Source organism: Siphateles boraxobius, unplaced genomic scaffold (assembly GCF_051911475.1).
Source record: "Siphateles boraxobius isolate OS27281-9 unplaced genomic scaffold, OSU_SipBor_1 30, whole genome shotgun sequence".
NCBI classification, from domain to species: domain Eukaryota; kingdom Metazoa; phylum Chordata; class Actinopteri; order Cypriniformes; family Leuciscidae; genus Siphateles; species Siphateles boraxobius.
The window spans coordinates 17,778,678-18,067,035 of record NW_027508920.1 but is presented as its reverse complement, the minus strand read 5'-3'; the positions used below and the strand labels follow the sequence as shown (position 1 = coordinate 18,067,035).

At 40.0% G+C, this 288,358-nt stretch overlaps 2 protein-coding genes and 1 long non-coding RNA gene across 7 annotated transcripts; 1 reads left to right on the top strand and 2 right to left on the bottom strand.

The window, feature by feature from the left end:
• Nucleotides 1-2,465: 2,465 nt before the first annotated feature.
• LOC143757464 (uncharacterized) lies at nt 2,466-5,874 on the bottom strand. The gene is made up of 2 exons (XM_077248537.1): nt 5,533-5,874; nt 2,466-4,573 (listed from the first exon to the last, which is right to left on the bottom strand). The coding sequence occupies exons 1-2, from the start codon at nt 5,615-5,617 to the stop codon at nt 3,105-3,107; spliced, it is 1,554 nt and encodes a 517-aa protein (XP_077104652.1). The 5' UTR covers nt 5,618-5,874; the 3' UTR covers nt 2,466-3,104.
• Nucleotides 5,875-84,182: 78,308 nt separating this feature from the next.
• Nucleotides 84,183-87,633, top strand: LOC143757463 (uncharacterized). Its single transcript, XR_013210549.1, has 4 exons — nt 84,183-84,257; nt 84,328-84,366; nt 84,466-84,528; nt 87,441-87,633. It is a non-coding gene; the product is annotated as an uncharacterized LOC143757463 (long non-coding RNA).
• Nucleotides 87,634-120,776: 33,143 nt separating this feature from the next.
• large2 (LARGE xylosyl- and glucuronyltransferase 2) lies at nt 120,777-265,250 on the bottom strand. Of its 5 annotated transcripts, none has more exons than XM_077248373.1 (17): nt 206,453-206,627; nt 206,035-206,196; nt 176,774-176,862; nt 134,332-134,520; nt 132,283-132,572; nt 131,742-131,824; nt 130,905-131,028; nt 129,458-129,629; nt 129,277-129,381; nt 127,924-128,036; nt 127,633-127,758; nt 127,197-127,352; nt 125,643-125,806; nt 124,303-124,581; nt 124,047-124,193; nt 122,574-122,769; nt 120,777-122,486 (listed from the first exon to the last, which is right to left on the bottom strand). In XM_077248373.1, exons 4-17 carry the CDS (start codon nt 134,429-134,431, stop codon nt 122,289-122,291), a joined length of 2,253 nt encoding a protein of 750 aa, XP_077104488.1. In that variant the 5' UTR covers nt 134,432-134,520; nt 176,774-176,862; nt 206,035-206,196; nt 206,453-206,627; the 3' UTR covers nt 120,777-122,288. The 5 variants fall into 5 exon arrangements, with proteins under 5 accessions (XP_077104488.1, XP_077104487.1, XP_077104489.1 ...); XM_077248372.1 differs by having other exon boundaries at nt 206,035-206,137; nt 206,453-206,618; XM_077248374.1 differs by lacking the exons at nt 206,035-206,196; nt 206,453-206,627 and adding an exon at nt 264,889-265,250.
• Between the last annotated feature and the right edge of the window lie 23,108 nt (nt 265,251-288,358).

Below are 288,358 nucleotides of genomic sequence, written 5' to 3'. Positions count from 1 at the left end.
GGAGGGCCACTATCCAGCTGAGTACAGCTCCAACCCAAAACACACATGAACAAGCTAATCAATGTCTTCAGGATTACTAGAAAGCAAGGCATGTGACTTTTTTATCATGGTAGAAGCTAAACTCTGCAGAACTGTGGCCCTCCAGGACCGAAGTTGGCCATCCCTGTGTTAATCCATAAAAGAAAATCATTCATTCTTAATAATTAAACTTTCCTCTAGTTTATCTAAATATTTGCCAGTGTTTGCCTGCAGAATGAGCGCTAAGAGTACAGAAGGCCAACAATGTGCAGCAGATTTTATGCGCAACATTGTGAGCAAAAATACTGAAAAAAATGTAGACAAAAATAACCTGACATGAACACTTGGTAAAAAGGACAAGGTAACAAAATATTTCAGATCTTTTCTAAAAACATTCAAGGTTAAGATAGTTAAAAAAAAAACATCTTTGCATGACATCAATCTTCTGACATTGAGAAAAGAAAGATTTCATCTTAAGGAAAATTAACTTTTTTTATTTTGTGACTCACAACGTTTTGGTTACACCTTTTAAATAGCAGATTCTGCTCATCAGACATTCAATGTGTTTAAGGTCAAAAATGCTGGTTGGAACAACTGCCCTAAAATCATTATGAGGAGACAAGCCTCATTAAAAGAATGAGATTTTTTTATTTATTTTTTAAGAAAATTAGTTTGGCACAATCTTTTATTTGTGATTTTTTTGGGGGGGCTGTTGTGTTAAAATATTAATAGGCTATTAGAAAAAAACATTTGAAGGTGCTACATAAAATTCACAAGGTGCAGAACAATAAAACAGGAAATGATATCATGTGTAATGCAGGGTACGATTTGTGAAAAAAGCAGCGCGGATGCCTCTGTACCACTCGTTGGTTTCATACGGATTACATAATCAGAGAATTTTTGTTTGCGACTTGAATTGGTTCATTTAAATTACACATTTCAATCTTTTTATAGATAGGCCTACAATTCTTAGCGTGGCTGAGGCACGTATAGGCCTACGCCAAGTTTCGGTTCATTTTTGTGACGCGCTCCGGAAAAGAGACAGAGACGGCAGAAAGCACATTTTTGTTTTATTTATTTTACAAAAGAACAACATTTTGTTATTATTTTTAGTGTATACAAATAAAAGAAGATTTACAGTTTCAAATTATGTCTTATTCTTATCTGTATGACCACAAATGACAGAGTATTTTAAGTTCTTTCTGCTGTTATAGACCTTATGCACGAGAGAAACGAGGGCGCCGCCATCTTAAGAATAATGTCTTTGAACTTCCGTTTTTGCGGTCGCTCTGTATATTTCTATGGCATCTCTGTCCAGGAGTAATTAGCTGGTGAAGTTGATTTACTTATTGTAGAGTTAACGAAAGTTATCATGAGCATTGTAATGTTTATCATAAGCATATGTCTTAACAAATGGACCTTGGAATATTTTTAAACGAGCCGTTCATTCATAACTACGCAAGATCGCTGTGAAAATACAGACCGGAAGTCAAAAGACAACAAGCTCTGAAAAGGGGCATGGCTACATAAGGTCTATAAAAAAAAGTAACAATTTAAAAAAAAAAATTAATCCCAGCACGTTCGACGAATGATAATTTAACATGCCAGCATAAAACCCGGGTTTTAGAACTATGCGTAGCCCCACTCGGCATAAACTTCAATATTTCATACAAAATAATCACCAAACGCAATAGCACAACGTGCTATTCAACACAAAGAGAAAATAAACTATATGCCTGACATTGCTTGAGTCAGCATGTGAATTCACATCCATCCTAAAACAGTGGCTCCTGTAGTCTCATTCTCAGTTGTAATATTTCTAGGATTTTTTTTTGCGAGGGTCCTGTAAAATACGATGAATGCGCGGTGTCATCTCTCATCACACGAGCGGGAGCGCCGAGAGTTAAAATCCATTTCTGGTTTTATTGTTGCCTGGTTTTATTGTTAACATGCGTGTTGAAGCATTTTAATTATATGTATAAATAAATAAAAATATATCATATTTTATATATATATATATTTGATATATTTTTATTTATTTATATAGCTCTTTACACAATACAGATTGTTTCAAAGCAGCTTTACAGTGTTGAAAAAATTATGAATTTTGGCTGTTGTTCAGCTGAAGTTCCGTCATAAAGACCATAAATTATGAAATTAGTTCATTTCATCTATAAAGAAGTTCTGCAAAAAATGATCTCCTCGTCTAGTTCTCATACAACAGCGTCAGTACAGTTAGATTAATAATATTGTTGAATATTAAAGAAATAGTTCACTTGAAAATGAAAGTTGTATTAAACCTGTATGAATTTCTCTCTTCTGCTGAACACAAAGGAAGATATTTTGAAGAATGTCGGTAACCAAACAGTTGATGGACCCCACTGACTTTCATAGAAGAAAAAAAAACAAATACTAAAAAGTCAATGGAGCCCATCAACTGTTTGGTTATCGACATTCTTCAAAATATCTTCCTTTGTGTTCAGCAGAAGAGAGAAATTCATACAGGTTTGATACAACTTGAGGGTGAGTAAATGATGACAGAATTTTCATTTTGAAGTGAACTAATTCTTTAAGTATCAACCACGAATCAAGCCGGAGGCAAGGAACCCAAACTTGGGAGAAAAAACCTTGGGAGAAACCAGGCTCAATCTGACCAATGAACGAACACTGTGTGATTATGATTCACGTTGCATCACGTCATTCAGATCAGGATTGATAGCATTCAAATATTCGTCTATTGATCACTGTTGAGGGGGAATAAATTAGATCCCCAACGGCGATAAAGATAATTCAGCCGAGGGGATAATTTAGACCGGGGGTGGGGGGGCAGGCGATCCCCCTCAGCAAATCACACCCTGGTGTCAAGGTCAATACGTCTCCAAAAATATCAGATCATTTGACCTTTTTATAGTTCACGTTGTCAAATATCATGTGGGGTGCCTCCCCAAAAACTATTAAGATATTTCTGTAATTAATATATAAAATGTGTTTACCTTCACACAAACGCAGATGGAATTTTTTGGTGGAGAAATCGTCAGGTTTTTCTAAACGTGATATCAAAAACATGCCATTCACGTACTCGCAAACTACATGCAATTTTTTTCACTGCGACAATCGGAACAATGCATTCTTTCATGAATATTTAGAGTATATAACCGATTGAAACTCTTGCCACATGATGTGCAGTGGAATTGCTTCTCTCCAGTATGCCGGCTCTCATGTGTTGTCAGGGTTCCTGCCTGTGTGAAACACTTTTCACAATATGAGCACTTGAAAGGTCTTTCTCCAGTATGGATTCTCTGGTGCTTTTCTAAGTCACTGGTACTAGAAAAGCCCTTCCCGCATTCCAAGCAGTCATGAGCACACACACCAATATGTGCTTTCGGATGGGTTACCCAAAGTGAACACGAGTCCGGCTTGTTCTCGTGAATCTCACTGTGTGTTTGTAGGGCTGATGCTGAGGTGAAATACATGCCACTCTGATCACAATTCAAGACAGAGTGATTTTCTAGTCCTCTTGCCCGTGTGAAACTCTTCTCACTCTGCTGGCATGAGGAAGGTCTTTCTCCAGCGTGGATTCTGATGTGAGTATTGAGTCTTACTTTACGTGTGAAACTCTCTCCACACTGTTCACATGTGAAAGGCTTCTCTCCCGTGTGAATTCTCATGTGCGCAGTAAAAGTTCCTCTACGTGTGAAACCTTTCCCGCACTGGAGGCACGTGAAAGGCTTTTTTCCAGTGTGGATTCTCATGTGCGTCTGCAGTCTTCCTTTATGCGTGAAACTCTCGTCGCAGTGACAGCATTTGAACGGCTTTTCTCCAGTATGAATTCTCAAGTGTGTTTTAAAGGCTTCTCTACGTGAAAAACTCTTTCCACACTGAGGGCATGTGAATGGTTTCTCTCCAGTGTGGATTGACATGTGATACTTAAGGCTTCCTTTCACTGTGAAACTTTGTCCACACAGGGAGCAGGTGAACGGCTTTTCTCCAGCGTGAACTTTCATGTGCCTTTTCAGATATTGTTCACATGGGAAACTCTTCCTACAATGAGAACAGGTGAAAGGCTTTTCTCCATTGTGAATTCTCATGTGCCGTTTAAAGTGTTGCCTTGCAGTAAAACTCTTTCCACACTGCAAACAGGAGAAAGGGTTCTCTGCATTGTGAATCCTCATGTGCCGATTAAGGTATGTTTTACACTGGTAACTTTTTCCACACTGGGGGCAGGTGAACGGCTTTTCTCCAGTGTGACTTCTCATGTGCATATTAAGTCTTCCTATAAATGGGAAACTCTTCTCACACTGGGTGCAGTTGAAAGGATTTCCTCCCGTATGAATTCTCATGTGTGCCTTCAGGTTTCCTTTAGTAGTTAATCTCTTTCCACACTGAGGGCAAACGAAAGATTTGTTGGCTTCTGTTAATGTTTGTGAGGAATTCGGTTCGGTTTCCGAGCAGCTCACATCATTTTCTCCACTTGCGAAATGATGATGTTTCTGATACTGATGCTTCTCCTCCACTTCATTCAGGTCTTGACGTTCCCCTCTGAGTTCCATTAGATCTAAAATAAATATAAACTTGTAAATATCATTTAAGCACGGTGAAATATGGAAAAAATTAAATAATTACGCCTGGTATCTGTTTTATATACTACCATTATTACAATCATAAAGCTCATGTTAATTGGGCATTTTAAATGCGTCAGTCTTTTTTCTATTAATTTCTTTAAATTTACATCCTCCAAAATCTGGTAAACTGGCTGAGGTACATTGAGTGAATGCCAATAAATGAGTCAATGACAATATTAAGATTTTTTTGTATTCAAGGTGCAAATAACATGTTATTATTTTCTGCTTAATGGTTACACCAAATGACATTTTTCAAATAATAGTTTTTCCAAACAATACGAACACAAGAACTTGGCACGTATCCTTTTCATTACACACCCAGATTTGTTTGATAAACTATAATCAAACAAAAAAATATGTTATTAACATTATACACATCATCATAGGTCTTATACCACCCGATTAATATTGGCCGGTCTTACATTTAATGTATCACTGCTTTGGCATAATCTATTGAATAAATGTTTAAGCAAGTATTAAAAAACAACTTTCATTTCCAAAAACCTAATATTAGACTGTGCCCTATATTTTGTGCATAACCATCACCACATGATTTTCTGAAAAAAAAAAAAAAAAATTCTTAATATGGTTACACCCAAGAAGTAACGTAAACATGGTTTTAAACGTGTTCACGTGGTTTGAAACAGCGTTTCTTCAGCACCCCAAGTAAATAATACAATACTATTACTCAATCGTTTACCCTGTAACTCAAGCTATTGTAAGATACACATATTTTACACTCTATTATATGGCAAATATAGGCTTAATTAATTAACTGCACGCGAGCACTTTGTCACAAGCCCATATGATAGACAAGTTCTCTGAAAATGTGTTAACTTAATATTCATAATTATCAGTAATCATTAGTGAAGAATCAAGAATGTTCACAAACCTCTTTTATCCTTTGAATCTTCATTTGTCATTATGCTTGCATCTGGATAACTTGTGCCTTCACTCTCCTTCTTAATAAAAGCCATCTTTCAACAGTTTGTCACAGATTTCAGCTTTTGTTTGTTCCTGCTTGCTTCGAAGTGTGTCTTTACATTCAGAATAAGAACACTGGTGGTGACGTTCATTCGCCTGAATACTTATATACGGACTAAAAGTAAATGTTACGTAGTTAAAATAATGTACGTACTTTAGAATATGGAATAAAGATGAGTTTCATTCAAAGTCAGAAACTGGACATTCCTACTTGATATCTCCGGCTTGAATGTTTATCATTCAATGCCGCCATTTTTAACGACGTCACGACAACGTTGAGGATACGTCATATTATGGAGGCGTGGCTTGACAGCACGCTCTTTTCAACACTAATATTTCCCAGTCCTTTAGGATCAAAGAAACAATCTGTTAATATAGTAGCATATCAGATAGATAATTGGAATATGTTGATGTATTTATTTATTTTTGATACATTTTAACTGTAGGCTACACCCCAAACATAAAACTCCTATCCCCTATAATCTTCCCCCTTATTTGAAACACCTTCTTCTTAAATATTTTTATTATACTAATATACAATATGTGAAAGGTATAAATATAAATTAGGTATAAATGAGTTTGTTTTTTGTCCTGTTATTTTTATCTTTTGTTTTCGCCTCTTTATAATGAAATTGATTTGTATAGGCTATATAATAACCTGTATGTATATACTTTACATACGCTTACATTTACTAACAAATACAGGACCCAGTCAGAAATTAGGGTCCGTTCACTTGGCAAGTTTAGTTAAAACGAACTCTGCTGTGATTGCTCTGTTAGTGTGGTTTATTTGAATTAGTGTGCATGTAAAAAAGCTTCATGCCATCATTTTTTTAAACTAATCAAACCAAACATGCCAAGTGTGAGCACACCCTCAGTCCACTTTCAGACTAACTCTGGTGCGATTCAACTAAAATATAAATGTAATATGGACCAATGACACGTAAACAAACTAAAAAACAGGACATGATATCACAAGTTGTGACCCTAAACAGGACAGAATGCTCAAGCATACCTGTTTTTTTCTTGTCATAGTCACGATGTACCCATCATAGTTCAGAACAGGTATCAAAACCACGTCTCCTCGCAGCAGATCTTCGTGGGGATTTCTTCCACTGTTTTGACTAATTTACAAATTTTATAAGCTTTTCATGAGTTGTCAGCTCCATCATATACCATCAACATGCACACATACAGCGAGCTCATTTAGCCCAGCAAACTTTTTGGATTTTGGATGTTTGACAAGTTCAGTCGCAAAATATACATCATAAAAGTAAAAAAAAAAAAAAAAAGAAGAGTTTTGTATCTTTAAGTTTGGTGTTAAAAAGGACAGTGTGAACGGTAAGCGAACCAGGACTACATGTATCATTTTCTTTTTTGGTCAGGACCAAAAGATCCAAAAGGGAACCGAATTAGAAATTTTGAACACCCTAAATCAGAATTTGCTGGTTTAGTTGACTGACCATGAAAATGTACATTACCAGACTGTGCTCTAATCTATCAACACACCTTTTTACTAAGCTAACTGATTTGTGAGAGATGCATAATAATAGAGGTCTACGAAAAAAAAATAAAAAAAAAAAAAAAAAACTTTAAAATACATGCGTCAAGTTCTATCCGAAATTGCGTACTTCTTTACTATACAGAAGGCGTGTGACAGGAGAAGTACATCTGAATTCAGCACTAGTAGGCATAAACTACCTGGATGCCATACTACTTCCACTGAAATTCTGAAGTATGCATACGATGGACACTTTACAATCCCATGAGGCAACAGGAGAGGATTTGTGATTGACAGTGAAGCAACGTAACTGACGCAGGTGGGTCACATGATAATGACAACATGGCGAATGTAGTACGACCGGATTACTTTCATACTACAAACATTCATAGTATATACACACCATACTTTTCTTTAGGGGTCGCAAAGTAAGTACTTGTTCAAACTCTTTCCACACTGAAGGCATACAAAAGGCTTTTCTCCATTATGATTTCTCACGTGCACATTAAAGATTTCTTTATGTATAAAACTCTTTCCACACTGAGAAGAGGTGAAAGGCTTCTCTTCAATGTGAGTTCTCATGTGATTCTTAAGGCTTCTTTCCACTACGAAACAACTTCCACACTGAGAGCAGGTGAAAGGCTTTTCTCCAGTGTGAACTTTCATGTGCCAGTAAAGATATTCGTCACATGGGAAACTAATGAATTCTCATGTGCGCATTAAAGGCTTCTTTATCTTTAAAAATCTTCCGACACTGAGAGCATGTGAAAGATTTATTTTCAATATTAACATTTGTGTCACGCGTAAGTTTGCCTATACAAATGAAACTCTTTCCTTTCCGAACACATGGTGAAGATCGCTCTCCAGTGTGAATCTTCATGTGTGAATTAAGGTTTATCTTATGTATAAAACCCTTCCCACACTGAGAGCAGCTGAAAGATTGATCTCAGGTATGAATTATCATGTGACGTTTCAAGCCTTCCTTCATTGTGAAACTCTTTCCACACTGTGCACAGGTGAAAGGGTTCTCGTTGTTCTTCTTCTTCTTCTTCTTCTTGTTGTTTAATGGCGATTAACTCCTAAGGAGCATTATCGCCACCTACTGTGCTGGATGGCAAATTAACCTTGGGTGATAAGTATGAATTTTAAAAACTGTCTGCCTGTCTACTACTAACTATATCATCCCACATACATCATCATTATTTATCATACCTGCAATAGAGGTTTCATTGAGCTTCATTCGGCGCTGCGTGTTCGGGTTCTCATTGTGATTTGCGTGAGCCTATTCATACTTTGCAGTCATGTGACTACCATGGATACCTCGCGGGCAACAAACGCTGAAAAAACGGCAAATTTCCAATACTAGCCTACAATCAATTATATAGTGAGGCTATTTTGTTTCCATAGCACATTAACAAAACGTTTAATGACACTAATAAAAATAAAAACAACACAAATACTAAATATTAATAATATCACTAAAATGACGAAACGATCCCGAGCTCTATATCATTTTAGTGATATTATTAATATTTAGCAATTGTATTATTTTTAGTGTTATTAGTGTCATTAAATGTTTTGTTTATGTGCTATGGAAACAAAATAGCAGTCTTTAGTTCACGAACAGCACAACTCTGCCATCTGTGAAAATAAAAAAGCAGCTTCAAAAACTTGTTTAAAAAGAAATATTCTTCTAATTTTTTACTGTCATGAATGTAGGTCCACAAGAGAAATATTAAGCCAGTAAATTAAGATATATAGTCGCTATACCGTTATATCCATCGTCATCTCTGAGAGAACGCGGCGTTAATGCAGCGACAGATGCTGAAAGCTCAGTCCGTTTCTACTTTCACCTTAAGGGAATGAGCGCGTTTACATGCACGGTCTTAACCCGATTATGCTGAATAATAGTGCATCCAATCGTACAACAACTGTCTGGCATGTCGTTTACACCTCAAAACACCAACTTTTGTATATTAAAACTGGCGACGTCCTGGCAAGATCCTTGATTAGTTTACTGGGTTTCTTTGCTAGAGAACGGCGTTCTTGCCCGCCAGCCACCACTTGTGACGTCACGTGCAAAGTATGAATTAAGGTATGTTTTACACTGGAAACTCCGTCCACACTGAGAGCATGTGAACGGCTTTTCTACTGTGTGAATTCATATGTGCGTGTCAAGTCTTCCTTTGAACTGGAAACTCTTTCCACACTGACGGCACTGAAACGCTTTTCTCCAGTGTGAACTCTAATGTGTACATTAAGATTTCCTTTAGTGGGGAAACTCTTTTCACACTGAGGGCATTGTGAAAGGTGTTTTTTTATCTTCTGATTTTGAGAAATTCTATTTTTAGTACTTAAGAGGCTCCTCCCATTTTTTCCAGTTGGGAAATTATGAGGTTTCTGATGTTGATGTTTCTCCTCCACTTCATTGGGTGCTTGACTTTCCTCTTTGATTCCCATCAGATTTCGAAAATTGTAAAAATCAGTTAAACAAGGACAAAAGTAAAAAGCGAAATAAAAGTGATCCAGTATCTATTTTTATTCACTTTTTTATTTACCAAGGGTGCTTTCACACTGGCAGTTTAGTTCAAAACAGAGCACGGTTCGAGAGCACACTGGAGCGCACCAGGGTAGCGAACCCAAGACTAGCTGTAGGAAGTGGTCTGAGTTCGGTTGCACTGGAACTGTGGCGCCATTCTTCGCAATCTTCCTCCGAGTCCACACTTTCGTGACGTAAAGCTGCTTTGCCTGTCGGGTAGAAGTTTGTTGCAGAGCTCGTGGGTTCGGCTAAAGCATATCAGCCGCAAAGGGGCAGTTCATGAGCACTCTTCTGAATTCTGAAATGACAAATGGGACACCTATGGTCTTGTGGACTTAACGGAACTTAATGAAGTGTGCCATTTGGGACAGGGAACAACTCACACTCGGGTGTGAAAATTATTATTTAAATTTTTTTTCTACGTCATTAGTTCAACAAAACACATGTGAGAAATGACAGTGGAGATGATTTACCTTGGATATGAGTGAGAGTGCACATGCAGTGTAATTGTGCAGAGTGAGTGCTATCAGAGCGGCAAATGAACGGCACGCTATCCGCTCTCTCCGACCGTGGCAAACATGCCCAGTGTGAAAGCCCCCTAAGATTCATAAAAAAGGTCATGTTAATGCCATCAAATCTGGTAGATACTTGCAGGGGACCACAAGATGATTTCACATTCACAAATAACATTTAGGTCAACATTGAGACAATTTTGGTCCCATCTAAAAAAATAAATAAAATGGCATTCACAATGACTTGAATACACCTCTTTTATGAGCATTTTTTAAAAATTACTTAATTAAAATTTTAATATTGTATGTGTGTGATATAGCAAGATCTAAATCCAGACGATAACTTAAATCAGTATAAGTGTATATACAGTACTTGGTTGCACTTCGAGGTGGGATTTGTTGTCAAAATTATAGTGACGAAGACACCAATGTATATTCAGGTTGTTTCAAAATATTTTGTAGAAATGTCTGCAGTTACCATCAGGCAGATGATAAAGTTGAGCTGTGTAAATTGAATCTATTTAAGACGAACAAGTTGTCTGTCTGTCTATCTATCTATCTATTTGGAAGCCCCACTTGTAAGAAAAAAAAATTGTCTTGTCTTTTTTTAAATAAATTATGACAAAAACTTCACATAGAGTGACAGAATATATTATGCCAAATATCGAATTGATGAGTAGCCAACACAATATATAACCTAGGGTATGATTTTACCCCAAAATTCAACATGCATGACACAAAATTGCAACTGCCTGGATTCCAGTTGTTTCTGTGAATTGCAGCAATACATTTTGCTTCTATTTTCTGTAGCTTTCAGGCATTCGCACAACAGATCTTCCCTATTTTAGATGTGTTTTCGTTGCATTCAAGTTGAACACTTACAATCTTAAATAATCTTAAATAAGAACAATATTAAAGTAATAAAAATGCCACCCAATCGTTCTTGGGAGTAACCGCAGTAACTGCATACTGTGACATAGGGCTGAGTGGTATATCAAGTTTTTACAATATATCGATATATGTTTATAAATGATATAGGAAGAAGAGGCAATACTGTTTATGTCGATATACAGTAGTTTGATATTACAAGTGCATCTGAAAAATAGTGGAGTGAGTTGCTGCGGGGAAAGTGCATAATCTAATTTTGCTCTCAGAAGTGTATGAGCCTAATGAGAGTCTCTGCCGAACTTAACAGACTTCAGTGAACGAGCGCTGCCGTGTACATGCGCACCAAACAGGCAGAGTGCAATAGAATAGGTGTGCAATAATTCTGACCAAAATATATATTTATATATATATATTTTTGGTAACACTTTAGAGTACGGTTCCTTCGTTAATGAATAACTACACAAGAACCAATGAGTAACACAATATCAACAATCTAGTAACTATTATTAACTAACAAGAAACTCTGATTAACGAACTAGTAAGTAATAGCGCACAGATGAAAGTGGTAGTTCACTATTAACTAATCAATAACTACTATTTTTTTAATGCTTCCCAGAGAACTACTGAAAAAGTTTATTAACAATCTAGTAACTACTATTAACTAAAAATAAACTCTGATTAACGAATTAGTAAGTAATAGTGCACAGATGAAAGTGGTACTTCAATAACTATTTTTATGCTTCCCAGAGAACTACTGAAAATTTTCATAATTCATACAAAACTAATCAATAACCAATGCAGGATAAATGACTAGCACTACATTAACATTTGAACTGTTACTGTAAACGAATACACAAGGTTGTTTACATTATCAATATGTAATAGCACAGCAGACTTATGATTTGGGAAAGCTATTAATAATTGGCCTATGCTGTCTATTTATCAACTGAATAAATTTAAAGAAATGGATTTTTAAATGCAGTTGTTGGGACCTTACTTGTCCTGTGGCCAATGTTCTGGCATTCCTCTGGACTGGCATTGAATCACTAGAGTCACGGTGACGACTGGAACATGTTGAGTCATCAGCGACCCAAATACCATATAGAGTGAATTTATTATTTAACCTACCTCCCCAAAAAATATGTTTTTATGTATATGTAGCTCATATATATACATATGTGTGTGTGTGTGTGTGTGTGTGTGTGTGTGTGTGTGTTTGTGTGTGTGTGTGTGTGTGTGTGTGTGTGTGTTTGTTTGTGTGTGTGTGTGTGTGTGTGTGTGTGTGTGTGTGTGTGTGTGTGTGTGTGTGTGTGTGTGTGTGTGTGTGTGTGTGTGTGTGTGCATGTGTGTGTGTGTGTGTGTGTGTGTGCTTATCTTGTGAGTGAGAAGATCCTACACTTTATTGGCTTTTCATTAGTAACTACTGTAATGACTCAAGTGTTACTACATACTTCTATGGGAATTAATAATTATTTGGATCCATATTCTAAAGTGAAGATCATGGGAACTAACTAGTAATGACTCAAATAGTAATGACTTTCATCTGTGCGCTATTACTTACTAGTTCGTTAATCAGAGTTTCTAGTTAGCTAATAATAGCTACTAGGTTGCTAATATTGTGTTACTCATTGGTTGTTGTGTAGTTATTCATTAACGAAGGAACCGTATTCTAAAGTGTTAACATTATTTTATACATTTTTTTTGGACATTAAGGCCCGGTTTCACAGACAGGGCTTATTAGGCCAGGATTAGGCATTAGTTCAATTAGGGCATTTAAGTAGTGGGCGTTTTATTATTATTATTATTTAGGGCGTAGTGGACCGTTGTTGCCATTATTGGAGCTTTTATTTTGCTCTTAGAGGAGACAGTGGCTCCCTCCACTCCCGCTTTGCCACACACACACAAAGTATTCTCGTCGTTTGATAAACTTAAGATTGAGCCACTGTAGTCACTTGGACTATTTTAACGATGTCTTTAATAACTTTTCGGGGCTGGCAAGTTTCAATCCCTGAAGAAGCCTATGGAGGAGTGATCCAGCTCTCAGATTTCCTCAATAATATCTTAATTCGTGTTCCGAAGATGAACGAAGGCCTTACGGGGTTGGAACAACATGAGGGTGAGTAATTACTGACAGAATTTTCATTTTTGGGTGAACTATCCCTTTAATTTACGACCAAATTACTGAGCCAGTTCTTGTACTGAATCATTCAAAAAGATTCACGAAATCAGGAATTACTATTTGAATCCAGAATCAAATCAGCATCCAAAGTAAAATCCCTCAGCTCGAGACGGCAAATGGGCAAAACTCTGCGACACACACATTCTCTCTCTCTCTCTACTCTCACGCACTTCACCTTCATCACCTTCATTTTCACCAGCAATCATTAAGGAAAAATTAAGAAAGCACACCAACCACTTTCTTCCATTGTATCTTCCTTTTTCGTGCTGAATGCTTCTCCTTTTTCATCTCTCCTCTTTAATAAAGTCCATTTTCACACATATGTGGTTTATGGTTCAGTTGTTACACTGTTGCATTCAACTCGGAATTTCCAACCATAAAGTATAATAGAACGCCACCCTAATCGGACCTACAACTTTGAAAATCCACAGTTACGCGCTGGTGTATGACGTAATTTAAAACATTGCTGCGCCCAGTGAGATTTACACAGTAAATGATAAACGTTCGCTTCTAAGCTAATACATGCATACATTAGTTAGGTTTCTGGCATATGCGATGATTGATTAACCGTTTTACTATTGCAAATGCACAAAAACGCTAGTGCTGGAAACGATCGTTTCAATTAAATGTTTTGTTGGATAGACGGACGTTGAGAAAAAAACAAAACATGGATTTGTAGGTGATGCTTTGTCATGCGACCAACAGTTGTAAACAGACTTGTATGATATGCCATGTCAAACGTATAGCCTAACTACTGCTTCTTTTATACATTGAACAATTGGATGCCTATACATCAAATTCCAATTCGCATCGCATTTAAATTGATTACTGCTTGAATTAAAACTGACAGGCCCACAGTTATAATATTTAAACACACACACACACACACACACACACACACACACACACACACACACACACACACACACACACACACACACACACACACACACACACACACACACACACACACACACGGTGGCACCCTGAGAGATTTAGGCCTACCCATTTAATTTACACAAGTCAAATGCAATAGCCTACTGACTGACTAATTGTTTTTCATTTTTTACACACACTGAACAAATGCTAAGTTATGCACTGCATTGTTGTTTTTTCTCTGCCTTTGATAGCTAACATTGGTAACATAAAACATTCTTGTTCATCTCCTCCCTGTCTTCTAAATCCATTCCCTGCTGTTTATATATATATTTTGTTTAGTTGCCACCAACTTTGACATGATGTCAATTTATGTTTCTCATGGAGGTCAAACATTTTTATAATGGTCATGTATTTTCCAATATCCAGAATTATTATTTTTTTTGGCTTCACAGCACTGAATGAATTCAATAAAATCAGGTTAAGAATTGGACTGTTGTAGCAAACCCTGAACAGATCGATCAATATTTGACCTCTATGAGAATCACAATTTTATATGTCAAAGTCGGTGTCGACTAAACAAAATAAAGCTTTTCAGTCATGGTGGCAAGTTTGTGGACCAACCTGGAAGACTATAATTGAATTATAATTCATGACAACTTCACTCTGGAATTTCCTGTGTTTTTTTAGGGCCCAAGCCTTGAAAAGGCGAAGGCCCTATTGTTTTCCTAAGGATTCTTCTTCTTCTTCTTCTTTTTATTATTATTAGGGCCCAAGCCTTGAAAAGGCGAAGGCCCTATTGTTTTCCTAAGGATTCTTCTTCTTCTTCTTCTTTTTATTATTATTAGGGCCCAAGCCTTGAAAAGGCGAAGGCCCTATTTATTTTCCTAAGGATTCTTCTTCTTCTTCTTCTTTTTTTTAATTATTATTATTATTATTATTATTATTTTACTACCTTTTGGGCACTTTTGGGGCCCTTAACGAGCTCAAAAACTCTTGAAATTTTGCACACGGGTCAGAACCGGGCTGAAGCTGGTACCCGGGCGTGGCAGGGGGGCTCGACAGCGCCCCCTGGAATGGGGTTTGAACACTTGTCCATACATCAAACACGCTTGCATGTAATAATCTGAAACTCGGTACACATATAGATCTCATCGGGCCAAACAACTTTTGTGCTCTAAGTTTTACGCCAGCCCAACAGGAAGTCGGCTATTTAGGATTGTTTGGAAACGCACGCTCAGGAATTTGAACTGTGTGTGTGCGTGTGTGTGTGTGTGTGTGTGTGTGTGTGTGTGTGTAAACAGTGGAAACACAAAATCATAAATAGGGATATACTGCCCTCTTGTGTCCAAAATTATATTTATATATTGCATATTATGTGAGATCTCTCTCTCTCTCTCTCTCTCTCTCTCTCTCTCTCTCTCTCTCTCTCTCTCTCTCTCTCACACACACACACACACACACAGTTCGATCGCGCGCGCCTCTCTCTCAAAGTGTAGTGTGTGTGTGTGTGTGTGTGTGTGTGTGTGTGTGTGTGTGTGTGTGTGTGTGTGTGCGTAAGAGAGGCGCGCTGGCGCGATCGAACTGTGTGTGTGTGTGTGTAAGAGAGAGAGAGAGAGAGAGAGAGAGAGAGAGGGGGGGGGGCGGGCGCGATCGAACTGTGTGTGTGTGTGTGTGTGAGTGAGTGAGAGAGAGGCGCGGGCGCGATCGACCTGTGTGTGTGTGTGAGAGAGAGAGAGAGAGAGAGAGAGAGAGAGAGAGAGAGAGAGAGAGAGAGAGAGAGGCGCAGAAATCATTTTATACGGAAATCAATTATTTATAATTCAGATGAGAATAAACTTAATGTTAATTAAAATTAAAGAACATTTAGTTTTTCTGTTCTGAATATCATTAAAACAGAAAAGGCAGAGACAACATAATGATGAATAATCTTAAGATATTATATCGTATGCTGTGTGTTGTGAATACACCCATGTTAATCATTAAAATTTACTTCCATTGCATATCATAGGACACATAAGCATAAAATATAATTACATTAATAAACCTGTACAAAGACCTCCAGATAAATACTGGGCTTCTATATTTACACATTTAAGTGCTGAAAAACAAGCTATCAGCTATGACATCCTATGACATTAAAAATGATTCTATATTTAAATTATCTCATATATGTGGCTATTGTAGTTCAAGATCATAGGCCCTGTCCCAAATGGCTTGTGTACTTATTTCATGTGTCCGTTAAATCCATGAGACCCACCGATGAGGTGTCTCATTTTTCATTTTAGGTTTCAGAAGGTTGCTCACGCATACTTTGTGGTTGATATGTGCCCTCGATGCGCACTTGATGCACCCAAACTGATGCAAGCTCTACAGCACATTTCTTTTCGACAGTCAAAGCAGGGTTCCGTTTTTGCACGTCGTGCACAATAACACTAAAGGCACCAGGGTGGCGGTGCCACCGGCTTCTTTATATATATAGCTGCGAGCAGCGATTGCGGGCCAAAGCCGGCGGCACCGCCACCCCGATGCCTTTAGGTAACTATAGGAACCGGGGTTGCGGTGCCACCGGCTTGGGCCCGCAATCGCTGCTCGCAGCTATATTTTTTATTATTATTATTATTGATGTTTTCAATTTATTAGTAAACGATCTGTGTTTAACAGTAGGGTACAACAGCCTTAAAGAAAGTATGATTGCAGAAAAAATATATTTTATTGAACACTGATGGTGCAACACATTTTTGTTGGAAAATAAATCAGCAGTTTGTTTGTTTTGTTTAATCATATAAATGTATAAAAAAAATAGGCCTAAATGTATTTATTTTTATAATTTTTTATAAAAGGGTTTATTTTTTGACAAATGTTGTACCCTTCAGACATGCACATTGTCATTAAATGTGTTTAATTGTTATAAATATATAAAGTTTAACAATTTTATTTTTTGGTTGGAATTTTTTGTATGTTATATGTTATTGTACATTGTGTGTGTAGAAATGTCAGATTTTCAGCTTCACGACAGTTTTAGTCACATTCTCCTTATTGTACAAACATACACACAACCTTTAAAAAATGCTTGCCCCAGGAGCTGAAAGACAAACATGTGTTTGAAAGCACAGATGCCTGAGGTGCAAGTGTGTCTTTAATACAAAGACATGCTCTGAGAATTAATGAATGTTAACAAACCTTAACAAATACCTAATGGACGGCGATTTAACACTCCACAAAGCAACCTTGATGCGAGAACTGTAACCTGACCTTTCCTCCTCCGCTGTGGTTCATCTGTAGTCCTGTGGAAGAATGGCTTATTAGTGGTGTTTGCTTATAGCATCACTGTTAATACTGATCTGAACCATATTTCTGCTTGTTTTGCTTTTACTTTTCGCTTACAATTCATACATTGTAATTCATTCATGTTGTTAATTTCTAAAGTAAATTTAACAAAACAGTTTTGAGGAAACAATGATATCATTCAAACATTTAAGATTAAAGACTTGTATATTTTTATTTGTCAAGGATGCATTAAATTGATCAAAAGTGACAGTGAAGACATTTACAATGTGACAAAAGATTCCTATTTAATAAATGCTTTAATATATTTAATAAATAAATGTAATGAATGCAATTAAATGTCGTTCATTCATTGAACTTTATATTAATCAAAGAATTCTGTTAAGCAGCACAACCGTTTTCAACAACAACAATAATAATAAGGAGAAATGTTTCCTTAGCAGCAAATCAGCATATTACAATGATTTCTGAAGGATCATGTGACACTGGAAACCGGAGATTCAGCTGTAAATTCAACTTTGCATCACAGGAATATATTACATTTTAAAATATATTCAAATAGAAAAAAGTTATTTTAATTAGTAATAATATTTCACAATGTTTTTGTTTTTGTATTTTTGATTAAAGGGGTGGTAAAACACGATTTCACTTTTCTAACTTTAGCTAGTGTGCTATGTTGCTGTTTGAGCATAAACAACATCTGCAAAGTTACAGCGCTCAAAGTTCAAAGCAAAGGGAGATATTTGCCTTTAAAAAAATCAATTTCTAAGGACTACAGCAAACAGCTGGTTTTGGACTACACAACATTCCTCGGGAGTTGCTGACGTCAGCAAATCCCATTATTTACATAAACCGCTCCTCCGAGAATACTTAATAAGCAGGGCGAAGCCATTTTATATTGCTGTTTTGGAGATGAGTTGTCGCAATGCCGTCAAAACGCTGCTGTTATTTTCATCCGGATTGCATGTCCGCTTTGTTCAGCCTTCCTAGGGACGAGGGAGTTAAGGATCAATGGTTAAAATTTATTTTTAACTCGGTCCCTCATAATTATGACCCGAATCTCGCTCTCTGTGCTGCACATGTTATGGAGGAAAGCTTTCACAATCTTCGCGAGTTCAATGCAGGATTCGCACATCGGCTTGTGCTGAAAGATGGAGCAGTTCCAACTTTAAAAACAGAAGCTTTTGTTTACGTGCCACAACTTGTTGTAAGTATGATTTATTTTTCGTCGATGTGTTTTCCTGTAGTTCGTATTGTTAATTGTACGTTGTAGCAAGGAAGTAAACAAATGACAACGCTGTTTGGCTCTGCTGGTTTGTTAAATGCTCATTCATACTTAACGTTATCCGACAAACACCTAACGTGACAAACTTTTTTTAATCTCAGCAGCGAACTTGGAATAAGTGTAAATTATTCTTTGATTAGAGCTTTTATGTTTATCTGCATGCTTGTTTATCTACAGGCATGCTAAACATGGTTCTGTGTTTGATTTGGCAGCCAATGTTTAGTGTTCGTTTTGGGTTAATAGTTCTGGCGACAGATATTTGTCTACAATCGTTCTAAAAATACAAAAGTAACGGTGGCATACAGTCAGAAAAGATCACTATAGATCCGCACTCTTTACTAAAAAAAAATCCCTTTGAGGACTGTAGTATAAGTTGTTAGAACGATTATATGAAATTCTTGTTTATGAAGCTTATTTTTTTGTAATTCTATAATAATTAGTACAATTAAATAACAGCATATCTAAAAAGTAATGAGAGAACAACAAAAAACAAACCTTTCTGAAACGTCGTTTAGCAGCCGTTCTTGAACAGGTTCTGCTCGATCATCATCACTAACATTCTCTGGGTCCGATTGGTTTTATTGACGCCATTGTTTATAATACACCAAAGCGCAACCTACCGGTAAAGGTAAGGGGCGTGACGTTTCCGGTAGACGTGCACTAGGCGGTTAGCGAATCACAACACACTGGGCCAGCTAACCAATCTGAGCCCATTGCGTAGTTTTGAGGGACTGGCTTCACAGAACCAGGAAACCATCAGACCGTTTTTACAAGGAGGGGCAGAGCAGTGTAGAATAAAGGAAAAATATATGAAAAATAAGGAAATTTTAAAAAAACCAAAGCATGAACACATGTTACAGTGTACCCCACAAACACAATCAAGCCTTCAAAAAAATGCGTTTTACCACCCCTTTAAATAAATGCAGCCTTTGTAACGGTCACCTGCTGGTGCCATTGAGAGCCACCAGAGGGCACTCCACATCAGACTATTGGCATTCCCTAACAAACTACATCCCCCATATTTCACTGCCCGCACTCTTCATCCATTATCACATTCACCTGTGTCTCATTATCTGGTTTAGCTCACCCCATACAAGCCTGGTTTTCTCATTCACTCACTGTGAAGTTTTGTATGTTGTTGTATTGCATTTCTGAGCATTCTCCCTGGTTTCATTGTCTCTTGGATTTTTGCCTGTGAACCCTGTTTGTTTGTTTGGACTGCCTTCCTGTACTTGACCCTTTGCCTGTGTTTAATTACGATTCTGGATTACTCTAATAAACTGCATTTTGATCCTCAACTTTGTCTCGGAGCTGTTTGTAACAGCCTTGATGAGCAGAAGAGACTTCTTTCAAAAAGATTAATAAATTGTTTTTAAAACTTTTGACAGGTATATTTATACATGCACTGTGTTCCAAATTATTATGCAAGTGACATATCAGCAGGATCTAGTACAATAAACATTTTAGTATTTCAAAGAACGTGTTTTATTTTTCATATTTTTTTTATTTGACTGGTATCCATCTCAGACAGGTTTGTTAAATAATTTGCCAGGTCTACTTATGTAAATGGCAACTCCATTTACAAACTACTTATGTAAATGGAAAGAGGTTTTTGTTCCACATTATTTAGCCAGTCACATGCAATATGGGGAGCAAGAAATATTTTTCTGAAGATGAAAAACTTGAAATGGTGCAATTTTATGCAAAAGGCATGAAAACAACGAATATTGTCAGCATTGGTTGCAGGCAATAAAGTCTGGAAGAGGTGCAGAAATACTTTTAATAAAACGAAACTCAAAATAGCAAGATACTCAGGTAACTGGAACAGGCCAAACGTGAACAGATCAATGCAACGATATCTAACAAAGACACAAGATTAAATATAGTGGACAAAATAAAGGAACAAATGAGATAACTAACAAAACACACCTGAACTGAAACTCATATCAATTAGTAACCATGGAGACAAACAGGCAGGGAAATTTTACAGAATTTATATAGAATTAATCAAACGGGAGTAAGAGTAGAATTTTTATGGATACCTGTCCATGTAGGGGTAAAAGGGAATGAGGTGGTGGACAAGCTGGCCTAGTCAGCATTGGAAAGAGAGGAGGTTGATATCGAAATTCCATTAAGTAAACAGAAGTAAAATGTATTATTTAAACAGTAGTTGGAAATATGTGTCAAGAAGAACGGAATAAAGAGTCAAAAGGGAGACACCTATTCAGCATTCAACCTAAAGTGGGGATTGATAGAAGGGTCTATATGTTAACAGATGAGAAGATACTGTTATAGGACACACTATAACCTTCATTATTCACTGCATATAATAGGAAAGTGCGAGACAGACTGCTGCATTTATTGTGGACAATCACAAACAGTTGAACATGCTATTTTACACTGTGAGGCAAATAAAAGAGAAAGAAATCAGCTTGTTGAAAAACTAAGAGATATGGAAATGAATGTCAATATCATTGGTCGGGGGGGTTCTTCTTTTTTTTCTTCTCCAAGTTAATTGTTCCTTCATCGAGGCTTCACACTCCATCCCAGTAGGTGGCGGAAATGCACCTCAAGCTGGTTTGCCATCTGCCGAAAAACACAAAAAAGAAGAATTCAGAAAGACATAGCCAATTAACACAGTAGAAAACTAACCTAGAAACTCGGGGGCTGTTTACACGACACCGTTTTCAACTAAAAATGTCAAACTTTTTATGTTTTGGCCGTTCATTTACACGACAACAACGTTTTGAGTGCCGGAAAGCGCAAACATTTGAAAACGGTCTCCATGTAAATAACAAATACGCAAATCTCTGAAGACGATGACGTCATGCACTTGCGTATTACGTGTTCAGTCAATATGTTTCATCGCCATCTAATGGCCTGGCAGCAGAATACAGCGGTTTTAGTCGTTTTTGCGGATCCGTGTGAATGGGGATTGTTTTGACAATGGTGTCATCTGTACGCGGAAAGCACATAGAAAAAACTTCTCCATTTTAAGCATATCGTTGTCGTGTAAACTTACCCTCAGGCATAAACAGAAAAGAAAAACAGATCAACAATAAACTCTAAACATGAACAAACATACTCAACACGTGACAAATATTGTGAAAACTGAATGGAGGTTATCGAACTATCATAAGATTTGTGTGTAATTTACAGCACAAGAGAACGTGGTTAGATAAAGGCTTATTAAGAAAAATTCTGTCAGAAAATAATAATAATTGTATTAAAAGCCCCTGTTGTGGAGAAAACAGGTATTTGAAGCTGCTGGTGTCTCTGGAGTCTCAAGAACCTCTCCTTGCGAGTTGCATTTTAGCTGCTCTACCAAAGATCACAAAGAGAAACGTTTAGAAATACATTTCCAAACAGTTTTATTGCTGTGGTGCTTTTTGCAGCATGGGATAGTGCATTGTCCTGAATGAAAATCCTTTTATCTCCGAGGGCACCATCCTCCTTTTTATATCATAGCAAAAAATTATCAGTTGTAAACGCCACATATCCTGCAGAAATCATTTTGACACCCTCTTGGTTAGAGGCGGCTGAGTTTCTTCTAGAGGAAGAGAGAATGTGAGGCGCAGTGAGGGCTCGTAAGAGAAAAGAGACTTCACAAACTCTATCAAAAAGCTACAGGAAAAAAAGCTCAAACTCATTTCTCGGTCTGTTTGTCCATGTACAATTATCATAAGTCTTTCAACTGTAAAATAGCTCTCCATATTGTATTCTTTCACACCTTGCCTTCATTTTAGCTTCACTGATGACGGTTGCAACCAAAAGGGCACATGCACATGTGGTCTGAATGACCACAAAGGACACACATTAAGACTTCCTGTGTCTCTAATGTTCTGCCTAATTTGATTTACTCATTCTGACAAACCAATTCTGTATTACTTTTTATTTTTGTAGAACACAAAAGGAATTTTATACAGAATATAACACTCACAAGTCACATAAACTGCTTTTATGATACTTTTATGCTTTTATTTTTCCCATTTTACTTTCTGTAGCGCTTATGTTCCCATGTTTCCTTCAAGTGTTTAGTTCCTGTTCCCTTTGTTACCCGTTACTAGTTGGGCTATGTCCGAAATCTCCCCCTATACTGTTAAAGAGGGCACTATTTGAGGGAACAGCCATTTGTATTTGTGTCCGAAACCATAGTGGACGTTATTGAGTGCACTCGTTCAATCCCACAATGCACCACAATAACGAGTGTACGCTCAAGTGCTAAAGAATACCCATAAAGCAGTGTTAGAGTCACGCGCCAAATTAATTCCCGAATCTGACCAGAAGATTTTCCTAAGCGCTGGTCCAGTGTGGATACAGCGTAATATCATATCAATGTCAATAGATTAATCTTTTAATCATTCTACGGGTGATTTCAGACACAGCCTTGGTTTATGTGGCTACTTGTTGGTTAATTGATTGTGAGTCTTGTTTGGTCCCTCATTTAGCCATGCCTTCATTTTGGTTCTTTTTGTCTTGTATCGTCTTTACATTAAGCTGTAAAGTTGATTCTTGCCTTCTGGATTGCCTTCTTGTTTTTTTTTTATAAATACACAAAATTTGCTGAAAATTAAATGCTCTGCCCATCTTCCCTGGCCTGCATCGTGACACTTTCAATAGATGGAAAAGAACAGGAATGTTGATACCTCCACAGAACAAGGAGAGTTGTTCAGGTTTGGAATGATATATGGGTGAGTACATTTTCATTTTTGAGTGAAATCTACTTAGGTTCCATTTAAATTCCATCCTAATGTTAATGCCTTGCTCTTTCTCTGTAATCATGTCTTACACTCCGAGAGGCTGTCAGAACGCATCAAGGGCTTTGAGATGACAGTCTGCATCATGCTAACGGCAAAGACAGTCTGTATTCATCATTCAAGCCTTCATCTGAATTGCTCATAATGCAGATATGATCATTTCATTTTAACTACCAGAGTGTGTCTGTTTGCATAAGTTTCTACTTAAAGGAAAAGTTCAGCCCAAGATGAAAAAATTGTCATCACTGTTGTTCCAAACTCTCATGACTTGACTTTTTTAATAGAAAACAAAGGGACAGATTTACTAACAGCTTGCACCAGCCCAAAACCTCTTTTGATGTTTTAAAAAATGGTGTCCAGATATACTAAAGACACGCAGTGAAAAATTGGAGATGGACTGGCGTTGACAATTATTTTTTGTGCACCATGTTGGTGTCTGGGTTTTAACAGTATACTTTTAACCATACACAGAATTATGTAACATTTAATGATTAACTGAATCCTATGAAAATCATTTGCTGAAGTCTATTGCAGGTATAGATATCCATATACGCATATTATTATGGTTGCAAATGCTTAGTCAACTCTCAAGTGTTCACAAACAGTAGTTTTGACCGTTACAATATGGCGGACAGCTTGCATATAGCAGTCTAGAGAAACATACACTAATTAAGTATTAGTGTATATATATATATACTCACTCAGATTTATTGTCCCATTTAGGGACACTATGTCACGGTATACAAATTCATTGTTTCCTTCTCGTCGCGTGTTTTTGTTGTTGTATGCATTCACGTGCGCTGTGGGTGTGATTGTGTGTCATTGCCTAATCCACTCCAGCTGATCATCTTCTCATTCACCAGCTGCAGCCCATCTCACCACTCTATATATACTTACCGTTGTCTCATCCCTTTTGTCAGATCGTTGTTTGATGTCTTCCCTGTCGGTGTTACGTTCCTGTCTGCCCTCCTGTTCGTGTCCTGTGGTCATCATTGCCGTGTTTGGAGTTTCGTCTTTCACCGTCTTCACGTTGGACTATTTCACCTTCATTCACCGCACCATCTCATCCGGTTCTGGTCCTGGCCATTGAAGTCCCTGCGCCATCATTCCACGCCCGTTGTCTTGTGACTTTGTGTTTATCGGATCCCAATAAATTGTCGACTTGCATTTGCTTCCTGTCTTCCATCCTGATAGCATGACAGAACGATCTGACTGTTCTATGGAAGCAGCGAGTGCGTCAGCCGCGTCATTTGAGGAATTCATCCACCACAGTATTAGAAGGATGGATTCCCAAGAGAGGAATATCAACGACACGGGTCGTGCAATTCAATCCTTGGTGGCACAGGTGTCCGAGCTCACCCAGCAGATCCAACTTCTACGAGCTCCCACTGCGCCGCCCACACCAGCTGTTCCCCCCACACCACCTGAGAACCCTCTCCAGCCGGAGCCCCGCCTGCCAGTACCAGAGTCGTATTCGGGTGAGTCTACACATTGTAGATCATTTTTGACGAGATGTTCTATGCACTTTGCACTCCAACCCAGAACTTTTTCAACGAAACAGGCCAAGGTGGCCTTCGTTTTGACCCTCTTGACTAAAAGAGCGGCGCTATGGGGAACAGCGGTGTGGGAGAACCAAGACATATGCTGCGCCTCGTTCCAGACACTCTCCGCCGAGATGAGACTGGTATTTGACCGAGCAGTCGCGGGAAGAGAGGCGGCTAGAGTACTGGCCGACCTGCGGCAGGGGGACAGGTCGGTCTCAGATTTCTCAATCGAATTTCGGACCCTGGCGGCAGAGTGTCAATGGAACGAGGAGGCGCAGTGGGACATGTTCCTGCATGGGTTGGCTGACCGCGTCCAGAAGGAGATCTACGCCCTGGACCTCCCCACTTCTTTAAATGGACTCATTGAGTTAGCGTTGCGGGTGGACGCTCGACTATCCAGAGTCGAACGACGAGCATTGTCCACCCGCACGCCTGGCGGAGCCGAGGGTCCACGGTTCAGCGGCGGGGACGCGGTCAGCCCCGTCTACGATCACGAACCCATGCAGGTAGGGCGAGCTCGGCTTTCCCGGGAGGAGAAGGAGAGGCGGAGGTCCCAGGGCCTCTGTCTTTACTGCGGAGGTACGGGACATTTTGCCTACAACTGCCCGTTAAAAGGCCAAGCCCGATAGTAAGCATGAGGCTACTATCGGGTGGGATCTCCGCCGAAAAGACCTCATCAGCATCCACGCTCCTCCCGGTTAGACTAAGATGGTCAGTGCACCAGAACAACTGCAAGGCACTTCTGGATTCCGGGGCTGAAGGTAATTTCATGGACTATACATTCGCACACAAGCTTCAGATCCCCTTCAAGCCCCTCACTCACAAAATCGCTGTACATGCACTGAACGGTCAGAATCTCCCCACCATTTCATTCATCACTGAGGACATCACACTCATCACTTCTGGCAACCACTCCGAGACTATCTCTTTTTTTTTACTGGATTCACCCCTGACACCCATCGTCCTTGGTCACCCCTGGCTCCTCCGTCACAACCCTCGCATAGACTGGCATCATAACGTCGTGCTGGAGTGGAGCAAGGAATGTCATAAGTCTTGTCTTGTGTCTGCCTGTCCGTCTGTCTCTGTTTCTATGTTTCAGGAGGAAGCAGGGGATTTGTCTAACGTGCCCACGGAGTACCATGACCTGAAGGAGGTGTTCAGTAAGTCTCGTGCTGCTTCTCTTCCTCCGCACCGTCCCTATGACTGTGCTATAGATTTAGTACCAGGTAAGTCTCCGCCCAAAGGCAAGTTATATTCGCTTTCTGTCCCAGAGAGGGAGGCTATGGAGAAATATATTTCTGATTCTCTAGCAACCAAGTTCATCCGACCTTCCTCTTCTCCAGCGGGGGCGGGGTTCTTTTTTGTGGGGAAGAAGGACGGGTCTCTGCGACCTTGTATTGATTACCGGGGTTGAACAACATCACGGTAAAGAATACTTATCCTTTGCCGTTGATGTCTTCTGCCTTCGAGAGGTTGCAGGGAGCGTCCATCTTCACAAAACTGGATTTACGTAACGCTTATCATTTGGTCCGCATTAGGGAGGGGGATGAGTGGAAGACTGCTTTTAACACCCCCAGGGGGCACTTTGAATATTTGGTCATGCCGTTCGGGCTGTCCAACTCCCCAGCAGTCTTCCAGGCATTGGTCAATGACGTGTTGCGAGACATGATAGACCAGTTCATATACCGACGAGTGCTTCAGAGGTTGCTAGAGAATGGGCTTTTTGTCAAGGCGGAGAAATGCGATTTTCATGCACAGTCTGTTCCTTTCCTAGGGTACATCATTTCGTCTGAGGGAGTGCGTATGGACCCTGAGAAGGTTAAGGCTGTGGTAGAGTGGCCAAGTCCAGATTCCCGTAAGGCCCTACAGAGGTTTCTGGGGTTCGCCAATTTCTACCGGCGTTTCATTCGCAACTTCAGCCAACTAGCCGCACCTCTGACCGCCTTGACCTCCCCCAGAACGACGTTCAGGTGGTCAGACACAGCTGAAGCTGCGTCAGAGGTGGGGGTAGGTGCAGTGCTGTCCCAACGCTCTCCTGCAGATGATAAGATGCATCCCTGCGCGTTTTTGTCTCATCGCTTATCCCCAGCCGAACGTAATTACGACATTGGTAACAGGGAGTTGTTGGCAGTCAAGTTAGCATTGGAGGAATGGCGCCACTGGTTAGAAGGGTCGGGGGTACCTTTTATCGTCTGGACTGACCACAAGAACCTAGAGTATATCAGAACTGCTAAAAGATTGAACTCCAGGCAGGCTCGGTGGGCACTTTTTTTCGGTCGTTTTGATTTTTCTCTCTCGTACCGCCCGGGTTCTAAGAACATCAAACCCGACTCTTTATCTCGCATTTTTGATCGCTCCGAACGCCCGGTTACTCCCAAGTGCATTTTACCCGAAACCCTATTTGTTTCCACACTCACATGGGAGGTCGAATCGAAGGTCAAGACGGCCTTAGAAGGGGTAACGCCTCCGCCTGGTTGCCCACCTAATCGTTTATTTGTGCCGGAGGGATTACGGTCTGACGTCATTCAGTGGGGTCATTGTTCCAACGTGGCTTGCCATCCAGGAGTTAATCGCACTAGTTTTTTAGTCAAGCAACGATTCTGGTGGCCACTTATGGCTCGTGACATTCACAGTTTTGTTTTGGCTTGCTCGGTTTGTGCCACTGGTAAGACTTCCAATCGACCCCCAGATGGGTTACTTCATCCGCTGCCAGTCCCTTCAAGACCCTGGTCCCATATCGCTCTACATTTTATTACCGCCCTCCCGCCCTCCCAGGGTAACACAGTCGTTTTGACCGTGGTGGACCGGTTCTCGAAGGCGGCTCATTTTATTCCCTTACCCAAATTACCCTCAGCTAAGGAGACAGCGTTGACAGTCGTGGACCACGTCTTTCGCCTTCATGGCCTCCCGATGGACGTGGTCTCCGACAGGGGACCCCAGTTTGTGTCCAAATTTTGGCGAGAGTTTTGTAGATTACTGGGAGCGACGGTTAGTCTGTCCTCAGGGTTTCATCCCCAGAGCAATGGCCAAACCGAGAGAGCCAACCAGGATCTGGAGAGGGTGTTACGATGTCTGGTTTCCAAGAATCCTTCCTCATGGAGCCAACAACTCTCCATGGTGGAGTACGCCCACAACACATTACCAGTGTCGGCCACGGGCCTATCTCCGTTTGAGTGTAGTTTAGGTTACCAGCCACCAATTTTTCCCAGTCTGGAATCCGAGGTCGCGGTCCCCTCCGCTCACGCCTTCGTCCAGAGGTGTCACCGCACCTGGACTAGAGCCCGTGAGACTCTACTCCAGGTGGGGGCGCGCACCAAGGCCAAGGCTGATCGCCACCGGTCGAAGCCTCCCGTATACGTCGTTGGGCAAAAGGTGTGGCTTTCAACAAGAAACATTCCGCTCCGCTCCGTTTCTAATAAACTGGCTCCCAAATTCATTGGCCCGTTCACTGTCGCCAAGATCATTAGTCCGGTGGCAGTCCGCCTCAATTTACCTCCAGCGTACAGGAGGGTTCATCCCATTTTTCATGTCTCCAAAATTAAGCCTGTGTTTCATTCTCGTATTAACCCGCCAGTCCCGGTTCCTCCCCCACCGCGACTCGTAGATGGGGAGACCACATATTCGGTCAATCGTATTCTGGACTCTAGGCGGAGGGGACGCGGGTTTCAGTACTTGGTGGACTGGGAAGGTTACGGTCTGGAGGAGAGAGGTTGGGTACCTGCTAGAGACATTCTGGATCACTCCCTCATCGATGATTACAATCGACAGGTAAGGGAGTCTGAGAGCGCCAGGAGGCGTTCTTAGGAGGAGGGGTACTGTCACGGAATACAAATTCATTGTTTCCTTCTCGTCGCGTGTTTTTGTTGTTGTATGCATGCACGTGCGCTGTGGGTGTGATTGTGTGTCATTGCCTAATCCACTCCAGCTGATCATCTTCTCATTCACCAGCTGCAGCCCATCTCACCACTCTATATATACTTACCGTTGTCTCATCCCTTTTGTCAGATCGTTGTTTGATGTCTTCCCTGTCGGTGTTACGTTCCTGTCTGCCCTCCTGTTCGTGTCCTGTGGTCATCATTGCCGTGTTTGGAGTTTCGTCTTTCACCGTCTTCACGTTGGACTATTTCACCTTCATTCACCGCACCATCTCATCCGGTTCTGGTCCTGGCCATTGAAGTCCCTGCGCCATCATTCCACGCCCATTGTCTTGTGACTTTGTGTTTATCGGATCCCAATAAATTGTTGACTTGCATTTGCTTCCTGTCTTCCATCCTGATAGCATGACACACTATGATTACAGCAAGGTGTCAGAACACTAACCACATCCATGTACATATAAAATTAACTATTACATCCATAAAATCATAGATTATAAACAATAGAATTGTCCAAAGCGCACATTAAAATACCAGACTCTATTCTTAATTCATACATTTTGTACACCAAGTACACTCCAGGCCAGAACAGTTTAGCTTAATGGCCGCAAAAATTAATCTTTAATCCTTTTTGTCCTGCTTACAGGCACTCTATAATGATGGTCTGATGGCAGTGACTAAAACTCAGTTCGTAATGTATGGTCAACAGTACAAAGAAAAACCCGGGCCTTCTTAAAAACATAATTTTGTAAAATGTCAGAAGGACCAGTCTGATCAACACCAATAATCTTACCTGCTACCTTAACAAGGCTACTTACCAAGTATTTATGAGTGTCGACAATTTCAATATCCAAACCTTCAGTTGTTGTCATCAAATGACTAGATGGGGACTTCTTATAATCAATCACCATGTCCTTTGTTTTATTAGCATTAAGTTGAAGAGAAAATCAATCGCACCACGACAAAATCCTCCACAACAGGACCATGCTTCAGATGCTCTTCGTGAAGACGCACAATCACTGAGTCATCCGCGTACTTTATAATATGACTGTTCTCATATAGGTGTGTTTGCACCATTTTTTAACCATGTCTTAACCCATTTTGCGCTTGACATGCTGCAATAGTTGCGCAGCTCACAGCAGAATGTTAGCCAAAGTTCAGAGAACTTTCCCTAATAGCTGATTCTTTTATATCAAACTTATATTTTCGAAAATGCATGTGTGCATTTCAGAGTTTTAGCTTGTTGTAAGTTCATTCAGTAAAGATCACAGCATGGAACCAATTTTAGAGCTGTTTGAAGCTGTTTTCTATATCACAGATATGTCATATCTAAGAATAAGCAAGCACAGATGAAAGCACAAAAAGATAGTTTGGGCACCTCCATTTTACAACAAAGCTCAAATCAAATGGATGACATGACTCTGGTGCCTTTGAAGTCTTCAATGTATTGATAAGAGATGAAATTTCATTACAGGTGTTTGCCAGTAATGAGATCATCACAAGCTCCATGTGCCCGATTTGGACCCACATCCCTGCTGACATGTATCCCTGTTTAGTATGCCATGATGAACAGTCAGATAAATCACACTTCATCCTAACAATCACAACATTCATTAGAAATGACCTTTGCGAGCGACAATTAGCCAGGAATGCTCTATTGTTAAAAAAAAACAAAAAGCTGAATTATCAACAATTTAGAGGAATCAATATTTGAGTCCATTACTGGTACCCAACCGCTCGGTGTGAGCAAAACGAAACAATCAACTGAATTAAAATCTAATGTGCCACGATCAGTACACAAAAACCAGCTCAACAAACATGGATAACACCAATGTTGTCTTCATTAATTCATAATTGGGGCATTTTGTTTGTTACAGTCAGTTATACAGACGAGAGTGGCATATTATCTCACCACGGTAATGTGCTTCTCCTCCACCAGATCAACATCCATTTGCTTCCAGGTTTTATGGTATTTCTGTTTACTTTCAGTTGGTTTTGGTGTTTATGTTCCAATCATGTTTAACAGTACAGGACAAAAGGCCATTCATTTGGCATCTCTGCATACCAGTTTATTTCAGATTGTTCATTGTTACAGATGTTTTTCTATACAGGATATTGTTTACATTTATATCTCCATAACCGCGGATGCCGCCTTCGGTCGACATATTGTGTCGTCATGTTTCTAGCGTAGCCGACAGCGAACACACATCGCTACAGACCGCGTTTCGTCACTACCGTGAAAAAGAAGTTTCAGTGGTGTATAAAGACCTTACTTAATGAACCGTTATATTTGTTTTACCTTAGAATGAGCAGTTTCTATCTAAACACACCACGGGTTCCCTTACATTGAAATGCGCCGATGTTTCTACAGTAGCCCTAAACGGATAAACGCACACGTTACTATGTTACTCTTCGTGCAAGGAAGCAAACTTAGTTCAGCGAATAAAACACTGACACAATGATGAACAAGTAACAATAATATTCGCAATAACATACAGTTTTACTAAATAATTAAGTAAACATAATTTCTTAATTTATCCTTGTAAAGAAACCTCATTGCTGAATTGTCTACTCTCTGCTGTCTCAGACGATGACATTTTCCTGTCGGCCACCGTAACTTTTGTTGGTTGCAATTCGTGACCTCACCACTAGATGCCGCTAAAAATCACACACTGCACCTTCAACAAAGATTAATACTGTAACAAATGTATTGCTCATTGTTAATTAATATTAGTTAATGCATTGACTTGTTAACTAATGTTAACTAATGGGACCTTATTTTAAAGTGTTACCAAAACATGTAACTTAATAAATGACTTTGCATTGCGATAGTCTTTTACGTAAATGGCTTCTTGAACAAGAAAAAAACAGTAGGGTGAGATTTAATTTCGTCCATTGGGAATTGATTGGATCATTGTTGTTTGCTTGCTGTGATATCATCATGTGAGTGACAGACTGACCCAACTTTGATTTGAACTTTGACCTAACATGGTGAAAGCTGAATTGATTGTTACTCATTGGTCACTGGTTAAAACTAGAGGTTTAGACTATTGTCCATTCCACTCTAAACACTGAGACAGTTGTGGCACAGTTTACTATTTTACACATTATCACTTTACGTTGTCTGACTATTTTCTCCTTAAAACTGCATTGAAACAAAGACAGTCTCCAAAATGCGGTTTGAAATTGCTGGTGTTTCTGATGTCATAAACTACCTTGTAACCAATCACGTCAACGTAATCATCAACGAGTGGATCTCTGAGCTGGTGTGAGTGGAGGTGGGGCTAATTTGCATATTCATAGAACCGCGTATACTAAATGAGTCAAGGGTGTAGAGTTACATTCAAGCTATTTTGAAGCATGAAAAATCGTTTAAATATGCTATTTTGGTGATCAAAGATGAGTTTTAAGGGGTACAATTATTGGCTACGGGGGGACTTTAAATAATTGAATACTAGTCAGTGTTACCCTAGACAACCCTGATAGTGTGTGTTCTGAGGCTGTAGGTGTGTGTGTTTCATTGCACTACGCCACTCCAATTTTGTTTGGGTAGGAGATCCCAAGTCACTAGAGGGTTTCCCGCTCGGCTATCCAATTAAATGAATAAAGTCAAAATTACTATAAAAATCAAAACATCACTTTTATTAAATACAATGACTCTGGTCTCATCTGCTTTCACACAAAGCTGGCCAAATGTAAGTGTGAGAGGTGGTGGTACAGTTAACTATGGGAGGTAACAACACTTCAAAAGAAAATGCACACAACAAAATTAATAAATACAATAAACCCCAAAAGAAATCAAAGTTTCCACATGCCACACTAAATACACAAAAACTCTTTTTACACACCACACTTGTATGAATCAAGAGCGAATATCATCCCTCCCTTAGTTATTATGCTCACAGCTACAGATAATGACCTGGTTATAGTTCACAGAATAAACCATATAAAAAAGTATAACTGTTTAGTCATGGGCCAACCAAACAAAATAATATTAATGAAAAGAATCACACAAACCATGAAAACCAATAATAAAGCTGGGGAAAAACAGTGATCAGTTGCACAGGACAAATCGAATTCTACATAAGGAAAGACAATAGTAAATAAAACAAAAATGCACAAATCAACCCATACAAAAACCACATTCTCATTAAAACGACTGTAATTATTATATCTAAACATAACATTGAACAGTAGCACCGCATCATCACATTAGTTCCAACTAGAAACCACTGTTCATATATTTATTTTAATCAACATGGTTAAAATATGCTAGCTATTCCAACATTACATCAATACAGTAACACTTTAGAATACGGTTCCTTCGTTAATGAATAACTACACAAGAACCAATGAGTAACACAATATTAACAATCTAGTAACTATTATTAACTAACAAGAAACTCTGATTAACGAACTAGTAAGTAATAGCGCACAGATGAAAGTGGTAGTTCACTATTAACTAATCAATAACTACTATTTTTTTAATGCTTCCCAGAGAACTACTGAAAAAGTTTATTAACAATCTAGTAACTACTATTAACTAAAAATGAACTCTGATTAACGAATTAGGAAGTAATAGTGCACAGATGAAAGTGGTACTTCAATAACTACTATATTCTTTTATGCTTCCCAGAGAACTACTGAAAATTTTCATAATTCATACAAAACTAATCAATAACCAATGCAGGATAAATCACTAGCACTACATTAACATTTGAACTGTTACTGTAAACGAATACACAAGGTTGTTTACATTATCAATATGTAATAGCACAGCAGACTTATGATTTGGGAAAGCTATTAATAATTGGCCTATGTTGTCTATTTATCAACTGAATAATTTTAAAGAAATTGATTTTTAAATGCAGTTGTCACTAGAGTCACGGTGACGACTGGAACATATTGAGTCATCAGCCATCCAAATACCATATAGAGTGAATTTATTATTTAACTTACCTCACAAAAAAAATAGTTTTTATGTATGTCTCCTAGCATATATATATATATATATATATATATATATATATATATATATATATATATATATATATATATATATATATATATATACATACGTGTGTGTGTGTGTGTGTGTGTGTGTGTGTGTGTGTGTGTGTGTGTGTGTGTGTGTGTGTGTGTGTGTGTGTGTGTGTGTGTGTGTGTGCGTCTTCTGAGTGAGAATATTCTACACTTTATTGGCTTTTCATTAGTAACTACTGTAAGAATCATGGGAACAAACTAGTAATGACTCAAGTGTTACTACATACTTCTATGGGAATAACTAATTATTTGGATCCATATTCTAAAGTGAAGATCATGGGAACTAACTAGTAATGACTCAAGTGTTACTACATACTTCTAAAGAAATTTTCTAAAAGTATACTAAAGTTCACCAAAAATCTCAAACGCTTGAATTCACTTTTGTTTGGTTGCACAAATCATGACTAGATCATGTAGTAACACTTGAGTCATTACTAGTTAGTTCCCATGATCTTCACTTTAGAATACGGATCCAAATAATTAGTAATTCCCATAGAAGTATGAAGTATGACTTTCATCTTTGCACTATTACTTCCTAATTTGTTAATCAGTGTTTCTTTTTAGTTAATAGTAGTTACTAGATTGTTAATAAACTTTTTCAGTAGTTCTCTGGGAAGCATAATAGTGAACTACCACTTTCATCTGTGCGCTATTACTTACTAGGCAAGGCAAGGCAAGGCAAGGCAAGTTTATTTATATAGCACATTTCATACACAATGGTAATTCAAAGTGCGTTACATAGAAGAAATTAAAATAATCAAAAGAAATCAGATTAATTAAAACAGTTTAGAATAAAAGATAAAATACAGAAATCAGAATAATTAAAACATAAAATAAAATACAGTGCAAACAGTCGGACGAACAGTGGCACAGTGCTCATTCATTAAATGCACAGCTAAACAGATGTGTTTTGAGTCTGGATTTGAATGTGACTACTGTAGGAGCACATCTGATCTCTTCTGGAAGCTGGTTCCAGCTGCGGCTGGCATAGTAGCTAAAAGCAGACTCGCCATGCTTAGAGTGAACCCTTGGTATTTCTAGCCGATGTGATCCTAATGATCTGAGTGATCTGTTGGGTTTATATTCACTGAGCATATCTGCAATGTATTGAGGTCCTAGGCCATTGAATGATTTATATACCAGTAATAATACTTTAAAATCAATCCTAAATGTAACTGGCAGCCAGTGTAAAGACCTGAGGACTGGTGTGATGTGTTCATATTTTCTGGTTCTGCTCAGAATCCTAGCAGCAGCGTTCTGTATGAGCTGCAACTGTCTTATGGTCTTTTTGGGAAGGCCAGTGAGAAGTCCATTACAATAATCCACCCTACTGGTGATGAAAGCATGCACAAGTTTTTCTAAGTCTTGACTGGAAACAAAGCATCTAATTCTTGCAATATTTTTCAGATGATAATATGCTGATTTAGTTATTGCTTTGACATGACTACTGAAACTAAGGTCTGACTCCAGAGACACACCCAGATTCCTGACTTGATTTTTAGTTGTTTGACCCCTAGACTGAAGGTATGCGTTCACCTTGAGAACTTCATCTTTGTTTCCAAACGCAATGACTTCAGTTTTGTCTTTGTTTAACTGAAGAAAGTTTTGGCACATCCAATTGTTTACTTCATCAATGCATTGGCAAAGGGAGTCAATGGGGCTGTAATCGTTAGGCGATAGGGATAAGTAGAGCTGTGTGTCGTCTGCATAGCTATGGTAAGCGATTTGGTTCTTTCTCATTATTTGGCTCATTGGGAGCATGTACATTACTAGTTCATTAATCAGAGTTTCTTGTTAGTTAATAATAGTTACTAGATTGTTAATATTGTGTTACTCATTGGTTCTTGTGTAGTTATTCATTAACGAAGGAACCATATTCTAAAGTGTTACCCATCAATACAAATAAATACCTTATTCGCCTTTTGGCTAACTTCAGAAGCCACAGGAAGTACAACACCGGTTAATATCCATCGCTCATCCAGCTCCACATGGCCAACGTGAAAGCCTTTAAAGCAACTTCTCTACAAAAGGAAGTAATTTGCCCCAATACATACAACACAGGGTTGTCAATGATCATTTAAAAAAAACAACTTGCTTTGACAGTGTCAACACTCACGTGCTGTAATGGTAATTCAGTGTCCACCACTCATCCAGCCAAACTTTATCAGCATTGGGGCATTTGGGCCTCACTTCTAAAACAAACCAACTACATCGAGACAATGAACGGATTAAGTACAGCTGGCCCATTTGAATTAACATTTTCACCAAAAAATCGCTGGCTCTTGGCCAACACACCAAAAAGATCCCAAACATCATAAGTAAGCATTAAAAACACTTCTCATTAAAATCAACCTACCAGAGCTTGTTCTTCCAGCGACCATGCCAAACAATTCAGGTACTGCAACCATTCCTCTCACAGGAAGTGGCATATTTAAAGGGAAATTACACTCTCTATAGATATCCTCACCAGCACCCCCTATTGACTTGGCTACATGTGCTTGGCTCAGAAAATATGCTTATTAGATGAAACGCAGAGACACGTCCAGATTAAAGACTAAGAGACTAAGACCTCTGGACTGCCAATAACATGATTAGTGACCCTCCTTCTGGTCACATTAGCTGTGCTCTTAATGTGTGTCATTTTTTTAGCTCTCTTCTACTCTCCTTTAGGTTTCTGCCAATGTCTGTCTGATTAGTTTACAATTGAGTGACATAGATTGACTTTGCCAGAACAATAAAAATGCTAAATGAAAGTGAAATATGCTTATGGAAATGAAGTGTTTGTGTACCGTGCAGTTCAATTATTTGAAAATCATTTAGAAGGGTGAAAGGAGCTGATTTTATTTTTAGTTCCCTTTTTAATTAGTGAAGTCAGTGATTTGAACAAACAAATGAATTAACAACTAGTTCGACTCAAATCCGGCATATTCAACGTAGAATAGACCCTTCGTCAAAACATTCATGGAATCATGTTAGGACTGCTATCCAGTCATTTAGTCAGAAAAGATTTTGAATATGTGTGCTGTTGTGCCAAAGGTAGTTTTCTACTAAGGCAAAAGGATAGCGTTCTGGTCGTTAAAAACTCATTAGTGATGTCCTGACAGGAATTTAATGAGGATGGGCTGGTCTTCTGTAAAGGGTTCAAATTAGAAAGGCTGGTGTCTGAGAGGAACCAGATTTACAGCCAAACTAAAATGAGAATCTCCTGCGGTGCGTCTGAAATCGAATGCTGTCTGAATAGGTACGACATTTGAATTTTAACTTAATTTGCGACTTAAATTATGTTCTATATAGTAATATATAGTAAAATATGAATGAAATTCGGAAGTACTACATCCGCCTTGTTACTGTCACATCTCTCACATCTGTCACACTACTGTCACAACCTACCAGCGTCAGTTGTGTCACTTCACTGCCATTCATATTTACTGTCCCGTGGCTTCATGGGAGAGTAAAGTGTCCATCGAATGCACACTTCAGAATCTCACCGGAAGTAGTAGGTCATCTGAATACTTTTTCGCCTACTGCTTTTCGAAAATGTATTCGGACATACTACTCTTCAGACAATAACCTCTTAAAGTTGGGATAACCTCCAACTTGTCTTAAAATCCCAAAGTTTTCTTTTTTTTTATTGATTGGGTTGTTTAAATTATTATGCATTACAACATATCACCAGCTACATATAATATATGTAAGGGATAATGTAGAGCGAGGGGGTTGTTATAGCGAATACAACCCCTTCAGACTGACCCCCGCTTCGCGTCGGGGTCCTGATCAGCCTGTCGTGGTTGTATTCGCTACAACAACCGCCTCGCTCTACATTATCCCGCTTATTACATGGCTATCTACCAAATAAATAAATAATTTGCCACAAAATATTGATTTAAAAAGGAGTTTATTGATTTAAAAACAATTGTATTGCTCCAGAGAGAACAGAACTGTGTCCATGGCAACGCTCTGTTTTTCATGGCAACGGTGTGTTATACCAGAGCCCGTCTAATGGAGAGCCTTGGCACTTCCTATTAGCCCCATTGTATATGATCTTGGTTGCAGTTCCATTAGAATTCCACTGGAGGTGATCGCGGGCGAGTGCAGAATGAATGGGAGTCTATGGCTAGACGGCTAAATGTATCCCTTTCTCCTGCTTGTCGTTGAATCAACATAGATTTTATTGTTGATTCCGCAAGTTCAGTATAGATTATAGTCCAAAAGTCGAATGAACGAGTACTTATGTCCTTTCGATTTCTCACAGGTTAGGTCGTTGTTGGCCGGAACACGCTATCATTCTGCTATTATGTGACGTCATCACATTTTTGAACGGATTTTTAGAACAGATAAGTGAACTTAAAAATGCAATTTTCAGCTGAGTGTATTATCTTAGCCCCCCCTTTTGAATTCAACTTTCAAATTACTTGACAAAAAATAACATCCTGAGAAAAGTGGATTTCTGGGGGTTAAACCCCATAGACTCTAATTCATTCTGCACTCGCCTGCGAGCGCACCCGCATGGACAGAGACGTGTTACTGCAGCCAGTCCAGAAACCGGAAGTAACCAGACAGTGCCAATTCTCTTCTATTAGAAATTCTCTGGTTATACTTAGCAGTATCCATAGATATGTACACTAGATGTCGCCTTGGGGTTCTAAGCATGCGTCAAAACCGCCACCATCTTGGAACAGGGCTCTTGTCATAGGAAGTATCTAGGTAACGCTGAATTCATGGATGATGCCGGACTTTGGTGCTGCATATTGATGTTCGCACGAACGAAATCTAAAAAGGGATTACATTTCACAAAGAATGTGAAATTTTGTAAAAAAAAAATTAAAAAACGTTTCTCTGGACTCAATGATAAATACATGTCTGACTGTTGGAACGAACCAAAACAACTAGAAAATCGCATTCATGACGATTTATGGTGATTTTATGGTGACCAGGGATGACCATGTCCATCGGGCGCCGGGCCTGTAGTAATGGTAATTGCTTGAGTCAATGAATTTGATGTCTCGTATACCCTGCAGGTAAATGGCTCATATTTTAATTAGGAAGATCTGCTGTAGATGAAGTTGAGGCTTCTCTGTGAAGGTGACTTCTTATAGATCAGTTTAACATTTTTTACATCATTCAATCTCTCATTAGTCAATGTGACTTTTAGTTCGCGTAATCGCTTTTATTTTTTTACTGCATAATACACACCTCTCCATCTGCATTAACTTTTTGTATAATAACCACAAGCAGTCCTCTATGGATATCTCTCCCTCTTTCTCTCCACACACATAAGGGCTAAATCACATTAAATCCTAATGGCTGGATTATATGGGCACCCAAGAGCAGCATGTCCCATTATTTCCTCCATTCTCAAAGATATATTCAGCAATAACCAGCTATTACTGGGAATTAGGGGACCTGCCTTCCGGCTGTCACACGCAATGTCCATTGAGGGAGGCTGATTACTGGGTTTATTAGTTCACTTTATGAGATAGTCCGAAAATTTCTTGGGATTAGATAGCGGAAATAAGATACTTCAATCGTGATTTTCTGCTGGAAACCTGAAAAGAGAGTAAAAAATTGTGTAAATGATAATACTGGTCCCACTTAAGCCTGAATTGCCTTAAATACATTTCTTTAAGAAGCATCAACAATCCAGAACCTTGGCGTTCTTACAGAAGAAAATATTCTTGAGTTGAAATTATTGTGAAATGACTGAGACTTGGTATTTGTTACATGGATCAGTGGGGTCCCTTTTGAATGGTAACTCACACTGTGTCTGAATTAGACGCTATGGGGAATGCCTCCAGCGTGACTGGTGTCTGAAGAACGTGTGTGACAAGCGGGACGGGGCAGAAAGCCGTGGAAACGGAGCGAGGCCGGTGGCGTGAGTGCTAACGAGTGTCATCTGCACGCTACACTGGTCTTGAGTCTCACGGAGGAGCTCCGGAAGGATAAAAGGAGGAGTGACGACATCAAGCACTGCTGAGTCTGAGCGGACATGGACGCTCGAGGCGGTGGGCTGCGTTCCGGTTCTCCGATTTGTTTTGTGCAAGCTCACCGAGTTCTACACTTTCGCAAACCTGACTTTATTATTGGCAATAAACATAAGATGCAAATAAGGGATTCACTGCAATGTATTTGATATTCTTGATGCTGCTCTGATGCAAGACGGGGCTTACCATTCACAGAAGGGTGTTAACAGTGAACGAATGTCTGGTAAAATGTAAGTAGATAAACATTTAATATTTGACAACTGTTTTACATTAGAAATGTGCAACTACCGACAGTATCTAGTGACGCATATTACTCAACTTGTTTTTAAATTAAATTTGGCCTTTTTGAATTGAAAACATGGTACCATTTACTTGATTAATGTAGAGAGAATGTATGCAAACTTAAAAATAAAATATTAATTGCAAATAGTTTAAATTATTTCACTACTACAATAAGCCTTACTTTTTCTTTATTCCCTTAAATCACTTTTATAATTAATTAATTCATTTAAATAAAAATACCCAATTTTAGTGTAGGCTAAAGCCCCAAATATCCACTGACCTTAGAACCAACCCATTGTGCGAGATCGAGTAAGTGAGTGTAGATATAGCATTTTCCTTCAGATCAGTCCTATATTTGTAATAAAAAATCAATGTCGCAGCTATATCTTGTCCTTTTAACAGTTAAGGGGCTTTCCTGTGCCCTCTAGTCATTTGTCAGTTGTGTCTTGCTTCTCCTTGTTCCCAAGTTTCAGTCCTTATAATATAAAAGTCTTCTCTACTGACAGACTCACTCATAAATACAGTCTTTATCGCCATTTTATGATCAAATAATGTAACTTCTGTTGCCGTTCACTGTCAGGGACTATTTTTCTAGCTGAAGGAAGGCTTTTAGTGATTTTACTTCATGAACGTTGCATTGATACACAATTTTTTGGCTTTTATACTTGTATTGTGTGGTAACCATTTTATAAAAGCAAAAAATGTTGTCTTATGTAAGCAATAAGGTACTCGAGGCTGGTGCTGTATTGTGAATAAGTCACGGCTGAAGGGCGTTGTTGGGCACGAAGCAGAGTTATTCACGATACAGCACTAGACTCAAGTACCTTATTGCTTACATAAGAAACATTTGAACCGCTTCTTATTTTTAAATTTGTGTCATTAGATATCCGACTAAGCTAAAACCCAATATTTACATTTAAAAAAAAATTCCAGTTGTCACAGGAGCGTAATGAATCTTGGGAAAGGCTAGGCTGTGAAGGATCCAGCCGCTCTATCTTTCGCAGTCTGGGAAATGAAGGACGCATTTGTAGGCCGCATTCGAATGAGCCTTTGAATTGGGAAAGGTGCTAATGCCGCTGTGATGCATTTGGCCTTCGAATGCAGCCTTCAAAAGACGCAGCCTCTGAATTGGGACACAGCTATCGATTTTCACAATCAGATCTTTACCATATTATGATGTTGGCTAAGTCTAACATTAACAGGTAGCACCATGATTTGCTGACCACAGATGACAGTGATAACCAACATCTCTTCTACTCTGATCCTGCACAATGGAGACACTCAACCATGAGTTCTGAACCTTCATCTGTTCTCCTTATTCACATGTACCCTAAGACTGTGTGGCCAGGCACAGATCAAAATCCATTGGTATTTACTAGCAAAAAATGTGAGCCTGATTGGATTGGTTAAACCTGGATCCTATCCTGTATCCTTGACTCCTTGACAACATGCAATCCCTTGAGTGAATGAGAGTTTTCTAATACCTCATAATTTACATACATACATACTTTAATCTAATAAGACAGCTGTTGCATATGTGTGTTTCATACTCGTACTTTTGATTCTTAAGCAATTGGTTCATTGGAACAATATGGCATACATATTCATAAAAGGTTAAATGTTTAGAAAGCTTTCCAGAACAAATGCCTTAAGTCTTAAAAAATCATGTGACCTGAAAACATTATACTCTGTGGTTTGCAGAATTTGTATCATTAACATATAAAAATGTGAAAATAATACATTATTAAAGGATGCCAAATGGATCTATAATAGCATACCTGGAGAGACGGAAATACATGATTTGAAATCTTTGCTTTACTTGTCATGGTAACTATGGAGTTACTCTAAGAAACAGATATTTTACTTGTAACTTTGTTTTTCCTGACATGATCTTCAAGTTTAAAGGGAAAGTGTGTAAGTTCTTTACCAAACCAAATTGCTAATACAATTACATTTAACAGATAATTGTAATGGAATATATTTTGAAAGTAACCCACCTGTGTCTTCTTGCAGATGTAGCCTACTGTTATTGCAGTGCTGAAATATTAGGGTTAGCTGCGTCTGCTCTTTGGCAAGCACAGAGCTTTGTACACAAATGCTCAATCGTTTTCCAACACCATGTTTGAATTGTTCATTTCAAACAGCTTGCCTATAATTGCATCAACATCAGTGAAGACAGCCGACATCTGTTGGAAAAGAAGCACAGAACAAACATGGCTTTTTATTGAATTTGTAAACTTGACAGTATAGAAAAGAGAACGGAGAAGTAGATGTGAACGGGAATTTGCTGATAAGGTGGATTTATAGTCTGTAGATGGGGACAACATGAGTTATCCATCATGGCTTATGGAGGTTGGGGTTTGGAAAAAAGCTTGGTGATTAATTGCCGATGTGTGTGAATGCGGGCTGGATTCCATTAGTTATGCTACTACCTCAAGCACACTGAAATATGTTTATAAAGACATTTGCATTTGACTATCCTGCAGTTACTTTGGTCATTGGGACTGTCATTTGGCTTTACAGTCAATTACTATTCAATTCAATTCACATTTATTTGTATAGCGCTTTTAACAATACATATAGTTTCAAAGCAGCTTTTCAGAAATTGCATGTGTCTACATTACAATTTAGATTGATCTGTTGTCAAAGGTGACTGTTCGAGTGTCACTTTGTAACTCTGTATGATCTTATAAAAACAGTTTGCTGCAACTAATATAAAGTTATTAATAATAATGTATGGCTCTGATTGTGTTTCTTTAAGACAGTTCCTTGTTAGGTGTGCTGGCATGATATTGTGTTGTTTGACTGAATTAACCTGAAGTAAAGTGTGTGACATGCTGGACCATGCTCCCAGAAAAATAGACATATATGTTCTCTGTTTGCATACATTTTCTGTTTTCTGCAGGTTTTCACTGAACTTCTAGTAAACTGAAAAATGTGTTGTTTAAACTTAAAAAAGTAAGTGTTCGGACTGCTTTAGATATTTTAGTTCACTGGAGTTGTAAAATGTCCAGTCAAGTCAATATCTAATTTTATTTTGAATATCACCACTGTCATAATGCACCTTTGCTCTGGTTCTGGTTCTTGCAATCTTTTGCAAAAGCAATGACAAAACTTTTTAACTTTTTTTAGAGAGGGGTTGTTCTCTTTTACAGTAATTTCCACTAAATGAACCTTGCAAAAAGTCCTGCTTATGTTGCATTATGGCAGTGGTTATTTTACTGTATATGTGCTCTTACGTGTACTTGAGCGTAAATGCAAGTACTGGGTAATATAAGGTAACTACATGGGTTACGGTTAGGTTTAGGGTTATTGTTATTACTATAATAATTACATAGTATATACATGCAGAACAACACTGTAAAATAAAGTGCTACTGATATTTCTCATTTAAATTTTTTTTTTGTCTTTGAAGAATGAATATATGAGAGAACCTAATTTTAAAAGTTTGATTTCTAGACCTGAAAGTCATGGAAATTAATAAAATATTAAAACATGGGCATTTTTGTAATGTTTTTGACTTTTTTTTTTTGTAATGCCAAGCTCTAAAAGATTTTATCTGGAAGAAATTGTGAGTAAAAATATTTTTTTTAAATCCTTATGCTCATTCCTTATCCAGTTAATCACAAATTACTGTAATGGTTTGAATTTGTTTCTGGACAAATGGTGGCCTTGGAGTGTCTATGACATATTTGATCTGTGTTTGAGTTTTACTATGAGTTGGTTTTTGGTCGGTTTTCTGTTTCCTTTGTTCCTTTTCCCCTCTTTTAGGTAGTTTCTATGGTTACTCGTGGTTTGATTAGAGTTTGCACCTGCTGTTTATTTAGTTGATTGGTTTGATTTGGCAGTGTATTTAAGCTGTCTCTTTCCTTCTGTTCATTGTCAGTTCTCTGTTGGCGCTTTCCACTACACAGTACCAGCTCGACTCGCCTCGCCTTTGTTTGGTTTTCCACTGTGTAAAAGTTGTACCTGTACCTGCTTTCGGGTACTTTTTTTCATATCACCTTCGGCGAGGTTCTGAGCGAGCTGAGGCGATACTAAAATGTGACGTGAAAACACTGCAGACTGCAGATTGGTCAGAGAGAATCGTCACTATTCACCGCGTCATCATTGCACGCGCTAGACGAGCTGCTTTTTTCAGCAGTGTTTCGTTTTACTGCCCTCAGCCTCTCCTGAAATAACATTTGTCTTCTTTCTGTGAGAAACAGCCACATCCCGAGGATCAAAAACAGCATACACTCGATTTCCTCCATTGTCCTGTGTGTGTGTGGGTAGCGGGTGTGTGTCGCATAGTTCCTGTGGCGTCGCTATGACGACCAGTTACTATTGTGGAGGTACTATCTGTAATGGAAAACGGAGCGAAAAGCGAGTCGAGTCGAGTTGAGCTGGTACTGGTAATGGAAAAGCGCCATTTGAATGTTTCTTAAATTGTTCTGTTGCTGAGTTCTGAGACTGCTGCATTTAGTTTCTTTTCCTCTTCATTATTGCAACCATTTTGTGACATGGAGTCAAACAGAATGATTAATATTATTTATTTTAAGGTTATTTCAACTGTCACTTTAAAGTAAAAATAAAATCAAATTTGACTCTGTTTACTTCGTTAATGCCCATTCCAATTCTGTGCACAAATCACTGGTGTACATTATTCCAAAGAAAATCAAAGTTTGTTTTCGGAACGCGTCGTTAAAATGTAACAACACCTTCGCCTCTTTTTCACAACTTTTTTTTCCCGGATAAGTTGCATGGCATTCACAAATCAAGTGATTAGTTCAAAAATGTCCATAAGTTCCATGGTTCCACCAACAAACACAAGAAATCAAATAATGTACTTCAGGGCTATATGTGCTAGCTAAACAGCAGCTATTGCGATCCTGAGGTCCTCCTTGCTTGGCTCCATTCTGTCATGAGATACTCACTTTTCACGCTCAACTCCCAAAAGATGAATTCAAATCCCACTCAACTTTATTTCGGGTTGTACTCAGAAATACATCAAATTACGGAAGTAAATGGGTTGCATGTTTCAAGTTGACTTATAAAATGTCAAACTCAGTATGCCAACTCTCATTTAAACACAGAACGTTCACTCTCATTTAAATGGGTCACCTTGGCCCATAATTCCCTCTGATTCTCATCTGTCCTCACCACAGCAGAGGGTTCCACAGACTGAACGAAACACTATGCAGAGAGAAAAGAGAGAGCGAGTGAGTGATAGAAAGAAGAAGAAGAGAAAAAAATGCATATTCGAGGCACATGATCATCTATCTAACATCAGTAAAGTAGCATCACATTAGCGTCTTCCTGAGTCCCGTCTTATCTTTGGAGTACCACAGCAGATGCATGTAGATATCACTGCTTGCGCTTCAGTGCCAGGATGTGCTTTATCATCCCAGGAGAAAACGTTGCATTTATCGTCTCTGAATTGCCTCTCTTTTTATCAATAGGAGATACTACAGATAGTGGTGTCAGAATGCAGGTGGTTGATTTTGAGACGGCTGTGCACAGTGGTGCTTTTTCAGGTCAGAGAGAAGAAGGCTGCAGTGTGCAAGCTTATTCAAATTCATAAACAGCAGGATGGAGCAGCAAAGAGTTTGTTGTCAAGTTCGGCATCTTTGTATTGTGAAAACAGAGCATTTAAATGTCAGAGATTAAAAATTGGGTAACACTTTATTTTACAATGTCTTTGTTGTATGTTAAATGTGCGTAATAACGTGATTTATGCTTAATTACATGCAATTAAGCCTAAACCAAACTCTTATGCTAACCCTATTCCTAAAGTAAGTACACGTAGTTAATTAATGTTACTCAGTACTTAAATGTATAATTACACTGTGGCATCTTATAATAAAGGTGTCCGTGTCACACATTTAAGTACTGTGCATAATTAAATACATGTACTTACTACAGGGTTAGGGTTAGGATTGGGCTTTGGTTTAGGGTTAGTTGCATGCAATTATACATAATTTATAGTTATTACTACAGTACATGTAACATGTGTAACAAGGACACTGTAAAAAAAAACTGTTACCAAATAGTGTAAAGGTCACCCTTTATATTAAGTGTCTTTAACTACTATGCACTAACAATGCACTTATTGTGTACATATGTTTTTACATTGTACTTATATTTAAAAACACATGTATGTAATTACAGCTGTAACAAATTTCTGTAATTACATCTATAGTTACACTGTTGACCCTTCCCTTACACCTTAAACCAACCTTAAACCTATCCATACCACCAAACCTGTACTAACCGTACCTGTATCTCACTTTAAAGTCAAGTCAAGTCACCTTTATTTATATAGCGCTTTTACAATACAAATTGTTTCAAAGCAGCTTTACAGGGATAACAGGAAAGTAAAGTTGTAATAGTATTGTTAAATTCAAAATTAAATGTTAAATGTCCCCAACTAAGCAAGCCAAAAGCCAATGGCGAATGAAGGCGAAAAAAAAAGGCGACAGTGGCAAGGAACCAAAACTCCATCAGGTTTGATGGAGGTTTAAAGGGAACCTATTATTATTCACTAACCTATTATTCACTTTGTATAAATATGTGTTAGCAGTGCGTGTACACAAGCACCCTACAATGATAAAAATCCACCCACTCCTTTGTTTTAATCCCCATAAATCATAAGCTGTGTCTCAGAACAAGCCGTTTGCCGATTCTGTCCGCTACAACAGATTTATACTAATAGTGGATAAAATTAAGATGACAACATAAGTTATAACCGTAATTAAACTAAACTATCTCCATGTGGTATATATTCTCTGGCTATGTAGGCATAATTTTCCGATTCTGGTTCGGACAATATAAGGCTGTTTTATTGTTGCTGGAATGAGCTCTTAAAGCTCCGCCTTCTTCTTTTATAGTGGTCAGCAGCAGCAGCTCATTTGCATTTAAAGGGACACACACAAAAACGCCATATGTTTGCTCACCCCCCAAAAGTGGTGATTTTAACATGCTATGAAAAAAAATATCTGTGGGGTATTTTGAGCTAAAGCTTCACATACACACTCTGGAGACATCAAAGACTTAGGCTGTTTTACATCTTGTAACAAGGGAATAATAGGTCCCCTTTAATAGCAGCAAAAGAGTTTTGCAATACAACATGAACACAATAAGTACATTGTGTTCCTATCAATTAGTAGTCAAAGACACCTAATATAAAGTGTGACCAAAACGAATTACAGAATGTTGAGCTAACTACATCAGTTGAGCAATTTGAGACAAAAAGAAGCTTATATTATAAAATATACTAGGCATAAAAAGTCTGTCTGCTCTCTGCATTAATAAAGTGTGATAAATAAACACTGCATGGAGGTTTATGTGATTATCTAAATGAAACGGAATGAAAATACCTGTGTGATGCATTAATGATTCTCTGCCTGGCCGTGTTTCCAAGGGAAAAAGAAACTCTAGAATAAAGCTGCTCTCATTCTCTCTGGATCCCAGAAAATCTGTGCAGAGCAAATGCGAATATCAATGCAGCAGTTTCATTTATCTGTTGGAGTTACTTCAAATCCTTTTAAGTTAATATGAAGTTAGTCTGTACTTATGCTTTTAATGTGGCATATATAAATTAGTTTCTGAAATAGTTTAGTTGAAATACACTTCTATTAAAATGCTTTTGCTACTTTTTTACTTTAAGGTTCATTGTTTATATGCATTCATCTTTTATTCAAATGGAGAAATTTTTTCTGCCTCTGAAAATATAAATGTAAAAGCCCTTTTCATTTGGAACATCATAAACTTGTTAATTAAATGACCAGATTTAAATAAGACTGCACTAATAACAGGATTAGTGATTTGAGCATTTTCCAATAAGACTGCTAAATTAATTCTGCTATTTTATGGCATCCCTGTTGATGTGTATTATTTATCATTTCGCATTCACAGGATTTTTGGGTTTATGAAATATGTAGTTCAAATAATTGACATGTATTGGGATACAATTTACTTGTTTCCATGACAACACCTGACAGATTTGTCATGGCTCCTCATACCAAATATCATAATTCTTTCAACTAGTTTTCTGCCAGAATAAGCATGAAAATATATTTTCTCTCGGTTCATCTTTGCATGTCATTTGATGTTTTTGAATATGTCTTACAACCTCAGCCATCCGTCCACAAAACTTTGTGTGTTTCTGTAGAGTTGGCATCTAAAGTATTATGTAATAGCTACACAAACAATATTTTTAATAATGTGTAATACAATTATATTTTTATTAACATGGGTGGACAACATGGATTTTGACTAACCATAAAGTATCATTAAAGTAGTCCATATTGGATCCTGCACTTTTTCTGAAGCCATACAATTGCTTTGTGTGAGAAACATGCCAAAATGAAATTGGTCATCCTAGCTCTCTTTGGCGTTAATCAGAAAAGTACATTGAAACAATTCATGAACAAACTATCCTTTTGAGTCAAAACAGTTCACAAAACTGCTTTGAATGATTATTGACAAACTGGACTGATCCATTTTTCAAGTTGATCAATGATCACTAGTGGAGAAGAATATCAAGATGATCAGTAAAAATGACTTTAAGCCTTTTTTTTTAATTGTATGGCTGCAGAAGACTGGGAATAAACTTTTCTTTTAATGATTATTTTATGGTATTTTTTGAAAACTGAAATCATCAGTCCCCATTCATTGAGATGTGGAACCAATTAGGTTAATTACAGCAATTAGATTCAAGGCATTAAACCAATCAAGATACCACACAAATCAAACGCATGTTAATGAGAACCCGAAAGAAACACAGAAATCCCAAAGCAGATTTTCTACAATCGTAAATGTAATGAAATTCCATCTTTTCATTTATTAATCATTGTTCTCACAGAGAAGGCGGCTGAAACTGGTCCATAATGGCTGCGTTCAGACTGTCAGTCCAAATCCAATCAAATTTAGTAAGTGTGAATGGCAAAAATCACACAAAATGCGATTTTGAGAAATACGTTTTAAGCTACTATTCAGATCTCATTTCTGGAAATTCGTTTCAATCTGACTGTTCTGATTGGATTTCGCATGGTTAATGTAATTTTCTCACATAGGAAACATGCTTGAAGTCACTGCAGAAACAAGGTTGTGTTGTTGCAAAGTGCCGAACGAGCAGAAAATGACAATATAGGTGGACTGACAGTGTGAATATAGCCTTTGTCTCAGGTGTAGTTGTTCTTTCTGTAGGCTTCAGGACTGAAAATGAGCAAAAAGTGCATTGTTCTTAAATGTGCAAATCCTGAGTTTTTGCTCATGCATTTGTGGGCTATATGTGTGTGTGTGTGGTTTTAGCCTTAAAGGCAGAAACGAACAGTTATTTGTAGGGATTATTTTCCACTTAATGCAGATTAGAGTGTTATTGTACAACAACAAAAAAAGTAAGGAGAAGTACTGACGACCATTGTAATTATTGAGAAGGAAAAAAAAAACTTTCTTCAGCATGGTAAGAGAGATTTCCATTCTCTTATATTTACTTTTCATTTGATCCCAGGTCTCTTTTTTTTTGCTTGGGGGTGATGTAAAACCAGAATTAAACCATGAGCATTCATTCATTATGAATGTAAATAAGATGCATTTGGATTTTATATTGACTCTAAACTCGGGGTGTTCTGGGTGCTATCACGTTCATGTGAGGCCATATGCCTGGCAAAAAGTTGTAGACTTTCACAAGTTTCCAAGTTGGAAGTCTGAGTTCAAGTGGCGTTTAACACACTCTTCAAAGTCTGAATTTAGAAATTGGTGACTTTCCAAGTGTAGAATGGAATGTGTCTTATGAATCATTGGCTGACATTAATGCCAACAGAAGTACTAAGTGCAGAATTACTGATAATTTTTGTTAGCTATCTTTATAAAATTATATGCAGTAATTTGTTCAACACCATTAACATGCAATGAGGCTAAAAATGCAGTTCTGTTAAGTATGATAATTTCACTCCACATGCACTTCTGGCCACGATTCATTCCACAGAGAACTTTTGTACAAAATATTTTCATCAAAATATATGTCGATGAGGTTTGCATTCCACAGCCATGAGCTTATTTTACTGTTTTCATTCATTTAGAGAAATACAGAATGTATTGTGCAAGTGAGATTAGTAAACGCCTGCTCACATTTAGTGTAGAAATACAATAAGCATCATGTTCACACACAGCGCACACAACGCTTCTGCACTTACAGTTTCTCTCAACATGAGGACAGCAGAGCTGTCAGTCAATAAATGGGAAAACAAAGTAACCTGTGTTTCTTATTTTAAAAACAATTTTTTTTTTTGTTTGTTACTTTACTAGTTAAAAATGTAATCCGATTACGTAACTCGCTTTACTTGTAATGTTTTACCCCCAACACTGTATATATATATATATATATGTGTGTGTGTAAATAACTACATAACTACACTGTAAATTATAAAGACTATTTTGTAATTGCCTGCGAAAAGATCAGTGTATGAATGAAATAAGGTTTACAGTTATGGCATGGGACAGTATGATGCACATTTATCAGGATGTTGAATCTGTGTGTGTTATGAAACTTTCTTTCTGTTTTCCCAAAAAAAAAATCTAATTAAAATATATATTATGTATGTGATAAATGGCCAAACTCTCTGTCATTTTATTGTTGCACTGAAACATTTTCTTGTATCGCTGTACCATGTGTTATTTGCCATTTGTAGCGTGTGTGCCTGTTTTTGCAGGAGAGAGCCTGAGGCTTTAGCTCACTTATTCAATAAATCACTGAGTACCACACAACGAGATTCTCTATCATACACACACAGCTGACCTACAGCACACTCCCGTACAGTAACCCTGCCCTTCATTTGCTTTGATTGAAATCAATATTAGGCTAATTTAATCCAAGACTTTTCTTGAACAGCTTGTGTCTGTTGTATATGTGAGCCACTGTGTTTGTGCATCACTGAGGTCAATTGACATGGCTGTATCTCAAATAAGGTCAATAGAAAGACCCAGCTCCCAAATCACTCATCTGCCCGAGTGCAATGGCTTTAAATATTAATGCCTTGTGCTGTGGTAATGGAGATGATTATGGCCGTTTTTGCCTGTGTGAAAAGCTACGGTGTGTGTGTGTGTGTGTGGCAAGGAAGTCTATAACCTCTGGGGAAAGCATAGAATAGCATTCCCATTCATCTCAATTGTAGTTGCATGAGGTCCCAATCTCAACAGTGGAGAAGTTGGAAAGAGCAATCACAGGCTACATCAAGAAATGGCTTGGAGAGCCTCGATGCCTCAGCACCATAGGTCTCTACGGAGATTGCGCCCTCAAACTGCCCCTCACCAGTCTCGAGGAATTCAAGTGTGCTAAAGTAAGGCTCCAGATGACACTGATTGAATCTCGTGATGCAATGGTGAGTAACAACGCACCAACCTTGGTGGCAGGCCGCAAATGGAGACCAGCCAATGCGGTGGAAGAGGCAGCAACTGCTCTCAGACTTGCGGACATAGTGGGGCATGTCCAGCAGGGAAGGGGAGGCCTTGGGCTAACAACTAGGCTACCAGCCTGGAATACAGCCACGGCACCAGAACGGAGGAAATTGGTGGTGGAGGAAATACACCGGCAGGAAGAAGCAGCAAGGTGGACCAAGGCAGTTTGCCAAGGTGGACCAAGGCAGTTTTTTGCCATTCACACTTACTAAATTTGATTGGATTTGGACTGACAGTCTGAACGTAGCCATTATAGACCAGTTTCAGCCGCCTTCTCTGTGAGACCTAGGCAATGCAGCTTGCGCGCCTATTGGTTGCTCTGCGGCAACTGCCGCAGCCTATCGATGGACTACTCGTGACGTAAGCACCAATGAGGGTGCAGGCGCCCTTGTGCGTCATGTCCCGCCAGAATGGGCGTGGCTTATGTCTATATAAGCCGAGTCCAGATAGGATGTTCTTTGGTTTTTCACACTGAAGCGAAATCAGAACGTAGCACAAGCACGGCAGGGTTACGCAACAATCATTCCCTCATCTAGAGAGAACCGAGGTTACGTTAGTAACCGAGAGCGTTCTCTCACGAGTGTACTCTCTTGTTGCGTAAGCTAGCTGCACCCGGGGAACCATACTAGCTCAGCCGAGCCCTCTCTGTTGCTGTGTGGAGCAGCCTGTGTCAGTCACCTCTTCCTGAACGTCACTCACTCACTCTAACTCACTCATCCGGGCATGCACTGCGGTCTCATGAGGAAACGCAGCTTTTTGATATAAAGTTTTTCTTTTTCCCGAATACAAATATATTTAAAGTATTTGTTTGAAATAAGTATTCGTAAAAAACACGTTATTTGTGCCTTTCCGAATACCGTATTCGGGTTCGGCTCCACCCCTACACTGCAGATCAACTTTGTCCGCATGGGGGCAAAGGTAGCCAGGTGCAGGCCCACTTCTCCGGAGCATGGTCTGCTTCGAGAGGCCTGTGACTACAAGATGCTAGTGGATGTTGGTCGGCGGCTCATTTTTCCTCCAGAGATTGCGATCACCACACTTAGTGACATAGTTCTCTGGTCCCCCTCTCTGAAGAAGGTCTTCATCATCAAACTCACTGTACCCTGGGAGGACTCAGTGGATGAGGTATACGAGCAAAAACAACTACGCTATGCTGAGCTAGCTGCTAAAGCACAAGATCGCGGATGGAAAACTGAAGTCCGTCCAGTGGAGGTGGGATGCAGAGGGTTTGTGGCAGTGTCTACCACCAGACTGCTTGGAGACCTGGGAATCAGAGGCCAGAGCCTGCGCCAGGCCATCAAAGCAATGTCTGAGACAGCTGAGAGAAGCAGCCAGTGTTGTGTGGGGAAAGAGACAAGACTGTTGCTGGGCTCCAGCTTGATTGGGTGATTGGGGGGATACACTGCGGGGACTTGGTCACCCCCGTAGGGCCTTCCTCAACCGAGGATGTCTAGTTATAATGGCCAAAACGTCCAATGAAGTCTGAGGTATACTACTGACGATGTGTCCCTCGGATGACCCAGCAAGGGAGGATGCCCACCCGAAAACTCCACTGTGACAACTACATTGCCAAGGTCAAGTACATTCTCCTGGTACGCGCTTGCACTTAAAGGATGTATTACATAAAGTCCTGTGTTTCCTGAAAACATGGTTGGGAGTAGGTGATTTGTTTGAGACCTCCCATATTTCGAGACCTTCTAATTTTTTTTGTTTAACTTGAAGTACTAAAATAACTAAAAAGGAAATAAAAATGAAAATTAACTATATAGAGTCCCTATGTAAAAGTGCACCTATTATGCTATCTTAAACGTTTCTAATTTTGTCTTGGAGGTCTCCTACATGCACCCAAGGTCAAAAAACACTTTAGTGTTCCCATAATATCAGATCTTTTATCACCATGTCTGAAACGGTTCGATAAAGGATTCAGTCTCTGTTAGCCCCTCCTTTCATATAGTCTGATCTGCTCTGATTGGTCAGATGGCCCAGTCAGTTGTGATTGGTCTACCCTGCTCTGATTGGTCAGATGGCCCAGTCTGTTGTGATCGGTCTACTCTGCTCTGATTGGTCAGATGGCCCAGTGTTCTGTGATTGGTCTACACAGCTCTGATTGGTCAGATGGCTCAGACTGTTGTGATTGGTCTACCCTGCTCTGATTGGTCAGATGGCCCAGTCTGTTGTGATCGGTCTACTCTGCTCTGATTGGTCAGATGGCCCAGTGTGCTGTGATTGGTCTACTCTGCTCTGATTGGTCAGATGGCTCAGTCTGTTGTGATTGGTCTACTCTGCTCTGATTGGTCAGATGGCCCAGTCTGTTGTGATCGGTCTACTCTGCTCTGATTGGTCAGATGGCCCAGTGTGCTGTGATTGGTCTACTCTGCTCTGATTGGTCAGATGGCTCAGTCTGTTGTGATTGGTCTACTCTGCTGTGATTGGTCAGATGGCCCAGTCTGTTGTGATTGGTCTACCACTTACAGTGCATGTCAGAAACAAAATGACAATCACAATATCTGAATTTCAGCTTCGGATCTTCCACAGAACTTGATACACAGTGATACGAACAGTAACAATGGCGTCGGTTTTACCGGTTTTTCCAGCGTGAATCCTCATCCTTTGGAAGTGCAGAAAGTGGATTTGCAGTGCAGAAAACAGATATCTCTTCTCGACATATCAACAACACAAACCAAACTCTTCCAGGCCTCACCGACCAACTTCAAAGTAGAAGTGAAGCAAATGAAGAACATAGGCTGACATTATGCACATTTGTTAAAAACCTACATACGTTACTGCTGATGATTCGTCTCAGCAGTTCAGAATCATTTCTTTCTTTTAGGAGACAATAAACTGATTTGTTGTGCACTTTGATCTTTAAATTTTGCAGACTTTTACATTGTCCAACCGTTATATTACGCACTGCATGAAAGGTAATATTCTAAAAAGCATAATGGGGCACTTTAAAATGCTGCATATAGAAGCAGCTCAATCGGTTTTGGAACAGAACCAGTAAAACCATGCCATCTTATTTCAAGAGAGGCACTGCTTCTTCCAGAAGCAAAGGTCTAGTGCATTGTGGGTGACTGTTGACGGTAATATACTGCAGAGTGTGTGCAAATGTCTGTGTGTGTATTGTGTGTATACTGTGGATTCATTCGCGCTGACGCGTCATTAGCTGGATTTACCCGTGGGCCGCTCTCACGAAAGGTCAGGGAAAGGTCAGCTTGAACTACATCTAACCTTTTCTTTCATTCTTATTCTCTTTTTTTCTCTCATTTCCCAATTTCACTCTGCTCTACCTTTTACTACAGTACATCTTTCTTACATCTTTCATCACCTTACCATGCCTCATCTCCTCATTTGCACTGTAAAAAAAGGCAGTTTAAAAAAAAACATTCTCTTTTTTAATGCTCTGAAATTCCATCATAGTTCCCATGACTCTCTGTTTCAAACAGACTTTACATTTAATGTGCATTTAAATAGCAGGTGCTTTGTGCATTTGCCGAAGGTTTATTCGTAGCATTCTGGTTTTATTTCGTGTTCCTGTTTTCCCCAGTGCATAACTGAGCTGAGATTAGTTTGTTGTGTTTGTTGTTCTGACTCTTTTTTTTAATTAATTTCATCAATAATTCAATTTAATGTTCGGAGCATAGATTCCTCTCTTGTGGAATAAGGTTCCTCTCAAGTTTTTTTAGATTTTTTATCTCATTGAAAGTTAACTAATCAATTTTACAAAGGCACAATAAAAAGTGTTCGCTCATGGTAAGAGAAATATGCTGCCTTCAAGTCATCCTGGGACATCGTAATTATGATGTCATTTGCATTCAAGTAATTTTGGTTGAAATAAAACATTGGTAATTTCATATTTTTATCTCATCCTCAACTGAAACGACAAGAAGCTTTTCGGTGTGTGTAAAGTGTGTAACTGACATGTAATTTATCATTAGTATGCTGCCACAGAGAACGAGTTCTGTCACACAGCCTGTTGCCTCAAATAGCAACTCAGCAACAAACAGTGTAAGGACAAAAACCGTGGACAAGAACTGTACAAACTTAAAGGGATAGTTCACCCAAAATGAAAATTCTGTCAGTATTTACTCACCCTCATGTTGTTCCAACCCCGTAAGACCTTCTTTCATCTTCGGAACACGAATTAAGATATTTTTGATGAAATCTGAGAGCTGGATCACTCCTCCATAGGCTTCTTCAGGGATTGAAACTTGCCAGCCCCGAAAAGTTATTAAAGACATCGTTAAAATAGTCCAAGTCACTACTGTGGCTCAATCTTAAGTTTATCAAGCGACGAGAATACTTTTTGTGCGCAAAAACAAACAAAAATAATGACCTTATTTCAACTATAAAGGTCAACAATATTAATTTCCTTCTCTATTGGCCTCTAGTCAGTTAACTTAGTGTGATTGTGTAGAGCTATGTCACACGTAGGCTCACTATTGGCCGACGCTGGTCATGTGGGTGATGCGTGTGACGTATAACAACAGAAGCTTACGCTATTACACTAGTGAACTGATTCGAGGCCCACAGAGAAGGAAATGAATAGTTGAAATAAAGTCGTTATTTTTGTTTGTTTTTGCGCACAAAAAGTATTCTCGTCACTTGATCAACTTAATATTGAGCCACTGTAGTCACTTGGACTATTTTAACAATGTCTTTAATAAATTTTCGGGGGTGGCAAGTTTCAATCCCTTAGAGGCCTATAGAGGAGTGATCCAGCTCTCAGATTTCATCAAAAATATCTTAATTCGTGTTCCGAAGATGAACGAAGGTCTTACGGGGTTGGAACAACAAGAGGGTGGGTAAATACTGACAGAATTTTCCTTTTTGGGTGAACTAACCCTTTAACATGCACAATAAACACGCCATAGACCCATTTGCTCTATTAAAAAAAATTGACTTTCAAAAACAAGAAAAGTAGGGAAAAATGCAACATATTCTGGTACTCATCCACATAGCAGACTCAGCTGTGATAGAATATGAATTTGTACGAATTCATATGATTTTTGCTAAATCGTACATATTTTACGAGTTACCAAATTCGTATGAATTTGTACGAATGACCTTCACCTGACCCCGCCCCTAAACCTGCCCATCACATGGGTTTAGACAAATTGTACGAATTAGCCACCTTTTAATCACTCGTAAAAATTTGTACGGATTGGTCGTGAGGTGGCGTAACTTTATAAAAGGGCACTGTAATATTCATAATGGACTATGAATCACATAGAATGTTTAATTTTATACTTACATTGGACAGTAACAAATTTAATGAGCAGAACAATCTCGCAAATTGTTCATTGATATGTTTCTACATAAATTGTTGTAATCGTTAAATGTGTCAGTTTACTGTCTGCAGGAAAGTTTTTATGAATGATTTACACAGAAATTAATTCTGCTCATGTTATTCATCATGCAACGTCTCTTTAAAATTATGAATTAAAATCACAAATGCTCACAAACATTCTGTCAAGCTGAATATCTTTATGAATATCTTTATTATATTAAAATATTTGTAAATATTTTGTTTCTTTAGCTGTAAATATGTAATCATATTTACAGCGGGATTTTTAGAGAGAGAGAGTCACACACCAACCAGTCCAATAGTCCATTTAGATAAATGCTAACAGAGGGCTTTCTTTAGGTATTATAGACATTCTTGGATCATTCTTGGATCTTGGACTGTAAAGCGTTAGGACATTTTTACACTAAAATGGATGCAAAATGTGAAATAAACATTTTCACAGATGATGACTAGAAAATGAAACAGGCTCATAATGAGGTAATGTGATGAACATGATGCAGAATACTACTTTTAGAAATGTAGTGTTGCATTGATGTACATTTTCAAATAATATTAAAAACATTATAATTGTATAATCAATGTATATGTTACGGCGTCCGATCCTGTTGATTCCCTGCACCCTCAGTCCCATGCTCTCTCTCCTGAATACTAAGTATCTCATACTTCAGCTTAGTAGGGATTGTTATGCTCTGATTGCATTACACCTGTTCTGTATGAACTCCGGTCCCTGAGCTATATCTGCCTCGTTAACTCAGCACCCTGTGTGAAGTATTGTTTCACCCTGTGTTTCATGTCCGAGCGTTCTCTAGTTCCCTGATTATCTGTGTTACTGAACATAGCCTGTTACTAACCTCTCTGACTGCCTGCAGCCTGCCAAGTGACCGTTTCCTGTATCTGGAGTCTGATTCTCGCTGCCAGCCCTGAACCTTGCCCGTCTCCGACTATCCAGTTGTCTGCTGCCCGTGTCAAACCAACCCTGTCTCTGACCCTGAGTTCTGGCCACTGCCCCGGGCTCCAGTCCGGCCCTTACAATAATTTCTGCCTTGTGTTATCCTTCTACCTAAACGCTTTATGTTTGCTTGAAACTGCTCATTAAATTGTTGCAAATGGATCTGCCTCACCTGTCTGATTCGTCACAGAATACTTCACCAAACGAGGATCCAGCGACAATGAATGCTCTGTCGGCCGCTTTCACCGCTCAAGCCTCTCAGCTGGCCACTCATCACCACCAGTTGTCCCGCTTGACCACTCTCACGGAGGATTTGATTTCAGCGGTTCAAACCCTGCAGAAGTCTACTACGGGATCCACGGCCGCTTCAACGCCCACCACGCCTGCTCTTCCCCCAGATTCACTTAATGCTGCGAGCAATAATCTCCGCCTCGCGCTCCCTGAGAAATATGAGGAAGACGCAGGTAAATGCAAGGGTTTTAAATTGCAATGTTCACTGGATCTCGACCAGCAGACCTCCCTACACGCCACAGATGCAAGCAAAATCGCTTTTGTATGTTCATTACTCACCGGACGCGCGCTGGAGAGGATCACCGCGGTCTGGAGAGTGGATAGGTCCGCCTTCTCATCTTACAGAGAATTTCTGGAACCTTTCCAAGCGGTTTTTGAACATGCCAAAGAGGGGAGAGGAGCCGAGGATCTTCTCTTGGAGCTCATACAGGGAAAAACACCCGCCACGGAGTACGCGCTCACATTCCGAATTCTGGCTGCTCAAACCAACTGGACGGAGAACGCTCTTAAAGTGGTTTTTCGGAGGGGACTCAGCCACGAACTACAAGCCGAGCTGGCCTGTCGCGACGAGGGAAAGGACTTTGATCAGTTCGTTCATCTCGCCATACAGATTGACAACTTGATGCGCTCACACCGCTCCAACCTCCGCTCAACGAGCACTTCGCGCGATCTCTCCACACCACGTGCTTCACTTCGCTCACGCCGATGAACCCATGCAAATCAACGCGTCACACATATCAGAGGAGGAGAGGGAGCGTCGCAGGACCCTGAAATTATGCATGTACTGCGGAGGAGCTGGTCACTTTCGTCTGCACTGGCCTCGACGACCTACACTCAAGGAAAAAACCTCGGTGAGTCTAACCCTTGACTGTTTAAATCCACTTTCCTGTATCTCAGTGCCTCTTGAGTTCTCTGTAAATGGACATACTGTTAATACTTTAGCCTTAGTTGACTCAGAGGCAGCTGGGAATTTTGTCTAAAGATTTTGCCCAGGTCCACGAGACAGCTCTAATTCCCTGCACATCTTCGCTTTCAGTTGAAGCTGTCGATGGACGCCCACTCGGCACAGGTCGCATCACACACACGACACAGGAACTTCACATGCGTACTGGTCTGCTTCATCATGAGAACATCTATTTCTACGTTCTCCAAGCTCCTAACACACCGGTAATACTGGGCTTACCCTGCCTAAGGAACCACAACCCTCATTTGGAGTGGACGACTGGACAGATAGTCAGCTGGGGAGAGAGCTGTTTTTCAAGGTGTCTATCTACCGTCAAACCCTTCCCGGTTCGATGTATCTCCGAGCCCCGAGAGGAACCCTTGCTATCCCGCCTGCTAACCATGTACCACGATCTAGCCGAAGCATTCAGTAAAGTCAAAGCTACCCGGTTACCACCTCATCGTAAGTATGATTGTGCCATTGATCTCTTACCTGGTACCACACCACTCAGTGGCCGCATCTTCCCACTGTCCCAACCTGAGACCGAAGCTATGCAGAAGTACATAGAAGAGGAGCTCGCTAAGGGGTTCATTTCGTTCTTCCACTTCTCCAATGTCGGCTGGCTTCTTCTTCGTTAAAAAGAAAGATGGGGGACTGCGACCTTGTATTGACTACATATCTCTAAATGAATGCACATTTAAGTTCCGTTATCCGCTGCCTCTGGTACCTGCCACTCTAGAGCTCCTTCGTACGGCCAAATATTGTACCAAGCTGGACCTACGCTCTGCCTATAACCTGGTTCGAATCCGAGAGGGGGACGAATGGAAGACTGCATTTTCCACAAGCACAGGGCACTATGAATACCTTGTTATGTCTTTCAGGCTTTCAAACAGTCCAGCGGTCTTTCAATCCTTCGTCAATGATGTTTTCCGTGATCTGCTCCACCGAAGCGTAATCGTCTACATAGACGATATTCTGATCTATTCAGACACCCTCGAAGCCCACATCTAGCATGTACGAGCTGTACTTCAAAGACTCATCCAGTTCCAACTCTAAGCCAAGATAGAGAAATGTGACTTCCATCAGACCTCCACAACCTTCCTGGGATACGTCATCAGCCCAGAGGGCGTGGCCATGGATGAGAATAAGGTCAAAGCAGTGGTAGACTGGCGCCAACCCTCCACTTTGAAGGAGTTGCAGCGTTTCCTGGGCTTCGCTAATATCTACCACCATTTCATCAGGGGATTCAGCTCAGTGGCAGGCCCTTTGACAGCTCTGGTTCGGAAGGGCACCAATCGACTACCTTGGAACGAAGATGCTTCCCGGGCTTTCAAGCAACTCCAAGTCAGTTTCACTTCTGCTCCCATCTTGCACCATCCTAACCCCGAGTTGCCCTTTGTGGTGGAAGTGGATGCCTCGAACACCGGACTAGGAGCGGTGCTCTCTCAACGTCAGGACGATCCTCCCAAGCTGTACCCCTGCGACTTCTACTCCAGGAAGTTGAGCACAGCGGAGAGAAATTATGATGTCGGAGACTGCGAACTATTAGCCATGAAATCAGCATTCGAGGAGTTGCGCCACTGGCTCGAGGGAGCTACTCATCCGTTCACACTCTACACAGACTACAAGAACCTGGAATGCCTTTGCACGGCCAAGAGACTTAACGCACGTCAAGCCAGAGTGTCACTATTCTTTTCCCGGTTCCATTTCACAGTTACTTACCGTCCCAGCTCAAGGAATACCAAAGCTGACTCTTTGTCTCGTCAATTTGACTAGGAGGCAACTGCTCCGACTCCTGAATCTGTTATCTACCCTGATCTCGTTCTCGGACCTGTCCAGTGGGATATTGAAACTGAATGCGCTCAAGCCAATGTGAACATTGAGATACCTACAGACTGTCCTCCTGGGAGGATCTTTGTGCCAGAAACACTTCGAGACATGGTAATAGACCACGTGCATGCCCTTCCCAGCTCCGGACATCCCGGAATCACTGCCACCATTCAGCTCCTTCAGAACCGTTACTGGTGGCACACGCTCTCCCGAGACACAAGCGAATTCATTCAAAACTGTCGGATCTGTAACACCCAGAAATCCTCTCGTCTGCTTCCAGCTGGCCTTCTACAACCTCTGCCTTTTCCCGAACGACCTTGGTCCCATATCGCTGTTGATTTCATCACGGATCTGCCTCCCTCAGAGGACTACACCACCATTGTCACCGTCATTGACCGCTTCTGTAAAGCATCCCGGCTCATTCCGCTCACCAAGCTGCCCACAGCTCTGCAGACGGCTGAACATCTATGTAACTTTGCATTCCGGTTTTACGGGTTACCAGAAGATATTGTGTCCGACAGAGGTCCTCAATTTACTTCTCGCGTCTGGACTGCCTTCTTTGAGAAACATCAGATCAATGTGAGTCTAACTTCAGGGTATCATCCCCAGGCCCACGGGCAAGTTGAAAGTCTCAACCAGAAGATTTCCCGCTTCCTTCGTTTCTACTGCCTCGATCAACAGGAGGATTGGAACCACTACCTCATGTGGGCTGAGTATGCGCAAAATTCCATACTCAAGCACTCTACAGGGATGATTCCTTTTCAATGCATCTTCGGATTTCAGCCATCTCTGTTCCCCTAGTCGGGTGAGCCCACCAGTGTTCCTGCTGTGGATGATTGGCTCAGGCGAAGTGAGGAGACCTGGAACCTGGCCCATACCCATCTCCAGCGTGTTGTAAGACGTGGCAAGGAACAGGCTGACCGTCATCGCAGGCCAGGCCCGGAGTACCAAACCGGCCAATGGGTATGGCTAGCCAACACAAGATTTACGACTCAGACTACCCTGTAAGAAACTCAGTCCGAAATTCTTGGGTCCATTTAAGATCATCAGGCAAATCACCCCTGTGTCGTTCCGCCTAGATCTGGATCTGCCCAGACACATGCGCATCTCGCCAACATTTCACATCTCCCTACTCAAGCCAGCCTCTGTCGATTCTGTGGAGAGCAGAGAGGAATCAGAGGATGCTACTACCCAACCTATCCTGTTAGAGGGCGAGGAGGCTTACCGAGTACGTCATCTACTGGACTCTAGACGTCGCGTTGGGCATCTTCAGTATCTGGTAGATTGGGAGGACTTTGGTCCTGAGGAGCGTTCCTGGGTCAACGCCAATGACATACTGGATCCATTGCTTATTCAGGACTTTCACCGCAATCACCCTAATAGACCTGCTCCCCGACCTCGGGGCAGACCCCGCCGTCGCCAGTTCCCTTGCGCCAGGAGGCGCTCGCAGGGGGGGGGGGGGGGGGGTCTCTGTTACGGCATCTGATCCTGGTGATTCCCTGCACCCTCAGTCCCGTGCTCTCTCTCCTGAATACTAAGTATCTCATACTTCAGCTTAGTAGGGATTGTTATGCTCTGATTGCATTACACCTGGTCTGTATGAACTCCGGTCCCTGAGCTATATCTGCCTCCTTAACTCAGCACCCTGTGTGAAGTATTGTTTCACCCTGTGTTTCATGTCAGAGCGTTCTCTAGTTCCCTGGTTATCTGTGTTACTGAACCTAGCCTGTTACTAACCCTGACTGTCTGCAGCCTGCCAAGTGACCGTTGCCTGTATCTGGAGTCTGATTCTCGCTGCCAGCCCTGAACCTCGCCCGTCTCCGACTATCCAGTTGTCTGCTGCCCGTGTCAAACCAAGCCTGTCTCTGACCCTGAGTTCTGGCCACTGCCCTGGACTCCAGTCCGGCCCTTGCAAGAATTTCTGCCTTGTCTTATCCTTCTACCTAAACGCTTTATGTTTGCTTGAAACTGCTCATTAAATTGTTGAAAATGGATCTGCCTCACCTGTCTGATTTGTCACAGTAAAATTATGTTCTTCAATTTAAAACAAAGTAAACTGATTTTTCTTATAATCTTGTGGTTGGATTTTTTTAACTAACAGGACACAGAGAGTAAAGGTTTCGAAACGAAAAAAAATTTCAAACGAAAGGTAAGCATTCCTCCACGCGGAACATTAAAATGTTCTTCTCAAACTCCTCCAGAAAATGAAAGAGACAGAACTTATCTTGGTGTGACAATACAGAGACGAAGAATTTTGAACTTTTTATTTTATTTTATTTTTTTACCAAGACTGGAAATGAAAAATAAGCCACATTTATTTGTATAGCACTTCATATAATACCGATTGTTTAAAAGTAGCTTCAAGTTAATAAACAGGAAAAAAAACAGAATATTGTAAAATTCAGCTATCCATTATGAAACAAGTTAAATTCAGCTAAAAGCATATATAGAATACAATATTGTCATTATTCAGCTCAAGTCAGTTTAATGTTGATTTAGTTTAATAACAGTTTTGATGTTGTGAAGTTAGTGTCATTTTCCAGCTCAATATAGTTGAAATTTTGGTTAAATTAATAATATTACTTAATATTATTAAAGGGAATATTTACTCAGCTTTCCTACATTTATTTACTTGTACTATGTACATCAATAAAATATATATCTACTTACTACTACTACTACTACTACTACAAAAAAAAAATTCCACATCATAATTCTTGAAATTTGGTTGACAAACATAGATTGTGCCAACATATTCATTTCTGTACAAAACTAAAACATTTCAATAATTTATTCTTTCATTCTAATAATTTGAATGGATAAGATGAAATCAGTAGAAAAAGTGTCCAACATACATTTGAACTCCTTGAATACAGCTTAAAAAACACCCCAGGATCTTTCCCACCACATAAAATTGGTTTAGAGAATAATAAGCAGTGCTGGAATCAAAAGCTTTTGTTTCCGCCACGGAATAAAAAAATAAAAAAGTAATTGCTACTTTTTATCTCACAATTCAGTCTTTTTTTTTTGAGCGTTATAAAGTCAGAATTGTGAGATATAAACTTGCAATTCTGACTTTGCACACATTTCACATTAGTTACTGACATCAATCAACCATCACTGGAGTGTCCAAAATATGGAAGCTTGTTTCCTCCACTGAATTTAAAAAAAGAGGTAATTGCGGCTTTTTTCTCACAATTCGTATTTTTTCCCCTCACATTTTTTATTCTAATGAAACGTTTTATACAAATCTTTTGATTTAAAAAAGTCAGAATTGAGGGAAAAAGTTGCAATTGCCTTTTTTATTTTGTGGTGGAAACAAGCTTCCATAGAAATCTGCACAAAGAAGAAGCTCAAATATGTGATAAAATTGGGGTATTTTGTGAGACGAGAAAAGTTAAAAATATGAAAAATTCATTATCATTTTTAATATTTCATATTTTTCAACAGTTTGGTGTTGTTTATTCTTACCGGAAAATCTGTTTCTCCGAGAAGCTGGCAGATGTGAGAAGAAAAAAAACAAGGTTAAAATACTCACCTTTATGTTCAGTATAGTTTTTATCATCTTTCAGTTTTTGTGTTGTTTTATCCCTTAAGAAAGTCAGTAAGATAGTAACACAAATAAATCGATTTTTCCTTTGCCTCAGATTGTGAGCAAACTGTTAAAAGCTTGGTATTTGCCACGTCATCACAGATCCGTTAGGCTCTGCCCCCTTTGCCATCTAATACAGTGAACTCACGGTGACCTATTCGCCTGGGCTTTCATTTTCCTCTATAGGGACCTGACATTTGTCTGACATTTGATCAGCCTTTCCTGTGTCACTAGCGAACTAGTGCTCATCCAATCACAGCAGCTCTAATAGTGACTGATCCAGCTGCACGACTGTGCATACATATCTGTGTGGTGCAGACCATCATCTAAAATGGAAACAAACTTTCCCACAATTTCTGACACTGAAAAATGACACTGTTTGGAAAAGTTCCTGTCTTGTGCATTACACTAACAAATCTGTCCACTATAATCAAACTCTTCATTCTTTATGTAATATTGTTCTGTCATTTTTTTATAAGTAACTTTATTTGTTGTGTGAGAATTGCACTTATAAAACACTGTCCTTATATATGAAAATGTGTCCTTAATAGTTTTAATATGACCATTTCATGAAAGCAATGAGGTAGTTTACAGTCTTTAGAACCTTATTGCTTAAATATAACAGCAATATGATAAAATATACATACTGTATTTAAAATAAATAGTTATATTTATTAATATTAATAATCGGAAAGAACAATATACTGTAGTGCAGTGATGGGGGTGGAGTTTGGAATCCACTGCTGCTTTAATTTATATCTAATGAGTGATTATAATTAAGGTATTAATCAATATTTTTCCTTCTAAACATCACATGAGTTGAATGACTTCTCTAGGCTTGTGAGATTTTACTTTGTTATAGAAGCTACCAGTGTGATTACTGAAATGTTCTTTTCGTGTATTCTCTAATGTCTGTATTGATGTCAGGAATGCAGTAACAGTGCTTGCTCATTTCTTCCAGAAATGAAATAGGGACTTGTTTTGTTGAGAAATGTCTTCAATATGTGTTAAAACATACTAGGGTCATTGAAGTCTATAGTTTAAGGGACCATTTCTCTAGACTAAAGTGTCCTCTCCTTGAGAGAAAGAACGTATTATCTTGAACTTTTGAGAAGACTCTCCTGTTTATAGTTAGAGCCTGGCCAAATCCAACCTTGAGGAAGCTGTGTATCGGTGTGTGTGTTTGTCTTTTTGGTTACAGGTTAAGGAATCACTGGCATTATTGGAGATTGACTGAGTTATTGTTCGGGACAGGCTGGGACAAGCAACCCAGATCTGTGACCTGGAAGGTCACGACGTGCCTAACTTCAGGATCTGAGTGTCAGCGCACATAATCGATGGAGATATGCTTCAGTCTATCTGTATATGTGTGGAAAATTACTCTGTTTATCTATTTCTTAGCCAATGAGAATCATTCATCCTGATGCAAGGACCTAACTTAGACCGTAAAGGGTATAACTATTGTGATCTTTTTAACTGTTGCCCCGCTTAGTAAATCCTTCATATATAAGGACAGTGTTTTATAAGTGCCATTCTCACACAACAAATAAAGTTCCTTACTTGTAAAAAATAACGGAACAATATTACATAAAGAATGAAGAGTTTGATTATATTGGACAGATTTTTTTTTGGCCTTACAACTCCTTGTGAGTCTTGAAGCTGACTTCTGCTGATGAAACTGCAAACCAAGGTTATTTTCGTAAACGAAAGCTGAAGCTAAGACTAAAACTATTGGTCAAAAAACATTTTCGTAAACTGAAATAAAATTAAAAATTCATAATAAATGAAAGACTAAAACTAAACTAAACTAACAACAGTTACTGAAAAACTAACTGAAATAAAATAATAATTAGCACAAATAAATAATCATTTTCGTAATTAATAAGCTCTTTACTTTGGCGGAAAATCTGACCTGTGGATGTTTAAGGAAATGCCTGATATGGCGCTTGGCTTCATACGTGAAGAAGTTGCTGAGGCGATTAACCGCTGTCCTTCTGTGATGCGCTCAATGAAGGACCGTAACATAGAACACATGGCTAGTTCTAAGCGCTGTTCATAAAGAATGCGTCTGTTGCATTGGAATGGGAAATAACACAAGGTAATAAGACGTAAGTTGGACTTCTTTTAACTTGAGCGCAGCATTTTTAGAATGCCGTTTCATTTGCGAGACGCGGGTGCAACAGCAAAACAAGTCCGTCAAGCACAAAAAAAAACTTTACATTTTACATTTACATTTATTCATTTAGCTGACGCTTTTATCCAAAGCGACTTACAATTGCTATATTTCAGAGGTCGCACGCCTCTGGAGCAACTAGGGGTTAAGTGTCTTGCTCAGGGACACATTGGTGTCTCACAGTGGATTCGAACCCGGGTCTCTCACACCAAAGGCAATTTGAACCCAGGTCTCTCACACCCAGGTCTCTCACTTTAATTTAGACTACTAGGCTAAAGTAGGCTACGGTATGTTTCAGATGTCATGTTTTCATGAAGGTTGACAGGGTGAAAGGTGCATTTAATATTATTATCCACGTTGAGACATTTCCCCGCAATGTATGGAATACCAGGACACGACACACAAACAAGTGCGCGCATACAAACACACCCACACACACTAACACACACACACACACACACACACACACACACCCACACACACACACACACACACACACACACACACACACACACACACACACACACACACACACACACACACACACACACACACACACACACTGATCCACTATCTTTGTGGGGACTCTCCATAGACGTAATGTTTTTATACTGTAGCCTCAAACAAACTGTATATTCTGTCTCCTTACAGTACACTAACCCAACCCCTAGACCTACCCATCACACATCTTTCTGCATTTTTACATTTTCAAAAAAAACTTTTTTGTATGATTTATAAGCTTGTGTACCTCAATTTAGGTCCTCACAGTGACACGAGTCCCCATGAGTCTGTGTGCATTCAGGTTTAAGTCCCCACAAGGATAGAAAAACATGCACACACACACACACACACACACACACACACACACACACACACACTGAGGGGGGGGGGGGGGGGGGGGGGGGGGTTGGTGTTATGTACCAGTGGTCACTCTGCTACATTTACAGCTGAAAAAAGTAAACTAGGCATGTTTAACAAGATTTCATCTTTAATATGAATTAGTTTGTCTGATTTTTTCACAGTTTTTTCTTGTATACTTTTAAGTTCCATTTATTTGGTGCTTTGTTCAATCTCAAACTATTATTTTATTTTTATTATTAAGATGTCAAGATGTTCAAGAGTTAACTGTAATCTGGGCAAACATTAAACTTTGCTGAAATTAAGCGTCTCGCTTTGGTCTACACTGGAAGTGTTTTGTTTGTTCTGCTAAACTATAATTACTAAAACTAAAACTGAAACTAAATAAAATAAAAACTAAATAGAAATGTCTTTGCAAAATAAAAACTAAACTAAAACTAACAAAACCATTAATGAAACTAACTAAAACTAAACTGAAATGTAAAGCGAAATTGAAAACGATATTAAAATAAAAACTAATTTAAAAAAGCAAAATTATAATAACCTTGCTGCAAACTATCTATTATAATTCTGACATCGGGTTTTCGTTCATCATATCGCCTTTCGCGGTCTTTGACTGTAAATTCCCTTACAGCAGTAATATAACTTTAAAGCCAAGAAACATAATAACATGTTACTTAGATTTATAAATATTAATAATCGGAAAGAACAATAGTGCAGTAATCAAACTTTACAGCCAAATATCATAACATGAACAAGCACATGTGTGCGTATATAATGGCATATGATGATGATCACATTATGGCTTCTACTGGCCTGTTCACACCAAGAACGATAAATAAAGATAACAATAACTTTATTAGCTTTATAAATGTGCTTGTCTGTGTTTAATGGAGTGGTGAGTTGTTGCTGCTGTGAAGATTGTGGTCTGAAGGCTGCAGGTATTTTTTATTTTGTTGATTTCTTTGAATTTCTTTTTGGGTGTTTTTTTATTTATTTATTTATTTTTATTTTTCATTAATATTTCTCTCATAACAAGTGTTTGGCATGGTAATAGATATGACAATGTTTCTATGTTTGCTCTTGGTGGAATAGATCTGCTACGCTGCTGCTGCTGCTGTTACTGCTGTTGCTGCACACTATAGCGTACATGAATTACCCGTAGCAGATCTATGCAGGTGGAGCTGGGGAAGGTGAGGGGTTTCTGAAAGCGCGCTGCAGACTGCTAACAATAAATGCTGAGTAAGTATTTGAAGGTTGAGTAGCGAGCTCATTGGCTGCTGATAAATCAGGAACCAATCAGCTCTGCCCTATAGAGAATGATGTGATTGCAAGAAGATTGAGTTAAAGGGATAGTTCACCCAAAAATGAAAATTCTGTCAGTATTTACTCATCCTCATGTTGTTCCAACCCCGTAAGACCTTCGTTCATCTTTGGAAAATGAATTAAGATATTTTTGATGAAATCTGAGAGCTGGATCACTCCTCCATAGGCTTCTTCAGGGATTGAAACTTGCCAGCCCCGAAAAGTCATTAAAGACATTGTTAAAATAGTCCAAGTGACTACAGTGGCTCAATCTTAAGTTTATCAAGCGACGAGAATACTTTTTGTGCGCAAAAACAAACAAAAATAACGACTTTAATTCAACTATTCATTTCCTTCTCTGTTAGCCTCTAGTCAGTTAACTTAGTATGATTGTGTAGAGCTACGTCACACGTTGGCTCACTATTGGCCGACACTGGTCATGTGGGTGATGCATGTGATGTACAACAACAGAATCTCTACGCTGTTAAATTAGTGATCTCACTCGAGGCCCACAGAGAAGGAAATGAATAGTTGAAATAAAGTCGTTATTTTTGTTTTGTTTTTTGCGGCACAACAGCACAATACCACTTAATCCCTAAATTTACTCTCCTAATGCAGTCCCTTGCAAAGCATGCTGGGAATTACAGATCCCCTACCCAGTTACTGTCAACAAAAATTATTCATGTAGTTTTATATTAATTCATATTAGGTGGATTGAACTCAATTAAAATAAGTTGTGAGAAGATGTTAAATTGTGTTACTTTAGCTAATTTCATTTAAACTCAAGAAATCATTTTACAACTGTGATTTTCAATTTGATACAGCATAATGTATATAATAACCTCAAATCACAATTTCTCATTGAAGCAAAATTCGCAGATCAGCAAGAAGGAGCCAAACACAAACACATTTTCTTCTTTTTATTATGCTTCAGAGCAGATGTCCTGTAGCTGACACGAATCATGACTATACTGCCCTCTGTAGGTCTGGTGCCATCATAGTCTGCATGTGTCCAATGTGGCCATCCTGAGCTTTATTGTAAATTGTATATTGGGTCAATGTAACTCAATTAAGTTAAAACAGCATTCCCTTGTTTTATGTTACATAAAGCTGATTGAATTAGGTTACAACATCAAAATTAGAATTTATCAGGTAGAAAATACCTCCTTAAAGCAACAACTGCATGTTTACTTTTTACAGTGCAGTTATTTCGCCTGTGTTAAATGTATGAGGTCTTTAAAGAGGGAGAGTAGACACTGTCAGTGTTAGAAAAAAACGTTCTGAAACTGATTACAAGAATGTTGTATTTTCTCTGTGTTGTTATTGTTACAGCTGTTGTATGGACTTCCATGTTCTCATTAGAATTCGAAAGACTATATGGGCCTTTTTTAGTTCTCGTCCTCAGTGTAAACAGCTATTAAGACACAATAGGAGAAATCATTATTTCAAGGTGCGGTAAGCAACAGTAATCATTTACAACGTATGTCTGACTTAGCAGCCAATTTAGACACAATCCAGCCGCTGTAGTGTCACCATGCATTCTTACCTATTAAGCACAAGCAATTTTTTAATCATGTTAACATGCAGTTTATGTACACTTAACTCCAAAATACATGCATTTCATTTAATAAGGAGCTTTTGCCACAACGTAATTGCTTTGAGACAGGTGCCGTGTTCATGAAATACAGTATAGAATTAAATTTAGACATATTTTCAGTAGAATGGAATGAAAGATATATAATGTACTGCATGTTAGCTTGCTTATTGTGCTCAAGAGCATGATCTGTTTCAACCATCTGATGTGTTTTCAGTCTCACTGGAAAATGTAACTATTTTAAATAGTAGCGATTTCATATGAATTTGTACAATGTGAATCACACGAAAATGTATCAAATGAGAGTGTACAAATTCATACGAATTAGCCTCCAAGTCGCCAAAACGTAAAATAGTTACAAATTACCATGAGCTTGTGTTGTCTATTTAAGTCCACATGTCAAACTAACAAGATGCTTCTAACCACAGGATGATGTAGATCCCACCACACAAGTCTGTGATGCTGTTTGCAAATGTTCGTTGGAAATATGGTTTTGGGAAATGGTTAATCGGTGAACCACGTTGGTAACAACAGAACTTATGACCATAGTTGGCTTACAATACTTTTGGGCAATGCATTCCAGATGATTACAATAGGCTTATGTCACGAAAAAATTGAAGACCAGAAGTTTGTCTTTTAGTAGGGATACAGCTCTTCCGGTTAGCTTTTTACAATGGCGGAGTCCAATAGATACCGCTGGACCAAATCTCTCCGCAACCTGCCTGAAATCACATGGAGATGTGGTTCGGATGGTAAATGAAAACTCTCAAGTGGGAAAGCGTGAAAGCTGAGGTATGGCTGTCTACGTCCTGATGCAGAGCAACCCGGTACACTACAACAACAGCTGCGGATGTAGCCTGCCGTTCGCCAGTAAGGTAAACGTTTCTATGGTAACAGCGAGTTGGACCAAACAGCAGACGTTGCTGGTACGCTTAGGAATGTGGGTAGTGTAGTTTTTTTTTCATAAGATCGCGGATAAAACATGTTTTTCTTAAAACAAGGTTGATTTCATACGAACTTATAGCTTCTACAGGAGCAAAAACCTTTGTTTCACAACCTCATAGCTCGTGGTCAGTCTACCTCAGATGGTTTAAAAATTATGGCTGATAATCTAAATCCTTATCGAGAGATACTGTTGACCGGAAGTTTTGAATCCCTACTCCGCGTTCCGGAAGCAGGAAGTGTGACATAGGCCTATAGCACCATGCTGCTAGAGCATAGATGTGATCACCAAAAGTATCTTTGAAATAATTTATGTTGGAGTGAAAGAGTAAGAGAGTTTGCATTATGAAAAATCCAATATGTCCCAAAAATATCTTGTGATTTATGGCACAAATCCATTAAAAACTCAACAGCATGAAGGATATTTGCAACCTGAGCTTGTCAAATGTATACGCATACAAATAACCCTCTTTTCAGACAGCAGAACCATATGGCGATGAAATGGGCTTACGACATGATAAATGGGTCAGAGAATTTACACATGCATCCACTCCACAGCAAACAGCAGCATCACAGTGTCTTGCCAAGGCCCTCTCTGCATGCAGCCGCCTTTTAGTAAAGATCATCACTGACAGGCAATCTGCTAAATGGACCCTGCTCCTGTAGATGCAACTCAATAAAATGCCCGCTGACCTCCAACTGCTGCTGCGAAACCAACAGAGGCTGAGAAAGCAGAGAGATCATTGAGATGGAGAGAGATCTTTACCTGTGTTATGATTTGTTACCTGTTTTATGGTGAACAACATCCAGAATACATTGTGCAGATGCTTCACGTATCAGAGTGATGGATTAGGATTTGAATAAACTTTGTTCCTTAAACTTCCTACACTATAGGAGCTTTCGCACAGCAGGCAAGTTTTCATAGTTTCATAGTTGACATTGATACCATGGGGAAAAACGGCAATATAGATATTTTTTATATTATCTCATAATTTGGCAGCAGGTATATCAAGACCTGATGCACAGATCCATTATAATGTTACACACGTGCTTTCTTTCTCAACTGTTTACGTTCACTTAAACATAACTTACTGTGTTTATGTGAATACTCACCAAAACCGGCATTTTTACATTATTTTGTGTTTTTGAATGTTTAAGTTTAATAAGCAGCAAAAAAGAACATGATTTAGTACAGAGAGACGGCTTTATGTGCACAAACTTTGGGTGTGAAACAAAATCTGCGAGAATGAGTAAAATTATGCGTAATCTGTGCAATCCCACGCTGAAATTCAAGCCCTGTAACACCAACAATATTCATCTGGAGCAAATAAAAGGAGTGAGTGAGTGAGTGAGTGAGTGAGTGAGTGAGGGGAGGCAGGTTTGTGTGTAACTCGCTGTCGGAGAGATGAGACAGTGAGAAAGCTCAGCTGGTATCGTGTATCTATATTCTGTGGAAATGAGTATAAGCGTTTCAGATATTTCAGTATCAATATACTTTGAAAAATCTAAATATTTTGACAGCACTACATTGCACTTAGTTTCTTATTTCAGATGCCTTTTTAAAAGACTACAGTTGAAAAATGTATACAATATATATAAAATTAAACCCACCAAAGTGGCTAGTAGGAGTGACTGCGTTACACCCAGTTGTTGAAATCCACCTGCTTTTGGCGGGTTGGCTGTGTTAATGTCAAGCCCTCCCTATAACTATCACAGAAAGATTGAAGAAGTCACTTTTTGGTGTGTTTGCACCAAAGAACCTGGGAATGATTTTAGTTATAGGAACGCCTTTTGGGGCACTAAATTAGCTGTCACCGATGGAGTTTTGGTTCCTTGCCACTGTTGCCTTTTTCGCCTTTCTCACCTTTTGCTTTCGGCTTGCTTAGTTGGGGACATTTGATCATATATTTAACAATATTATTACAACATTATTGGTTTCAGTTTATTTTGATGGTCCCTTTAACACATTCTGTTGTCTATAAGTAAAATTTCACCTACATGTCTACTAACTCTCATTAGAGTATTAGTAGAGTATTAGTAGACTGGTAGGGTTAGAATAAGTTGACATGTAGTTGCAAAGTCAATTATAGTCAGTAGAGTGTCTGTTGGTGGACCATCACAATAAAGAGTTTGCAGATATTAAGCAGACTGTACACCAATACTCTAATGAGAGTTAGTTGATATGTAGTTGCAAAGCTACTTATAGTTAACAGAATGTTCAAAAGGGACCATCAAAAGAAAGTGTTACCACATTATTTTCCTGTTATCTCTGTAAAGCTGCTTTAAAACAATCTGCATTGTAAAAAGCGCTATATAAATAAGGGTGACTCGACTTGACTACTGACGATGCGAATGAAACCAGGAAAGTGGCCCTAGGGCTAAATGTAGTTCTCGGGGGATTGCCCTGGTGGCTAGTTCCTATAACTGAGTTCATTTTACTACTCGGTGCGAAAGCCACTTGCTGTATATGGTCAAGGGATAACGCATTATTACCCCTACATGATTTTACCTTGGATGATTTTGATGTAAAGAGTAAAGTAACATATACTTTATTTGAGTTAATTTTTATTTTTATTTATTTTATTACATTTTTTAATCACTGAATAATCACTCTCACTTAGACATGCCTGCTCATGTGTGTGCGGGAGCAAACATAAAGAACAAAAGTAACAAAACACATTACTTTCACTTTTAATAAAAAGAGTTGTACAGAAGGTAATGTAACCCGTACTGTTAGAAGATCTTTTGTATACATAGCTCTAGGGGTCTGGAAATATTCCAAGTGGTCTTAATGTAAAAACATTAACACATTCTAAATGTGTTTTTTCAAAGAAAATGAAGGTGTATGCAATATGAGCTGTTGTTAAATGCACTTCTCTTCTCAGTATATACAGGTCCTTCTCAAAAAATTAGCATATTGTGATAAAGTTCATTATTTTCCATAATGTAATGATAAAAATTAAACTTTCATATATTTTAGATTCATTGCACACCAACTGAAATATTTCAGGTCTTTTGTTGTCTTAATACTGATGATTTTGGCATACAGCTCATGAAAACCCAAAATTCCTATCTCAAAAAATTTGCATATTTCATCCGACCACTAAAAGAAGTGTTTTTAATACAAAAAAAGTCAACCTTCAAATAATTATGTTCAGTTATGCACTCAATACTTGGTCGGGAATCCTTTTGCAGAAATGACTGCTTCAATGCGGCGTGGCATGGAGGCAATCAGCCTGTGGCACTGCTGAGGTGTTATGGAGGCCCAGGATGCTTCGATAGCGGCCTTAAGCTCATGCAGAGTGTTGGGTCTTGCATCTCTCAACTTTCTCTTCACAATATCGCACAGATTCTCTATGGGGTTCAGGTCAGGAGAGTTGGCAGGCCAATTGAGCTCAGTAATACCATGGTCAGTAAACCATTTACCAGTGGTTTTGGCACTGTGAGCAGGTGCCAGGTCGTGAAAATGAAATCTTCATCTCCATAAAGCTTTTCAGCAGATGGAAGCATGAAGTGCTCCAAAATCTCCTGATAGCTAGCTCTATTGACCCTGCCCTTGATAAAACACAGTGGACCAACACCAGCAGCTGACATGGCACCCCAGACCATCACTGACTGTGGGTACTTGACACTGGACTTCAGGCATTTTGGCATTTCCTTCTCCCCAGTCTTCCTCCAGAATCTGACACCTTGATTTCCGAATGACATGCAAAATTTGCTTTCATCCAAAAAAGTACTTTGGACCACTGAGCAACAGTCCAGTGCTGCTTCTCTGTAGCCCAGGTCAGGCGCTTCTGCCGCTGTTTCTGGTTCAAAAGTGTCTTGACCTGGGGAATGCGGCACCTGTAGCCCATTTCCTGCACACGCCTGTGCACGGTGGCTCTGGATGTTTCTACTCCAGACTCAGTCCACTGCTTCCGCAGGTCCCCCAAGGTCTGGAATCGGTCCTTCTCCACAATCTTCCTCAGGGTCCGGTCACTTCTTCTCGTTGTGCAGCGTTTTTTGCCACACTTTTTCCTTCCCACAGACTTCCCACTGAGGTGCCTTGATACAGCACTCTGGGAACAGCCTATTTGTTCAGAAATTTCTTTCTGTCTTACCCTCTTGCTTGAGGGTGTCAGTGATGGCCTTCTGGACAGCAGTCAGGTCGGCAGTCTGAGTAATGAGTAATGAATTGAGGAATAGAACAGGCTGGGTTTTTAAAAAAAGTTTTTAAAAGCCTCAGGAATCTTTTGCAGGTTTTTAGAGTGAATTAGTTGATTCAGATGATTAGGTTGATAGCTCGTTTAGAGACCCTTTTCATTGTATGCTAATTTTTTGAGATAGGAATTTTGGGTTTTCATGAGCTGTATGCCAAAATCATCAGTATTAAAACAATAAAAGACCTGAAATGGTTCAGTTGGTGTGCAATGAATCTAAAATATATGAAAGTTTAATTTGTATCATTACGTTATGGAAAATAATTAACTTTATCACAATATGCTAATTTTTTGAGAAGGACCTGTGTATATATATATATATATATATATATATATATATATATATATATATAAAACACTGGCCAAACATAATGTGGATGCACACACATTCTAATGAACTGATGTGGAACTAACAGGTGCATAAACCAACCAACCATTGTACTGTGAGAGATTAAGTTTGTCAGATTCAAATATATGAGTTAATATTTCTTTTGTAATTTGACTTGAGAAAATAAGATCTCTGAAAACAACTAAGTGCCTCAAAATTATCGAAGCAAATCAGAGATGTATAATTAAGTGTTTAAATATTTACTCTCAATTGATGGCCAGCCTGTTCATGGAGGCTCAGTCAGAATATAGTGTTTTTATATAATCACACACTGCAGAGTCAAAAGGGATCATTTTTTTTAGAAGAAAAACAACTAATTACTCTTCTGCCTTCAACCTGAGATTAATTATATTTTCTGTTATTAAATAAAGTTATTTATCACAATGAAAAGTCAATGTCAAAAAGTAAAAAGTCAGCATAGTAAAAAACAAAATAATAATGCAGTATGTGATTTGGTGTCGTAGGCTAGTTATTTTTCATCTGCCGATGCTGCTGAGGTGTCTGTTTGTAGAACTTATTTTGCATTCTTATTTTTCATCTATCACAAACGTGCTCCCACTCTCCAGAACAAAGACATGCGAAAGAAAGAAAGAAAGAAAGAGATAGATTTGAAAATGAAATAGAAATTGAATACTGTTTACTGCATACTGTGCAGTGTATACTGCATACTATTTTTAGAAATGTACTGTAACACTATGCATCATTGGTGTAGCATGACATTGTGTGTTTCATGTTTAATTCAGCAAATTACTTCCATTTCTCACCTGAGGAAAAAAAACAGTTACGTTTTATTTTAAGTTGTGTTGGGAGACTAAGTAATGATTGAAGAAGTACAAGTTTATAACTCTGGCTGATTTTAATTTCAGTTCATACATCACACTGGCAATGCAATGTCAAACTGAACACATATTGCATTGTATGATACTGTTCAATCACCGTTTTATTATGCACTATAGGTGAAAGCTGTAAATCCGAGCCCTTAGAAAATAAACAGCATTTCCACATCAAGCCACATGTTTTGAGGCATAGTCTTGTTGACTGGCTGATTTCCGGTCTTCAGAATGTCTCAGTCTATAAGATAAACAATTAAAGTTCCCCTTACAGTGTATATTTAAAAAAAAAATCAAATGAGCATATGCACATGATAGCTTATCTAACACATTTAGTGGGATTTGTGCCTCTAATGCTAAAAAATGTCACCAGGGAACTACCACACCAACTACTATTTCAGGAAAAAAGATATTCCTTCTGTTTTTAACATTTATTTCAGGGTCTAAGCACCGTATCTAGTCCATCACAGAGTTCTGAGAGACTGTCTGCTGTGTCTTCTCATTTCATCCTCCTCTCTGCATGCTTGAGAACACCACAGCCTTTCTGTCACCCCGCTGTTCCTGACCACTAGTCCGAAAACTCTCTTTACAGTTCATTTCAGAAATGAATATCCGTGATTGATGAGAGCTGACAGTGGAGTTATCATTTCCGAAACATGTGCTACCAAGAGGACAGACCGTTTCTGTGACAAAAGTGAACCTTAAAGAATTGACATATCTGTCTAGGTTTGTATTTGTAATAATAATGCAGAGATAAAAGCCCCCTAATGGAATATATATATATATATATATATTTCATTAAATATATTTCAGGGTATATATATATATATATATATATATATATATATATATATTAGAGGTGGGCATAGATTATTTTTTTTTAATCTAGATTAATCTCACTGGAATCTTGGAATTAATCTAGATTAAAATGGCTCATTTGAATTCTGCCGAAGGCATTCAGAATATGTGTGTTACCCAATTATTGACTAAAAGTAAGTCTTTGAGAATAGTTCGCCTCGCGTAGGGATGTGAATTTCTGCCAAAAATGCCATTCGACAATAGAGGAGCAAAAGTCGAATATCGGTCAAAAAAAATATAAAATACAATAAATAAATAAAACGCACAATTACAATGACAGAAAGGGAGGCCAATTTCATCTTTAGCGATTTTTCATCAAACAAACTGTTTATTAATTGAACAAGTAACATGTTTTCGTTGTTTTTTTTTAAAACATAGTAGGCTAATTGGAAGAAGAAAAAACAATAAGCACGACGTAGCTACAGGCCAAACCTTGAACGTTAGATCAAAAAATAATGTCATATGTAATAATGATTTTATGTGAACCTGCCTTTAGCGGCAATAGCCTCCTCCTTTTTAAACAAATTAGTTTCAATCAATGTAAACTATTCGTGTGACTATGCCCCTGCGCAATACACACACATTACCGCGGGATGGCGGGTGTTCATTTCATAAACTGTACACAATGGTAGCTTATTTATTTTGTAGCCTATAAATTAATGTATATGTCCAACGGATAATGTCATACTTTTTAGTAGTGCTATCGTGGCGTAATAATCTGTTTGGTTGTAAAACGTATTACCTGAATGAAATGAAATCGAATGTATCGTCCTGTGGAATAATTCATTCACAGACAGCTTACGAAGATGTTCAACTAATAAAGATCTTCATCGCTGGCAAAAATATGATGCATTTGCAGATTTGCTTTCACTAGACTAAACTGTAGCTCTTGATGTTCTTACATCTTCCTGTTACGACTCCGTGTCGAGTGTGCTTGAACGCGCATCAGAGTTCAGACGATTCAGTGCGTGAGGAACGTAGGGGAGAACCGGGGCGAAAGTAACACGGGACTAAAGTAACAAAGCGATTTTCTCTGAGCCCTGACTACATTTGCGTTTCAAGCCATGACAGCATGTTCAGCATGCAGCCAGTGACAGAGCTGCTAAATATCACGTGATTTCATCATCGTTTCCCGCGGTTAGGTCCGGAAAGCTATTTTCGAGTACGGCAAGTAAATTACTGAAGCGGTACTTTTTTTCTATTTACAAGTTGTGTTTCTCGTTTAATGTGTCACAGTAATGATCAATCTACATGTTATTTAGTGCTGCAACACATGATAAAGTTAGCCTTGTCAGAGTTTTTCGATATACAAGTAATTCGGGTTTAAGTGTCAGGAGTTCCAGTCGGGACGAAAGTAACACTTGTTACTTTTGTCCCGCTGCTTTGTTTACGCATAGAAACAGCTGGATGGAAACATGACTACAGTTAGATTATTTTGATAATTCATGAATTTATCTTATTTAGTTTAATTGTCATATTGTTCATTATGTTGAATGTTTTATAAAATGGATTGACATTCACAATACAAAAATATTTTAAGCAAATCAAGTTTGTACTGTCTGGTTATTTTTGAAACATTTGATGAAACTGAAATTTAAAATTAAAATGTAATGTTAATTTTTTTGCAAAGATAAATGACAAAATATGTTTGCAGTTATATGAACAGAGTCATAGTTAATGAAAACCAGAGGAACACAAAATTAAAATATAGGTGTATTGTTGTAAATGTATTGTTGTTACTTTTGACCCAACTGTGTGTTACTTTCGTCCCAACTGACGGGGTCGAAAGTAACAATGTGCAACTTATGTTCAAAGTGAAATTATACTGAAGTCATTCGACATTTGTACAAAATACCACATGGTATTGATAGACCACACTTGTGAGTTATTAACCACAGCAAAAATATATCTCGGTCTAAAACAATATCTTTTAAAATTATGTTTTCCTGAAAAATGGTACTTTCGCCCCTGCTCTCCCCTACTGAACAGAACTGATTCGCGAACCGATTTAGACAGATCTGCCAACTTGTTTGATGAAGTCTTTGAACAGAATCGACCCAAAAGAGTGATTCATTTGTAAATTGAGCATCGCTCATGCCCATAAAAAAGATACAGCGCGCTTGGAATAAACTCATTTAACAACATGTAAAGTAACGAGAGGAACGATCAACGTAACATGTAAAAGTATACACCTTGTGTCCCTGACAGGAAAATACCCTGCTGCCCGATTTGCGCAAAAATATAACGATATTCGAAAAAGCTATTTTATGATACCAACCCAACTTTGAGAATAGATTAACGGCGATATTTTTTTTATCGCCCGATAAGTCTCACGTTAACGCAGCACGTTAACGCCGATAACGGCCCACCACTAATATATATATATATATATATATATATATATATATATATATTCCTAATGTATTGATGAAGCAATATACATGTTTTTTTTTTTTTAATAAAGATGGTATATATTACTGAATATTGGTTGAACAATTTTAAAATTTATTTTAAAATGTGCACTCACCGGTCACTTTATTATTGGGGTGCGTCTCAAAAAACTCACTAGCTTCTGAGTTTGTGAACCAGTATTTCGTGTACACGAATCCGGTTACTTGTAATGACTCTGGTTCACTCATAGGGTTCACTCATAGACTGTAAAAAGCCGTTACGCTTTTTTGGCTAAAGGTTGCTGGCTTGTCATCTAGTGGCTTTGATGCACCCCATGTCTACATGCTTCGATGCAATGATATGCTGATTGGCTGATTGTGTTAATGAGCAGTTGAACAGGTGTACCAAATAAAGTGGCTGGTGAGTCTTATGGCAAACTATGCTTCAATTTTTTTGACTCATTCCTGCATGATTTAAAAAAAAAAGAAAAAAAAAAGAACAGCATGAAATTACAAGTAACATGCAGTGCAGGAGAGACAGACACTTTTTTTCACCCCAAATTATTTTAAAGGAATTATTTTATTAGCACTACAGACATATTCCACATGGCACATCAGGCTTTTTACCTGGGGGCCTTCAGCCTCATTGCATCTATTTCTCTCTCACTGAATAAAAGTGTAGACTTTGTAATGTAGTATGAGGGATGCAATCTGGCCAGTGCCATTGTTGTGAAGGGTAGTTAGTTCTTGGGTTGCTCTGATGTGTGTAATTGCTGATAGCAATCCATGTAGTCAAGAATACTTCTCCCAGTGTGCAATGCTTATTGATTGACTGAAACCATGTTTGTTTGCCCATGTTGTGTACATGTACTGCTGTGCAGTGCTCAGTATGCACATGCTCGCGTCATCAGCCACGAGTGAACTCACTATTTCCACAGTGGGTTCAATTATAATAGTTAAATTACATCGGCTTTGACTATTTCAACCGGACGCTTTATCCCTGTACCACTAGGGAAGTCTAATTTTCTTATGCAAATTGGCAAAAAGATTTACGCATTCATGATCACATTATTATCTTGGCAATCTTAGCAAACCACATCCTGTGTTTGTCTGTTGTGGTCAGCAGGACTCCCAGAAGTAAATGTGGTGATTTTAATGAACAACATATTACTCTGTGTTATTCAGCAAGCAGTTGTGTGCAAGAACGGATTTAGAAAATGTAATACTATAGGCTCTATACAATGTCCAAAATATTTTAAAATTGTTTTGCCATACCTGCCAATAATAGTTGAACTGAGAAAATGTAATGGCCATAAAAAATTGTTTTACTGGTCATGAAGCTGTTTTTTTAATAAAGGCCTATTGTTTTTATTGTTCCTACTGTGGTGTTATTTAGATACTTTCCCTTTCATATTTATGACACACAGTCATTATCTCTCTTTGGAACTAGACTCCTTTAAAAAGTAAAGAAGCTTATGCCACATTAACTGTCGACCAATAGAATGCAACACTCTGGTTCTGGAGTAAAATCCCATTAATTTACTCAATAGGGGAATTTATTTTGAACAATAACTTCTAAATCATTAAAGACAGACCTGCTGTGAGCTATGATGTTGTTAATGGCATATGCTTTTGTTGAAGCCATGCCACGTCTTGGTTTTGGTCGATGGCCCAGTCCCAATTCGCATACTATCCATCCTAAATAGTAATCGAAAATGTAAAATCGAAAAATTGAAATTAGTGTTCCAAAGATACACGGATGGTCTACTATTTCCGGTCAGAATCTGAAGTGTAGATTGATGCGAAGTCTAACGGGTAATATTGCCCACAACCCATCTCGCGTTGGACGAGGATTCGGTTAGAACTACAAACACGAGTGAAAAGTGTTAAAAAAACTACAGACATCGAGGACACGCGAGTCCGGCACTTATGTAGACAGTTTTAGATAAGGGGGTTTGAGTGATTAATTATCAGTATCTAACCTGACGAAAATGTATTTATTCAACGTTGTCAAAATCAAATTAGATTGAATGGAGGATTTTAACTGTGACAAGATGATTGACAGGGCAGTTTACGGTGACAGGATGCACGCAACAGATCTGTCCGTTAAAGATGACGTGATAGTATGTCCCAAAGCTTGCCTAATCTTTTGCTACACACTCAAAAGTATGTACTTTTTCTTCACAAAAAGAGTACGTACTTTTAGGTCGTAGTATAAGTAGGTGAATTGGGACTGGGCCCATGTTTCATGTCAGTCATGTTTCTGGTTGTGATTCCCTGTTATAGTCCCATATATCCCATGTGAATGTGTCATTTTGTCATTGGTTGATTGTCTATTCATGTGCACAGGTGTCCCTTGTCTAGTCAATAGTCCTTGTGTATTTCAGCTCTCATGTTTGCCATGTGTCCTTGTCAAGTATTGTTTCACTGTAACGTCTGTTGGTAAGGTCATTGACATGACAATTTTTAAATATATGCTGCTCTTGGGTTCTTCAAACTTGCCTTCAGTGGACATTTGTTACAAGCCATTGGCCCACATTATTTCATCAAATTTTTTTTTTGTATCAATGTTTGTAATGTTGTGATTTGGTTGATGATGTTTGGTTCATAGTAACCTGGAGTGAGTTCACATAGTGTTACCGCGCAGTGCTTCTGTGTTGTACGTCACACGTAGGCTCACTATTGGCCGACGCTGGTCATGTGTGTGATGCGTGTGACGTACAACACAGAAACGCTGCGCTGTTAAACTACGTCAACTCACTCGAGGCCTACAGAGAAGGATATGAATAGTTGAAGTAAAGTTGTTGTTTTTTTTGTGCACAAAGTATTCTGGTCGCTTGATAAACTTAAGATTGAGCCACTGTATTCACTTGGACAATTTTAACGATGTCTTTAATTATTTTTCGTGGCCGGCAAGTTTCAATCCCTGAAGAAGCCTATGGAGGAGTGATCCAGCTCTCAGATTTCATCAAAAATATCTTAATTCGTCTTCCGAAGATGAACGAAGGTCGTACGGGGTTGGAACAACATGAGGGTGAGTAATTACTGACAAAATTTTCATTTTGGGGTGAACTATCCCTTTAACACATGACGACTACTACTAAAACTAACAATACAGAATGAAAGAGTGCTGACTGACTGCCTAGGCCTTAAAGGTTTGCGGCTCATTAATGTTAGCACAGTCAGTTAAGTCTGTAGACAGGTGGGACAAATGATGGGACGTGTTCGGATCTGTGCATTAAGCCCTGCATTGTTAAATCAACCTTAATGATTTTTTTTTTCTCATTTTGGTGGCTTAATGCGAGAAAAATCATGGAGTGACATGTTTTGGAAGTAAAAGAAAATCATAGATAAACATCTTATGTTAAATTCCCCTGAGGTATAAATTGTTACATGATGCGCAATGCCACGGCAGATGTTTAATTGGTTTTATGGGTATTTGTGTATATCAGTGAGGGTCAGGGTCTCATTCTTACAATTCAGTTTAAACCATCCACTATGTTGTAGCTCCTTATGAAGTTGCTGGCCACCTGGTGACTAAATCTGATTTACTTATTGGCCAAAGCCAATACTCGCATTTGACGCTTGCCGAGTGTTCAATATGGACCCTGATAGACTGTACGAACCATAACATGTTTTGACTTCACAGAAATATATTTCCTATTAGGAGAAAAGGGATAGAGAGGCCAAGACCCAGCCATGATCATGATTCAGTACTCATAGTGTTTAATTTCAGACCTGTACCACATCTGATGTCATTATCGTTCATTATTTACTGCATTTAAGTACTGCAACCATTGGCTTGCTTAGTTGGGGACATTTAATTTTATATTTAACAATATTATTATGACATTATTTTCCTATTATCTCTATAAAGCTGTTTTGAACAATCTGTATTTTAAAAGGCGCTATATAAATAAAGGTGACTTGACTTGACGAGAGGCCAGCAAGCTAATTGATTAGCAAATTAGCAAAACATTAGAGTAGGGAAATCAAACCAATTAGAAACGTCCTTGCATGAATCACACATCCTCTAAGCACTTTGGTTTTCAAGACTTCCGAGTCATTGTGCTACAAGAAGCACTGACAAGCCAAATGAATCCGCAGACTCAGAGCTGAGAGGGAGCTACGCTAATGAGACAGACGCTTTTCTTTTGATACAGCTCCAGCAGCTCTACCCATTCAGGGTGGGAGGTATGGAGTAAGAATTCATTATTAAAAAGATCTAATGTGTGATGTATTTACTGAGGTGGCTGTCCCTCAGGTGGGCGCTGTGTTTGAAGTCGTTTTACATGAGCGGGAGGTGAGACATTGAATACTAATGCCACTCTTGTTTCCTGGAAGCGGCTTACAGTGCTTTGAAGCTTACACAATATCATTTGGGTCTGTTGTAAGTTTGCAGGAACAAAGCCCAGATCGGGCGTCATCTCTGCAGTCAGATATCTATGACCACGGTCTGTTTAAAGTCCGTGAACCACACGGTGATGCTTAAATAGGAAACTTCTCTGAAGTATGTCTGTAATTCTGAAGGAAATACAAGCGCTCACCAGGCAAAAGAAGAATGGTGTTAAAGCTTTAGGTGAAATTGCAGTTGTAAAGCGAAATCAGTTAGAGGGAGGAAAACAAAGAGACTTGGGGCCTCATTTATAAACGTTGCGTACGCACAAAAGAAGGCGTACGCCGCTCCCTACGCAATAATTGGTATGTATAAAAAGCAAACTTGGCGGTAAAATGTGCGGTCCTTCACGCAAGCTCTGACCCAGGCGTACGCACAAAAACGGGTGAAATGAGAAATGGGCGACACCGTCGTCAGATGGAAGAAACACGTGAAAGTGTGTGAAACTGTAGACCGTTGTGTAAAATAAATGGCAATACTGCCTCTCATAAATAACACAAAGACTTCACAAAGCAAGTCTTACAATTAACAGCCTACACGAACACCCGTTTGATCGATCTGCAACAGAAATGCAAATTAACACATGTTTGCAAAAAGAAAAGTGAAATATGTTCTGCAATAATATTGGCATGTTATACAATTCATCCCCATAAATAAGATGATAAACAGAACGAAATAATGTACAAAACTGATATTCTCGCCGATGTGTCCGTCTGGCGGAGCAGATATAGATGCAATTAGATAGTCAGTCAGATAGATAGATAATTAGGGAGATATATAGATAGATAGATAGATAGATAGATAGATAAATAGATAGATGTATTATTTGTCCACTGGGGAAAGTTGTTTTCATAGTTAAAATGTCTTTTTTAAATGTCGGTGTCCCCTTTCCCCCACCCGTGGCAGACACATTCTGGCGATGGAGCCAGAATGGCCACAGTCCGAGGTTGTGAGGCTACAGCATTTACGGCGTCTGCAACCTTTTGCCACGCAAGTGCCTTTTTGGCATTAGTAATGCCCACACTGTGCCCTCCAAACAACATTTTTCTCCTCTTTTCCACCTCGCCAACGATAACTTCTACTTCACATTGAGTGAAGTTACGTTTTTTTGATATCCTCTCTGTGTTTGCCATGATTTCGCAATCGATGAATATGGACTTGTGGGCGTTTCACGTACTATTTATGGGCAACTATGGGCGTGACATGAAGCCGCAAAAGCTGCGCTACATTTAGAATTGATTGTGATTTATTAAGGGAAAAATGCGTAGGATGTGCGTGCGCACGGTTTTATAAATCCGAACATTTCTGTGCGTACGCACGACATTGTTTCATACGTACGCCACTTCTGACGCAAATCCTACGCAAAGTTTTATAAATGAGGCCCTTGGTCTTATTCACTAAAACTGTAAGTCTGTTTGAGCATAAATGTGTTTCTCACCTTCAACCTAATTGTGGCGAGCGGGGGCTAAGGAGCAAGGAGAGAGAGGTGCTAACCAAGATAAGCAACCTGGGAGTTCACATTAATAAAACTCTAATAAGATTTACAATGTAGCCAACTACGCCACCTCAGGATTTTCACCCAAGGATATGTAATACTCAAACACAGGTTCGTTCTTCCCAAGGACTGAGACAGTTCTGATATTTAAAAGCAATTTATTACATAAAATCTTTTCACATTGAGAAACACCACATTCACTAATAAATACCTTTCAGACATTTACCTCTTAATTACCCACAGATGTAATACAGAAAAGGTATTTTAAATAAATAAAACAAAGAAAAAAAAACAAGAAAATAAATACTGGGGCTTAATCAAAGACACGAACAGGAAAAGGAATCCCTGACCCACTTGTAAGTCACCACTTATTAGACTGCACCCACACGCTACTGACCCTCACTACAAATGCAATGAAGCAAATCCACACTCAAGTGTGTTTACATTTACATTTATTCATTTAGCTGATGCTTTTATCCAAAGCGACTTACAATTGCTATATATGTCAGAGGTTGCACGTCTGGAGCAACTAGGGGTTAAGTGTCTTGCTCAGGGACACATTGGTGTCTCACAGTGGATTCGAACCTGGGTCTCTCACACCAAATGCATGTGTCTTATCCACTGCGCCATCACCACCCCTGATGTTAAACACCACATCCCAAAAGCGGGTGGGCCAAATAGCCTTTCACAAATGTCTCAGAGAACCCACAGTACTCAAATTACAGGTTCCCTAAAAGAATACTCACGACACACAGCATGTTTATACAGAAGACAAAAGCAGCAATACATTTACAATGAAGACAAAACAGCAGCGTAGTCTGGGTCTGTGCGTTAGACACGACCCCCAACTGCGTCAGAACAACGTATATAAAACCACTGCTTGCTGCCACATGCTCGCTGCACTGCAACAACAGAGATTGGAGAAATAAGTAACACATACTACACGACTCCAGGGAAAGGCAGAAAATGGAAACCTAGACATGGCTAAACACAAACTCAGCTACCTGTGCACCTTGCTTTTATTATAAGTGCAATCATGATAATGATTAACCAGCCGGTATCTGACACAGCTGAATCCATGGGGAAATTGTTCCCATTCTCCACCAGGCGGAGTAATGGAGGAAAATCCCCAATCTGCTACATAATGTTGATGAATCAAGATTATTCTAGACGGGGGAGCGTGTGCCTTCACTTAGTAATTAGCATAAAACACGCCAAAACCATCTCCATATAAGGGCTTTCCGTATAACCTCTGCTGTACAGTTATTCGTCAGTGTGTTAATGCCTTAAAGCATGGTGTGACATGGAAGAGTTTGAGATACAAATCACAACACTGTCTTGTAAAAGAGGAGTTTATTCATTGTTACAGATCCACATTCCAGTGTTTGTGTTTCTGAAAATAAGAAAGCATGAATTGGAGTTAGACACGCAATGCTTTAATAATGGTGATTTTTCTTTGTCTTACCTTTTATACTTTTTTTAGTAGGATGGGCCGGCGAACAGGAAGCCAGGTATATACCGTCATTAGGAGGAGTTCAATGGTTGGGAAAGTTATTGCATTGAATGCATGTTTTTTTCAAATCCTTGTGGGTTTTCATGATTGAAATATAGAGCATTTTAAAGAAAATGTTGTTATAATTAATGTTTGTAGAGTGATGAAATGGTCCTAATACCCATGTTAAACTAATGCCGGGCGTACACCAAAGGATTTTCACAGTCCCAGACTAAAGACCGGCAGTCTTTAGGAATCTTACTGGAGTCTCGGCGCGCTACCGTCGTCTCGATCCTTAAATGTGAGGTGATAATCTGCAGTCGGCGACCCGATTTATGCCAGTCTTTCTCTAGTCTTTCATATCAAACATGTTTGATATTATCGCAAGTCTTTTGTCTGAGACTAAAAACTGTGAACCCAAGTCTTTAGATGTGAGCTGATAATCTTATAGTCTTTTCTAAATCTTTTCAAAGTCTTTAGGTGTAGATAGATACGCACTTTCATGAGATCGTGTTGTATGTTCCCAGCAGTCCTGAGATCTCTCTCGCACACAATAACTGAAGCACATGCGCAGCTGCAATGATGGCCCTTTGCCCTTGCCAGTTCAAAATCATGGTGATGTTTGGCGATACATCGAAACATATTTCGCATTCGTCCATCTGTGCAAAAACCCCTTTAAGCATGTGCGATGTCTCAGATAGTATAGCCCCTTTCACACAGCTCTTTGATCCCGGGAAATTGCCGGGAAATTGCCAGTACGCCTTCTGTGTGAATGCAAACACGACCCGGGATTGATGCCGGGATTGATCCCGGGTCGGGGACCTAGTAACATTGCCAGGATTAGTCCCGGAACGCACGCTGTTTGAACAAAAGCCGTAATCAATGCCGTGTCGTAATGATGACGCTGAAGTGAAGTGAAAGCAGGCTAGTGAAACGGTACGTAATGCGCTAGTTTATGATCTTATCAGAGAAAAAAATGCCCAAGCGTGGTTTCTCCAGAGAGAAATCGCAGCTCATAAGCAAACTAGACGCTGCTGAGACATGTCACATCGATGTCACATGTCTTCACGGGATTTTTACAGGTTGTGTGTGAACGCACTCTTTGATTCCGGAAAATCACTGGCAGTGTGAATTAACCAAAATCAAACGAACCCGGGTCAAATCCCGGGTCACTTTATCCGTGTATTTTCCGGAATCTCTGTGTGAAACGGGCTTATGTCAAGTGTAAACACATGAATCGGAAATGGGTCACAATTGAAAGAACGTGTAAACGGACGATCAAAAAAATCGGATATAGGCAAAAAATCTGAATTATTGGGCATCAAGACCTGCAGTGTAAACGAGGCCTAAGGCCTCACGTGTGGGTATTTGGACAGGGCATTAGTTACCAGGGTGGTTCCCGGAGAACTAAATGTTCCCCTAGTTCCATTTTGCAGGATGCATTCACACCGCCATTAGGAACTCTGAAGAGACGTAAGCCAAGCTTATGTGACTTTTATTTTGACGGCCTGGCAGACATTTATTCTGACGGCTCTGAAAACGCCAGAGCCTGAGAACACATCGCTCCCATTCTCCATCCTCATTATTTTACGATCCGTTTAACAGTCCTGTCCAATACGTTGTTAGATATACATTAACTGTAAGAAAGTGGACAGTATTTGAAGAAAAGTATTAGCGTTGGACGTGTGGTTGAGGCCGAATGTCGCTATCTGAGCAGAAATACACAATCATTTTTATAATCAAAAAGACTATCCAGTTTGTTATTGACAGTGGGTTGTCATTGGACTGTTTGACCGTGGGGCCTAAATGGTTGGTGGCCTTTGAATAAATGGTGTGTGTTGGACCTGTAGCCAACATTTGTCTTTTCTTTGTTAAGGTGTTATCTTTATTGTTTTGTAATTTGGTTTTCTTTACTTGGTCCCATGTTGGATGACTGTGGTCCCTGTTACACAGATTTGGAGCATACCTTGCCAAAAATTAAAGCAACTTCAAGAGACTTCTTGAAGTTTCTTGCTTTTCTTGCTGCCTGCCTAGTCATGGACAAGACCTAATTGCGACACATGTTTGCCATTCTAAAAATAATTTGAAACCGCAATTACCTATACTCTAAAAAAAAAAAAATCCTATCTTAAACCAGCCTTGGCTGACTTGCACAGCCTGGTCTGGCTGTTGGCTGGTTTGAGGGGAATTTTAGCCAGTTTTCAGCTTGGTCAGACTGGAAGACTTTTTTATGCAAACAACAACAACAGGACAACTACAGCGAAATATACATTAAGTGGTTCAGGCTGAATGAGTTGCAGAATTTAATAGTGTTTGGGGATTTAGAACAAACACAAACCAGGATGTTTTAGGAATATTAATGCAGTGCAGCCTTGCTAGCATTGTAATTAAACTGGCAAAAAGAAGCCTGTTTTGTAAAATTAATATTTATAGATTTCCAATTTTATTTCTTTTTTTTATTGCATTTTTGCATATACTGTACTTTGCAAGCTAAAATTTGACCTTTCTTAATGCAGTGTTGCATGAGCATGGGTGTTTTACAGCACTGAGAGGAATCACACAGACTGGATTTACCTAGAGCACCCCGTTTTTGTGAATGACCAACCTAAAGATGTGAAGCACTGAGAAAAATAAAATAAAATAAAAAACAACAACCCCCCTTTATTGTCGTTGGTAAAATTGATTACAGTATTCTCATTCTACTGCAAATTAAAAAAGGTTAAAATAAATTTTAAAAAAAAATTGCATATTGAAACAGTGAAGCAGTGGCGGTTCTGGGGGGGGCCTGTGCCCCTGTGACAACAAGCTTGGCCCTCCTTGTGGCCCCCCTTAATGTGGAGTGTGAAATAATTTTGACAACTGTTTTTTTTGCTTTCGTTGTTATCGTTGTATGCGTATTTTTTTTTTTTATTATTCTATTTGTGGATTTGCTTTTTCAGGTGACAATTCGCATCACATTCGCGGGAACCGCGGCAGAATAACGTCTGTCTCCTGCACGCGAGAGAGGAGAGAAGGAGAAAGCTGGTAAATGTCAGTTCAGTTGCAAGTTCATTCTTTATGTGCGTATCGGGTGTGCGATGTGTATTGTCTATTATGATATTGTAATCAATGTTTTAACTGTATACGAGGCACTGTGAGCTGACATCGCATTTGTCTCTCGTTCTTTCACTGCTGTGTGCGGTTCATAGGTAGGCTATGTCCCCAAATTAGTTTATGTCTTATATTTATATCATATTATGTTCTTATATTAGAGTATCACATCAGCAAGAGTGCCGTTTTCCCGTGCACAATTGCAACTGTGATATTGATGTTATACAACAGTTAAATTAACAATAAGTGAACATTGGGAGTTACTTTTTAGACACAATATTGTCAATATTGTTTGTTTTCCCTTTTTTTCGCCGACTAGAATTTCAAAATGAAATCGTAGCAGAGTCTCAGTGCAACAGACAGCGATGATTTATTGACTGAAATCAGCGTTTTGAAGGAATAACTTGCTCCTTTCCCGAATGAATCAGCCGTTTGAACAAATCGGTTGAATGAATGAATCCCTCAACTCACTCATTAAGACCGTGACTTGCCGCCGCCTACTGGCGGTTTTAGTTTCACATTTAAAGTACCCTTTAATTAAAACATTAAAATTAGAAATCATTTCATATTTAAATATTGATTTTAAAAAAATTCTCATATCTTTATTTATGCAATTATAAATGGAGTGTAAATATTAATATATTATAAATATTAATGCCGCTTCTGTGTCACCTCTAGACTGCACTGCAAAGATGGATTTTGATTAAATGATTTAATTTGACTGGTAACAGTGGTACTGTGTAATTATTGTATAATTAAGTATTATTGTATAAATAAGTATAATTACTGTATAATTTTAATGTTAGTATTTGACATAAAAGGTGATTCATAACTCTAAATAAGTTTAGAAAGAATGTCCATATAGGTGAAAATGCCCCTGGAAATCAATTTAAGGTGGCAAATTAAATGAATAAAAAATTGATAAAAAAATTAATTTAGGTCCCTGCTGTTAACTGACCACTGCATAGAATATTAAAAAATATGAATATCTTTGTGAGTCAGCTGTCAACAACAGGCCTAAACCAGCCATGGCACCAGCACAAAAACACAATCAGTAAAATATCATCTAATTATCAACAAAACATTGAAAATATTGAGATATATTTTTGTCAATATTGCACACCCCTAATGTATGGTATGAATTTTGATTTCTTCAGGTCTTAAAAAGCCTTAAATTTGGCTTTAAAAAGTGTGCAGGAACCCTGTAAACGGTTAGTAGTTACCTAGCAAGTCAGTTATTTTCAGTAAATGAATTAATAAGCTTCTTGGTCCCCATTGCTTTTGCTCTATAGTTCTCACCAAAATGAAGAGAAAGAAGGACATCATGTCAATTACAGTTACTGTGACTAATACTGAATATGTAATGCAATGTAAAAATATAATGGAAATGCAAATGCATTATTGAATGATTATAAACATGATATTTTGCCTGTTAATGCCTGCAGTGCAGTGCAGAAAATGATATGACAACAATAAGGTCTAAATGTAACTGGCCCCTCTTAACAGTACAACTGGCCCCAGCTTGCCCCCCCAGTTGAAATGGTCTAGAACCGCCAGTGCAGTGAAGTCCAGTTTAGACCTACTGTACCTCATGATAGAATTTGTTTTTAATCCAATTAAAAATGTTTTAAAAAAACTAAATTCCTAGACAATGCGTCTACACTGTAAAAATGTTCAGAGCTGTAAATAGAGCAAAAACGATTGTAGTGTGTAACAAGAAAATACTATTCCAGTGTTTCTAGTTCAAGATTTCACTTTTAATTCATTGTTACTTTGCCATTTCTTTGTAATTGTTTGTGAATTTAAATGTACTATTTCTGGGTGATAATTGTTTTAAATTAAATCCTACACCAGTATTTTTTTCCTCTGTGTAGACAAAGTATGCACTACTCTGAACTTAAAAAAAAAAGTAACTTTGTTGCTGAGAGCAGCTTTGTGATGTGTTTAGTCAGCCCGCTGTGTATTAATAAGTGAGACTGTCAGGGACAGTCAAAACTTTTTTTTTTTAATGATTATTCTTGGCACCTAGTGGCGAGTGCCCAACCCGTCTACTGTGTAGCATACTAAGTAGATCATTCCAATTAGGAGAAAACAACATTAAAGAGGAAAACACAGGAAGTAATTTAATGCAGTATAGGTGGACAAGCGCAACAGACGTTGGTTTCCTGTACAGTCAACAGAAAATGATGGATGGACTGCCAGAGTAATTCAAACGTACTGTCAGGACTTTCATAACCTAATCTTTGTCAATGTCTTGTTTGTAAGAAAGATCCTGACATGAAGTGGCCCAAGTTTCTCTTATGCAGATTGAAGTCCTTCAGTTTGGCACTTATTCAGGTGAATTTCATGAACATTTTTCATTCCAAAATAAAAACTGCACAGAGAAAATGCAGATTTTCAAAACATTAAGATTTTTTTTAAGTATAATGTTATTTTCAGAACTGTAACACACTTTTAGGCCTCCCCATATTTTCCATTCTACAGCAAATGGAAAAAATATATATATATACATTTTTTATAATATTACTATGTCAGTCTTTCTCTATTGTTACATGCAATGTTACATGCGATTTCTTGGTACTAATTTGTAAAATACCAGCAATTTCTGAGTAAAAGTAAATCCTACACCAAATTGTTTTCAGTGTAGACAAAATTATATGCATTAATGTATTACAGAAAAAAAGAGATCTAATGCCGTGTTGAGAATTTAGATTGATAATATGAATAATTATCATGAAAATAACATCACAAAGCAAAACATCTTAACCTACTGGTCATACAAAAATAAGAGCCTTTTATTGGAGAAGCTTGTAGATGAATATTACTAAAAGCAGTCACTATTCTATATCAATAGAAAATGTTTTATTTTTTATATTTTTTATTGTGGCCTGAAACCACATACTCTGAGGTGTATACTGTAGGCAGTGTTGTGGCATGTCGTGCCCCGTGTGAAAGGAATACAAATGTCTGTTCTTTACCAAGATGCACGGGATGATTGGCGAGTCACGCTCCACGTAATTGAGGGACATTCATGTCCTTCTCCAGACCCTGCCTTTGATCATAACAAGAGGGAGACATGTGTGTGTGTGTGTGTGTGACAGCAAGAAGTCATAGCCATAGAGCCAGAGGCCTTCACTAAACATACCTTAACAACCACTGCGTCTGTTATCATTCAAGATGGTACACTTAATCTGTTTAAAAAATCAAATGTAAAAGGAAACGTGAGGTGTGTGGGTGTTTTTCTTGTCGACGGATCCACAGAGAGACACTCGGCATCAAAGAATTCTCATTGTTCTTTTTCACTGTGGAGGTCTGACCACTTAAATTTTCTTTTCTCCCAGATGTCATGTGATGTTGTAAAATTAAACCCTAATCTTTACGTACAAAATGCAGCTATCAAGAATATGCGATGATAATTGCCTCCTCTCATTTTGTAGCTTTAAATTTACATTTTAAGAAAAGAAAGCAATTACATTCAAATGGCAAATTGATTGTTTCAAAAGGTTCATCAGCAAAATGAAATGATAAATACTTTTCAAAAGGATTGTGACAGGGACTGATTCACAAAAGCGATGACATATTTTACCGTGGATATAATTCTAGAAGAGAGATGTCTCTCCAACACTTTGTGATATATTTGCACTTAAAAGACAGCTAACGGATGAGTTTTTACAAATTAGTGCAAAGTGCTGCAAAATGACAAAAAGAACTTGGGAAATCAAGCGTCTAAATTCCCATTACCTTCCATTTAATAAACTTAGTGTTGTTTCTGAAGCAGAGCAAAGTACAAAAACTCAACTTCATAACATTATTAGGCGATATAAAATTGTTTAGTTGCACAGTGCAATATTTTTCTGTACTTTTATGGGACTGTCTTTTCAATATAATGTATAAGACAAAGTGAAAAATTCCCTCTCTTCGTAATCTCTTCTCTTCAGAAAAAGGGATTCAAAATGATTAGAGCCTTAAATTATTTTCTAATCTCACTCAAACATAGAGATGTAACGTTTGCCAATTTCACTCAGAGTCAAATCCTCAAATCCAGTCATGGAATTGTTTCATCTAATTTCACATTGTGCTGTACACAGAAGACCACTGTCTCTCAAAATGACATGCTTCATAACAGCTCGAGAATTTCCACAATAACATGGTGAAAAAGAAGTGCGCTTAATTGTATTTAATGTGCAATATAGTCGACTAACAGTAGTTGCTGCGCTCAAATAATTTGTCATCATTTTGTTGAAGTTTGGTTATTTAAGAATTTCATTGTACATGATATTAAAGGTGCGGTATGTAAGTTTTTGCTGTGTGTAACTTTTGTGGGGTACACTTTTTAGTGTGTTGAAAGTTATGTTATAATGCTGCTCTGTGCGTACGCTACTATGCGGCTTCTATGAGACACTTGTTACACACTGCAGTGAGCTAGATCGATATTAGATATGGTAAAACATGGTACTCGCGGTAAATCAAGAAAACGAGATTTAAACCATAAGACTAACTGTGTTGAGCTGTATAGCAATGATTAGGTTTCTGTCGATGAATGTATCCAAACAGTTGATCACCTGTCTAATAAAACACATAATATAATAAAGCGTCATTGGTGTTTCCATGGTTTCTACAAAATAAAACCGGAAATCGAGAGTAACACGGGGATGATGTCATTGATAGGAGACGCACGGACATGATCCGTGTCCTGGCTAAAATTGCTTATTTCTCTGGATTTAAACATGCTTGGAAACATTTGGGATAATGTAAGTACACAAGTCAACAAAATATATAACACTGTGTTTTTTGAATATTTATATCCAAAAATCTTACATGGTGTGCTTTTAAATACTAGTACATCATCACATCATCACAGTATGGAATATAAGGGGGAACAGCTATTGAATGATGCAGTGGGAAGGTCATTTTTTCTGCTAGAATGAGAGGTTTATATCAGTCATCAAAGTTGCTCTAGTTATGGATGGTTAGGTATTCGAAGGCATTAGATATGGCCCTTGATATTTTCTCAGTGTGCCCCTGTCTAAGACCTCTGAAAGTGTGTTTTGTCCAGATAAGCCCTTTAGCTCTGTTAATACCGTGATGTTTTTGTCGTTAAGCCTTTGTGCACTTTGAACAGACAGTAAGGCTTTCGTCCCCCTAAAGACTGTGACATGGCATGAAACCAAGACCCCGGGCAGTGCCATCTGTCAGCATGGCAGCCACACACAGAGTGCTGGAGAGCAGAATCAGACTCATAGCGCGTAGAGCTCCCTCTTTTAAAATCGAAGAATAATATTAGCTTGTATTTAAGTGCTTGTGTGCATATGCAGTTAAGGCCTATACAACATATTTGCATTTATTAAAGTGAATTGTATGGCATGCAGAAAATGCTTTATATTTCAGATCAGAGTGATCAGTCACTTATATAGATGAAATGCCCCTCAGAATGACTTGGACAGTGGGCCGCTCTGTTTGCCAAGTGCTTCCATTAGAAACCCCCTTATTTCCTCATGCACATTAGTGGGTCGTGCTTGAAATCCAGGGCAGAGGAAAGCATGAGCAGTGTGTAATGCCACACAACTGGTGTACGGAAGCCCAGAAGGGCCACAGGGGAGTTTTAATAAGAGAGCTGGAATAGCATTCACTTCATGTTTTCATAAAGACACACACACACACACACACACACACACACACACACACTTTTATACTTGAATTTGTACACTTGAATACATATGGACTGATAGTATTTAAAATTAAAGGGGTCATCGGATGCCCTTTTTCCACAAGTTGGTATGATTATTTTGGGTCTTCATGCAAAGTTTGTAATATACTTTGGTTAAAATTCCTCAATGGTTGTGTAAAACACCCTTTTTACCTCCTCAAAAACAGCTCTGTTCACAGCGACCTATTTTGGTGCATGTCTCTGTTTAAATGATCATGAGCAACTGCTCGCCCCACACCTCTCTTCCGCGATTGATTATTGAGAGTGTTTAGGCTTTTTGAGGATTAAAAAAAAGGAGTGATTGGATTTTTTTCATTGTATGGTGGTTGTCAACACACCGCAAAGACACATTTATATGCAAACACAATATAAAATTGAATTTTGCATCCGATGACCCCTTTAAAAACCAACAATTAAAGAAAAGCGGTTCTAAACAGTGTTCTTGTCTCACCCAATTTGATATGGTAAACATACAATAATGATTAAAATTTTGAGGAACTAGGTCGGATTTGAGGGGAAATTCCAGGCTCATGTCATTCATTCTTGGGTTGGTGTCTGCAAACACAACCTTGTAAAAATAAGTGTGCTCAATTGTATTAATTGTGCACTTGTAGGGTACTTCCAAACTTAAAAGTAATTTGTCGTTGAACAATGTAAAGTACTTGATTATAATTAACTGTAGCGTGTTGTTTGAAATTGCATTTAAAGTTAATATATTTTAAAGGTGGCCTACAATATATATTTTTCCACAATTTACAAAATTTAAATAAAGTTAATACATCAATCCTTCTTCCAATAGGTTTACTATGGTATATAGTGTTATAAGTTATAATTAATGTTATAATTTTGGTTTACAATAAATTCTTGTCAGTACATTCGGCAGTAGACTTTAACCTTATTTCAAAGACAATAGATTTATGAAATTACATATAAAGATGTGTTTAAGTCCTACTTAAGTGGGTCAAAAAGCACTCTTAATTTCAGAGAATTGTATTTAAATAATACATTTCCATTTATTTGTAAATAACATCGAATTAAGTGTCTGAAAACATTACATTCAGTTCACACTTAAGTATATTCTTTTAAATTATAAAATAGTGGATATTGCAGAGGATTATGCATCGATCCACAAAAAACCTAAACCGACGAAAAAGAACAGCACTACCCCCTGGTTTAGGCTTAATCCTAGTCCCAGACTAAAATGCCTGTTTGAGCTGTTTTAACTGAAAGTAACTTATACTGACAAATGCCATTGTCATGATATCGCAAAATATGCCAAAACTGCCAAAATATGTCTCAAGATGTATACCAGTAATGTTTTTTTCTGAGGCATGTTTATTAAAGCTACTTAAATGTCCTAATTGAACTAGGGGGCAATCCTGGCTTAATCTAACCTCTGTCTGTGAAATCGGTCCTGTAAATACAATTTTAGTCACATGCAACTTTACGTTTCAACCACAGGTGGCGATAGAGAGTCCAAAGTTTCATGGTGCAAAACCGTGGCAAAATACACAATTTTGCCTAAAAAAAACAGTTTTACACTATTTTTTAAAAACACGTGTCAAACTTTCAGATGTTTAACAAAGCAATGAGACACGCTGCACAGGACAATCATTAATATCAATATCAATACCGAGCAGTCACTGTTGAAATGAACAGAAATATGGAGGCTGTCACCAGTTGATAAATGATTCCTGTCATTAACTTAAGAGATAATAAACACTGCAGTTGGCTATTGGCATTGATCTGTGTGAGGCTATTTGAAGGAATTATTTCCTGTGGTTTGACAGAATTTCATCGATTTAGAGGTGACTCCATTAATGAGATCTTCCATCTGTTCTTTCTATCTGTTTTCTTTTCATATTAAACACCAACTTTTCCATAATGGTGATGGAATTGCAAGTGATTAGGGTTTGGATTAATTAAGACAAATTCCCAAAGAAATGTTCATTTCATTATAAAGAGGGAAAAACACAGAAAAAATAATGTCCAAGCAGTTAATTTTGAGAAATTGCACACTTGGTCTGCCAGTTGTGACAGTGACCTGATCTGGAGGAACAGGAAGTAAGCAATGATTTCTCATTATTTATCTTACAAAATCAGATCTTCTTCACATTTTGAAGGTGCAAATTTTCAAACGAAAAGCATTGTATAAATGGTTTTGTGGGAGGAAAAAAAATATTTCAAGTATAAGAACAGCACAGACACAAAGGGATTGAACATTTTTGCCACCATCATGATTATCCAAAGCCCATGGGTTTTGTTAACAATAAATTATCACTGAATACTGACCGCCAAAAAAAAAATGTCCACTGAGGAAGTCTAATAAAGTCCAGGAAACAAATGCTAATGAGGAAACGAAACCGAAGAAAATATAGTGAAGGGTTTGGGGTCGTGTGTGCCAATCAGCTTTGTCATGACATCATTATCCTGCCACATGCCATTTTTTGCTCAGGTGCAATGCTGGAGAAAGCTATTTTAAAAGTAATGCATTCAAATATTTTGTTACTCGCTAAAATGTAACTACGTGTAATTGCATTACTTACCCATCAGCAAGCAATTTTGTGTGTAAAAGACGTCTAATAGCCATCCAAACACAGCCATGATGCATTGACTAAAACAAGGCAAAATTTGCCGTGTCAGTGAAAATTTTATGGATTTATAACTGTAGCCAAGAATAGACGCACAGGCTACGCATAGAACATGTCAAAGAAATTAAACCAAACACCTTGTAATCACTGTTGACTTTGCGTACATTATAGAAAACCATACATCTGGCAAATTATTTTGGCCATTTGGACTATTGGGTCTGTAGTTCACCTAGACGTTGAAATTGCTTGCTGGATAGTTACTTTTTTGGAAATACATTAGTATTGTGGAATTGGATCATCGAAGGCTAGCAGCAAAGACATTGGTTGAATAAGTGAGATTAAATACCTAAAGTATATTTGTGATATTCATTATTGCAGGTTTGTGTAATGTTCTAAGTTTGCATTTCACTGTTTTTATTCGTGTTTTTGGTTTTTACAACATTTATGGGACAGTTCGTGTCAGATTTTGTTGCTGATTTGAAATATGTAATTTTAATTTTGAGTTCGGTAAGCAGTCTTTGAGATTTCCCCATTGGAATAGATAGGACTTGGATGCCTGAAATACCTGCCTGGAGGTGTTGCAAATATGGCCGCCGAGTGAACAGACTTTGGTGTCAATCAATAAATAGGAAAACAAAGTAACTTGCATTACTCATGGGCGCACAGTAGATTAATAAATAGCAAATACGTAATAAATTCATCCCCCACACTTTTCTGGGGGCAAGTATGTTTACGCAGAGGTTTTCATGGGCCAATGTGAATAAATCTAGGTTTAAATTTTACGGACCTGACCTAATGTTTTATTCTTATCCAAAACGAGGCGTTGAGAACATTATGGGACGCTAAACACTCTAATGTAATGTATGCTTCATTTGTACTTGAAGCCGGAAGTCCAAAACAGAAAATCCCTTATATGGACAATAGGAACCAGCTATGGCAGTAGCTGAATAAAAAACATATATGTGTAGACAATAAACACATGATTGCGACAATCTATGAGTGTTGTTTTTTTAAGACATCTCCTTAAGTTAATTCACACTTTGACAAATTTCTGCCTCTCCTTAGCACTTCATTTTAAGAATGAGTATATATATATATATATATATATATATATATATATATATATATATATATATATATATATATAAAATAAACCTCGTTACAGCTCTTTAACACCATTGCTAAGTAGACAAACCTTGACCCTCTGTTAAAGACAACTGTGAATGTCCATGGAAATATAGTTGCGTGTGTTTCTGCATGCTTTTTATGAGTGCGTTTGCAACTGTGTAAAATTTAATTTTACGGTTGTTGTGTGAACACACCACTAGCTGAGCACATCACAGTGTTACTTTAGTATCATTGAGATACTATTATAGTTTTCATTAATATTTTGAATTTGCTTTTATTTTTATATTTTCTGTTTTTATTTTAATTTTAGTTCATGTTTTAATAATTTTGCTGTGTTTTTGAAAATTGTATTATTATTTTTTTTTTATATGCCTATATAGATTTTAATCATTTCTGTTTCAGTTTCAAGTCACTAAATGGAAATGAGAAATGTTGGCAACTATAAGAGAATACGTTTTTTTTAAAATATATTTTATTTTATTTGTTAACGTTTATTTTATTTAAAGTAACATTGTTTTGTTTTAGTTAACTACAACCCAAGCCCACCAGCACATTCCTGTCACTCAAACAAATTAAATTTGTGAGAAAAGCACTTTCCTTTCCTCCAGCTGGCAAAAATGTGTTGGTTTGATCAGTGAAAAAAGCTGGTTTACTAGTCCTCTTCTGATGCCTCATCTCACAATGTCAAATCAAATAAGCTGTTTGATAAACGCCACAGAGGGTTTAATTATAGTAATGATCTCATCTCTCACATCAGCCTGCCTCTCATGGTGCAAAGCCACATCCACAGGCAGATTAAAAGCCTCCCTCCCTCCCTCGATGTCTCCGCTGCTCTCTCTGCCAGACACCTGCTCCGACAGCCTCTTAACATTGCAAATTCTCGATGACAAATGAATATAGCTGCACTTTAAAGGAAAGACCATGATCCTCTTGTGGAAAACACACTGTAAGAGTTGCTTTGGCCTGTGGCACAACAGAAAAGGCTTCCTGAGCAGGTACATGGGGATTTGCAAAGGATCTGCGGAAGTATTGTTTTTCCAGCCAAATAATTACTTCTCATTAGTGACTGTGCTGTCAGTGAAAACACAACAGGAAAGGGTGGTCATACTGGGACATCAGTGTGAGGTGTAAGCTAAAATACTCTATACCCTATATACCAGAGGCAAAACGATTCTCAATGAGTCTTTGTTTTTCAGCAACTATGTAGGGCTCGAATTTGGCAAGTTAAGGTTGCTCAATGCATAAAAGACATTTTAAAATGCCTGTGACCTGAATTAAAGACCCAAGGAACAGATAGTTAGAAGTGCAGTCAGTGCTTGAAGTGGGGAAAAAAAGGTGCCGGTACTCTCTTGCATCGGCAAATCATGACATTTGATATTGCAAGTACAACAACAATTTATTGTTATTTATTAACAACATAAATGTATTTAAACAAGTCGTGCATGCGTGTGCGTTTGTGTGTGTGTGTGTGATGTGTGTGAAAACCTCTGTTGACGTGTCTGTACACGCGTTCTTTTGGTACCTTTCTGAAGCCATGCTAACATAACGACTTACAAACTCGACACACTTCTTTTTAGGTTTTCAATTTCAACACTAAAAAATCTGTTACGGTCAGGCGGAAGCCGCAGGCATCAGACATTTTTATCGAACTAGCGTCCATTGAGAAGCGAACTTCTGAGAAGCGAACTTCTCTAAACTATCTTTAAAAAAGTAAAGGCACGTTTGCCTTTACGTGATTTGTCAAGATCTGATGTAAGTCACATAGTGTAGTTTAGGTAACGTTAGGTCATTACCAATCTCTCTGACACTGACGCTTTTTCTGTCAGCGGTAGAGTACCGGCTACATGCGAGAAGTAGCGGTACGCAAGAAAAAGTGCAGGTACACTTAAGAGTAAAATGTAGAAGTGTCGGTACTGCGTACCGGTGAGTACCGCCCCACTTCGAGCACTGAGTGCAGTCAATATAAAACAAGAGTCAGAATTATAATAAATTGATGAAAAGTTTTACTGAATGTGGAAAAGCGGGAGTGGAGGGAGCCACTGTCTCCTCTAAGAGCAAAATAAAAGCTCCAATAATGGCAACAACGGTCGACTACGCCACCCCAGAATACTGGGGACTAACCGCCCTAAGGGCGCACAGGTTCGTCATCTAGGAAGTGGGTAAAGAGACGCGGGGCAACATATAGAAAAATATACTTTTTATTTCTCTCATCAGCACTTCATAATAAATAGTTTAAAAGTCACAAGATTCTCAGAATCAATTTTACAGTACCGTTCACGCAGTTTGCATCAGAAACACATTACAACAAACCTATATCTAAATTTAACTAATGGACCAGCAGTGGAGGTTCCTGGAGGTACAGGCTAGCTGCCAAATTAACAGGAGCCCCATACACGCGCCCCCCCACACACACACGTGAAGATTGGATGCAAGAAAACACGGCCTATGTGTAAATCACCACACACGATAGCAGCTAGCCCTCCCTCTCCGGAAACCTCCAGCTCCTGCAAAGAAAATAACACAATATAAATGTACAACAGTAACAAGAAACCACAAAAAGAAACATACACGAGAACAGTAAAAAAAAAAACAACACATTTCACTCAGCCGTTATACATTACAATGCCCAGAGTGAATTATGCACCATAACAAAATAACAAACATTCATAAAGAAACTCCATGTACTGATGCACAATCAGAAGATCAAGCAGGCGGCAGTTTGTGAAGACAGACCAGCCAACCAATGCCGCACCAGCCTCGACGAGGCGCATGACGATACCGCACCAACGTGCACACAGTTTAACGTTACTATAAAAACTAGACAGAGTCAAAACAGCAACATAGTCACACTTAGCCGCTTCACGAGTTAATATTGACGCTCAATCCCATTAAGTAGGCAGGGAGAACCCTCAGATCTGCAGATAAACCTGCAGAGCATAGCAATATGTTAAAGAGAGTAACATTACTAAAATCAACAAAGCTATAATTATACATACCGCGGGATGGTCAATGTAACCAAACCATTCATGGTCGCACACCATGCGGGAATACAGCCACTCCATTAGAAACATAATCGCTGTAAATGACATGCTATAAATATTTCACTGTGAATAAAACGGATAGCAGCTAAACAGGGTCAACACTCATTTATGACACGGCTGAACATACCTGTGACAAGTAGGCAGCGAGCGCACCGCAGACACGAACAGTTTGAACCGTCGGCGGCAACAGATGACGTGACATCACGGCAATACCAAGACGCATATCCGGTCGCCAAAGCTCACTTCTTTTATACTCCATACAAGGGCAGCCAATAAGCCACACGCATGCGCACAATCTCCCAATAGGTGGAGTTATTCCACCTTGCTACATGAAGATAGTTTGCAGTTTCATCAGCAAGAAGTCAGCTTCAAGAATCACAAGGAGTTTGTAGGCCGCCACGCTTACAGTTACAAAGATCACAGCAGTTATACCCTTCACCAAGGTCTGAGCTACGTCATTGCTTCAGGTTAAAAGATTCTGATTGGCTAAGAAATAGATGAACATAGTACATTTCCACACATGGATTGAAAGGCAGTAGCTCATCTCCATAGTCTGTACGACTGCCACCAAGACCATGAGTTAGTTATGAGTGGCCCTCCGAGGTCACAAGACTGTGTGTCTAGGCACCAACATGTTGAAGACAACAAGTCAGTCAATCTCCAATATTGCCACTTGTTCCTTAACCTGTAACGAAGAATACATACACACACACACACACACACACACACACACACACACACACACACACACACACACACACACACGCACACACACGCACACGCACACACGCACCCACACACAGACAGCTTCTTCAAGGTTTGATTTGGTCGGGCTCTAACTCTAGAAGGAGACTCTTTCCAAAACATCCAGATAACATGTTCTGTGTCTCAGGGAGAGTACACTTTAATATAGAACAGTAAAGTAAATGCTTTAACTAAGACATACGTCACTCACCCGTGCGTCTCGTCATATCTGTAAATTGAGAAAAGTTGTTCCGGCTACTTTTACGTGTAAGTATGCTGTGGGACTGGCATAGATCAGCTGTCTCAATGAGCGAGAAAGGTGAAGAAGTGTTCACTGCAGAGCCAAATGAGATCCAGCTCCACCTCTCTGGACGTCAAGGGTTGAGCTTGATCTAGTCAAGCTCCTCCTCTGGGTGGAGGGATTGTGTTATGGGTAGGGTTGGACCTTCTAGCTCCACTCATTACACCCAAATCCAGAAAGGGCGAGATGGATTTCACGCTCCACCCATGGCTCTGCAGTGAACAGCCTCTCAGAAAGGTTGACATGGAGCACGCTAAATCTCAAAACTCTCAGGAATCACTCGTTTGAATAAAATTACAAGCAGAGAAGAGTCTGCGAGAATCAACATTCGCTTGGCTTTGCAGAGATGGTGAGTACTAAAGGGTTCTGAAATGTTGTAAAAGCGACACAGAGATGACGTTATTATCACTCAGCAGGTGAGTAAGGCATTTTATTGAACAGATAAATTACCATGTACTCTCTATCTGAGATGATTGTAAAGCATTATCCATTGTGTAGGGTTGTTTCATCATGGGATGTTGTTGCGCTGCTGTAATTTATTTTCAAGGAAGTACTGTCTGTTAATGGGTATAGCTAACGTCTTCAGCCAGTAAGATTCTTTCCGTCTAAACTGGTTATATCTCTTAAAGGGGCATTCGGCAACTATTTCAACTTAATAAAGCCGTTTAGAAATCATTTGGATGGTTTAATAACCTGTTCTGGTGAGAATGGTGACTTTCCCAGCTCCTCCAACGTTCCCAGTCGGAAAACCAACCTTGCAACATGAGGATTAACGTCCCGGTCGGTAAGTTGGAAATAGGAAGTCTTGTGAGAAGCGAGAAACACAAACAGCTTTTCGGCAATTCGACATAAACACACACGCCACCCTCAATGTGTATGATGTATTACCCACCTCGGTAGACATAGCTCCACACGATAAAGTTGTCCGGCTCCGATAATAACAAATGCACATAAGCAGCGGTAGAAAGGGGGAGGCCGCAAGTGAGTTTTTTTTTTTACGACAGTGTTGTGAAATATACGCCTCACAGCTGTAGGGGAGCTCGATGAGAAAACATGCGACAACAAAAGTGAAATTCAATGAAGAAATAGATAGAGTTACCGAATGCTGCTTTAAACAAAGTAGTGAATGTTTTATGAGCAGTAGGATAATCTCTCTCTCTCTTTAGTTATGAGAAAGAAACCTATTCATCCGCACAGTCACGAAGAGCCGAAGGACAACCGAAACACCACTGCTCCCTTCTTCCTGAACATGGGATGGACTTCACTGACAATAATCGTTTATTTGGAACGCCCTGCAATGTCATCAAAGAAAGGGAAGGACGGCATTTTTATTCACTTAAAGTTCATGATGCTGATCCAGAGTTTAGGAAGTGACTTTGAAACTAAAGCTTGCTAAGCTAAAAGCTACTCATCATACATAAGTAGAATACCACTAGATAAAACAGCTAATTACATTTAAACTATTTTAGAGGGTAATAGCTATATAGCTTAAAACTGCGGGAAAAAGCAACTCTCTTGAAAGTAGTTGACTTGAAAGTGAAAACCGACCATATAACAGACCATTTACACTAAAGCCGTTATACCGGCCATTGTGGCAAAGCTGAGACTGCAAGTAGTTTTGGTATGAATTCTGTTCTGACACCTTTCAGAACGCAACAGCGCGTGAAATTGAGCTTTTGTAGCTAGAAGCGCTTGCATTTATGTACTTGCGTGGAGTATGTTTTTGGCCGTATTCATTGGACCTGATGTTGTAATTTGAAGAAACCAGTCTTTTCTTCGTCTGTCATCCCGGTACACATACCTTTAACCAAAAGAGAAAAACCTGACATCATTCAAGAGAAGGCTGGAAATGAGAGTGTCTGACAGAGAGGTTTACTCTGACGGTGACTTCTTGCCCTCAGGATGGATAGAAGAGCAGAGAGCAGTACGTTACATCAACTATCTTCATCCAGAGTCCACTGGGTGAAGAGCAAGTGAGATTTATAACAGGACTCTGTCCTCATTTCCCTCAGGATACAAGCCACTGAGATGTTTTTGTTTTTATTCTTCTTTCTTCCTTCCTTTCACCATTTCTTCCCTTTTCTGTCTTCTCACATGTATTGTGATGTGAAAATATTAGCGCTGTCAAAGTTGATGAATTAACTGATGAGATTAATTAGGTTTGTTAAACCTATTTAATGCATTTAGTTAACTACTGTAGCCGTGTTTGCTAAGTGAAGCACTACTGCACACTGTTTGTGCTACGAATATGAATGTTACTTCAAATCATGTGCCTTATTGGGAAGTCAGTTACTTACTTTTTTAAGCAATCATATTTACTATTTTCACTTGCCAGATGATTCTGTCAACTTATACTAAAGAAGGGAGTCAGTCAAAATACCTGAGTATCATAGACACTTAAAGCTGCGGTAGGGAGTTTTGAGAAAACGTTGACTTAGCCTGAAAATTTGAAGAAGCACAACTTATAGGTCCAACCCCCTTACTCTCTGCTGCGCTACAGCCTTCCCTCCACAGCTCCTCCCCCACAGCGGAGACTGCCGTGAACTCGCAGGCTAGTAAGCAGGACCACTGATGGCGGCGGATTATAAACAGTTATGGAACATTCACTAATAGGGATGAAACATCAACAATATGCTTTACATTGACTATGGCCTGCCCATACTTTGACTACAAACTTGGTCCTCAAATCATTATGTATTTTGCAATACATGTAACTTTATAACGTTGCACTCTTTCTATAAGTTATAAATAGCTAGTAAGATAGCGTTAAAGTATTAGTTCACTTTTTTTTTAAACTTTTGCTGATAATTTACTCACCCCCATGTCATCCAAGATGTCCATGTCTTTCTTTCTTCAGTCGAAAAGAAATTAAGGTTTTTGATGAAAACATTCCAGGATTTTTCTCCATATAATGGACTACAAACGGTTCAAGGACCAAATGACAGTTTCAGTGCAGCTTCAAAGGGCTTTAAACGATACCAGACGATGAATAAGGGTCTTATCTAGCGAAACGATCGGTAATTTCAAAAATAAATAAAAAACTCTACGTTTTATAAGCACAAATGCTCGCATTGCTCTGTTCTGTGATGCACGTTCGTGACTCTCCTGTTCGAACTCGTTCATCAAAATGAACAAATCTTTTTTCGAGTCATTTCGTTTGTTGGATGAACGAAATGACTCCGTAAAAGACTCGTTCAAAATGAACGAATCTTTTTTCGAGTCATTTCATTCGTTGAATGAACGAAATGACTCGAAAAAAAGATTTGTTCATTTGGATGAAGGAGTTCGAACAGGAGAGTCACGAACGACGGTACGCGCTCACGCTGTGCAAGAGAGGGGTGATCAGCGCGTACACGAGCGTGATTGACACTGCTAAGACATTCCTCCTGGCTCTGATTGGTTGTTTCTGACCGGGAGCGGTGTACTTCTTCAAATGAAATGTACACTTACAGTATAGTAATGAATTACCTTTTGTGGAAAAAGTGCACTTTAACATACTTTTAAAAAAAAGAGTAGGCCTACTTACAAAAACAGTAAACTATAAAATAATATAATCTGATTGTATAATGTTTTAGGAAACTTAATAGCATGCTATTTGGAATTAAATGAAAATGTATTGTAGTTTGAATTTATATTAAAAATTAAAATATAGTGCTTTTTCGACAATAAGACTTCAGTGCATATTTACATATTTACAATTTCAATGACTTCTATTTTCTTGGTTAATATGGTTAAAGTGAATGATAAACTCAAATGTAATGTCATTAATATTGAAACTTTTATGTCATGTATATATTTGTAATGACAAATCTGTAATGCTTAGATTGCAGTTTAATAAATGTAAACTATGTTTACTTTAGTAATATTGAATACACTACAGTTAAAATTATGATCAAGTATTCTACATGTGCTTTAAAATGTTAGTCAACATCAAAATATGTGTGGTTCTTCAAAGTGACATTATTAAAACATAATGACTTAACTTTAAATTTGACATCATTGCAAAGTGCACTTTTACTTAAGTGTATTAAGACACAGTCATGAAAGTGCACTCTCTTTAAATACACTTAAGTACCCCTTTATTTCATTAATATTATATTATCTGCAAATACAGTTTTTTTTTCAATAAAATTAAGTACACCATGGGCACTTTCAATACAATTAAACACACTTCTTTTGCACATGGGTATCATTGAATTTCAATATTTCACATTCACATTCAAACATTTTTAAAAAAAATAGACTACCAAACATTATTGTGAGCCATGTATTTTTCTGCGTAAGAGTTTCACATATTAAACTTGGCAGCATGCTAAAGTAAAACTGTATTGTGATCAATTGAGTAAAGTCTCTTGTGCACTTCATGTGATGACTAATATTTATATGGAGTTGCTGCATAAAACATGTTCTGAATCAGTCGCTTATGAGTTTAACTTTCACTTAGAGCCATTTAGGCTGCGCACTTGTTTCTGGAAGCAAACATGTGAGTATAATCTCTCAACTTCAATAATTCCGGCAGAAAGCACAAAAATTGATTAGTGACTTATATTTTGTTTCTATGCCATTTTGCTGCTTCTAATGTTTATAAACTCCTTGAAGAGGACAATTTTCATCTCTGAACATCTGCTAGCTGGCACAGAAGTAGGGCATATGGAAAGCATGTCCTCTTTAACATTACAGTAAGTTATGACAGCTTCCATGTGCAACCGGCAATAAGCAGAATTAAAGTGCTATTCTCCCGGGGTTCGCTTTATAGCACACGTCTTTCATGGCAATAAATGCTTTCCGTTTTGTCAGGAATGACATAGAAGTGTCCTTTATCTGAAACTTCACCTCATGCCTGCTGTTTGAACTTCTGCACTTGTTTTGACTAAACTCATGGCAGCTTCTCAGGGAAATCTTTTAAAGAGGGCCGTATGTGATTTTTTATGTTCAACTTTCTTTAGTGTGTAATGTTGCTGTTTGAGCATGAAAATAGTCTGCAAAGTTATACAGCACAACGTCACTCCAAAATGAGTTATTTTCTATATTTATAAGCATGGTTTCTGAACTTCCTGAAATACCTCCATTGTATAGTTATCATACATATCACAATATTCCTCATTTAAATAATCCTTGCCCAAGAAAAAAAAAAAAAAAGGATAGAGGCCTGTTTGTGTGGCCTTAGTAGTGTGTTGAAACTCGCAGTTATGGAAAGTGGTGTGACATTTCCGAAACACACTCAAAGCGGTTGACTAATCACGACAAGCAGGTCCAGCCGACCAATCAGAAAAATTGCACTTTTCGGAAGGAGGGCCTTCATAGAGACGGGAACTAAACAGGTCATGCGTTTAACGTACAACGACCCAACTTGCTGCCGAACTGCAATAGTACGATGCAACGTCGAAGAAGTCAAGCTCGTCACGACCATTTCACGAAACCTTATTGTCACAAATTTGTTGATCAACCATGTTGGTTAATGATGTCGCACAGAGTGGAGTAATAACTTATTTTAATGAATCAGTTTGAGATCGAAATGACACTAGATGTTGTGCCTTAAATTACGAAAATTTCACCTGAGGACTATTTCAAATTTTTCACAGTTATTTTGCTCTATTTTCAAGATTCAATCATAGGCTCATTATTAGTTCTAGAGCATGTACACACAAGCACATTCTTCAAAAATTACACTTTAAACCTCTTGACAAACTAAAAGACCTTAAGGACATGGGTATATATTCGAAACAAAAGGTATAGATTGTACTGAATGTTGCTTATTTTTTCAAGATATAGGATTTATTGAGTCCACATGTCATGCAAACAATAAACTATGCTTCTAACCACAGTCTGTTGTTCCAACCACGCAAATTTGCGATGCTGTTTGCGAATGTCCATTGGAACATTAGTTTCGGGAAACACAGACTCATTGAATTATGCTGATAGCGACGGAACTTGCAACCATATTTGGCTAACGATGCTTTTGGGAAACGCGTCACTGACAGACTGGGAAAAGAGGTGCTGCAACAATATGAAAAATATTGTTTTTTGAGCATTCAAATATAAAAACCTGTTCTAGTAGATGCAAAAAACAAAATCAAGACGTTGTAAAATGGCATAATATGGCCTCTTTAAAATTCAAAGAACTCTGATTGAATTTTACCATTTTCGAGTTCCAGATATGTCATGGTCATTTTAAAGTGAGTTTTCTAGTACGCTAAATATTTCAACATCTAGATGCTCTTGTGTGGGTAAAACCATTTTCTTGTGGGCCAATTTGCACTTGGTCACTTCATGCATTTTCTCTGATAAACTGTCTGACTTGCTATATGGTAAGACTGAACAAACTGAAAGAACTGGAAGAGAGGGCAAGTCTCTAAGAAAACAAAAGAAATTAACATTTGAACTCTCTCTTGTGAAGTTAGAATCACCATTTGAGATGCAGGTCTCACCTCAGAATACATCTCTTTCCCTCTTCCCCCACTCCTTTCTCTCTCATGCGGATTTCACCAAAATTCACCCAACAATCTATATGGTTTAATATTAATTTTAATCATACAGTATTATACATATTTTGTATCATTTGAAATGTCTCAGTGCGACTGGTACAAATGCCTCATTCCCAAAGAAGTAAACCAAAATGTAATAAAGTTCTTAAGAGTTTAGAGATAACTTGCACATAGAGGAGGGGTGGGTCCTCCAGGCAAAGGCATTCTGCTCCCAGAAAGTGTAAAAACTGAATGCAAAATCCCATTGTTAGCAAATGTTTCCATGTGAAATAAGTTTTTGTCTATAAAAAGAAATGCAACAAGAGGCTCATGGACGATTCTGTAACTCAGATCAGCCCATAATGTTGAAGGATCTCGAAGACTTCAGCAGTATGTATTTTTCTAAATGTTGGGTTTAACCTACATCTTTTACTCTTTATCTCTAAACATTTGATGTTATTGTATTTATTATCATTGAACTTATTATGAAATTGGCATGATTCATTTAGCTGACATAATAAATTGTTATATCGGATTTTATTCCAACTGACTCTGAAATTGTTTTCCAAAGTAGATTAAACTGATTCATATGTTATCACAAGTTTTGCGTCAGATTAGTGATGACTAATATTTGGCTCTAATTGAAAGTGTACGTGGTTTGCAAAGACAAGAAGTGAATTTCCGTTTAGAACAGCAAAAATGCTGCTTGACCAATCTAAATTTGGGTGTGTCTTACCTGTGTTTTAATTTAATGTTAATTTAGATAAGTGTACGTGGGAAACCACGGCATGGCCAATCCAAAGCTATTATAAGAGAAGTAATGTTGGTCAGCTTATATCTGTAGTAGTGGCCATACCGCTACTTAAGTAAACGTTCCCTTTCGTTGTCACTCCGAGTTACGTCGGATGACGACGAATGGGGTTTCGCTTAGAAAGCCTATCAACTTCGAGTATTACAAAACGAGCCAATGGCAAAGAAATGCCATGGGTCTGCGGAATTTGCATGACGTAACTCCGCCCCACCTCATGGGTATAAAAGGAGGACGCCGGCAACAGGCAGATATGTTTTGGCTTCGGAGCCAAGTGTAATTCTTCACTCCTTAAGCTATCTCTGATTGTCAGCTTCTTACGAGACGTGCAACCTTCCAGTGTTGGTGTGACGGCGATCTCCCGGCGAGTGCACACTTCCTGCTTATCTGAGCGTGGTTTGCCAGCGAGTGTGTTCTCCGCGGGCGCTTCAGCACTGAGTTTCTCTCACAAAAAGAGCTTGCACGCGGCACGTCTTTTTAAAGATGCCTCGCCCGTGCACTTCTGGTTGCGGTCGGCTGGTGTCTGACTCTGATGGGCACGAGCGCTGCTTGGTGTGTTTGGGCTTTAATCACGCTAAAGCAGCGCTCGTGGATGAGACATGTTCTTTCTGTGGGAACATGACCATCGCAACACTTAGATCGAGACTCAAGGATCTCGCAAGAGTGAGAGTCCCCTCATCCACACCCCGATCTAGCGCCTCCTCGAGAGGCTCTACTTCGGCTGGTGGCCAGGGTGATCTGAGGGTGACTGTGTGGAACAAAGCGCCGACTATTTGTCCATGCCCCGCAGCACCTTCTACAGTGTTGCAACCCGCGAGCGTTCAGGGGATCCCCGCGGGACCGTCCTTTGAGGTCCCGCGGGTGTCCTTTGGCGCTCCAGAGGAAGATGCGATGTCAATCGCAGCATCACTAGGCGGGTCTGATTCGTCTGGAAGTGACGACTCGTCACAGCTGCCACCCTCGGGTGTGAATACGGCTGTGGCTCAGTCCGATCCAGAGATGACGGCCATGCTTTCCCGGGCGGCCGCGAGCATTGGTTTGGAGTGGAACCCTCCACCCTGTCCTGAGCGCTCGCGGCTGGACGATTGGTTTTTGGGTGCAGCAGCGGCTTCCCGTCCTCAGCCTGCCCCAATACCTTTCTTCCCGGACGTGCATGATGAAATCTCGAAGTCCTGGAAGACTCCCCCCGGTTGAGCGCTCTGTTGCGATGCAGCTGTGTCCTCAGAGTGCTTCTTCTCGCGGCGAGCCTAAGCACCCATCCAAGGCCTGTAGGTTCTCGTCTACCCTAGTGGCGAAGTCCTACAGAGCGGCGGGACAGGCGGCTGCCTCTTTGCATGCCATGGCCACTCTGCAGGTCTATCAGGCCCAGATGCTAAGGGACATGCACGAGGGTAGGACGGACCCAGGGCTCTTCGATGAGCTGCGCGCCGCCACCGCCCTCGCCCTCCGGGACGAGACCGTCCCTCTGGCCGAGATGAGGACCGGCTTCTACAGCCCGTACTTCATTGTCCCCAAGAAAACCGGTGGGTTACGGCCAATCCTGGACCTGCGTGTGCTGAACCGTTCCCTTCACAGGCTGCCGTTCAAGATGCTCACTGCCAAACACATTCTCGGATGTGTGCGGCCCCAGGATTGGTTTGCAGCAATCGACCTGAAGGACGCCTACTTTCATGTCTCCATTCTCCCTCGACACAGACCGTTCCTTCGGTTTGCCTTCGAGGGGCAGGCATACCAGTACGCGGTTCTCCCTTTCGGGCTAGCCCTGTCTCCTCGCGTCTTCACGAAGGTCGTCGAGGCAGCCCTTGTTCCCCTTCGGGAACACGGGGTTCGCATCCTGAACTACATCGACGACTGGCTGATCCTAGCTCACTCTCGAGACCAGGTATGCGAACACAGGGACCTAGTGCTCCGGCACCTAGCTCGTCTGGGCCTTCGGGTCAACTGGGAAAAGAGCAAACTTTGCCCCGTGCAGAGGATCTCTTTTCTCGGTATGGATATCGACTCGGTCGCCATGTCCGCGCAGCTTACGAGCGAGCGCGGGCAGTCACTGCTGACTTGCCTGAGACAGTTCGAGGGCAAGAGTACGGTTCCACTGAAATTCTTTCAGAGGCTCCTGGGGCATATGGCATCTGCAGCCGTGGCAACGCCGCTCGGATTGCTTCATATGAGACCGCTTCAGCTTTGGCTTCGCGACCGAGTCCCGAGGTGGGCATGGCAACACGGCACCTTCCGAGTAACAGTTACTCCGTCCTGCCATCAGACCTTCACCCCGTGGTCGGACCTCAGTTTTCTACGGGCCGGAGTGCCCCTGGAACGAGCTTCGCGGCATGTTGTTGTAACGACAGATGCCTCCTCCACGGGCTGGGGTGCCATGTGCAATGGACGTGCTGCCGCGGGCTCCTGGACAGGACCCCGCCGCCTCTGGCACATCAATTGCCTCGAGTTGCTGGCCGTACGTCTTGCTTTGCGCTGCTTCCGGGCCGTGCTCAAGAACCAACACGTACTAGTCCGTTCAGACAATACCGCCACTGTAGCGTACATCAACCATCAAGGTGGTCTACGCTCCCGCCGTATGTCGCAACTCGCTCGCCACCTCCTCTTATGGAGTCAGAAGCATCTGAGGTCGCTTCATGCCATTTATATCCCCGGAGCCCTGAACTGTGCAGCCGACGAGCTCTCACGGCTTCAGCCCCTCCCGGGAGATTGGCGACTCCATCCCCAGTCGGTTCAGCTGATTTGGGACCAGTTCGGGGACGCACAGATAGATCTGTTTGCCTCTCACGACTCGACCCATTGCGACCTGTATTATTCCCTGACCGAGGGCACGCTCGGCACGGATGCTCTGGCGCACAGCTGGCCGCGGGGCCGCAAATATGCGTTTCCCCCAGTGAGCCTTCTTGCGCAGACCCTGCGCAAGGTCAGGGAGGACGAGGAGCAGGTCATTCTGGTCGCGCCATACTGGCCCGCCCGGACCTGGTTTTCCGAACTAGTACTCCTCGCGACAGCACCTCCTTGGCCGATTCCCCTGAGGAAGGACCTCCTTTCTCAGGGACGGGGCACCCTATGGCACCCTCGTCCCGATCTTTGGAACCTCCACGTGTGGCTCCTGGACGGGACAAAGCAGGTTTGAGTACCCTTCCACCTACGGTGGCGGCTACCATCACTTCCGCTAGAGCGTCGTCCACGAGACACGTCTACGCGTTGAAGTGGAACCTCTTCGTCAACTGGTGCTCTTCTCACCGAGAAGACCCCCGGAGATGTTCGATTAGTGTCGTGCTTTCCTTCCTTCAAGATAGGCTGGAGCGAAGGCTGTCTCCCTCCACCCTGAAAGTCTATGTTGCCGCTATTGCCGCACACCATGACCCGGTCGAAGGTAAGTCTGTTGGTAGGCACGACCTGATCATCAGGTTCCTGAGAGGAGCGAGGAGACTGAATCCTCCTCGCCCTCCTCTCGTTCCCTCTTGGGACCTCTCAGTGGTTCTAACTGCCCTGCGGAGTGCTCCCTTTGAGCCTTTGCAATCAGTGGAGCTTAAGTTCCTGTCTATGAAGACAGCGCTCCTGGTTGCATTGGCCTCTATCAAGAGGGTGGGGGACTTGCATGCATTCTCCGTTGACGAAGCGTGCCTGGAATTTGGGCCGGCTTACTCTCACGTGATCCTGAGACCCCGGCCTGGATATGTGCCCAAGGTTCCTACCACTCCCTTCCGGGACCAGGTGGTGAACCTGCAAGCGCTGCCCCCGGAGGAGGCAGACCCAGCCTTGGCACTGCTCTGTCCAGTACGCGCCCTCCGCGCCTATGTAGACAGGACGCAGTGTTTCAGGACCTCAGACCAGCTCTTTGTCTGTTATGGTGGGAAGCTGAAGGGAAAGGCTCTCTCCAAGCAAAGGTTGTCTCACTGGATAGTGGACGCCATTGCTTCGGCATACCAGCAGCAAGGTCGACCGTGCCCCCTTGGTGTGACTGCCCACTCCACCCGGAGTGTGGCATCATCTTGGGCTCTAGCGCATGGCGCCTCGCTAACAGACATCTGCAGAGCTGCAGGCTGGGCGACACCTAACACATTCGCCAGATTCTACAATCTCCGAGTGGAGCCAGTGTCCTCTCATGTACTCGCTTCAACCAGCTAGTACTGGACCCGCTCAGGTGTCTTCGCTTGCTCGCCATTCCACTCCACGGACTGGATACGTGCGATATTCTCCTCAGGTGAGCTTCCCCGAAAAGCCCTGAGTTCCTCCAGCACTCCTGACGTTGGCGCCAGTGTCTATTGCCTGTGCGTCGGCTAGGTGACTCCCGTGTGCATGGTCCCTCCCCTGAGTGACCCCCACATGTGTATTTCCACTGTAAGCCTCCTGAGCATGTGTCTTTCCCTTGGCAAGCCACCTTGCCACCCCTGGGGTTGAAATATTCCACCTGCGGCTGGACACCCCAGTGTTCTCCATATGTCTCCTTCGGGTCACATGTGTATTCTCTAAGTCCCCCCCTCTGGGTTGGCAGTAATTGCATATTTTCCCTGAACTTGGGGATATGCTCCCCAGTGTACCTTGGTATTCCTGTGCTAAATAGGAGTCCTTCGTCCGTGCCAGTCTCACGACAGGGATCTCAGATTTACGCAGGGCACTGGAAGACAGCTGAGAAGGTGGGGTGATTAGACTGGTAACCCCATTCGTCGTCATCCGACGTAACTCGGAGTGACAACGAAAGGGAACGTCTCGGTTACGTATGTAACCCTCGTTCCCTGAGTAGGGAACGGAGACGTTACGTCTGCCTGCCACTTTCCGCTGTACCGCGGGGATCGCCTGAGCTCAGTCTTGGCTCCTCAGCGAAGAAACATATCTGCCTGTTGCCGGCGTCCTCCTTTTATACCCACGAGGTGGGGCGGAGTTACGTCATGCAAATTCCGCAGACCCATGGCATTTCTTTGCCATTGGCTCGTTTTGTAATACTCGAAGTTGATAGGCTTTCTAAGCGAAACCCCATTCGTCGTCATCCGACGTAACGTCTCCGTTCCCTACTCAGGGAACGAGGGTTACATACGTAACCGAGACGTTTTCAAGTTTATGCAATCACGGGGCTATACCAAAGTATCTTTGATTGTGTAAACGTGAATGCAACCGATCTCAGGTATATAGCAATTACCTCTGTTTAGTGACCGAAGCTAGCGAGGTTGTAAGCGTGAGACCCACGTTAAACAAGGCGTGAGGACCTCTGAGCCACATAGCTTCCCAATATGAACGGGTAAAATATAGGTAAAGAGTTAAATAGAACAATCAAATGTATTGCTAAACTGTTATATAATTGACCAATAACCAATTGGCAATTTTACCTAAATTCAAGGCCGTGATAAAATGGAGTCAGATATAAAATGGAGTCAGATAAAAATGCCACACGGAAAGGCAGTACCGCACAGAGACCTTCACCTGATCTATCGGATGCCTCCTTTGGGCCGATCTAGACGGGCTTACAATAGGCATAACTGTTTCATCTACACTTGGTCACATATGCATCTGCACAAAACAAATATAAATCCAATCTTTAATTTCAAGCCATTATGCAAATTCAGTGTCAGTGAAAGAAACGGACACAACGTTTTGCATTTTATTTATCATGCTGATTTAAAGATCAAGTCCGCAATAGGAAAGAGAGCAGCATCATCACAGGTGAGAGAATTTGGTGGACTGTGTTGAGTTCAATTTGCGTCAGTTTGTGTATCCGTATTGTGCCTTTCAGAGGGCATTCACACCTGGTTCTTTCATAAACTGATAGTTATCTGAGAAAACACTTGAAGTTCCAAATCTAAATAGGCCTATTCTTTTGAGTTGTCTGTTTTCTGACTCATTTCAACTGATTAACATTGTTTGGAATGATTTATGAGCAAATATGTAATTTTTTCTTATTATTTTTCAATGAAGTCCTTATCCAGTAAAACCCCTGGAAAGGTTATGAAATTATCAGCGAGTGTGGGAACCCTTCTGCTGGGTAATACCACACTTTCAGGGTGCACAGCTTAGGCAATTTCATTATCAGAAATGTCAAGTTGAGAAATCACTCGATGATTAGTCAAAGAAAAACTTTGTGACCCTTTTGAACTTAGCAAGCTCTGTTAACCCCACAATGACATCTGGGTAATATTGATCTATAGGTCCTTATTTACTGCCTGTGTTACACAGAGTGTGAAGGTGAGACGACAACTTAGGGACAAAGAGAACAGCACAAATCATGACCTCCTGCTAAACGTCACTGAAAGTGATATTGAGCAACCATTACTGAAGTTGGTATGAGGATTTCAATATCAATATCGAGCTGTCGCTGTTGAGATGAGAAGATATTTGGAGGCTGTCACCAGTTGATAAACGGAGTGTTTTGATTCCTGTCATTAACTTAAGAGATACTAAATGGTGCAGTAGGCTATTGGTATTGATCTGTGTGAGACTATCTGAAGGAATTACTTCCTTCTGTTTGACTCACACAATAGAAATTCATCAATGTAGGTGGTGACACCATTTATGAGAACTTTCATTTGACTGCAATGTTTTCGGACACTTAATTGCATTTTATTTGCAATTAAATGAAAATGTGTGAAGTTTAAATTCATATTAAATCCAATCTTAATAGTGCTTTTTTGACCCACTTAAATAGGGATTAATTAAATTTTGCATTTGAAATATAGTTAAAGGGATAGTTCCCTCAAAAAAATGAATTCTGTCATTAATTACTCACCATCATGTCTTTCCAAACTCATAAGACTTTTGTTCATATTCAGATTTTTTTGATTAAATCTGAGAGCTTTCTGTTCCTCCATTGACAGCTACACAACTGACACTTTGGTGCTTCAAAAAGTTCATAAAGAGATCGTAAAACTAATCCATACGAATTGATCGCTTTATGTGATGAACAGATTGAATTTAGGCTTTTTATTCACTTATAACCCTTTGTGTGTTGTCAAATGTACTCCATTTATGCAGTAACTAATACACTTTAATGTAATTTCAGTTGAAACTTATGTCATGTAATTGAATTTGATTACACATTACACATTTATGATGCTGTTGCAATTTAGTACATGTAGCATGTATTTACTTTAAATGTAATACTGAATAACAAAATACAGTGAAATTTATGTTTATCTGGCAAAAGATTATTAAAACATTGTGATTTAAAATGTACATTAAAGTATTTTTTTAATTTGACATTATTACAAAGTGCACTTTTTAATTAGAAACATTCATGAAAGTGTACTCTCTTTAAATACTCTTAAGTGGCCTTTGATTTGAAGTGCACATTAAGTACAATTAAGTGCCTAGCTTTTTTCACAAGGGTGTCACTTTAAGTGATATCACTCTGTTCTTTCTATGTTCTGTTTTTATTAACACAAACACTTCTCCCTAATAATAATGTAAAAAGCAGGAAATTATAGTTACAATGTACATTTCATTATGAAGGGGAAAAACCAGAGGAAATAATGTCCTATCAGTTACTACAGAGAAAGTGCAAGCTTGGTCTGCCAGTTGTGACAGTGACCTGACTTCCTAACAATGCACATGTGAAAGTTTTCTTTTTTCCTGCTGCCATGTCATGAGCGTGGACATGAAACTAGATTAAATGAAATCACATCAAATTTCCCAAGTTGGAAGAACAGAGACTTATCTGGGACTCTTGAAATCAGCAAGAAACAGCCTTTTACTAGCCGCTGTCTTGCATCTAATGAATTATTCAAGATTGAGCATGTTTCCTGATGTGAGTCCATTTACTAGATTGTTGCTGGGGCGTCCTGAGCCGCACCGCTCACACACTGAGAGCAGAGATCCCTGCATGCCCTTTCCTGTAATGTGCTGCTGGGTAGAATGAATGAATGCTGAAAAAGCTGCTTGAAACTCTTTCACTGTGTGCAATAGTTTCTGATTCATGATGTCATAAAGGGCCACTTCAGGCAATTACACATGCATTAGCCCACACAGTGCAGGAAACAGCTCTCGCTCGCTCTCAGGGCTCCGGTTACTGCAGTCTCTCTCTTGAAATTGCCGGAATTAACTTTGTTTTAACACGAGTCAGATCCATTTGGAAAACAATTGATCAAATTCAGCCTCTTGCCACTAACAGATGGATAGGCTGAAGTTATCTGCAGTCAACAGTGATAACAAGCCCACTGTAATATCTAAAGAAGGGGTCTTGAACTACCAGTCCATGGGCCATATCCAACCCCTGAAGGTGATAGTTCAACCGTAAAACGATTCCTATTTTTAATGCACTGCTGCTTCTCCAGCCACTTCATTTGTCTCTATTTTTCCTGCACGTAATTGCATCTTAATTAAATGTATTATAGTTTAAGGTTCAGCTAATTGCATTTAAAACAAATGTAGAGTTTTTTTTTTTTTTTACTTAATTAAGCTGGCAACTTATACTGCTGGATGTACTGGCAATAATTTATGGTAAATGAAATATACTTTAATGTAATGTTTAGTTAAATTTGCATGTCATGTATTTAAATATATTTGTAGTTACGCATTTATATTGAACATTTTTTGTAATTTAGTACTTAAAATTTATGAACTTTAAATGTTATTAAAAAACACACTACAGTTGAAAATATAATCAAGTACTTGGTGTGCTTTAATTGGTAAAACTTTTAAATTGATATCATTCCAAAGTGCACTTAACTGGCCTTTTTATTTCCACTTTATTTAAGTGGATAAATATACAGACTTGTATATATTGTATATATTATCTTTTGTATATACTTTTAAGATGTTAAGTATACTAGAAGTGGACATTCAATACAATTAAGCACCCTTCTTTTTCACAAGGTTTGACTTCAGAAATTGACTAATTGTATGTTTTTTTAATGTTTGTTTAGGAAATTCACAGATCTGGGCCCTCATTTATAAAACATGCGTACGCTAAAATCCACGCCAACGTTCAGGTTTATAAAATTGGTCTTGATGCCATGTCAGATTCTAAGCAGGCGTACACACCTTTCCTTGTTAGCTATAAAATGGCCTATAATACAGAAATAGATCTGACATCTGGAAGAGGGGTGTACACACTTTTTTGTGCGCGTGTTAGTTGTCTTTGAATTACAAGTATGCACATTTGAGAAATTATCTTAGATCAAAGGACAATTTCTACGCAACCTTTTATAAATGACTCCCCAGGTTTATGAACTGTTGTTGTATAAAAAAGAGCTGTGTGAAATTCTTCAAAAAATCCCCTTTGTCTTGCACAGACAAGAACAAAAGAAGGTTAATGTTGACAGAATTTCATTTTTTGGATGAAATTTCCTTTCACAAAGACATTTCTTTGTGAGATTAGTTTGGAGAAATAGACGAGGTAATGCTTTTCCTTATCAGCACTGCCCTGTATTGTAGACCTTCTAACTATGAGTCACCAGTGAGTCTTAGCACAGACCAGCCTGACTCATCTACACTTGTAAAATAAAGAGCACAATAACTTTGACAAACTATAGAAACAGGGAGAATTTATTTAAAGCACTTTGTCCCCTACATAGAAAAATATGATTGATTTAAGTCAACAATAATAAATAGAGTACCTGTTTTCTTGCAGGCCCCGCTGATGCGTACAGTAGTACAATCAATATCCAGTTTTCGCAACACAGCAAAGGCACGGGTATTTACCGTAAATCTGCAGTCTGATGGAGCGGAAGGGCATGGGGGGCATGTGAGGGGTGAACTCAATATGACCTGGAGGAGCGTTACTTTATAAAGATGGAACACAACATTGCGACAGCAGCCACTGGTACAATAGATCGTACAAACTTTCTTGTCAGGCCTCCAATTTTTTTTTTCTTTTATGTCTTGAGTGACTGATGTTGAATTGGACATTGGATTATTATTTCAGGACTGACCAGAACGTGACTGACATTTCACATAATAAATATCGCTTTCAATGACAGAACGTGTTTTATATCACTGACAACAAATATTTAGTCCTTTAAGAAACGTGGATGCTCCGTTTTTTCATGGTCGCTTAAGTGGATCTCAATGCAAATGTACATATAATCATTTATCATATAATCATAGTTGATAATGTCATTTTTGAGTAACAGTATGTAGTGCAAACTTTTAAAAGTGAAGAAAGTGATGAGAGTTCAGAGCAGGAAAGTGTCCTGGCATACACTATGACACTGGATGTTTAAGCCATTTGTTATAAATGCAGCAGTTATAACGCTCCGATAATTTCTCACCAAAATCATAAATTACTAACATTCGGGACCTCCGAAACCACACAGAATACTCCCTTGCACCCCTATCAAGCATTCAAGCTTCTTTCGCTACAAGCAAATCAGTGTTTCTAAATTAAAAAATAATGATTTTCTTTTTTTATATTGTAAAACATACATAGGCTGTAGGTCGTTGTTCATAAACTGTTTTGTCTTCGTTAAAAACAAAAAAATACTTTTAAATATTTTAAATAACAAGGAAATTATAAGGCTTAAATGTCCCTCTAGTCTTGATGGCCTCCTCACACTTCAGTCCAGCAGAAGAGTCTTTGGAAAGCTCATTCATTTCTTGTCATTTTCGGCCCATCGATTCTTCTTCGAATGGTTTTAGCCAGATCCAAAGCTGCGTAGCGCCATGAATCACAAGCCGAAGATCTTTAGTGAAGAAAAAGCCCTGATTGTCAAAAAAGGTCTTTATAATGACGTTAATTTTAGACTATAAGAAAGTGAGTCATCACAAACGTATACCGGTGTCCTTTGCGCTTTTTAGCAGTTGAAATGTTTGGTCGAGTTTTCGCCACCAGTCTGAGATGGTTGTGGTGCTGATGTCATTGGTGTTCACAGTTCTCTACTGTATGACTTATCAAAAAGAAGATTAAAGCTCTGATTTTAGCAGGGCAGCTTCCTACCTCTTCTCACCGTAACATGTAGCAGAGCAGCATGTTGGCTGTTGAGCCTCAAACGACGAGACCAAGCCATTCTCCTGTGTGCTAAAGTACATTTGAAACAGGTTTCAGATGTTCCTCTGTGCTGTGAGGTACTTGAGAGCAGCAGATCCGTACTTTCGAGAAAGGTCTTGGTGGAACTCGTCCTTCAGGGTCGTCAAGCAGTAGCGGTAACTTGGACTGGAGCGAAACTTTGAGATGTCAAAGCTGGGCGCGTGGGGCATGTGGATCATGAAGGCATTTGGTAACACAATAAGATCATACTCCTTTGGAACAAGGAAATGCGACAGGTTAGGGACACTGGAAACTTGAACTGGCGGTAGAAACATGCCAAACTTTTTTGAAAACCTTACCTGAGCATCAAGCTCCATGATATGGGATACTTTGTTCCAGCCAAAGCCAACAAATCTCTGGTCGTACTCAGGACAGTCTCGTCGCACGACGACGTACGGCTCAAAGTCTGCCTCCCATTCCACCTTGTATGGTGTAGTGGCGGTCCTCCATTTGGCGTAATTGGTTGGCGCATGACCCTTTGTCCAGACATGATACCTACATTTCAGGAAAGTAATTCATGCATGAACGAGTGCTAATGCATGAACTATTATGTGTGGTCTTTTAAAAACAGGCCAATGATGTGATGCTCACTTTTTTGTCCTATTAATTCATTCAGAAATGTATTATCTTCATACATCATCAGGGATTCCCAAACTTTTTTTTTTTTTTTTTTTTTTTTTTTGTCAGATGAACCCCATTGATCTAAACATGTACTTGAAGATTTTCAGTTAATATTTAAATAATTGGACAATACATTCACATGTTCATCGTTTTGTGGCTGATGGTCACATTAAATGCAGGTAAAACTAAAATTTAAAAAATCCTATAAAGTCTTTCTTTTTGGTTGTTTTATTTTAAAAAATATATATATTTTACTTCTACATTTGAATGATTTGATTATTAGCCGTTCCTGCTATTCTCCTAGTTTTAATTTCTGAATTAAAATTCATTTTGATATTTTTGGAGTGACACAGTCCCGATATTATAATCAAGAAAAAAGCCCAATTATAGAAGCAAATCAAATCTTAAGTAGTTTATCATAATCATGTATTATTATTATTTTTTATTCAAAACTGATAAAGTGTTACACTGGATAAGTATTTTAAAATATCAGATAAGTTGACCTTTTTATGACAAAGCGAAGTTAGACCAGATTGAAAAATGTCATATGGTATGACTGCCCAAAAACTAGTATTTATGAATATTTTGAAACGATTAAGACGTGTTCAATGTGTAAGAAAATGTGTTTAAAAACAAAACCCAGAACAGGGGAGCTTCTGCTTGCAAAGAGAAGGTGACTGAGCTCGTAATAAAACAAGAATCAACATTGGCCTTTTGGAGATGGTGAGAGCTGAGGGATTTGAAATGTTGTGAAACTGATCCGAAGATGGTGTTTTTATTACTCAAAGGGTGAGTAAGGTATTTTATTGAACAGATAAATTACCATATGTAGCTCTCTAACGGAGTTCATAGTAAAGCATTATCTATCGTGAAGGATCAATTCATTATAGTTGTTGTAGCGCTGTGCTGGAATTTATTTTCAAGTATCGTGTTTAATGGGTATAGGTTTATATGTAGTTTATAATATTATAGTTTTTAAAAACACACATGAAACCAGCATCGATACAAAGAGTACATTTCTAAAAACATGGTACACTAGAATTTTCATAAGAATTGTCCTTTTCCTTATTGCGGACACTCTTATTTGTCATTCGGCCCTGATATAATCATGAACTTCCTTGAGATATGATTATTTTGAATGTCTACTGTACCTGAAGGTGTAGAGAGTCCCCATGTCCAGCATAGACAGAAGCTCTGCCTTGGATTTAGGGAAAGAAAGGCGATATCTCAATGTCTCAAAGGCCGGCACAACCAAAGCCTTCTTGGTATTGGCCATGTCCAGTTGGACTATGCTTCTTCTACATGGAAAAGTAAAAAACAAACAAAACAAAAAAACAGATGATTTACAGAAATGTATCCATTATATTAACAGATTATTCCAAGCAAATTGACAGCCCTGAGTCTTACCTGAGGTAATCGTAGAGGCCGTACATGGGCAGAAAATCTACATCAGTCAGAAAAACGTAGGGTGTGTTGACATTGTGGAGCGCCATATTGCGTACCAGATTGACAGGGTAGAACTGACCCTCCTTATAAACGATATGATAGCCCACGTTCTTGCGGTTTTTGAGGACTTCAGAGGCCTGAGCATAGCGCAGGAACTGCTGAGCCTCAGCATCAGACATGTAGAGGGCCAAACTAATGGGGCCTTCCCAGTGTTTACAGATCGCCTCCAGCATCTGCAGTCTGTGGACAAATACAAAGTGTCTCTGGTGAAATTTTGGGCAGTTGGGCAAATTTCGAAGTGAGGCAAGATTACAGGCTCTTTTTGATACACTTTTCAAACCTGCAGGGCAAACTTTCAGTATCAGCATGGTATGTTCTGATTTTCTCTACGTCAAACAATTCCAGTTGATACTTGTTTCAAACACCACTGCTGTGCAGCATAACAATCATCTTTGTGAAAGTGTCAAGACTACTTTATGGGAAAACAGAAGACTTTGTTTTAAATAGCTCAGTGGGGAGAATAAAAAACACTTTATTTTACTAACTTTTATACCTTTAACACATAACCCAAACTTCAATCAAATGAATCAAAAGATAAATACATTTCATGCCAATCGGTTAATTGAATTAATTACAAATAGCAATATATGGTATCAATATTTATTATATTTACTTTTTTTAGTATGCACTGAACACTTTTATATTGTTTTGGCTTCCTTTTTTTTCTAATATTTTTTTCTATTGTTTACTTTTACATTACATAAACATATGTGACCTTGGACCACAAAACCAGTCACAAGGGTCATTTTCTTTTAATTGAATAAATAAGCTTTCCACTGATGTATGGTTTGTTAGGATATTTGGCCAATATACAACTATTTGAAAATCTGGAATCTGAGGGTGCAAAAAAATCTAAACATTGAGAAAATAGCCTTTAAATTTGTCCATTTATGTTCGCGATTTTGCTGCATACACTCATAAAAATATATGTGACTGGTTTTGTGGTCCAGGGTCACCTATGTATGGATCAATGGCATGATTAATTCCGGTTTCTTTTTTTTCTTTTTCTTTTTCTTTTTATAAATCAGCAACCCTTATTGTCTATCTGAAAATAACACGAGGGTTCAACATGTTTTGAAGATATTATTAACTTGCAATGCAGTAGTAATCTTTTCTCATTTCAATCAAAGTGTTGCACAGGCTTCATTAAACACGATAATGACACTTCAGTAATTAAATTGCATTGGCATGAGTGGCCCAAACGTGTCTGCAGATTGGTTCAGACAGTCTGTCATCCTCACCTGTCCATAGAGAGCTGTGCGACCAGCGTGATATCAGTGCCATCATCTGTAGGTGTGTATTCATACTGCAGGAAGTACAGATGCACCCTGTGCACCATGATTCGCTCCCTCCGAAAATCATAGCACTGATCGTCTTCATCTAGCTCCTCTAGTGCTTGCTGAAGCTGAAAGAAATAATGATAAAATGCTTAATCAGCTGTGCTGAGGAGGAAACATCAAGCAGGCTCTGGTCGTGTTATCCTTTGCAACTTTACAATACTGTTTTTCCATGTCCAAATCCAAGGCCGAGCTGCTTTTAGACAAGGGGATTCATTACTTATAAAGAATGATCCAGCTTATGACTATAAAATCCCTTGTTTCTGTTTCTTTTAAGTCTTCATGTTCTCTTAAGATATAAGTATTGCCATCTGTTGCTTTAGGGTGCTAAAGACTCGCCCCATCTTTTTAAAACCAGGCCCGCGTTCATGCCATGTCGTATTTACCATAAATTAGGCTCTGTGTTGCTGTGTTCACGCCATTTCGTAATGATTTCATAAATAAAGCTTGTATGCTTTCGATGTCATACACCAATCGGTCTGTAAAATCTAATCAAGTGCCTTTCGATTATCAGTAAACCTGAACAATGAGCTAGTTGTACATAGCAACGCTAGCAAATAGCTTTTTGTGAGACCGTGAAACATGACTGGCAAGAGGTAAGTGACTTAAAGTTTTATTTATTGTAATCTTTTTTCCTAGTATTGGGATTTTTATATAAAAATATAAGTGATTCATGTGAGAAGTAAGAAAGTTAATTTAAACTTAATATAAACAGTTTTTTTGTGGGATGGAAAATATACAAATAAAGTTTTGAGAGTCACAAGAGTGTAATATAAAGTAACAATAACAAGATGTAAAATTCCTTTTATGTATAAATCACCTTATATATGATAGGTCAGTTACATTTAATCAGCAAGCAATCACATCATTACCACATGGCACAAGCTGATTGGCCTCTGCTGATCCTGCAGCCAATGAGATTGCTTGCTCAACATTTCTATAGTCTGGTTAATTGTTTGCTGTAAGCTAGTCCTGTAGAGTTCTTCTGAACCCCTCCACCTCCCCCAGCTCCACCTGTCTATATCTGCTATGGGATTTATACCTTATAATAAATTCATATATTAAACAGGAAGTAAACACAGGGAATAATGGAAACTGAAAAATACTTAAAAATAAAAGTCAATACAACAAAACCACGAAACAAAGGAAACATAACACTTCCATAGCTAAACCAAACTAAATTTACAGATGTAAATGTATATATTCCCTTATATGTATAAATCACATTATTGTATAATTTATATATAAAAATATGAATTAATTATATAATGTCAGTTAATTAACTTCCATATCCCGGGACAGTCAGAAATATGATACCAATAATACACAATACCAATTGTATAATTGATTTTGTATTTCAGTGCTATTTGTCAGGTAATAGAAACATTATTTGCATTTGCATAATACTGCATAACAATCCATCTGTACCTATCTGATGGTTTGTCATAGGTAACTCACCACTGTGCTCTCTGAACTGGCTTGACTAGGACAGCCGAAGAGTTCTCGTCGGAGAAGATTCCCATCGTACTCCAGGAATGTCAAGTAAAGATTACGGAAAAATTCCACATGCTTGTTTTTTACCCTCAGCTTTTTAGGAGAGTTCCAGTGAATGACCTGCAGGAGGAAGTAATAAAACTGAGCAATAAACAACTTCAAAGACATCATTTCCATACTAAAATGGAAGTTTGACAGGAAATGAATGTGACGGTTGGGTGAACATTTGCATAGGAGACAATTTGTAAAACAAACACAATAAATTTGGCAATGATTAAAGCAAAGCTTGAACCAGTTACAGGGCCCCTTTTTACTTTGAACAACTCGTTATTCTTAATTCCTTTGGGTCAGTTTGGTCGGTTATACCCAGAATACCTAAACATTCACCTAATATACTTACCTTTAGATCCGACACCTCAGTGTAGCACTGTTCAGAGCGAGTGTGATCCGATAACTGTACGTTCCAGAAGCACGGAAGCTGATGCACCAGAACTGGGTTCTGTTTTATGAATGCGTTGAATATATCCTGTGAAGACATAAAACAGTAGCATTTTTGTTGCATTATACAACAATATTCAGCAATGGTTTCATCCTCATTTAGACTACTGTTGCCCAAAGCACAATCTCATAGGACCTATGAAATAAATCCTTCTTATGAAGTGTTTTTGTATTGGTCAAGAAGGACATGGACCTGGTCTGCCAGGGATGTTGAAAGCATGCTCATTAGCTCTCTCTCTGCCGTCAGTCTCCACATCTGTTCCCAGCCAATCCTGCGCAGTCTCTCAAGGTAGAGTAAAATCACACCTGCAGCCCCAAAAAAGAAACACCTGTTGTTAAATGGACCCCGGTGCAAAAACTATGCTCCATTTTTTTTATACTGAAATGAAATGTGACATAAGCAGTGTGCTCCATTTAGAAGTGATCATCCCTGTGTGCTCATTCCTGCAAAGGCTACACAGGCTGCATGTACAGTATTTAGATTTGATCTTTATACTTGATCGCACCCAATGAATAGTCCCTTCCAAAAAGGGGTAAATACTTTAAAGAGTAATTCATTAATTAAATATTATATATACACTACCAGTCAAAAGTTTGGAAAAATTTGGCAATTTTTTTTAAGGAGTCTCTTCTGCTCCCCAAGGTTGCATTTATTTGATAAAAGATACAGTAAAACAATAATATTGTGAAATGTTATTACAATTTGAAATAACAGTTTACTATTTTGATATATGTTAAAAGTAATTTATTCCTGTGATGCAAAGATGAATTTTCAGCATCATTACTCCAGTCTTCACTGTCACATGATCCTTCGGAAATCATTCTAATATGCTGATTTGCTGCTCAAGAAACGTATCTTATTATTATGGTGAATGTTGTGCTACTTCATTAAAAACTTCATGACAAAGTTAAAAATATATATATATTCAGCATTAAATAGATAAAAAGATACAAAAGCTTTTTGCGTCAATTAAATACTGTTCTTTTGATCTTTCTATTCATCAAAGAATTCTGACAAAAATGAATCACGGTTTCAACAAAAACATTAGGCAGCAAAAACTGTTCTCAACATTAATATTAATAAGGAACATTATTTACAACTGAGCACCAATATTAGTTAATAATTGAGCAGTGAATCAACATATTACGGTGGTTTCTGAAGGATCATATGACACTGAAGACTGGAGTAACGATGCTGAAAATTCAGCTTTTCAAAGGAATAAATTATATTTTAAAATGCTTTAAAATAGAAAAACAGTTATTTTAAATGAATTGCAATAATTTTTCACCTCATAATATGTGTTTTGGAGGAGGTGTGGCTTTGGAGATGCTCTGAAAGGGAGGGTGGGATCTTATGCTCTCGAAGCTAGCTTGCTATTGCTATCCTCTCTGAAATTGCCTAACCTACCTTGAACCCCTTTTCCTCTTTAACTTTTTCATTTATTAGACTCGCATATCAAACTAATTTGTGTTTTCAAAGTAACTCCACTGTCAATAACCATTTACAAAGACAGCAAACATTTATGCTGGAAGCTGGTGTCCGTACCTGTGTTAAACCCCCGTCCGAGGGCTGGCCAGGGTTTGTGATTTTTCCACAGATTACCGAGGTACCAATCACTCTGATTCTCCACCAGACCAATCACCTGTTTCTCTGCAATCACAACATCAGGCTTAAATTTCACTGTCCCGACGCTTTATAGGACTCGTGAAGGAAAGTGACTGATTACCTGTGAACTTCCGGAAGATGGCCCACAGCTCGGCGATATCAGTGGCGAAGGTGATGTCTGTATCGAGGACGATGACCTTTGAAAGGTTGGATGGCAGAGCTTTGGTGAGAGTGAGCTTCATCAGGCCATAAATTCCTGAATAGTGTTTGTTTGGTATCCACGACACCTCTGACTATTCATAGCAAGAGAATGAGAGAGAGAGAAAGAGAGAGAGACATCTGTGAGAAACCAGCAAAAGAGGATGACAGTGACTACCCAACATTTTTTTTTTTATCGGCATTGGTTTAGAAGTTTTTTTCTCAGTCTTTTTTTACCTAGAGATTTAAAAACCTTCTTTACTAAAAACTTCAATAAAATCAACCAGCTCTATCTCAACCCTGTATGTGTTCACTAGAGCTCATTGTCTGCGCCATGTTTTCCTCTGAACTGTATTCTGTGGTTATAGCATCATCTGCACTCATGGAAATAACCCTCTACAGTTCTTATTGTGTGCTTCATCTTTTCAGCATACATCCTTAATGACCTGAGCTCAGGTTTAATAATAATCTGCCGGAGAGGGGTTGATTGAAAAAGACTAGATTTCCTGCAGCTTAGCTTTCATATACTCAGGAGAGCAAAGAGGTCTCTATGCACAGCAGAGACACAGGATGTAAAATCCGCGTGATTAGAGACGGCTCCGAGCCAAACAGCTGACAATCAGAGGTGAACACAGTCCGTGAGGAGAACGAGAGCACAAAACAGGACAAGAAAGACTGTGTTTGTGTTATTGTGCATATGAGTGTGTGTATCCATTCATGTGAGTGTCCTTGAGTGTGAAGTGTAATGTAAACTAGAATGCGCTCTCCTAGAATATGTGCGCGCACATGTGTGTGAAGAGGAGGCAAGCTCTTTGATTGTCACTTCGCTCTTTTTTTTTGTGCATTGCATAAAAAAAAATCACAAACAGACAGTGAATAATTCAACGCCACAACAAAGGCAGCAATTGCATGCCAAGTCGTGGAAAAAAGAGTCACACTGTCAGTTTAAATATATGAACAGAAATGAATAATTCTATGCTTTCGACTCCCTCTGGAGCGTGCAAGAGTTCTCAGAGAGTGAAAGCTCTTGAGATTGCTGGAGTGTAAACAACAAGTTCAATGTTTTCCACTATCCCAGACATGCCATACTGTCCCCAGGGGACCTTTGCCCCCTCATTACAATCCATAAGCACATGTGACACGTATTTCATTCCAGTTGTTTGTGCCTGAATGAGCTCAGGGAGGATTGCGATCGGCATCATTCTTCAGACTTGTCATTGCCGCCTGCTTCATTTCAAAACTATCGCTACTTAGGACCTCACATTAAGTCTCTATACTGATGCTCTGTGACATGGTCATTTGCTCTGGGTCAAGGGCAAGGGTGGTTAATGGCAGGGGTGTCATGTGAGCATTTTGAGGCAGGTACTTACTTTGAGTTCATCAGCGTCATAGAAGCTGACTTGTACGGAGGGTACCATCCATGACTGGAACAGAGTGCTGAGGATCTGATTGGCCACTGTGTCTGTGATGAAATGAAAGTGCAGTGGGTTTCTCCTGAAAAGGGAGATGTTGACATGTTAGGTTTTATTTGTATGCATAAGGTAAAGTCTACATTTTAGGTGCTGTAAATGTTGATTTTTTGAGGTTTTCACCATTTTTGATGATATTTTGGCTGGTTTCACTACTTTTATTTTGAATGATCGGTAACACTTTATTTTGATGGTTCCTTTTGAACATTCGGTTGACTACAAGTAACTTTGAAACTGCATGTCAACTAACTCTCATTAGTTTATTAGTAGACTGTCTGCTTAATATCTGCTAACTCTTTATTGTGATAGTCCTCCAACAGACATTCTACTGACTATAAGTGACTTTGCATTTACATGTCAACTTATTCTAACATTAACCCTACCAGTCTACTAATACTCTACTAACACTCTAATTAGAATTAGTAGACATGTTGTACATTACTTAAAGTCCACGGAATGTGTTAAAGAGACCATCAAAATAGAGTGAAACCGAATGACCCTGTGGTGTGACAATATGTGTACTTTACAGTATTTAAGACTTACACAGTGAAACTGTGAAAATTTCATTTCAGGCCAACTGAATACATGTTAAATAAAATTATAAAATCTACAGGAGAATAGCTAAATCCCAGTTGTTACTCTTTAATACTGCATATGCACAACATAGCTCTATTACCACACAATATACCATCTTGTTGCTATTTATTTACTATTAATTTCACTGTCCTTGTTTCTTACCTGTGGAACAGGATGGATTTGACCAGAGTGACCACGTCCCGACTGGCGTTGTGACCCGCACATACACATGCCACGTGAATCAGCTGTGCGTGGAGAGAAGAGACATTTCAGATTGGACTGAAGAATTTCACCTTTGTTAAGGTATTCTTGAGATTCATATGCTGCAGTCCCTCCAGAAAGAATCTGGACACATATGTCACACTATAAATAGCAATAAATACAAAATATAAAACTACCGTGGAATCTGACAACATGATGATGCCAGAACTTTACTTTTTTTTAATGCTTTTTTTCTATTAGTTTTAACCAATTGGTGTTGAGGTGACATTTAAGTCGATAATGAAATATCTTCATTTAGGGACATTTTTCAACTTATCAAACCTGCTTTTGCTTGAAAAGTAAAACCTGCTTTTTCACTTGGAAATTCCTTTGTTTACATTATTTTTTTTTTGTATCACGCAAGTGTCGAAATACTTTTTGGGGCTGCCATATGTTCCTTTATTTATTCTCACATCTGACAGGATATAATATGCCATCTAACCTCACACTTCTCCGCAGTGGGCGAGCGAGAACACTCGCTGTGATTGGCCCGTTCCTCTGCTGTGTTCTCCACGTCCTCTGGACCGGTGTCTGCCGATGCCACCCACTGCTGGTTGCCATAGTTACCCTCGGCAGGCTGGGCAGCCAGGCCCTGCGATTGGCTCAGCTGGAGTCGGATCTGCCGGTTCTCTTCCTCCACCTCTCGAACCCGCGATGCCAGGACATCCCGTTCCAGCAGCCGTGCTTCTGTAGATTCCACCAAGCATGCGGAGAGGAGCAGGGAACGCCCGTCTGATACGGCACAACAGATTTCATTTCATTCGAGTGATCTTGACAGATTACACCCCAGAGATGGATGGATGAGAGGTAAGGAAATAGGAAGCTTGAGGTGAATTTGGAGAGAGACAATATACGTGAATGTCTTTCAGATTTAAGACAGACTCCAAGAGTATCTCAATCTACACATTGCTCTCTGCTGGAATGATTAAAGTAGCAGAAAATTGGATGTGATCAGGGAGAACAAAGTAACAGCCACTGGATTTATCAGAACAATTTGATGGATTTTCTTGCATTGCGCTCATGTATAAGCGAGTGCAGATCACTCATCCCTGTTGGGTCTTACTTAGTGTAACCATGTCATCTTTCATCCATTATCCATTAGCATTCACATTAATCTCAGGCAGTTGGGCACAGAAAACCTGGAAATATGTGATATGTAATCTGCATTTTGCTTATGGGCCCTCAGTTCTGCTACCAGGTTGTTTTGAGCCAATCACCTGAGCCGTAAATGGCATGTGATTAATGACTCTATAGCTGCAGGAAAGTGATTGGCTGACAACACCACAATAACACACACAGTCGCTTCACCACCATCAGCTGTGATGTCGAAAGGCAGCAGGTGGAGAAAAGTCCATTTCATGCTTTTATGAGCACTCCAAAAACGACAGTATGTAATCTATCATTATAAGGTTACTATACGAAACCCTCTTATTAAAATAATGCACTATTTCAAAAACATGGAAATGGCAGGAAGTGAACTCTGCAAGTAAATAAATCCTTTTTAAAATGTCAATCCTGTTACAAAGATTTTGTTTAGTACACAGTTGATAGCTGAAAAGGATTATATATATTTTTTAAATCAATATAAATTTCAGCTTCCAAAAAGCACCATAAGTTGCAGCAGTTCTCAGCCTTTTGACTCGAATGCCCCCAACACAATATTTGACATACTATTAATATATATTAAATGAATACACCACGATTTATTTTGTGATTCCAGAAGTTATATTTATAACTTAGTGCTATAGAAATATATTTAATAAGTAGTGCCTATTGTACCACTTTGAAAAGTACAACTTTTGTACAGGCCATGTTTTATTGTGAATACTGTCACAGCTGAAGGGGTTTCAGGCACTCATACTTTACTGCTTAAATAAGAATTCAACTTGGTATGGAACAATTCAGTGCTATTTATTAACACTTCAAGGCATTCTTCAAAAGAATGTTTAAAATCTTGCTTTCCAATGCGCTCGTTTCAAAGAATGACCCACAAAATGTTGCAGAAATACATCTTTGGCAGTTTTTTTTTTGCCTTCTCAAAGTCTTCTCAAACTCTTTCAGTCTTATGAATACTGATGATCATGCTTTGATAATCTCCCTTTCTGTGCACCGCATAGGCCAATGTGTGCATATTTGGGACCTGTCTCATGATTGCAGATAGAGATGGATATGTTCACATGCCAGATCGAGAGCAAGAATACAAGCTTTTATAATGATTAGCTTTCTGAGATCTGGCTGCAGATCAGTTCTGTTATCAGTACTCTGCAGTGTTATTGTGCGTCTCTGAGGATGACAGACCCATCAGATGAGGATTTTAGCACACAGGCCGAGATAAGACTGACTGACAGTCTCAACACCCAAGTCAACCCAGCTTAAAGGGGAAAACTCTTTGTCGATCCAGCCTTTACATCAGAAAACAGAAAACGGGCATCATAGAGATTGTTTCTTTCTAGAAATCGGAAGATCTCATGATAAGTGCTTTGATACTCACTTTCCGAGTTCCCCACGAGCAGGTAAAGCCAGGTGAACAGGATGACGAAACTCAGAGACACCACCAGCAACTTCAGCTTCCCTCGGCAGGGGCAGAGCATCCTGGGATTGTGGAGGACTGGGCAGGGGAGTGGATGGAGCGATCAGGTTGGGCTTACTCTCACACTGGTCTCCTGCAGCATCCTTTCTCCTGGAGGAGAGAGAGAAAGAGAGAGATCATTTTTTAGTAATGCACAGGCCCATGACAGAATCTGACCTGTCGATCATGGAGCTCTACACATCCACTGCCCCATGCATGTTGGTTTCTTCATTTTTAGGAGTACCATGTATAAAATGTTCCTACTACCCGACAGATATCACTGACATAGGCGTGCGTAACAGGGCAGACTTGGCAGGGGGCCAATCTGTAAGCTAAGAAAGCCTGTCAGTCATTTTGTGGTATATATTATATTAGTTCTTACTAAAATTGCAATGTGCAGTCCAAGTCCAGGTGACAGGCTTAGCTACTAGCTAGTTTGAGGCTAACTCTGTACTTTATTCGGTTGCACCATTTCTTCTTAAAGGGATAGTTCAACCAAAAATGATGAAAATTCTGTCATCATTTATTCGCCCTCGTGTCGTTCCAAACAAATAAGGCGTTTGTTCATCTTTGGAAGACAAATGAATATATTTTTAATGAAATATTATTATTATTATTAAAATATATTACCTATATTATTATAAAAAGATAGTACTATTTTTAAGTGCTCTATCTATGTGAGTTGATCAATTTTTATATGTGCAGAAAAGCCTAAATTAAATCTGTTCATTATATAAAGTGACTGTGTCTCTTCAGAAAACTTGGGCTGTGTCCGAAATCCCCACCGATACTATTAAATAGGGCGCTATTTGATGGGACAGACATTTTTAGTGGTGTCCAAAACCATAGTGGACGTTATCGAGAGCACTCATTCAATCCCAGAAGGCATCGCAACAACAAGTGTACAACCGATGTATCCTCAACGTCTAAAAAAATACCCATAATGCACTGTGAGGGTTGTGCGTCAAATGAATTTCCGCATCTGACCAGAATATGGCGCCCGCAGCTGAATCATCAATCCATCCATTTTACAAACCGTTAGTCCAATGTGGGTACAGCGTAATATCATACAGGTATAAATTCCTTTTTAATTGATTATCAAATTGTTTTCCATGACAGAGTGCAAGATAAATCTTTTCATTTTACTACTGGAGCTGCCAGTTGCTAAGTTTCAAATGTTTATTAATCAGTAAGCACAAAATATGCAAAAGCGGCAGGCTTCTAGCGCACTCACTGTCCAAGTCACTCACTCGTTTTTATTCACTCATTCAAGTGGACTATTTTAGTGGAGTAATGTAGGGAATAGAATGAGGGTATGGGGGCGATTTGGAACACAACATTGGATTAAACCGCTTGATTCGTATTGATTTATTTTAAAATCTTTTACGAGTTTTGGGCGTATAGACTTTCAATTGAGGGACATTAAAACATCTTAATTTGTGTCTCGAAGATGTATGAAAGTTATATGGGTTTGGAACGACATGAGAGTGAGTAAAATATGACAGAACTTTAATTTCTGGCTAAACTAATCCTAACGTCCATGATACACATCACAAAGCGGTTGCATCGCGTCACATGCGTCTCAGCCAAAAAGTTGCCCTTGCAATGACTATAGCCAACGGCCAAACAGCACGTACAATCATCACTTTTGCTTTTCTTTCGTGCACTGGTTCGTTAAACTGAACAGTCAATAAGAGTGATCTGTCTCACTGTCATCAGTCTAGCCAACGCAGATTCAACATGCTCCATCAGCTAAAAAGCCACAGACGAGTTCTGACTAGTGCCGACGGTGCGGAACAAACCGTAAAAACTGAGCTGACAGATACTCAACCACTGTCCCGATGTTGACTGGCAGGCTTGCAGGTCGTAAGTTCTCCGTAAAGTAATGCAAATTCTCATAATATGATGTTTACCCTCAATGATTCAAAATCCTTCAGATATGTGAGCAGATTTCAGTTTATCCTTGATTCAGAAAAATGTTTGTTTAGACCACAGAGTTGCAGTATTTACACTTTTGTAAATAAATCTATGAATGGCATCTTTGTAGTTGTCTCTTCATATTACAGTAGGTGAGATAGGAGAAAGCATTTTATCATAAAAAATAGCACACTGCACCTTTAAATACTTCGTTTAATTAGGCCTTGAGCTAACAATAAAAGTGTAATACTTTCAGCACATTGTATCATATTCAAAAGCATTCCACAGAATTTATTCCCAAAATCAGTGCAGAAAATCTGATTATACATCACAGGAATGACTTTCATCAAAGCTTCTAAACACAAATATATATTGCATTCAGCCGGCAAATAAAAGCGCCAGTATGGCAGATATTGGTATAATAATAAATATCGATCCGATGTTGTTTTCCCTCCTCGTTCAGCATTGTGTCTGCATTAAAAGCATGACAGGCCTCTGGCCTAACTAAACTCCTGGCTTTTGGCTGGTCCAGACTAACTCTCTGAAAGCCTCTCTGCAAGCCACTTTACGGCACACATTCATGTCTGTGTTCACGCCACGTGGGCTACACGACAACCATTGTTGTTTACACCACTCTTAATTAAAGAGCGAGCCGTGGGAGGCTCTCCATCACCCCGGTAGACGCAGATTAACGACAGAAAAAAGAGAAGAAGGAGAGGGAGTGGGAGAAAGGAGAACCGTAAGAGAGACAAAATCATCTTTGTTTTATTATGAGCTTAATTAATCATGCTTCTGTATAATTAGACATACGCCTGTAGGAAACTAGATAGGATGCTGACAGTAAAAAACAAATAAATATATACATAAAGAAATAATTTAGAAATAGATTGATATAATATAATATATAATATAAAAAATAGATAATATATAAATATTATATAGACAAACATTATATACACTTATAGTTCCCATAGTTATAATGCATTCCAAGTTTTTGTTTTGTTTTATCTGGCATTATGAATGTATTATAATGCATTAGGAATATACATATAAATTATTTTAAATACAGACTTAATAGAAAGGGTTACTAAAAGTGTAAGCTTGTAAATGTAACTCTATATTAATGTAGAGTCTTTCTTCTCTAGGAAAACAGACCAAAAAATAATAATGACTCTGAATCAGGTGTGTTAGATAAGAGAGACATACGAAATGTGCAGAGCAGTGTGGATCCAGTGTGGTGAAAAGTTCAGACAAAAATTCATATTGATTTGTCAATTAATGCAAATGTAGTGAAAATGCTAGCATTTTATGAATCCTAAAACAACAATGCGATATTCATTACTACCACGAAACGAAATCCCTCTGTGTTTTTTGGAAGGATGAAATGCAGATTTGAAATGATCCGACAGAATTAATTAACCCTTTAATCGGTAATAGCATCAAGATCGTTATTTGGATGTATAGTCAACTGCTTTTCTGTATTGCGTACAACCCTTTTTACTGGAGTTGCACTGTGTCTGTAGTGAGAATGTTGGTTTATTTCTGTGTATTGTTTGCCTCTGAGCTTGTGTTGAGCTGTCCTGTGTGTGGTCACCAAAATGATATCCTCCATCACCTGACTCTGCTGACACCAGCCTTTGTTTGTTTGTTTGTCTGTGGTCTTCTATGTGTGGTACTCTTGCACACTCAAGGCCATCCTGAGCTCTTCAACGCTCGTTACCAGATTACAACCACCCACACACACACACACTTGCCAAGGCTGCAAAAACACTCTCTCAAAACTTTAGCGATGGATGCCAAGTGTGTGCGACTGATGGGAAAAAGAAGAAGAGAGAAGCAGAAATGTTTTTGTGTGCTAGCACAGTATGCAAGTCTACTCGTCTTGAGTCAAAGCTATCCGAATGAAGCAAAATAAGTTTGAATAAAGCATACATGAACTGTTTGGGTCTCTATAAAGAGAATACAGTCCTGAAGGCACATAGTCGGCCTTCATTAATTGTCCTTGTGAAATGTAACCTCAAGCAATTAACCCAGAGAAGAGACAGCCGTTTCTGGAGTGCATTCTGCAGCCTTTTCAAAACCAACAATACCGCTAAAAACTACTCTTCATTGCACAGACAGAATTGACACTGACAGGGATACAAAGAGGTTACCTAGCAAAAAATTACTGACTGTCTCCTTCATTCGTACATAACGTATAACTCAGTCACCCACGATTGACCAGTGACGCAATGTGACTCTTTCGTTCATCCATCAAATATCTCCATGGGTCAGTTACGTGACTCTTATTTTTGTTTCCAGATCTTCTACTATATTTTTTTTAAAGGTTATTCATACAGACAATAAATGAGAAATCTTGCATAATCAATGTCAATTACTGAACTAAATGTATGGTATGATTTTCATTAGACCACAAAAAATAGACTAATTAAAAGAGTATAGTCTAATTAATACATATATTATTTCTTATTTATTTAGCTGTAATGTGACAAGAAAACCATAAAACAAAAATGACATTGCAGGGACCCATACAGACCTGTCCAGAAATTAATATTCACCTTCACAAATATATTTGATAATAAAGATTAACATGTACAGTATATCCAGTAAAAGTGTAAAGACATTTATTTATTCATCTATTTATTTTTACTTGCAGGTTAGACCACATGACATTTTCAATGCACTGTTATTTTTTCCTTTTCAATGACACATAAATCAAAACTTTTTTTTTGGAAATGCTATCAACATACAGTATGTAACCAACATTAATACCAAGACTAGAACTTTGGAATATGCACAGGGCCTCGAGCAACAACAATAATCTAATAAAATACATATGTTAAATAAATAATTGCATGTAATTATAATACAAATCTATAAAGGGTAGTTAATTAGCCTGACGGCTGTTGTTGTCAAGCAATGTGGCATCTTGGCACGGTAATATAGAATTATTTGTATTTGCCGGCCGCCTGGGTATTGGAGGGCCACCCAGTCACTGGACGATAGCCAGCAGTCGTCCGCGAGGGGCTGCTGGCGGTATTTTGGTTTATGTATTTTATTTTAAATAAAGTATATTTTGATTGTTCGCCGGTTCCCGCCTCCTTCTTCCCTGAACATTGCTACACCTACCCCTAACAATCTCCACTAATACTCTAATACGAGTTTAATAGACTTGTCAACAGATTGTATGAAGGGGACCATCAAAATAAAGTCTAACCCTTTGTTTCAACGACTTTTTCAACTTTATGTTAAAATACTTTCTAAAAATAATTTTCTCTATATTGTTAGTGGCATAGAAATTAGACACATTTCACTCTCTGATATTTCAAGGTTTTCCATGACAATCCCAATCTAAAAGCTCAGAATGCTTTCTTTTTCTTTAACTTCTACTATTCATGTGAAGTAGATGAAAATATCCTGACTTGTTTACCGAAGTGTAATGGATGTGGCACCTGTTTGGAGGACCCTGCAGGGAGAGAATGTCTCCTCTGTTTGAATTGGCACAGGTAAGCTGAAACCTTCCTTTTCCATGGCTGATCAGCAGCACATAAATCTCTCTGCTCATATCTCTCATCAGCTGCTTATTAATATTCTCTGAACAGAACGAGTAAGGAGAAACCACAGTTGACACAGCATCACCTCAGGGCTTGTCTCTATTGCTTGTGGGAGTAGAATGGCACAAATGCTTTAGAGTTGAGGTCACATTGGGTTTTAACTCTCATTTTTGTGTCTTATATTACAAAACCTGCCTATTCTTGCTCAGGCTGAAAACTAAAACGCCACCTCGGGCAAATTTGTACTGCCCAGTCAATCTTTCCAAACAGGAAATGCATCCAGTTTATGCTGTTTAAGATGCTTTTTGATAGATCACTTTGTAGAGGATCTTTATGACACTTTTAAGAGGTGAAAGGCCTCCACCCAAATCCATTAAAATAGAGAGAAAAAGTGATAATGAAAGTAAAAAAGGACACAAAGCAAGCGAGAGAGAAGGAGAGAGCCAGGTCAAGGTGGGCAGCTTTCATAAGGATCTTTAGCTGAACAAGCAACGAGTCTCACAAGCCTTCTCTACAGGGACAGGTGCCCTAGTAAAACAAGAATTACTGAGGTTGTGTAGTGGAGGGAGGTGAAATACTATATAACACTCAGCCCCCGCTGGCTTTTATAGCCTACATACTCATCTCATCTGCAGTATAAGGCAGTACACATTAAACCAGTGAGCCCCTTTTAGTGCACTCCAGTATTGATCCAGGTGAACAAACAGTCCACACACCATCTTATCTCAACATTACACTTATCAATAGAAGTTCAATGAATGGTTAAGAGGACAGTCCTGTAACAGCTTACATACTTTAAACACCCATTTAGATGTTTATTTTGTAGAAAATGCATTGTACACATAATGTTGTTGTATAGTGTTTACAGAGCAGGGTAGGACTGTGCTGTTTAGAAGGTTATACTTAAAGCTGATGCATGTATTCGTACAGTTTGAAGTGGAGATAGTATAGTATGTATGTAGATATGTATAATGTCCAATTATTAATTTCTCAAATCTGACTGGTACGAGCAGCATTCCAAGAGCGCTGATATGTAGTTTAAAGGTTTGTCTGTGTTTGTTACAGAAAAAAAAGGTCAGTCTGGGAGATGTGGTGCCGATTTCAACAGGTTATTTTGTAGGTGGCGACAAGTAACCATCTTTATAAGCGAGTCACTTGAATCACTCACTCAACCAATTTGTTCGAAAACGCTGATTCATTCAGGAACGAAAAAAAAAAAAAGACTGGCTGCATCTGAAATCGTATACTTTCCTACTATGTATAGTAGGCGAAAAGAGTAGTATGTCTGAATTTAAAGTATTTATAAAACAGTACCCATTTGACCTACAACTTTAAATTTGATTCCAAAGTGTGCATCCAATGGAGTGTAATACAATTATGGATATACTGTATGGTTTGGCAATATCATAGTTCAGTCCAAAGCTAAACTTTCCCGCCTGGTAAAGATGGCTATGAAAATTATAGGGAAAGGGGAATATCAACCGTTAGAGTATTCATATGAGAACATACTTTTTTAACGGTCACAATAAATAATTACTTATTCAAAAGATGCACCTACTCAGTAAAGTATATGATTCTGGATGCAGACACCTTTATTATAAGAGAGTCGTTGAATCATTTACATGATTCATTCAAAAATACTGATTGAATCAATAAAGAAACAACTGCCATTGAATCATTCACTCAATTGATTCATTAAAATTATTTTAGTAACAAAAAATCATTCAGTAACAAAGCATCACTAATGATACTCAATATTTTGTTCATGGGAGTGTTAATATAAGCAATAGCACACACAAAAACATGCTACATTGTGAACTATCACCATTGTGGCCTTAAGTGCTTACGGTAACCCCATTTTACAGTGGGATTGTTCCTGTGACAACTGTATAAAATGCTACATTAAGATAATGAATTAATCTGTTCCACTTTGTCATGTTCATGTTCTGTTGGTGGACAGGACAGGTGGGACCAGCTCCACTGCGGCTGTCAGTCACAGAATGATAATGCCCTTAACATGGAAGGGAATCTCTGTGGAGAAGACCTGGAATTACAACAGCATTGCCCTTTTAAATGAGGGACTTTGTAATGTGAATATAATCAGGGAATAAAATCAAGGGATGAGATCTCTTTGATTAAAGCACAATCACTTCAGCACTTTCTGCACACACAGTGTTTTACGGGCTGTTCTGAATTTCCAGCATCTAACAAGCAAGCTCTTCTCACAATTTAATCACAGGCACTGCCTTCTAAGATACCTTGTTCAAAAGGATGCCCAATATACTGTACAGGATCATGCTACTATATTCAAAAAATGTGATATGACAATCCCAAAATGCCTTGCAATGAACTAAAAAAAAAAGACTGAATGCTTTTACTGGATGCTGCAAAATATCAATAAAAATACCCCCATCTACCGTGCAATATTTCACAAAATGTTCTTCTTATTCGATTAGTGTGATGTTTGCTTAGGAGCATACTAGCAACATGCAAAGAATTGGTGTTATGGCATGCAAAAAAATTGTTTGTGGATTTAAACGCATGATAGACAATCGTCTTGGACTGTAGCGACGCATCTCACTGTTATCTTAGCGTTCTGCATTTTCCATTGCTAAGAAGCTGTGCTAAAAGTAGTAAAAAAAAAGAAAAAAAAAAAAGAGTTAAACCATTGCATATTATTCGATTTAGTGGCACTCCAACAAGCTGTTTTTGAACACAAAGGACCCTAAGTGAGTTGAAGCCTATGCAAAGTGTTTCTATCAAAGAGGTTTCATTTTGGTTTGAAGGCAGCTGACAGCACACAGAGTATGTGCTGGAACGATTATTTGTATTAATAAAATTATTCTTATTGCCACCTCGCTGTGAGAACAGATTTGTTGGATGTGGCTTAATACAACACCACAAAACAGAGACAAGCAAGCGTCTGATCATTAATGCCCCGAACTAACAACAGAAAATCTCTAGGCATGTGTGAACTTCAAAGGTTTGTAGAATGAACCGCACAGACCGAGGTTTGAAATGTCCCTTTCCATCTTTAAGCCACCAGAGAAGAACTGACAGCCATTAAGAACTTCTCTCCAGTGGCTTTGCAGCAAGGGATCGTGGGATATCACTCATAAAAACTCAGTTTGTGAGTCCGTCCCCCAGTCTTGATACCCGGTGCATTAGGGGGCTAATCTTCAAAAACACTGCTCTCTCCCTCCCTTACTAAATCCCTCTCTTTCCACTTAATATCTCCTCACATGCTGCCGTTGTCCCTTTGAGGCCTGAAATCCGGCTAATCTTTCTCTCTTCCAAGCCAGGAAACCAAATCAGCTTCTATCTCTTAGTGTCTTAAAGTAAAAAAACACAAAGCCTCATTCATATGTTTGTGTGTGTGTGTGTGTGTGTGTGTGTGTGTGTGTGTGTGTGTGTGTGTGTGTGTGTGTGAGCGTAAGAGAGAGATACAGATACAGACAGAGTGATAGATGATAATGAGAAAGAGAGAGTTGCCATCCATGAGACAAGCAGTACTTTAAAAAGACTTGCTTCAGTTGTGCATCGGTGTAGCAGAGCTTCTCAAACCTATCAATACTGTGGAGACGATTTTTAAATTATATATTTTATATTATATATGCATTTATTCATTTATGTATGATTTACACATACACACACACACACACACACACACACACACACACACACGCACATAATGGAAATGAAATGTTAGTGAGCTGTGACTAATTTGTAATTAACTTTTGTGTGTAGTAAAATGCTATTTAAAAATGCTGTTGAAATGTATAAATACTTCTAACAATAGAACATACTTTGTTTTTTTGTAAGCTTTAATATGGGGGAGACTTCACAAGAAGCATAAATTATGTTATGAACAATGCATTTAAAACACACAAAAAATAAAAGAACCATTTCTAAAGAGATTCAAGCATTTAAATTGGGCGTTTTCCTCCCCGATTTTAAGCGGGCAGTCTACACTTGAAGCGAGCAACTCGATCTGTCTACAAACCCATGACTTTGGCATTACAAGTAGTGTCATGCTTTGCAGGTTGAAAATAGGGGCAGTCTAGTTTGATGTCACAACGTTACCTCATTAACATTAACTACTCCTATTTAAATATCAATGCGTATTCAGCAATGTTTTATGAATGACGGTCATGAAGTTAGCTAAACATAAAAAAAGGTTTTGTGCAATGAATGAAATGGTTAGGAATAACTGATGTTATCAGTAGTGTGAGAGCAAGTCAATTGTAAAAGCGAACTTAAGAAGATAGCATTCTGTTTAGAATTCTGTGTATGGTGCTAAAGTTGCTAAATTATGATATTTTCAAACCATTTCATCATTTTTACACACACACACACACACACACACACACACACACACACACACACACACACACACACACACACACACACACACACACACACACACACACACACACACACACACACACATTGTATACAAATAATTTGTAATTTTATTACTAGAATGATGATTATACTTTTTTATTTTACATTAAACTCTCATTATGATAGTAATATATTTCTGTCTTGGAGATAATAATATGTTATAATAATAATAAAAATAAGAATGTATAATAATATTATTATTATTCTTAATAATAATAATAATAATCCACTTAGCAGAGTTTCAGTTTCAGTAAGAAAATACTTTGATTATATAATCAAAGGTAAATTAACTTTTTAAATGAACTTATTAAAATTGTATGCCCTTAATGGTGTTTTTTCTCTCTCGAAAATGATGTAGAATATTGACATTTAGTCTACTGTGCCGTGTTTTGTCTACAACTAGTAAGTTGAAGCTGTGTGATGCATGTGATGCATGGTTTAGTCAAGACTTTTTATGTTTTTGTTATGACATCTCTTTCTTATTGTCTTAAGAAAACAAGACAAGAAATAATGTACAAGCTCTGTGTGCTTCAGTATGTTTGGAAACACTCATTATTTTTGCGACTGTTTGGAGTCGCTGTAAAATTCAAATGTTCAGATATACAGCCCTTGTCTCAAAAAATTTATCAGCTCTGCATATTCCTCTCAGCTTCATTTCCACACTGAAAATCAATGACTCCAGGTAGAGATGTCCATTAATTAATTTATATATATATATATATATATATATTTATTTTTATTTTTATTTTATTTTGCCTGCATTGAAGCAACATCAAAAGTTCTATAACGGAACATTGATCCACTCTGAAGGGTTCATCAGCAAACAGCTTTCTACAAAAAGCTCTTTTTTTTAAATGTATCTATACTACAAAACAACAGACGAGAGAAATAGTAAATCTAAAGGATAAAGATGAGCTTCCTTCTGCAGGTATTTACATTACAATCTCAGTGAGGAAATCAAGGCTGACCTCAAACCTCTTTTTAAGTAGTGAGAAGTCACATGACAAAAGTCCACACAGCTGAAGATAATTAACATGTAAATCATTAAGCCACTGTCTTAAACTTTTTCCATTCAAATGGTCACACAGGCTGACAGGGTCAGACTAACCTGCTTTCTTCACCAAGTCATTACGCACACACACACACACACACACACACACACACACACACACACACACGCACACACACACACACACACACACACTGTACGAAAGTCTGTCCTAGAAACCAAAGTTGTTTGCCACACGGACGGATTATAGTGGTACACACAGGAAGACTGTCTTGGGGAATGTTCACCTCTTCACGCTCATTTATGTTTGTTTAATGCGTTTATGCCTTGATGTAAGTACATTTGCATATGTATGTTTATTGTATGTATGTGTTTGATGTCCCGCGATCGTTCTACGGTTGTTATCGGCGCGTTTGGAGCGCCGTAGCGGCCGTAATTTGCCGCGAGATAAATCCGCTAATCAGTATTAGCATCGGCAGTATTCTCAACTGTGTAACCAATGTGTTTTATATTAGTAACATACCATGGTACAGTGTATTATGTTTATCGTATTTGTTTATTACCATGCCAGTGTGTAAATGATTCTCAGAATACAATTTTAATTATATTTCTTTATTGTTCCTTTAGACCATTAATACAGACATCATTGGCAAAGAATAACTTGTTCAGATGACCATCCAAAGACTGTTCAATAAATACATCTTTGCGAAGAATCTATTCTCCGACCCCTGATTCTCTGACCGGAATCCCGTCCATATTTGGCCGCCTCAATCAGCGTATTATAAAGTTGTAGCACACTTTGCTACAAAAGTGGTCCTTCGAGCCGGATTGAGTGCAAACCGAACCAATATGGACAAAGCAGAAAGTGACCTATCTGAGGCAACGTCCAGACCTCGACGCAAGATTAATCTGCCTACACATCTGGATGATTATGATGTTGGATACCACCCTGCTGGGGACCTTCCTCCAAAGGCTTCCTCTCACTGTCCTAGTCAGCCCCGAAGCAGCTCGAGGAAAACGTCTCGCAGTGGTGTCAGCGCTCAATCCAAGACCAGTAGGCGTTCCATTACGTCCGCTGGCGTTTACGTCCCACCAGAGCTCTCTAGCGTCCAAACGGCTATGTTGGAGGAAAAGATCAAACAGAGACAGTATGACAGTCTAAAGCAGCAAGTAGTAGAGGACTCGCTGATTGATCTGGAATACCAAAGACTGCAGGTACAAGCAAAAGAAGCCCAGCGCATGCAAGAGGAAGCGCTAGCCGCAAAGGAGGCTCTGTTGAAACAACTAGAACGACAGCGCAAGCTTCAAGAAGCAGAGACTGAACTCGAAGTAGCTAAGCTTGTATCCTCTATGCTCTCTGTAGACTCTAGATCGACCACTCCAGTCCCTACAGACTCTGGTTCTCCAAATGTTCAACAGCTTGCATCAGAGCGCAGCCAGGCTTGTTCACCACAGCTTATGTCTTTCGAACCTCAGCAGCTCCCCTTCCAGTCACCCGCTGTGACGTCGACGCTGCTGCCCTGTCTTACAGCACTGCCTGATCCTGAGGTCTCTGCAGCGAAACCTAGACCGCCACATTGGGCCTCACCTGCTCCGCACTCATCGGATGCACCCATGCCCGCTTCACGTGACCCAGGGTCACAAGCATTCTCATTGCCAGTCCCTGATATTACACCATTGGCTTCTACTGCCGTGCCAGTACACTGTGTGTCATTACCGTCGAATGTGGCCCCTCAATCTTCAGGAGTGTTCACCATCCCAAAGTCCACTGCGTACCCCGTGAGTAGCGGCATGCAGCGTGTGACACAGCAGCCTGATACTGCCACATTACCTACCCATCGCTACAGGCTACAACAGACAGCGACAGCGCCGGTGACAACACTTCCAGGTCCATCGCAGCTCCCGGTCTTCAGCCACCAAGCATCGGCGACGGCACCACAGACTCCTGGTTATGTCAAAGCATCTGTGCCTCTCCCCCCTACTGCCTACTCACCTCAACCGAGTCCAGAGCTTCTGATCGCATCAGCCTATGGCATTCCACGACCCACGTTACCCGTTTTCGAGAGTGGTGCTGAGAGTGACTTTGCTTTGTTTAAGTTAGCATTGGACAATTTGTTGAGTAATCACCATCATATCAGTGAACAGTATAAATACCATGTTCTCTTAAGTCATTTGGAACTTCCTAGTGCACATCAGCTAGCTAAATCCTTCATGTATCATCCACAGCCTTACACTGCTGCTCTGCAGGCACTTCAAGACAAGTATGGACAACCAAGACAGCTTGTTCAGTCTGAGTTGGGTGCCATCATGAGCACCCCACCTCTTAAGTTGGGTGATGCTAATGCATTCGACTCATTTGCATTGTCAGTACAGTCTTTAGTGGGTATGCTGAGAACTCTTGAAGGCCCAAATGGTTACGAGCTTTTGTGTGGCTCGCATGTAGACCGGCTCTTGAGTAAACTGCCACCAGCCTATCGTGACAGTTTTGTTGAATACTGCCTAAGTCGAGGTATTCTCCAGACCGGCACAGACAAGACCTACACATTACCTGATTTCGCTGACTGGCTCCAGATTAAGTCCCAAGCGAAACGCATCTCTAGCAGAGCAGTGGCAATGTTCCAGAGTGAAACTCCGAAGCCTCTCGGTAGAGTTCGAGGAGTACTTTATCCAAGAGGGCAGCCAAGGCCAGTTCTCCTGACACGTGAGAGTGTAGCTAAAACTCCTGAGCCAACAGCCCTTAAGTCCAGCTCCAAGCCTAAGCCATACTGTCCTCATTGTGACAACAGGGATCACTACCTCAACGCTTGTGAGGCATTCAAGAAGTTGACGACCTCCCAGATTGTATCTTGGATTAGAGATGGTAAACGATGTTGGAGATGTGGACGGTCCCATGCTGTAGAGTCTTGCAACCTCAAACGTCCATGTAGAACCTGTAAAGAGCTACATTTCACAGTTCTTCACGATTCCATCAAAGACAATACCAGTGCTGTCCTCACCGTCAGCCTCCCATCAACCCGGGTTTACTTGGACAGACCGAACCGTACACCCAGAGTCATGCTGAAGGTCGTCAAGGTCCTCCTTCACAATGAACACCACACAATGGAGGCACATGCAGTTCTTGACGATGGGTCAGAGAGAACACTCGTGCTTTCCCCGGTCGTGCAGCAGCTCAAGCTTACCTGTACCCCAGAGGTACTTCATCTACAGACTGTTCAGCAATCTCCCACAGAACTCGCAGGTTCGTCCGTTTCCTTCGAAGTCTCAGCAGTCACCAAACCCATGCAGAGGTTCACTATCTCCAATGCCTTCACTGCGACTGGTTTGAGTCTTGCGGAACATAACTATCCAGTGGCTGCACTCCAACGAGCTTATCGTCATCTGAGAGATCTTCCTCTTTCCCCTGTTGACAGAGTCAAACCACTACTCCTCATTGGTTCTGACATGCCGCACCTCTTAATGCCGATACAGCCTGCATGCAGAGGACCAGACGGAGGTCCATTAGCCATCAGAACACAGCTGGGATGGTCTCTTCAGGGTCCCATGAGCCCCAAGCAGCCCTCACGGTGTTATCAGCAGTGCCTTCATATCACCACCACTCCGCTTCAGGATGATCTGATTCGGCACGTCGAACGTCTCTGGCAAGTCGACACCTTCCCATACAATGAGAAGATGGTCACCAGGTCCAAGCAGGACAAAGACGCTCTCGCTATGCTCCAGAATGCCACAACCAGTGTGAACGTAGATGGCGTTCAACGTTATGCCACACCATTGCTCCGACGCATGCCCATGACCACATTCCATACAGACAAGAGTGCTGTTCTTCCTAGTCTTCGAAGTACCGAGCGCAGACTGGCAAGAGATCCTGAATTAGCAAAAGCCTACTGCACTGAAATCCGCAAGTTGGAATCTGCTGGATATGTAGCCAAGATAACTGCCGAAGAAGCACACAATACCTTGGAGTCCTGGTTCATTCCACACCATATCGTACAACACAATGGAAAGAACAGGATCGTCTTTAACTGTTCATTCCAACATCAGGGCCAGTCCTTGAACAGTCAGCTGCTTCCTGGTCCGATGCTGGGATCCTCTTTGTTAGGTGTGCTTCTGAGGTTCCGACAACACACAGTAGCCGTGAGTGGGGACATAAAAGCTATGTTCCATCAGGTACGCTTGTTGCCCAAGGACAAGCCAGTGTTGCGGTTTCTTTGGAGGGACATGTGCAGAGACCAGGAGCCTGAGATATATGAATGGCAGGTGCTTCCGTTTGGAACTACATGCAGCCCTTGTTGCGCCATTTACGCCCTCCAGCGCAGTGCCCAAGACCAGCAGAACGACCAGGTCAGTCTGGTTAACATAGTTGAGAATTCCTTCTATGTTGATAACTGCTTGCACAGCACTTCGAACTCTGGTCAAGCTAAGGAGGTAGTTGATGGACTTCGTCAATTACTGTCTGAGGGAGGCTTCGACCTCAGACAGTGGGCCTGCAATGTACCCTCTGTAATCGGACATCTTCCTGCAGAAGCCCGGTCTGCTAACAGTGAACTGTGGTTGACAAAAGCCAGTACAGACCTACAAGAACCCACTCTGGGCCTACGGTGGGACTGTCTCAGTGACACCCTAGGCTATAAGTTGCGATCAACCGAGCATCTAGAGCCTACCATGAGAAACGTGTACAAGACCTTGGCCAGTCAGTATGACCCGCTGGGGTATATCATCCCGTTTACTACCCGGGCCAAGGTTCTCATCCAAGACCTCTGGAAGCAGAATTTGGGCTGGGATGATCCAATAACACCTTTACCGCTAAGAGAGAAGTGGCTAACTTGGATGCGAGAGATTCCTAATCTCCTTCAGCTGCAATTTCCCCGACCTTATGCCCCAGCCTGTGCTGATTACCCTAGTGCCATCCGGGAACTCCACATATTCTGCGACGCATCAGAAAGAGCATACGGCTCAGTGGCCTATTTGCGTACTACTGATGATCAAGGCCACATCCATGTCGCCTTTGTTCTGGCCAGATCCAGAGTGGCTCCCAGAAAATGCCTCTCCATGCCTCGTCTGGAACTGAGTGCAGCCTTGACTGGCGCCCAGTTAGCGACAGTGATCCAGACGGAGTTGTCTCATCATTTCCAGACAGTCACCCTCTGGTCTGACTCGACGACTGTGCTGAACTGGCTCACCTCTGAGTCCTGTCGCTACAAGGTATTTGTAGGGACACGCATAGCAGAAATTCAGACCCTCACAGACACGGCTGAATGGCGGTACGTTGATTCAGCTCACAACCCCGCTGACTACATCACAAGAGGCCTGACACTGACCCAGATAGCAGGACCTCACCCGTGGAGTTCAGGACCCGACTTCCTCCTTCAACCTTCTGACCAGTGGCCATCTATACCCGTCACTAAGGTAGAATCGGAGATCAGTGAGTTGAGAAAAACTGCATTCATCGGCACTGTCAAAGTTACCAATCAGTTACTTGTAGACCCCGATCAATTTCGCACATGGCTAGAGCTTGTTGAGGCCACTGTCAGGTCCCTACACGGGGCGGCCGCTGCAGTAAGTGACGCTTCACCGCAAGCTGATGACTATGTTGAAGCAGAGAAACTTATCCTGGCCCAAGCTCAACAGGACTCATTCCCACTAGAAGTTCAAGCTTTGAAGACTGGACAGCCGATTCCAGCTACCAGCCGTTTGGCATCCCTTGCACCAGAGTACGATAAAGACACAGGTCTTATCCGAGTAGGGGGACGGTTACGTAGAGCTATTGACCTTGACCTTGATGCTATTCACCCTATACTGTTAGACCCTGGTCATTCTACAACGAAGCTGTTAATTAAAGAAATGGACAGCCGGCTTCTGCATCCTGGTTCTGAAAGGGTGCTAGCGGAATTGCGTCGCCAATATTGGATACTTCGGGGTCGGGAAGCCGTCCGTAAGCATCAACGCAAATGCCCAGATTGTCAGTTCTGGCGAGCCAAGCCTGAAGTCCCCCAAATGGCCGATCTTCCATCCTGCAGGCTGCAACTTCACCAACCGCCATTCTATTGTACTGGGGTGGATTGTTTTGGCCCCCTTTCAGTCAAGATTGGTCGTCGCCATGAAAAAAGATGGGGTATCCTTTATAAGTGCATGACAACCCGTTGTGTGCACCTAGATCTGTTGGAGCACCTTGACACTGATGCATTCCTGCTCTCTTTGCGTCGCTTTGTAGCAAGACGAGGTAAGCCCATGGAATTGCTCTGTGACAACGGCACCAACTTTGTAGGAGGAGACCGCGAACTGCGTGACACTTTTGATGTCATGGCACCCAAGCTTCAGGAGCTGCTTGCTCCACAGAAGATCAGATTCCGCCACATTCCACCTAATGCTCCACATTTCGGAGGAACCTGGGAGCGTGAAGTCAAATCTGTAAAGACTGCACTACGGGTTATTCTGCGAGAGCAAACGGTGCCAGAGCCAGTGCTGCGGACGTTGTTAGCGGAGGTTGAGGGTATTCTAAATGCCAAGCCTCTCGGCTATGTATCCTCCGATGTAGCAGACGTTGACCCAGTGACGCCAAACCTGCTCCTTATGGGCCGTCGTGATGCCTCCCTACCTCAAGTCTTTTTCGACTCTACCAACCTGCTCGGAAGACGCAGATGGAGACATAGCCAGGTGTTGGCGGATCATTTCTGGACTGCCTTTATCCGAGATTACCTCCCCAGTTTACAGGATCGGCAGAAGTGGAGAAAGGATGGAAAGGAGCTAACTGTGGGTCAAGTGGTTCTCATTGTTGATCCCCAACATCCTCGTGCCCTCTGGCCTGTGGGCACAGTGACTGAGACGTTAGCTGGACCTGACGGGAAAGTTCGCACTGCTCGTGTCGGAGTTAATGGAAAATCCTATACTCGCCCAGTTGTTAGGTTGATTCCACTTCCTCCCTTTGAGGAAGAGCCTTAGATTTTCAGACTTTCTTGGTGTTTACAATTATCCTGTCAGATAATTGGGGGCGGCTGTGTACGAAAGTCTGTCCTAGAAACCAAAGTTGTTTGCCACACGGACGGATTATAGTGGTACACACAGGAAGACTGTCTTGGGGAATGTTCACCTCTTCACGCTCATTTATGTTTGTTTAATGCGTTTATGCCTTGATGTAAGTACATTTGCATATGTATGTTTATTGTATGTATGTGTTTGATGTCCCGCGATCGTTCTACGGTTGTTATCGGCGCGTTTGGAGCGCCGTAGCGGCCGTAATTTGCCGCGAGATAAATCCGCTAATCAGTATTAGCATCGGCAGTATTCTCAACTGTGTAACCAATGTGTTTTATATTAGTAACATACCATGGTACAGTGTATTATGTTTATCGTATTTGTTTATTACCATGCCAGTGTGTAAATGATTCTCAGAATACAATTTTAATTATATTTCTTTATTGTTCCTTTAGACCATTAATACAGACATCATTGGCAAAGAATAACTTGTTCAGATGACCATCCAAAGACTGTTCAATAAATACATCTTTGCGAAGAATCTATTCTCCGACCCCTGATTCTCTGACCGGAATCCCGTCCATATTTGGCCGCCTCAATCAGCGTATTATAAAGTTGTAGCACACTTTGCTACACACACACACACACACACACACACACACACACACACACACACACACACACACACGTTGTGTTTTCATGTTTTATGGGGACTTTCCATAGACAACATGATGTTTAATGCCTAAGAAGGAAGTCTCCTCTGCTCTCCTAGACTGCATTTATTTGATAAAAAAATACAGTAAAAACTGAAATATTGTCAAATATCATGCCAATTCAAGAGAATTTCTTTCTGTATTAATATAAAAGAAAATTTTTGTAATTTTTTTTGATGCACCGAATCAACATTAGAATGATTTCTCAAAGGTTCAGGTGAAACTTAAGGAACCGGAGTAATGATGCTGAAAATTCAGCTTTGATTACAGGAATAAAATACCTTTTAAATTAAAATAAAATACAAAACAGTTATTGTAAACTGTAATAATATTTCACAATATTAGTATTTTTACTGTATTCTTGACCAAATCAATATTCTTGGTGAGCATAAAAAACATTTTACATTTGTTTTAATGATTCCAAAGTTTATATACACTTTGTGAAATGTATCTAATAACACTCTCCCTAAAGTGCAACCCCACCCCCCTCACACACACAAAGGACTTCACCTCAGCAAACACCACACACACACACACACACACAAACACAAACACACACACACTAGCTGGGTTTCCATGTTTTATGGGGACATTCCATAGACTGGAAAGATTTAATACTGTAGCCTACAACCGGTGTATATTCTATCAACTAACCCCAAACTAACCTTCACTATTCACTCGTCTTTCCTGTAAAGTGCAGTAGAGTAATGTGCACCATAAAAACACTGCAACTTTTACACAGTGGAGAGAAAGAAGAAAAAGTGGGACAATACCTCATGCTACAATAGAAGACAGACTCGTATCACCAGGGAGAAAAACAGAGTAAGAAAAAGGAGCCACATACACAAAGCCTGCATTCATAGAGCTGAAAGAGGGAGAAAGAACGCACTTATCTTCACCTCTGCTCAGCGCCAAGGCCAGCTCTCCCTCTCTCTCTCTCTCTCTCTCTCTCTCTCACGCTTTCTCTTCTTCAGTCCGGCACGCTTTGACGACGGTCTGACAGCTGAATGAAGTTACAGTGCCCGACGTGCATGAGATTTTGAGCCCGATATAAATCACGAGTGGCAAACTTTGAACCGCTCTACCTGTGTGGGTTCATGTGTGTCTGAGAGAGAAGGAGAGCAAAACTCCTCCCTCTTTCACTCCACCTCTCCGCTAGCATGCCACGGCAGGTTTGCGTCTCACATTCGGATCAAAGGCATCTCTCCTTTGCTCTGTCTTTCCCCCAAATCTCTCTTTACGCTCTAAAGATACTTCTCTGCTGCTGACTTCCCCATGACAAAAAAACCTTCTTTGTGAGCTTCTGCTACACCTGATTTACTAAATGCCCTGACCTCCGCTGGCTCATTCACTCTCACTCCTCCACCGTTCCTCCCTCTCGTCCTTTAATGAAAGATGACTGGCATGTACTTGGGAGAAAGAGGGGGGAAGGGTGTCCCCTTCCATATAACTGCTGCTGCATGACAAAAGATGGGTTTGTGCAGGAATGCAGGAGTCTGGGAAGCTTTGCCTCTCCTCTGACCAGCGACATGATCCTGCAGAACCGATAGTCACACGCAGACAGACGACGCGAGCCAGCGCAATCAAGCATTCTTATCAGACAATGAACTGGCTTGTTTTGTCATTCAGATTTCTACAGGCTCTCATTAGAAGCTCTTATCGCAGCAGATGGGCTGGAGAGTCTCTTAATCAAACACATCATCTCTACGCTGTAATCACTAGATCTAAGAGAATTGTGATTTCAATGACTGACACACTTCCAGAGAAGGTTGGAATATACAGAAGTGGCCTGAAGTGAAGTCCAGAGGGGATAATTGTTTTTAATGACCCTACGAGTTCAAGTAAACCATCAAAATGTTAGGAAAATATTTCAAATATGAGGGAAGAACAAAGTATTAAATTTGGTTTAGGTGTTTATCTGAGGAAATTGTTTGAGGAAAAAAAAGCATCACAGACAGCAACATGGTGTCGGCCCAGATCCGGGCCACATCTGGTACATGTGAATTCAACACGTACCAGATGTGGGCCGGATCTGGGCCGACACTATGTTGCTGTATGGGATAACAGCTACAGGTTTTATACTATGCACACACAAAAAATGCATAGAAAAACAAAAGGCTCACAGGAAAAAGTATACATTGACTACAACATAATCAGTTATTAATATTTCATTGGTTCTCTCTTGTTTTTGCATTTGTTCAAAAATGTCTTTCTATGTCATCCTGGCGAAAAATCATGTCTGCACAATTGGACATGTTTCATTTAGTACAAAATAAAACAATTGAATCTTAAGCACAACTACGCAATATGCTCACAAAACCTTTACCGATTTTTAATAATATTTGAATAAAGGGTGAACGGTGATGGTGTACATTTTCCTATGGGCCAGACAGGATTTTTGGCCATTACTGTACATTTGTTATCAGAAAAGAACATACTGGATAAAGATATGAAATCAAAATGTTCCTGGTTTTATTTAGCAGTCCATCAGCATGGATCAGGTTGTACATATACCGTTTCACAATGATAACATGCATCAATTAAAACTCAGTTAATAATGCTAAAAATAGCAACAACAAAATAAAAGAGGCATTAAAGATGGCTTAATTAAGTTGGTTAGACTTTATTTTAAGGTGTCGTTGTTACGGTGTAATTACACTAATAAGTACTGAGTAACATTAATTAACTACATGCACTTACTATAGAATTAGGGTTACGGTTTGTTTAGGGTTAGTTACTTGTGATTATGCATTCACTCTCACTACTATAGTAAGTAACGTGTAACTGTGCCATCTTAAAGTGAATGTTACCATAAAGTCTGATAGTTTTATACATCTCATATTTTGTACTCTAAAAGAAACTGTTAGAGAAGTACAAGGTGTTAAAATCACTTATGTGTGAAGTTGTACCTATCAATGCAACACAAACATTGCATACATCATGTGAATTGTCTGGTAATCATTGTCTACAATTTGAATGTTTAGTGTCAAACTTGCACCAAGTTACAATGTTAAATCTTGTATCAAAACATAGTATATACAGATGCAAAATATCAGCCAATACTATTAATCCAATCTACCAAATAATTTCCAATCTAATCACAACTGAGACATCAAGTCGCACCATGCATTGATATGTATTTTATTCAGCAATATTTGGATATTGTGACCTTTTTTTTGTTACTCTGGTCATTTTTCCTTGACAATAAACTTCCCTGACTGCACAAGCTCAGTTGTACTCAGGATAAGATGACAGCCAAATGAATGTTTGATAAGTTAACACCTCGTGTTTTCTCCTCATTAAGGAAGTAAAGGTCACTGGAGAAGCCTGGGGGGTGGAATTGGGAAGTGTGACGGTAAACCAAGACACCATGGAGTGAGACACAACTAATCCTTCACACGAAGGGGAGTCCTTTACATGGGTGTGTGTGGGGTAGAGTGGGGAGCATTGGGTTTCTCTAACAACTGTTTAAGCCACACACACACACACACACACACACACACACACACACACACACACACACACACACACACACACACACACACACACTACAACTGATGAATCACTTCACCTTATACAGCACACAGGGACTACATAAATATGTCCCTTTTTATTTATTTATTTATTTATTTATTTTTTTTAATTGTAAATTTAGTGAGTAATTTCATTAAACTAATGAAAACATGCCCAGTTCATATTTTACCCAAACATCAAAAGAAGAAAATAAAAGAATAGATATCTAATTAAGAAAATAAAACCCACTTTTAGGAAAATAAACTTTTTTTTTTTGCATTGTTTTTGACTATTTTCATAACTTTGCACAAAAAAAACTGCATGAGTTTTTTGGTACTTCTCAATACTCTCAAAGATTTACAATGTTTTATTATTTTCAATGATAATGATATAATTAGATTCTCATTAAGTATTATTTTAATACAATATTTTATTTTATTTTAATCAGCATGCATTATATACAGTGCAACTAGTATCCTGATGTATGAATGATTTGTGATTTAAATTATCCCACAATTATTCTACAACCTGCCAAACTAAAAGTTTAGGTTTACTTGAAGAAATTGTGACAGAAATATATTACTCTTGTAAAATAGAATGTAATTCTCAAAGTAATAATAATAATACAATTCAACATACATTTTTGTTTAATGTTTTAATTTAATTGTTACATTTGAAAAGATTAATAAAAATGTTTTAGATTAATAAAATCAAAGTTATATGATTAGAGGGTTTTTTAATTACTAATATTTAATTAAACCATTAAAACGGAACCCAGAAACAATAGAAATTTAGGAAAGAATTATGCAAAAATATTACATTTTAGATAACATCTAAAATCTATTTTAAATATCAGATCATATCTATACATCCAATTCTTGTTACGTAATACAAAAAAAATCATAAATTCACGATAAGTAATAAAAATACCATTTCTCTTTTGATTTTTGGATTAACAAATAGTAAGACCATGATGGAGAGAACACAGCGTTCTAAATTAATCATGAAACGTCACAAAACCTGCATTGCACATGAGTGGCATGCGTTGGTGCATACGAGTTTACGGCTGCGACAGCTGCATGTTCTAATCCTTGTGAACAAAATATCACAATCTCTGAGACAAATTCACTGAAAAATAATATCTGTAGAAACCCAGAGATTAGCATTTAAGGACTAAGCTCTGGTTTAGCCATTGTGTGAGGGATAAAAACGGAATCATCCGGAACGTTTCCTCTGTTGTCCCCTACTATATCCACTAACACACTCTGCCTGACATCTGCCTTTTGAATTTGTTCACAAACTTTCTCTTCATCGAGTCTTCATCTCTCCCAGAATACAGACACCGGCACATTTTATGACTCATGGAGTGGTGTAGGAAGGAAATATTGTTAACAATGCCAACCTGCAGTAAAAACACTCCCTAATCCTCCTCTCTGAGTGTGAACAAACTCATGAGCGCCGTCAGGACAGACAGCTTTGACACGACCACTACAAAACAACAAGAAATATAATACCTAGTCCACCACAGAGGATTTACGCAGGTCAAGAGGTCAAAAAGTCTCCAAAACAAGTGGCATTGTGCTTCGCCTGCGCTCTCCGTGGCTGATGGGAACAGAATATAGCGTGAGGACTATGAGGTGTTGTTATTTGTGTGAGCGAAAATGATCGATACTGACACACACACATAAAGCTGATGGAAAAGCGACAATTTATTTAGTCCTGACAAGTGCAGGATGAGACGCCGGAGAGGTTGGCTTACGGGTTAGCAAACTTTACTAAGTGCTGTCTCTCTTCGGCCTGCGGTCACCCCAATCTCCGGCTCCAGACAGCTTTTCTAAATAGAGTTTCACCCGAACGCAGCGTCAGCTTCTGGCATCCCGGATGGCGACTGTACGAGACCTCAGACATGACTGAAATAACACAGACAGCATCTAACCTCCGCCTGCACACTACTGAGGGAACTTAATCAGTTCTTCATACACCGCCACCCCAGTGTCTTATTATACTTTCTTAAACGATAGAAAACGTCTCATTAAGCAAACAGATTCGATGTAAAGAAAAGAATGTGCTCTTTATCCCTATGTCTCTTACTGATTGAGCTAATTATACTAATTAAAGAAGGCCGCTTTTTGAAATGTTGACCATAGTTACCAAACATGTTGCCATGGTGATGGGGGAGCAGCTAATTGGCCAGTGCAGGGTTCTAACTTCCAAGAATTTTCCATGAATTATCCAGTCATTACTACTGGATATCGAGATCTAAAAATAATTTGATAGAAACTTCACTAACAAAGTTATGGAAGCTTATTTCTGCCACCGAATAACTTTTTTCTCGAAATTGCGAGTTTACCTCTCGCAGTTCTAACTTTTTACCTCAGAATTGCGCAATATAAACTCGCAATTACCAGTTATAAAGTTAGAATTGTGCGATATAAACTCACAATTGTGAGTTCTGAGAAAAATCCTCTCTTTTTTCCCCTCAGAATTAGACTTTATAACTCACAATTAAGAGTTTATATAACACAATTCTGACTTTATAACACTCAAATGTGTTTTATATTATATTATATTACATTATATTATATTACATGTACAAGCTGGACATAGTTACAAAAACATTCAATATACTATTTTCCAAAATTTTACCATTCATTTTAAACATTTTATATGATGTTTCCAGGCCTGGAATTTACAATTTTTACATTTTCTGATTTCTCCATATGATCCCTGTCTGGGATAGAGATGAAAACACTGAGCATGTGCTAAATAAGACAGATGGAGATAGTTTGTGTCTGTTATTATATATTGGCACCATGATTCTTCTGACCTTCTCACGCCCCACAAATAAAAGGTTAAAGGTCACATGTAGCTGAGGGGTGTGAGAAATTTCTGTGGTGAAGCCATCCATTAACTCAACATCCCTTTCATTAGTGAAATGTGACCTTTAACCCTTATTGCTGGGGGATTAAAGGTCAGAACAATCATCATATCAATAACTGGAAAACCGTGTCAACGGCGACATTTCTGCAAAATTATATTATGTTGCTTTTTGCATATTTCTCAACTCTTTTAAACTCCAGTAAGTGACATTAAAAGCACGTTCAGTTTTATCTGCAAAATTTAATTATATTTTTTTGTTGTATATATCGTGGCAGTTCGGAAATGAAATGTCCGGTGAGTGCCACTAAAAGGTAAATTCTATATCGTGTGAAAATATCGTTTGAAAATAACATACATACCACCTACACTAAACTCCACTCTAAAGCTAACCGATAGTTTCAAAGTCACCATGAAATCATAATGGAAAAATATTATTTATTAATCGGATATTACAGTGTTTGTTTTAAATGATTTATCCGTGCACATCATTACTTTTTTTAATTCATGTGTCCTCATCTTTTATATAAATAACTTCCTCTTGCAGCGACATCTCTTCTCTGATGATGTGTTTATTGGCACGAGGGCGGGACAACCTGTCACTCACATGAGATCTACCAATAGAAAACCACAACCATCAAACCATTTAATCAATTACCCATGGGCAAAATCAAGTTCCAAGTTGTAAGTTGCAACTTCCGTTTCATGCTATCTTTAACAAAAACAAGCCGTGCCATTTTAGGGGCCGTTCACATGTTGTGTCTAAAAACATGTGGAAAATGCCCTTGCATTAGCACTACTACTAGTTATATTTATGGAGATGAGAAATAAAAAACCCACCCTGTACAGCTATGATCAACTGTTCGTCCATCTTGGCTGAGCTTTCGATGTTGTTTCGGAAAGGTAGAAGGGGATCGTTGTTTTTTGTCACATGACCCTTGGTGTGCTTGTGACATTCTGAAAAGTTGAGATTTTTTCATCTCGGTGCGTTGTAGACTCGCCTTGGAAAAACAATCTATTTGACCATCTATATTTAAAATAATGCACTTAAGCGCGCAAAAGACGCAACATGTGAGCAGCCCCTGAGCTACAGAGCAGGTTTACTATACATATGGAAAAGTGATGTATCAGTTTACAGATCAAAAAGTGTTTTGAGGTCATCATTTAATATTGTTCAAGGAATTTTGTAAAAATAAGTCTTTATTGATTGATAATCTGCCCCTGTAATCTGTGTGAAAACGAAATATAAATTGTTGGTGTTTCACTGCCACTTGTGTTGATTTCAGCTGTAAACTGCAGTGAATTTTATGTACAGGTACGTTTTTGGAGTTTTCGAAAAATGTAGGCTCATTTTTCCAATGAGCCTGGATTGAATAACTATTGACAAATGCAAACTCACCATCTCCATCTGCACAAAAGGTTAATCTCCTGACTTCATGTCCACTCCTCCCTTGCAGGGCTCCCACGGTCATGGAAAACCAGCAGACATTAGGGAATTGCTAGCCTGGCAACCCAGACCCACATCAATATGTTAGGTCTGGGAACTTACCATTGGCATGCCTCAATCCGAGGGGTGGGATAAACGGTTGTCTTTCAAATTCCCTCCGCACGCAATAGGGTAGCGCTACAACCAACCAGAGCAACGAACGGTTGTGGCTGAGTGAGTACCAAGCGTATTCCCAACAGCAGAGCTAGTTGATACATTAAACTTTTGTCGTATCCGGTCAGCAAAACTCCAAACACCTCTTCCTTTTTTAAGAATGACTTAAGTGCCGTTCTTTGTTCTTTTCTCAAAGAAAAGCTTAACTCCAAGTCCTCCAGAGTCGCGGCCAAAGCCGATTCGAAAGACCGCTGTTCGCCAGCAGCAGCGGCCATCTTCTTAGTTTTCAAGTAGCAGAGAATTCACACGGATCCGTCACATCTCTGCCGTCATTATGTTAAGCCCGCCCACCAATTCTATACACAATGTGATTGGCCTGACTAGAGCAAATACATTTTGCTGCTGCTAGGGTGCGTCTAGATTTCTAGGCTGGGGAATTGCAATTTTTGAATCTGAGGATGTCTGAGGCACCAGCATCTCACACATATGTATCCAGTCGTAATCGACCCGCCCTGAGTGGGATTCAAACCGGATCGCTGACGTGGGAGGCGGGCGTGCTAACAAGGACGCCAAAGACCGCAGCTGCTAGCGTCAGTCGCTAGCGCACCTCTTGAGGCCAGGGTGGTGAGGTTTACACACACAGCTCTTATTGGCCTGTGTCCGTTACACGCACCCCTCCTAAACCTCTCTCCCATCCGGCCCACAGCACCAAATGTAACCGGTCCTACTCGACCCGCTCCAAGCGGGATTCGAGCCGAGGTCTCCAGCGAGGGAGGCAGGCGCTAACAAGGACGCTAAAGACCGCAGTCGTTAGCGTCATTCGCTAGCGCGCCTCTTGAGGCCAGAGGAGTGAGGTTTACATTTACAGCTCTTACTAGCCTACGTCCTTCACACAGATTATGACTGTGGCTGTGGAGGCTTTGGAAAGGCACACACACACATCACGTCCAAGGCTGTGGCACTGCTGGGCGTCTGTGTGACCTTCTGAGAATTAATCATAACCACTTACGTGGAATTTCTTTTGTTCTGGTCCCAGATGGTGTGGTGCAAGATCCAATCAGACTACATGGGCTTCACAGCAAAAGTCGATACATACATTCACAAGCTGTTTAAAAAGTCTATTGTATAAGAATTAGTCTGCAGTCTTGAAGGTCATATGACTTTCCATCTCAACCTGCGCAGATCTTTATCTATATTCTTATGTATTCATTTTCCACAAAGAAAAGCTCCTACATAACAACAGTGTTTTGAATCTGGGGGTTTGCGCAAGCAACCTGGCCTTTCAACTGAAAATATAAAGCAGGTTGTGTTGTGAGCGGGGGAATGGGAAGCTGCCAATATTATTTTCAGCCAGATTTTGGGGTTGACTGTCTATCTCTCTACTCAGATGCTACTTCTCTGGCTGATGAGACTAACTTGCCTCTTTAAATCTTCTCGATCTCTCTAGCCAACCGAGGCATATATGTCTCCCAGTTTCATTGCCCACAAAATAGCAGGAGGCTTCACGCACTCACTTCCCCTCACAGTAAACAAACCCACGTTCATGGAAACAGCACATGCATTTTAATAACAAACACTGAGCTTATTCTGCATCTGTGACATCATTTAACCTGCCTTTGCATTATTCATGAACCTGTTTGCACATAAAAATACGAACAGGATAAAAACCGAGAGGGAGCTGTCATGTCTCACACTGTCATCTCTCATTTACAAACAGCATTTCTAACTCACTTTCACCACTGCACATCAATAACACACACACACACACACACACACACACACACACACACACACACACACACACACACACACACACACACACACACACACACACACACACACACACACACACACACACACACACACACACTTCAATTCAGATGTTGAAGGATTTTGCAGGATCTCAGAGGAGGCAGTTAGCATTAGCAGGAAAACCAGATATGAAAGCCTTTTTGGATGCCACCATGTGTTTGAGGATACATTACTTAGAACTGGGTATGATATGTTTTCTAATGAAAAAAAATCATATATTAGGACAAAAAAGTATAAGTACTAAAATAGACACCACAGCCCTCTTTAAAACAAAACCTAATTCAGTGGACTAAAACATGAACCAAGTAGAAAATATCAAACATTTCTATCCACTTATATATACATTTTTGTAGTTGCTGTTATTTTTAAATTATTTATATTGGTATATAAATTATTTAAATGGTTTATTATCCCTATTTCATTTATAATTATTGTAAAACTATTTTTTTTATAAACAATTTGTTGTTGTTTTCATTATTATGACTATAAAATTAATAAAACTCAATAAAATAAAATGAATTATTATTACTATTATTAATACATTAATAGGGATAATAGAAAATAATTATACAACAGTAAGATGTATTTCTGTGGTGCAGCTGCTACATGGAAAGGCATTAGCAACACAAAGGATAAAAGTGTTTTCCAAATGTGTAAAAACCATTACATATATTGCTGTTGTGATTTTGTCAATTTCATTTAACCTTTTTGCATAAAACTGAAGGAAGACATTTTTTAATACACTCCCGCAAAAGATACATTTTAACCGCATAATTAGTAACGGCATCAACCAGACACTCAAAGCTGATTAGCCAAGCCTTGACCCCTCGCCTCAGACTATCACCCGAGATGGTCGACTTCAATTCGCTTTAAAGGAGTCTGAGCTCAAGTTCAAAAAAACTCTCTGAGAGATCACATGCCAGTCAAACGCTTCGAGGAGAGGGAACACTCCTTCCACGAAGATACGGCTGAAAGCCCCATAAATTGACCTGGAATGGCTAGAAAGGCATCTGCTTCTGTCTCTTTTCGAAGACATTTGCATACGACACTCTGTTTGAACTTCTATAATTTGATCAGAGATGCATTTCAGGCTAACGGTGCTAAATTTCATCAAATTATGATAAAGGATGACAGCAGCAGCAAAATCCCAGCGGGCCACGATCTATTTTCAGAAGCTATAGGTTAACAGGGTGTCAGAAGATCAGGCCTGCATCTGAACAAAGGCAGCGTTATCACCAATGGTTCCCCTATTCTTCAACTATCTCGGGGGGACAAGAAGATTTTTTTTTTGTGTGTGTGTGTGTGTGTGTGTGTGTGTGTGTGTGTGTGTGTGTGTGTGTGTGTGTGTGTGTGTGTGTGTGTGTGTGTGTGTGTGTGTGTGTGTGTGGATGAAAAAGTGTGAGTGTGTTGTACTAAAGTGTGTACTCCATGGCACCGAGAGCTTTCCATTAGGGGAGCATGATTCACAGTGCGTTCCCCTCCTCTTCACCGCCCTTCAAAACAAAGTGATCTCCAGTAGGCTCATCTGAACTAGCCAGTGCAATCTCTCATTCTGTCAGAGACCGCTCTGCTCCACACCAGCACGGCCCTGGGACAGTCTTTACAGCTTGCATCTGCCACGCTTATCCGAGTTTGGTGCCGAAGGCCTAAGCAATCCAATTCGGCGTTGAAAGAGAGCACCACCAGGTATTAACACAGGGTGTACCAGAGGGAGACTGGGATAAAAGTTCCTGAAATGGCTATAAAACACCCCCCAAAAAAGCACCCCTCCTCTTTTGAACCCTAAGGGTTTTGAGATTGAACATGATTTATTTGGTCCATTTTATGGCTTTTCTTGCATTCGCTGTACACCTTTTGGGAGAGTAAGAAGGTCTGCTGACTCACAGGTGGGGGTTAAAGGTCAGAGCAGGCCGAGGTCAGGCTTCAATTGAACATCAAGAAACTCGTGCTCAATAAGCTTCTTAACTATCTTGATGGTTTCTCCAAGATTGAATTTAAAAAAAATGGAGAGCAAATGTAAAACCCCCAATAATCTCATATGTTTCTCCTTTAATGTTCCTTTGAGGAAATTTCAACATTGTCCACAATGAAAAGTCAGAGATTGAACTCAACAATATTTCTCATCAAATTCTTACACGTTTTTGCCAAATGATCAGAACGAAGCTAATTTTATAGCTTACTAAACAAAAAAGTTGTTTCTATTTTATTTCTTCTAAGGAATTTTAGGAGGAACCTGAGATAAAGTTGATACTTAAATTAAAAATAACTCCAAGTCTCCTGAGCCATATGTGCAATAACATTTTCCTCAGGAGTTGCATCATCTTTATATTCTTTCGAATTTGAGTTACAAATGCAGATACCTTCCGACCAGCACCTGCTTGCATATTCATTTTTTATTGTTTACACAATCTCCTGTTGGTTGTATTGTCATTTATCATCTTCTTCATGTAGTTCTTTAAAGAAACAGCCCAACAGTGAGTGTTTCCACCAGTGAGTTCCAGGCACAGGTGCAGACACTTACATTTGTGAGGCTGGGTGCTATTTTTGCCGGACACATGTAATAATAATAATAATCACTTCTACTTTTGAGTTATAGAAGAAATCTAAACATTGTCTGCAAAAGTCTAGGGCCTTATGATTATCACAATGCGGAAAAAAGGGGACAGAATTGCGGAATCGACTCATAAAAATGGAATTTGCCTTTTAATAAATTGTTGTTAAATATCCAATATAGCAATCAAACTATGTTGGCGGTTATTTTTCTCAGGAAAATAATACTAAAAACTATACAAAAAAAACATTGAATAATGGTTTCTTATACTTACTGTATACTCACTGTATTAATATTTTTATTATTAAATATAATACCTTTAGTTTAATTCGGGCATTTGGGTGGCTTTTATAAATGTGCCTTAGAAAAAAAAATATTGGTGTGCGTCTTGAGATAAAACAATAGCAGTGACATATTTTAAGATTTATCAGTGCAAGTTGCTTTCAATTAAAAAAAGCTCAAACATGCATTTTAGTCTGGGACTAGCTTAAGCCTTGTCTGTGAAAGCAGGGGTAAATGTATTAAATTAATATTATTTAATGTAAAATTTTATAAAATATTTATTTTTTTAAATATGCATTTTATTTTATTTTAATATTCATTCATTCATTTTGATTACTAAAATCATTCAAACGGAATCCAGAAAAATTAAAATTGGGAAAAAAATGGATTCCAGAACATTTTAAACAAACAAAATTATATTAATAATTTGGGAAAAAATAAAACAGATTTCATATGGCCCTAAAAGTCAGAGAACTCAAACATTTACATTTCATCAAATCCTTCCAAGTTAGTCTTCACTAAATGATCTGTGTTATGCGCTCCACATAATTTGATTGTCTCAGTAGTCCATTTTTATATCTAAGATATAAACCTGTGATAAAGGTGATACTTGTATGAAAAATAACTCCAAGTCTCCTCAGCTGGAGGAGTGAGCTCTGAGCAATAACATTTACCTCTGGGAAGCAAGACGGAAAGAAACTAGTTTGATCAAAAAGTTTTACAGTACGTGTAAACTGCATGGTCTTCCTGGTAAAAAAATTGGTCCTTTCTGGTTTCCAGAGAAAATTTGTATTATTCAGAGGTTGATCTTGCATTACAAGCACTATCCCACACAGACCAACCTGGACCAGCATATAAATGCATGGCGGTGTAAGCTGCATGTATCAGCAGGGTTCTCTGCCCCCTCTCAGGAGCCCTTTATTGTTTCTCAGCCTCCTCAAAGCCAATTGTAGGCCATGGGCTGTGGTCTGCACAACCTCCACACACGCTAATTCTCTAGCAACCTGCCTACGCACTCTCGAAACATCAGAGTGTTGTGTTCAAGGACAAAATCACGGTGTTCTTTTTAATGGAAAAAAACCATCACATTTTTGATGAACGGTCAGCTGCTTCTAATACATCAGTGCTGAACATTTCGATATCTGCTTTTGCCTGACAGTGGATGAAACCTGAAATCCAAACCAGAAGATCCCGCGGCTTGACCGGAGACCAAACAGATCCTCTATAGAGCCTGATGGCAAAGCACCCATTATCACAGATAAAACTAAATAATGCGTAACAATCAATATTTCATGAGCTCGGCTAATGCACCCTCTTAAATGTTCCAGTTACAAATGCAAGGGATTGTTTGTTTGTGCATATAAAAGTATATACGTTTGCATCTCTGCCCTTTAGATGCTGAAAACATAACAATTATGTGAGTTGTTTAGGGCTTTAGCATTGCAGTGATTTGTTTCCCTGACAACCACTTAGGGAATGACGATGCCGAGCTTGATTCTGAGCAAATAAAACGTGGCTTTATTTAACATTTGCTGCACTGGCATGGTATTGCTTTTTAATCTTCATTTGAATGTGTTAAGGCCCTTTTGCATGACTCATGTCAGAGCTTCAACACATCTCACCTGTCATGTTTTGACCTCGACATGAAAAGATTTGGAGATAGTATCAGCTAAGGTGCAGCTAAGAAAGAAGTATGCACACTAAAGAGTGAACATACACTACAAAAAGAGTATTTGAGTTTAATATGCAAAAAGTCCTGCAATTTGCACAGAAAAATTGCAGAAAGAGAAAAAAGGATCAACAAGTTTAAAAAGAACCATGGTTTAAGTCAAACTGTAAGCATGATTATCTGATCCACACTGATGTAACTAAAGTGCAAAATCAAACCTCTGCCACGACTTGTGTGTCTTTTAGAAAAAAATCAACAATCAGGAGAACTTCTACTATCTAAAATGCCTAAATATTTTTTTTTTTTCTGTGGGTTAGGAAAATTCAACCTGGTATGTGAAATATTCAACCCAAGCTCACTGTACATACAATTCACTGCAGTTTCCATCTGAAATGAACACAAGTGGCAGTGAAACACCAAAAACTTTAATTCCTTTTCATGCAAATTATGATTACAGGGGCAGATCAACTAATGAAGTCTCCCCTGCTGAAAAATCCATGTTGATCCGGGCTGGTTTATGTTGGTTAAGGCTGGTATAGTCCTGGATCGAGTTTCCCGAAACCTTCTTAACGCTACGTCGTTCTTAAGTTACACCTTAAGCTGTACCTTATCGTTAAAACGTGTTTCCCGAAACGTTCTTAGTTAAGTATACCTTCTGTAAGTCATATGTTCGGAAGGTTGGTCTGGAGCCCTCTTAGCTACTATCACTGTTGGCAGTTCACTATGCTAGTGGGCACCACTGCAAAAAGCTTCTTTACATCTTAGTCTATACGAATATTATTTTAAATTGAATCGACCCAATGTTCAATTAGGCTAATTCAAGTGTTTTCATGCAAATAATAAAATTGTCATCACACTGATTGTTGTTAGCTTTTTAATTATATTATCCAAAGGTACATCAGCTGGCACACCATTCGAATGTAAAGGCTTATTCGTCTATTTAAAGAGAATGACTGTGGTGGGGAATTTGGTCAAACTTTGGCAGCGATACAGAGAATAGTTGTGCTAAATCAAAGACGGCGCCGTCCGCGAAGCCATTTAGTGTATGTGCACTACTATATTCGCGAAAACTTTAGTCCCCTGGCTACCATGTCAGAAGATACAATTCAAAAGAAATTTCGCCTGCCACGACAGCAAATTCAGCAGCTTTTAGATCTTATTAGTCCGGATGTGTCAAGACAATCTCGACGGAACCACCCCCTCAGCCCTTTGTGGAGTGCCACCTCTTCTAAAAGGATGTCCATTTCAGTTGGATTAAAGCTGGGGGCTCTCCTCTTTCTTTCTTTTTTCTCCGCCATAGCTATTAATTAAATGTTTCGCGTGTTGCGCTTTTATTGATTAGGTCATCCAATCACAGAAATGTTTTATTTACACCAATAATGTGATGCAACTGCTGGGCAATCAACCCTGGTTGTGGAGTAAATAAAGAAATTATAGCATATATATTATGATAATATAAGTGGCCCTTTCTAATGCAATGAAAGCATACGGACAGTTACTGTAGTGGGTTAGACGCATGACACGTTTGAGCACGAGGTTGTGCGTTCGCGCACTCTTTCCGAAATTAGATAAAATATCCAGGGTTTAATTTAGTAGGCAATTGGTAATTTTTTTATTTTTTATAATGTCCCATGAGTCCAAATAAATGCAATTTCCACTATTTCTGAAGTGCTTTTTTTAAAAAGAACACCGCTTTCTCACATAACGCTGTGAAGCAGCCCCTGCACGAGGGAACAATTGATTCTCGAGCCATCGATATCAACAAATTCAGCACCATCGCCATGGACAGCACTGGGCAACGTCGCACGTAAGAAGATATATCTTAAGCGGCTTCCTAATGCATGGTTCGAGGAACACACCTAGAAATGGTATACCTTCAGTTAAGTTTTACCTTAAGAGTCTTCGTAGCGCGCTAAGAGACAACGTTATCGGGAGACTCAGCCCTGGTCAAGCTGGTGGACTAGCATAGTCATGCTGTTCTCAAGCAAAACCGAGCTGGTTTTACTGATCCACCAGCCTCCCGCTTGCAATGATGGGGATCAATAAACTCGCATCTCATACCTTGCTGGTGACTACCAATGCTGGATTTTCTAGGAGGGTCATTCCACAGTTTATTACACAATACTATTTTATCACCTCAAAACGTCTCGGTTACATATGGTAACCCTCGTTCCCTGAGGGAGGGAACGGAGACGTAGGTCATGACTGACCAATAGGAATCTCGCTAGAGAGGCCAATCTACTTCGAGTGAAACTAAAACAAGCCAATACACATTGGCGTGCAATCATTTGCATCAGCTGCGCGCCCTCGTTAGCGCGGGTATAAACGAGCAGCTGGTGCGATTGCACACTAGTTTTTTGCTGAGGAGCCAAGCCTGAGAAGCTGGCCGCCCCGGCGGGCGGCAGCGGATGTGGCGACGGGACCTACGTCTCCGTTCCCTCCCTCAGGGAACGAGGGTTACCATATGTAACCGAGACGTTCCCTATCGGTCAGTCACTACAACGTAGGTCATGACTGACCAATAGGAATCCCTACCAAAGCGCCACAGCCGCTGCACCCCATCCAGCGCCCCCGTGCAAGCCTCTACACCTTCTTGCCTGGAAGGACGATAGGCGGAGGCTTACACAGAGTGAGTCTGACACTGTTGTTCCGTAATAACCCATACAGTGAGATATTGGATAACACTGGGAAAGCGTGCCCTTTCTGTTTAGGAAGGAACGCTGCGGAAGCCACTTCTTCAAAGAGTTATGTGGAAATGCATATGGACTAGCCGAAGGCTGTACTGCATATGAAATAAAGGGTGACTTAGCCCAAGGGAAAGACACGGGCTTCCGATAGGAGCAGCCGTGGAATATACACATATGGGATCCCCGTAGGGTCACACAAATGGAACCCAGCCCAGATCCGGTTCTCAAGGATTCAGCGGATAAGGGCCTGGCGCCGGACGCTCCGCCAAGTCCGGGCCGAGGGGTTTTGGAGGACTCAACAGGTTTTACTCTGGAGCAATAAGGGTGCACAGTAGGGTGCAGCAAGCCGACAGAGCCAGACCTCTCAGTGCTTCTACCCGTCTAGGGTGAGAACACGGGAGGACACCGGCTCTACACGTAGGCTATAGTATCTAGCGAACGTGTTAGGTGTCGCCCAGCCCGCAGCTCTACAGATATCTGTTAGCGAGGAGCCACGTGCCAGCGCCCAGGAGGATGCAACGCCTCTCGTGGAGTGTGCATGCAGCCTGAGCGGGCAGGGCACGCCTTGTGCTTGGTAAGCCAAGGCGATGGCATCCACTATCCAGTGGGCCATCCTCTGCTTGGAGACAGCCTTTCCCTTCTGCTGGCCTCCGTAACAGACAAAGAGCTGGTCTGAGGTCCTGACGCTTTGAGTTCTGTCCACGTACATACGCAGAGCGCGAACGGGACAGAGCAAAGCCAGGGCTGGGTCTGCCTCCTCCAAAGGCAGCGCTTGCAGGTTCACTACCTGGTCTTTGAAGGGAGTGGTAGGAACCTTGGGCACATAGCCAGGCCGGGGTCTTAGTACCACGTGGCTGCCACCCGGCCCGAACTCTAGGCACGATTCGTCGACCGAAAATGCGTGCAGGTCTCCTACCCTCTTGACAGAGGCCAGTGCAACCAGCAGCAAAGTCTTCATGGAAAGAAGCTTTAAGTCTACTGACTGCAGAGGCTCAAAGGGAACATCCTGAAGTGCTCGAAGCACCAGGGAAAGATCCCAAGAGGGTATGGAGGGGGGTCGAGGAGGATTTAATCGTCTCGCCCCCCTAAGAAACCTGACGACCAGGTCGTGCTTTCCCACTGCTTTGCCATCTATGTGGTCGTGATAAGCTGAAATAGCGGCAGCATGTACTTTGAGGGTGGAGGGAGACAGTCTACGCTCCAACCCCTGCTGCAAGAAGGAAAGCACAGACCCTATCGGACATCTTCGGGGGTCTTCTCGGCGAGAAGAACACCACTTGACGAACAGGTTCCACTTCAGGGCGTAAACACGTCTCGTGGACGGCGCCCGTGCTGAAGTGATGGTGTTAAGTACCTCAGGGGGTAAGTCACCTAAAACCTCCGCGTCCCGTCCAGGGACCAGACATGGAGTTTCCAGAGGTCTGGATGCGGGTGCCATAGGGTGCCCCGTCTCTGAGTCAGAAGGTCCTTCCTCAGAGGAATGGGCCAGGGAGGGACTGTCACAAGGAGCATGAGTTCTGGGAACCAAGTCCGGGTGGGCCAATAGGGAGCCACCAGAAGGACCTGCTCCTCGTCCTCCCTGACTTTGCACAGTGTCTGCGCAAGTAGGCTCACTGGGGGAAACGCATATTTGCGAAGGCCCCGGGGCCAGCTGTGTGCCAGTGCGTCCGTGCCGAGTGTTCCCTCGGTCAGGGAGTAAAACAGCTGGCAGTGGAAGGTCTCTGAGGAGGCAAACAGGTCTACCTGAGCCTCCCCGAACTCTCTCCAGATCAGCTGAACCGCCTGGGGGTGGAGTCGCCATTCTCCCGGGAGCACAGCTCGTGATAGCTCGTCGGCCACACGGTTGAGCAAGCCGGGGACATACATGGCTCGAAGCGACCTCAGATGCTTCTGACTCCAGAGGAGGAGATGGCGGGCGAGTTGCGACATGCGACGGGAGCGTAGACCACCTTGTCGGTTGATGTAGGCAACGGTCGCAGTGTTGTCCGTACAGACCAGCACGTCCCTGCCCTGTAGCCGTCTTTTCAAGCGGGTCAGGGCGAGATGTACTGCTAGCAACTCGAGGCAGTTGATGTGCCAACGCAGTTGAGGGTCCGTCCACACCCCTGACACTGCATGCCCGTTGTACGTGGCACCCCAGCCGGTGGCAGAGGCATCTGTGAATACCACAGCATGCCTGGACACCTGTTCCAAGGGGACTCCTGCCCGCAGGAACGAGGGGTCTGACCACGGGCTGAAGGTCTGGCGGCACGCCGGTGTGATTGCCACCCGGTGAGTGCCATGACGCCACGCCCATCTCGGGACTCGGCCGTGAAGCCAGTGCTGAAGCGGTCTCATATGTAGCAGGCCGAGCGGGGTTACCGCTGATGCTGCTGCCATATGCCCCAGGAGCCTCTGAAAGAGTTTCAGTGGGACCGCTGTCCTGCCTTTGAACGTGTTCAAGCAGTTCAGCACCGACTGAGCACGCTGCTCTGTGAGGCGCGCTGTCTGGGCGACCGAATCCAACTCCATACCGAGAAAAGAGATCCTCTGCACAGGGGAGAGTTTGCTCTTTTCCCAGTTGACCTGAAGACCCAACTGGCTGAGGTGCCTGAGCACTAGGTCCCTGTGTTCGCATAGCTGATCTCGAGAGTGTGCTAGTATGAGCCAGTCGTCGAGATAGTTGAGGATGCGAACGCACTGTTCTCTCATGGGAACAAGGGCCCCCTCCGTGACTTTCGTGAAGACACGGGGGGAGAGGGACAGCCCGAAGGGTAGGACTTTGTACTGATATGCTCGACCCTCGAACGCAAAGCGCAGAAATGGCCTGTGTCGAGGAAGAATCGAGACATGAAAGTACGCGTCCTTCAGGTCGATCGCTGCAAACCAATCTTGGGGACGGATACATTCGAAAATGCGTCTCTGCGTGAGCATTTTGAACGGTAGCTTGTGGAGGCTCCGATTCAAAACTCGCAGATCCAAGATCGGTCGTAACCCACCACCTTTCTTGGGTACAATGAAGTAGGGACTGTAGTGCCCTGACCTCATATCGGCTGGAGGGACCGGCTCTATCGCATCCTTCGCCAGTAGGACTGCGATCTCCGCACGCAAGACATGGGCATCGGCTGCTCTCACTGTAGTGGAGTGGATGGCCCGAAACTTGGGGGGACGCCGGGCGAACTGAATCGCATAGCCGAGCCTGATGGTTCGAATGAGCCAGCGAGACGGCCTGGGGAGCGCTAACCAGGCTCGCAGAGACCGTACAAGCGGGACCAAAGGGACCGTAGGCGTACCCGGAGTGGGGCAGCGAGGTGGAACACAGGGACGCAGCTCGGGAGGCTCTCTCTGGGAGGCGGCCCGTAGCGGGTCTGAGTGTGCTGTGCAGCACTTACCTGGTTCCACGGGGCAGGAGGTGCGGGAGGCGGCTCGATGGCGTTCTCGGACCGTACGCAGCTGCCGGCTGGCGATAGAAGAGGCGGATGAGAGTGGTGAGGATTCTGACCCCCCACTACTCTCCGGGCCCTCTTCGGACCCAGAGATGATAGAAACTGCTCTTTTATTGAAAATTTGGGTACCGCTGGTTTTAAGGCCAGCGGCGGAACAAAGGATTTTCCACCCGGCCCTCTTCCGGGGGAGGGAGCGATGCAGTCATCGTCTCCTGGAGAGCAGTCCCTTCCACCTCTGGGTCGCCCGTCCTAGGGCCGCTTACCTTTGGCTTTGCCGCCCCTCTTGGCGGGGGCCTGGACGGGCGGGGCGCCCTGCCTGCGACTGGCTCCACGGTGCCGCTTGGATGGAGGCTGCTGCTGCGGCGCGGGAGCAGGGGCAGACGCAGGCGGACGCCCACGGCGACGAGCAGACCGAGGAGCTGCGGGCGGTGGGGTGGAGGCAGCAGCTGACCGCCGCGGCAAGATGTGTCTAATGGCCTCAGTCTGCTTCTGTACAGCCGAGAACTGCTGGGCGAAGTTCTCGACCGCGTCGCCGAAGAGGCCGGTCTGGGACACGGGGGAGTTAAGGAACCTGATCTTGTCGGTCTCCCGCATGTCAGCCAGACACAGCCGGAGGTGGCGTTCCTGGACCACCAGTGTGGACATCGCACGACCCACTGACCGCGCAGTGACCTTCGTCGCACGGAGCGCGAGGTCAGTTGCGGCACGAAGTTCTTGGAGAACTTGTGGATCATGACCACCCTCGTGCAGGTCCTTCAGTGCCTTGGCCTGATGAACCTGCAACAACGCCATGGCGTGCATGGCAGAGGCAGCTTCCCCACAGGCCTTGTAAGCCTTGCCGGTCAGGTCCGACGAGTACTTACAAGCCCGGGAAGGAAGACACGGTTCTCCACGCCAAGTGGAGTTAGGGCACAGTTGCATAGCAACGGCCCGTTCCACTGGCGGGATACGCGTGTATCCCTTAGCTGCCCCGCCATCAAGGGTGGTGAGGGAGGAGGATCCACCGAGACGGTTTCTGGCAGTAAAAGGTGCCGTCCACGTCCCTGTGAGCTCCTCATGCACCTCCGGGAAGAAAGGCACTGGGGTGGGTTGCTGAGAACCAGCGCGCGCCACCCCGAGATACCAATCGTCCAACCTCGAGGGCTCGGGACACGGTGGAGGGTTCCACACGAGCCCGATCCTGTTGGCGGCCCGGGAAAGCATGGCCATCATCTCCGGGTCCGACTCGGGCACCGCTGGCACACCTGAAGGAGGCAGCGGCTCCGAGCCGTCGTCCGCGGAGAGGTCTGACCCACCCTCCGATGCAGCGATCGACATCTGGTCTTCGCAGGGAGCGCCGAACGAAACGACCGGTACACATCTCGAGGACGGTCCAGAACGTTCCGTTGGCAGCTCAACTGGTTGCGGAGCATGAGAGGAGTGAGGGTTCCTAGGGGGTTGGTTCCCCGAAGGAAGCGCGCTCACTGTAATCCTCAGGTCACCCGTGTCACTGCCCGAAGCAACCCGCGAAGGGGGGTTGGAACGAGGTGCAGGCACGGGGACTCCGCCCCTTTGCAGGAACGTGAGTCTCGACCTCAGCTCCGAGATGGTCATCTTCCCACAATGGGTACATGACTCATCCACGAACGCTGCCTGTGCGTGTTCGAGGCCCAGACACACAAGGCAGCGATCGTGACCATCCCGCGAACCCAGGTAACGACCGCATCCAGAAACACACAGATAGAATGTCATCTTGAAAAAGACGCAAACTATCTGTGTAAGCTCTTTTAGAGACTGCTCTCCTTGGTGCTGAAGCACGCAGGGGAACGGTCACAGCGAACACAGACAGGAATGTGCACCTGTCTGTGCGCGATTCTCTCTCGCTGGTCTTACCAGCCGTAAAAACGGCCGTTGAGCGCTTTAATCGCGCACCTTACCAGCCGTAAAAACGGCCGTTGAGCGCTTTAACCGCGCACCTTACCAGCCGTGAAAACAGCTTTTTTGTTTGCTCAGTTTTAAAACAACAAACAAAGAAGAGAGAGAGAGAAGAGAAAAAGACCGCTCGCGCTGTTGTGCCGTCACGCCCGCACCAAAGTGGAGAGATCCAGAAGAGGCTTGCTTTCAAATTCACTCTGTTCAGCATACGAAGTGCTTGGCTCCGAAGCAAAAAGCTAGTGTGCAATCGCACCAGCTGCTCGTTTATACCCGCGCTAACGAGGGCGCGCAGCTGATGCAAATGATTGCACGCCAATGTGTATTGGCTTGTTTTAGTTTCACTCGAAGTAGATTGGCCTCTCTAGCGAGATTCCTATTGGTCAGTCATGACCTACGTTGTAGTGACTGACCGATAGGGAACACTTTTTCCATAGTACATGATTTGTAAACTAATACATTTTGATATTGGCATCACAAATCTAGCTCCATATGTATGGGTTTTCTGACATAGTAAACTTGCTCTATAGCGCACCTGGTCCAGTGTTCAGTTATGAGTCCCATGAAACAAGGTTGAACAAAAGTGCTCAAAGCTGAGCAAAACCAGGTAAAGTGGCATGGTTGCTTCAGCAAATGTATTTTCTAAACACTATCAGTTAGGTTTAGGATAGAGTTTGGTGTAGGTGGTACGTTGCTTTCAAATGTGAAAGTACATTAACCTTTTAGTGCCACCCACCAGACATTTCATTCCCCGACTGCCACGATACATGAATCAACATAAATAAACAAATAAAATAATGGCACAGACTCAGTCGTGTTTATCTGTTTTGGACAAAATTGAAGCAGCACATTTTAGCATCTCTCACTGGACATTTCACTTTGAAACTAGTAGCAACGTAATATCATTTTTGCAAAAATGCTTTTGGAAATGGGTTGGAACTATTCCTTGTAGTAAGCCAGCAATACATACACATTTTTGGAAATAATCTCATGTGTCCATCCATTTTAGTCACAGGTGCCATTTCCCAGAGAGAGACTGGTGCATCTCTGCGATTTCCACAATGACAGTGCTGCAATGATTGTTTCAATTTTGAGAGGAAAACTTGCAAAAGCTAAATTATGCCATTGTCATGACATTAAAAATAATGCAAAAGACTACAACAATTTTAAACCGTATTGTATCTAGATGCACAGGATCAGACTTATTTCTTGCTCATTTTTTACCCCTACATTGCCCATATAATTATTAAAATTGTCCTATAGTATAGTCTTTAGTGGTGCTTCACAAAGGTCAGGAGCCAATGGTTTCAAAGTTGAAATGTTTGAACCTCACAAAGGTTGACCAGTGCACATCATGGCGCCAGGGTTAGCTTGATGCTTCACTAAGCTTCATAAAAAAAAAAACTATGTGAATAGGCCTTTGTAATAATATTTCAAATGCTAAAATATAAAAACTCTACTGATGACTCACCAGAATGCGTCCTGGAAGATCTATGATGCCAAGAAGACGTGACTGCTGAGTAATCACTGAGAAACCTTTACTTTCAACCTCTCTGAAACCTGAAACAGAAGGTGATAAACACTGTTAGGCGATTTTCAACCTTATATACCTACTACTTTAATATGCAGCTTCTACTGTACATAAAATATTACATAAACTGAGGCTACAATGCAACTCAGGTGCAAGGTTGAACTCAATGTATCTGTACACGCCTACGATACTTTATATTTGCTGCTAAATACTAACATAGAAAATGAGTCATAAATCAAAAGGAGCAGCACTTCCAGCTCTTAAACTCTTTCTTTTAAAGCACTTCAGATTGTTTGGATGCATCTTAACAAGATCATTGATATTGATTGAGGTTGAGTAGAGGAAAGGTCAAACCCAAGACCGTGTGGTGAACAAATGATGAGTAGATACAGCATCTGTGCTGTGCGGGATGTCCCTTCAGCACGTAGTTCTGACTCACACGTCTGTTTGTCTGTAAATTAAACGTGCTTTATCTCTCACTGTTCCTCTCTATGCAGAGACATATTGTGTCCTCCTACCTACAACAAGAGCCTGTTAAACTGTGGATAGCACATCTCAGAGCTCCAGCTGAGAAAGCGTGATCAGCATGCAGGCCAGAGACGGTGAGAAGGAGACAGACAGCTTGTAGGAAAATTAAAGGGGGATTCGCAATGCTTAGTATGGCAACTAGGTGAATGCTGGTCAAGGCTGGCATAGCAGGTGGACCACCGTAGAAATGCTGGTTGACCAAGGAATTCTCGCTGAGAAGATATTTTGAAGAAAGTTTTTTGTACATCCATTAAAAGCCAGTGGGGTTCAATGTTGTCTGGTGTTCGAAATATCTGAATAAAAAAGTCATGTAGGTTTGCAATAAAATGATAATGGCTTCCAGTTGACTATTCCTTTAAGCTAGTTAGCAAGTCTCCTATGGACACCACCATCTTAAGCTAGGAAAGAGTCATTTTCTAAAAAAATTTAAATGCATGTACTTTTTAACCACAAATGCTTGTCTTGCACTAGCTCTGCGATGCGCATACACGACTTCACGCATTACATAATCACGTTGAAAGGTCACCTGTGACGTACACAGAAGTACCGACCCAGTGTTTACAAAGCAAACGTGCAAAGACTACGTTAAACACCCGTTACAAAAAAAAGGTAAAACAACGAAATCGGACAAGTTTGAAGTTGGTGATTACGTAATGGATTGAGTCGTTGGACGTGCATCGCAGAGCTAGTGCAGGTGGTCAAAAAGATTTTTTTTTTTTTTTTTTTTTTTTCAATCGTTTCGCCAGATAAGACTCTTATTCCTCGGCTGAGATAATGTAGAGCCCTTTAAAGCTGCATTGAAACTGCAATTCAAACCATTGGTCCCCATTGAAGTCCACTATATGGAGAAAAATTCTCGAATGTTTTCCTCAAAAATCTTAATTTCTTTGCGACTGAAGAAAGAAAAACATGAACATCTTGGATGACATGGGGGTGAATAAATTATCAGGGAATTTTAATTCTGGAGTGAACTAATCCTTTAAGTATGAAAACATTGCATTCAGTTCACACTTAAGTATCTTCTTTTAAAATATATTACTTCCGTAATAAGTACTCTTTTAAAAGTATACTAAAGTGTGCTTCTTTCACAAGGGTTATAGCACTGAGCAATGTGGCATATTTAGACACAAGACGCTAAAGTAAAAACACATCTAAATTAATGGGCTGAATATCAAGTCCATATCAGCAGACCACTGGAATGCAAATTGAATTTCTGAATACCTGACATTCGGAATGTGGTGCTGTGAATCACATGAGCTTTAAATTCCAGTCAAAATTCCAAGACTGATCACAGGACACAGTGCTGTGGGAGGGACGTGATGGGGATCTGTGATCTGTGAAGTTGAGGTGCAGTGCGGTTATTCCAAGTCTCCTGTGACTCTCAATTGCAGTGCTGTCACTCCAGTTTGTGTCCAAACAGCATAATAAGGGGTCATTACGAGACCAGAGTGGAAAATAATGGACGAGTCATTAAAGCCGGGGTGGAAACGATATCTCTCCACATTGTGAGGGGACAGGTAGACTATTGCCCTGAGGAGATTACCGTAATGAGGTAGAGTGTCTCTGCCAAAGGCTGCGTTCACACAGACAGTGTTTGGACTGATAACCATTTTCATTAGCAGGTGTGACTCTCAAGTCGTTATATTAAAACAACAGTTTGCAAAAGCAGCTTGAATTCTGTATGATTAACATGTCAAGCTCATTTTCTATAAAAAAAAATAAAAAAACACGGGACAAGTAGCCATGAAGTATGATTCCATTCACACAGTGCAGTGTATTCAAGTTTGAGATATGATGACATTATATACTTTTGTAAAGAAAGTTGTTATAAATTACCATGCTTTCATTTATATAAATGTGTATAATATACATAAAATACATAAAATATAATCTGTCTGTCACGGATGGTTGCAGGAAGGCAGACGGAGACGAGGATATATTTCCAACATGAAGGTTTAATGATAATTAAATACAGGAGAGCAGAACAGGCAGATACTCACACTAAATATTACAGAGATCGGACAAAGACTGACTGAACAGACGGAACTACAAACACAGATGACACTGATTAACAGAACTCAAGTGATACAGATGATGATCATGTTGATTAATTAAACACAGGTGATACAGATGAACTGATAATGACAGAGAAGACGACACGTGACGTGATGACCGGAAGACAAGTCCAATGAAAACAAACTAAACCGAACACAACTGTGACACTGTCATAGTTTAACGTGACTGAGAAACGTCTGTCTCTTCGTTAGATTTATTTTGATCAAAAATACAGCAAAGAAAACAGTAAAACTGGACAATATTATTACAATTTAAAATAACTGTTTTCTGTTTGAATATATTTTAAAATGTAATATATTCCTGTGATGGCTAAACTGAATTTTCAGCACCATTAATATATTCTTCAGTCACATGGTCCTTCAGACATGCTGATTTTCAGCTCAATGTGCGTTCTTATGATAACAATAAGAAATGCTTTTTATTATCAATGTTGAAAACAGCTGGGCTATTTGTGAAAAACCTGATAAATTTTTTCAGGATTATTTGATGAATAGAAAGTTCAAAGAACAGCATTTATTTAAATTTTAGGCAACATTTTTATTCAGGTTCCAATTCTCTCTAATAACTAGTTGCTTATTATCATGCATATTACTAGGATATTGTCTGTTTATTAGTACTTATAAAGCACATATTAATGCCTTATTCTGCATGACCAGATTAAAAATCCCTTAATCATACCCAATACCTAAACTTAAAGGCCGTGTTGTAGGGTTAATTTTTCAACAAATTTGTGCAATTTGTTCATTGGTAATAAACATTTAAACTGTTATCCATTGTATTTTATGTTGTTGGGTATAATAAAACGGAATATAATACAAAAAGTAGGTACTATCTTACAGCGGTTTGCAACGATACTCCTTTTCCCCACAATGCATTGCATTACGTCACCTTGGGGAGAGAATTTACCAAAGCCCACCTTGAGAACATTGAGAGTGACTAGAGAGACGAGTAGACGAGAGTATTCAGATAGCGCAGATTATAGATAAATAGATAAATACATAGATAAAGATAGATAGATAGATAGATAGATAGATAGATAGATAGATAGATAGATAGATAGATAGATAGATAGATAGATAGATAGATAGATAGATAGATAGATAGATAGATAGACAGATATAGATAGATAGGCTAGTATATGCAGCAGCTGCACATCCAATGGCGCGGGTACCTCTGATGAGCGACCAACTCTACGTTGTCAATCTACCTACTATATATTTCTATCTATTTATCTATCTAGCTGCTAGCTATTTATGCTAATGTGTAGCTATCTGGCTGTCTGCCTATCTCTCTCTATACCGCCCACACAAGCACCTGCCAAACACAGCAACAGACATGCGGCGGCTACGTTTGCAACAAAATTTTCACCGGAGGAAGAGATAAACGCTTAGAAACGCCCATATAGCTAGCATGATGCCTTCTATTTATAGATGACAAAGACAAAGTTTACCGGTACTACGACACTATGACAAAGGCTACCGGTACTTAACTGAACTAACGTCATGATCACTGCCACTTGATATAAAGAAAACGTTGATTTTTCACTCGGTGCTTTTCAATGACAGTAAAAAAAAATTATGTGTCATTATTGTGCACTGCTGCTCGTAGACTAGCTCCAGTGCTCATTGTTGCGTTGCTAAATGATAGCAACTCACCAGGACACTTCACCAACTCTCCACTCATTCTCCTCGGACCATGCATTTAATTGGCTTTGACGGCCATCAGTTCTTGGCAATTCCTCATTTGCCCTCTCACGTCTGGCAGGTTCGAAATTATACGGCAGCGAGCCATCATACATGTTGGCTCTTGCCACCTCTTCCTCATCCCAGTCAGTCGCCATAGTTCTAATCCTAATACTAGGCTGAGGCTACCTTTCCTCCACTTCTCCCCAACGTGACGTCATCACCGAGTTGTGTAAAAAAAACGTTAATACCAAAAGCGTAAAAAAATGGTCTTTAAGACCGTTTTTGAGACATTTTAAAAATGATATACATATCTTGAGTGATTTATGTACCCATTAATCGACAGTGGTGGTTAACTTGCAACATGGGCTTTAACAACTACCTTACTAATTATTAATAAGCAGTCATTGGGAATGTATTGAAGCAAAAGTCATAGTTATTAGTTAGTTAATAGTGAGGACCCTTAACTAAATTGTGTACAATTTACTGTGCTTTTGATTGATGTTTTATTTAATGCATCCTTGCTTAAATAATAAAGTATTCATTTTTTAAACAGTAATGCATGAAGTGTATTTGATCAAGAGTGTATTTTGATCAAATATGTGCACAGAGTGTATTTGATCAAAGCCAAAGAAAAAAAATCGAATTGGTCTGGAGAAACTTTGGTAACACTTTACAATACGGGTGCACTAATATGCATTCATTCATACTTGACTAATGCACAGATAATCATGAGTTAATGTATGACTCATGAAGAACTAAACCATTAATTAATTATTACTGCATCAGCAACTAATAAAGAGTCTATATGATTAATATATTAAAGGAGTCATAATGTGCAATTTTCACTTTTCCATGAGAATCAATGTATGTTATGGTTGACTAACGATTATACATTGGCCGGGATGCCGATATTCAAAAGTGAAGCGTTTGTTTACCACAGGGTTCTTAAACTAGCCAACGTGCACGCGCACTCAAATACGAGATTTCAATTTCTCCCCCGACTTGACGTCAAGACGGGGCCGGATATACCATATATGGACACCGCAGAGGAGGCCCGCCCTGCCCCTCTCCCCATCATATTAAGTCAAGAAAGATGCAGAAACGTAGTGCACACGTGAGTTGCTCTGTGGTTGACTGTCATAATCCACATTCTAATGTTTTTTCTTTACCCAAAACTGACCAAACTACAAGGGACAAGTGGATGAAATTTATTTTAATGACGCTGTTCCAACAACCATCTCAACTTGCTCAACGTTAGGTGTCTGCGCTAAACATTTCACAAAAGAATCGTTTACAAATTTGGGGCAATAACAGGCGAAGTTGGCATCGAAGCTACGTTTGGAAAAAGGTGCCATTCCAACAATCAGGGACTTGCCTGAATTTGAAACGGTAAGACTGTTTTTATTACTATATTTTGTGTAACAAACAGCAGCTAACTACTAATGCGGTTAATGTATGTGATTTAAACACGGGGAATGGACTCTACGAATGCTAGCCACATCTTTCCACTTTGTTTTACACTACAGTAACGTTAGTTACGGTACAGGGGTCCATGCTCAGTGCCTAAAACCGTTTGCTAAATGTAATTCTGAAAACAATATACCACAAAACATTATTAGCCAAACTCATGCAAAACATGCATTCTGAAAAATAGCTTTCAGTTAGTGGGGCTTCTGTAAGAATGTATCTGGCAATGGTGTATTTTTTTCTTTTTGAATTGGTTGTGATTACAATTTCAATAGCAATAAGTATTGTCACATTAATTGAGCTATTGGAGTTAATGGAGTATTTTGTCTATGTCTTTGTACCGCTTGAAGTACTGAAACAAAAAATTTTGGCATATCACTCATAATTTTTTGGAATTTGTAATTGTTTTTTTTTTCTTTTCATTCTACCATTATTAGGCTAGCACATCTCATGCAGTGTCTGGTACCAGTACTGTTTTTCTAAATAAAGATCAGTACTAAATAAAGTAGACTACATCTCCGTTAATGTAATCTACATTAAATTAAAGCTAAACTTATGTGGGAGAAAATAGCAAAAAACGTTTTAGCTCGTTACTGATGTTAATGTATGTCTCAGTCAAAAAGATTGTCTTTACCATTCAGAGACATGTTGATGTAGACGTCCTTCAATTGACTGTTGTTCCTTTTCCGTTTCCAGCTCTGGTTCAGAGTCTGGCTCAAACATATACGGTTGAATCCCGTAGGTCGCGGCCAGGTCGGGTTCATTAACAACTTGCGCCATGATCTCTTTTTGGAATGATATGCTGAAGTTACCTGCGGTGTCAAGCCCCCTCCTTCCTGCCACCAATCAACGCGCCCCTCATTTGCATTATTAAACCGACCGTCCACGACAGCCAAAACCTCGCATCAGATCTCGCGAGACAATAATGCATTCAGAAATAAGGGTCAAACGAGCTCTGTGTTTATTTTTTTCCAATTTTTCTTTTTTAGAAGGGCATGAAATGACTATAATAGAGCGTGGGTATCAAAGTTAATACTACATTATGACTCCTTTAAGTAATACATGAATTGCTATCAATTAAACGTGTCATCATGTATTAATTCCTTAATAACATATTTTATTAACTAATAGTGTAAATTAATGTGTTAATTACCACAATTAGTCAAAGCTATGCACTTCAACTTCCAGTTGTCTGCTTTAATTAATCATTAGCTAATGATTTGCAAATCTATCATTATGTTATGACTTTACTTGTTGAGGCACATGACTATTAACTAATTGTTAAGTAATATGTAATTTTGGTTTTGACATCCACACTATGGATTTCAATTTCCCGCCTTCTACAACCGGGATTCACTGTGCCATATGAACTGCTGCATCCAATAGTTCATGGCACAGGAGAATTGTCAGGTTAAGCTTGAGCTCGAGGATTTAAAGGAAGAACACTGAGAATATGCGGCCGGGCTCTGCTATTTCATAACACTGTGTCTAGACTGGACCAAGACACTAGAACCCATTATAATCAGTGATACAACACTGGATGCGACACAATGCTACACGACACAACAAAACCCCGACAGTAAACTGATGCCACTCTATTTCTGACGTACTCCGAGCTCTTGCGCTACTTCTGTTATGAAGGACCAACGGACTTGCAATGGTCTGTCATGTCCAGTGTAAACAGCTGTAATGGTCTCGTCCAGTTTAAACACGGTGTAACAGGATTCTTGTGTCCTGATATTTGTGTGCGGCCCAACTTACCCATCCTTCAAACACTCTCTGACATTAAACTCACTGCATGTGCAACTGTCAAAACCCATAACCATAATGACATATCACTTAACAATTAGTTAATAGTCATGTTCCTCAACAAGTAAAGTCATAACATAATGATATATTTGCAAATCATTAGCTAATGATTAATTAAAGCAGACAACTGGAAGTTGAAGTGCATAGCTTTGACTAATTGTGGTAATTAACACATTAATTTACACTATTAGTTAATAAAATGTGTTATTAAGGAATTAATACATGATGAAACGTTTAATTAATAGCAATTCATTTATTACTTAATCTATTAATCATATAGACTCATTATTAGTTGCCGATGCAGTAATAATTAATTAATGGTTTAGTTCTTCATGAATCATACATTAACTCATGATTATCTGTGCATTAGTTAAGTATGAATTTAATGCTTATTAGTGCACCCGTATTGTAAAGTGTTACCGAAACTTTCCAGGTATGCATAGCAGAATCCAATCTCCAGTCAAACAATTCATCAGTCATCGGCATTAAAAAAAACAGTCAATCATCCCATCAGAAGGCCCGATTCTGTTAGTTACCTGCCATGACTGCTCCAATCCATCCAATCAATCCAATTAAAGAGTTGCCATGGCAAATAAAAGTCCAGCAGCTGGGGAGAGTCTTTTAACCTCATAATCAAACAACACATCTGTGTGCGGGCGTATTATGCAGCTATGCCAACACACGCTCTCAATCTAAGACACTTCACTGAGGAATACATTAGAGAGGAATAGAGGTCTGGCAAACAGACTTTACTCAGATCAGCTGCCCTGTCACTAAGCTAACTACACAGCAAGGACCTACAACAACTGCTTGGTTCCTCAAGGCTCTTCCTCACTGGAGAACATGAGTTTGTTTCAAAACCTAGCGAGCTAGTGCGCATTTTAAGACCTCCTAGGCATGCATCTGGTGCTAGAGCTTTTCTAGATAGGCTCCATAAGTAGGATGACTTCTAGGGTACCTTCTAGTGAAGGGCAGTCGACTCCAAGAGAGTCAATTCCTCGACTCTCAATAGCCCTAGTGTCGTAATCGACTCCCAGTATCGACTCCCAGTAAAGACGTGATGTGGTGAGTGCCTCAAACCAGTCAATTAGTTGTGATTGGTGCAAGAGACCAAATAATTCAATTACACATACCTCTTCTTTTTATTAAACATTTCAATAATAAAAGGATGTTCCACTTCTGTCTTCAAAATTAGCGAACGCTGGTATTTTCTATAGAACAACATTGACATTCATCATTTCAGTATAATGCCATCATCTGTCTAAATTAGACAGTAAAAGTATGCTGTATCAATAAAATGTATAGTGCTTTGTGTTGTACCGTTTAAAACTTTTTGGAGGGGAAAAATACATTAAGGTTGTAATAAGAACTGCTATCTTATATTTTTTAATCCTGACCCTATTTTGATTAAAAGTGAATAGAGTCGAGGAGTCGACTCCAACATTAGGGAAAAAACCCCGGAACCGAACACCCCAATACCTTCAAAAAGAAGCCAATCCCAGACTGCACATCACAATGTAAAAATGATGGTGGACAAAAAAAGTTATATTTAATTCAATATAAAGTGTTTATTTCATTCAACCTAATATAAAGTGTGACCAAATACACTTTTAAGATTTAAAGTACACTACAAGTGCACATTCAATACAATTAAGTACACTTCTTGTTTCGCAAGGGTCAATATGTATACCAATGCACTCTATTCAACATCATTGCATTCTGTCTAACTGTTTTTAAAGTGAGAACAAATCTTGTCTGAACAGACTCTCAGGAGGCAGCTGCCTATGTTCTGTTGGTAGACAGCAAGGAAGCTCACTAGGAGTTTTGTAACAGAGCTATATAATATTCAGAATATAAAAATGTGTAAGAATTTATGTGAGGAAATTACAATATCATGGTTTGAACACGCCTCATGTTTCTCTGAATTAGCCCCTGCTATTTGCAGCTGCGATGGGAAGAAATTGCCTGTAAAGAAGAAAAAAAAAAATGTACGCTCCGGTGAATAATGCTAAACAACAAACAACAGTCCCAGCCTTCAAGTAGAACAATACCATCATTAGATAACGGGCTGTTCTCTTTTCAGGACCGACCCTCGGGTTAATGAACGTATCAGCATCGCTTTATGCACCATTACATGGCTTTATCTTCCTACGGCGCTAATGCAATTCACGACAAAACTCAATGAAGAGACGTTCTGAAATAGCAGTCTACACCAGCCCTGAAACGCCTGTCATGACTATATCCCACAGGGCATGACAAATACTGAGGAACTCACTAGTGCAACTGAGCTTGGGGGTAAGCAGGCGTTTTCTGCCGTTTTTCAAGACCTTTGTGCTCTTGTGGAATATTGTCACCACTGAAAGTATCTGAACATGTTTGAAGTGGAATGAACATGAGCTGCCTCCAATATTTCCCTTTTAAAATAACATCACAGACAGGTGAATGTTACACTGCCCAGTGTGAAACCCAGTTCCCAGGAATTGTACAGAGGATATAAAGGTTCTGTAATTAAAAATGAATTTTAATGAGAATTTCATCTGAAAACTGACGTACAACACCTTGCTGTGCTTTGATCAAGAAAAAAGAGATATTCCTGAGCTGTAAAATCTGAATGCATGAGGAACATTCAAAACAGCTGATATGCACACATTTGCGACCGCATATCATCTGAAATTTATATAACTGTGCTCAGTTACTTGGCAACCATAAACAGCTTACAGTTGACCTAATGATTCTGATCATTAACTTGACTTCATTAATTTTCCATCATTTATGACATTTTTACAGTTATCCATGTTTTCACTGTTATGCTGTAGAGGGCGCTGTTATGGATCATAGGAAGAAAATAATGCATCTCCAGATCTAAAAAAGTTAAGAAAAAACTGAAACAAGCGATAGAAGTATTGCTTACGCACATGTAATCTAACACAATCATCAAACATTAAACAGGATGTACAGGTGAAACTCGAAAAATTAGAATATCATTCAAAGGTTATAATTTTGGTGATTATGGCTTACAGCTTATGAAAACCCCAAATTCAAAATCTCAGAAAATTAGAATATTACATGAAATCAATAAAAAAAAGATTTTTAAATACCGAAATGTCAGCCCTCTGAAAAGTATCATCATGCATATGTATATAGTTATATGCTAAATGTATTAGTTTCACCTTTTAATTTAAATTACTGAAATACATGAACTTTTGCACGATATTCTAATTTTTCGAGTTTCACCTGTAAATCAAAACTGCCTATGAAATGTTGACACAGGACGAGATATAGGATTGTGAAGCTTTGGGGGTGTTTGTGGACTCGATCTACTCTATTTATTTGTTTATCCTCATTCTGAATCTGGTCCAAATGTAGTCATTGACAATTTGAAAGAATTGAAAGAACTGAAATAGAAAGAACTGAGCCTCTACTTAAAAAACAAATTGTTTTCTTATTCCTTCTTTTTGATCAATATATTATTATATTTATATATTCGTTAACAAGGTCGGAAATGTATCTACAGAATCTAAACTGGGATTTAGGAAATACATTTTGCATATCTAAACTTGCGTTCTGGTGGAGTAAAAGAGTTAAAATGACAATAGCTACGCTCACATTTACCCAATTATTTGTTTATCATCAGGGTTGGTGTGTACAATTGGGGGTTACACTTTATTTCGATAGTCACTTTAGACATTCTACTAACTATAAGTAACTTTTCAACTACATGTCAACTAACTCTCATTAGAGTATTAGTAGGCTGTAGTAGACTGTCAGTAGACTGTTAGGTTATGGTTAGGTGTTAGGGTTCGGGTTAGAAGAACAAGTTGACTTGTAGTTGCTAAGTTACTTATAGTCAGTAGAATATCTGTTGGGGGACCAACAAAATAAATTGTTAGCATATATTAAGCAGACAGTCTACTAATACTCTAATGACAGTTAGTTGACATGTAGCTGCAAAGTTACTTATAGTTAGTAGAATGTCTAAAGTGGACTATCGAAATAAAGTGTTACCCAATTGGCATGTAAATGCTTTTCTGTCATGGCAACTCTCTGGGTGTTTGCTATGGTAATGGATATGACAATGTTGTTGATATGTTTGGCCTAGGTGAAATAGATCTGCTACGCTGTTGTTGTTATTGCTGCTGCAGAGCAAGTACAGGACTTTGCTACTGCCAATACAAACACTAAACACTGCTGTAAGCATGTAAGACTTGCTGCAGCGATACAATATAGCATACATGAATTACCTGTAGCAGATCTATGCAGGTGGAGCTGGGGAAGGTGGAGGGTTTCTGAAAGTGCACTGCAATTGCTACTGAAACAGCATGAACCAATCAGCTGTGCACTATAGAGAATGACTGATTTTTTCAGTTGGATTCAAAAATACCTCACGCACATTCACGGTGTCATGATGCACGTTTAGATAAATTTTACGTCATACTACCTTGTGTACGTTTATTTATATCCCACATTATTCAGGAGACTGAATAATTACGAAATATTTGCTTAAAAAATGGCAATTGCCCTCGTGGGAGCTCCAGTGACATAATCGCAGTGACTTTTTTCCAGTTCTGAACATGGTGACTGAAGGTTTTGTTTGAAATCCATGCAATGCACATTTAAAAAAATTTGTCAATTGGATTGGAACATTTAGAGTCCATATAAACAGAACATTCAGAATCTGAAATCAGATTGGATTCAATCTTGTTGATGAAATTTAGTGCATGCAAACATACCTATGACATTTACACAAGAGTTAAAGTTAAATCTTCACCAAGAGAATCATTTTATTGCTCAGAATTTGCTCGTTTTCAGCTTGGGAGATTTTTGTCTTTTTTAAACATTGCTTATGTCTGAAATGTTTCTTCTAAGACATATGGCATACAAACAGTAAGTGTATAGTGCACTGTAAAAAAAATATTTCTCCAAGTTGTAAATGAAATAAAAGATATATGTTTTACAAAATAAAAATATAATTTCAGTGTTTCTATTTTAAAATTTAATTCGAATCTGTTGCTTGTCATTTCTTTGTAATTATTTGTAATATTTACCAGCAATTCCTGAAGGATAATTGTTGAAATTGAAATTCTAGAGAAGATTTGAGATTACTGGTGTCTTGTTCTCAGGAGAAACATGTGAAGTCAGGAGAAAGATTCCATTTTCCATCTAGTTGATCTCATGCTGTCTAGGAGACAAAACTGAAATATTAAATTGATCTGGTTAGCAATTGCCCTACTTATAAAACCAACATGGCTGGTAGCCATGTTTTGGGAAACCAACTAATGACCATCTCTGACCAGATAATAACCAGCCTTGAGAAGCTAGAAACTACACATTTTGCTCCAAAATACATCTATTGTCTTAAACAAAATTGTCTTTCCTTCAGGCACAAAGGAAAGTGAACTTTGTGCATAGAGGTAAAATGATAAACCAAAATAATTATATCAAAAGTTAATAAAATTAAAACTGATTGACACCTCTCAGCTTCCAAACTCTGTCTATCAGTTACGGTGATGCATGTTTTTTTCTCTGACTATCTGAAGCAAGTGACTCGAGTCTGCTCAATTCATTGTCAGCATTGTAGTCCCCATCCTACATGAATCATAATTGGCTCTCACACAATTTCTCTTCCTTTTCCCTCTCCTCACCACTTTCAAATTCTCCTATACCTCCCAAGCGCAATTCCATCAGGTCCCGATGGCAAAATCAGATCAGCGCCCAATGGCCATTAGCTCCTCTATTTAAAGAGATCTATGCAGTTGTGAAGGCTGCTTAGAGTTAATTACGCTGCCTGTCTGTGTTTAGCCTGTGGCAATACTGCACTCCGATGGGAAGATTATTGAGTTTTATCGCTCTTCTAATGGAGAATCCCCCCCCCACCCCACTCGCCTCACGTCCATTCAGACCATACAGGGCTATAAACCGCCTCCGAAGCCTTAAAACCGACTTCTGCCCCGAACCGATAAGGGGCTGTAACAAAACACATTGATTTGGCCCATAAGGATTAAAAAGCAAAAGGCACCATCGTCCACCCAGAGTCGATGCAGTTTTATGACACAGTGCTAAAACTCAAATGGATGCATAGTGCTGGGAGGTTGAGTAAAGTTCACTGGGCCGTTAAGGCATAAAATGGTCAGTGACAGCTGGGGTGTGTCTGTGGATGTAAAGGCCACTATCTGCTGTATTATTTTGAATTATAATAGTCATACAACAGATAAATCAGGTAACTGTCACTCAAGTTGCCTTATTGACTGTTTCTCAGCTTTAAATGGAAAGCTGTAGGACAAGGGACTTTGTGAATGAATCCGAATTAGACGATGAAAGTCCCACAGGGCTAAAGCTTACTCTAAAGTAGCAGGAGCATCTAAATCCCTGGAGGTAGATAAAAACCCTCTAGATTTCAGCAACCAGACAGACGGCTTCAAAAGAAAACACACAATATACAGAACAGACCGAGTAATGCAAATTTCTCCTCCGTCCAAAACTCTCCTCTAACACAGTTCCCACAGGGCTAGGTAACATACAAACTGAATAATTTACAAGAAGAAATGAATAGTGTTACAAACAACAGGACATACAGTATATGACATTAAACCCTTTACTAGCTATCAGTCTTAAGAAGTTGACTGAAGGGTATGAGGGCTTTTATGATGTAGTTGAAACAGACCTATGGCCTCTCAAGTACTGCCACACAGTATGGCATAATATTTTGTGCAATATTCACAATGTACAGTATACTGTGCACAACATGTTTCGAATCTAAATTTTAAAAAATCCTATTTTTGCTGAGTCTAAGGTAGAATCAATTGTGTATTTCATAGACAAGGCATATTCACAAAGCACTGCATTCAAGCTCATGCGTATAGAGTATTGAGCCATTAGCAACATGCTAACACTAAATCAGTGCACTTCACTTGAGTAGCACTATTTGGATGATTGTATGTCTGTTTAGAGCATTCCAGATTTGGTCACTTATTAGTTTTTTGTTTCATTTAAGATCCAGTCTTGAAAGACAGCTGCCTATGTTGGCAGTAGAGACCGTAAGCAGGGTTGCCAGGTCTGTGCAAAAAAAGTAGCCCAATTGCCAGTCAAAAGTAGTCCAACAATTGCTGAATGCGTTTTTCTCCATGTAGCAGATGAATTCTCCACTGAATTTGTACATCTGGGGGTGTTGGAGCACCGAAATTGTACTTACGTGGGTGGAAATCAAAAAAAAAAAAAATCCGCGGCAACAACTTAAAAGTAGCCCAATTCCACGGAAAACCATAAACTTGGCAACGCAACACTGACAGTAAGCAAGCTCTCCAGGTTTTGGAACTGAGCTATGGAAAACCTGAAAAGCCTATAGACTACTGAAATCCCACAATGCAGAGGACTCAACTTGACATTCCATTTCCATTGTAAAATGTTTCCAACGTATCAACCGTGATCATATTTTTTTTTACCTATTTCTTGCCCAGACTGGCAGTAGATGAAAATACATAAATAAATAAAATTGCACAAAAACATATTTATCTCAGAGGCAATGACACCATTCACTGAATTAAACATGCAATGTAAAGAGGTCATGTGATTACAAGCATAAAGCCGTTGTGAACTGTTGTAAAAGGCATACTGTTTGAAACCAGGGTATCTACAGAATTTTTAAGTGTAATTTATTACTTTTAAGAACTTTTTTAAGACATGCACAAATAAAATGAACACCATGTGTCCATGCAGAACAAACCCAAACAGTCTCTGCATGTATCTCAGATTCTTGAACTTAATTAAACAAGGTGGAGCACACATTTATCTGCAAAACAGGATATGAATTAGAGGTTGATCAATATTGGATTTTACTGATACGATGTGTTTGAATAAAGGCATAAAAAGACTACTGTACCAATACCAGTAAAATTAATAGATAAATAGATAATACATAATTAATGTATTGAATATGTTAAATTATGTTCTTAGTCTTTTCTTTAATGTAATGGGGCATCCCTGATAGAAGCCACAAGAGTTTACATTGAATTAAATACAAAAATACCTAGAAAAAAAGACTTTATGCAGAATACGGGACTTTTATAAGCCCAAAATGCATAATGACTCTTATTTATTTTGAAATGTCAATGCTTTACAATTGAAACGGCTCATTCAAAAATATGAGGGAGATAAAATATGCACTCTTATAACTATATAAAACATATTACAATATAAACACCATAAAGTAAACATTGTCATAATTCATCAACAGTAGATTATGAGCAGTCGCTTGGCATTAATGTGTGGTATTTAGTGATTGCAACTGCACTGAAACACCAAGCCTGTAGAATGTTTAACAGAGTTGCGTTTTGATTTTAAACTTGTAGTGCTCACATTTATTTATATATCACAAATCTTGATTTTCTATCCCCAAAATTGTTAAGGACTCACCAGGACCCTGGTTTTAAAGACATTTAAAAAACAGTAGGCAGTATATAGTATACAAGCTAGTATTTGTTCTACCTGAGTTGTTCACATTCGAAATTATGCATTTCTATGGCAACACCATCAATGGGAAAATATAATCTGCAGTGGTCAGGTGGTACAGCAGCCACATGGTGCAAGTCGGAGCTCTCAGTAATTGAAATTATGAGTTCTACAAGGTTTTTACAAGTTGAAATCTCGTAATTACGGTAATTTCAACATTGTGTGAATGCAACTCTAGTATTTCCAAATATAGCCACACTCTTTTCCATTGCACTGGAGACAAACATGGAGGTTCTGTTTCATAAAGTATATCCAATATAGGGGTGTGACGGTTATTATATAACCGTGAGGCCGACGGTTATAGTTGAACACCGTCATTAGAACCCTATAACCGCCAAAACCGTGTTAATATATATATATTTTTTTTAAAAAGACTCGGGGGGGAAATTGTATCAGCTGACGAGGGAAACGGAGGCGGAGTTAGTGGTGCTTCGGAGGCTGCTACTGCTGGAGATGATTCGGTGCACCACCCCCTCCCAAGAAGAGAAATCTTGGAGATCTCCTTAATAAACGGAGGTCTGAAATCTCTGCCCCTTTACCGATCAGAGCTGACACGGAGTTAACCCGCTATCTCAAATAGGGCTGTGCTCATAATATCGATACAACGTCATGAACTCCTGACGATGCGTGTATCGATACAGTCGTGCTTTTGAATGTAGCCAATTCAGGGCTGCAATTTCGGAGCGGGATTGCGGGTATTGCGCATAATTTTAATAATTCGGGAAATGCGGGAAATTCCCATGTGCATTTAGGTTGTTCTAGTAAATGAATCCACACAGCTTATAAAATCAAATTAGTCATTTTAAAACGTTCTGCAAATCGCAATTTCACAAACAGCGCAAGTGTTCAGCGGTGCTGAGTCTTCTCTCTCTCACCTCTCAAATGGGTTGCAGAAGGCAAGCGTCAAGCGCTGCAGGTGGCGATACTACACTCTCGCGTTTAGGAGTCGGGACATGATGGAATATTCACTTGCACAATTGGGCCAGCATTGCACCGTAACTAACGTTTTTCAATTGCACGTCTTTTTAAGTCTTACCAGTTTACCAGTAACTATTCAGTACTCGCGCGCTCTCAGACATGTTTTTCTCTGCGTGCTTAAATAGAGTACAGCTGCATCACAAACAGCTGGCGAGTAACAAAAGTTATTTTTCGTGGATTATATCGCTTTAACAGACAAAACAGCCCCCCCCCATCCCCCCCCCCCCCCCCCCCCAACGACGACGGCAGTGGTTATGTTACGAACCGTCACATTTGACTCATAACCGTCATCACCAATTCTGAAACCGGCACACCCCTAATCCAATATCCTTATATTTATTCACAATATGTGAATGCAGTTCATAAATACAGCAGTCCTGTGCCATGGCTTTTACTAACAGCACGTCTTTGAACGCACATCACACCTCTCAGGGGAAAAGACAACAAGATTAATTATCAGGTAATGTTCCATTAACAGGCAAGTGCTGCTAATGCATCCATAAACACAATTACAGTGAAAAACAAGCACAGCGTGAGCAGGGCAACTGATATTTTTATATTTATTTGCTGATATTATGTTTGCATGACCATTATAACTGACTGAGCGAACACGTGATGCTGGTTGACAGCAAATCTCAGATCCTCACATGTTTGTGTCACCCTGGATCTCTCTCACTTATGAAGCAAGGCAACTGTCCTTACTGAATATTTAACAATATCTTTCCCTTTTCCCCCACGTTTTCTTTCCTCCACCCCCTCAGCTCGTCAAACGAGTCCTTAGTCAGCAGTAAATCCCACACTTCCAAGGATTTGGCCCAGCGTGATCCGTCACGCAGTCTCCAGGCAGGAGAAGTAGAGGAGGAAGAGAGTCTGAGTTCAGCTGGCAAGCAAGAGACCATAGGGGATTGTGGGTAACAGACCAGCTATTCCAAACAGCCGATCAGACAGAGTACTAAGTATATATACATTCAGTGCACTCACGTTAAGCAGTATGTACTATATAGAAATCTCAACTCCTTGATTGTTTTATAGTCGGAAAAATTTAACTATATTATTTTTCAGCGATAAATTAAAAGTTGGATATACTCACATAAAGCAACATATAGTGAATGTTGGCTGTGTGATTATATCATCGCAAACATGTAAACTGTATTATCGCACAGCTCTTTATATAAAGTCAGATATATATTATATCGGACTTTATCCGCATACATAGACTCTCATAAAGCTATATACACTCAATAAAAAACCACAACTGGCTGATTTTACTCTGTTGCAAAATGTTGCCCAGGTCTTTATGTAAAGGTGAATATATATCAGGTTCTGTCATGAAACTCTAGATGGCGCAGTCTGATGGGTCCTTAACGCAACCTGATGGCATTATTACATGTCGCGTGCTTACTACATTGCACAAGCTGATTGATACCTATCACATCTGCAGCCAAAGAGCTTGCTGCTCAACATTTTAATAGCTGGTTAGCGTTTAACAGTTTGTAGCACACTTTCAAAGCTCCTCTGAAACCCTCCACCTCCCCCAGCTCCACCTGTATAGATCTGCTATGGGTAATTATGCTATTTGTGCAGCAGCATATCAGTTTATGTATTGGCAGTGGCAAGTCCTTGTACTTGCTCTGCAGCAGCAATAATCTACAACAAAAGCAATAATCTACAACAACAGCGATAATCTACAACAAAAATAATCTACAACAACAGCAATAATCTACAACAACATCAATAATCTACAACAACATCAATAATCTACAACAACAGCAATAATCTACAACAACAGCAATAATCAACAACAACAGCAATAATCTACAACAACAGCAATAATCTACAACAACAGCAATAATCTACAACAACATCAATAATCTACAACAACATAAATAATCTACAACAACAGCAATAATCTACAACAACAGTAATAATCAACAACAACAGCAATAATCTACAACAACAGCAATAATCAACAACAACAGCAATAATATACAACAACAGCAATAATCTACAACAAACATAAATAATCTACAACAACAGCAATAATCTACAACAACATCAATAATCTACAACAACATAAATAATCTACAACAACAGCAATAATCTACAACAACAGCAATAATCAACAACATCAGCAATAATCTACAACAACAGCAATAATCTACAACAACATCAATAATCTACAACAACAGCAATGATCTACAACAACAGCAATAATCTACAACAACAGCAATAATCAACAAGAACATCAATAATCTACAACAACAGCAATAATCTACAACAACATAAATAATCGACAACAACATAAATAATCTACAACAACAGCAATAATCTACAACAACATCAATAATCTACAACAAAAGCAATAATCTACAACATCAATAATCTACAACAACAATAATCTACAACAACAGCAATAATCTACAACAACATAAATAATCAACAAGAACAGCAATAATCTACAACAACATCAATAATCTACAACAACAGCAATAATCTACAACAACATCAATAATCTACAACAACCGCAATAATCAGCAAGAACATCAATAATCTACAACAACAGCAATAATCTACAACAACAGCAATAATCTACAACAACAGCAATAATCTACAACAACAGCAATAATCTACAACAACAGCAATAATCTACAACAACAGCAATAATCAACAAGAACATCAATAATCTACAACAACAGCAATAATCTACAACAACATAAATAATCGACAACAACATAAATAATCTACAACAACAGCAATAATCTACAACAACATCAATAATCTACAACAAAAGCAATAATCTACAACATCAATAATCTACAACAACAATAATCTACAACAACAGCAATAATCTACAACAACATAAATAATCAACAAGAACAGCAATAATCTACAACAACATCAATAATCTACAACAACAGCAATAATCTACAACAACATCAATAATCTACAACAACCGCAATAATCAGCAAGAACATCAATAATCTACAACAACAGCAATAATCTACAACAACAGCAATAATCTACAACAACAGCAATAATCTACAACAACAGCAATAATCTACAACAACATCAATAATCTACAACAACCGCAATAATCAACAAGAACAGCAATAATCCACAACAACAGCAATAATCTACAACAATAGCAATAATCTACAACAACAGCAATAATCTACAACAACAGCAATAATCAGCAAGAACAGCAATAATCTACAACAACATCAATAATCTACAACAACCGCAATAATCAACAAGAACAGCAATAATCCACAACAACAGCAATAATCTACAACAATAGCAATAATCTACAACAACAGCAATAATCTACAACAACAGCAATAATCAGCAAGAACAGCAATAATCTACAACAACAGCAATAATCAGCAAGAACATCAATAATCTACAACAATAGCAATAATCTACAACAACAGAAATAATCTACAAGAACCGCAATAATCTACAACAACAGCAATAATCAACAAGAACAGCAATAATCTACAACAACATCAATAATCTACAAGAACAGCAATAATCTACAACAACAGCAATAATCTACAACAACATCAATAATCTACAACAATAGCAATAATCTACAACAACAGAAATAATCTACAAGAACAGAAATAATCTACAAGAACAGCAATAATCTACAACAACCGCAATAATCAACAAGAACAGCAATAATCTACAACAACATCAATAATCTACAACAACAGAAATAATCTACAAGAACAGAAATAATCTACAAGAACAGCAATAATCTACAACAACAGCAATAATCAACAAGAACAGCAATAATCTACAACAACAGAAATAATCTACAAGAACAGAAATAATCTACAAGAACAGCAATAATCTACAACAACCGCAATAATCAACAAGAACAGCAATAATCTACAACAACATCAATAATCTACAACAACAGAAATAATCTACAAGAACAGAAATAATCTACAAGAACAGCAATAATCTACAACAACAGCAATAATCAACAAGAACAGCAATAATCTACAACAACATCAATAATCTACAACAACAGCAATAATCTACAACAACAGAAATAATCTACAACAACCGCAATAATCCACAACAACAGCAATAATCTACAACAACCGCAATAATCTACAACAACATCAATAATCTACAACAACATCAATAATCTACAACAACATCAATAATCTACAACAACCGCAATAATAAACAAGAACAGCAATAATCCACAACAACAGCAATAATCTACAACAACAGCAATAATCTACAACAACAGAAATAATCTACAACAACAGCAATAATCTACAACAACAGCAATAATCTACAACAACAGCAATAATCTACAACAACATCAATAATCAACAACAACAGCAATAAACTACAACAACAGCAATAATCTACAACAACAGAAATAATCTACAAGAACAGCAATAATCTACAGCAACATCAATAATCTACAACAACATCAATAATCTACAACAACATAAATAATCTACAACAACATCAATAATCTACAACAACATCAATAATCTACAACAACATCAATAATCTACAACAACATCAATAATCTACAACAACATCAATAATCTACAACAACATCAATAATCTACAAGAACAGCAATAATCTACAACAATAGCAATAATCTACAACAACAGAAATAATCTACAAGAACAGAAATAATCTACAAGAACAGCAATAATCTACAACAACATCAATAATCTACAACCACATCAATAATCTACAACAACAGCAATAATCTACAACAACAGCAATAATCAACAGCAGCAACAATATCAGCAGCAGCAGCGTAGAAGATCTATTCCACCAAGATCAAATATAAGAACATTGTCACATCTATTACCTTGCTAAAAATCTTCTAAGAGTTGTCATGATAGAAATATGTATGTCCATCTTTATCTGCATACAGCATGCTCATGTAGGGCAATATATACTGAATATCATATCTCAACTGCCTGAATTTTGTTTTCGTCACAAAATGTAATTGCTGCTCTTTATATAAAGTTGGAAATATAAGTATGTCCATCTTTATCCGCAAACATACAGTATACTCATATAGAGCAATATATGCTATAGCATATCTCAACTGCTTGATTGCTTGTATCAGCACAGAATTTAAACTAGGCCTATATTATCACCCAACTCTAATTTGACTATAATGCATGACGATATTAAGATATTATAAACATTAACATCATGCATTTTGAATAGCTGCTTTGAAATAATGTGTATTGTGAAAAATTTGACTTGACTTCACCTGACGGTAAGGACATTCTGTGGGCGGTTCACGAATAACGACATACTTATAATGACGATAAAAAGAAAAGCAATAGCACACAAATATCATATCACACTGTGGACCGGCCTTTAACAATAGGCCCAAGACTCTTGGGAGCTCGCTCTGTGCAGAGAGATTTGGGCATTGAGGTTTTTAGATAACCCTCCCCAGTGTCCTTTGAGAACTCACTGCAGGGGCCGGGCCCCGCTCCTCGTCCCCCAGGACAGCCATATTCTCTATTCTCATTCATCTGCCTTCACATGTGGAGAAAACCAATGAATGTGGCTTAATATAGCTGCAATTTGGTGCATTGTGGGGGATGAGACATTTTGATTGTGGACCTGTGATTGTACCCAAATGGAAATAGAGCCCGGGGGGCTTCATCACACACTTGTCTTGCTAAACATTTAATGAAGTAGATGTGCTTCAGAAACTAGCTTATATGAAGTAGGCTGCAGATTGTTGTGCTAAACCGCTCTCCTATAAAAAATAAGTGCTTAATTGTATTAAATGTGCACTTGTAATGTACTTCATATATATATATATATATATTTTTTTTTTAAACGAATTGCAGATAATATGATATTGAAATAAAAGGCCACTTAAGTGTACTTAAAGAGAGTACACTTTCATTATTGTTTTTAAAACTTAAGAACACTTTTAAAAAGTGCACTTTGTAATAATGTCAAATTAAAGGTTTTACTTTATAGTACATTTTAAATCATTATTTCTTAATAATATTTTGACATGCCTCAAAGAAGTACACTCACTTTTAATTAAAATGTTAACTGTTATACTGTACATTTACATACTTTATTCCTTTTGCAAAAACTTTAATCATATTTCAAAAACAATTGTACAAATTATAAAATTACATATAGTCCTGCTGGGGTAAAAAAAAAACACTCTTAAGTTCAACTAACTGCATTTAATATAAATTTAAACTATAACACATGAAATTAAGTGTCTGAGAACATTACATTCAGTTCACACTGACCATGGAATAAACGATTTTAATGCAGTTTGCGGAGGCACGAGGTTTGCGGAGATTCTTTGCCTCCATTTCATGGATTATCTATTATATAAATGCTCTTTTTAAAAGTATGGTAAAGTATTCTATCTCTACTATGTGAGAAAATTACACACAAAACCAGAGGTAGCCTGCTGTAATGCAAACGCCATAAACCGTTCACACCTACGGCAGCTGATCAGGCACATTCCCCACCTCCTACTGGAAATCCAACAACGCAAGATTGTGAGATTGTAAAGGGCCTTTATATGTGTAAAAGACCCAGACGGGGGTTACGAATGTGAATGCAGAACCTGAACAGCAGTGTGTCATGCATTTAGCTGAAGGATCATCACAACTGGTCGTAACCACACGTTATGCTGTTGGTTCCTCAAAAATTACTCTAGGGCCTTGGAGACACCAGATTTTAATTAAAAAAGAAACAATGGCTTTTGACATTGGCCCTATCATTCTCATTCTCAGTACCTTCTCTGACCCTGGGTCATGGACAAAAGGGAGGAATGATGCGATGGCGGGGTTACTGAGGGCTTTTGTTGAACATATTGTTTGTCTCCTCACCCTGAGCAAATGTACCAACAAATGTCTTCAGTGAAGAATTGTAGACAGTGTTAGATGAAAGCGAGTCAGACATGTTGTTCTGACAGGTTTTCTGCTGAGGCTTGACATTGCGTTCTTGTACAGCAAGGAAACAAAGGAAATTTGTGATTAAATATTTAATGTTTAGGCGAATATTCTGAACATCGTTTCCTCTCTTTTTCCCAGATTGATCATAGTCTCAGCACATGCAATGGTGCGACTAACAAGAACTCAAATATCTAATGAAATAATTATGGCATTGTCAATTTCAAACTATATGAACATCTTTGAGAAAAAGAAGTGTACTTAGTTGTATAGAATGTGCACTTGGGCTTCTTAAAAGTGTATTTAAAAAAAATGCTGTACTTGCAGGTAATATAATTTCAATGAAATAAAAGGCTACTTAAGTGTACTTGAAAAGCACAGTGTTGTGTCTTTTGAGTGTTTGAGTATTTCTTAACACACTAAAAAAGTACGTACGTACACTATAAAAATACACTTTTAAAGAGTGCGCTTTGTAATAATGTCAAATTAAAGTTTTAAAGTAAATTAAAAAATCTTTAAGTTTTAATATTCTTTTGTACACACTTATTTTTGATGTGTTGTCTAACATTTTAAAGCACATCTACAGTACTTGATTATAATTTTGGTTTGAAATTATACATTTTAATGAATATATTTTAAATGCTCTAAATTGCAACTTCCTTATTACAAATGTGTAATTGCAAATATATTTGTTTCAAAGGAAATTACATTAAAATATATTTGAGTATATATACTGTATAAAGTATATTCAGCAGAACACTTTAGCGAAATTTCAAAGATAATAGAAGTAAGTATGAAATCGCATACAAATGTTCTTCAGTACTTAAGTGGGACAAAAAGTGCTATAAAAAATATCATACATTTTAATGCTATTATGTGTTCGGAAAAAATATATATTCAGTGCTAATTGAAGTAAATTATTTTAAAGTGTTAGTTCCATAATAAGTAATCTTTTTTAAAGTATGCTAAAGTGTACTTCTTTTATATATAAATATTATTTTATATATAAGTGTTATTTTTCCAACACACAGAAAAAAAAAATACCTTAGAGGCAATAGGCATTTGTTTGCATAAATTTTGGTCACACTACATCTTTGGAAAACATAACACACGGTGAGCGCAACATATCCCGCTCCTTCAAGTATGCTGGTTCAATTCTGTAATATTTCATTATGCCTAACCCCATTCCTCCCCTATAATTTCCTGTCAGCCATTACTATCCCACGGAATGAATGCCAAAAGTGAGGACCGTAAAGCTGAGAATTTGTCTCAAGACCATTCATTTTCTTGCTACATCTAAATGTGAATGCAGAAAATCAATTAAAAACTGTTTTCCTGGGTGTGCCAATAGCGGCGGTGTGTCGTGAGTGCTGACCCACCAGTCATTAATGCTCTCAGTGCATTTCTGTGGGAGCATTGAAGCAGGATGTGGGCGGTAAAGCCAATCCTCATTTCAGGGTCACTTGAGTTCTTCTCTGAGCGCTCTCTTGTATAACGCTATTCACGATATTCACCTTCAGTCTTTATTTTTGTGTTTCAGCTGACGCGAGTGTGGGATTATACGTTACTGCACCAAAAACTCGGCCATCAAACCATCAAAAGCTCTTTTGCTGAAACTGACCTCGATGCTAAAAACAGCATTGTGGAGTCTTGCATTGCATAACTCATCTCACAACAAAGAGAGGCCTCTAGTGTTAGCAATGAGACCTGTGGCAAGGTTTTCCATTAAGACGGAGAGGTCACAGATATCTGTGTGCACCTGTGAGACTGAGCTTATGATGTACTAATCACTGTGTGTGTGACCATAGGCTGTAAAATCAGCATGCAAACAACCACAGTTCTGTCAAACGAACTTAACACGAGTCATGAGTCACTTCTAGAGCATAAAGTGTGCAAGATGTGGGGTGTATGGTCACAAAGATGTGTTTCATTCGTATTAGATAGATAGATAGATAGATAGATAGATAGATAGATAGATAGATAGATAGATAGATAGATAGATAGATAGATAGATAGATAGATAGATAGATAGATAGTCTGAAAGACAGACTGAAATACAGTTGAGGGGTCTTTCAGCTTGAGCTCATGATCAAAAGTATCCATGATGAGAAAATTTTATATGAATATATGCTGCTTAATTTTAAAATAAATTGTTTCATCCAGACCAAGAAAAATCAAAATAAAAAAGATAAATCAGGATTTTTTTTTTAAGTAGCAACAATTCAAGCTGTCAAGAAGAAAACTATGTGTCAAGATGATGAAGAATATTATTGATATCTTGATTTTTTTTTTAAAATTGACACCTTGAATTGTTGCTACTTTAAAAAAAATCTTGATTTATCTATCTATCTATCTATCTATCTATCTATCTATCTATCTATCTATCTATCTATCTATCTATCTATCTATCTATCTATCTATCGATCATGAGAAAACGAGACTAAAAAAAGAATAACCATATTTTGTTGCTTTCATAAAAATATTCAAAATACAATTTCTAATATTTTTCCTTTTAATTTTGTTAAAACATTACTTTTCTCCATCTCTGGTCACTCCTACCCCTTAATCTTGAATTCCCAGTTACATTTACCAATCAGTTTGCCCACATTAATATGTAGCACACTGAATGTATGACATTTACTGAGAGTGACACAGAGAGAAAGATGAAGGAATAACAGATGAGTAACCAGAGAAGGATTAAAAGGAGCTGTTTGAATGCTAAAATGTGATTTGAATCAGAAACAAGCTGTTTCGGCACCACTCTTGGGGTCACTATCCTTGCAATTCTGTCAGCAAACTGCCCTTTTGGTGCACAGGACAAGGTGATAAAGGATCACTGTCTTTCTCTCAAGGAAGGCCATCTGTCAGACCTTGTGCGTGCTTGTGTGTGTGTGGTTCAGAAGGATTGAGTGGGCATCTAATCATCCTAAGCCAAGCTTTAGACATGTGTGTGTACACAGTTGGTGACCACTATCACAATCACAAACAGGGCCTGTTCACAACAACGAGACATAAGAATGAGTGACGAGACTGAGCTCTGTATTGTCAGTAAACTGCCTGCCGTCGTTCCAGCAGGCTATAAAATGAGTGTAAATGTCCTGCAAAACCAACAGAAATGTGTCAGCACTATTACAGGAAGAGTAAAGCTTTGGCTCGGCTCAGTGGAAGCCTTTAAAACTACTTTACATTCTCCTGCTCGTATATCATGAAGCGTCGCTCAGAAGTTACCTCAGAAAACGAGTTAAGACATGGATATGAACAGTGACGACGAGATCGTCAGGCTCGGACACGAAGCATTAACTTTATGAGGTGTGAAACGAGGACAAGGCAATACGATTATGATTTAATTATCATATAACAAGATTAATATTTGGCATTTCTTGTCTTAGTATACTGGACTTTTAATGCCAAGGACCCCTAAATATGAGAATCTCTTTGCAAAGGACACCCTTACTAAAATATGATGGCAGCTGTATATTTTCACGTAGCCTGTAAAGACTTTTATGATAATATAAAGAATTTAGTTTATAACTTTAAATCTTGTCACCGACATAAAGCCAAAGCCAATTATCTGTAAAATATTTAGTGTACCTTGACTCTTCTATACACTATTAAATATATATATATATTAAGTCAATAAGTTAAATTTGAATGCCAAAATATATAAATTGTAAAATCTTTTTCTTTGCTCCCCTTGATATTTTCATTTTGGTTTGTTTTATTATTTGCATTTGACTATTTACTACAAGTCAACATGAATTGCTTTTCCGGAAAGACAAATGGAGCTGGACCAAATTTGAATTTACTAAAAACGATGACTAAATATGTGTTTGGCTATTGGTCAACATTATCCAATTCAAAATGGCCCAAATGATTTAAATCGGAAAAGCTAAATCATTTATTTTTGAGGAAAAATTACAAAGACAAGCCATGTTTTCTTTGGAATAATGTGCACAGATGAAACGTTCACAATAAGAGTGGTTTTATTTTTATTAAGAAAGTAAATTGGGACTATTTTGATGTTTACATTCACTGTAATTGCAGCAATTTTGTGGAGCACCAAAAATACCAATCTCATTGTACCTTCACAATCATGATGGAGCTTGAAGTTGAAAAATAAACACGTACATAAGCTGGGAAAGGTTGAACTGATTGACTTTATGTCCCACAAGCTTATTGTCACTAACAAAATGAAGAGATACACACCTGTTTCACACACACAATTTCTCACAATCTCTCCCTTGAGTGCATGCACACACACATGAACCCCTCCCTGAGTGTATAAACACTCACACACACTGATTGAAGATCGCTCAGCTTGTGTGAAGTGAAACAGGGACAGCGCTCTGTGGAGAGCTGAGAGTGTGAGATTGCTAAACGCTGATATCCAGATGTGTGAGTGGAGAGAGAGAGATACTGGAGTGTGTTTAGAGAATAACAGCTGCTTGGGAGGATCACAGGGAGTCCTACATTTTGTGCTTCAGTGGAGAGAAATGTGGTTTAATTAGCAGTAACCTTTTCGGTATCAAGAGACTAGCCCATCACATGGCAGTATACACACACACACACACACACACACACACACCTCACACACACAGCCAGTAGTTAAAAAGCGGCCATCCTCGGCCACAAGGGCAGAAAGTTTTAATATGACAAGCAGCGGCTATTGGCATCAAGGTGAGTCTATGTTTATGTGCAAATAAAACATTTCATTTTTATAAATCTGTAAAGTGCGTTCATTACTGAAGGGATTCACATGTTAGGGGTCAAACAAATCAGTGCCTAATCTGTGAGAAATAATAATCTGTAATAAATATTAGTTGTTTTTTTATGCTTTTTTATTTAGTGGTTTAAATGAAAAGATGATAAGAATGTTTAAATTTTTTTTTCTCTTTTACGTTAATGGCACACACGTATATGTAAAGGATCATGTTCTCGGGAATAATTTGAGATTTTCTAAAGAATATCTTGAGCTTCACTGAAACCAAGAACATCTGACTGCCTGTACAAAGGAGTTCACATTTATGTACAGATTATATACATAAATATATAATTGTATAACCTTTTTTTATAAACATCATTATTCTATTTTTTTTTCAGTATTGAGGGTTACATGTTTTTTTTTTTTGTTGTTTTGTATATGGCATTATAATATATTTAATATAAACAAAACATCATACACAAAAGTAAAACAGATGACAAAAAAGTTCTCACCCTTTTTCACCTTGTCTTGTGCGGCAGCTTCAGCGTGAAATGAAGTATACAGCAATCCCAATATCCATCCCAATATCCATCCCAAAATTCCAGCTGCAGAGTTCTGGATAGATCCACACAAGTGAGTGAATTTGAGAGACAGGTGTGCCCTCAGTGTACGAACTGATGATTTCAGTGCATGATCACAAAGACAGAGAGAAAGAGAGAAAGGAAGAGAAGGACCTCTTTAATGAAGCCTCACAAGTCTGATAGAATCAGTGCGTGACACAAATATCCCTCACTCTTTTAGAAACAGGGTGAAAAAAGACACTCCGAAATTTTAGAGGAAGAGTCCCAGGAATGTTGAAATGTGTAGTCCATGCCTCAAAGGATAAGAGAGACTCCTAAAAGAGACAGACAAGGGACAGTGAGTCCTTACCCTGAGGCACTCCTAGAAGAAGAAACCGGTGCTGAGCACCCCTAAATCAGCTTTCTGTCCCGTGCACGAACGCATTCATGGTCCTCTTCCATCTTCCTCACGTCTCGGGGCTTGTGAACAGTGTTAATCTCTCGCCGTTGTGCTCTGATCTGCAGCTGAAAGGTACAGAATAAGCGAGGCACCTCCCCCACCTCTGCTAATCCGGCCCACTCTGTGACAGCCCCTTTTTGTGGCAACCAATCAGAGCAAAGGCTCCGCCTCCAGGTCTGCCTCCATTCTCTCCCCCCTCTCTCATGCACTAACACTGACACATTATACACTGGATACTCTATTACACTGGACAGACTGATGCAATAAAACTCCAAAGTCTGGATCTGAAAATGTACAGATGGGGGTTCTGCAAATACTCCACTAAATGTTCACTTATAATTTGTGTTGATGTGAGCCATTTGTTTTCAATAAGAGTTGATTTGAGTCGACATGAGGGACACTGACTGTTGGCTATATGCAATAAAATGCAACAAAATTGGAAGGAAAAAATTAATTTCAAATGATTTTCAAATGATTTCAAGTGTCTTGATAGATTCTCTAAGACAGCAATTAGGTTTTAGATATTTGTTTTGCTACTCACATTTTTTTTGTGTGAAAAAGACATGCGTCTCCTTTTGAGCATCGGAGACCTTAACGAACTGCTTAGATTTGCCATAATACCAAAGTATTCAATTAAAAGTCACAGCTCTCAATATGAACATTTATCAAATAATCTGAACTGCTATCAGTGTTCATTTTATAGCTCTATACTCTTACTGTATGTCTACAATTGACTCAAAAGTTGATATAAAATCAATAAAAATACAAATAAAATAACAATGAAAATAACTAAGAACTTCATTAGGTCTTCTGAGCTATTAATGAGCAACCTCTAAGCCTCAAAATTAGCCTCTGCGTAGTTTAACAATGACAAAGTGGAGCTCACATTATCTTGCTCACGGAATGGTTGGATACTGCTAAGTGTACAGTTAGGGACTCTCATTTTCCGCAACTAATTCAAGATAGGGTGGTAAACATTAGAGGGTCACAGCGATTTATTGGTGAAGAGAAATTAATCGCTTGATACAGTACAGTTGTTTTATTGTCATTTCCAAATCAGCTGTAATTTTCTCAAATTCTGCAAAAAAGCGCGAAAATATTTAATTGTTTGTATTTAGAATGCATAAAATGCAAATGATGTTTGTCCTTTTTATTACAAAAATGCATCAATGTCATATTAACCAAAGAATCCTGTAAAAAAGAGTGTCATTTGAGATCTGTTGGAAAAGACACCTATAGGAAAAAAAAACTGCTGAACATTGTTAGTAGATAAATTATATAAACTAGTGAGAGTGTGCAAAGTGTGTTTAAAGAGTGTTTCACAATGCCCATAGTTGGAAAAAAAAACTCCTTATATAAATGTCACAAATTGTTTTCTTAAATGGCATTTACACTGACACTGACATGCAGGCAAAGCAACCAAAACTCATTCAGTTTCAGTGAGAGTCTAAGGCAACTAAAAGTTTAGCAAAGTTCAGTTTTATGTAAATACAGTGAAATTATACGGCATATACAAACGGGAATGCAGACAGCGTAACAGCTGTATTGACCTCATGGAAACTGAACTCACAGAAGAACTCCTACTGCAACTAACAGTAAGCTCAACCTCCAGCTGTCGGTGTGAATGCATGCATGTTCACACTATTTAGACGCATCTCACTCAGTACAGGTGTTAGTAGACATACTAATTGTTTTCACAATGGGCATTCACACTGAGCGATTTGCTGTGACAAAGAAACCAAAAGTCAGTCAAGTTCAACGAGAGTTAGGAATTTAAGATGACATGACTGACTGCAACAGTTGGTGATTCAACAAAGTTTAACGAAGTTCAACTGTATGAAAATGCTCAGCAATGTGATCCGATGACTACCAATGCAGAAAGTGGAGCAAAACTAGCGACTCGTGATACAAATGGATACATCAGTCGAGCAAGAATGCCAACTAGTGACCAGCGGGAGGCCGCCAGCGATTCAGTCGTTGTCATTTTGAACAATGGCCACACAACACAATTTTAGTTGCATGTATCTCATTACAGTTATGAAGTTTCCTTTTCCGCAGCACTAATCTAAGGTGAGTGGTAGACATGGAAGTGTGACAGTGATTTATATGGTTGACACAACTTGTTGGGCATTCATACAGTTCTGACAGTGATTTGCGTGACAAAGCAACCAAAAGTTGTTGAAGTTCAATGAGAGTTGGCAGTATAAGATGACATGACTGACGGCAACAGTTGGCGATAAAACAAATTTGAACAAAGTTCAACTTTATGTAAATGCACAGCAATGCGATGCGATGACTACCAATGCAGAAAGTCGAGCAGAACAAGCGCCTCATGATACAAATGGATACAGTCGAGCAAGAATGCCTACCAGTGACCAACAGTCGGCGACCTCCAGTGATTCAGCCGCTGTCATTATGAACGTATGGTCACACTTTTAGTAGCATATGTCTCAGTACAGTTTGGATTTTTCCTTATCCGCAGCGCTAATCCAAGGTGAGCGGTAGACATGGGAGGGTGACGGTGATTTCTTGCCCATATGGCCCTGTCAGGACTGCATCTGGAGGATAGGAGCTTGGCAGTGCTCTTGAGCATGAATGTGTTTGCACGCATGCCAAGAGCATCAGGAAATTAATAGTTCCTCAACGAGTCCAGTTGATGGTCAGAGGTCATCCCCTCTCTCCAGTCTGTTGCCCGAGTCCTCTTTGCAGTTTTCCGCTGCTCTTTTTCACCCAGCAGACAGAAGGCATTATTTTCAGCCGGGCGGCCACAGACGTGCACCATCACACCAAAGCACTTCATGCTCCAGAAATCGCAGAGTTGCACAAGAGCACCAGGAGCTCTGGCCAAATGCAGACAGCACAACCCCCCATGAAGCACCTGCCTCACACATGCGGGGAGCTCTGGTGGAGCTGTGAAAGTGGTCAGTTTGTTGACAGCTGTTTGTCGAGATGGGAGGTATTGATTATATATTGGGGGTGGTGTGAGGTTGTCTCCGTTTCTCTCACGACTGTCCACCTCCATCCTTCTTTATTCCATCTCTCTCTCTTTGTGCCTGACTGGACAAAGCGAACGCCTCTGGGGAGGATGCTTCCCAATGTCCAGACAAGTGCTGAATATTTGATGAGTCCCCAGTGGCATCATGAGTCTGTTAATGGCTATCTTTAACATACGACCACCTAAATCAAAGGCCTGACACTCAATGTGAACATACTCTATCAATAATGTACGACAGCAGACCAAAATGAAAACACAAAGACACAAATTAGAATTGATAATGGAATGACAGACTAGATCTTTGTGGTTAGATATTCAGTGTTGTCAGCTTTTTGCAAAAAGTCTTGTTCATTTTGCAGCTTATTCTACCAGATATCAATATTTCATGTCCATACATACATACATTTTCCAAACTACTTGTCCTATGTAAGGTCACGGGGATGCTGAAGCCATCCCAACATCAGTCACTCACACCTTCAGGCAATTTAGTGTCTCTAATTGCTGCATATCTTTGGATTGTAGGTAAAACCGGAGCACCCGAAGGAATCCCAACATCAACACAGGATCCTGCTTCTGCCGGGATTTGAATATGCCATAAAGGGCTGTGCATCATGCTGTGCATTCCTTTTTTATAGGTGCATTCTGTCAGATAAATGACCTGTGTGTAAACAGCGGCCCAGTTCAACTCAACTCAGACATGCTCAAAGCACAAACAGGAATGAAATTTTGAACAACTGAAGTAGAAGATGCGCTAATGCTGCTTGTGGATCGAGTTGATCCCTTGATGTAGAGCGGGAGAAGTTTCACACAGCGAGAGAGAGAGAGAGAGCAGGGAATCTAAAGCACACAAGACACACGCAGTAGCATGTCGCATGGCTACACTTTGACATAAATGCGACTTGAACCATCTAAACACATGAGCAGCCAGCAGACCTCAGAAAACAGCAATGACTCATGCCCACATGTCTGATTTCAGGCAAAACTTTCCATTTCTGTTTCTCTCTTCAGCAAGTCCATGTATGTGTGTTTGCAGTTTATCCATGCTCCCATTACCACCAACTGTGTTTTACTTTCACAGACCCGCAATACTTTTCATAAGAGTCAAAATATGGGAAACATCGAATGGTACATCACACTGCCAGCTCAGCGGGATTCAGCCGCATGACATGGTTGTCTAACCCTGAACTCCGTCAAACTCTGTTTAATGAGGCCAGCAGGACTGGGGCATGAGCCGGGCCAGGAGGGGTCTTAAAAAGCCCTGCAATGCAGTGGAGGAAAGACTGGATACACAAGGACATCTCACTACCCAAGTGTTCAATTAGCATAGTGTAAGCGGTCCACACCTAAAGCACAGTGTGGGGTCCAACAAGGACACTTAAAGTTACTTTGCAAACAGCTCTGAAGTTTGCTAACCCATTGCGACGCCATCAAGGGAGCGTGTGCTGCTCTGAGCTGCCATCTTGAAGCACTTTTTTTAATTGTAACAAAATTTAAGTGAAATAATTTTTAAACCTCTTAAACCCATCAATGCATCACCCAGCGTCTACTGTCCTCTGGAACATTGGCACAGGTCCGTCTGCCACTTTATTTAAGCATTTAATTTCAGCATAATGCCATCTCAGTAGTTATAACATTGACAGCCACAAGGATTTGGCAGAGGAATAGAAGTTTGGTGAAGTGAGTTGGAGACGTTGGAGATGCTTCTTGGCACGTGTAGATGGAGAGAAGTTCGTGTAGTTTTCTCAGCGTAGGCAGACGGGGAGAGGAGTATCTGATGTTGTGGAATGTCATGGCAGATGGAGGCAGATGGCCATTCATATTCCTGTATCTCATTACAGCTTCTCTGAGTTTCATATGATCTGTAAAAAACTCCCTAACAGATGCATTAGACCTTCAGTGCGTGGCCCGTTCAGTCGGGGGACAGCTTTTACTGGGCAAGAGGGTCACTTTACACACACTCGGATGTAATAGATGTATCTGCCTTGCAAATTTGAGACGGTAAACTGCAGGGTGGCACAAATTTGACTGCTATGTCTTTGCTTCTGACTAAAATGCAGAGCTCAGGGTTCCTGAGGTAGAAAATAACTAAGGTCCCATCCACACTACTATGTTTTAGTTTAGAAACGGAGACCTTTTGCCACGTTTGCACCTCCCGTCCAGACTAAAACGGCAAAAACGAAGACCTAAAACGGAGAAGTTTAGAAACGCTGCCGACCCCGTTTTGCGTTTTGAATCTCCGGAGGGCGTTTTAGTGAAGACGGGTCAAAACGGAGGACTTTAGAAAGCGTTAGAAAGGGTTTTGTAAGCGTTTGACCATAAAGTACTTGGAATCACCTTTCCAGCTCAAAGGTCATCTCCTCTGTCATTACTGCAAATACCACAATAAAACTACACTAACTTTACTTTCAACTAAATGACAGTTACTATGAATGGATGACACATCAACACGGACTGCAGACGTTTAGTCGATATTTACGCTCGCAAAAAAAAAAATGCTTTAGCAAATAGAATAAGAGTTTATATTGGCAAACTGTCATCCCAACATGAAAGACGTTCCGAAGAAAAAGTCATTTTTTGGCCTGTCACAACCCTTCCACTCCATCATGCCGAACTCTCACAATAAAGCCTTTTGTCCAGTGGTATGCGCAAAACAATCTGTTGTCCTGGCATATTTGACAAATAGAGGGTTACAGAGACCTGCAGGGAAAATATTGAGAATCAAAGAAGGCAATAGCTTTGATGTTTTATGAGAACTGTAGTTAGAAAATCAGAGAGTTGTTTTGTATTGTAGATGGTAACTGGTAGAGGATGTATACTGAATAATTCCCAGCTGAACTTGTTTAAACCTTCCTAGCTGCCTGGTCTTAACTAGTTTAAGCTGGTCTTCCAGTCTCCCAGCCTTGCTAAGCTGGTGTTTAGCTGGTTTACTGGGGTGGCCAGCTGAACTCCAGCTAAAAAGTGGTTAAAGATGATTTAGCTGGTCTCTCAGCCTAGCCAAGCTGGTATAAAGATGGTTTTGCTAGTTTGTCAGCTGATCTCTTAGGCCGACCAATGCACAAAAAGGACAGTACACTAGACACCATCCAAGACCAGTTTAGATTTGTTTTGGCTAGTTTAAGCTTTTTGTATGAGGCAATGAGGATTTATTTATTCCTATTAAAGTTAATCAGCAATGGCTGTAACAGTGAGGTGTCTCACTAGTAATACTTAGAGTGAACTTGGCAAGGGTGTGCTTCTAAACTCTGTTGTTGGAGGCAGAACGTAATTGGACTCTAAGCTGGCCTCTCAAATAAATCAAGCCTTTATGGCCAATTTTAAGCCCAGAATTCAGCTATCTTCTGTTCACACACACTTAAAGGAATCTATGATACACACACAAAAGGATTCTGGAAAAGCGCAGCAGGTGGTGTTTGTCTGTTTTACATGGTAGAGAGCTGTTTGCAGACTTAAAGCAGAAGATTGAAAGCGAGTCCTGCTGTGCAGATTGACAAAAACGCACACATTTTCATATGCACATTCAGGGCTACTAAGACAATAAGATACAGTGAATGAAACTCTGTTTGTAGTCTACAAAATCAGTTCAAGTGCTTTGTGTACCAACTGACATGACCCTTTGTCGCAGGTTAATCTGATGCTGAGACATATTTTGGGATATTTCATGAGTATAAGCTGGAAAGATAGCAGATCTTTAAGAAGTGTAGTTCATCTGGGTTACATTATGATCCCTTTATTATCCCTACCTTCAATTATTAGCGCACTTGATTCCTGGCCTCCAAACCCGTGTGAAAAAGAAGTGCACTTACAGTAATTATATTGAATGTGCACAGGGCACATTTGGTGAACTTGCAGATAATATAATATTAATTAAATAAAAGGCCACTAGAGAGTAGACTTTCATGAATATGTTTCTAAACTCTTTTAAAAAGTTCACTTTGAAATAATGTCAAAAGCTAACGTACATTTTAAATTATTATGGTGTAATGAACTTTTGTCATGTTGTAAAGAAGTGCACTCATTTTGATGTGTTGACAAACATACTAAAGCACATTTTGTAACTAAATGAGTCTGTGTTTTTTTTTAGTTTTTTTTTTTTTTATGAATCGGTCTAGAATGACTGGGACGAACTTGCTTTTTCCCTTAATGAATCAGCCATTTTGAACAAATCGTTTGACTGAATGGTTCAATGACTCAATCGTTAAAACAATGATTTGCTGCCACCTTCTGGTGGTTTTAGAATAATTTAATTTTAGCTGAGGGGCTGAGAGAGTGAAGACATTTGAATGCTGTTTTTGTTTTCGGTCGTGATTGTAACAATTGTCCCGGTTCAAGAGATAGAATGTGTTTACAAATAGACTATAAAAGTGAAATATGAGATAACATTGTTAAATATAACAGAGATAATAAAGTAATTGCAGTCGCATTGCATACAATGTTTTGTCTCTCTTTATTTTCTCAATGTGGGGCCTCAGATTGATTATTTGAAACCAAATTGCAAAGGCCGCCTCTGTTTAAAAGTATGTGATAAAGTATATATGCTACTTTTTTTTTCTCAAGGGAAATTCAGCCCACCATGAGGTATCAGTGGCCTACCACCACAATCTGGCCTCTTTTTATTTTTTGGGGGAAAAAATCAGTACTTTTGTGTCTGTGCTGCAAGTAAATGACGCTACAAATCAGCAGGTTCTCATTATAATGAATAAAACTGTCTACACTGCAAAACAGACCATCTGATTCCAGCATGTCTGCACTAAGAGTACAAAGGAACAAAACTACATTTATCCCATTGTAATGACACAAAGCAACCTAAACTTTGCTTATAATAAAAAAAAATTCTAATTTTATCTTTCCATGCCAATTCATTAGCCTGCACTGCAGAAAGGACATTAAACTTATATAATACAAATAAACATAAAATACAAATATAAATTATATATAAATAATTTAACAGTAAAACTGGTTTTGTGATTCTTTATGTCATATTTTGTTTTTAATAATGAAGAAAAGCATCAACATATGCAAATACTGTCACAGCGTCAGACCGTCAAACAGCATACTTTACATTTATTACCACAAAAAAAGTGATGTATTATTACCCTGTGATAATAATGGACTTAAGCCGCTGCCTCCAATCAGTATCAACTATCACGCATTTGTTTTAAATATAGTAAAATTGAATAAATATAATTAATTAAAATTCTCGGAGAAATCAACCTACCAATGGCTCAACCTACAAATAGCTCAATTACAATCTACTCTTCAAATTAAGAAAATATTTTAACAGAAATTTTTTTTTTTTCAAATATTGCCTCATAAAACATATTGCCAAAGGGTTAAAAATAGAACTGCATGTCTAATGGGAATTTTGCAGGTTAAGTCAGAGAATAATGTATGTATTAATATATGTGTTCACCGTTAGTTCCTGTTTGCAACTCTGCAATAGTCCGTCTCATTCCTGTGTAATTTAAAATGCCTCTCACTCTTTTCTTTTCCATCTTTCCTTTCCTATCGGTTCCTGATTATCTTTCTTCCTGCTTTAATAGCTGCCTCTGCTCTCTTCATTTGTCTCTCTCTAATGGCTTTCTTGTTCCTGCGTAGTTCCTCCAGAACCGGAACAGCACCGCTGAGTCCGGACCAAAAGCTGAGTCCTTTCCTGAAACTCAAGAGGGATTATGAGCCCAGTTAATCAAAACCTTTCCACTCTTAAAGCACAGTGTGTGTGCTTGACAAAGCGTGCGTAATCTGCCGCTTTCCTTTGTGTTTTCTTCCTCTGATCAAGAATCCAATTACAGCTTTAAGGAAACGCAAACAAACAATCAGAGCTTCACAGAACACACCGTGCCGCCGTTTCTCACCCCCTTAACTAAATCAATCACCGGCTTCATGAGATTCCTGATTAGCAATTAGCATGAGCTGGAGGGGAGCTGTCGATACCTAAGTGAAGTGAAACGGTATTGATAGCATTAGAGACTGTGATTTCTTAGAATACAACAAAAGCACTATTGCTCTTTTATTGTGTACCTCCACCATTAAACAAGAGTTTATTTATATTGACTTTTTCATAGGCTTTAAATGTTTTGATGTTTTTTTTTTCTTTTCTGCAAGCACCTCGTTTTCAGTCAAATATCTTTGTTGCAGATATATTCCAGCATGCCACGTCAATCTATCTGAACTCTATGGTTTTGTTCCAAACCTAGTGAACATCCATAAATGCTTGTCAGTACGTTCTGCCTATAAAAAAAAAAAATAGAATTGCAGTACATTTAAAGTCTCTCAGGTTAAACTAGCTGCATTTAATATAAATTTAAACTATAATACATTTTCATTTGATTATTAATAACATGCAACTAAGTGTTCAAAATCATTGCATTCAGTTCACACTTAAATATATTCTTTTAAAGTATATTATTTCTGTAATATGTACTTTTTAAAAGTGTCCTTTTTCACAAGTGTATAAATTCTATAAATGAACACTAGTTAATGTATTATGAACAATGAACAACAGTTTATATTTACAGCATATTAATGTTACGAAGGCGACATAATTACTTTTTCCTACCTTTTGGGAAAGCTTTCAATTCCCACAGCTTAAAAGGCTCCCTACCTAGGCGGCTCACTTAGTATAATGCCAAGTGAGGCAAAAAGCACCATCACGCCATATTTAATCTGATCAACGTTTTATGCTGTTATTAGCACTACGAGAATGCAAATAGTGGAACCAGATTCCCTCCTGGAGTGATGCCCAATCCACACGGTGCCTGATATGTAATTATATAATTACCATGTTTCATAATGAAGCTGATGAAAAAATCATGCATGGCAATCACACAGGGAGCTTTCAACATCTGATTGCTCCCGCATTCAGCTGTTTTACTGGCTAGGGAACTTAAGTGCTGGGTCCAAGGAATAAAAATGCAAGTTTAAGGTTTTAAACTTGTTTTTTGTTTTTTTGCCTTCCGGGTCCAACATGATTCTGGAACCATCTTTGCCCAAAAGAAAATTGTTAGTTAAAGAGTGCCTTTTCAAATTCCCCATAGAATAATAACTTTAATTGGTGAGTTATTGACTTGTTACACAAATGACCATAGTGGAAAAACAGAGAGAAACTAGACATGGGATTGATCGATACATTTGTCGATGCAATTAAACATACACAAGCAATTTCACACCTCAACAGATCTGTGCTTAAAATTCTATACCTGCACAGTGGAATATGTTTGGTAAAACCAGCGAAGCAAACCAAATTTGCCTGTCTATGCCCGGTTAACTCCATGCCCCTTTACAGTACTACAGTACTCCGTATTCTCCACAAGTACACCTTTTAAAGCATAATCTTTAATCACTTAATATTCAACAATATTATTAATCTGACTCTATTGATGGTGTAGTATTGGGACCTGAACTGAGTAGGGCTGCATTTCCCGAAAGCATCGTTAGCCAACTAGCGTGTTAGCGCAAGTTTTGTCGTTATCAGCATAATTCAATGAGTCTGTGTTTCCCAAAGGCATTTCCCAAAGGCATTTTGGTTGCAGCATACAAGCATGTCACACAAGACAACACATACACACAAAAACTATTTCCTTTCTAAAAAGTATTTACCTTAAATTTAAGAACTTTACTTAAATAAATGAATGTCTAAACCGATTTGTTTTACTAATAGGAGTTCTATACCGAATACCAGAAGGTAGGAGGTAAAACGTGTTATACATAATCATCTAACAATATTCTCTGGGCTTTACCTAAAACCTGTCAATGATATAGCTGATCATATAGCCATAGTCATCTGCTTCCTCCCTGTTATTTTATTTCTTTGGTTTACAATCCTCTCAAGACGATTCTTGTTTTTTTACATTAAACCAGCACAACAGTGGAAAAGATAACAGCGACTCAATATAGGATATGTAGAACATACACAATAATGTTTTATCCACGTTAAATTACCTTAGTTTCCCCAAGCAATATAATATTAGCTGCCCTCTCTTACACAAACCTTCGTTATTTGAAGAAAAGGACTATTTGTTATATAAGACAGTACCCAAATACTTGTACTGTTCAACACTCTCGATACACACTCCATATATACTTGTTTGCTTGTACTAATAGATTTCCTCTTGGAGCTAAAATAAATAGTCATCTCCTGGGTTTTAAGACCATTAAGTTTTAAACAGGCATTCTGACACCAAATATTAATATCATCCACCACAGGACCATGCATTGAGTCCTTCTCACCATAGGCTAACAATTACAGAATCATCAGCAAACTGTATAATATGCCTAATTCTAAAACTACTCCTACAATCATTTGTGTACACGATAAAAAATAAAGGAGAGAGGACACATCCTTGAGGTGAGTCAATAGTGGACACAAAAAATTCAGAAAAACAGTCAGTTACTTTAACTCTCTGTACTCTTTGCACAAGGAAATCTAAAATCCATCCTACAAAACTAAAATCCAACTTAAATTCATTAATGAGTTTCTCAACTAAAAAATGTGGCTGAATGTCATTGAAAGCAGATGAACTGTAACTGAATCCATTCATGTCCGTATATTATAGGAAAACATCTAGCATTAATTCGACCTCAAACAGAATAATTAAAAGTAGTTATTACTCCACCACGCGAGTGACATCAACGTGGTTGAACGACCACTTTGCAACAATACGGTTTCGGGAAACAGTCGTGACTAGCTACTTGATTTCTTCAATGATGCATCATACTATGGTAGTGAAGCAGCGAGTTACGTCGATGTACGGGAAACGCACCCCTGGACAATGACATAATTTTCTGCTGAACTTCCTAATAGATTAAATGAACTAATTTAATAGTTGGTGATCTTTACAACGGAACTGGATTAACAACAGCTGAAATGCACCATTTTAATGTTATCACTGTAAAGCAGATTTGAAACAATCTGTATTGTATAAAGCGCTATATAAATAAAGGTGACTTGACTTGACTTAATGTCTGATCAATGTATTGATGGCTTAATTGTTCCCATGGGAAAGAGAATGTGGCCATTTTTTTCTAAACAACAGTGGTGCTTCAGAAAGGCAAAAACCAAGCAGTTCAATCCTCTAGAAATCCAATAAATGTCATTTTTAGAAGATATTTTCAGTTCAACAGATGGTCACAGCTCAGGCTATTTGCTTTAATGTAACCTCAGCCTCGCCTCTCTGATCATTCTCTTATCCAGTAACGTCTCTGTTTAACAGCTTCATGCCGTACCAGCAAACGCTCCATCAGCTGCTCAAGCACATGCGGTGCCATCCGTCCAAGTCTCCAGCCCCGCAAATACTCAATTACCTTAATCCTCTTACTCGCAAAATAATCTACGTCCTCCTTAACTTTGATGTCCTATTCTGCATATATGACTGCGGATAAAATTTGATATTTCTGCAGGCTTCTCTGCAGATATTTCTTTTTGTACTGCTATGGTTTGAATTTGTAGAAAATTAGAAAAATTATCTGAAAGGAAAATCTCTGCATTCAGTGTAAACCTCCAGTTAAAGGAGTAGTTCTAGTTCACCTAAAATGAAACTTCTGTCATCATTTACTCAACCTCATCTTATTCAAACCTGTACACAAAAGAAATTTGCAACCCCATTTTTGGGTGAATATGCCCTGTATTAAAGGTGAAAGATTCCCTCTATGCCATGTGCAATGACACTGACTAAATCATACACAAACGTTTAAGATTAAGAAAAAAAAAGTCCTCTTAAAAAAGAGAACAATGACAGTATGGGACAAAAGAAAGCCAGAATGAGTCTTATCACTGAGTCCAAAGGGCATCTGCATTCTCGCTCTCTCGAAATCTCCCTTACTTTGTCCTCTCTGTCCTTCCTTCTGCTCCTGTTCCAATTCAAGGCACTCCTAAATCCTCTTCGGAAGCATCTTATCAACCCAAACCGACTCTCTTCAGTATGACATTAATTAACCCTGCTTAATTAACACCTTTGTTAGGAAGCCATGAACTTGACCCAGTCTTTCACAAAGCTCCAGTCCAAAGCATAGAATATCGGCCAACATTTGACCGTTTCTCAGGAGAGCCGTGTTTATCTGCCAGAAGATTTGATGCTGTACAAGCTACTGTTAGTATTAAAGCCAATTTATGTTCTTCACGCAAGGGATGAAGACCTTCCTGTATCGCTTTGACAGCTTTCATCCAAATGGCTGAATCCTCCACTGGGGACGCTCACAGGAAAATGAATAACGATTTTTAATTGTCTGTCTTGCTAACTGATAATGCGGCGAGTGATTTTTAAATGGTCTACTTGCTTGCCAATTTCAGAGGGAATGATTTCTTTCTGCCTGACTGCTCAGACGTAAATATCAGAGGAATGAAAGAGAAGAATATTTCAGAAACCTGGGTCAGAGGGTTCGCTCGCTTGAGCACGAGAACTATCGCAGAAAGGCACGCAAATGACCGGATCATGTATCCTCCTCAAGCTCCTTATGAGAAAGTAGCTCCATTCACATTTACATTCAAACTTTATAAATTCAATCGCTGAAAGTTTTTTTCTCCTCTGAGATTGAATTTCGTCAAAGTGATTGTTTGTAATTTCGACTGCACAATTTGTCAAAGTATCTCAGTGGAGATTTTCACTGGCACAAAACTACCAATCAGAAGTACGGCTAATGACACATTTTTATTTTAAAAGATGATATTGCTTTTCATTGCAGTTAAATGTCACAGTTTAAAGTACCCGAAAGAATTGAAGTTTTGTGGCGTTTATTTTCCGTGTGTGAACTTTGAGATCATCTATATTCCACTCCTAAACCAATGCTAAATAAACAAATCACAATACAGGTAGTCTAAAGGTTATCTCTTGCAGCAGAACGAACTATAAATATTGATGATCTACAAATATTTGTTCAGAAAAATGATCTCTACACTCTTAAAAATAAAGGATATTTATTTCCATCTTTCATGCAAACCTTTAACATCCATGCAAGGTTTGTCACAAGGTTCTTTATAGTGAAAAAAAAAAAGTTCTTGAGATTTTTTTAAAAGTTCTTCACACAGGACAAAACAGTGGCTCTTTTAAGAACTTTTCACTGAATGGATTTTTAAGGAACCAAAATGGTTCTTAATTGGCAAAAACCCTTTTGGAACCTTTATTTTTAAGATTGTAGAGCAAGAACATCCACTCTAAGTTATTATACTACCGATCTCAAACTATCAATAACAATTAGAAAATAATCTCAATGGAATACATCTTCATACATGAAATCTGCTATCTTTGTTTGTACGCCAATCAACTGAGCCGGAAATGTTACGTGACTCTTACTCTAGAGCAGGAAAATGACACCCAGATGTCCCTTCGTTTATAGGCACTCAGGTCTGCTGTCATACAAGATTCAGTCCTCCTGTAAAATCAGACTCCCCTGGGTCTCCAAAACAATCTCACTGTGATTTCACCTGTTTTTGGTATACTATTGGGTTTATATAGTCTTATATACAGTATATCTTTAATTAAATGTCTTTTAAATGAAACACCATCATATAAGCTAGCCATTGACTAAATGATGCTGGCCCTTCGATATGCATTTAAAAAAAAAAGAAAAAAAAGAATTGCGCTTATTTGTTTTGAATATACATTTGTAGTGTGTTTCAAATCTTAAAAGTACATTTTTTATTTAAAAAAACTGTACTTGCAGATAATATTATGAATGTCACTTTAGTATACTTACAGGGAGTACACTTTGATAACTCTTTCTTAACTTTGTAAAAGTGCACTTTGTAATTAAATTGAGTTTTACTTTAAATTGCATTTTTAATAATTATAATATCTAGTCATGCCTTAAAGAAGTACACTTATTTTGTTTAGCTGACTAGCATACGAAAGCACATGTAAAGCACTTGATAATAATTTAACTGTAGTGTGTTATTAGAAATTTCATATAAAGTTAATATATTTTAAATCTACTAAATTGCAACTTCATCATTACGAATGTTAAATTACATACATCATTTTAAATATGACATACAAGTTTTAAAAGAAATTACATATACACAATATATTTTAGTTTACCATAAATACTTGACAGTACATTAAACATATTTCATAGAAAACTGAAGTATTTGAATTTGGTGTATTTCATATAGATTTAAACTATAAAACATTTACATCTATTGTAAATAACATGCAATTATGTGTCCAAAAACATTACATTCAGTTCAAACTGTATTCTTTAAAAGTATATTATTTATGTAATACTCTTTTTAAAATTATGCTAAAGTGTACTTCTCTTCACAAGTGTATACATTACCATGGGGGAAAAAAATTTCATAGAGTCTTTAACATTGTGAACCTGGAAAGGTATTTATACATCACAAACCTTTCTTTGTCAGATTGGTAGAAACAAATAACTACATACCAGTCTGAACTTGGATTGTTCTTGCAAATTTGGAAAACAAGTGTATAAATTGCTGAAGAGAACCTTCTCTTTGAATAGAGGGATTTATGTCTGTATAATCATCCTTGCTCTGCAGAAGCCACGAGCTGAAAATATAGTTGCGAGGAGACACTTTTCAAAAGAAATATAACAGATCGAAAAAAAATATCTGTGCCTATAACAGTATTTGATTAGCCAGCATTAGCTTGACTCATCTCTGTTATGTTTCCTCAAAGCTATATCTTTTATGTCTTACTGAGACTCTTGCACTCCTTACTCACTGATTTGATTGAAGCAAGAGAAGCTTTTGCATGTCAGGATCTCAAAACCAGACAAGCAGGGCTTCAAATGACACCTCAGATACTTTTGCTTTTAAATATATGTTTTGTTTTGATCTGATCCAGATAGCCTATTGGAGGTTGAACAAAATAGATCTTCGGTTTGACAATGAATTTATACAGAACAGACCAAATGCCATCATACAACAAGATGTAACGTACTTAGGCAAAATAGAATTTACCCTGAAGCATTTCTTTCTTTTACAAAAGTACTTTGCCTGCTTTGTACAAATAAGTACTAAAAGTATATATGATGAACATTATATAGTCTATTATACACTCACTGGCATCTTTGAGTACACCAGTTTAGCTGTGCATTAATGCAAATATCTGATCAGCTTATGACATGGCCGCAACTCAATGCATTAAGTCATGTAGACATGGTCAAGACGATCTGCTGAAGTTCAAACTAAGTATCAGAATGGGGAAGAAAGGTGATTTAAGTAACTCTGAACGTGGCATGATTGTTGGTGCCAGACGGGTTGGTCTGAGTATTTTATAAACTGCTGATATACAGGGATTTTCACACACAACCATCTCTAGGGTTTACAGAGAATGGTCTGAAATAACCCATTTACACCTGGTATTAAAATGCGATCTGTATCCAGATAAGTTATCCGGATAATAAAAAACGCATGTTAATGCAAGGTATAAATACGTTGTGATCAGATTGTGATCCGATCTGCCTGACCACATCTGGATGTAGTCTGGCTCGCATTGTGTTCGGATCTTTACTAGGTGTAAACGCAATCCGTACGACGTAATGGCATTCGTACCTGCCAAACGGCATCCTCTGCCCGCGAAAACCACACCCCTCAGAAGTAACGTTAAGCTAAACGGACGACAAAAGTAAGACAATATGTTCCCACCACTCATTACTCAGTTCTCTCATCCACAGAGACCGGTTCACTGTCGTAGCATTCACAGTAGCCGCCAAAACAACAGTTGCAAACAGTGCCTGTCGTCTTTTCTGTTTGCTCCTAATACAAAAACGTTGAAAATGACCCCTACCGCGACAGAGAAAAAGTAGAAACAGGTGGTACAGTAATAGCATCTCTAACGATCCTACACCTGCCATGTTGACACACTACAGCTGATTTCCCGCCACCTCAGTGCTCACGCGCAGGTGTCACTCTGGAGGACAGAGATCCGAACTCAATGTGGATAACGAGAACGCATTAAAAATACAAGGTGTAAACGCAAAGGTAAGATCAGAACACCTAGGGTGTACTCACACTAGCCAGTTTGAACCGTGCCCGAGTGCGTTTGACCACCAAAGCGCGGTTCGTTTGACTAGTGTGAGTGCTCCGAACCGTGCCCGGGCGCGGCTCGATTAGCCGGCCCTGGATCGCTTGGAAGAGGTGGGCCAGAGCACGGTTCAGTTGTACTCGGGCGCGGTTCTCATGCAGTGTGAGCGCTAACCGTGCTGGAGCACGGAACAGGACGCGTGATGTACGGGAACTGTAGTCCGTAATCAAAGCTGCAAAGTCCTTGCTGCACTTCAGCTGGTACCTTGCAAACCTCCTCATACGAGCAGCACGATTACGTGAAAATTTTCGCGCCACTAAGGCGACACATCTGTTTAACAACAGGCTGTGAGAGGGCTGTGGACCACCGTGGACCAAACGACACAAAATTATCCACAAAGAAAACAGAGCGATGGACTCCATTGTGTTCAGAGAGCGCCGCTCTTCTTGTTTATCCCGAAACCGTCGCACCATAATGACGTAAGCTTGCTCTGGCACGAATGCTGAAACCCTATGTGAGTGCAGGCCAGAGGGGAAGTGGGGAGGGGGGACAATCGTACTCGGCCCCGGTTCATGGCAACCGTGCCTAGTGTGAGTACACCCTTATTATCCGAATAACTTATCTGGATACAGATCGCATTTTAATACCAGGTGTAAATGGGGTGAAAAAGAGAAAATATCCAGTGAGCAGCTGAAAATATCTTGTTGATGCCAGAGGTCAGAGGAGAATGGACAGACTTGTTCAAGCTGATAGAAAGACAACAGTAACTCAAATAACCACTAGTTACAACTGACGTCTGCAGAAGATCATCTCTGAACACACAACACATCCAACCTTAAATAGAAGGGCTACAGCAGCAGAAGACACACCGGTGTCACTCCTGTCAGCGGAGAACAGGAAAATGAGGCTACAATTTAAACAGGCTCACCAAAACTGGACAATAGAAGATTTGAGAATTGCTGTGATGGTGTGGGCAGACTTTGGGCCCCTTATTACCAATTGAGTATCATTTAAACACCACAGCCTAACTGAGGATTGTTCTTGACCATGTTCATCAATTTTTGTCCACAGTGTACCATCTTCTGATGGCTACTTCCAGCAGGATGATGTGCCATGTCACAAAGCTCAAATAATCTTGAACTGGTTTCTTGAACTGTTTAACATGACAATGAGTTCACTAAACTCAAATGGCCTCCACAGTCACCAGATCTCAATCCAATAGAGCTCCTTTAGGATGTGCTGGAGGAGATTTGCATCATTGATGTGCAGCTGACAAATCTGCAGCAACTACGTGATGCTATCAAGTCAATATGAACCAAACTCTCTCGAGGAATGTTTCTAGCACCTTGTTGAATCTATGAAGGCAGTTCTGGTGTTCAATAAAAATTCAATACATTCTCTGAAAATTTAAGTCATAGGACCAGATTTACTAAAAGCTTGCCTGGGAGCAAACCCTGATTACTAAAGATACGGAGTGAGAAATTAGCAATGAAAAGGCGTGGACACAGTTATTTTTGCATCTGACCTTATTGCATATGCATTTGCAGTCGTTTCCCTGTCAGACCACTACATTTATGTGTGAACTATTAAGTGAACTATTCCTTCAACACTCAAAAAAGCGTGTCTTAACCCCTTTTGTCCCTGACATGACATGAATATGTGCATTGTCAGTAGATTTCCACTCCCATTGGCACTTTTATTAGATTGTGACCGCATGCTAATTTGTTCTGTTTAGTAAATCTGGCCCTAAATTTCTTAAAAGGAATATATAGATAAATATAATTGACGATAAGACATAAAATGCTGACCAAGAAAATGATTTTTGCAGTGTTGATTTTTCTGTTTATTTGCATGCATTGTCTACATTTGTTTTCACCAAAGGAACTATGCAAACTGCAGCACATTTCAAACTTCCCGTAAAATCTGTGCATAATCGAATTTGCATGGCATAATGTCTAAGTGTTCGATTGTGGAGGATTCAGCAGACTACTGTGACCTAGCATACTTTCCTTTCTGGGACCGTATCACTCCACGATTGCGCTTGTGGATGCAGCAAGAAGGGTTTTTGTGCAAAAGTACCACAGCTGTGTCCACCCTGAGTAGATCGGAGGGAGGAAATGGATGGTCAGTGTGGCTAAATATGGATGAATGCATGAATGCAGTGGTAACAAAAGAAAGTGCTGACAGTGGAAAATACAATAAAACTTGAGTGCTCTATTACACTGCTTGTTAAGTCCAGTAATGTTTCTCCCCTGGAGGAAAAGAGGTAAATGAGGAGAGCTTGTCCTTCTTTCTCCCTCCACCTATTCTATAGTCAGCATCCTGAGCCCGGAAAAGAACAGGTAATCAATCAGGCCAGAAAGCAGGAAGTGAGAAACTAAGGCAAAAAAAAAAGTCATAATCCATAGTCGGTGTGTAAGCAGATGACTTTAATTGCAAAAAAGCAGCTTTACAATATATAACTATTATTCATGAACATGAACAAGTGATATGAAAATAAAGCTATCCAATTTGTTTTAAGTCATTAGTTAAACCAACGTTTAAATTTGACAAAATAAATGCTTTGCAGTATCAAAAAAATGTTTCTTAACCATTGTGTTTGTCTTATTTTTCAGTAATAATATCTCAAATTATTAAAACAACCTAAAATGAAAAACTTCTTAAGATATTAAGACTTTTCATTTAGTTTATTTTCCTAATTTATTTGGCATTTAGTTTTCTTTTTAAACAATAAATCTTATTTAGTGAGGTTTATGCTTTAAAAAAATGTTTTGCCAATGTGTTAGAAAAATCATTTTAATTCAAAATAAATGATCATAAAACAAATCTTAATATTGAATCTTGCTTTAAAGATATTTTGCTAGAAAAAAAAAAATATATTGACAAAAAAGTTTTATTGCCGTGTATTTTCTCATGAAAATATATTAATTAATTATTTAAAAATACTATGACTGTACAAAAATATTCAAATGAAAATAACACTTTGGTAAAGAATTGAGACTATTAAAAGGCAGCCTGGGCCTTTGAGTTTTACATTTTAATAAAACGCCACAAACTAGCTTTTTGCGGTAGAAAATTTTGCATTATTGTAAAAGGAAGCAACAAATGAGAAACAGTAATTTGTAAGGCCTAAAGCCTACCTCTCGAAACACAAGCAATTATTAGGAGAGCGGAGAGCCTGTTCTTTTAATCTGTTAGTCTGCCCTATGAAAGGATAGAGAGATGGAACAGAATGACTTACGGTTGAACAGATGTAATCAAGTTAGAGTAATTGACTGAGAGATTGCTCTACAGGAACTGCTGATGAAAACATGAGGCAAGAATGTTGGAATATGTGCAAAAAGATGGATATTGAAGTGGATTTGGCTGTTGTAAAAGTCTGTCGCAGATGCAGCTCTAATCCGTGGACGATGAGCAGAAATCATACAATAGTGGACAAACCTCATGTTCTGAGTTTAAAGAGGAACTGTTCAATACCGTTCAATCTTCCTCTACATCCCACATATGTTTCCATTAGAGCACAGTCATTTAAAGTGGCCCCTCTAATCATCTGAGGCTGCTGTGTAGGGCATCCTGACCTGATTTCTCAATTAAACCCCTGTGGTTTAAATTATTTACTTGAACTACCTCTTGAGAGTTTAAGTACGTAAAGGGATAATTCACTCAAAAATCATTTACTCACACTCATGTCATTCCAAACCTGGGGTGCGTTTCCTGAACGCATCGTTAGCCAACTCACACGTTCTGTCATTACCAGCATAGTTCAATGATTTGGCGTTTCCTGAAACAAAGTTCCAACGAACATTCGCAAACAGCATCGCAAACTTACACGGTTGGAACTACTAACTTCGAGCTGTGGTTAGAAGTATAGTTCCTTGTTAAATGACAACGGGACATAGGCCCTGTTTACATGAGAACGCTCGTGGGTGAAAATGTAAAAATATTTTATCAGACGTGGCTTTCGTTTACACGGCGACAGCGTTTTTGGGGCTTAAAAATGCAAAAAAGTGAAGCCAGGGGCAAACTCCAAGAAAGCTGGTGTCACTGCCAGGGCTTGGAGATCTCCCACCCTCTTAGGAGAGGTGATGGCTAAGAAAAAGATCAATTTGTAAGTAAAATCTTTAGGCGAAGCCGACTGAAGAGGTTCGAAGGGGGCCAGGGATAACCCTTCCAGAACCACTGCCAGGTCCCAGGCAGGAACCCTGGACCTGGTTGTCGGTCTCATCCTCCAAGTACCACGGAGAAAACGAATGACCAGCTGGTGCCTCCCCAGAGGCCCAACACTTAATGGCGTGTGGAAAGCCGCAATGGCAGCCACGTACACCTTAAGCGTGGAAGGGGAAAGACCCGCAGAAAAACGATCTTGAAGAAACTCCAAAACTGAAGCCACCGTGCAGTTAACTGGGTCCAAATTATGTTCTCTACACCAAGTGATAAATACATTCCACTTGAGGGCATATAATTTCCTGGTAGACGGAGCCCTAGAGCTAAGTATGGTTTGAACCACCCCGGCTGATAGACCAGCATTTAGGTACTGAACCCCCTCAGAGGCCAGGCCCACAGTTTCCACAGCTCTGGGTGAGGGTGGAAGATTGTGCCCTCCGCCTGAGACAATAGATCCCTCCTCAGAGGAATCTGCCATGGCTGAGCTATCAGGAGTGAAATTATGTCTGAAAACCATACTCGGGTCGGCCACATTGGGGCAACCAGAAGTAGACTGATGCCCTCCTGACGGACCCTCTCCAGGACTCCCGGAAGCAGAGCGATCAGGGGAAATGCGTACAGGCGAAGCCTCGACCAGGCCTGTACCATGGCATCCAACCCCAGTGGGGCTGGATGTGAGAGGGAGAACCAAAGTGGGCAGTGGGACGTCTCTCGAGACGCGAATAGATCCACTTCCAAGGGTCCAAACCTCTCCCATATCAACTTCACCACATCTGGAAGAGGTCACCATTCCCCGGGGCCTCAGCCCCTGCGTTGACGGGATATCTGCTCCCTGATTCTGAACCCCCGGAATATACATTGCTCTGATAGAAAGTATTTTCCCTTGGGACCAAAGAATAACCTGATGCGCCAGTCTGCACAGAGGGTGCGATCTGAGTCGCCCTCGTCGGTTCAGATAAGCTACCACTGATGTATTGTCTGATCGCACTAGGATATGGTAACCCTTGAAGTCTGGAAGGAAGCTCCTCAGAGCCCTGAACACAGCCAACATCTCTAGACAATTTATGTTTAAAATTATGATGGTCCTGCCACAGACCCCTGGCAAAGCGGCCGTCCATGGCCGCGCCCCAGCCAGTGAGGGAGGCGTCTGTCGAAACGGTTTTCCGGCGACACGACGCTCCTAACACTGGCCCTTGGGACAGGAACCAAGGTTTCTTCCATATTATTAGAGAACGAAGGCATCTGCGCGTTGCTCTGATCATACGAAATGGATTCCCCTTGGGGGTAAACCCCTTGGCTTTCAGCCACCACTGAAGGGGCCTCGTGTGTAGAAGGCCCAAAGGTATAATGTTGGATGCCGCTGCCATGAGGCCCAGCAGTCTTTGAAATTGCTTGTCCGTGGTGGCCTGGCCTAGCTTTAACTTGGACACCATTGCCAGAATGGACTCGATACGCGCCGGAGACATGCATGCCTGCATCGTAGTCGAATTCCACAAAACGCCCAGAAACGTTGTGCACTGGGACGGTTCTAACACACTCTTCTTTGTGTTGAGTCTCAACCCCAATTTTTGAATGTGGCCAAGGATGACATCTCGATGCCGAACAGCCATTTCTCGAGACTGGGCCAGAATGAGCCAGTCGTCGATATAATTCAGTATGCGGATGCACTGAAGTCTTAGTGGAGCAAGTGCTGCATCCATACATTTGGTGAATGTGCGGGGAGAGAGTGCTAGGCCGAACGGAAGAACCCGATATTGGTAAGCTTCGCCCCCGAAAGCGAACCTCAGGAACCTGCTGTGACATGGAAGGATGGATACGTTAAAATAGGCGTCTTTTAGATCTATTGTGACAAACCAGTCCTCGGATCTGATTTGACTCACGATGACAGGAATAGTGAGCATTTTGAACCTGAACTTCCTCAGAGACCGGTTCAAAACCCTGAGATCTAGAATTGGCCTCAACCCTCCATCCTTCGTTGGAGCAATAAAGTACCGGCTGTAAAATCCGGACTCCCTGTCTGAATGAGGAACACGTTCTATGGCCTCCTTTAGCAGCAGAGATTGCACTTCTTGTTCCATCACCTGAGCCTGCTCTGGAACCACTGTAGTCTGCACCACCCCAGAAAATTTGGGGGGGCGGTGCCCGAACTGCAGTCTGTACCCTGACTTTATTATATGCAGGACCCATGCAGATATGTTGGGAAGATGATACCATGCCTCTACAAAATCTACTAAGGGAACCAGCCTCTCGAGACTGGCCTCTGGTGTTTTTCGAGCACCCTTCTCGACCCCCTGAAGCGGAAGACTGGCAGGCTGTAGTCGATACGGTTTTCGTGACCATAACTGATACTCGTTTTTTTTTTTTTTGAGAAAGACGACGCAGAGTGCGTTCGCTGGAAGATGATGCGGCCCGAAGCGTCAGCGACGGGGGGCAATTCACATCGTTTCCTTGAGGGCTCCGCTGCGAGAACAACCTCGGTTGCTCTGCAACGGAGGGGACAGCCCTCAGAGGTCCCACCACCCTGGCTAGGACCTCTTTCCTGAAGCCCTCCTAACCTGAAGGACATCCCTCAGATCGCCCTTCTGACTGGCAGGCTTCTGCTGGGAGCGTTTCCTCCGTTGCCAAGCTCCCGGAGGAGGGGCTCTAGAGGAAACGCTCTCCCTTTGCTCCTTGCGGTGTGAGGAGCTGGCTGATGGCTGGGGCTGATGTTCTTGCCCCACCCTACTTGATTTGGACTTTGATTTACAGGGGAGGAACTGCTGGATAGCCGCAGATTGCTTCTTCGCCTCCTGAAACCTGTCGACGACCGATGTAACGGCATCGCCGATTTTTCTTTTTCTTTTTCCTTTAACCCGGATAAATTCAGCCACAGATGCCTCTCCGTGGCCACCATAGCTGCCATAGAGCGGCCAATGGCGCGGGCCGTCTCTTTAGTGGCCCAGAGAGACAAATCTGTGGCCTTGCGCAACTCCGCAATATCCTCTGGAGTTGGCCCCTCCCCCTCGTCCAAATCTTTCAGGAGATCGGCCTGGTATGCCTGCAAAATAGCCATAGAGTGCAGACATGAACCAGCCCGACCTGCCGCCATGTAAGCCCTGCCTATTAAAGCAGATGTATCTCTGCAGGGCTTACTAGGCAGCGCCGGGGTTTTAAGGGAAGATTCCGCCTCAGGAGAGAGGTATCCGGCTAACGCCTTCTACTATATCCCGTGCCCCCAAAACATTGCTATAATCAACGACAGATGGACTGGAGACACGGGACGATTGCGGGTTTATCCCACGATCTCGAGATATCTTTGTGGAGATCGGGGAAAAACGGCAAACCCCGGCGCTGAGGCTGTGACCTGTGCCGCAGGAAACGCTTGTCTAACTTGCTTTAGACTTGCCTTCCCTGCTCATCTTGTGGCCAGCTGATGTTAAGTCTGGCCACGGCACAAGTCACAACCTCCATCAGCTCCTCATATGCTTGGCCGTGAACAGGCGCGCTTGACTCACGGTCATCCCCCTCGATGCTGAGCACCTCTACCTCCTCGGAAGCAGAGAGCTCAAGCACCGGGACCTGGTCGTGGGCAGAAGAAGCCGCAGCGCGGGCTTCTGCACCACTCACAGGGGCTTCGGGATCCTGAGATGAAGAATGAGAAAGTGCCGCAGCAGTCTCATTCTCATCTGCAAGATCCCGCTGCGAACCCCAGGATTTGAGTCTCCGCGCCGCCTCAACAGACGCAGGACCAGAACCGCGGCGAACGCGAGCCTGACTGAGCTCATCAAAACACGCCAGCCGGGAGCGCAGCACCCTCATGGGTAGTGCTTCACAGTGTACGCAGGCAGCTCCCCCGAGAGCTGCCTGGGCGTGCTGCGCTCCCAAACAGTTCACACACAAAACATGCGTGTCCCCATCCGTAATAAAACGAGGACAGGGGTGCACACACATTCTGAACTGTTGGCTGGCCATTATATATACATATATATATATATATATATATATATATATATATATATATATATATATATATATATATATATATATATAATGAGGAATCAGACAAACAACACCAAATAAGACAGACAGTCGTAACATAGAGCGCTTGCTGAAGAGCGAAAAGCTAGGGCGTGTGTGTGTGCCAGCGTCGCTTTTATGCATCCGGTTATGCCGTCACATGTTACGTCATGACGCAACACCAATCAGGATTGGAATAGTTTCATTCATACTTCAGAGACGCACGCTAAGGGAGCGTCCCCAAAGAGTAGTTATCAAGGACGCAGTGCGAGTTCCCTCGAAAGGGAACTTAAAAACGCTCCATCGTCGCGTTCCAGTCTAAAAGGTAAAAATGTAAATCTGCTCACGGTGGCTCTCGTCGTGTACGCGTTTACGTCACAGGCATGCGCCAGTACAGGAAAATAACAACCAACATGTCTAATTATTTCCATACGTTGGACCTTCAAGTTGCCCAAGCAGCTGATAAACGTAAAAGAGTATTTTTGCTGTTTCGCTGATTTCACGCTACTAGGGAGAGAAGTAGAAGGAAGGTTGTACGCAGGCCCGCGGACTTGGTGTTGTTGTGTGGCAGTGCCTCACATTGCCACCTAGCCGCCTGGAGTGCATACTACATCGAATTTCACACACTTTTGCGTCACCATATGCACGCAGATTGCCCCCCCAGAACGCTCATCTAAAAGCAGAATAAAAAGTGATACGGCGACGGATGTTGGTAGGTTTACGTTGACTATATCTCAGCCACTACACTGCCTATTATTATTAATCGAAGGAGACGTATGTGTGTTATCCAGGCATTAATGGTACGGAAAAACCCTTATACTTGGACCGGCTGGTGTTTCTGGGTGTATCTGCTTCGATATCTGCTTCGATGTCTTGATTGTGGGATTTCTTTGAGGTTTAGAATCCAGTATTCCTGTAATTCTTTTGTCTTTTATGAATTTAATAAAGAACTATTCTGTCCAAACAATCCGCGTCATCTACATCAGGTGACCTGTAAATGCGCAAAAACTGTTTCCATTGCAGTTTTGCAAAATATTTATTTTTCGAATTGCCTGAAAACCACCTCATGCTAGTGTAAAAACTTTTTTGCGATAAATGGGAGTTTTTGCGAAATTGACATGTTTCCATTGGGTGTATTTTTAATTCGCAATTTCAATTTTCGCAATTTGAAGGGTAATGTAAACGCGGCTACTCAGTTCTATTCTCTTTCATTCTATTTTGTGAATAGTGAACTCAAGCACTCAGGGAGTTAACAGACTAAAATTGTACTGTGAAACCTTTCACAAATCACAATACTGAAGTTAAGAACTCATGGAAGGGTTATCTGACCAAAACTGCAGTGTGAAAGATTTCACAAATTAGAATGTTTAAGTTAAGCGCTCAGGGAAGAGTTAACTGGCCAAAACTGTGCTGTGAAAGTTTTTGCAAATCAAAATACTGATGTTAAGAACTCAGGGAAGGGTTAACTGATCAAATCTTCACTTTAAAAACTGTTGGGCACTGAAGGAAGGGTTTACTGACTTACTGACGTTAAACATGAAGACCGCCCATTTTGCACATTCTTGACAATAGCGGACTTACCAATGGACAATGCTTTCCTGTGAAGGAAAAAAAAATCACAAATGACAAGTTTCAATCTTCTAAATTATGGTAGGAACTCAGCGAGTTACATCTTTGTAGGGGAAACACACCCTTGTATGGCTTTGTTTCTTCTGTGAAAAACATTTTTTATTTGTGTGTGTTTTTTGTCCATACAATGCAAGTCAATAGCTATATTTCCATCCACCTATACTTTTACAAAGTACTACGGCTGCCTCAATGGAAATGTTTAACTGTTCCAAAAAAGGATTGTCCGGACCTCCACTGAAGGAAATATAGAGCCCAGACCTCTTGGAACTTTAATTGAATACCCCTGTTATAGGCTATATATGAAAATTATTATATACAGTGGCTTCTCTTACTGGATCAACTTCCATTTTTCTTAGTGATATTTATCGGCAGTTTATCAGAAAGTGATGGTTTTGTTCTCTTCGACTCATTGGATGGAAATGGTGCTTTATTTGCAAAAGTTTTATGCAATATTCCAATTTTGCACATAAGGTAAATTTGCTACTTTGGATGGAAACATAGCTAATGGTAACAAAAATTGGGTAGCACTTTATTTTACACTCCTGTTCCCCATGTACATACAATGTATACCATTAATTACAATAACTTGGTAATAACTAGGTACTGTACTAACCCTGAACCTACTCCTAAACCTAACCTTAACCCTTGTAGTTACCTTATATTACCCAGTATTTTCTTATATAACTACACTGTAAGTACATGTAAGTACAGTACACATACTGTACAGTAAAATAAAATGCAATCCACAATTGTTCTTCAAAATATCTTCTTTTGGGTTCCACAGATGAAAGAAAAACATACAGGTTTGGAACTATGACAGAATGTTCATTTTGTAGTGAACTATTCCTTTAAGTAACTTGTGCAATGTTTATTAAGTTATGCATTATTCAATGAACTATACATTTTAACGTGTTGTGCCCCTGCAGGAAACATGAGACTCCGCATAAGATGTTATTTTGATCAATTTAGTGCCAGGTTTCTCTTTATTTTCATCTTTCATTATTCATCTACAAACAGTTGTAATGTCTTGTTTTCTGCCAACTGTGCACGAGAATAAGCATTCAACCATAACAGATTTTGAGTCAAGTGTAAACACAACATTAAAAAGTAAAACATCTTTTTTCCTGGTATTTATACTGCTTGGGTGAATATTGGTTCTGGATAGAAAACTAACATTTGACTACTTACAACTTACCATGCATTTGCACATGACTAGACTAAAGTGAACTAACAATTTCTCACAAGAAAAAAAAAAAAAAAAAAAAAAAGCTTTCTTGGACACAGATTATACTCCATCTACACTGCCAGCCTCCACATTGGAAATGTGTAAAAACATATCAGCTGGGCGATAGACTGATTCCTCTATAGCGAGGAAAGGAAGTTAATAGAAATGCATGAGAAGGTCAACTCCACCACCTCTTATAGATCAGGTAGTGTCCACAGTACAGCAACAGAGGAATAAAAGGAATGAGTCAGCTTGTAACTCCAGGACTGCCAGTCCTGCTGTGAGTTTTCCATTTGAGAGAGTGTTTTTACCTGCAAACACATAAGCTAGTTGTCACTTAGCAACCTAAAACTCACCAGCTTAAAATATCTTTCTTATTTCACAAGGCTGAAGGGAATGTTCTTGGTTTACCAGGGACGGATTTATTATCTGTTGTGCTCTTTAGTCCTCCCATCATATTAGTGGCAAGTGGTCAATAAATGTGTAAGTGTATGTGCACACATGACAGGGTTTCCACGGGGCATTAAAAAGCATTAAAATTTATTAAATGGATTTTGCATTATATTTTAGCATTAAAGCATTATATTTTAATCCTACATGCATTACAAATTTAGATAGTTTTAAAGAGAATTTTACATTATCAATTTATTTGACTATAGCCTTCGTAATTAATAATTTTATTTGCTGTCGCAAAATACGTACGTTAGTTTGATAAACACGCAGAACCAGTTTGGTAATTGCCTCTGGCCGGAGCAAAATTGCCGTGATGCGGAGATGACGCGGATCATTTTGTATAGCAGGAACAACAGGAATAACTAGACCAGAAAAATGGGAAAGTGCAAATTCGAGCAGAAGTGGCTGGAAGACAAAAACAATTTAGGACATGGCTTTATATGGTATTAGGACATGGTATATATATATATATATATATATATGTATTAGGGTTGTCAACATGAACTTTTGTCCAGTTTAACTCGTTAAAATATTTAGGCCACAGGGCTGTCTCTAGCAGTCGCACCAACTCGGGGAACCATATCTGGGTCTTCCAGAGAGGGGCTATCTGTCAGGATTCAGGCTCGGAGACAGAGGTAAGTGATAAACATAAATGTATCTTTATTTAACTCAAAGGTAAGTATGCAGGGTTTCGGGAGTTCCACGGTGATCTCGAAGAGGATATATGTGGCAGGAATGCATCCAGGTGAGTGAATCCTCTTCTTAAGGAATAACATGGCGGGTAACACAGATCAATAACTTGAGTTTTTCTCTCTTTTCAGATCGTTCGTGGATAGGCGTGATTCAGGAAGGATTCCAGGTGAGTAGATCCTTTGAAGTGCACGCGACAATGAGCTCACCAGTTCAGTGATACTTTCCCTTACTCTTGCAGCTCATCCAGTGGGAAACGGGACTCGTGGCGGATTCCAGGAAACGGAGAACACGAGTCATGGAGCGGATCCTTGGAACATCAGAACAAGGACAACAAGGTTAGTTTCTTTCAGGTAAGTATACTTTACGTCCGTTGCTGAAGGATGGCTCAGAGTGAGACAAGTGGTGACTGGTAAGGGTCGTTCCTGTTGGAGGCTTGACAATGACTGGGAGTGAATCGGGTGCTTTTGTGCTGGCTGGGAAGTGAGTGCTGAGTGGAAACAGGTGCAGGTGATCAGTAATCTGGGGACAGTGATCTTTGCGTGGTGACATGTGAGGGATCTGATTCGCTCCTGACAGTACCCCCCCCTCCAGAGTCCGCGCCAGCGGACCTTGGACCTCGACGTCGTGGGGGTCTGCCTCTGGGTCGTGGTGCAGGTTTCTCGGGATGCTGAGCATGGAATTCTAGGAGCAGACTGGGATCAAGAACATCATTACGAGGTACCCAACTTCTCTCTTCTGGCCCATATCCCTCCCAATCTTTTGTTTTCTTCGGGTTCGACCTCGTTGACTGACTGGGGAATCTGTGGATGATGGGGTTTCAGAAGTGAGACGTGAAACGTGGGATGGATACGGTATTCTGGGGGCAACCGGAGCTGGTAAGTGACTGGGTTGACTTGCTTGACAATTGGAAAGGGTCCGATGTACTTGGGATTTAATTTCTTACATGACTGGCGCAGTTTGATATCTCGAGTGGAAAGCCAGACTAGTTGCTCAGGTTGGTATTCTGGCGTGGATCTTCGGCGGGTGTCAGCGAACTGCTGTTGTCTATTCACAGCTTGTCGGATGTGCTGATGAGCCAATTCTTGAAGCTGTTCGTTTATTTCCCACTGGATAGGATTTACGAATAACCTCTCGGGTAGAATGGTCTCAGGTTGATCAACAGGGCTCTCAGGGGCATGGATACGGGAAAGAGCGTCTGCACGGGTATTCTTGGATCCTGGACGATAGGCAATCTTGAAATGAAAGCGTGTAAAGAATAACGCCCATCGGGCCTGACGTGGATTTAACCGCTTGGCATCTCTCAGGTATTGGAGATTCTTATGATCGGTTAGGACTAGAAATGGTTGTTTGGCTCCCTCTAGCCAATGTCGCCATTCTTCCAAGGCAAGTTTTACTTCGAGAAGTTCTCGATTTCCAATATCGTAGTTTGCCTCTGCTGGAGAAAACTTTTTGGAGAAGAATGCACAAGGGAGTGGCTTTGAGGAGAACTCGGAACATTGGGACAGGATTCCTCCAACCCCGGTGGTGGAGGCATCGACTTCCACCATGAATGGTTTTTCAGGGTCTGGATGGTGAAGCAAAGGGGCACTGGTGAAGGCAGATTTCAGAACATATAAAGCTTTCTCAGCCTCGGGGTTCCACTGCAGGATCTTAGGTTTTCCTTTTAGCAAGGAGGTCAATGGAGAAGTGAGAAGACTGTACTGGTTGATAAATCTCCTATAGAAGTTGGCGAACCCGAGAAATCTCTGAAGCTCCTTCACGGACTTGGGAGTTGGCCAGGACAGGACGGTCTCGGTCTTTTGTTGGTCCATCTCCACTCCTCGATCGCTGAGTATGTATCCCAGGAAGTCGATGGTGCTTTGATGAAAGGTACACTTCTCAGCTTTCAGGAACAGAGCGAATTCCCTGAGATGTTGTAGGACTAGAGACACATGTCTCTGGTGTTCGATTGGATTCTTGGAATAGATCAAGATGTCATCGATATAGACCAGAACAAACTTCCCTAGAAAGTCTCTGAGGATCTCATCCATGAAACTTTGGAAAACGGAAGGAGCGTTGACCAAACCATATGGCATGACGAGATATTCGTAGTGGCCAGCAGGGGTTATGAAAGCAGTAGTTCCACTCATCTCCTCCTTTGATACGGATTAGATTGTACGCACTCCTTAAGTCAAGCTTGGTGAACATCTTTGCCTCTCTGAGTTGTTCGAGAGCAGCAGGTATGAGAGGCAAAGGGTAGCTAAACTTCACAGTGACTTGATTCAAGGCTCTGTAATCAATGCATGGTCTTAAACCACCGTCTTTCTTGGCCACGAAGAAGAAACTTGCGGCGGCAGGAGATGTGGAAGGTCGGATGTAACCCTGATCTAAAGCTTCGTGGATATATTTCTTCATGGATTCTTGCTCTGGAATGGACAAGGAGTAAATCCGACCCTTGGGGAGACGTGCATCAGGGATCAGGTCTATAGCACAATCCCATGGTCGATGAGGGGGTAACTTGGAAGCAGTGACAGGATTGAAGACGTCAGAGAACTTAGAATAACAGGCTGGGATATTAGTTGACAAGTTTTCCGTGGGACTCTCTATGGACGTGGAGTTAACTTTGAGCACTTGGGTCCTTGGGTTACTGGATGAACGGGATACTGGATCGTTGATCTCTGGACATTGACATCCCCATTGCAGGATTTTTCCAGACGTCCAATCAATGGTGGGTTGGTGATGGACGAGCCATGGCCGACCAAGGATGAGATCTGTTTGGCTGTTTAGCAACACAAATGGTTCAAACCACTCTTGGTGCGTCTCTCCCACACACAATTGAATAGGACCAATCTGGGTAGTAACGTTCGTCTTGTTAATTAACTCACCCGTTACAGCGTAGATGGCGTAAGACTTGGGAGTGTTGATCTCTCGCAGACTGAGCCTCTTACAGAGTTCTCCAGAAATGAAGTTTCCCGCGGACCCTGAGTCGATGATAGCTGTTACGGAGATTTGTTTTTCTTGAATATTTAATATCACAGGAATCGTGAGTGGTGCTGAGACAATGGGTTGATTAAAGACTGAGCTTACCATCATTTTCCCCGGTCGAATTGGGCAGTTACGTCTGAAGTGACCCTTGGTACCACAGTACATACATAACTTCATCTCTCTTCGACTAACACGTTCAGCCTGAGAAATTTTTGAAGTGTCGACTTGCATCTCTTCAACTTGATTTTCTTGATTGAGATTCTTGGGATTCTGAAAAGACACAGGATGGTGACGAGACTGATCAGCGTAACAACTCAAAGATCGTTGATGGACTCGCTTGGCTTGCTGAATGAATTTCTCAATTCCTAAGCTGTCATCATAGATCGCCAGTTGGAGGCGCAAAGCTGGGTTTAAACCTCGACGGAAAACAGAAATCAGAGCTCTCTCATTCCATCCACTATTTGATGCAAGTGTGCGAAATTCCACAGAATACTCAGTCAATTACTTCTTTCCTTGACGTAATTGTAGGAGCTGTTCTCCAAATGAGGAATCATCCGCGGGTCGTCCGAAAACTTCCTTAAAATGTTTGACAAACTCTTGAACTGACGCAACCACTGTGGATTCCTGCATCCATAACGCCTCTGCACACCTCAGAGCTGCTCCAGAGAGTTGCTGAATGATAAATGCCACTTTCGATCTCTCATTGGGATAGAGCTGAACTTGCTGTTCCAGAGCTAGCGAACACTGGAGTAAAAATCCGTTGCAGTCCTCCGCCCGGCCAGAGAAGGGCGCTGGGCGCGACGGGGGAGTTGCAAAGCAGGTAATCGAAGAAGCGGCGCTTGCGGAAGTTCTCACTGGAGTAAACATGTGTTCTGTCGGAGGATCGGTGGTAGGTGTGGAGCTGGTAGCAACAGCGGGCTGTCCGGAATCCATCTCTCACCTCTTTCTGTTGTTAGGTCAAGCCTTCTGTCAGGATTCAGGATTCAGGATTCAAGTGATAAACATAAATGTATCTTTATTTAACTCAAAGGTAAGTATGCAGGGTTTCGGGAGTTCCACGGTGATATCGAAGAGGATATATGTGGCAGGAATGCATCCAGGTGAGTGAATCCTCTTCTTAAGGAATAACGTGGCGGGTAACACAGATCAATAACTTGAGTTTTTCTCTCTTTTCAGATCGTTCGTGGATAGGCGTGATTCAGGAAGGATTCCAGGTGAGTAGATCCTTTGAAGTGCACGTGACAATGAGCTCACCAGTTCAGTGATACTTTCCCTTTCTCTTGCAGCTCATCCAGTGGGAAACGGGACTCGTGGCGGATTCCAGGAAACGGAGAACATGAGTCATGGAGCGGATCCTGGGAACATCAGAACAAGGACAACAAGGTTAGTTTCTTTCAGGTAAGTATACTTTACGTCCGTTGCTGAAGGATGGCTCAGAGTGAGACAAGTGGTGACTGGTAAGGGTCGTTCCTGTTGGAGGCTTGACAATGACTGGGAGTGAATCGGGTGCTTTTGTGCTGGCTGGGAAGTGAGTGCTGAGTGGAAACAGGTGCAGGTGATCAGTAATCTGGGGACAGTGATCTTTGCGTGGTGACATGTGAGGGATCTGATTGGCTCCTGACACTATCAGTAGGGCCGCACACTTGTGCTCCCTGATCCCTTTGATGACCTGAGGTAGCATCGAGACCAGAGGGAATGCGTAAAGGGGGAGGCTGGGCCACTCGTGGGCCAGTACATCCCTGTTCTTCGAGAAGAATGTTGGGCAGTGAGAGTCGTCTTTTGAGGCGAAGAGGTCTACCTCTGCCCTGCCGAAGACACTCCAGATTAGTTGAACCGTCTGAGGGTGGAGAGACCATTCCTCTGGGGGAACATTGTCTCGTGATAGCATATCTGCACCCTAGTTCAGTATGCCAGGCACATGCTCCGCTCTTAGCGAGGGCTGGTTGGTGTGAGCAGGTGATTGGCCATGGTGTACATGTTTTAGGACCTGGTACCGCCCTGGCGATTTATATATGACACCACTGACATGTTGTCTGTCCGAACCAAGACGTGGTGGACCGCCGTGTCTGGAAGGAAGGTTTTCAGAACTAGAAAGACCGCTCTCATTACAAGGCAGTTGATATGTAGGCACTTCTCCGAGCTCGACCAGTGGCTGGAGGCAGGCCTGCCCTCATACAGAGCTCCCCAACCTAGGTTGGAGGCATCTGTCGAAATCACTTTTCTCCTTGAGACCAACACCCATGCAAACACCAGACTGGTACCAGCCGGTGACTTTCCAAGGGGCCAGGGCCCTGATACAGCCATGGCTCACCTTGATGCGTAAGTGGCCGTGTCGCCACGCACAAGCCGGGACTCTGGGTTTTAGCCAGCGCTGAAGAGGACGCATATGCAGTAGGCCCAGTTGGAGTACTGATGATGCTGAGGTCATAAGGCCCAGTGGCCTCTGAAACGTTCTGAGGGGTCTGAGAGAGCCCGCTTTGAACGAAGCCTCTAGCTGCTGAATAGAGAGAGTGCGTTCTGGCGTGAGCGAGGATTTGTTTGGTCGTTAGCATTTTGAATGGCCGTCTCATGAGGGCCTTGTTCAGGTGTCTGAGATCTAGGATGGGCCTGAGGCCGCCATCCTTTTTCAGGATGAGAAAGTAACGGCTGTAAAAGCCTGACTCACGTAATGGCAGGGCAAATGTCTCGACAGCCCCTTTCGCTATAAGAATTAGCACTTTGGTGTGGAGGATGTGAGCTACGTTGCTCCTCATCGAAGTTTCGACCACAGCATGAAAGCATGGCGGTCTGCGAGCGAACTGCAGTGAGTAACCTCATTTTATTATGTTTAGTACCCATTTGGACACATCGGGATGGCTTCCCAGACATTGCCCGAGTGGCTCAGAGCTGAATGGCATTTGGAGACGAGTTTGAGGGAAAAAAGTGCTATTTTTGTGCTTTATTTGGGTCGCTGTTAAACCAGCGTTTCTGTGCTTGGGTGCGTGAACTGTGACGGGCCCATTGGCTACACTTTGAACATCTCCAACCACCTGAACTGAAGAGGGGGCTGGGAGATGCACACAAGCTTTCTTCGGGGGTGGTCTGGCCGTGGCGGGACTTAGCACCCTCCTTTTCCCTCCTTTCTTTTGACTAGGAAGGTTTCCTAGGCTCAGGGTCCAACACAATCTTGGGTCAGGGACCCTGACGCCCTGGGAACGGAAAGCGCTTGGCAGACTGTGAGCGCCGGTGAATTTCAGCCACTGGGCGGGGCTGAGATGCTGGCGGCGCTGGTTTAGCTGGCTGTGGGGTCGACGCTTTTTTAGGGCGACCTGACGCTGAGCTTGATCGCTTCGGCAGGAAGATCTGTGGGTCCAGGAAGGCAGCCTTGTCCGCATCTTTGATCTCTGTAAAGTTGAGCCAAAGATGGCACTCTAGCACGACTAAGCTGCCATGCTTCTTCCGATCGCCTGGGTAGTGGTCTTTGTAGCACCAGGGCTAGATCGGAGGCGCTGCGCAGGTCTCTGAAGGCTGTGGGGTCCGGTCTAGACTCGTCCATGGAGAGAAGGAGTTTGGCTTGGAACACCTGGAGGACTGCCATGGTGTGCAAGGCTAAAGCAGCTTGGCCGGCGGAGGTATAGGGCCGGCCGGCAAGAGCTGAGGTGGTCCTGCAGGGCTTTGATGGGTGAGCTGCCTTGGCTCTCCATCCAACAGCGGTGGGCGGGCCACCGCTTCCTCCAGAGGAGCCAGTTTCTCTTACCTTCTCTCTTCAGCACCGTCGAGTGAGGTCAGCGTGGCTGAAGTTGACGAGCGCATGCGTCCAGAGTATGGGGCCAGTCATGACTTAGTTAGCCCGTCATGCACCTCCGGGAAAAACGGGGCTGGACGTTGTCGAGGAGCCTGCTGACACACAGGCAGAAACCATTCATCAAGGCGGCTTCTGGTGGGCTCCTAGGGGAAAGACCACTTGAGGCAGAGGTCCGCGACGACTTTGGTGAGGACGCAGAGGAGTTCGGCGTCCAACTAGCCCTGGTGCCGCTGCCGTTTAACAGGCATCCTCTGACCCCGCCGTTTCTTCCTCCACACCTCGAGGAGGGAAGGAAACGGGAGGGCGCGAGGGATGGTGGGATGTGCACAGAGAGGTGAGTGGCATGCTGCACGCAGTGATAGCAGCCGGCTCACTTGAGTGCCACTTCTGCGTGTCCGAGGCCCAGGCAGGAAACGCACTCTTCGTGGCCATCCGAGGGATGCAGGGGAGGGGTCTGAGCCGAGCTAAGCTGCAAGGCAGAGTCGCTCGTTCCGCTGCTGAGGATAGTCGACGCTAGGCAAAGGCTTCAGGAGAGTCAGCGAAGACGTAGTCGGTCGCTGAAGGAGATTAAATCTGATTCTTATGGCGAAATGGGATTATAGGATTGCGCGTCCTCGCTGCTTCGCCATAGGTTCGTGCAGTTCCCGCAGCCCAGCCAATAGCGAGCAAGACAGATCTGTGCTGTGCTGGCTGTGCAGCTGCACTGCGTTTTAAAATAAAGGCTTCAATATTCTCGAAAAAAGGAGTTTTCCCACTGCGTACAGCTACGCAATACGAAGTGAACATTCTTGAAAGGGAACCGTTAATTTTTGTCATCCTTTGGGTCGTGTTACATTATATGATCCCGCTCCTATTCACGCAAATGCTTTTAAATACGCTGCCTAAGAATGTCTTGTCTATGCAACACACACACACAGAGGGAGAGAGAGAGAGAGAGAGAGAGAGAGAGAGAGAGAGAGAGAGAGAGAGAGAGAGAGAGACGCGTGCTAGTATCATACATTACATTTACATTTATTCATTTAGCTGATGCTTTTATCCAAAGCAACTTACAATTGCTATGTATGTCAGAGGTCGCACGCCTCTGGAGCAACTAGGGGTTAAGTGTCTTGCTCAGGGAAACATTGGTGTCTCACAGTTGATTCGAAAACCGGGTCTCTCACACCAAAGGCATGTGTCTTATCCACTGCGCCATCACCACCCATACGCACAGACGCACAGACAGTGCGCCAGAAAACGGTTCTCTTACACACTTGAACGAACAATAACACACACAACAACTATGCCAAAATGTCTGTTTTGTCGAGTATCCTCATAACATAAGAGCAGTCTTAAATTAGTAAAAGTCTTAAATGAATGCAAAGAGTTGTGAGAGAATGAGGCGCGTGTGAGATGTGTCGTGCAGCAGCGGCTGGTCTTAAAGGGGTCATTGGATGCCCATTTTCCACAATTTGGTATGATTATTTAGGTTCTTTGTGTAAAGTTTGTAATATACTTTGGTTAAAATTACTCAATAGTTGTGTAAAACAACACCCTCTTTACCTCCTCAAAAACAGCTCTGTTCACAGCGACTTGTTTTGGTGCATGTCTCTTTAAATGATAATGAGCAACTGCTCACCCCACCCCTCTCTTCCATGGGGGGTGTTGAATGGCTGAGGGCAGAAATATGCTAATACGGGACAGTCAGTCAGGGAACAGAAAAAATGACTAAAGAACTTTTGTAGTTTTAATAAGGATTAGTCTATATTTAATTTATAATTTATGCCTTGCAGACTGTTTGATAACATTATTTAATTTCTGTATACCGGTATGTCCTACCTGTTAGACAGGAAGGGCAAAGGTAAATATGACATTTATTATAGGTTTATGTGTTTAAGTAAATTAAATTCAATTAAAAGTTATTATATTTTTTTGAAGCCTAATGTTAAAAAATTGATAGCTTTCAATTACTGTAATGTTTGATGGCTCATTTTTATCCTGACATCAATAGCTGTATTATGATACTGGCCTTTATGTTGTCTCTACATTAATTTGTAGAATAACTGTGAAATGATTGCATTATAAAATATATAAACTAATATAAACCTATACAAATTTTAGTGTTTTTAATTGCGATTAATCACAGAAAAAAATGTGTGATTAATCAAGTTAATTTTTTTAATCGATTGACAGCACTAATATATATATATATATATATATAAATGTAAAAAATGGCATTAAAAAGCATTACATTTAATTTGAAGATACCTTCAGAAACCCAGCATGAGCTATCTGTTGACATTTGACCTACTTAAACTACTTCAATGTGCCTAAGTTCTCTTGAGACTGGTTATTTCCCCTGTGTTTTCTAAACTCACAGCAGTACTTGGCATTATTGTACCGGCATCCTCAACTGCCTTGAGTCCTCTTGCATTTGCAGTTGTTGTGTAATAAATCATTTCTACTGTCTTGGAGAACTATCCGTAGGAGGTGCACAGTGCATGGCTGAACACTGCCATCAAGCATAAATTTGCTGTCAGACAAACTATTTTAAAGGGACAGTTCACCCAAATTTACTTGCCCTCATCCAAACCTTATGCAGAATTGTGTGAGGAACAGACCTACATTTTAAGTTGCTATTTGTGTCACGTATAAGAGCATCCATGATAAAGAAAATGAAATTTTAAAGTATAAAAGTTTAAAAGTAACACTCTAAAAATATCATGTGGTGTAACCAAGTAAAATATACATTTATTCATTTAGCAAATGCTTTCATCCAAAGTGACTTCCAAATGAGGATTAGTAAGAGCAAGAGAGAGGTGAAATCCAGAAAAGAAGAGGAAGATAATATATTTTTTAATACACTAACATTAAAAAGAAAATTAATAGTCAAAAGTCTTTTATGCTCACCAAGGCTGCACTTATTTAATAAAAAATGCAGTAAAATTGTAATATTATGAAATATTACTACAATATAAATATATATATATATATATATATATGATTATCATCATTGTTGAAAAACATTTTTGCTGCTTGATATTTTTTGTGGAAACCTTGATACTTTTTTCAGGAATCATTGATAAATAGAAAAATTAAAAAAATGATTCATCACACCTTGAATATATGTGATCGTCCGGATTTTAAAAACTTTGAATTTGGGGAAACCACATTTGTTGTGTTGAGCTATTTTAATTACTAGTGTTTTACGTCCTTGATGTCATTCTTCATTGATTCTCCTTTTGAATTCCACAGACAAAACAACAGCTTATGGGAGAACTATTCCTTTAAACAAGTCCTCCTCTCAGAGTAAAACTTTGTGGATCCATTTTTGAGCACTGAGATGTACTTTCAGATACTTTCTCCACCACTGAGGCCAAATTCAAAGGGTTTCCTTGAGCGTTGCACTTCACTTTAATTGAAAGTGCTTTGTCTGCAGTTCTGCAGGGAGCGAGGAGGTCATGCCCAACGGTCGCTGAAGTGTACTAGCTGTAAGGAACTGCAGAGGGGAGTGTGCAGGGTCAGATCGGTGAGAAGAAACAGTCCATTTGCTTGAGTGAGTCCTAACACAGAAAGTAAGTCTTTTAACGACTTATTTCTACCCATGCCTCTCTGCTCACTGATTGAATAATTCAGCGAGGGAAAAACCCCTAGGGGTATGAGGTGACGAAAAAGTGAAGCACTGTTGCTTTAAGAAATATCTGTGGCAAAAGCATTAAATTAAATGCAACACTTTCCCTCTATCATTAAATTGGGGACAGGAACAACAGCATAGGGGGGATATAGTATCTGCTTGAGCGGCAAAATAGGGTTATGCAATCTCACTTAAACATGTGCAGCTGTGTGTGTGTGTGTGTGTGTGTGTGTGTGTGTGTGTGTGTGTGTGTGTGTGTGTGTGTGTGTGTGTGTGTGTGTGTGTGTGTGTGTGTGTGTGTGTGTGTGTGTGTGTGTGTGTGTGTGTGTGTGTGTGTAGCCTGGTAAACCCTACCTTATGGGGTTTACCTTAAGGATGGCAATATCTGAAATCCTTGTTCGTGTGGGGACATTTTTTGGTCCCCATGAGGAGAACAGCTTATAAATCATACTAAGTGATGTTTTTTGAAAATGTAAAAAATGCAGAAAGTTTTCTGTGATGGGTAGGTTTAGGGGTAGGGTTAGTGTAAGGGAATAGAATATACAGTTTGTACAGTATAAAAATCATTATGTCTATGGAAAGTCCCCATAAAACATGGAAACACTACGTGTGTGTGTGTGTGTGTGTGTGTGTGTGTGTGTGTGTGTGTGTGTGTGTGTGTGTGTGTGTGTGTGTGTGTGTGTGTGTGTGTGTGTGTGTGTGTGTGTGTGTGTGTGTGTGTGTGTGTGTGTGTGTGTGTGTGTGTGTGTGTGTGTGTGTGTGTGTGTGTGTGTGTGTGTGTGTGTGTGTGTGTGTGTGTGTGTGTGTGTGTGTGTGTGTGTGTGTGTGTGGACAGATACTTGATACTCGGGTTGCACACAAATAATTCAGCATGAAATGACAGTAGAATGTCTAAAAATGAATGAAATTTGTTACTAGGGTCAGTGACGATTCTCCCAGCAGTCCCTTCCCTTAAAGTATAGCAGGCTGTGTTTAAGCAAGACAGTCAAATGGATGACTCAGACAACATTTGCTGAAAAAGCGCTTGAGAATACACATAATTTCTTAGGCCTGCTGAGTTAAAAGACGCTATTTAACCTGTCTCTCCACAGCGGATGCCAGCCAAAATGGGTTACATTACATTTTTTTTTTTTCCTCCCATAGTTGATAACTCGGAGCTCAGACATGCCTCTCAAAGTTAAATTAGTGAATCGCTCTGAAAAACAAGATCAAATGCTGTCTGAAACAGTGATAATGAATAATTGAGGAGCTGTGATGAAAATGTAGCAAATTCCTCATTGTGAGAAACTGCAATACGGTTTCATTTGGATGCAAATGTGATTATATACTTAAAAGTTTCCTGTGCATAAATCAGCAACATCAATCAAACCAGTGGCAAGAAAGAAATATAACCGTAATTAAATCTAAATGTGTGTCTTACTTTCTAAACTGCGATGTAACGTGGTTTATATTATTTTTCACGCATTTCAATCTATAAAGGTGCGTTAGGCCTGAATTCAAAAGTAAAATATCATTTCAGCTTGCATTCAGACACAAATCTATCACCAAACCCTGACAGTCTACAGTATCTCGTTATATGTCTGATCTCAATCATGGATCCCGCTCCTCCTCGAAGATGCTTGCAGCGGCACTAACAGAGCATGAAATGTGACATGACAGTATGTCATTCCCTGAGAGTCTGAGTATTGTTCACACATATAGAGGAAAAGATGGAGACGTTCAAATATACACATTGTACATTCCTTGTGTGTCCATCAGAAAAGATCACAAACTAATTATATTTATAATGGCAATGGTTTATCTAGGCAGCAATGAGATTAAATGGGAAGCAAATTATTTTAGCTGATGTCTCCTGCTTCCCAGATTTTTCTGCGGAGAAAAAGACACTAGTTATCTCGTATCTGTCTCCTCTAGAGTTTTACAAGAGATCTCAGCAATGTGCTCAGATTTGTTGATACCAAAATCTGCAATCAAAAGTGAGCAAAAAAAAAAACTTTTTTTTTTTTACAAAATTAGACAAATAATCTGAAAATTATTAATAAAAAAAATAATTATAAAATGAATTAATAAATAAATGAAAACGGAAAGAATAAAATCGATAAACCTGTAAAATACAATTAATATTTTAGTTATAATATTAAATAAAACAGACGAAAAGGCTGCAATCAACAGTAATCTGGTAAATCTGTGCACACTGGGAATAAAATTTCTCTATTTTTTTTTAGATATTCAAATACTAATTATAAAACGTATTTAGTAGTATTTTTGTATTTTTTTTCTATTATTAATAAAGATTTAAATATGTATTCATATTTTGTAATAAATGATTAGTTAGAACTGCTAAACAAAGACATTAAACTCCTGTGCATCTGAGTTCCGGCACAAAAGTTCACAGTGCTGCCAAAATAATAGTCAGGCTTAAGAAACTTATCGGCCAAACAAAAATGAAAAATACCAAATACTGGCTACTATATTATCTTGGCGGTATACATAGGGGTTGCACAATGAAACTGAAACACCTGGTTTTAGACAACACAATAATTAAACAGTATGGTGTAGGGCCTCCTTTTGCGGCCAATATCACTATGTGATACTAGTGGAGGAAAACGCTTTCTGACTCACACCTCCAAAATGTGTCTCAGGCCTCATCCACACTACTGCGTTTTAGTTTAGAAACGGAGAATTAAAACGAATATGATCTCCGTCCACACCAGCGTTTTAGCTGCGTATTAGAACTGATCTCCGTCCACATTAAAACGACTGAAAAAACGGATCACGTCACCATTCACCTACACTGGGCATGCGCGTGCCGGTGTAAACAGGAATCAGATTGACTATTCCTCAGATTTCGCTGAGGTGGATAAGTGCCGTTCTGGACATTCGAAAGTTTTCGCACCATTCCTCAGGAACCACAACTTCATTAATAAAATTATCCTACCATGCACTGGTTCTTCCTGACTTAACCCAAAACCGACGCTCGATGTACGGTCTATACCGGCGCTGCACACGGGAATTGTCACAGATCACTCGATAATAGCTTGCCTCCGGCACATGTAGGCAGTTATAGCATTGTAAGAATTTACTTGCACTAACGTAACTGGCAGTCCAGGCTGTTGTTGTATGTTTTCTTCCGTTGTATGTGTTACGATGTGGTAGAAATGAAGCGGAGAGAGAATCCAAATGCAAGCACTTTAATAAAACAAACAGGTAATCCAATGGACTCAGGACAGGAACACGGAACAGCTACAAGCAACATCAAAACAACGACCGACAAAACACAACTGAAGCACAGGGGTTTAAATACACAGGCAAACAAGATAACGAGGGGGCAGGGCTAATTAGAAACACCTGGAGAGACTAATAAACAAGAAAAACTACAAAGGACTAAAAAACATGGCACAGGACAGGAAATAACAAAAGTCAACACAAGACAAGGAAAACATAAGACAGGAATCGTGACATAGCCCCCCACTTAAGGAGCGGATTCCAGACGCACCTCATGAACAGTCCAGGAGGGAGGTGGAGCAGAGGCGGACCCGGGGGCGGGATGGAGGGCCAGGCCCATGGAGCGGAAGAGGACCTGGATACTGCGGCAGGACGGAAGGCCAGGGTGGAGCATGATGTGCAGGCGGCCAGGGTGGAGCAGGCAGTTCAGGCGGCCAGGGTGAAGCAGACGACCCATCGGGCGGCCAGGGCGAAGCAGACGACCCATCGGGCGGCCAGGGCGAAGCAGACGACCCATCGGGCGGCCAGGGCGAAGCAGACGACCCATCGGGCGGCCAGGGCGGTGAAGACCCCTCGGGCGGCCAGGGCGGTGAAGACCCCTCGGGCGGCCAGGGCGGTGAAGACCCTTCGGGTGGCCATGGCGGTGAGGATCTTTCTGGTGGCCGTGGGCCCCTAAGTTGCCATGGCGAGGACCTACTACCCCCCCCCAAAAAATTTCTTAAGGGTAGTTACGGGGTCATAGGCAGGAACAGACACCGGCTCAGGCTCAGGAACAGGAACAGACACCGGCTCAGGCTCAGGAACAGGAACAGACACCGGCTCAGGCTCAGGAACAGGAACAGACGCCGGCTCAGGCTCAGGAACAGACACCGGCTCAGGCTCAGGAACAGACACCGGCTCAGGCTAAGGAACAGACACCGGCTCAGGCTCAAGAACAGACACCGGCTCAGGCTCAGGAACAGACACCGGCTCAGGCTCAGGAACAGACACCGGCTCAGGCTCGAGAACAGACAACACACACACTGGCTCGGGAACAGACAACACACACACGGGCTCGGGAACAGACAACACACACTCTGGCTCGGGAACAGACCACACACACACTGGCTCAGGAACAGACAACACACACACTGGCTCTGGCTCGGGAACAGACAACACACACACGGGCTCGGGAACAGACCACACACACACTGGCTCTGGCTCGGGAACAGACAACACACACACTGGCTCTGGCTCGGGAACAGACAACACACACACGGGCTCGGGAACAGACAACACACACTCGGGCTCGGGAACAGACCACACACACACTGGCTCGGGAACAGACAACACACACACTGGCTCGGGAACAGACAACACACAGAATGGCTCAGGAACAGACAACACACACACTGGCTCAGGAACAGACAACACACACACTGGCTCTGGCTCGGGAACAGACAACACACACACGGGCTCGGGAACAGACAACACACCCTCGGGCTTGGGAACAGACAACACACACACTGGCTCGGGAACAGACAACACACAGAATGGCTGGGGAACAGACACTGGCTCCGGTTCTGGAACAGACACCAGAACAGAAACAGCCACAAGGACAGACGTAAACACAGAAACAAACATAGAGCGATCAGGTTCAGGCGTGACTTGAACAGTCTCTGAATCGGCGGACGTGACTTGAACAGTCTCTGGATCGGCGGACGTGACTTGAACAGTCTCTGGATCGGCGGACGTGACTTGAACAGTCTCTGGATCGGCGGACGTGACTTGAACAGTCTCTGGATCGGCAGACGTGACTTGAACAGTCTCTGGATCGGCAGACGTGACTTGAACAGTCTCTGGATCGGCAGACGTGACTTGAACAGTCTCTGGATCGGCAGACGTGACTTGAACAGTCTCTGGATCGGCAGACGTGACTTGAACAGTCTCTGGATCGGCAGACGTGACTTGAACAGTCTCTGGATCGGCAGACGTGACTTGAACAGTCTCTGGATCGGCAGACGTGACTTGAACAGTCTCTGGATCGGACGGGACCAGCGGCGAGGACTCTGGGCTGACAGGAAGTACAGGGAGGACTTCCAGGCATTGCGGGACGCGGGAAGTCCTCTTCCTCTTCCGTCTCCGAGAGCGAGAGGGCGCTGGGCTGGACGGAACCAGCGGTGAGGGCGCTGTGCTGGACGGGACCAGCGGTGAGGGCGCTGTGCTGGACGGGACCAGCGGTGAGGGCGCTGTGCTGGACGGGACCAGCGGTGAGGGCGCTGTGCTGGACGGGACCAGCGGTGAGGGCGCTGTGCTGGACGGGACCAGCGGTGAGGGCGCTGTGCTGGACGGGACCAGCGGTGAGGGCGCTGTGCTGGACGGGACCAGCGGTGAAGGCTCTGTGCTGGACGGGACCAGCGGTGAAGGCTCTGTGCTGGACGGGACCAGCGGTGAAGGCTCTGTGCTGGACGGGACCAGCGGTGAAGGCTCTGTGCTGGACGGGACCAGCGGTGAAGGCTCTGTGCTGGACAGGACCAGCGGTGAAGGCTCTGGCTGGAAGTGGCTGACGTGAAGCTCTGGCTGGACGTGGCTGACGTGAAGCTCTGGCCGGACGTGGCTGACGTGAAGCTCTGGCCGGACGTGGCTGACGTGAAGCTCTGGCCGGACGTGGCTGACGTGAAGCTCAGGCATGTCGTGGTGAAGCTCAGGCATGTCTTGGTGAACGTGAAGAACAGGTGATGACGTGGCGTGCCACGGGAGGAAGCTCTCCAGACATCTGGAGAGTGCCTTTCTCCAGTCCAGACCGGAGAGATCGGGGAGCTCCCTCGGGTCGACCTCCTTAGCCCCCAGCCGGTAACACATCTTAATCGCCTCATCACCCAGAGAGCAGGAGGCAGCGAGGGGAACAAACCCCCAGGTGTACTGGAACAGATCAAGGCTTTCCAGGGCCAAGGCCGCGATCTGTCCAGCGAACTCCCGGTCTAGCCTGTGTAGATCAGGCGGGATCCGTGCTGCTGGATTCATATTTGTGGTCGGTCGTTCTGTTACGATGTGGTAGAAATGAAGCGGAGAGAGAATCCAAATGCAAGCACTTTAATAAAACAAACAGGTAATCCAATGGACTCAGGACAGGAACACGGAACAGCTACAAGCAACATCAAAACAACGACCGACAAAACACAACTGAAGCACAGGGGTTTAAATACACAGGCAAACAAGATAACGAGGGGGCAGGGCTAATTAGAAACACCTGGAGAGACTAATAAACAAGAAAAACTACAAAGGACTACAAAACATGGCACAGGACAGGAAATAAAAAAAGTCAACACAAGACAAGGAAAACATAAGACAGGAATCGTGACAGTATGATGACACTCAGAGAGCCAAGCGTGAGTCTCTGTGCCATCATTTCTTAAGTCCTCCGTTTTAACCCGTCTTCACTAAAACGCCCTCCGGAGATGCAAAACGGGGTCGGCAGCGTTTCTAAACTTCTCCGTTTTAGGTCTTCGTTTTTGCCGTTTTAGTATGGACGGGAGGTGCAAACGTAGCAAAAGGTCTGCGTTTCTAAACTAAAACGTAGTAGTGTGGATGGGGCCTCAAACATATTTAGATCTGGTGACTGTGAAGGCCATGGGATATGTTCAACTTCACTTTCTGTGTGTATTGGTGTATTATCATGCTGATACACGGCTCCACCTTCAGGGTGTTCAATGTTTGAACCATTAGGTGCTCATGGTCCTCCAGAATAGCTTGTTAGTCCTTGGCAGTCCTTGGCAGTACATCAAGCCCAGTAGAGAATGTCATGATATTGCAGCTCAAACCATCACTGATCCACCCTGTGCTTCACTCTGGGCACGCAACAGTCTGGGTGTTCAGTTTCTTTGGTGTTTCTCCACACCATAACTCCCACAGATGTGGGAAAGACAGTGAAGGTGGACTCATCGGAGAGCAATACATGTTTCACATTGTCCACAGCCCAAGATTCGCACTGTTGGCATCAATAAAACTGACATTTGGCATTGGCAAGAGTGACCAAAGGTTTGGCTATAGCAACCCGACCATGAATATTGACGCTGTTGAGCTCCTGACGAACCGTTTTGGTGGAAACAGGAGAGGCGAGATGGACATTTAGTTCTGCAGTGAGTTGGGCAACTGTGGTTTTATATTTTTTGGATACAATCTCTGTTAGTATCTGGACATCCCTTTCAGACAGGTTCACCTTGCGTCGACAGCAATGAGAATAAATGAAGAGTCTTCTAAATATCAAAATATTCTCCTGAGTAAACGGCCCGGAGACACTTTACAATGAGGTTCATTAATTTACATTAGTTAATGTATTAACTAACATGAACTAACCATGAGCAATACATTTGTTACTGTATTTGTTCATCTTTGTGAACGTTATACAAATACAGTCATTCATTATTTGTTCATGTAAGTTCACAGTGCTTTAACTGTTACCAAGATTTTAATAATGTATTAGTAAATGTTGCAATTAACATTAACAAAGATGAATAAATGCTGTGAAAGTGCAGTTCATTATTAATTCATGCTAATTAATGAAGTTGACTAATGTTAACTAATGAACCTTATTGTAAAGTGTTACCAAAGGCCCTAGTAATCTCACGTCTCCATTTCAGGATAGACCTTAACTGTGTCTCAAACTGTGCTCAGATTTGTCAGATTTGTCATCTGCAAATAAAAGTCAGAGATACCAATAACTAAAAAATTTCTCATCAAATTCTTCCAAGACCAAATGATCAGAGGTTTAATATTCATAGTTTGTATTTACCCTAAACGGAACTGAAAACTCCATTATTCATCTTGAGCAATGAAAGTGCAACCACTGCACTGAGCAGCAACAAAGTTTTCCAGTGTGATCACATGAGTGTGTGTAACTGCATCCTGTAATTTAGCCCTCATTTCCTCCACTCAAAGCTCACTCTGGAGTCCTGTTCCATGTTTGCCAGTTCCCATATCACGTGGCGAAACATATCACAATGTTTATTTATCGGCTGACTCATAAGTGGCATTTAGTTAGTTTGTTTTTCTCACAATAAGAACTGCAAGAGGATGTAAAAGAAAATGGCGATCAGGGGACAAATGAAGTCCGAACAGTCACCTTTTCTTGCCGGCAGACACTCAAGGACTAGTCGCTCCCTGATTGTGCGCAACACACTTAATGACAGCTCAAGAGTTTACTTTGATTGCAAATTGGAGACATTGTGACCCTCATCAGCACAATGTGCAACTTAGGTTCAACAAGTCTACCGTGAAAGATTACAAACATCACCGTAAAAACACAGAATTGGTCGGCTGCAGCCAAAACTAGCCTCTTATGTTGGTCATTCGTACCTCAGGAGACTTAGAGGACAGAATAGAGCTATCAAGTGAAGTTTCAACTTTGCCTCAGATGGTTCTCTTAAACATTCCATAGGAGAAATGCAAATTGCTGAGACAATTGTTGCCATGCAAATAGCATAAAAGAGCTATAAAATAAATAAGCAATCTACCACGGGTAGCCCTGCGATATCACTCTATATCAATGGCTGTGATTGGCCGTGTGTAATCAGCCATATCGCCTGGCTACGAATGTGATATTGAGCTTATACAACAGTTCGACAGCACAAGCGTGTAAATAAATAAGAAACAATAACGGAGTGTCTTTAAAAACCCTCTTTTATGCGGAACTACTTCCTTCTGCCACAGATTAAAATCTCGCTTCATTGTAGCTTATTGTATTATCTAGAGTATTATGAGAGAGAGATTGATTAACCAAGTGCATTACCTGCATCTAGCAGATATTCTTCTGGTCAATATTAAATTCAAAATAAGAACATCAAATGTCCACTGAGGAAAGCGATGTATTTATCTGTGTCCTTTTAACAGTTAAGAGGATTTCTCATGACCGCGCTAGTCAGTGCATTTATAAGTTGAGTCTTATTGTTTACAACCTTGTTTCAGTCCCTTTCAATATAAAAGTCTCTGCTACTGACTCACTCATAAACAGTTTTATTATTAATATCTATCTATCTATCTATCTATCTATCTATCTATCTATCTATCTATCTATCTATCTATCTATCTATCTATCTATCTATCTATCTATCTATCTATCTATCTAGTTTTAGTGATTCAACTTAAACTTATTTCAATTTATTGCCAAGGCAACATTTCTAATTTTCATTTAGTTTAAGTTTTTCAACTTTAAGCTTTTTTTCAATTATTCAATTATTCAATTATTAGAAATGTTTTATATAGTTTTAGGGTACATTTATATGACAATGATGTGCTAAAAACAGAAAAGTTTCTCCGTTTGTTTTCCCCGTACAGACGACAACGGTTTAGTTTCGGTTTGGTTTTCACTCTGTTTGCCTGTTTGTTAATTAGTTTCCATAGTTCCTAATTCCACGCACCTGTTCTGTTTCTCTTTTAATTACGTTCTCTGAGTATAAGCGCTGAGTTTCCCTAGTTCATTTGTCCGTTATCGTCAATGATAATGTGGTTGAATTTGAGTTGCTAGATCCAAATCTCCTGCGATCTGGATTATAATAAAGTCTTTTTTTGTTTCTACTCCTTTATCACTCGCTTCAATACAGCCACATCTGTGACAATGAGATTTAATTGATTGTTTTTCTTTTCTAAGGGTCTGCACTGCAACCTTGACAAATGTATTAAAAATGAAGCCTATAATAAAAATTTTGATCAATTGCCTGTCTGGAAAAAAATTGTATTTGTCAAATGTTCAAGATGCTTCAAATGTCGTTGTTAAAATAAATGGGCATATGCTTTGCACATTATTTTACGTCAAAAACGACCACAAAAGAAATTAGATGTCCTCTTTCTTCAGTGTGATTCCAAGTCTACAGCCTGAGCAAAACTTTCAGGAAATGCTGAATTCTTTTGAGGATTTTGAGGGTTAGATTAATATTTCTGTTGCGTTGTGTCATTCTGATTGATGTCTCAACATCTCCCGTTTTTTGCTCTGTGACGCTCTGAAAAAGACAACTAAGAATAGAGAAACACATAGAAGCTGTCATCTTTAATGAACATCACTCTGCCTGTGTGCCTGATGGATTTCAGGTAAGACACATGCAGTCTCACAATAGACGCTTTCAGAAGATTCAGTCAGAGTCTTATCTGAGGACAACCCGAAAACCGACGCCGCCACAATCAATTCCAAAATGAACAGCATGAAAACATTATTAGATCGCAGTATGATGATTTTCTGCATGTTTTATGATTGGCTTTCTTGTTGTGAAGTGAATGTGATCAATATTTAGTTTTATTCAGAGCATAATCCATTTATGTAAGAGACAAGCCTACCGACACAAAGTGTACTCTTGTCCTTCGTCTTCATAATACAAAGCCTCAGGGCCGAATGTGGTGTTCCCATGACAACCGTCGATGACATGGGGCCATTTTGTGTAAACAACATTATGGAGAGTGGACTGACTTCAAAGAAAGTCACTGTGAAACAGTATGAGTACAGACTGGATAATAACTGTGATAACGGGAAGTTGCCTGCCGTCTAAATGTAAGGTATACACACACATTTAGTGGTCATGCCATCTTACTGGCTTACATCTACGCTTTTTGGAAAAATCTGTGTACAAACAGCTCACTTTAGTACTATTTTATTTAATATTTTGCTTAATATTTAATATAATATAATGCAGATGCAGGTTCTGAAAAAAATATATGGCCGTTGTTGACAAAAAAGTTTCTTTGTAATAAATTTGATGTTGAATCAAATAAAATATTTCCTTCTAAAGCTACTTTTTGTAATGTGTTTTTGATGCTTATCTCACTTAACACAATAAAGACTTTAAATGATCTTTTGGGAGTCATTTCTTAGCCCAATTGTAATCGCTTGACAGCCCTATAATATATATAGTAGTTTAAATATTTTTTTCAAAGAATTAAAACTAATTTGTAACTTAAAATAGATTCAAATGTGGTCCACACTTTCACAAATTCTCAGATTTGTCTTTCACCATGGACATCATATCAGTCCCCTATAAGCCTTAATTGTGTTTTCATTCTGTTTCTGTATTGCTATGCGTTTCCCCAACTCTCCGATATGAAGAAGATAAATATAGCTCAATTCCATGACATATAACACCAAAACAGTTTAGCGTGCGTGCAACTTTAGAAAGAGATGAAATTTAATGTGATATTGCTTTTCTCTGAAATTAGATGGGTCAAATTGAAGATCATAATCACTCACAGCAGGCAGCAGATGATATTTTATGATACAGTTGACATTCCAGGAAAATTCCTTTGAAGTATTGCATTTCTGCTCTATATAATAGCCTATATATGGCTTTTCCCACACAATATTCCTTATTTTCCACACTACATATTACATTATAACATTTTCCAGTTCTGAACTAGGCTGTGAATTATGAGTGAACAATGGATTGTTTACTCTGACCTACTATATGGCCAATACCAAGAGTAAACACAATTAAACTAAATAGCCTTAAAGAAGAGAGCAACACATTTGTGAGTCTCATTAAAGATAATGAGATTCTAAGCTCAAACATGCCTCTGGCTATCGCTTTCTGTAAAGATGTCAGACCAAAGCCACCTATGAACTGGTGCTGTGCGCTTTCACTCGTTTCCATAGTTACAGTTCAAGAGGTCAAAGTTTAGCAGGTTAGCATGGTCCAGTTAGCTTACTGCTAGATAGTGAAAGTACACCATTAATGAGGACAAAGGGCATCTTTACTTCACTGAGGGTCATTTAAAAGTTATGTTCAGATGTTCTTATTTCTGCTACCTTTGATGTTATTGCACATGGAATATTATATTGCAGTAAAATAAACAGTAACTAAATACTGGAGTACATTTTGCAAGAAATTACAATTTCAGTATTTGTACTACTTCAACGATTTACTTGCAGTTTCTTTGTCATTATTTGTGAAATTTACTAGCAATTTCTGAGTGAAACTTTTGTAAAAACTACACCAATTTTTTTTATAGATTGAAATGTATAGAAGCTTGTGCCACAGAATAAAAAATAGAAAAGGTAATTGTGACTTTTTAATCTTAAAATTCTGAATTTTTTTCTCACAAATGTGAGTTTATCTCTTGCTTTACTTTATAACTCGCAATTGCGAATTTAAATCTCACGATTCTGAGAAAAAAGTAAACAGGGATATAAACTCGCAATTCTAAGAAAAACAGTCAGCTCACAATTTGAACTTTATAACCCATAATTGCAAGTTTATATCTCGCAATTCTGAGGGGAAAAAGGTCGCAATTCTGACCTTTTTTTTGCAATTGCGAGTTTGTATCCTGCAATTCTGACAAAACATAAATTTAAAAATCCATGGCGGAAACAAGCTCCCAATAATTGTAAAAAAAATTATAAGATCAATAAGTTATGACAACATATGTTTTTACATTAAGCAATTTTTTAAGTCAATTTGAAATTAAGATTAAATTAATTTCACAGCTTTTCACATGACTTTCAAGTTGATTGTACTTTTTTTTTCTTACAGTGTAGAAATGAATGTGTAACTGTAGTAATGAGGATTTGTTTCCGCCCACGCTAAACCACACCCCCAGTCTATGACACAGTATCTGTGGTGGGTTGCCATGGCTCCTCTTTGACAGCAGCAACCCAGTTTTGATGTGACAATATGGTGGCCAGCATCTGAGTTAATAAAAATATATAGTAGACAAGCAATAAAACATTGCCATATGTGAAGGAATCCAATCTCTCCCAGCTGAAATGATCTTGCAAACACACGCTCTACATCACTACATCAGAATGGCCGCAGACAGACTGGAGAGTTCCCTTCCTGTCACATATCTGACAGTGAACACAACAACTTTATAAGATCTTGGCACTGGCAGTTTAATGCATAAAGTAGTCCTATTCAAATTATTATAGCAGATATAACAGATTTACTTTCACAGCACAACTTGACCTTTTGAATAACCATAGCAACTCTCAGTTTCTATACAACCCTGTGTAGCCTACTGTAGGTGGTCTTTAATTACTGCTATGGTATTCCCTGTGGTCGGTCTGTTTTTAACCCTGTGACTGGGACGTGCTCAGAGGAGCTGACATGGCATGTGTCGGGGGGTTCAGTCAGGTCTGCACGCCTCTGACCCTTAACTCAGCTCCGTACGCTGGGTGACTCGAGGTCCACCGGTGAAAGTGTGAAACCCATAAATCCATCTGTCAAGACTTGCTCAGACACCTGAGGCTCCAGGGAATGAAACTCTGGATGGTCATTTATATAAACTGGTACTATTTCTTGACAAAAATAGATCCTTGCTGCCATATGTTGAATATATTCTGTCATGACACACTGCAAGTGTTGCTCACGTGCAATAATTTTTAATAACAGTTAAATGTGGCTTAGCATGTCCATCAAAAGCCTGCGGGCACTACAATTCTCTAATATTTTGGAAAAAAGACTTTTATGCCCATCAAAACTGTATTTGATAAAAAAAAATTGATTAAACATACTGTAAAAACAATATTGTCAAATATTTTCAGCATCATTACAGTTTTCAGTGTCACATGATCCTTCATAAATCATTCTAATATGCTGATTTGCTGTTTAAGAAACATTTCTTATTATCATCAAAATTTAAAACAGTTGTGCTGCTTCTTATTTTTGTGGAAACCATGATGCATTTTTTTCTGGATTCTCTGATGAATTGAAAGTTCAAAAGTACAGCAACTAAATTAGAAATATGTTGGAGCATAAACTTCACTTTTGATCAATAAAAAATAATAGAATCTTCCTAACCCCAAACTTTCGAACAGTATATACTGCATATAAATATAAATAAATGATGTAATATATATATATATAATCAATCAATTATATTAATCAATTAATTATAAATATATAATTAATATCCAGGAAAGTCCTTGGATATAGACATGCAATTAGACAGTGTGTCGTAACACATTTCTGTGTCAATAATCTTATTTATTGCATATTTGTAATTATTCTTTTTTTAAAGACAGTTCTGCGCTTGGTCAGATATTTTTATTTATCAATTTCACTTTTTGGGGGGTTTGAGAAGTGTATGCTTGAGGAGCAACATTGCAAGCAACAAATGAAAAAAATATATATATGTATATGCAATTTTGCCATTCATAAGTGACATCTGGGCTCCCCCACTTGATAAGCACCAGCCATCCCTGGCGTGACTACAGTAAACCATTTCTGAATGTGCCAGTCCATGCATAAATCAATAAGTAAATAATATATGAGATTAAGAAATCGTTTCGTTCCACTGAAACGCTCAGAAATGCTGCACTCCAACAACTTTAGGTTTCACTAGGCATAGTGTATATTGTGTTTTTGTCCAAATAATTCATAATATTTTAGCTGCTGGAACAGCTCACTCATGTTTCAGTTTATCAAAACATAAATTTTAAAGTTTAAATCATAGATACAATCAGCAGCGAATAAATACCATGGTATTGTTTTTCTGGGGGGACAACAATCTTATCTTTTTTTTATTTTACCTGAAATAAAATCTGCAAAATAAGGTCTACTGTGTGACAAACATGCCAAAGTAGGTGTTGTTGGACTGTTCGTGCAACTGAAAATAGTGTTTGAGCATTCAGTTCAGTCAGTAGCGTTTATGTTCTGTTTTTATATTTTATTGTCCCTCGTTGCAGCTTTTATTGTTTGTGTGTACAGTCTTTTTAAAGGGCTAGACAGCATTTAGCTTTGTTCAGGGGTGTCCAAAACACAAAGAGAGGCCTCATTATTTTATTCTGAATCTCTGTTGCACACTGTTTTTAATTTTATTATGGCAAATTACACTATTTGAATAATTCATGTTGTTCACAACTTGCTGTGTTTCTTCTTTTTATTCATGCAACATCCTGACTGTTAAAAATATATGCAACTAACGATTCTAAATTGCCCTTTACTGGTGAAATAAATCTAAGATTCAGAGGAAAAATGTATTTGATTATGATCTCTCTGAAGCCAATTCCTTTGTCACACAGACAAGCAAAAAAATCAACAATAATGAGATTATCCAACGCTATCTCACGACCAATTCGTACGAATTTGTACGAGTGATTAAAAAGTGGCTAATTTGTATAAATTCGTACGACGTCACAATTTGTACGATTTGTCTAAACCCACGTGATGGGTAGGTTTAGGGGGCGGGGTGAGGGGTAGGTCATTCGTACGAATTCATACGAATTGGGCAACTCGTAAAATATGTACGATTTAGCAAAAATCATACACATCGTACTAGTTAGGTTGTATGAATTCGTACGAATTAGCCACCTCGTAAAATTCGTACGAATTGGCGTGAGATCAGGCTGGATTATCATTGACTGTATGTCTAAACACCCATTCAAAAAAAAAAAAAAATCTTATCACAGGTTTACTTCCAACCACTAAGAAAAGTTGAGGATCTCTAAGGGTACATTTAAACGACAACGATCTACTAAAAACGGAAAAGTTTATCTTTTTTCGTGTACAGACGACAACTTTGTCAAAATGATCCCCATTCGCACGGATCCGCAAAAACGACTAATATTATTCAAGCCAGGCCAGTAAATGTCGATGTCACTTTGTAAAGAAACACTACATGCCTATAGACTGAACACGTAATGCATAAACATGAGCATGACACCACAGTTTTCACAAACGTTTTTGTAGTTTAAACAGAGATGATATTGGTATTGTTTTCAAAAATATGCACTTTGAAACCCATTTTCAGAAGTTTGCATTTTCAGGCCACTAAAACGTTGTCTAAAAAGTTTTACGTTTTTAGTTGAAAACAGTGTCATGTAAATGGCCCCAGAAAGTTTGAAGGCTACCCAATTTCTTCACTCTTTGAGCTGTAATAGCCTATACCCTTAAATGGATGGTTCATCCAAAAATAATTTTTAAGTTGTTCTTCTAAACCTGCAGTTATTTCTTCTGTTAAACATAAAGGAAGATATTTTGAAGAATATTGGTAATTATACAGTTGATGGGCCCCCCCAGCAAACAAATTTAGGTTCTGGGAACGTTAGTTTTTGGTTCCCAGAAGGTTCCTAGAACTTTCCCTTAAGGTTAGGGGAACGTTCCCGGAACGTTTTCCTTACGTTATAAAAATGGAACCTAAAAATAACCTACATGGAACGTTCCTATAACGTTCTTGTTTGGTTCCCAAAAAAATAACCTCATGGGACCATTCGGGAACGTTAGGGGAACGTTCTGTGTTTGCTGGGCCATTGACTTCCATAGTATAGAAAAAAAAAAACTATGGAAGTCAATGGGACTAACATTGAGAATTAGCCTCGGCTAAAATGTTGTAGTATGGAACATGAGCTTATGTAACATACTTGTCCCTATTCAAATTAACTTAAAATAAAAAATATAAAATAAATAAACAATGGGGACCAGAAACTGCTGTATCCATTTAAGTGGGAACTGAATGTTATGTTTTCAGACACTTAATTGCATGTTTTTTACAATTATTAAGATTATATTAAATGCAATTAGTTAAACTTAAGAGTGCACTTCCTTTGTGGCTGGAATTCATTTATTTTGGGGGGCTCTTAAAAGCATAAATTGTTCTTATATTCTCTGTCTGCTGTAGATGTCACAGTTCACACAATGGCAGTATAGTCATTAGTGAAAAGCTTTTTATTTTATTTTATTTATTCACATGAAAAAACAGCATTTGCATAGAGGTCTTAATGGTACAGTAGTAAACAACAGCCATTATCATTTCAAGAGCCAGAGAGAGAAGGCGGAAAATATCCATGTACATATTATTACCTAACTGTACCTCAGAGAAAAAAAAGATAAAATAATTTAAAATATGATGATATGAGACGCCTCGAAATATGAAACGCATGAGAGTTCACGATGCAAACAAACCATTTCTCATTCAGCACTGTGGATGTGGAGCATCATAGTGCATTTCTGTGAAAAGGTCTTTCAGGACCAGAGGGGAGAACAGACCCCAATACGCAAACAAACCCGCCCAGAGACAGACTAGCTCCAATCACCCATACTGTGAGACGACACAGCCAGCGAGAGAAACAGAGAATGAGGCAAAACAGAAAGAAAGCGAACTGTCAAGGTAACTGAGAGAAGGATGAGCTGGAACTCTCATGAGGACATGAACACTGAGAGAAAAGAAAAGAGGTGAACAGTTAATCTAGGACAAATCTGAACATTGTGCACGCATGGCTCCCACAGTCCAGCTTTGCTCAAAATCTGTCATTCAGGAAATAAATTTGCCCCATTCGTCACAGTATACTGCAAGATTATCATCCCAAATACAATCAGACAATGCAGTCAACCCCTCAAAATACTCTCTCCGTAACACATGCACTGTGACGTGAGTTATTAGTGCCGTGCTGTGAGTCACAGATGTTCCGTTCTATCTTAGTGACTGCAAATGAATCATTGCCATCTGACCCCAATGCCACTGAGTGGGCAAAGTCACAAATGCACCATCACAGAACACACACAAGCATGCCTGTCGTCTTATCACAGGAAAAAGGTGCCGGTGGGTAAAAATATTTTAGGTAATAACAGCATATCATAGCTGTATGATATGACTGTATCTTTCCCCCTCCTATCAAATCCTGACGGATAAAATGAATTCCCACCAAACTTGTTATTATGTTTCAGTTTTATAAATAAGTCAAGATGGCATATATTCACAAAAATAAGTTGCACTTGACAATAAGATGCACAGTATGGGCAAAACACATTCAGAAATAATTTAAAAATGAAATGTTTATAAATATTATAAAGACCATAAACATGTTCATAAGTTCCCTTCACTCCGCAAAAAATCCTTTAAATGTAATGGTATTCACAGAAAGAACAATGTAAGAAACTTTAAAGTGTAATGGCATTCATTATAAACAACATAAATGCAAAGCTTATAAATTTTTTTGAAGCAAAGTTTAAACGCGCTGTACAAATAACAATAAATAAATTTGCACTCAATAGGCCTCACTCATTCAGAATCCAATTTGGGCATGTTTTGCCTGCTTGGAAAAAAAAGTGGTATAAGGCTTTCATTCATCCTTGAAACAGAAATAAAGATATTTTTAATGAAATTTTAGAGATTCCTGTCCCTCCGTTGAGTCCATTCCATCAAAACTTTCAAACTTCAAAAAGTTCATGAAGACATAGTAAATGTAATCCATATGAATTGATCAGTTTAATCCAAGTCTTCTGAAGAGACATGATCGATATATGATGAATAACATCATTGATCATTAAAACACTGATCAACGTACATACAAAAAGCAATGAAATATAGTAAACTAATAAACTAAACTAATTTATACACCCATACACACACACACACACACACACACACACACACACACACACACACACACACACACACACACACACACACACACACACACACACATATATATATATATATATATATATATATATATATACAAATAGCAGCTGATAAATATGTAATTTCATCTATCCAATACAGATCATTAAAATGAATGATGTCAGCAGCTAATTGATATGGTGCAGACATATTTTAAATGTGACAATTATTATTTCTTCTAGACTTAACCCTGAGGTGACACAGCAAAATGATAGTTGATCGAAACAAGCTGTAACAACCAGAAAACCACCCTAGAACCAACACATATTACTTACTCTCTGAACACTTTAAAGCTGAGAATTCTTCTTGATCTATTCCACCTCTGCAGATCTATGATTAAAGTTCACTGAAGAACTTACAGTGCCGGACCAGCTCTCAACATCTGTGTCCATCTCTCTGAGCTGAAACATGTTACAAACACAGAGCACCTGTTTCCAGATCTCGCTTATTCAACTGCTTCCCTCTGAAGGCCTGTGGCACAGTTAACAGTGCTCTCGGGAGACGAGAACCTCATATTTCTGCTTTATTCTGAGTGATTTTCAAGAGCAGCTAGATTCAAGACAGCAACGGCCCCTTGATGGGAATCACTGCTGCTATATTCAGGCTGGAGAAGCTTGGCTCCTCACTAGAGACGGCTGAAAATAGAGTCTGGACTGCTGTGCTACAATTAGCCTACCATGTAAGCTCAGTATTTGCTAGCTAGCATATCACAGGGGAAGGGGAGTGTTTTTTTCTTGTTGTGATGTACCCTGTGGTTCGTGCCTCACTGGAGAATCTATGCAATTCTATGAGTCAGTCATAAACAAGTGACATTATGATTATTTCATTTCCTCAGGGGGCATCGCACTATAGCACGTTTTAGCTGAGAATGAGTAAAAAGGGCATTTGTGAAAAAGTGTTCTAAAATATGCAAAAAAGAAAATTAATATTATTTAAATACAAGGCCACTTACGTGTAGCCTATGTAAAGAAAGTAAGGGGGGATAGCATTCAGTTCAAACTAGGGGATGAACGACTTCAGATTTTTTAAAGTCGGCATATGATGAAAGTAGCTGATGACGTCATCGATGAACAAATAAGCCTGAATCTTGAGTGTGAATTGCACCAGGCAGCGTCTCTCTACTAATAGGGAAGCTGTGGGTTTTAGTTAGTAAGAAATATATGCTAGAACATTTCAGTTTCTGAGCTATTGTATTGATAAATCGCAGAACAGCCTTTACAAATTGCAATACATTTCTGCGCTACTAAATGATTCTGTGTGCACAAGACTTTCACGTGATATGCGCGCAACTGTCAGTATGTGTGTGCGTTACAATGCAGCAACAGTTTAGAACGGCGATTAACTTATTTGTAATAGGCCTACAATAGATTGTGTAAAACGTGCATTCACACGATCAATTTTGAGCATCCAGATGGTATAATCAAACATGTCTTGTGGAGCGCTCTCTGAGTATGCATTTATTTGTCATATTAAGAACTGAGACGGAGTGTAAAAGTGGACTTCAAAGATTTATTTTACTGTTGCGCCCCCTATAGACCATGAATGATCAGCGACTAGTCGACGTCAAGCTTAAAGCTGACGTCATAGCTGACGTCGATTAGTCTGTTCAACCCGTAGTTCAATCATGGTAGCCTGGGAAAACGTCCTGGTTGCGTATGCAACCCACCGTTCCCTGAAGGAGGGAACGGAGGACGTAGTCGACGTCGACTGAATGGGGATAGCGTCAGAGAGCCAATGTTCTTCGAGTACTATTGAACGAGCCAATGTAATTGGCGTATGTGATTCGCATCACAGACTACGCCCCCGCGGCGCGGGTATAAATACAGAAGTGGATGCACGCACTAGTTGTTTTTTCGCTGAGGAGCCGAGCGAAACCCGGAGTCAGTGGTGGTCCAGCGGTAGTGGCAAGGGGACTACGTCCTCCGTTCCCTCCTTCAGGGAATGGTGGGTTCCATACACAACCAGGAAGTTCCCTTTCAGTCGATAACGTCGGACGTAGTCGACGTCGACTGAATGGGGATAACCATTGAAAATGCCACTAAAGCTGCCACCTTCCAGTGCCTAGACAAAAGCCTCCTGATGCCCCCACAATTTTAAAGCGGAGAAGGACAGTGCTTAGTTCAGGGAAGTCACTGCTATTCCTACAGGACCACTGGGAAAGAGTTCCCCCGTACATTTGGAAGGAAGGGACGCTGCGGAAGCCACATCCTACCCGGAGGGAGGTAATGTGGAGAATACACATATGAACTGGGTGGATGACCGGGCAGTACGACATATGGAATGTCACCGGGGTGGCTCCAGCCTAAGACGGGGGGAGACTCACCGGACAGTGACGGCAGAGAGACTCTGCCGAGGGAAGAAACTGGCTCGCCGTAGGGAGCCGTATCGTGGAAGAAACACATATGGGATCACCGTAGGGACCGCAACATAAGGACCCAGCCTAACACAGGTTCCACTCTGCTTACGAGTGGTAGGCCTAACACCAGACGTTCTGCACGTCCGACGTCTGAGGGGTGTGGAGGAACTCGACAGGGTTCTGATTAAGGGAACTCAACTGGAATAGAAAGGCGCATGTATCCAGTCCATAGGAGGGGAATGGCGCAGCAAGCCGACACTTGAACTGGGCTCATGGTGAAACTGGTTTCATGAGAAGGGAGCCCACGCGAAGCAGCGCTTCAATAGGTGTCGCCCAGCCCCCAACTCTAAATCTGTCAGCAGAGCACTCTGTCAATGCCCAAGTGGAGCAAAACACTCATCACAGAGGAGCTAAGTGCCACACCTAAGTGGACATGAGCATCTCGGAATCTTTCACCGAAAATAAGGCAACCACATCAGTGGACCACTTTGCTTGGAACAGCCTTCCCACTCTGTTGATTCCTAACAGATAAGAGCTGGTCTGAGGTCTAAGGCTGTGTTTTGTACACGTCTAACCGCTATAAAGCGGACGGACAGAGAAGCCAGGGCTGGGTCCTCCGGTGCAAGTCATGCAGACTCACCACCTACTCCTATTACGGGAGAGGTAGGAACCTTGGGCACAATCCAGGCCTGACCTCTAGGCACAATTCTTTGACCGAAAGCGAGCAAGTCCCTACCCTCTAGTAGAGACCATGCGAGCAGGAGAACTGATTTAACCGAATTTTTAACTCACTGCCTGCAGTGGCTCAGGGGCAGTCTCTGCAGTGCAGTTGCACCAGAGATAAGGCCCAAGAGGATAAAGAGGACCACAAGGATTTACATTACCTCTCTCCCTCCGGAACCTGACGATCAGGACGTGCTTCCCACGCTTCTGCATCATGATGTGTGTCAAGAGGCAACATTATTTTGAGGGTGGAGGAAACAGCCTACTCCAACCCATCTTGCAGGAAAGAGAGCACTGAAATGATCGAAAGCTTTCAGGATCTCCTACGGAGAGAAGACTCACTCAGTGACTAGGTTCCACTTCTAATGCGTAAGCACACCACCTCTTAAGGGGGTGCTCACAGAAGTGATGGTAACTATCACATGTCCCTGTGATAGCCACCTGAACCTCCGCGTTCAGACGTAAGACCGCCCGGAATCTCCAGGAGTAGAACACGGGTGCCATCGTGCCCCCGTCCCTGAAATAGTGTTCAGGGGAAGTCAGGAAGGCTGTCGATGGGAACCCGGTCTGGTTGGGCCAATAAGGGGCAAATATGAAGACCTGCTCCTTGCGGACTTGGCACCGTAGGTGCAAGCGACGGGTGCAAAAAGACAGGAGCACTGCTCAACACAACATGTGAAGATCACTGAGCTTCAGAAGCATTTCTGCTCAGCACTTGAGTGTGATAAGTTCACTGAACTTAAGGAGCATTTCTGCTCAACACTTGCGTGTGATAAATTCCCCGAGTTACAGGAGCATTTCTGCTCAACACTTGAGTGCGAAGAACTTCACTGAGCTACAGGAGCATTTCTGCTCAACACTTGAGTGCGATGAACTTCACTGAGTTTCAGGAGCATATCTGCTCAATATGAAGTCGTGAATTCACTGACTTGAGCAGGCGCCAGGCGACCATGAGTCGCAGTCGATTTTAGGAGACTCACTGGGGAAATGCATTTCTGCGGGCCCCCGGGGCAGCTGAGAGCCAGTGTCTGTCCAAGGGTTGTCCACTCGGACAGAAACAACGGAGTGGCCCCGGAGTGGTCATGACCCAGCTGGACCCCAGGGGATGGAGTCTCCACTCACCCTGGCTGTAACTGTCGTGATGCTCGTCGGCGGCACGATTGAGTAGAGCGGGAAAAGGGGAACAAAGCGTCCTCAGAAGCTTCTGACTCCGAGGAGGAGGTGACGGGTGAGTCGTGACATGCGAGGGAAGCTTAATCAACGGTCGCAACGTCTAACAACTCTAGGCACGAATGCCCGTGTAGTCGAGGGTCGCCCAGGACCCCGTTAAAACACGCCCTTTGTACATGGCCCCTCAGTTGCTGAGGGTTTGGAAGAAGACCGGGATTTTTACACAGGGTGAGCTGCTCTGCCACGGTCACCTCGGAACTCGATCGTGAAGCTAGCACTGAAGCGGTCTTATATGGAGAAAGCCAAGTGGCTGCATCTATCATATGCCCCAGGAGCCTCCGAAAGTTCTTTCAGTTGGATCATTTCTCACTTCTATAAGCACCAGCTGAACACACTCTCATTGGAGAGACGTGTTGAATCGAGTCAACCTCCAAAACTGAAAAAGAGATACTCAACCCGTGGGTGAGATTACTCTCTCCCAGTTGACCTCAAGACCCAACAGGCTCTGGAGCACTCGAAGGGAAGGACTCTGTACTGATACTTCAACTCTCACGCACAACACACAGGATGGCCTGCGGCATGGAAGGTAAAGATCTGAAGCACATGTCATTCAGGTCAGAGCTGCAGACCAATCTTGGGCCAAGATGGTCATGACCCACCACCTAGTAGCATGAAGAACGAGTTTGTAACTGGCCTTCATATCGGCTGGAGGAGCGGCTATATCAAATCCTGCGCCAGCAGGATAAGAAAAGCGCGCACAAGTCAGGAGCACTGCTCAACACTAGGTGTGATGAATATCACTGGATTATCAGGAGCATGTCTGCTCAACACCTAATGTGATGATTATCACTGACTTGAACGGGATAGCCGAGCCTGAGGTGGGGCAGCAAAGTGGAGAGTGTGGTGTTAGTGTGCTGTGCAACACTTACCTGTCTCCACTAGCGGCAGGGGGAGCATGAGAAGGCGGATGACCAGGTCCTCGAACGCACCAAGCTGCCTTCTGGCGACCAAGGGGGGGCTGAGGGGTGTAAGGCTATACAGGGTCACACCTGCCAGACTGGCCCTCTTGGGACCCAGGAACAGATGAATTTGCTCTTTCCTTGAAGTGTGGGTACCGCTTGCACCGCTTTTTTTGGGGGGGGGGAGCCAGCGGCGGAACAGACACACACACACAAAAACAAAGACTCCACCCGGCCCTCACCCGGGGGGAGGGAGTGATCGTGCCAACTCCAAGAGCATCTCATCCATCCCTGGGCGGCCCACTTCGGAATGCTTTCACTGTCGCTTGCCACCTGGCTTGGCAGCGCCTGGAGCGGGCTGGGCTTCTCTACTGCGGCCGGCTCCACGCTGAGGTCTGGGTGGAGGCTGCTGCGGTGGCCCAGCAGGAGCGGCGGCCGGGGAATGCCCTCGGCGATGAGCAGGCGGAAGACCTGCCACCGGCGGCGGGTGGAGGCAGCAGCTTGCCGCCGGGGCAGGATGTGCCGAATGCTTCCGTCTGCGCTTGAGCGGCAGAGAACTGTTGGATGCAGTTCTCCGCCGCGTCGCCAACCAGCCCAACCTGGGAAATTGGGGAGACCAGGAACCAAACCTTGTCCACATCCGCCATATCAACCAGGCTGAGACAACGATGGCGCTCCTGGACCACTAAAGTGGACATCGCCAGACCGATCGTGCACGCCACGACACTCGTGCCCCGGAGGGCAAGGTCGGATGCAGTGCGGTGCTCACCTATGAGCGCATGGTGTGGGCCACCCTCATGCATGTCCATGGGTGCCCTGGCCTGACAGACCTGAAGCAACACCATGGCATGCAAGAGGAAGCGTTTTGCCCACAGGCTTTGTAAGCTCTACCCGTCGGAACGGACGAAAACTCACAAGCCTTAGGGGGGAGATGAGGATCCCCCCAAAAGGCAGTGGCCGCCGGACACAGGTGCACCTGTGTCGACAGAACGCTCCATTGGAGGGATAGCCTCGCAACCCTTCACCGCTCCTCCATCAAGGGTAGTGAGGGGGAAAAGCTATTCAGGCAGTTTCTGGCAGAGAAAGGTGCCATCCAGAACCTGGTAAGCTCTCCATCCATTTCGGGAAAGAAAGGCACTGGGGCAGCGAGCTGAGAACCAGCGCGTCCCGTCCCGAGATACCAAACCCCAAACCGAGACTGAAAGGGACACGGTGGAGGTTCCACTCGAGTCCGGCAGCCTCGGCGGCCCGTTTCAGCATAGCTGACATTTCTGGATCTGGATCTGGCATTTCTGGATCTGGCACTCCCAGAGGGAGATAACACAGCCGAGTCGTCATTTCCAGAGGCCAGCTCACCCTCCGATGCTGCTATCGATTTCTTATCTTCTGGGTGAACCCCCATTGAAACAGCTGATCGGTCCATTACATAGGGACCAGCATGCTCAACAGGATTTCCGTCGGCTGCGGTGTGATGGAGGAATGAGAAGCCCACTGGGAATGGTTACCGGGCAAGACATCCATCACTATCCTCCGATCCCCCATCCCCCATCCCACACTGCACACGGGGGTGAGACATGGTAATGGGGACTCGCGCTTCGCGGACGAAGGCAAGTCTCGATCTCAACACCGCGACAGTCATATTCCTGCAATGAGAACATGAGCCGTCTTCAAAAGCTGCCTCAGCATGCCGAACATATGAATATATATATACATATTTATATACATATAAATATATAGCTCAAACACGTGATGCAACAATTGTGACCGTCAGAGAGGAAAAGGGAACAACCGCATCCAGAAACGCACAGGGGGAATGACATCTTGAAAAAGACGCAAACTTACCCGTGTTGCTCTTTCAGGAAAAATGACCCATCACCAATGCCGGAGCACACAGGGGAAGGACTGCGGCAACACTGAACAGTGAACTGAAAAAGTGAAGCACTCACTTTTCTGCCCTCTAACCAGCCGTTAACAAATACAAACCCTTAGAAATTTGTTGCTGTTAAAACAGCAGTTGAGAGCTCAAAGCTCGTGATCACCGCTGCACTCGCGCTGTAGAACACCAGCACTGGGAGAGTCTTCCTGAAGAACACCGACACACTCGCTCATTGTAACAACAGCACTCTTCAGAGACATCAAACGATTGGCTCCGAAGCGAAAGGCAACTAGTGCGTGCATCCACTTCTGTATTTATACCCGCGCTGCGGGGGCGGAGTGTGTGATGCGAATCACGCACGCCAATTACATTGGCTCGTTCAATAGTACCCTAAGAACATTGGCTCTCTGACGCCATCCCCATTCAGTCGATGTCGACTACGACCGACGTTATCGACTGAAAGGGAACCCAGAAGAACTTCCGGCAAATTTAGATATGCTCTGCAAGATTAACTCGATTACGACTGAGAAGGGTCTGGTTTTAACCAGGCTACAATCATGGTGCATTTAAGATGGATAGCATCAGCTTGGACATCGATGTTATTGTTTCTCGTGTGCCTTGTGACCTTTCGTCATTGATGTGTTAATTTTTACAAATGTTTTCTTTTGATTAAAATATCCTTTAAGTTTAATCAATATTCTGTCAAAACAACATTTTAGTTTATGAAAAGCAAAATGTAACCAAATATTCAAACATTTTATATTTTAATAAAAAGAATGTATCAACATTTGATTTAAAAAAAAACATGGAAAAAGTTATTCAGAATGATTTCATTTAACAGACAATTATATTCTTTCTATTTGTTTTTCAAAAAATAAGGATTATCAAATATTTCTAATCAAATACTCACCATCAAATCACTAAAAAAATCGTCATGATGAAGCTTTTCACTTTCATTCAATGGAAAAGAGCAGCTTAAACTTTTAGCCAAATATCTTGTTGTGTTCCACTAAAGAAATAAAGTCATACAGGTTTGAAATGATATGAGAGAAAAAAATTAATTTGGTTATGGTGAACTGTTCCTTTAAAGGCCCACTGACATGGGGTGCTTCTCAATATCCCTCCTCGTCTCCTCGCTCCTCTGTCCTCCATCCTATGACCGGGAAACCAATCAAGCACAGCCATCTTGAAGGACATCTCAATTCTCTAATTGCACCGCGAGGAGTCGAGGATCGAGGAGTGAGGAGGCTTTCAGAGGAGTTATGAGCTAGGATACACAGCTGTATCCTATGCGGAAGTGTTTTATTGACTAAACGTGACTCACGTATACATTCTCCTCCCCCTTCACATCGGTCACAATCTTTTTAATTTATAGTTTACCTTTGCAGTTTATATAAGCCACACATCCAACATATTTCAACAGGGTATCTTGCTTTATTATTATTCATTATGAATTTCTTAAATAAACAAACTTCAGCAACATAAGGGCAGATCCTTTGAGCGCTGCTGATGACGCTATGAAGTGACGCTCGAGTGATCAAGTATTCCAATGTATAAAAAAAGCTTTCATTCCATTCCTCAGTCCTCATTTTCTTTCCTTGCGTCCTTCCCTCACAACCTACAGGCTCCTCCCCCTGTAGGTTGTCCCTCACAACCTACAGGGGGAGGAGCTGAGGCGCTAGGAAAAGAAGCGAGGAAAGGAAACGAAGATTGCACCCATTATGTAATTTCCACTGAAACAGGAAGACAGGGTGGAACATATTGAACAGCTCCTCCCATTTTTTAAAATTAGCCAAAAGTGTTTTGTTTATATCATGGCTCGGCCAGGGCTGTTGAGCTCGGTAAAACCGCAGTTTCCTTTTAATCTTGAAATGTTTCTCCTCCTAATCTCCTCTATATCGCTTTAAAATATAGCATTCTGTGCAGAATTCAAATGGATCCGATACGTTTTGTGGTCTGCGCCGACACATATGATCTGCTCTGTGCTCTCATGTCTCTGGACCTGAGCTGCGGTGGTTTGCGTGACACTAACGTGAAACCAGACTTTATTTGCCACAATGGAAAGCATATTTATTTACACTGTCTGAATTGTTCCCTATTCTCTATATAGTGCAGTATGTGCCATCCACCATGTAGAAAATAGTTAATGTGTGAACAAGTGCATTTAGCTGCAGCTTTAGAGTCTATTTATAATGTAGCAGGCGGAGCTTAAGATTCTTGAGAGCATTTGATTGGACAGAAAATCTGATGAGAAGCTGAAGAGTGATGTCATCAAAATCATTTATCCATATTGGCGGAAGTGACCGTAAGTTTTGAACACTTATATCTTCTAAATACAAATGTTGCCATTGTTTTGGAGCTCACTAGCTTATAAATAACATTAAGGCTAACATATTCATACAAAACGCCCAAAAACGTCCATTTTGATTTCATGGCGACTTTAACTAAGCCGCTGTTTTGCTGCTCTTGACAGCGCTGCAGTGATAGGGAGTCACAGAGTGTCATGGGTAATCTGTTTTTTTACTTGTTATGTTTGCTCTACAAAGTAAACCACTCCTGCTATTGGAGCAAAAGTCACACTGAAGAACAACAGAGAACTCTTTATGACAGAGTAAAAATAACTGAATTAGACACCAGGAGTTTCATAGAACTGTATAGTAATTTGATCAGTCTGTCTGAGGTGTGTGTTCCAGACAGCTCAAATATGATAAGACATTGCAACCATGTGGGAGAAAGTCAAATCCTTCAGACTACTCATGCTGGGTTCTAGAGAAACTACACAGGCTCTTATTCAATACCATCTGAACTGACAGATTGAAACATTATTTGACAGAGAAAGAGAGTAAACATGTACAAAGTCCTCTTCTTGACAAACACACACATGCTCTAAAAAAAGCAATGTAGGCCTATAAGGGAAACTGTTGATGGTGCTTTTGGTCCATCTCTCCCCCTACGTCTGTATCCTAACTAAATCTTTAAAACCTGGAGAAAGCTATCCAAAAGTATTTCCGTTCATTTCTGGAAATTGCTCAGCTGATCCAAGACCTCCTGAAATTATTTGAAATCTCCTGAAATCTTCATCGTGGCTGTTCGGTTCTGCAGCCAGGGGTTTTGATTCAATCACCTAAGCTATTAATACCCTGTGATTAATCATTTTGGAGCCTTAAAATTATAATAGTGATCAACACATAGTTGATCATAAAGAACACTGATAGTGGTAACACTTTACAATACGGGTGCACTAATATGCATTAATTCATGTTTACCTAAGGCACAGAAAATGATGAGATAATGTATGTATCATGAAGAACTAAACCATTAATGGATTATTAATGCATCAGCAACTAATAAAGAGTCTGTATGATTAATAGATTAATTAATACATTAAATGCTATTAATTAAATGTGTCATTGTGTATTTATTCCTTAATAACATATTTTATTAACTAATAGTGTAAATTAATGTGTTAATTACCACAATGGGTCAAAGCAATGTAATTCAACTTCCAGTTGTCTGCTTTAATGAATCATTAGCTAATGATTTGCACTGGTAATTATGTTATAACTTTACTTGTTGAGGCACAAGACTATTAACTAATTGTTAAGTGATATGTCATTATGGTTATGGGTTTTGACAGTTGCACATGCAGTGAATGTAATGTCAAAGAGTGTTTGAAGGATGGGTAAGTTGGGCTGCACACAAATATCAGGACACAAGAATCCTGTTACACCGTTTAAACTGGACGAGACCATTACAGCTGTTTACACTGGACATGACAGACCATTGCAAGTTCATTTTTCCTTCATAACAGAAGTAGCGCAAGAGCTCGGAGTACGTCAGAAATAGAGTGGCATCAGTTTACTCTGGGTTTTGTTGTGTATCAGTATCACTGATTATAATGGGTTCTAGTGTCTTGGTCCAGTCTAGACACAGTGTTATGAAATAGCAGAGCCTGGCCGCATATTCTCAGTGTTCTTCCTTTAAATCCTCGAGCTCAAGCTTAACCTGACACTCTCCTGTGCCATGAACTATTGGATGCAGTGGTTCATCTGGCACAGTGAATCCCGGTTGTAGAAGGCTGGAAATTGAAATCCATAGTGTGGATGTCAAAACCAAAATTACATATTACTTAACAATTAGTTAATAGTCATGTGTCTCAACAAGTAAAGTCATAACATTATGATACCTTTTCAAATCATTAGCCAATGATTAATTAAAGCAGACAACTGGAAGTTGAAGTACATTGCTTTGGCCCATTGTGGTAATTAACACATTCATTTACACTATTAGTTAATAAAATATGTTATTAAGGAATTAATACACAATGACACATTTAATTGATAGCATTTCATGTATTACTTAATCTATTAATCATATAGACTCTTTATTAGTTGCTGATGCAGTAATAATTCACTAATGGTTTAGATCTTCATGAGTCATACATTAACTCATGATTATCTGTGCATTAGTTAAACATGAATTAATGCATATTAGTGCACCCGTATTGTAAAGTGTTACCCTGATAGTCACAAACCCAGGGTTCTCAAGTTTTATCAAAAGCTTGGAGTGAGATCACATGCGGTTAGTGGAGGAGCCCTAATGGAGCCCCGCCCCCAACCCGCCCAACAATTAAATGTTCTAGCCTAAAAATCTTAGACGACCTTTCTTCCTACTTCCCTTCTCCATCACGAGTCACGACGTGTGTTCGCGAGTCGGATTTATCCTCCGATCTGGAGGAACTGGATTTATCCAGTTCCTAGTTAGGGGTAGGAGTCATTACGCCGGTATGGAGATGAGTTTGTTGAGGTGTCCATGAGGCCTTCACAGGGCTGCGTTGTCGTCGTGTCCATGTGATGGTCCTTCATCAGATCTGGATATGGCCTGGATCTGGCGGACTGCGGTAAACCTTGGGATAAACAGAGAGACTAATATTAGCGTAGACGCCATCCTTCTTATGATGTACCAAGTAGATCAGGATTTATGGGAAGTGTTCTCGGTTCCGGCTGATCTAAACTATGCAGCCTAACATTGAATTATAGAAGTCTATAATGTGTTATGTGTATGCTAAGCCAAAGAGATGTGTTTTAGTCTAGATTTGAACTGACAGACTGTGTCTGCTTCCCGGACAATGTTAGGAAGATTGTTCCAAAGTTTTGGTGCTAAATAGGAAAAGGAACACTAAACAGTGCAGTGTTGATGACTAAATGTAATTTGGAGGAGTATGACAGATATATATAAAGTCAAAATACACAAAACTGTAACTGCCCCCTGTTGTAGAGGTAAAAAGTGATCATTTCTATCACATATTGATCAGTGAACTAGAATGTCTCCTGTTTTCTTGGGCTGTTTTCGGGTTTGGGTGTTCTGTCCTTCTTATCATCCTTCACTTGATGTCCTCTCAACAGGTGCAACTCAAACCTAATTTGCTTTTGAGCTGTAATTGCATCCTTTTGGCACAACACACATACAATATCTGTTTACATCCTTTTTAATGTCACACAGTCCCAGCTTTATGTGCTGAATAAAAAAAATGATGTGTCACAGCACAAAAACCTTGCAACAAACTGTTTACTTGCAACAAACTTGCAGAAATTAATATTTGATATTGGGTGAGCGTGATTTCACCAGGTACAACATGTCCAACATTCCAGTCAACCAATCAGAAGTTAATGATCTGAGAGAAGTGGAAACACTAAGAATACACCAACATTAGTAATTGACAGTAAAGGATAACCTGTAAAGAGTCCACAGACAACTAGATAACTGTGTTTCCATTCATATAGCATATACTATACAAACTGAACTTATTCTCAAAATTTGGCTGTGACTCTAAAAATGTAACATATGGTGTCACTATAGTTAAAGAACATTCTCTTCCATAACCAAATTGTGTGTGAGTTGAACCTTACTTAGCACTTCTAACAGGCATAAAAACTGTATTCTGTTGAAAACAGCAAATTGTAAGGGAAGCCAAGGATACAAAGCATCACCAGCAAGATAGGATCTGTCCCCATGAACACAAATACACAACAACAGACCACTTCAGCAGAGAGACAGCTGCAGAAGGAAATACCATTAGTGGAGTACTTACTCATTTTTCAACAGTAATCAAAGAGCAAAAACAGAGCCAAAGCAACAGATCTTTAATTTGGGAAGAAGGGTTGAGATGATAGCATTGGCAGAGCGCACTGAGCCTGACAGGAAGCTTCACACAAGCAATCTGCACGGTTGATTTCATTTAGAGCGACAGAAAAGATGAATGGCAACCCGAGATGGGTCAGAAATCTGTCATCTCAAAGAGTAATCGGTTTTGAGGAATCAGTCACCTGGCTACATCACACAAATAAACCCTATACACCTATCAAAAGAGATCTTAGGGAGAGAGTAGGGAAAGCGAATACACTTTTTGGTGTTTGCTTATTTCTTTTCAGAATTCAATATTAACCCTTAAATGCATACATCCGGTCTTTGGTGACCCGGAACGTCATTCACTACCTTCCTCCTCGTTCATTTTTTGAAGTTAGACATCGACCTTCTCAGTATTCCTCAATCAATTAATTGTAACAATTTAACAAGAAAAAAATAATAAAATAATAAAAGAATGCCTGTTTTCCCATTCATTTTATGTAAAAATTAGTGTAGGGTCGCTAACGACTCAAGGTGTGTAACAGTGTAAGTATATTTTTTTATGCACAACAATAAGTGAATCTTTGATGACTGAATAAGTGACATTCACTCATATAATGCAGGCAGAAAACAATAGAATAGGAAGTATCATCAGCAAAACTTGAAATTGCTCAGCCATTTACAGAAGAACAAGTACTGAACGCAATCAAATATAAGTGCCACTGTCACTTGATGGGTCGTGCTAAACCCTACATTGGGAAAATGAGGAAACCAGATAATAAATCATACAGAATGATGGTTTTTGAAAACGTAAAAATTCTGAAAGTTTTGTGTGAGGGTTGTATTTAGGAGTAGGTTTAGGTTGGGGACAGAATATACAGTTTGAAATATAAAAATAATTTTCATCCTAGAAAATGGACATGATGTGTCTTCCTAAATGGTTGTTTAAGAAATGAATAGCTACACACTCAATCAATTAGGGTTAGAAGAACTGTTAAACATATAACATGCTAGAAACATAATAATCACTGTAATAATGATCCGATCATTGACTCCTTGACAGCATTTGCTTATTTAAATAATGGGGGGGGGGGGGGGGGGTGGTATATTTACATATAACATTTCTAAGTATATTTTTAAATAATTCAACAAAAAAAAATTCACGGACTTTTTTTGGTTTTACTTACTCCCAAAAGTTGAAATATATATTTTTTTTTTTTTTTGCCAACTCAAATATATTCAGATCAGATGGTCATTACAGTGTAGTTTTAAAAATATCTTTGTCTACAATTAATTAAACTGTCCATTTTTAAGGGAAGGTAGAGGACTGAATTATGCATGATCATACTTGACTGCAGTCAGTGTGCATTAAGTAATAACCAGTTTTACATGTATTGAGTGTTATATATCTCTACAGCAAATGTGAATACTCCAGAATTCCTGTATTCTGACACTGTGAAACCGTGACAAAGATCCATGCAGTATAATGCCAAGAAGTCTTTCTGAGCCTCTATGGATTAGACTGTCAGACACCTCTCAGCCCTACATTGCACTGGGCTGAACCCAGTATTTCCTCTAACCGTATGAACGTTTTGTAAGCCGATCAGAGGAGAAACTAGCTCCATTAGGATTAACTGTAAACACTCGACTAGATTTTTACATTGTCTAAATAAAAAGTGACTGAAAATTGCCCATGTAAAACCCTGCTGGTCAGTTATATTATCTGAATAGTAGCATTTGCTTGTGCAAAGCTCACCTCCATAATGTTAGGGTGACTGTCAGGGTGTTGCCATGCGGTTGCTAAGGTGCTCTGAGTGTTTTTTAGTGCATTGCGATGCAGTTGATGAGTTTTAGGGGGTTGCTAGTGCCACTAGGTGATGACTTGCTGACTCAGTTCAAAAAGCCCACCCTCAAGACTATAATAGTTGTGTCCCAAATAATGCACTATACACTTATGCTACCATCCATGATATGAATTTTAGAAGAAAATCCAAGACAGTTTAAAACCAATCCATATGATTTGAGCAGTTTAGTCCAAATTTTCTGAAGAGACACGACCACTTTATATGAGCAGATTTAATTTAGGCCTTCATTCACAAATAAACATTGATCAGCAAACATAAACAGAAGCTTAACCGAATCTGCTTGATGCGTGTGAACAAACCTCATTGGTTCTTGCGGAAGCTCAACGCGATGCGTAACACGAGAATGAACCTCATTGGTTCAAGCGAACATGCTTGAGCTTCAGTTGTGATGTGTGAACTGATGTGTGAGTTGATGAATGTTTATATGCGAATACAAGCCTAAATTCAATCTGCTCATCATATAAAGCGATCGTGTCTCTTCTGAAAATTTGGACTAAACTGCTCAGTTCATATATGGATTAATTTTACGATCTCTTTATGAACTTTTTGAAGCATTAAAGTGTCAGTTGCTTAGACTGTCAATGGATGGACAAAAATCTCTCAGATTTCATAAATAAACAAACTTAATTTGTGTTCTGAAGATGAACGAAAGTCTTACGGTTTTGGGACGACATGAGGGTGAGTAATTGATGACAGAATTTTCCTTTTTGGGTGAACTTACTCTTTAAGCAGCACTGGTATATATTAGCAAATTTATGGACCATTCCACCAGCCAGTCAACATAAGCCAATTCTTTTCATTATGGGCCTAAATCCTATTCAGAGTTATAGGAAAAGGAGGGCATAGATTGGTTACTGTATGCCCTTCAGATCAGTTTCAGTAAAGCATCCTCCGCTGAGCTCATACGCAGTCATTGGTGTGATATTCTTGTGTGAAAAGTGGGGGGTTGGGAGTGGGCAGAGGTTAAGGAGTGTACTATAAGACTATTAAGTCTTGGCATATAAAAGGTAGCGCTGTCGGTAATGCACTAAGGCGAGGAGAGCAGTATGTAGATTAGATTACACAGCAGCTGCAGTGATGCTCTGGTTTATGTTCTCATCAGGGAGAGGTGACTTATCCAAAAACCCTACTGTGCCGTCTCAAATCGAGGGTCAGGGGAATTCTGAGTTAATGCGCGTCTTTAGTGAATGAATGTTGACAGCACACTCCCGTTATCACAATGAGCATATATAGCTTGTTAAGTGTTTTGGCAGGCATACAAAAGCTGCCTTGATCTGGACAAGGTCATTTCAGGTCAGTACGCTAAGCACACACAGTCATTTCCACAGACGTAACACATACTGAGTGTTTGAACGATGTGCTTGGACAAATGTTTTAAAAGAAAGCACAGAGAATAAGAACGGAGACATAAATATATTGCCTATAACTGGATTGCATGTAGTGAATAAGATGCAGGTTTTTGCTCTAAAATTAAACATAAATAACATAAGAATAAAAACTTAACATATTTTTTTTGTTGTTGCATTTTGTTGTTTGCAGATCAGATAGTTTATATCCACATATTCTTTAAATCTAATTGGCCACTAAGTGCAACCATTTACAATCATACAAACATCTTTTTGGATAAAATTTTAAATACATTTAAAAAATCTATTGCTAATACATTTATAAATAAATTAATAGGTTTTCAAAATGTTTTAATTTCTTCATTTATTTTCAATCTAAATACATTAATATTTTACATAACATATATTTTAAAAATATACATTTTGCATTTATCAAAATTGTATTTTAAGACTGAAAAATGTTTGGCCCCTTGAAATATATTTTTCAATTTAAACGTTTAAATTAAATATTTATTAAACTAAAAAATCTATAACTTTAAGCTGTGCTGTTTAAAGCATATTGAAATACCTTTTTTGTTGTTGTTGTTGTTGTTGTTGTTGTTGTTGTTGTTGTTGTTGTTGTTGTTGTTGTTGTTGTTGTTGTTGTTGTTGTTGTTGTTGCCAAATGGAACCTGACTTTGACAGGACAGATGCTTGTCAAGCATGATAAGACTTTTGTGCGAGCTCTTTTCAGTGAACTCTCTAAAAGTCTCTATTCCCTGTTGTCTCTCTCAATGACTATCTTCATTCTCTTAGTCTCTCTATGGAGTTTTCCGCCGTGTCTTCTTTCATCCTACACAAAAAGCAATTTGCTCCACAAAACCTGAGTGCCACCCTTTCTTCCGTCCCCCCTCTGACCCCCAGTAGACAGAGCAATCAGACATCCAGCCCTCGTATCCTGACCTCACTGGTACCCATTATGGGCATGCACACTCCCACAAATGAGCACTGTCTCACCGTCATTCACAGTAGAAATACTGTAACATTCTGGTAAATTAATGTCATAGCAATCTTAGTGTCTTCTGCACATTTGGAGTCTCGAACCCTATAACATTTTAGATTCATACTTTTGAACTGAATGGCCTAATTTTTTTCCTTGGGACATGTTGAGTTAAGTGATATCTGTTTTAGTTCTGACCCAAAAATGCAACTATAGTGCTGTGTTTTTGCAATTCAAGTTCTTTGAGATGAAGCTTGGTAATTATCATGAATCATATCAGAATAGCCGCCTCTTAGATCACAAAAACGGCTTTGTAAGCAATTTACTCTTTACTCTGCTGTCTTTAGACTCTTTGGGTCATATGGAATGTAATGACAACTTTTCAAACCAGTTATATAACCGTTCAGTCATTTTACATTTTGTGGGGAAAAAACTCCTCATTCTACAGCAGTCATTTTTGAGCAATCAATCTTGCAAATTTGTCCTCTTCATACAATGCAAACAAATGCATTTTGATAAACATAAAGCATTAACAAATTTGGCACCAAAGCTGAGAAACATGAAGTGGCTGTATCTTGACTAAACTCTAGTATACTGAATTTAAACTTGGTAAATGTCGTCACTAGCCCTGATTGTACCTGATCGGGTGCATTTCCCAAAAGCATTGTTATTGTTTCCCGAAACCAAAGTTTCAACGAACATTCACAAACTTGTGTGAAATATGACCACTGATTTTGACCTGTGGTTAGACGTTTCTCATTAGTATGACATGTGGACTTAAATAAATTATGCTCTTGAGTAAAATAAGCAGGGTAAGATGCAGTATAATCTATATCTTTCAAACCATTTGCCCTAGTGCTCAAGGGAACCCATGACTTTGAATCCGCAATTTAATCAAACATCGGAAAATAAAGCAAAACAACTGAGAACAAAAATATCAAAGCATTCCTCAGATAACATGTTTGTTATTTAGAGCAATAATCTAACATTAATTTGATCTTGAACTGATTTATTAGAAGATATTACTCCATCACCTGCATGACATCATTAACCTATACCTACAGTATGTGGATTGAACGAAGGCTGTGCAATAAAGTTACTATAGTTTTGTGAAACTTTCGTGACTAGCTAGTAAATTTATCCAACAATGCATTGTACTTTGGTTGATCAGTAGTGAGTTAAGTCATTGTAAACTAGGATTAAAGGGAAAGAAGAAAGTCATATACACTTAGGATGGCTTGAGGGTGAGTAAACTATGGGATAATTTTCATTTTTGGATGAACTAACCCTTTAAATCAGCGCAAGACCTTCGAACCAACTGCCATTAAATCATCTTCTTTCTTTGATTCTTAAAATCATGATTGAAGCAATGATCAAGAATTTGTTGCCTGATTATTCCTGTGTGCATATATATATATATATATATATATATATATATATATATATATATATATATATATATATATATATATTTCATATTATATTATATTTTTAATTAGATCTTGATTTATACTGATCTTTTATATTGATCTCACTCCACTGGGTCCCGGTTGTGCTAGAATAAAACGTAAGGTTTTGACGTTGGCTTTCAGGACTACCACTGGAACTGCACCTCCCCATACCTCAATTCACTCTTACAGAGTCAATGCAGTCACTGAACAAATGGCGCCTTTTTGTATGAAAGTATTATTGGAGCAAAACAACTGAGCACCTGTGAGAGTGAGAATAGCCACACATGTGTATCAGTAAATTTGAAGTCACCTGTAGAGGCAGGAATGGCCATTGTTCAGAGATCAGAGAATTTTGGCCAATCAAATGACTTTATTTGTTCGCCTGGGGTGTGTCCCACCCGCACCCTGAAACATTCGGTTACAGCTTGTAGAAACTGTGAAAAAAATTACACAAACATTAGGGCTATGCTAAACGTTCAATATAACAGCGATAAAACATTACTTTTAATTAAAATTACCATAAGACAAAGTAATGCTAGCACTACAAATGACAAGCACATTCGGACAGCTTTTTATTAGACTTATACCAGAGAATGTCTAATATGTTGAGAAGTTTCACTGGCAGTAAACTTCCGGGTTCTGAACTGGTTGCAGTTCCACTCTGGCTCCATATGAGGGCGCTCACAGGACGAGTGCAGAATGAATGGAGGTCTATGGAGCTATACCCCTAAAAATCCACTTTTCTCAGGATATAATTTTTTGTCTAGTAATTTGAATGTTGTTTTCGAAAGGAGATGCAAAGAAATTACAGATTACTGGGTGTTAGATTTTTTAAAGTCACTTATTTGCTTTAAAAAGTATTTTAAAATGGCAATGACGTCATACACATCGTACGACCAGAGAACTGCTTTACGGCAATCCTTCAGTCACTTTGGTGCTTTCGCGATCTGCACTTTCTTTTCTCTCGAGGCATCGACAACACCGCTGACACAGGTAGATACACGTGCTAGAAGAGTTTTTGTTTTGTTGTTTTAAAAGACCACGCCGAAAATACTTCGGATGCCACGATGCCATCAAGCGTTATCTCTGGATGTAATCAGTCCTTCACTGACCAATTAAAGTCCATTAGCAGAATGCTAGTGTGTTATGGGCAACCACAACTCAACCTGTAAGAAATCGAAAGAACATAAGTACTTGTTCATTCAATTTTGGACCTATAACCCATGTTGAACATGCAAAATCTACATTCAAATCTGAGATTTCTCAACGGCAATCAGGTGAAAGAGACAAATTTAGCCGTCTAGCCCCATAGACTCACATTCATTTTGCACTCGGATGATCGCCACCCAGTGGAACTCTGGTGGAACTACAACCAAAATTCGGTACAATAGGGCTTAATAGGGAGTGGCCAGGCTTTCCTTAGACGGCTTTGCTTATACCTTGAACTTGTACAGGTATTTCATGGTTTGCGTTCTCGAGCCACCAGGCACTGTTTTGTGTGGGTGGACGGCCGGATCGAATTGAGGGTTTTCTGTTAGAACGGTGTCGTGTTAGCGGCCCCTAAGTTAATAACTAATGATCGTTGCGACGGAACTGGATCAATCAAAACTAACTTTAGCTGGACAATAACTTTATCCTAGAGCTGCTGTAAAGCCAAAACAATCTCAGTTACTTTCATTTCCAATTATCACTGTAAAGCTGCTTTGAAACAATTGTCAAATTGTTATATTGTTAAAAGCGCTATATAAATGAAGGTGACTTGACTTGACTTATAAAAAACTATAAACTGTTAAAACAAAACATCACAACTATAGTGGAGCCATAAAAACATATGTGTAATAACACACACACACACCTAACCATGACAGTTGAATTCTTGTAACCTAACAAGACATTTAATTCAATGACTTAAAATAAATAAAACTAAACTAATTAAATATAAAACTAATTAGCAAATAAAAACCTCACAGATATCACAGGTTTTATGTAGCCTATAATTAACATATACTATATGTTAATTATCTAGGCTACATAAAAACCTGTGCTATATGTCATATAGCATAAAGAAAATAAATAATACTAAAAAACATTAAACGTACTTATACGTACATAAAACGAATGAATTAAATAATGATTCACTTGGCCTATGGAGGAAGAGAATGTTACTTATCAACAGCGGTGAACTTCATTTGTTGACTCCTTTCTTTTTATGCAGCAAATCGCAAAGCGGGACCCGCGCTGTATTTTTGGGACAATCTATAAAAAAGGTGCCTAATAGCTAATGTTTGTTATAGTGTAAGTCGCTTTGGCTAAAAGAATGCAAACATCTAAATATTATACATTGGGACGCGTAACTTGGCCCCAGTTTAGAAGTTTACTTAATTTAGTCCCTGCTGGTAGATGCCGAAACTACAGCTCATTGCAAACAACAAATTTCTTTATTGACAGGCTTGTGACTGTGTCATTCTTGTGGCCAAACACCTCACATTCAGTCAATGTGGCATCAGAGTGATTAGTCACATTCACGGGTCAGAATTGAGTGCCCATAAGAAAATCAAATCAGATACGTCTTCCCGCCAGCCAATCAAGTGCCATTAAGATGAATGTGAATGCTAATGGTAGCTTTCTCCAGGTATTCCTAAAATCCTCGATCTTGGCTGTGTATTTAATCCTCTGCAACAACGCTTTCTCTGCTGCTGCTTATTTGTCTTTGTCACAAGAAAATGCATGCCCCAACTGTTCCCTTCCATAATATTTAGAGATTTAAAAATGAGAAATTTACTCAAGCGAGCCGAAATCTCCAGCACTCCCTCATCCGACAGCTGCCGCGTTCGTCTCCCACCTTTCCTGCCAGCTTCTCTGTTTTTCTGTTATAAAAATGTTTCCCCGGAGATGCCGGCCCGGACACGATTCATTTAGTTAACAAATCGGAGTGATTACAAGCCCAGATTGGTGCTGAGGCAGGTTCTCTGTCATCAGTGCCTGCTCAGAGTGCAGCGTGTGCAGTATGAAGGTCTCACCTGAGCTTTATGTAGCTCTGCCCTTTCTCTCTCTCCAGCTCAGCCACCACTCTCCTTTCAGCTGACAACACATACCGCTTTAATTAGCGAACCCATTGAGAAATATAACCTTCACTTTTTGGTCTCCTGCAGGGAATTTGAGTCATTTCCCATAATTGGAAAAATAAGTTGAAGTAAAGGATTAAGCACACTCTCATCATCAAAAGGTGGGTTATAAAGACCCTAAACCCCATATTTACACCCCATAATCCACATATATAGATGGGAAAAGGGAGTGTTTGTGTGGAGAGAGCAGTTGGTGTCTTTAATAGGTCCCTACCCTCTTCAGACTGATGGAACACTAGAGTAGAAAGCCTTACGTAACATATTTTGCAAAGGAACACAAGCACTTATCAGGAGTGCCTATTAACCACTAATGAGACATTAAGCATCTATTTGCTTGTCAGCAACTTTGGAGCCATTAGAGTTAAAATAGACATGTGTCCGGACCTGAGGGCAAGGAATAGCACGAAACAAATCTATTCCCATGGTCCTGACTCAATCTAATAAGATTTGGCACGCTGGTTGGGAAGGGTCTGAAGTTCTTTCATGCCAAATTTGGGCTCTCAATTTCAAACAGTTCACATTTCATGTTCATTTTTGCTTTTAACTGTTGAACCAAATTGTGGAGGAGGAGGGGGGGCTCTATTTCCTTGGATCTTGCCAAGTTCAGTGACAAATATAAAGCTTTTTGTACCATTGTGTTTCCCCAAAAAGACTCAACCAGAAGTGAAGCCAGAATATGTTCCTGACTCAATGTTTTGGTCCTGATTGAAAATGTACTGCCAAATGAAAGCAGACCATGTTTGATTTTAACACATTTGGAAAATAATCACAGAAGAAAGTGGGGGGGGGGTGCGGGTTTGGGGGGTCGGTGGTGCGATGTTCGTTCACTTGCGCGTGCCGAGGACTGAAGCGCCTTTCAGGCAGGAAGTGGAATGCGCGGCGTTGCGCTATGAAACCCATTCGTTTCAAGGACTTCCAAAGATGCATAACAGCTACAAGTGTATGCACTATGCAAGCACTATATACAGGATTCACCCTATTATACTTTATCGACACAAATTGATAAGTCAAACAGCAAACAGCCATCCACAAATAGTCTATAAATGGCTGTCTTTGTGTTCACTTGAATAAGGGTTAAATTACTCATCAGGCTACAGAAGAATACCATAATTCCTACGTTCAATTAGGCCTAAGACATCGAGAGACACGCAGACCTATAACAACCCAGCCACAACACATAATTGCATGAATTAATAATATTTTTGCTATTTTACATAACACTCCATGATGATCACATTACACAAAACTGAAATTACACGTCAAAATAAAACATTGTCAATATTTTTTGAGACCCCCCAAAATTTCACGAAATGATGTTTTATTAACAAAGTTCGGGAGGAGCACGTTCAAAAAATGTATCCAATTATCACATCATTTCAACCAGCTGTCGACAATCAGTAATCAACATGTCTATCCAATCAGCATGAGTTGGAGACCTATACTGTACATACTCATTTGACTCACCAATGTTCCTCGACAGTTTTTCAGCCTCCCTCCACCACCCCGTCTCCTCACACTCGCCTGGTTACTTCTTAACCAGCAATACGGGGGGGGAGTACTCTGGGTTCGGCCCAATATCCGAGCTCGGAGCCCTCTCCCCAGACAGCACGCCAAATATGCATACCATTTTTTCTATCTAACTTATTTGTAAGTGTGAACTAGTGAATCACATTTTCAGGGGAGCCCATGTCTTATTAAGGAGCGCCGAGCTCCCCCGTAGTTCGCACCCTGCTTTCAACTCAGCACAGAAATGCATTCACAGAATTGTG

Coding starts and splice junctions, on each gene's coding strand:
- LOC143757464 (XM_077248537.1), bottom strand. CDS start 5,617: ATGGCTTTTATTAAGAAGGAGAGTGAAGGCACAAGTTATCCAGATGCA. Junction 4,574..5,532: donor AGATTCAAAGGATAAAAGAG/GTTTGTGAACAT, acceptor TATTTATTTTAG/ATCTAATGGAACTCAGAGGG.
- large2 (XM_077248374.1), bottom strand. CDS start 134,431: ATGCTCTGCCCCTGCCGAGGGAAGCTGAAGTTGCTGGTGGTGTCTCTG. Junction 129,630..130,904: donor ATGACGCTGATGAACTCAAA/GTAAGTACCTGC, acceptor TGCTATGAATAG/TCAGAGGTGTCGTGGATACC. Junction 125,807..127,196: donor CCAGTTCAGAGAGCACAGTG/GTGAGTTACCTA, acceptor TATTTCTTTCAG/CTTCAGCAAGCACTAGAGGA.